Below are 272,557 nucleotides of genomic sequence, written 5' to 3'. Positions count from 1 at the left end.
TCAGTTTGAACATTAAATATCTTGTCTTTGTTGTCTATTAAATTAAATATAGGATGAACGTTCCCTCATTTACCACCATTCATCTTCACATTTGATGACCAACAGTAAGATTAATCAGGACTAAGACTGCATGCAGCGATGAACGGGCCCTTGCACCTCTTTTCTATTTCAAATCCCTTAACTGATAATGATACTTTGACACCATGCTCTGCCCACATTAGATGGTGTGGGCAAAAAAAGCTTAATAATTTAGCATTGGGTTATTTTTGTGCGTAATGTAACGATCGAGATGTCTGTCTAATTTTATGTTGATCAGTACACAAATTATTTTCAAACTTTTCAGGGGGCGCTGCTGTGTGAGTTTGGGGTCACGTTCGGGACCACTAAAATCTAAACATTTCTACCAGGATACACCAAATTGTTAAGTTTTCCGGCATTTCGAGAGCACCTTTTTTTTTTTTATAAATACAAGCCATGGCACAACCCGGTAGCACCCATTTTTTTTTTCGTTCCAACGCCTCCCCATCCTGACAAAGCGTTGCACTCATGTGCACACCGCTCCCAGATCTGATGAACTGTTACAAGTGGTGGCTTGCTCTTTGAAACAGCAATAAAAAAACTAAAAATTCGCTCTTTGGTCATGCCCGTCGTTCAACACTGCCGAGCCCAGAATTCCAGCGCGAAGTCAGGGGTGGCGGGACATTAATGAGTGGGCCTCATGACTTCCAAGCGATCCGTGCTGCTCGTCAGTTCCTCTCCTCCCTCTTTGACCTTTCTCTTGTGATTACCCCGTGATATAAACAGCCGACTCAACACTTTTTTGGCACCAGGCCAAGAGCGCACATGATCGGTCTGGGCCTTGCACAGTTTTTTTGTCTTGGTGTGACCTTTTGGCTATTAGTAACCGGTGCTAAAAAAAAGAAAAAAAAAAGAAACTTCCCTTTCGATACCGGATCGATCGTGCCTTTTTCGGTCCTTATGTTCAAAGATTTGGCTTCGATCCCGTGTCAACGTCTTTTTGCTTCGCACAATGACAAAGGTGACGGCATTCTCTTTACCTCTGCCAATGATGTCATTGTAATGCTTTTGCTCTCTCTCCATATTTGCTTGTGTGTCTTAGCAACTTTGTGGATAGTATGGTGCAAAGGAAGACCATCTATCCATTTTCTATACCGCTTATCCTCATCATTTAGAGCAGGGGTGTCAAACTCATTTTTTGTCGCGGGCCACATTGTCGTTACGGTTTACTTCAGAGGGCCGTTATGACTGTGAAACCATACAAATCTTTAATCACCTCATCATTTATTTATTTGTTTATTGTCCTGTTCTGCTGGAACATTATTATTATTACACCCAAAATTTATAAACTAGTTCTGGAATCATAAATCAAGGGTAATGGGTTTTTCAACTATTGTTCATATTTGGTAACACAAAAAATGCTTGCAATATCTCAATGTTATTTACGAAATATGACAATTTGAAATTTTGGTACAGATTTGAACAAGAATCATGGAAGTTGACACACATGATTTGGCTTCGCGGGCCACATAAAATCATGTGGCGGGACGGATCTGGCCCCCGGGCCTTGAGTTTGACACCTGTGATTTAGAGTCTTCAATTAAGAAAGGAAGCATGTTTTTAAAATGTGAGAGGAAGCCATCGCATCCGGAGAAACCACAAGCAAGCACAGGGATTCGGAAGGCTGCAGCCCGGATTTGAACCCCCAACCTCAGAACTGTGACATGGATGTGCTAACTGCTAGAATACAGTGCCGCCAGTTTATTTTAATCTTCAAATAATTCATTTATAATGTTATTGTTATTTTCAAATTTCTTCAACTAAATTAAAAAAGGGTCAAATGTCTCGTACGTGTAAAACTGTTTGCATGTTTGTGTATATACATACTCACATTTATGTTATTATTTACAATGAATTAATCAACCAATTACTTACTGAGATAAATAAATGAAATATGTTTTTTTTATTCACCAATAATGGGACAAAACAACAAATTTGATGCCAAAAAATATTACAGGACTCTTAGTAATGTAAAAGCTTGTTGGGCCAGGAGGGAGTGGGCTGTATGTGGTCCCTGAGCCATATTTTGCTCACTGGTGCGCTACACTCATTAACAAATGTAATTTGGCAGCTTGGTGATGAAGTGCTGCCTCCAAGAGTGAAAATCGAAGCTTTTAATGTCTTTTCGGGCGCTCGCTTTTTTCCCCCCTCAGACTCTGGGCACCCACTCCCACAAATCGTTGCCGCTTGCCTCATCGCAACTCCCTAGCATTGAATGTGGGGTTTGTTTTTTGTTTTGTTTTCTTGTCCTATTACCTCCTTTGAACAAGAAAGTGCAAAAGCTTCTGTTTTGATCATCAGTTAGCAGAATTGTACAGGGCTAGGAGGTGTTGCTGATAATGGATGAAGGGATTTATGGACACTTTGCTGTTACAGTCCACTTGGATTGAGGCCAAATGTGGCAGTGGCCAAACATGTCTTGAAATTTCATTCACGTGTGTCAGACATGCTTTTTTTCCTCCACCCCTCGCTATCCTATGTGTAAGGTAGCAAGCCGGGATGAGGGGGTTGAAGTATTAATTTAAGTCTAGTGAATTTGCTGGACATAGTATGAGGCACACTCCAGCAGTGTGTAAGGAGATGCACTTTTCTTTAAAAAAAAACTAAAAATAAGCAATTGTCACGGTTGCCACGCATCAAGAGTACTTATTTGAATGTGTGAAGCAGCAACTGTGTGAATGCGTACTACGCACAGGGTGATGTCCCGCTTTGGCAGGTTAATTCTGAAAGGGAAGGGCAAATAAATGCCCGCTCTGCCGTTACGCCTTTGGCGTGCCAGTTTTCCTGGATTTACCGCCACCTACAGGACTGGAGTGGAACATTATCTCGCTGTATGTTTTGACTTCTCATGCAAATGAGTCAGTATTTGCCTTTGCAGAGGTCTACGCTCTTCTATCATTCACAAAAGGTTGGATTTTTTATTCCATCCCTTTTCACACTTGCTGTCTAAGATATTCTGTGTTTAAGATAACAATGTGGGCAGGGGTGAAAGTCAACAAGCAAATTTGCTGGCTTTCAACATTGTGTCCGAGTTGGAATTTCGCCAGTGTGTAATGGAATCGTGAGAAGCCACGTCCAGTCTTATGTTTAACACCTGACACTCACGACGGACACCTTTTTGTGTTCAAAACAATTGAAACGGTATCAACTCCAACTTAGCAACCATTTGAATTTCTTAACGTGAGTTTTGATATGAATAATAGTTTAGTATTAGGTCTCGAATCACTTTCAGTACGACTTAATATGTTCCGTCGGAAATTTTTGGACTACTACACGGGTCCTCTGTTTACGACAGTCCCGACATAAAAGGCTTTGAGGTAATAAACGGTGCGCAATGAGCAAGTCTTTGGGCGGATGAATATGGCGTCGCGCGGCACAAGAAACTACGCTCATTTACCACCGTACCTACTGTTTTTTTTCCCATTTGATTGTTTTATGCTTTTCCTTCAAGTGTTTTCACACCAATATTTACAGTAGTCATAATTTGAGCGATAGGCTTGGTTAGTGATAGACCACGACCTGTCCCGAGCAGAGCTCACACGTAAACTCTGTCCGTACAGTAGTTCTATCTGGAATGGTTCGTTTTCTCAAAATGGACAGACATTGAAAAAAGAGAACAAAAGGCCTTCAGACAGTCCACATGTTCTCATTTGCAAAAGCAGATTGAATCAATGACATGTCGTGTGCGATGAAATGGCCGATCACCCAGATGTGGTCCGAGTGACTGCGGGACATATCGAACAAAGACTGCAGTCTTAGACAAAGGCTGTTGGAAGCACTATGTAGGAATTTGGGCCAAAAGAAGGGTGGACATGTGCTCCATGATAACCGCCATGATTAATAAGCGCCGCATCTATGAAAAAAGAACAAGAAAAATCACGTCGACTACAGGCAGAATGCTGATTTCGAGGATATTTGAGTGGGAGAAAATACACAGAAACAGAAAATAACCTTCACTTGTTATCGCTTTTTGGGATGTTTTTTTTCCCTGTGGTTATTACAAATGATTTAACACCAAAGTTAACAGGCTGTTTTTTGTCAACAGTTATGCAACAACAACAGACAAGTCAATTGACAGGGAGCACTTTTGAGACATAAAGACGTTGAGAGTCGTGTAATGTCTCCTCCACAGACGAACGAAAAACACAAAAACAAAAACAATACTAGAGAGCGCGTAACCGAGGCGACCACACAATGGAACATACGGAGATCATAATTTAATTCAGCTTCCACGGTTTCAGGCCCCTTGTGTCCAAACAAGTCCAATCAGGGCCTCCTGTTTTCACACAGCGCCAATAACGGTGAAGTAGCCTTAAAACCAGCGTGATTACAAGTCAAGTGATGGTTCGCATTTGCCTGACGGACAAAAATGATTTGCTCGAGGTTTGGCTCCTGCAGTCAAACGACTTCTGCAGGAACTCGTCGCTCTCGAAATTTCGCAAAGCCGCTGCCCAGCAGACGTGAACTCGGAACGGTCCTCGCAGGCCATTAACTTTATTTAACTCTTAACACGTCACCATGGGACTATGAGCGGTTTAAATTGCCCTCAGAGGACCCAGATTCTTGGATGACGACTGGATTAGAGAGGCAAATTATAGCTCTGTGCGCGTGGAAACTTTAACAGCAAGGAAATCTATAAATTAGTTACACGTGGATATGCCTTGATGTACAAGATGCAACCAACGTGTGTGCTCGTTGTGTTCATGTGCATTCAAGAATTCAGTTTAAAGGGGACATATTGTGACAAATTGCCTTTTTAATTGCCTGTATACAAATGGTTGCATCTCCGGAGTGCCTTCCAACCCATCAACTGTAAAATGACACAACCAAGTAATTTTTTTGTGACCTGCCTAGAGTTCTGAAAATGTGCGTGAGTGCATGCTGTTCTGATGAACGTCTTTTTAAACGAAGGTTAAAAAGTAAGAGGCATATCACTCACTCACTTTTACATTAGCCCTTCGTTTGTTACGGGTTAATGTTTTACAGGGGGGTCCTCAGTTTACGACAGTACTGACATTCGAGATGAACTTGTGGACTACAGGTTTAAGAATATGTGGTCACGCAGCACGACAAGGCATGCTAAATTATCGCTACACTGTTTTTCATTTTATATTTATTTATATTTATGTGTTTGAAGGGGTTTCCACGCAAATATTGACTGTAAAAAAGCACAAGTTAGTGACTTAAACTGAGGACCACGGTTTTTTTGTTTTATAAATGACAGTTGTTAATTTATTCTTGGCCTCAGATTGAGATAATGAAGCCCCAGATTATTTTCAAATCACAGCCAGTAGCTACCATTGGTCTCAAAAAGTGGACCTGTTGTGATAAATCTTGACATCTGATCACTCAATAACAAACACTCGCTCTTAATTAAAAAGCTCTCTAGCATGACTAGGAGAAAAACCAGATACCCAACAATCACCAAGTTTACTGTTTATACAATTTACCCACAAACCCATGTCATCATGACTGCTTCACACACTGGCAAAATCTCGGGATGGGGAGGGAGGGATATGAAACTCAAACCTCTAAGAAGTTGATGACTATGGTCGACCTGCTTTAATGCAACCTTAGCCGAAAAAGGCGAAAGCCCTTCAGCCCAGCCATGGCAATCAAAGTTTTCCACATAAATGAAGATGCAGGAGCTTTTGCAATTAAAAACCAGGGCAAAACACATCTCACTCAACCTCTTTTTGTTTTAATTACCTAAATTGCATTCAGATTGAACAACATCTGCATCCTTGATTTGTCGCGGGATACTGTTTTCTTTTTCATTTTTATGAAGGGCATTTAGACAAACTGCAATGATGTCTTTGAGCGTGACTGCTGTGTATTAACGCCGTTGCCTTTCAAATTCCGCCGTGACCTCTTTTGTGTTTGGTTTGAATGTTCTGCCGCTAAAAGTATCTGTCCTAACTGACAGGGCCTGCCCACCCTCTCGCTGCGCCTCAATTTTATTAGCTCCAAAGCATTTTTTACACAGCGGGAGGCAATATTGCTTTTTTTTTTTTTTACCCCCCTTTTTCCCAGACACACACCCGCATGACACATTAGGAATAAGCATGTGTTTTTGATTAAATAAAACAGTAGTGAAGCAATCATTGTGTTTATGAGGTGATGCAATCGCATTAAGGATTGATTGTTTTGTTTTGCTCCCAGGCTCCAACTAGTGGCGTGAGATGTAATTATCATTTAAGATATGAATATAATTGTACAGCAGTTTCCTCACCTTTTCATCTTTTATACCCTCAATTAACAACAGCGGCTTTGATGATTCTTACATGCAGCAAAGGCTCCACCCAACGTTAGCGCAGATGCTAATGCTGAGACAGCGGCGTCACCATGGCAACAAAAGAGACGAATCTCCCCACGATAATTGAGTGTAATGTCAGCATGACCAAATTACATCATAAAGTGTCCTTTAATACCCAAAACCGCAATGCCTGAGAACGGTGTTTGTATTTCGCACATTTCTTGCGTTTGTTCAAGAAATAAAAGCTACTCTGCTGTGTCTCAACTCGCTGGGTTATTATTTTTTCTTGTCTGGTGCCTCTCACTGCAAGAACCCAGACGGCCCATTTTGCACGCATGGCCGTACGATGCGTCAAGCGGCGAGTCTATTCAATGACTTCAAAACACATGAGCCACTAAAGCAGTGCAGAATTCAACCACTTAATAGATTCTCGTCAAGGTGGTCGTCGCTTTGGTTGACCAGCTACTCTGTGTGTTACAATAAACGATGAATCTGCAGTCGCATTTGAGCAAAAAGCCAGAAAAATACGAATTGAGAAGCCGTATCCTTGACTTAAATGCAACTTTACCAAGAGCGACACAAAGCGAGAGTGACAGCTTAACTGCAAATGTTAATATTTAGTCATCCAGCCAAAAGTATCCATATGAACCCCATACTTTACTTATTTACCGTATATTTTTATTCTCAAACTCAGTTTTTCTCCAACTTTTTACATCGACTCCCACCTCACGAAAATACTTGCTGTCCAAGTACCACTATCATGACCGACATTACAATCAACTAGAAACGTGGATCTAAGAGTTCATCAAAATAAGACAGTGGTATTTAGTCTTAAAAAGTGTATTTAATATTGTAAGCCACTGTAACTGTGCACAGTTTGAACGTTAACCGTGTGCCGAGATTAAAATGATGAAAAATTCTCAGCTATGGATAAATTCGTCTTCAGTTAAGCTAGCATGCATGTAAAGGAAAGAACACTATGGAAAGCATTGGATGCACATGCAAACTCCACAAATAAAAGCCAGGGCCCAGATTAGGATCCAGAGCCTCTCGACTGCGTGGCAGATGTGCCAACCAGTAGGTCACCGTGCTGCCCCGGGTGGAAGACGTCTTGACTTATCCAGCCAAAATATAAAAATACATCCAAATGTTCCGTGTTATGTGTGTATCCTGATGAAATGAACATCATTTCATCCATTTATCAATTTTCTATTCATACCAGGTGACTTTGGGCAAAAGGCGGGGTACACTTTGAACTGGTCGCCAGTCGATCGCAGGTCTCATACAAACAGACCAACATTCACTCCTATGTACAATTGAGAGTCTTCAAGGAATGTAACATGCTTGATTTGGGTCATGTTGGAGGATTTGAACCCAGAATCTCTCAACTGTGAGGCAGATGTTCTAACCACTTACTATACGGCCTGTGAACTCATAACAGGAAAACATGAAATGAAGAACTCCTCCATTCATTTTCTAAAACCAGAGAGGATTTGGGATCGGGTCGGCCAGTCAATCGCAGCGCACACACAGACAAACGACTTACACTCACATTCGCTCGTAAATGGAAATGTGGGAGGAATGCGGTGCCGGTAGAAAACTTACACGAGCACAAGGAGACCTTTGTAAATGAATTTACAACAATACATGACTAGCAAACTAACATCAATATGAGAAAATCTATATGAGGTCTGTAAGGTCATCGGGCAGCAGTGGCAAATGGATTCAAATGAGGAAAATCATATTAAAATAGATTTTCCCGGGCTCGAAGCGTACTTTCCCGGTGTCAAAAGTCAAGTTGAAATGCCAGCTCCTTTGTTTTTTTCCGACCTTTCCCCGCAAAAGCACGCGCAAACTCGACTCACCTTTCGAACTCTGGGATAGTTTCTCAAACGAGCCAGATGCACGGAGACGACGGCACGAGGAGACATCCCAAAAAGGCAACACACACACGCACACACAAACATTCATACTCGAGCAACAGAATCCTTTCCACAAGGTTCCCGGCGCACAGACGGCTCCGGGCTTTTTTTTGTGTGTGTTTTCACTCCCCCCCCACACCCCAACAACCCCCCACCCCCACCCCCAGGGGTGCTCTTTAAGTCGAAGGGTGTGGACTACTGGGTCAGCTCCACATCACTAGCACAAGTTTGTCTGGTGGGGACACACACACACTAAAAACCACACCCATCAAGAGTGGCGAGAGGGGGAAAAAAAAGAAAAAACAGGGCAGGAAGCTGAAGTTCTCTTTAAATAACAGCAGAGGAGCGAGCGAGGAAACTTTTCAAGGCCTCGCTCGTGTTTACTTTTCAAGATGGCGGGCTAAACATGAGATTGCCACGATAAAAGAGATTTCTGTGATGGTGTTTGTGTGTGTTACTGCCCCCACACACACACACACACGCACTCATGTAAACACTCCTCCGCGAGCGCACATCCGGCCCCATGCGTGTGTGTTGCGAGTGGTTGCCTCTAAGTTGATGGCTCGCAGCTGCCGCCGCCGCCGCCGCCGCTTTTCCTGTCTGGGTGCGTACGCGCGCTTCATGCTACGACGCGCTAATCATACAGTACGGCAACATCTGTTTGCCGTTAAACGCACACGAGCAGTACCCGAGCTAATGTGCCGTATATTTGATCTCGCTCGAGTCGGAACATAACTTCAGGCTCTTTCGGCGGTCGCTTTCATCTTCGAGTATTTTTTTTTTTTAAACAATGCTAAATAGCGCTCCTATTTTGGGCTCCTTGATTTTCAAGTTTAATTCAATACGTGACCAAGCTCGTAACTCAAGTTACACTTTTCCCCATTGAAATCAATTGAAATGGCATAATCTGTTCCAGCCCTCCCCACTCTATAAAACCATAATAAAACATAAAATAGGAGAACGTAAATGAATCAACGTGTTTTATCAAATGTACCGACTGTGCATTGAGTCGAGCCAAAATTCACAACAACAAGAGTTCATAGAAGCTCTGTAGTTGTTGAATGTAGTCTTCAGAAACAAATGCCAAAGCTCTTCAACGTGGATACATTTTTACATGGTGGTTTATCAGTATAATTCGTTTTAAAACGAAAAACTTGCTAAATGTTTTCCAGAGTTTCTCATCCTGACATTAGTAAACACGCAATCAGCATCCCACTCAAACCAAATGACCAAGCAGTCGAGCTGATAGTTTGTCTATTAGTGTCTGTTTGTTAACAAATATTACGTTGCTGGGCAACAACTCTGAGCAACTAAAATCTAAGTTATCAACACAAGCATGTGAGCATCTTGGCAGGAACCATGTCCGAAGAATCTCATTGAGGTTTGTGTGCCGGGAAGCATCCGAGTGTCGTCCAAGACTCTGGAAAAAGATATATTTTCAGCCCTTCCAGTGTTGTTTATTGCGTCCAAACGGATCCTGATGTATTGACAAAGCATTCAGCGGGAGTCATATAGTGTCGACTGTTATCACACCAAAGAAACAAGCAGTAAAAATGAAAGTCTTATGGGGTTTGGAAGGTTTCCTGTTGTACTTTATGGTCCCATAATAGCATAATGGCTTGTGCCTTCAAAGATACTGCTTTTGTACCACTGAGACGTGGCTAAAGCTTGGGAACATATGCGTACCTCGGCCCTAGAAAAGCTACAAACTGCTGCTTTAGGTCTATTATCATGTACTGTGCATATCTGGCTAAGTGCTAAAACCACACATTATTATAATTACCCTAAATCTGGACACTCTGACATGATATTTGCTTATAACACATATATAACATATACATAACACATTATTTACACTTTGTTCTGATGTCAGTCATAATCTTATGTTTTTAATCAGTGACTGTTAAGGCCACAAGATTCTGCATGTTTGCTGGCAAGCTGGGGATACGGAAAAACCTACCATAAATCTGTAACGTACACTTATAAAACAACACCTAAACGTTGTTTACACATTGTACTGATATAAATCAGAGTTACATCTTTATTTGACGTATGTTCGGTGGCCAGCTGGCTAGTGCTAAGACATCACAACACCATAAATCTGGACTCTCAAGGCATACGATTTTGAAATGTATGCACCTAAAACGTGTAGTTTACTCCATGATGTAAAACATAGTTCTATCATTTAAAAATATATATATATTATTAAGGCAACAAGCAAGGTCTCTAGCTGGGTAATGCGTAACATTGTATGATTTGTCCATCTAAAATGATATCAATAATATAGGTTGTACTTTATACTGACATAAAACTGTTTTTAACCAAATTGCATACAGCTGTTTTTCTTGTTTTTAATTCCTATTTTTATTTTATTTTTACTTTTTGAGCACTTTTCCAGAAAAGAACCGATAGTTACAAACAGTTCATCCATCCATTTGTCCATCCATTCATACATCTGGCAATGCATCTGTCCAACCATCCTTTCTGTCATCCCTTCATTTCCTTAAATTCTTTTAATCATGTAAATCTCATTGAGTTACTTTGTGTTGGCAATGCGCTACATGAATACATTTGCTTTGCTTTGCTTCATCCATCCCTCCATTCATCCAGCCATTCTTCTGTCCATATTCTCCTTCTTATCATATTCAGGGTCGCATGCAGCTGGAGCCCACCCCAGCTGTTCATGGACAAAATGATGATGATTGGTCACCAGTTAATCATCGGGCACACTTGAGGGAGTCGGTGTGAACCGCTACACTTCCAGTCACACCTCATTTACACTCGTGTGGCCATTGATAATCTTATAATGACACTTTGTCCGTGTAGTTAATGAGGGTTTTATGACGGCGACAGACTCCATGTCTATTTCCGCTATTTCCTCTGGGAAAAATCGGAGGTTGACCAGGAATGGACTGTTGGACCCGAGCAGTTCCGTTGTAGTGCACTCACTGTACTGTGTGTATGTGTGTTGGAGTTCCAGTGTTCCTGCGTGCGTTCGAATGAGTCATCACGCAGTGACCCCACCCTACGTGGGCGGTGGATTTGGCCCGGCCGGGCCAGTATTTGGCCTGTCCCAGAAAGAAGGCCTCAAATAACTGGCCCCTTTGTTCCAAAATGTCACTCGTCTTCAAAAGGAAGAGGAGGCATCTCATCGCTCTCTCTCTCACATGCGCCCTTTCTTTCTCTGCCCTTTTTCTGTTGCGATAGCACAAATAGATAGTGTTGAGCCTTAAATGGAGGAGCTTTCATTTTATGACGTTAGCGTATTAGGCTGACTGACAGCCGTCCAGCGAAACTGCTGCTTTTCATCCCCTCATATCTGTTATGTGTGCAAATGTAAAAGAAACATTGTTTTTCAGATAGCGTTGCATTAAAGCCAACTCTAACCCGAGCTTCATATTGTCTTAAAAGTAACCATTGTCTTGTTTGGCATAACTTTACTGCTTTTCATAACAACGTCTAATAGCTTACGCTAGTTACAATTTGGATAGGTTAGGTGAGCCGTGTAACGAAACACAATAGTGAGACGTTTAGTGAGACGTGTCATGAAACAAAGTGAAACGCATAGTGTGATATATGGTGTTACATGTAGTGAGATACAGTGAGACACATAGCGAGACGCTATGTAGGAAGACGTACAGCGGGGCATGTGTTGAGACACATGGTGGGACTAGATGCATCACAAGCGGAGGGAGTGAATTTTTCGTATAAACGTAAGTAGCTTATCAACAAAGACATGACGGAAAAAAATAAACATGACACGTATGTGTTTACAAAATCCTGTCGTTTTAATATTGTGCAGCAGCAATCTATTTTTTTCTTTTTTCTTTTTTTACCGGCTGCAACAGCCTACTTTGTTATTGTGTGACAGCTGTGACGTCATTAACTAAGCGCTGTGGAGTGTCCAAAAGCTGTTATGAATGAGCTCACTATATAATCCATTATATAGTGCAACCAACCCTACATGTGGAGTCGGGAGTAGTGAGCGAGTGAACGATCGTAAGACACTATACAAAATGCATACACTGTATCCCCAAATTTTGTGAATGCTTTTCAATTGAGTCAGTTAATCCAAAACATACCTGAATAGCTCGATACATTATTATTATTATTATTATTATTATTAAAGGTCACTTTAGGGCTTATACAGTACTATAAATGTGGAGTCTTAATGTGAAAGCTTATGAAAGTATTTAAATCATATTGTTTAATCTTTCTAATGACGAAAAAACATCGGTCTATTGGTTTTAAGGTATGCACCTGTGTATTACACGCTAACTGGTTAGCTATCCTTTGTTTTTGCTTATATGTCAATGCCCAATATGGTCAGTGCTCAAATGACTCTCTAAACACTGCCAGAAGTATGGCAATAAGTCAATAAATCACCCACAAGTCATCTGCACACCCACGTCTCGCAAAGAATGGAACCATTTTATACCACGTGTGTCCCGAGTGCCAAGGAACATTAAGCCTTCAAAGTAGTTAATGGCGCACGAGTTGTCCGAATTTCGGTCAATGTGGTAACACTTAAAGGGCGGAGAGTTGGGTGTGCTCCGTTAGCGGAGCGAACAGCCTCGTTGATTGCGTTTTTGGGGAGGCAAATTAGCATCGTTGCCCCCAAAATGTTGAGTGTAAACAGTCCGCAGGAAATGGTTGGCATTAAAGCAGTAGAGCCTGACTCAAACGGTTCATTTACATTTTGCACGGTATATCCACCGGGATCATTATTGCAGTGGTGGGCTGTGTATAGGCTGAAATCTGATTGGACAAAAACTAAAATAACAGGCATTGTTTTGATCATAATAATAAATGAAAAATTTGATTCATGTCTATAGCCTTTCAGGACGTCTTGTTGATCAGACAACAACACGAAACAAAACAAAAAGACAGGACTTTCACACAAAAGTTGGCTAATGGGCCAAAGGCCAAACAAGTGGGTTTTGAGGGCTGTTTTAAATGAGTCCAGCGTCGGCCTATCTCGTATCTCAGAGTTAATATTTTATCCTGACTGTCACACAAGTGTAAAAATAAGCCAAGCGCGAGTGCAACTACTTACAAAGAATGGTGGGTGAACAGGAAGGGGTTTACAGGTGTTTCCATTTCTGGTTAACATCCCGCGTACTCTTTACCATCAGTGGGACCCATCTTTGGTGACATCACATAAAAAGTCCGCAAGAAAAAACAAAAAACACATTTGTGTTTTAACGCTCATTGAGTTGCAGTATCACAAGATTTAGTGAAGTCTCACATGAGGTGGCGGTTCGAACTACAAATCGGACCTTTTTTTTTTTTTTTTTTTTTTTTTGCTCCAACCACTGTATAATGTAACTGAAATAAAGTAAAACTATTCACTTTTTAAAGTCACCAGAAATTTCTTTGGCATCACTGACACCCAGCAACACAAAAAAAAGCCCAAGAAAAAAAGAGGTCCCACAGGATTTGACAAATTCTAGCATGATGTTATGGCATGAATTTTAAGTTTTGTTTGACTTATGAGACAGTTTTTTCTCAAAGATTTTGGCTGAACTCCTAATTGGACCACTTTGGTGGCTGAGTGCTGTATACTAAAATAAAGTAAAACCGCTCCTCCTTTGAAGCGCATGCACCTTTATTGGTACCCTTCCCTGGTCATATCACAAAAATAAAGAAAGCAAGCCAAAGAAAAAGCAAAAAGTAGTAGTGGTTAGTCCTTTCACAATAATTTCCCATTTCGTCTTGTATGATTACAGAACTGCAAAATATTTTAGAAAATCTTGTCTGAACTTCAAATTGGACCATTTTTCAGGCTTTATACCGCTGCATAATGAAATGAGTACTAATTAAAACGACAGAAAACTACTCAAATGGGCCAAATTCAGAATCCCGTATGAGCAACGCTTTTTTTTTTTTTTTTGCCTGGCTCATCTAATGTGGGTGGACAATGGCGTCAAAGTTTGATGATCTTTTCAAGGATTTTGCATGAAAAAGGAGGTGCAAGGGCCCATCGCTCCTGGCTGCTTTATTCCATATCATATTTCAAAGCATGCGTCTTTTGGATTTGGACCAAAGTGGTGATACTTTCATATAAACTATCAGCAAAGATGTTGAATTAAGCCGAGACAAAGTTAGGACAAGTTCAAACAACGTGCCGACGACCCTCCTATGCTGTGAAATTGCACTAGTTGTCTCGAGGCACGCCCAACGCCTACAACCGTTTGATCCCTTTGAGCATCGCAGACAAGACTGTGGCGAGAACACAAAAAAACAATGAGTCACGTCGCCAGGCTCAAAAACGTACGCAATGGTGGCGGAGGAGGCGATGTTGCGGGTCATCGAATCACAAATTGCAGCCGTTTACCCCGCGCACTGTGTTTATAATAGCCCCATTGTAACTCTTGTTAAGTCGCTGAGGGATGAGGATCGGGTTACTGATGCCCAGGTGGCTAATTTTCTAAAACGCTACAAGTTTTCAACTGCGAGCAGGCAGCAGGTTTGAATTTCGGGCCCGTTTATTGGCGCAGTCGCTTCGTGTTAGGGAAACGCTGTCAGCCACCGCGATCTGGATATCATCACATTTGTGAAGATAGATTTACGGTGTTTGTCTTCACAACAGCCACCCGTCGGACTCCGACAAAGCACACCACAGCCTTTAATCATGATGCCACAGGCACTGTAATTGCTTCCTCTACCGGCGCGCATGCTGGGGCAAGATTGATGTGCGTGTTTGAGTGTTGTGTTGGATTACTTCCCTGCTCTGATAACACAGCCAAAAACAGAGGGTCAACTCTTCAAAGTTTCAAAGACATGATGTACAGTAGATTTTGGGTAAATGCTACTCATTACTCATGTCACTTAGGGTTAGGGGTAGGAATGTACAGTATGTTAAGCATTCACATAGGTTTTAAAAATGTTAGTTTGGTTTAGTGTTAGGCCAAGGTGCATATTTTACGTTGGAAAAATCCTACAGCACACCACCAAACAAAAATGTCACAAGAACTATATGGACTGAAATAATGATTATCACCATCCATCCATTTTCTACATGTATGCTGGAGCCTATCCCAGAAATCTTCGGGCGAGAGGCGGGGTACACCCTGAACTGGTCACCAGCCAATCGCAGGGCACATATAAAACAAACAATCATTCACACTCACGTTCACACCGACGGGCAATTTAAAGTCTTCAATTACCCTACCGTGCATTTTTTTGGGATGTGGGAGTAAACTGGAGTACCCGGAGAAAACCCACGCAGGCACGGGGAAAACATGCAAACTCCACACAGGCGAGGCTGGATTTGAACCCGGGTCCTCAGAACAGTGAGGCGGACGTGCTAACCAGGCGTCCATCATGCTGCCCAATGATTATCACATCTCAACTAAAGCACAAGCTGACTCAGTGGGATATCGGTCTATTTGAAGACAAAGATGATATACTGGTAGGAATTGAAGAAACACACACAAATCTTAAATAATAATTCTCTGACCAATTACAATCCCAATTCCAATGAAGTTGGGACGCTGTGTTAAACATAAATAAAAACAGAACACAATGATTTGCAAGTCATGTTCACCCTATATTTAATTGAATACACTACAAAAACAAGATATTTCATGTTCAAACTGATCAACTTTATTGTTTTTAGCAAATAATCATTAACTTAGAATTTTATGATTGCAACACATTCCAAAAAATAGTGCGCCACACATTTTCAATGGGAGACAGGTCTGGACTGCAGGCAGGCCAGTCTAGTACCCACACTCTTTTACGCCGAAGCCTCGCCGTTGTAACACATGCAGAATGTGGTTTGGCATTGTCTTGCTGAAATAAGCAGGGGCGTCCATGAAAAAGACGTTGCTTGGATGGCAGCATATGTTTCTCCAAAACCTGTATGTACCTTTCAGCATTAATGGTGCCTTCACAGATGTGTAAATTACCCATGCCATTGGCACTAACACAGCCCCATACCATCACAGATGCTGGCTTTTGCACTTTGCGTCCATAACAGTCCGGATGGTTCTTTCCCTCTTCGGCCCGGAGGACACGACGTCCACAATTTCCAAAAACAATTTAAAGTGTGGACTCGTCGGACCACAGAACACTTTTCCACTTTTCATCAGTCCATCTTAGATGAGCTCGGGCACAGAGAAGCAGGCGGCGTTTCTGGGTGTTGTTGCTAAATGGCTTTTGCTTTCCATCGTAGAGTTTCAAGTTGCACTTACGGATGTAGCGTCAAACTGTATTTACTGACATTGGTTTTCTGAAGTGTTCCTGAACCCATGTGGTGATATCCTTTACACATTGATGTCGGTTTTTGATGCAGTGCCTCCTGAGGGATCGAACGTCACGGGCATTCAATGGTGGTTTTCGGCCTTGCCGCTTCCATGCAGTGATTTCTCCAGATTCTCTGAACCTTTGGATGATATTATGGACCGTAGATGATGAAATCCCTAAATTCCTTGCAGTTGTATGTTGAGGAACATTGTCCTTAAACTGTTCGACTATTTTCTCACGCACTTGTTCACAAAGAGGTGAACCTCGCCCCATCTTTGCTTGTGAATGACTGAGCAATTCAGAGAAGCTCCTTTTATACCCAATCATGGTGCCCACCTGTTCACCTGCGGGATGTTCCAAGCAGGTGTTTGATGAGCATCTTTTTTTGGAACGTGTTGCCACCATAAAATTCTTAAATTCATGATTATTTGCTAAAAACAATCAAGTTTATCAGTTTGAACATTAAATATCTTGTCTTTGTTGTCTATTAAATTAAATGTAGGTTGAACATGATTTGCAAGTCATTGTATTCTGTTTTTATTCATGTTTAACACAACGTCCCAACTTCATTGGAATTGGGGTTGTAAGTGCAGTTGGACAATTTCCAGCGGCACATAGGTTGAGAATCACTGGGGTAGGGTAATGGGTTTGAGTCCGGGGTAGGTTGTTATGGTTAGGGGTTAGAACTCTTGGTTTGGATTAGGTTGAGGGTTGGTTTGGGTTTGCATTAAATTAAGGATTAGGGGGGATTATGGTTGAGGGTTAGTTTTAGGCTAAATTAGGGTTAGGTTACAGTTAGCATTTAAATGAGAGTTACGGGTGTTGTTTGGTTAGGGTCTGCCGTGAGTTCTTCAAGGTCCAAACATTATTTTTATGGTTTGCGTCTTCTGTGTCTATAAACCACTTAACACCAATTAAACATATTCCACATTGTCGAACATGCTTAAAGTATTGTGGCCTAATAGGGTAAAAAAAAAAAAAAACACCCACACTCCGTGTCCATTTTACTGCTCTTTGCAGTGTTTGTGTTTTCTTTTGAATGCATGTGATTTTATCCAGCTCTTGTGTCGAATCTCTTTAGATTCTGCCGGTGTACATGATATTGCTGCGTCGTCAATGTAATGTATAAAGTAGGAGGGGAAAAAAATAAAAGCCACGAGGGCTCACTGTGAGACAGAGCCAGTTTTGTTATCCTGTTTTGAAGCATCTGTGAGAATCATTAACACATTGAGGGGACTTTGACGCAAAGTCGGCACTGGGAAATCACTCAAGTCCCACCTGAATCCCGAATGGAACTGTACACACACTTATGCAAACACACACAGAGCAGGTTCTGTTGCGTGAGCCGTGTGCATGTGGATATCTGTTGGCATCTGGCTCTTATTTCCTTTCTCCATGTCACAGCCGCAAAGGTTTGAAGCATGAATCACAGGCCTCGGGGGCATTCGAGACACAATACACACCATCGCTGGAAATGTCACAAAGCATTTTGTCCAACACGGACCCCCGTAAAAAAAAAAAAAAAAAAAAAAACAAGCTTTGAAAACAGCGTTCTCACACCACTCCCGCTTTGTACTTCTTTACCACGTCTCAAATAATCGAAGATGGCAAAACCGGATAAGTTGAGCGCGACCCAACAATTTGTCCTGTAACAAACCAACTCAATTGAACGATCTGTTCCAGAGTTCATCTGCCCCCTTCATAAAACCTCAACATGCACTTTTTGTCAACAAGTGTTCTTCTTTTCTTATTGATGCAGACTTATTGTTGGTTTGACCATGAGTAGCCAGCATGAAGACACAACAACCATGTTCCATTTACTAATCTGTGGTAAGCACCTTTTCCTCTTTGCCTAAATCATTACTTCTAAATAGTGAGCACATTTTAGGAAAAGTAGCACCTATACTAACGAGCTTCGTTTGTTCCGTGACCACTCAAAACACGAGTATCTCAAATCATCGTTCCCCAATGAAATAACTAGATACGCCATTCATCCATTCCAGCGCATAGGAAAATGAACACGCTACAGCAGCGTGTCAAACTCAAGGCCCGGGGGCCAGATGCGGCCCGGCACATCATTTTATGTGGCCCGTGAAATTAAATCATGCTCGTCAACATTTGTGATTTTTGCTAAGATCTGTACACAAGTTGTCATAATAATAAACAATAATGTTGAGATATTGCATTTTTCTGTTACCAAACCCTTCTTCGACAGTAACTTAAACAATACTTGAACACGCTATTATCCTTGTCTTCTGATTTCAAAACTAGTTATCCCTCAATTTGTTGTGTAATGGTAATAATATGTTTTGGTGACGATTAAACATTTATATGGTTTCACTGTTCTAACTACAATGCGGCCCCAGACAAAAAAAGAGTTTGACAACCCTGCTCTCGAGCAATGGTTCTCAATTATTGTCACTCTAGGACCTGCAATTTCTTATTGTTGCAAATTCGTGACCCACCTTTGAAGAAGTTAAAAGCAATATAGATTTGTTTTTTGTATAAAAATAGCCTCTGATGATGAACCAAAGTGTTTGCTTTCGTGTCAGTCGGACTCCCTGGGGGTAAGCGCTATTATCTTCTAAGTCTTTAATAATATGCAATATCTATATCAAAAAGGTTCAAATAATCCCCTTTTCCAATGCTGGCCCTTGAGGAAACCTATTTAATCCGCATGCAAGCATAGCTGTTCTCTAATTCCTCTGTAACCAGTTCTGGATGAGGCACCGTGCTCCTGCAGCACCGGCAGCTCCCTCAGCCTTCTGCGGCCTTACAGTGACGTCCGACCTCACCTCTGCTTCATTTATTTCCCGCCCAGCGCCTCAAATCTTTCGTCGTGACACAAGTTTGGATGTGAGCCGGAAGCTGCCCAGGACTGCTGGTGAAGCAATTCTCCCAGTTGAGTTAGTGGGGCTCAATGGATTGCTCTGGCTGAAGAAAACAGGCCTCTGACAGTGATGTCCCCGATGGGATGTCATTTTTATGGGTGTAAACAAAGATTGAAACATGCTGAGATGAGCGTCACTTGAATGGAGTGAAATCAATACAGCATGTTGGGAACGGGTCACGTCATTCTTTTAGGTCTCTCTGGTCTCCATAAATGGGGGGGGGGGGACTGTTTCCCACATGGTGTTATGTTCCCCTCTTGGATGTTTTCCTCGCCGTGTGCCACCAAATCAAAAACAGCACGTTCGCGGTGGGCAAGGCGGCACAAAAACGAGCCACATTTGGCTGGGCAAGTTATTACAAGTGAACCTCTGAAGTTAAAAGCGGTACAATTCCGAGTTCAACCAATACTTTTTGGAAAAACAATGTCACCAATTATTCACAGTTAAGCCATCATCAGGCTTGCAAGACTTCAGCTCAAAGAGCATCTAAAGCACAGGTGTCAAACGGGTGGCCCGGGGGCCAGATTCGGCCCACCACATCATCGGTGTTGCGGTGCAATAACCCATTAAGCAACAGATATTTGAACACAAAAGGTGGAGCAAAACCGCTAATATAACCGATGACCGATAATATAACAATATCCGCATACATATATTCTTTATCCTCTGTGAAGAATAACTAATATTACGGTGGCTTATTGAGGAGCTGAGATGTCTCTGTGGCTTTTTGTGTTTGTTTTAAATAAATCCTTTTTGAGACTCATCCTGCCTTGCCTCCCTGCACTGGAGTCTTACACTTTTTCCATCGTTACCACAAAACCCTGACAGTGTGTTAGCATGAAGCTAGTGGCAGAAAGTGGCACTTCTTGCGCTGGCTGTCCTGTCCTGATGATATAGAACTTGTGAAATTCAACAAAGAAACTTCAGTCAACAACGTACCCATCACTTAAGCATCGAAAACACGAGGGGGGCGTGTTTCCCATGCCGCATCCACCTCCCCGCATGTGCCTCTCGTGTAAAGCTGTGCAGGCCGCCAGCCGGGCCTGGCTGTTTGCTCGGGAGGCTCATGGCGGCCAGATGGTGACGCTCGCGCACACACACACGCACACACCTACACTCACACACACACGTCGCACATCCTCCAGCTACGATCTGTCTCGGTCGACGCTGTGACATGCGGCTTGCATTTCAAAGGCGGATGAACCGCTTCGAGCGAGAAACAGGAACTCGACTTTGGAGTCACCAGATATGTGTCGCAGCAGGAAAATACTGGGAAGTTCCTCGTGGACCCAAAAAAGTCAACACAAATTGCAGTTTTCTAAACAAACACAGTTGTGAGAAAGCGCATGTGAACCCTTTGGAATGACAGTAAGCCCCGGTTAATCGCAGGGGATACTTTCCAGACCTACCTCTAATAGCCGTTATTTGTATGAGCTGATCTTCATTTAAGTCACAGCTAAAGATAAACATGATTTACTGGACACAACATGTAAACATCAGGGTGGGAAAAGTATGTGACCCTTTGGCTTCAATAAGCGGTTGATGGGGAATTTTGGGCCATTCCTCTTGACAAAAATGTTTCAGTTCAGCCTTATTCTTGGGATGCCTGTTGCGGGTCGCTCCCTTGAGCCACACACAGCATCTCAATCTGGTTGACGTCAGCATTTTAACTCCAGAATGCATATTTTGTTCTGTTAAAGCTATACAATTGTTAATTAACTTCTGTACTTTGAGTAGTCGTCCTCTTGCATCACCCATTTTATGTCCAATTGACGGATAGATGGTCTTAAGTTATCCTGCAAACTGTCTTGATACACTTGGACATTCTTGTTTTTATTGATGTTAACAATGCGTCCAGGCCCTCAGGTAGCAAATCAGTCCCAAACCATGATTCCCCCTCCACCATACTTCACTGTTTGCATGTGGTTATGATGGTGGTGTGCTATACCTTTTTTCCCATTCTAGCAATGCAATAGTTTGCCAGTAGCGTTGTGGAACATCCATGATTTTTGGACAGCAGTGCCTTCCTCCAATGACATCCATTCTTGCTTAATGTTTTACCTATCATTAATTTGTCAACAGATGTTTGCATGTGGCAGAGATTTTCATGTATCAGTGTTTCGCCAACATGCTAGGATTCTCCTTCACCTTATTGAGCTTTCTACGCTGTGCTGTTGGAGTCATCTTAACAGGACGGCCACTCCTAGAGAGGGAGAGTAGCAGCAGTAATATGAACTTTGTCAATTTGTAGACCATCTGTTTTACTATGGACTGATGAACATCGAGGCCTTTAGAGATAGCGCTGTGTCCCTTTCTATTTCAATTCTTAGTTGTAAGTCTTCCGAGACCCATGGAGAACTCATTACTGGTGTTTGTGTGTGTGTGTGTTTTTTTAATAGGATTCTTAACCATACCCTCTAATCTTGCCACATTAGTTAAGACTCGAAGTGGGCTGGCTCCTGACTTTCATTAGCTCTTGGAGAAGTCATTAGCCTAAGAGTTCACATACTTTTCCCCACCGTGCGAACGTTAACATAATATCTCCACTAAATACATGAAAGAGTTTTAATAGACTGTGTTTGCCTTGGGTTGTCACTTGGATGAAAATCAGATTACATTTTGTGGCTAATCTAGCCAGAAATCCAGGTAAATGCAACTGTGTATTCATTTCCATCTGGCTTCAACGGACAATGCGTCGTCTTGTTTCCTGCTGTTTCTAAATGCTCATAAGACGAGCCTGACGATATTGTATAATCCGCACTAATAAGATCAAATGAAAGACAAATCTGTGCTGCCGCGAGCCGCGTCGACCGCCTTTATTGCCTCGTATTCCCTCTGTCGTTACTCACATTAATGAAAGCTTATGAAAGGGTTCCTTTCACCGTGCTGTTTGGTCAGCTGCAATTGTATGGCAACGTGAGGGATGACATCTTTTGTGATGACTGTCCAAAAAGGAGCCGCGGGGCGGTGGTAGCTAAAAGGCGCTGGTTGATGAGAAACACGAGAAACCGCTGCGCTTGGGCGACTGTGGCGAAGCGAGCTGGCAGCCGCGTTGCCGTTCAACTGCAAACAGCTGCGAGAGCTTTGAAAACACCTCGACTACTGTTTCCTTATTCTTTCCCCTCTGTCTTGTTTACCTCCCTTCAAGTATAGACAACCAATGGCAAATCATGGCGAATCCTCGAAATGACATCCAGCTCTGACTTCATGCTCTGCTCTCGTTTGATGGCTTAGGCGGGAAAAAAAAGCTTGTTGAGGGTATCTGCTTTTAATTTAGGCTCATTTGGACGAACTCCCTAGTAGCAATTTGCTCAAAATGGATGATTCAAACCAAAATGGCTGCCATGGCTTTTAGAGATATTTTTGCGTGTCCCGGTTTGATAGACATGTCCACCCAATTTCGTGGCGATTGATGAAACTCCTGTTGGGGGAGGGGGGGTTTCTAACGTTTGAATTTGTAAATTGGATCTTGAGCAGAAAATTTTGAATGAACGCATCCTGGAACTTTAAGGCTACGCTCCGCCCACATCAGATTGCAACTACAAAGAAGTCTTCGCAATTCAGCGTCACCCATCTGCACAGGATTAGACCAGACGGAGGCTCATTTGGGCAAATTTCTTAGTAGGAAAAAAAAAGTATGATTGTTTAAACTGGTGATGGGGGCTATTTTTCTTCTTCTAACTTTCTCAGGGTTGCTACAAAGTGAGTTTTTTTTGGGGGGGTGGGGGATCACGATCAGAACCTGTAAAGTACATACAGTACCAAGACAGTAGTATACATATACTTGCAAAAAATGGTGTGTTTTCTGGCGTTTATTTGTCAGAAGAATACGAATAGACAGCGATCCCAAGAGGCCCTTCGCACCACCTGCTGTGTTTTAGCCTAAGTCCTAAATATGATCTCTTAACTGTACTTGATGACTTCTCCAGCGCTTGAAGGCGTCACCCCCCACCCCCATAAAAATCTTCACGAGGACCACCCTTCACTCCGTGCTTGTCAGCCTCATTGTGTTTTCCCAGGCAAACTGCGCCAGCCGCAAGCAGCCTCGTTCAAACATTCGCATCCCCACCGCAAATCCTTCCCCACACACCCTCCATCCAACCGCTCTCCTCACCCCCCTCCCCTTTTTCAGCTCATTTACCTGTGAGTCATTGCTGAGGTTTGGCTCACGGATCAAGCCAAGGCTCATGGGTGGAAGCAAACCAGGCTAAAATCAAGGGTTAAGGAAGGGGGAGCCCGAATGAAAAAGTCGACTGTCTTGACTTAATTATGTGCCGTCCAGACTTTTTCAAAACATTTTTAGAAAGCGGTGAAGGAGAGATTGAGGGGGGAAAAAAACAACAACAAAAAAAAACCCATCGGGGGGTGAATCCATTAGCCGCATTGTTTTGCATCCCCCCCAAATTGCGGTTGGGATGCGATGGAACCAATTTAACTTTGCCTTTCCAACCAGGCTCCAGGAAATCATTCTAACACAGCCTTTTAAGCCGTGCACCGCTGACAGAGTTGCTCCACCTCCCCTCCCACACACACACACACAAAAAAGTCTTGCTTACCTGCAAATTCATCTTAAGCACCGCGTCAAGCTTTCACTTTATTGTGGAACCTGTATTACATTTTCGTCTCTCAAAAGGCTGAATGAAAGAGAGAAAAGTCTAACACGCACCCGCAAATGAACAACTTGGAAATTAGATCACATTCTTAAACTTGCGCATCATGATGCACCCACCCAAATTTAGATCAGAATGTGTGCTCCAAAGTCTTAACACCGCCTTTACCAAACTTTTGTTCATGTTGTGTTATGTTGATTCATGTAAATAGAAAAATTAAGTTACGACTGTGTAACAACAACACAATTTCCAACTTACTGGTATACGTTGAGAACAGAGTTTTCCCCAAAAATTCCATTGAACTCTTAATTTCACATGGACAATATTTAAAGGGGTTCCCAAAAATGACGGTTTGGTACCTAGCTTTGTTTTAAGGTCACGGTTCTGTTCCAGTTGGGTAAGGTTGCGGAAAGTATTTATCTTTAAACTTTAGTTTTTTTTACTTTTACTGAAGGAGTTGAATAAAGACTCCTACTTTTACCAGTCTTGCTCTTTTTTGAAATTTTAAAAAATGTATTTATTTATTTATTTGTTTATTTTTAAACGGTGGTATTTCTACTTAAGTAGAGAGGTCAATACTGAATGCCACCCCCGGCTGTCCCAAAAAAAAAAAAAAAAAAAAAAAAATGAAAAAAATATAGTTAACAGTGGATGAGCCATGCTGCAAAACCAATAGGTGACATCACTATTTTCCACTGTTTTCCCTGAGCAAATAACATTGCATTACAGTCTTGCCCATGTTATAAGTTCAATGAAGTAAACAACTCATTACTTTTTTTTTTTTTTTTTTTTTTTTTTTGGAATCTGCTCCTGTGGCTTGAGAAGTTAAAATGCATTCCACATTGCAGGAAGTATTCCGTCAGCTTACGGGTGCCAACAGCAAACCCAGTGGAAATTCTGCATCAGGTTGGCATTTCCTTCACGCTGTGTGTGTGTGTGTGTGTGTATGTACATTTACTTTGTGTGGCACCTGCAAGTGTTTTGCTTGAGTCTACTGTAGCCTCCTTGCTGTTCTGCTTTGTTGTCTTTGAATCCACAGTGGACACATTTTGAACTCAGTGGCTCATGCAAAGGTTATGAGCTGGTTTATTTTCAACGTATTCTCAGTGATATTAATTCACATGCTGGAGGCACGGTGACCGACTGGTTAGAGCGTCTGCTTCACAGTTCTGAGTTCTGGGTTCAATCCCCGGCCCCGCCTGTGTGGAGTTTGCATGTTCTCCCCGTGCCTGCGTGGCTTTTCTCCGGGCACTCCGGTTTCCTGCCACATCCCAAAAACATGCATTGTCGGTTAATTGACGACTCTAAATTCCCCGTAGGCATGAGTGTGAGTGCGAATGGTTGTGTGTTTGTATGTGCCCTGCGATCGGCTGGCAACCAGTTCAGGGTGTACCCCGCCTCCTGCCCGAAGATAGCTGGGATAGGCTCCAGCACGCCCGCGACACTAGTGGGGAGAAGCGGCTCAGAAAATGGATGGATGCATAATTCATGCTGTGCTGATTCTGAATTACGTGAAATGAACAACCGGTTGAGTGACGACTAGGTGTGCGTAGGGGTGCGGCCGGCGTGACTCAGCAGCCAGCTATGTTCTTCTTCCTGCTCCTTTTCTTCTTCAAGGTGAATGAGTCACAGCTTCCCTGCCGTGTGGACCTTTTGCCATCCAACTCACTGCTTCCACTGGGCGGGGGGCGGGGGGGCGGCGGGTTAAATCCACTTCTTTTGCCGTTTATTTCCCAAAATAGTGCAAATGATGCATATTCAGGGAGTTTTCATGACTCAAAAGAGTTTTTTCACTTCTCTCATTTCCATGGATCTGTCTCAGTTGTTCCTCTCTTTAAATCTTCCTATACAAACAATATATCAGATATGTGACCTTGAAATAGGAGCCGCAGAAGCACACCATTTGGCAACGAGATTAGCGCCATCTCCATTGTCGTCATGGCAACCAAGGGGACTCAAACTTCACACAGAAACATGATTTGTGCAACAGGCTACATTCATTGGCTCGTTTAGCTTGAGGGCACCCTCGCGGTTAGCCTTTCCAACTAACGCGAGTACTTTGTTGCGAACTCAGGATCGGCACACTTCGACCCCTTTGGCACGCTTTACGACCAGAATGAAACAGAATGACTAGAAATGAAGACGCTCGGCTTTCTCCTCTCATCAGTTACTAATAATCATAGGCCGCCTTGAACAATAGAAATAAACAGATTGACGACAATTAACTCAAAGAGCAAAAAAAAAAAAAGTCCAAAGCATGCTCGGTCAAGGTACCGCGGTGCAGCATCCGGTCACACACAGGCACATGCGTGTGTGGAATATATATATAATATCACTAAGTGAATGTGATAACTGTGCTTGTAAGTTATTAGCACTGACACCTTGGGCAGTAGAAATAAATGACGAGAAATAATTGACACAGTTCAAAATCAATTCCATGGCATGCTTCATCACACATGGTGTATACTGTAGGTACTGTATCTAATCCAACGGTGTCATATGTTTATTGTAATCGCTCTGCTTGTCATTTATTTATGATAACTGCCAACTTGCACAATAAAACAAAATCTTGTTTAATTAATGCAATCACTCCTCTTGCTAGTTACTCATGATAACAGCCAAATAAACACAAATAAAGACTTTGGGCTACACTTTCAGTGCAATCGACGCAATTACGCTGATCATTTAATGGAGAATTTGTGGCGCACACGCGTTTGCCTCGGTTGCTCCATTTAGGGCAGGATGCGCGTTTCAACGCGTCTGCCTCGTGCGAAATGAGCCACTTGTTGAGAGGAGCACAATGCGGCATGGCGAGAAAGACAGGAAGAGGGAAAACAAAAGAGGCGCGCAAAGGTGACCCGCCGGCTCGGGAGGTTAGCGTGATCCGTGCGGCACCTTTTGGACTGCGATGAGGCGTAGCAGCTAGATTTGCTAGCGTGGACCGCGACACAAAATAAGGAGGGAGCTTTTGGACAGCTGCAAGCCACAAGAACAAGTTCATCTGTCAGGTTAATGCACGACAGCAGTGATTATCAACTGCTGGTTTGTGACCCAAAAGTGGGTTGTGAACCCGCTATGGGTCGGTCGTTAAAAAATATTATTATTCTTTTTTTAAATCACAAATTAACCTGTTTAGTTTCTGTTTCCCTTTGAAACCTATCCTCAGCTAGTTTCGGGAATGCTATTTATTTTTTAGTTTTATTATTTACTCAATTCATTTCATTATGTATTTAATTATATAGTCCTGTCTAATTATTGTATATGAATTTATTATATATATGTATACTGTATACAATATGTGTATATATATATACACTGAATGGTATGTATATTTTTACATAAATACAGTTATATATTTAAATGTCTACTTTTCATTTGTATTTTTACTTTATTTTTATTTTATTCGACTGAAATAGTTGGGTTTTTTTTATGAAGCGAGAGCCTGCAAAAACGTAGAGAGTAAAATGATAAAAACAAAAAATATAAAAGCAGGATACGTTAAGATACAATAAATATTGACGCAAGAATGGAGATAAAATAACAGTAAAATAAACACAAGTAAAATAAAGTAAAAACTATGTCCATATATCAGTTAAGAGCTAAAATAAAAAGGTGGTTCTTGAGCCCGTTCTTCAAAACATGAACATTCTCTGCGGCCCCGAGGTTCTCCGTCAGGCTGTTCCACAGACGGGGGGCCGAATAACTCAAACGCTGCCTCGCCGTGATTTCGTGTCCTTGCTCGAGGACGACTAAAAGGCCAGAGCCGGATGATCTCAGTGTCACATCAGAATGCCGCCCACAGCTTACGTGCAGGGGCTAGTTGGTTTCTCTGACGTAAGTACTGTAATTGCTGCATGGAAAAAATAAAGATAAAAAAAAAATAAAAATAAACAGGTTGCTTTATTGTGCTACACAAAGTTCACACCTTTGATACAACTTTGTGTGACTAAATGCATTCCTGCGCTCATTAATGCCTCCACCCTACGCTTTTCTAATGGTAAGCCTGTGAAGGACATCTTAACCCTGTGTTGTGCGTGTGCGCACGTATGTGTGCGTGCGTGTGTCTGTCGAGCACATCGGATTTGTGCCTCAACTTGTACGAGACATGGTGTCTAACGTGCCCATTAGGGATCAGATAGGCGTGATGTTTGTGTTAATAAGTTATTACAAAGTGTTAGGTTGTGCCTTTGATGTGTGATTTATGGCTATAGCTGTGTGTGTGTGCGTGCGTGCGTGTGCGCGCGCGCGTGCGTGTGTGTCAGAGACCACATTCACAATAAGACAAATCACCTCACTGATTACTCTTATTCGTCACACTTTAAACGATGGTGCTGAAGTGATTTGCTGATAGAATATTCAATCCCCTTGCTGAAATGTAATTTTTAAAAAAATAAACATATTTGCAGTTTGGCTTTGCAGATAACATTTGACTGATTAAAAAATAACAAATAAAGTATTATTTTTCTTGTAACCCCCCCCCCCCCCCAATTTGCATGTCCTTTCTACTAACTTATTTACTTGGGTTTTAATGCCACAGAAAAGAAAAAAAAAGAAATAATAATAATGCCACACAAACAAAAAATAATGTCACAAAATGGAACACTGTTAGGACGTTATCATGTGAATACACTGAAGCGGAACCATGCTGTAAATAGCGGAATTAGTCCAACATAATTCCACCAAATATAAATTAAAAGATTTAACAAAAAGATAAGATAATGCCACACAAAAAAAAGAGTGCACGATTACTCTGTAGCAGAACCATGAAACAAATACATAAAGAATGGTCATCAATAATGGCCATATAAAAACTAAAGCCACAAAAACAGAACACTGCTAGGACATTATCATGTGGATTACTCTGCAGTGAAATAAAATTACAAATAGCAAAAAAATGAGCCCCAAAAAATGCAAAGAAAATGCAAATTAATGCCACAAACAGGTGAGTGATTACTCTGCAGAAGATCCATAAGACCCATACTACTGCTGAAGTTGCAACAAAAATTCCAACACTCCACGTGTGATAAACTGTTACTTTTATAACAGATTACAATATAATTTACCTTGAAATAATGCCACATGATAGGGATACTGTTTTAAATGATCATTCGTAACACCAAGCTATGAATATGCTGTGTAATACGCCTATGGGCAGGGGGGGAGGGGAAAAAATAAAAAAATCCCCTTTTTTTTTTCCACAATCGACTGTCTCACGCACACGCACACACAGACACACACACACACACACACACACACACACACACACACACAGGCTTTCTAAGAAAAATACAGAGGAGAATATGCAGCCCGCGCAAGTGTGTGTTTGTGTTCACCACTTTAATTACCTGCACTCAGTCTAGCATTAAATTAAGAGTCGCCAGCCCATGCGTCACATACACACTATGTTAATCTGCTTATTTATTTTTAGACCAGCATCTTTGTAATGCCTTTCTTTCATAATAATATTTTTAAAAAGGTCCCGTGTTGCCCTCTTGTTAGTCCTGAGGGGAGAGTACGAGGTGGCGCTGGCGACGTTTATGATGTGGTTTCCTGCATGCGTCGTGACGTCAGGGTGGGGAGAAAGACTTCTTTGTATCCCCCCTTGCAATCCACCCGCCTCTCCGTCGCCTCCTCTGACAATGATTTTCCCCTCCCAACCCCAAACTGGCAAACACAGAACACGAGCCACATCCAATGAAACGTCATGTTAAGCAGTAGCGTGTACGCTCAAATGATGTGCGACGCTGGCCATTTTGGATTCTGTTGCTAACCAAAACAGCTGCACCTATCCAAAACACTCTCTCAGATGAATTAAAGTGTGGAGTCTGACTGCATTCTTTCCCTGCGCAAAGATGATTATGGTATGAAGAGATGGCACCCGGTGAGGTGTTCTGGGCACGCCCCACCGGGAGGAGACCCCGGGGACGACCCGGGACACGCTGGAGAGACTACGTCTTTCGGCTGGCCTGGGAACGCCTCGGGATCCCCCCGGAAGAGCTGGATGAAGTGGCTGGGGAGGGGGAAGTCTGGGCGTCCCTGCTAAAGCTACTGTCCCCGCGACCCGACCCCGGATAAGCGGTAGAAAATGGATAGATGGATGGAAATCGCATTATAAAATTGTACTGCATATAAACATACAGTATTGGCAATTACAGAGAATGTAAAGAGTTTGTGCATCATGATTAATGCATTGTGCCTGTGCAGCTCCTTTTGGTTTGTGCACCTTGCCGGGACAAGTAAAATACAGAAATGTGGATATACACGGAGACAGGCATAATGAAGCTCAGTCAGGTGCAGTCATGGTAGTTGTTTTTCACAGAGGATAAGGAAAATATAAGTGGCTATTGTTGTATTGTCTGTATGTGTTGCTTGACCATTTGTGTTCAAATATGTGTTGATTAAAGGGTTATAGCACCACAACACCAATGTTATTTTTTTTTGCCCTTCCATGCTGTTTTGTATTGCTTGTTAGCATTAAGCTAAGTGGACTTTCCTAAGGCTATGTGGTTGTTTTAAATGTGCAACGTGTAACTGTCTTTGTTTTATGTTTAGTTTGACAGTAAACTTCAACTGAATGTGGCATTAAAATGTTTGAAGCCTCTTTTTTTTCTTTTTTTTTTTTTTTTTTTTTTTTTTGAAGAAGAATTATTCACTGTCAAACTGCTGTTTGTTGTGAAGGGAGTTCAATTGAGTTTACTGCCACCATACAGTGCTTGTATCTTAATATTTTAGCCACAAGCCAAAGCAAAAAAAAATAATAATAATAATAATAAATCAGCTGAACGACAGCTCGTATTTCCAAAAACTTTTAAGTCAGGCCAAAATTCTGGAGAACAAGCTACTTCTTGTGCTCACGTCTTTTAAATTTGGGCAAAAATGTACAGCTGGATAAAACTGCTAGAGTTATATGTACAACCCCAATTCCAATGAAGTCGGGACGCTGTGTTTAACATAAATAAAAACAGAATAGAATGATTTGCAAGTCATGTTCAACCTATATTTAATTGAATACACGACAAAGACAAGATATTTAATGTTCAAACTGATCAACTTTATTGATTTTAACAACATGATTTGCAAATCGTTGTATTCTGTCGCAACCCCTTATGTCCACCCCCGGTCGACACAGTGACAAATGTTGCACTCGACATTGGCCTCGCGGGACAAGGGGTGCGGTTTAGCATATTGTCATCAACGCCACTTTAATTTGACACAAATACATTTAAAAAAAAGCCACAAATAGATGCCTCCCCCATCTGCATACATGACTAAAACAAGCTGAAGCTGCTTACCTCATCACGGTGACAAAAGACGTACTGGACATTGGCCTCGTAGGGCGGGGGGCTTGGTGAGCAGTGGCCGATTTGCGTCAGACAGGACCGCCCCCTCAAAACAGGCCCGTTAAGCGCTGGCCATCGAGGCCCGATTTGCTCACATTACCACTGCGATGTAACGACACATCCAGCAGTATTTAAAGCGACATTAAGTCGTCAACGTGGCTAGGCTTGCGCCAGCAGGATTTACGTGTCGATTTCTGGCAGGCCAGTTGGCTTTACAAGGCGACGTTTCGAGTGTTGTTTTCAAACCACAGACGCTTCCTTTCTCTGTTGGCTCGCTTTGGGGAGTTCCACTTGGCAGATAGCTTGTTTGGAGACCATGGCCCAATTCTTGGTAGGAAAGTGACTTTTTCGTCGTCGTCGTCGTTGTTGTTGTTCTTATGTTGAATACATTGACCTTGAAATGTTCTGTGTCCCAGAGATGAACGTGCTTTGGAACAAAAGCAGAAGAACTTGTGAAGATGCTGGCTGAAGCTGGTAAGAGTGTGTTTTTATCCACAGTCAAACGCGTTTTGTACCAACATGAGCGAAAGGCCACTCTGCCTGTTTTAGCCATAATGAGTGCTTTTACGTTCGGAGGGAAAAGGGGGAAACAACACTCCAACTTTGAAATACAGGGGTGGCAGCATCATGTTGTTGGGACTCGTCCACTACACCAAATAGATAGCATCATGAGGAAAGAACATTATGTGGAAATAGTGAAGCAACATCTCAAGACATCGGCCAGGAAGTTAAAGCTTGGGCGCAAATGGGTTTTCCAAATGGATAATGACCCGAAGCACACTGCCAGACTGGTTACAAACTGACTTGAGGATAAATCAATGTTTTGGAGCGGCCATCTCAAAGCTCCGATCTCAATACTATTGAAAATAGTATTGAGCTTAAGTATTGAGTATTGAGTATTAAGCTTGTTGAAGGACATCCAAAAGGTTTGACCCAGGTCATACAATTTAAAGCCAATGGTGCCAAATATTAATGAAATGTATGTAAACGTCTGACTTTGAAGAAAGTCATGAAAAAACGGTCCAAAAGAAATCCTCTTATTATTCTGGCATTTAATTGACCTTAAACTGGAAAAGTTTAGTCTGATTTCATGTCAGAATCAGAATCATCTTTATTTGCCAAGTATGTCCAAAAAACACACAAGGAATTTGTCTCCGGTAGTTGGAGACGCTCTAGTACGACAACAGACAGTCAATTGACAGAGAACATTTTTGAGACGTGAAGCCATTGACAAAAAACAGTCACTGAGCAATAAAGGGTTGCTAGTTATCTGGTAATTACGGTACTTTTTTTTTTTTTTTTTTTTGCAGAGTCCTCTAGCACTCAGAGCAGTTCGAATGACTAATATTGCAATAGTCCGGTGCAATGACCATTGCGCAAAGGGCGCCGAGACTTCAAGCGAGTAGTGCGATAATCTGGGACAATGTTGATTGTGCAAATGTTGCAGATACTCCTTAATCAGTCTGCAAATGGAGCAGATGCTACTCTGGCATGAGTGGCCAGTATTGGTCAACAACAGATATGCAAATAGTGCAGCGTGGTGAGACTACGACAGTGAGTGGAAACTCAAGTCAAAAAATTGCGTGTAGGTTAGGTGTTTAAGAAGTTGATTGCAAGAGGGAAGAAGCTGTTGGGATGTCTGCTAGTTCTAGTTTGCATTGATCGGTAGCGCCTACCTGAGGGAAGGAGCCGGAAGAGCCGGTGACCGGGATGTGGAGGGTCCGAGAGGATTTTGCACGCTCTCGTCTTAGTTCTGGCAGCGTGCAAGTCCTCATTGGTGGGTAGGGGGGTACCGACAATCCTTTCAGCAGTTTTGATTGTCCGTTGCAGTCGGAGGTTGTCCTTTTTTGTAGCAGCACCAAACCAGACTGTGATGGAAGAACACAGGACCGATTCGATGAGCGCTGTGTAGAACTGCCTCAGCAGCTCCTGTGGCAGGCCGTGCTTCCTCAGAAGCCGCAGGAAGTACATCCTCTGCTGGGCTTTTTTTGCGGACGGAGTTGATGTTGGTCGCCCACTTCAGGTCTTGAGAGACTGTAATTCCCAGGAACTTGAAGGTCTCGACGGTTGACACAAGGCAGCTGGATAACGTGAGGGGGAGCTGGGGCGAAGGATGCCTCCTGAAGTCCGCGATCATCTCTCCAGTCTTGAGCGTGTTCAGCTCCAGGTTGTGTCGGCCGCAACGCGGTTCCAGCCGCTCCGCTTCCTGCCGATATGCAGACTCGTCACCGTGCTTGATGCGGCCGATGACAGTGGTGTCATCTGCAAACTTCAGGAGTATGACAGCCGGGTGCGCTTAGGTGCAGTCGTTGGTGCAGAGAGAGAAGAGCAGCGGAGACAGTGTCAGACAGTGAGGGGAAATAAAGTGTATGTTTTTTTTTTATACAGTGTATGTAAACATCTATCAAATGCCAGGTGACACGACGGGGTGCTTTGGCGAAATTGATGGTTGCTCTGTTAACAGGCAAACCCGAATTTGGGACAAATGGCATCCTTACTAATGATTTAATAGCAGTTTGGTAGCTACATGTCATGTTAAACTACCACTGATCATGAGGGAATGAAATGTTGGCTGTCTGGCGCCCTCTTTAGGAGTCTCAGTATGGTGATAATTCATGAAATAAAGAAATAAAAGTCCCTTTTGCACGGGCTTCCTATATACATTTGTACATATTGACAAGGTACTGCAAGTAAGCTGTATTTTACTCCATGAGCATGCACATTTTGGAAATAGAATGAGGCAATGTGAGACTTAATGGCATAATTAACGATCTCTTAAGTGAGCTCTTCAAATGAGCCCTGATGGCCTTGGCAGTCCTCAGAGTGGTTGATGGAAAGGTAATAACAAGCAATTCAGAATGGAAGGCTCATTCATTTACAGCACAACAGTTCACTGTCAAGAGTGGAGGCTTCAAGCAGAACAGAAAATAACACTGGATTGATTTAAAAAAAAAAAAAAATTGTCATAACGATTGTTGCACTTTCAGAGTTGATTTCCCGTGAGGATTGAAAATAAAACGATCAATCGCATAGAAAACGAGCAGGCGGATAAACGTCAAGAAGTCGTCGAGTCGTTTCCCCGCTGATAAAGAGAGTCCGAAAGACAACGGGGAGACCTGAGGCGTAGAGACGCCTCATGTAATAGATGCTCTGTTCGCAAGCGGTGGGCAGATCGATCCAAATATCGATCGTATCGATACCAAGTCAGTATCGGTATTGGCACGATACTAGCGTGACGGGATGGATACCGTAGTTTCAGTTTCGCTCTCGTATGCGCTGCTGCGGTTTCGTCAAAAAGGCGACAGCCAGGTCGCCGGACTCGTGGCTTCTGTCTCAGCAGGCACACTTTGCTCCTCCTCCCCCCCTCTTGTGTTTCGATGTCGTGCCGTCACATGACTTATCCTTATTATTACAAGGTGCTGTTTTTGTTTTACATGGTTCTAATTTGTAAGTATGCACATCCAAAAAGTAGGCAGGTATAGCAGCTGCACCAGATACATTTCATTCAAATACTGCATTTTTGAGTTGAAACAAAAATCTAGATTTTTTGAAATTTGGATGAAAGTGGCCATATGGTCTTTTTTCTTTTTTACTTTTAATTCATTTACACTTCAGTTCTGTTGGATATATTTTAATGATTAACCATCCAACCCATGAATATTGTCGGTGTACTTAAGACACAAGCATAAAATGTGAGTCATTTAGAAGGGGTGTACCGCACAATGGAAAAGAAAACCCTCCAGCTTTTGTCCCGCAGGCTTTGCATTCATTGCAACCTCCTACGTGATAGATAATTTTATTTATTCATGTCTTTCCTTGCTTGGAGCTTTTTTTTTTTTTTTTTTTTTCAGCACAACCTCGAAACCCCAAATGAAAGTGGTTAAATGTGCTCTGTCTTTTGCTCGTCAAGGTCTCCTAAAGATGCCGCAAGATTGTTTGACCCACTCATTTGTCTTTTTAGGAATCAACAAACAGATTGCTAAAGGGTTTTTGCACCTGTTGTAGCGTTTTTATGTAACCATCAAAATGATGGCTACAGTTTAGAAAAACTTAAATTAAAACAATTTTCTCTTCCATCAGCACAGGCATCACATTCGTAATTATTCGTTTATTAAAATTCCACAACATAACAACACCTTGACTATATACATATAGCCGCTAATATGACAAACAACCACTTTTTAGTAGTAGTTTTAGATCAGTCATTTTTCTTCTTGTCACTTGTTGCAAAGCAGAATTGACTGATCACTGTGACCCATTGGGTCGATGGAAAGAAAATTGCAATTGTTTGAATGACACACTTATGGGCTTTTCGCTATACATGTGGAATATTTAATACCCATAAGAAATAATGGAATGCATTACTCTATTGAACGAATATCCATCCATCCATTTTCTACCGCTTATCCGAGGTCGGGTCCCTGGGGCAGTAGCTTTAGCAGGGTCGCCCAGACTTCCCTCTCCCCAGCCACTTCATCCAGCTCTTCCGGGGGGATCCCGATGCGTTCCCAGGCCAGCCGAAGGACGGAGTCTCTCCAGCATGTCCTGGGTGCCGTTGGGGGTGCACTCCCATGCACCCTCGAGGACCCTGCCGAGGGTGTAGAGCTGGTCCACTGTTTCACGGCCAGGACGAAAACCGCACTGCTCCTCCTGAATCTGAGATTCGACTTCCAGACGGACCCTCCTTTCTAGCACCCCTGAATAGACCTTACCAGTATCAGTAAATACTAGAGGATGACCCCTGATGGGACAGTCGGAAAATAGAAAAGTCGGCGAATACAACAATGGATTCAAGAGGGTGGTACTGAGTTATAAACCTATGTCACTTTGCGGTTCGTTTATCTTGCAGTGTTGGCTATTCTAGTGACTACTACCATGTAAAGTTATACTGTATAATGTGTTTATCTTCATCCAGCAACGCAGTAGTTCTGCCTATATTTTGGCTTTGACAAATGGCAGCTCTTAGCTCAGGTTAGCTGCCATGGCAGGGGTAGAGAAAACTCAGTAGGGTCACAGTAGGGCAGCAGTTCAGAATGGCGTGCTTACTGAGACGTTTTCAGTCACAGAAAGTTGTGTAATTTCACACTTGATGAGTGGGCAGGCACTCGAGTCCCAAAACTGCCATTAACATTTGAAAAGGTTTGGTCTGTAGTTCTTTACACTGGATCAAGACAAAGACAGAACTGCTGCTACAGCAAAGACGGTAAAAGGTTTGCAATTGTGATGCCTTTTTTGATCCATTTCCCCTTGAGGAGCACATTGGATGCGTCACTTTGAAAGCTTGTCTTCGGACTTAGTCACACACAGGCTACCGGTTTTTAACATCTTGAATTATTTTTAAACAAGGTCAAAAATCCGCAAGCGTGTTTTTCTTGTGTGTGATGTACATGAGCTAACTAACACAGCATACCACACACAGAATGATATCAACCAATAATTGCCAGTCTCTTCTCCCATACCGGATGTCTGTCAGCGCTGGCCTGTAGGAGTCTTAACTGTTACCTTATCTGGTAACTAGATTGCGGTTGCAATTTCTTCTCCTTGTTATTTTTATTGTTGGGAATGACTTGTGAGACACAATAGACAAACACTTTTGTACACAACCTGTAGATCCTGTATTTATGTTTTTAACACACCCCGCTCCAGAGGATAATCTTTTCGAGACGTCCGATGATTGAGCATACATTGACCTTAATCGGGAAGGGGGGGGGGGGGGGGGGGGATGCTTAAATTTGGCACGATTGTCCAACTGGCGAGCAGTCAATAATTCAGTCTCTTTAAGATCTTCTTAATTTCAAAATGTCAACCGTGAAACAATGCAAAGTTGCTAAATGGGGTTCCAGATGTGCCAACACTGCCTACTTTGGCAGGAAAACAATTGTGCAAATGATCCCAGTGTCCTTTGCATTACTAACATGGTTTCATTTGGCTTTCAATTTCAAAGCTGTTGGAAAGGACCCGGCTGTTCCATTAACTCGCCCTTCTGGCATTCCCTCAGTTCGCAACATTGCTGTTGCCTTCCTCTGCCGCGACAAACTTGATCTCAGCGTTGGCCGTCCTCGAGGCCATGCTGCTGTCCCTGACCTTGTGCCTGTACAGGAAAGGGAAGGTCTTCCGGAAGGACTTCTGAAAGCTGGCGCCCATAAAGCCGTAAACGATGGGGTTGACGGAGGAGTTGGCGTAGGACATGCAGTTGGCCCACGTCTTGATCTTGTATGTGGCGTACGTGGCCCGGAAGTCAGGGTAAAAAGACTGGAAGAGGACAAAGATCTGGATGGGACCCCAGCACAGGGCAAAGAGCAGGACGATCATCACCACCATCTTGGAAACCTTGCTTCTGATGCTGATGGTTCTCTCAGACAGGAGGTTGACCTGAGGAGGACAAAGCATCAGATTTTTGGAAGACCTAGTCATGGATGTCCTCTCATGTGCTGATACAGGGGGTCCTTGGTTTAAGACAGTCCCAACATATGGCACAGGTTAATGATAGACGAAGGCACGTTCCGATTTAAGTCCAAATTCTGATTACAGAAATGTCGTGTGTGTGTGTTCCGGATTTTGTCCTCCCTCCTGTTTCACACACACCTGCTCCCGTGAGCATCTTCACCACCTGTGCCTCGTTCACCCTAATTGCCCCTTGTATTTAACCTCGTGTCTCATTCCCTCTTGTTGCCAGTTCGTTGTACTTTGTCGTCGCGTTCCAGCATTCCTTGTTTCCACGTCACAGACTCACAGTAAGACTTGACCCTGTTCCGATTATCGACCTTGCCTCTTTGCCTCATGTTTTTGGATACTGTTGTCTTTCTTGGATTGCCTGCCTGTATACAGACCTGTGCCCGTCTATTAAACCTCTCTTTTTGGAAACTGTCCATTTGTTTTGGAGTCGTGCATTTTTGGGTTCTATCCTCTGTTCCGTTCATGACAAGAAATGACCTCGTCATAAACCGAGGACCCTGAGAATGTTGCAATAGTGAAAGCTATTATTGCCATGCGTAACATCACAGGAGATGAAAGCGGCAAAAAACGAGAACATTACACACTACTGCGTTATCATAGCTTAGTAATAGACTACATGTACAACCCCAATTCCAATGAAGTTGGGACGTTGTGTTAAACATAAATAAAAAGAGAATACAATCATTTACAAATCATGTTCAACCTATATTTAATTGAATACACTACAAAGACAATATATTCAATGTTCAAACTGATCAACTTTATTGTTTTTCGCAAATAATCATTAACTTAGAATTTTATGGCTGCAGCGCGTTCCAAAAAAGCTGGGACAGGTGGCAAAAAAGACTGAGAAAGTTGAGGAATGCTCATCAAACACCTGTTTGGAACATCCAGGTGAACAGGCTAATTGGGAACAGGTGGGTGCCACGATTGGGTATAAAATGAGCTTCCCTGAATAGCTCAGTCATTCACAAGCAAAAGAGAGGTTCACCTCTTTGTAAACAAGTGCGTGAAAAAATAGTCGAACAGTTTAAGGACAATGTTCCTCAACGTACAATTGCAAGGAATTTAGGGATTTCATCATCTACGGTCCATAATATCATCAAAAGGTTCAGAGAATCTGGAGAAATCACTGCACGTAAGCGGCGAGGCGGAAAACCAACATTGAATGCCCGTGAACTTCGATCCCTCAGGCGGCACTGCATCAAAAACCGACATCAACGTGTAAATGATATCACCACATGGGCTCAGGAACACTTGAGAAAACCCATGTCAGTATATGCAGTTCGGCGCGACATCCGGAAGTGGAACTTGAAACTCTACTATGCAAAGCAAAAGCGCTTTATCAACAACACCCAGAAACGCCGCCGGCTTCTCTGGGCCCGAGCTCATCTAAGATGGACTGATGCAAAGTGGAAAAGTGTTCTGTGGTCCGACGAGTCCACACTTCAAATTGTTTTTGGAAATTGTGGACGTCGTGTCCTCCGGGCCGAAGAGGGAAAGAACCATCTGGACTGTTATGGACGCAAAGTTCAAAAGCCAGGATCTGTGATGGTATGGGACTGTGTTAGTGCCAATGGCATGGGTAACTTACACTGAAAGGTACATACAGGTTTTGGAGAAACATATGCTGTCATCCAAGCAACTTCTTTTTCATGGTCTTTTTCCCTGCTTATTTCAGCAAGACAATGCCAAACCACATTCTGCACGTGTTACAACAGCGTGGCTTCGTAGTAAAAGAGTGCGGGTACTAGACTGGCCTGCCTACAGTCCAGACCTGTCTCCCATTGATGTGTGGCGCATTATGAAGCGTAAAATACGACAACGGAGACCCCGGACTGTTGAACAGCTGAAGCTGTACATCAAGCAAGAATGGGAAAGAATTCCACCTCCAAAGCTTCAACAATTAGTGACCTCAGTTCCCAAACGTTTATTGAATGTTGTTAAAAGAAAAGGTGATGTAACACAGTGGTAAACATGACCCTGTCCCAGCTTTTTTGGAACGTGTTGCAGCCATAAAATTAAAAGTTAATGTTTATTTGCTAAAAACAATTGAGTTTACCATTTTGAACATTAAATATCTTGTCTTTGTAGTGTATTCAATTAAATAGAGGTTGAACATGATTTGCAAATCATTGTATTCTGTTTTTATTTATGTTTAACAGAATGTCCCAACTTCATTGGGTTACATTGCTACCATTGGAATGGAACTACACCAAGTCGTGAACCAAGGATCTCCTGTTCTGCATTCTGGAATCGTGACAATGTTACCGTTGCGATACATAGCCCAGAGATAACCAAGAAGAGTCCGGTTTCCTCAATTACATTTTTGTGCATTACCGTAATCTGGTTGACTGAGAATCTACACAGACATGTGCCAGAGACCAGGTCTATACCTGGTAGTTGTTGTCTCCCGGCTCCACTGTAGGTCGGCCAACCCTCTTTACCATCAGACTATAGCAAAAGGAAATGGTGAGGACGGGCAGCAAGTAGGCGGCGATGAACTGGTAAAGGATGAAGGCCCTCTCGTGAGTCTTGGATGGGAACCTCTCCATGCAGTACTGCCTAGGACCATACCAGTACCCCTCCTCGATGCGCTGGTACATGAGGATCGGTGTGGACAGGATAACAGAGCCTGAACATCCACAGAAGACAGAATGCTGTTGAGTTTTCATCGTTATACGCACAGTCTAATGCTGAAGGGTTTTAAGTCAAGGCGGACCAATCCAAATGCAGACGCTGACAATCATGGCCATCCTGGGCGTGCGGTGGCGGAGGGATTTCAGGGGGTACACCGTTATGTAACAGCGGTCACCGCTCATTGCAGTCAGAGTGATGCAGGTGGCTTGGACGGTCACCTAAAACACAGACGGCATACTCATAGAAAATTCAAAGCTCTTGAAAGTCACGTTCCGTCATCGCACAGTTTTCGTGAAATATCTGTATTCAGTTGAAGGTTATCCAAGACATGCCCCGTGACATCAGCAAGTCTCAAGTCACTCCACAAGTGTGTGTTTTGCTTGTTCTTTGGCTTTTTTTGTTTGGTTTGTGATGCTGCCACAGAAGGGGAACGGTGATGACAAAGAGGAAAAGCACGATGGTCACGATCGAGCCAGAAATGTGACTTATGACAAAGAAACTAATTCAATATCAAATACTGAAATGAAGGTTTACTAAAGCAAGTGGCTGGTGAGGCACGGCGTTAAAACTGCTGAAGCAGCACGGCGTTAATTAGTTTGACTTCAAAACGTAGACTAATTTGTACAGACCAATCAAAAAAAGTCCAGATAAAAAGTTTAAATTCAAGGTTGCAATGTAAAAAAATGGATAAAAAGCCAAGGGGGTGAATACTTTAGCAAGGTACTGTGTTCCACTGATGCCCTGCTCTGAAAAGTACACCCAAGCCGTAGCTGCGGGGAATCTGGGGTACAAAAATGGATGGATGTTTATAATTACAATCACAGAACCACAATTTTGGTTCTGGAATTATTGGTGGATGTGCTCTATGTGGTAAAGAGGAAAGCAGATTTTTACTCTAGATACATCTCCTTTTTAATCGGACATCTCTGTAGTTGTAAAAACAGGAATAACGTTCCGCACGCATTGCTATATTAACAGGAACGTTTTCTCGAACATTGGAGGAAGTGCATCGTGCGCTTCCCAAAAAAGATAGTATTATTATTACGGTATTAATAGTGTATTGGCATTCAAAAACTCCCCGTCCAACCTGTAGGTTAAATTAATAATTAATATAGAGAAGCCAATATGTTAATGTTCTTTTAGTTATCAAACTCATTTTTGTCACGCGGCACATTGCGGTTATGACTTCCCTCGGAGGGCCGTTCTGACTGTGAACCCATATAAATGAATTATCATCTCATATCGTTGCAAATACACATCAAATTGATGGATAACTAGATTTGAAATCAGAAACTAATACAATCATGTTTTTCAACTACTTGTATTAATACATTTCTTTGAAAAGGGGTATTGGCAACAAAAATTGCAATTTCTCACCGTTATTATAAGTGAAGACAATTTTAAATTTTGATATTCGCAAGAAACGTGAAGTCGACGCACATGATTTGCTTTCGTGGGCCACATAAAATGATGTGGCGGGGCAGATCTGGCCCGCGGGCCACCACTTTGACACCTGTGTTCTACAAGATGACTTTAACTGCTACCAAAGTTATTTTTCTGTGAAGATACAAGTACCTTTACTCAAGTATCGCTTTCAGGTTCTTTATACAATCTCCCTTCACAGAGAAATGTACTCGTAGTCTTTTGAAACAGAATACATGTGTTTTGATCAACTTCATTCAAACCGCCACGGTTTGTTACTTAAAAGAAAAAGAAGAAGAAGCAGCAGCAGGGCTTGATTTATAACACCACTGGAATAAATAAAAAGTATTTCATGATTTATTGGGATTGATCACATGCCTTTTGAAGTCTGTCCACATTCGGCTACATGGACATTCTCCAATGTACAGTTCAACCGCATGCTACATTCATATGTGGACTGTGTGTGCATACAGTGGGTATTTACTATAATTTTGGGGAAAGTTAAGTAACAAATAATAATAACAATAATAATCATAATCTGTGCTTAACCTATTTTATAACTTTTAAATGTAGAGCAGGTCACATTGACCCAAGAAGAACAAACGAACACAGCAGGAGGGTGGAAGCAAAATCGTTTTCACTCAAATCAGCGCCCATCAGAGTAATTGTCACAGTTTCGATGAGGACAATAGACATGCCATCCTTTCAACCATCACATGCCGCCAAATAGAAGGCAATTAAGCTTATGAACGATAGGCTTTTCGATGCTTAGGAGGAGAGAAGAATATAGAAAGTGTTTCATCAGACGCAGACAAGACGGACAGTCCCTTCTGCAAAAATAAATGGTAAGAAATATGAAAAATGCATGAATTACTGCACTGGCTACTGTGTCTCAAATTGTGCAAAAAGCTTCCCTGTTCTTTTGGGACATTAGAAAACACATAAAAAAGCTTGAACTCCAAATGGGTTATTAAAACCAAAAGCCTCATGGGGTTGGGACATGAAAAATGTTGTCTTCTTCTGAAGCGTTTTACAGATAATTATCCACTCCATCCATCTCAACTGTAATCAGGAAGGAGCTGGAAACTGGTTTAAATGAAGCAGCTTGTGACTAAAGTATACACCCCGCCTAAAAAAACACAAAAACAAAAAAAAGAGGGGGGAGGGCAATTTATTTGAGAGGGCAATCATCGGCACACCTCGGTTTGGATTCTTGTTCAACCTTTTGGACTACCTGGAAATTTGAGGACTCATTCATCATTTTTCCCATTTCAACGGCACAAAACAAGGTTTGATTGTGTGAGTTTGGTGTGGAAGTACTTGACCGGCAGCTACAGAGTCCTCCACCAAAAAAAAATGTCATGACCATCAGTGAAGTATAGTTGTTGCGCTAATGCTTCAAACAGAACATGGACTCTGTGATGGATTCCGGAAAGCAAAGCGCGCACTGCCTGGCTATGTTTTGTGTGCACAATGCTAAAAGGAGGCTTTTAGTCTTTATTGCACATTGCTCTGCAAAAGCTTTGTGCGTCCACATAAAAAGCAGAGAGACGCATTATATTTGACCAGAACACAAAGTCTTTGTTGTGGTTTGTTCGTAATTTGTGTCTGTGAGTCTTTTACCTGCTGCAGGAAGGCCACAAATTTGCACATGAAGTTGCCAAAGATCCAGCCGGGCAAAGGGTAGAGGGTGGCCGTGAAGGGGACGCAACACACCAGGAAGATGATGTCAGTGGCGGCCAGGTTTGCTGCATGTGGGGGTGAGATGACACAAAGCATGCGCAGTGTTACGGATTTAACGGGAATTTAGTGTTAAACATTTACATAAAGTCAGTGGCGGTCCAAGCTTGAATGGCGCCCAGTGCGAAACCCCCTTCAGCGCCCCACCACCACCAACGCGGCCATGACACTTCAGCCAGTTTTGACCGACAACGAGCTCACCTTAGCGCCTCCTCTTAGATCTTAGAACAACGAAGATGTCATACTTCCTTCACATCGATCACTTCAATGTTTATTAGGAAAAGCCTTGAAGACCCCTCATAATGTCTCCAGAAACGGCAATGATTTACAGTACATGGCATGATGCCAATGGAAAATCATTTCACACTGCATTTTTGTAATTTTATGGGAGGGTGCATTGCTAAATCCCCCCGAAATGCCACCCTGTGCAGCCGCACATATTGCACATACCAGAAAAAGCCGCTGGATCAAACGAATAGTTAATAGTAATGTAATAATGAAAATATACTGTATTTATTTTAAAATTATGGTTGAACTAGTATGAATTCATTTGTGAGATTTATTCAAATTTCAAACTATGCATGCTAATAGAAGGTAATGAAAATGATCAGCGTAACTTTAATTTTTTCTTAATTTTTTTTATTGAGCAGGAGAGGGATTTGTTTTAATTATGAATAACAACACATATCTTAAGTATCCTAAATTTAAAGAAATTAAGGAAAATTACTGATGATGATGAAGTATTACAACTTTGCATGTTATTATGTATTATTTATCATTTGATTTACATTTTAAAACGTTATTTACATTTTGCACAACAGGGATATTTGAAAAGTATGGATGAGAAATACAATTTAAATTATTCAAAAAAATAGGAATTAATCAAAATACCCAGTGAGAATTTCATTTACTTTATTTATAATTTGTGTAGGCGTGTGCGTGTGCGTGTGCGTCTGTGTGTAGAGTGATGCGAGTCTTGCGTCAAATTCCCTGACACCGCAGAGATACTATCCCGTCTTGGAGGTTTTTTGCTCCCACTGTCAATTTCGTGTTCTATTTTCTATTTCTTATTCAACCTTTTTTTTTTTTTTTTGTTCAGTCATTTGCTGCTGTCTGAAGGCTTTTCTTTGTGTGCATTGCCGGGCCCTTCGTTCTTGTTCTTTTTTGTTTCTTTGAAGATTTGTTCCATCACAAATTGGAAGCAGCACAGTTTAACCAGTCAACGTAGGATGGACGGCTCAATTGTTAGGAGCCTAACAAAAAATATTGCACACAGAAATTTTTTTTTTAAATATTAACTTTTTAAAAGAATTATGACAAATTCTAGAAATTGATTAAAACTATCATGGACAATTGTATTTCTCTTTATATTTATATGATTAAAAAATGTTGATGAAAATGGCCAATCATTTTATTGCCATTTGTACATATTTTAAAATGTTGCACAATAGGGATATAAAATACTCATAACAAATATTTTTAATGATACTAAATAACAGGAATAAATAATACTAATTAACATCCACTGAAAAAAAATGTTTTATGCTAATTAATAGGAGTTAAGAAGAAATACTGGTGAGAATTGGATTTTTTTTATAGTAGCTTTTTAAAAATTGTGATTAATAAACATATTTTCAAACTCATTGAACATAATTTGAAAACTAATCATTCAAGTGAATAATTATTCATTCCTTCATTCATCTTCCGTTCCGCTTATCCTCACTCGGGTCACGGGTGTGCTCTTCGGGCGAGAGGCGGGGTACACCCTGAACTGGTCGCCAGCCAATCGCAGCGTTAATAATTAATATGATCAAAATTACAGTCAAAAGTTAATCATGTAAGAATGGCTGTCAATATTTTTTATGATCAATTTTAATTTATCGTTATGGCCATCAATGTTTTCGTGTGCTATTTTAACTGATAATGAAAAAAACTGCACCCAGTCAAACATTGACAGCCATGGGTTATAGTTATCGTGTCATATCTAACTTATCGTATGGCTTCCCATGTCTTTGCTATTTCAAATTATCGTTACGCAATGAAAATATTTGCACACACAAAAAAATTCACGTAATGATAAATAGAAATTCCTTCTCCATTTTACCTATTGTCACAGCGTTCAATGTTTTTCCGTGTGCAATATTAACTTATCGTTATGGCCGTCAATGTTTTTCCGTAATGATAAGTTAAAATAGTTTATCTGTTGACACTTTAAACTTGTCGTTACAGCTGTGAGTGCGGAATTTGACGTTACCTTTACGTAATAAAAATATTGCATCGACAGCCGTAACTTATCGTTCGGTGTGCAATTTGAACCGATCATTGGAGTACAGGTGTCAAATGCTATCGTCCATTTGTTCGAGAACAGCGGATCTAATCACCAAAAGTAGTCACACAGTGCAGAGGTAGCGCAGATGGTGTGCCAGCTGCTAATCTAATGTTTGCTGAATATTGAATTGTTTCTCGACCAGGGGCTCCGGGGTAATATAATGGTAATCAAATTCATGTCACATACAGCCTGCCAACACAGACCTCCTGCAGGGAGATGGGAGATGTAAATGTAAAACCTTCATTGCATCGCCGGTGAGATCGTGGACAGACGAGCTATGTTAATTAGCATTATGGGCCCCAGAAAGAGCACTCTGCAAAATGTGTATTTTAGATTTTGCCTCTATAATTTGTATTTTAAATGCATTTGTACTCTACGTGTAAATTTCCTATGCACAGCTGTGTGCTAAGTGGAGAGATGGAGAGCAAGACAGTTTCCTTTGCTGTCATCGACACTGTTACAATTCGTCGCTTGAATAAATAAGCGCAGCATTTTAAAACAGGTGGTGCAGCTGTGACCGATAGCGCTATGTGTTGCGGTAGACGTCAGTAAATGTATTGCCTCCATTTTGGTGCCAAGGGACTGTGTTGAAATGAGTTGAGGGGCTTCGTTAAGACAAAAGTAGTGCTTTGCCGACATCTTGTTGTATCTTGGTGCCAAGGAACTGTGTTGAAGTGAGTTGAGTAGCTTCATTTAGACAAAAGCAGTGCTTTGTCGACATCTTGTTGTATCTTGGTGCCAAGGAACTGTGTTGAAGTGAGTTGAGTAGCTTCATTTAGACAAAAGCAGTGCTGTGCCAACATCTTGTGGTATTTTGGTGCCAAGGAAGTATGTTGAAGTGAGTTGAAGAGCTTCATTGAGACAAAAGTAGTGCTTTGCGGACATCTTGTAGCATCTTGGTGCCAAGGAGCCCTGTTGAAGTGAGTTCAAGTGCTTCATTTAGACAAAAGTAGTGCTTTGCCGACATCTTGTGGTATCTTGATGCCAAAGAACAGTGTTGAAGTGAGTGCAGGCGCTTCATTCAGACAAAAGTAGTGCTTGGCCAACATCTTGTAACAGCTTGGTGCCAGTGAACTGTGTTAAAGTGAGTTGAGGAGCTTCATTAGGACAAAGGTAGTGCTTTGCCACCATCTTGTGGCATCTCAATGCAATTATTAACCAATTTAGGGGAGATTTACTGTATTTTCAATGAAGTATCATTTTCTATTTACATGGAGGGAGAAAAAAAATTAAAGGCCTTATGTCGAGAAGAAATATTACACTCTGCCTTCCAGAAATTAAAACTGAACACTACATGGGGAAATACTTTTATATATATTTTTAAACCCAGCATTAGCACGCAGAGAACAGAAGCCCCGGCCTCACATAATTATGCCATTTGATGCCCATCCACTGAGAGTTAATTAGATTCTATGTGTCCTTGCATCCTTCCTCCTTGAGTAAGCGAGAGTTTGTGTGTGTGTGTGTGTGTGTGTGTGTGCGTATGCGTGTTTTCGCTCACCTATGTAAAAGTTGGTGGCCGTCCTCATCTGCCTGTGCTTGGAGATGACGTAGATCACCACAGAGTTGCCTACCAGGCCCACCAGCATGATGAGGGAGAAGAAGAGGGGTACCAGCCAGGCGTCGGTGAGGAAGGGGTGCTGCTCGCCCTCCTCCTCCGTCGCCACATCCCAACGTTGCTTCCCCCCGTCGTAGTCGCGGATCCCCCGCGAGAAGTTCGCCTCGGAGCTGTTCATCCACAAGCTCGGCTCCGTGGAGTTCCTCTCTGAGGAAAAGGAGGGGTGCATTATCGGGATTAAAAAGATGGAGAAAAGTGGAGGGGGTGGAGGATGGTAATCAAAAAGCAGCGAGGAGGAGAGATGCCGAGACAGTGACGGGACAGAAATCCCATTCAAATAGCAGAGAGGAGCTCATTTTAATAAAACGCAAGCTCAACTCCATTCCGTTGGAATCACAGCTTCTTTTGTTGCTCGGTCCATTTCTGCAACTCACGAAAGTTAGTACTTGATCAAAAGTGCGGTTGGAAAAAGAAACAAGAGAGGGGGGAAGGAATCGGGCGTCATCGCCATTGGACAGCTGCAGAGTGGGAGCATCCTCAGCCGTACTGAGGCAAAGGCGGTCCTGCTTGTGGCTTTATATATAGTGGGAGCAAAGGAGGCACACGCACACACACACACACACAGAATGAGATTGAATGCACGTGTTGCAGTATTGCGGGATAAATTGCCAATGGTGGGGTCTCCTAGCAACGGTATCTCTCATTCCATCTGTGTGCAACAATTCATCCATATAGAAACACTTTGTCGTAAGAGTATGACAAAAAAACATCGTACTGACTCAGCCATACTAACAATAATTCTAAAAAATAATAACGAGAAGATGAAAAAACAATAAGAAAAACATTCACATATGCTAGGAAAGAAATATAATAGCATTGTCTTTAATGTATAAGATAACATGGCACCCAATTCAAAACGTAAAATGAAATTTCAAATAAGATGTAATTGAAAATACAAAATTGAAAAACGTAATAGATACGTTCTCTACTTTGTGACACCCCGCTGAAGGTCACGGGCGCTTAGTTTTTGCCTAATTGCCTAATGGGCAAGCCAGCTCTGGAAATTACACACTGAAAAGAAATTTAATGAATGAATTTACTTACTTAATTATGTACACTGGCTGCATATGAAAATGTGTTAAACTAACATATTATTTGGTAATTTTTTAGGAAATTACGTCAATTAACCACATTTCTCATTGCCAGCCCTCCCAGTTAAGGTGGATATTTGACTTCGATAGGTGCCAGTGGCAGTGAATTTTATCATGTGCAACTGAGAATTAAGTACTTTTTTTTCCAGTCTATATGCTTTTTTTTTTCGTTTCAATTTTGCACTCCCAAAAATGACAAGCAGGGACTCTTGAATAGTGCAAAAGCCAACGTTCATTGTTCAAAGTGCTGGTTGCCATTTGGAATTTTGTGTATTCTTTTTTTTTTTTTTTTAATTTTAACATTGTCGAGGCACTCATTACAACTGAATTTGTTTTTATTAATAATTATGATAAATACCTGTATTAGTAAATGTATGTTTTTAAATGTATCTCCTCCCAAAATGATGAACAGAGATTAGAGCAGGGAAGAGAGCAACACTATGTTTCTTTTTTATTTATCACTATGGCCACTGCTATTTAGATTAATCACTGCCAGCCTTCCCAGTTAACATGGATATTTGACTTCTAAAGCCGTCAATGGCAGTGAATGTGTTAATGGTTTTTTAAAATTATTATTTTGCTCCCCCCAACAATAACAACAGGAACTCTTAAATAAGTACATATAATGTTGTTGTTGTTGGGGGGGGGGGTTATATTTTTGTGTGGCTAAGTCAGTGTCGTGGGTAGGCCACATATATTTTTTTCAATATTGGTTACATAAACTGAGCTTTTGTTCCAATATTTCTGTGTGCGTGTCAAGTGAGAAGTGGCTATGTCAAACGTTTTTTCAAAAGAATGATACAATGAATACATACATTGAGTGATACAATGCTCAACTTGTAATAAAAAGGCCATTTTCATTGGGAACGCTGGAGTGGCAACTATCAATTGTAGACCAGATAATTGAGGACAAAGTGGAGCCTCTTGTTCTATCAGGCTGGAGTTTCCACAAGCGGCTACCAATGAAGTACTTGTGCATTATTTTTTTGACAGGCGGGAACAGAGAATACTTTATTGCCTTAAATTATGTAGCTTTGGATTCGGGTTACATAAATCGAGGACAGGAACAGCTCATTCTTGTCTAGAGTAAACGTCACTTTGATGAAATGTTTTTGCTTCGCTTTGGAGTGTTTAGTATGCACATACAATTTCAATTCTGCCTTTACAAAGATGATAATGTATACTTGTGATGGAGGTCTGAGAGGAATTAATGTAAGAATATGATCAATGTCAACATACTGGTTGTTTCTAATATTTTCGTGACCTTATTTAGCAGCAAGAAGAAAAAATATTTTTAAGAAGTAAAATCCTGAGATAGAAGTTGTGAATCGGAATATATAGTATGACTTTCTTTTTGAGAAAATCATCTAATGACTTTATTCTTGTGACTGAAGTGGAATTTCTGAAAAGCAGAAATAATGACTTTTGTCTTTGTTTAAAAAATATGATTATTTTCATAACATTCTGACTTTTTTTCTTGAAGAAATACAACTTTGTAACATTGATGGATTTATTCTTGTAACATTAGCACTATTTTCTTAAGATTATAACTTTTTATTGAAAGACTGAGTGTATTTTTGTGACATGACAACTATGGGTGAAACATTTTGGCTTTTTTCTTGCAAAAATATGATTGAACTCTCATAATTTCATTTTACCCGTGCCTTAGTCTAGAGAACCCATTAGTATTCTGAGGATGGAGGCAGTGAACTTCAAGTTCCATCAGCAGATGACACAGCGGAAGCGGCAGAGAGGGAATAAGCAGGTATATGTAGACGGAAGAAGCAATAGGATGGTAAGCGGGGGTAAAAAAAATAAAATAATAAAATTTAAAAGGGAAACGCGCTGGCAGTGAGAGCTGAGAGCACTGATGAGTTACTCGGTGTGAAAGTGGTTGACTTTTAGAGTTGACTCTTTGGCCTTTGCGTGGTGTGGGCATAACAGCTGAATACAGATGCAGGTCGAGTTTTTCATCAAAGCGTACTTTTCCTGATGCTTTTTGTAGTGTCAAGGGAGAAGAAAGTCAATATTTATAAACGTCCAACCAACACTGACTGCAAGACCTTCTGCTATTTGATTTGGTCAAGCCTACCGGTACATAAGTACACTCTCAATGAGTTTCTTGGCACAAAATGATCTGAATTTATCATACAGTATCTGTCTTGGCAAACACTGTGGAGCTAAATGCTAAGAAAGAGTCAAGAGTTTTACCAGAGGGGAACGTGGAGGTGACATCCATCAAGTGAGCAGAAATGTCTCTCCAAATCGATCACAGTTTTTTTGGGTGCACACTTACTGCTATTTTTTTTGTAGGTTTTTTTGGTTACTTATATAATTTGTCATTTGATATTTTTGTTTACACAGTAAGTATTCATTGTGTTTCTGTCGTTTTATTGAAGCAGGAAAAAAATATTTAAAAAGTGAGAAATATTACCAGTATACTGGTATATCTCCAACTGAGAATCTGATGTTATCAAAGTCAAAGTCTTCACTTGGTCCTTTGGGCGACTGTCCATTTGGAAAAAACAAGTCTTTGCCTGTCTCCAGCAGCTCAGCCATAGTCACTGATTTGTCAAGCGACAAGTGGCCGTGTTCCACTTCCACATCTTGCTCTGATTTGGTGATACAAGCCATTCTGAAAGTGGAACCATCCCATTTCAACACGCCGTGTGACTTTGATGCCACCTTTATGTCTAACAGAGTGTGCGGTGCCTCTGTCGGCAGTAGCTTTCCATTCGTTCCCTAATAATTCTCTGATAAAAAAAAAATTCATAAAAAAATCGTTCTCTGATAATTTGCATGAGCGTGTACTTAACAGTCTCAATTCCTCCCGCGTTTTCGTTTGTCAGGGTTCTCCGACGACAAAATGCGCTGAGTGCAAGTCGGTCTCCCTATCTTACGAAATACTGTCCTAACTCCTCATCTGTCATAACACATATGACGTTACTATCGATCTGTATGAAGAAAAGCAAGGACTGCAGCCCTATGAGGGTCACAAGCCAGTGCAAACTGTAGGCCGGTCCCAAGACCGGATAAATGCAGAGGGTTGCGTCAGGAAGGGCATCCGGCTTAAAACTTTGCCAAACAAATATGAGCGTTCATCCAAAGAATTCCATACCGGATCGGTCGTGGCCCGGGTTAACAACGTCCGCCACCGGCGCCGTCAACCTGCAGGGCGCCGTTGGAAATTCAGCTACTGTGGGTCGAAGTCGAAGAAGAAGAAGAGGTGGAAAGTGGGTTGTGTGAGTGTGGCTAGACAGCATAGGATGGTGGTGTGTTGACTCTGGTGGTGGGGAGGAAGATTATGAAGACAGAGGCAGAGAAGAGAATCATGTGGTGGAAGCTGAGACAGGACGAATGTTGTGCAGCTTTTTGGGAAGAGGTGAGACAGGCTCTCGGTGGACGGGAGTAGCTTCCAGAAGACTGGACCACGGCAGCCAAGGTGATCAGAGAGGCAGGCAGGAGAGTACTTGGTGTATATTCTGGCAGGAAAGGAGAGAAGGAGACTTGGTGGTGGGACCTCACAGTACAGGAAATCATACAAGGAAAAAGGTTAGCGAAGAAGAAGTGGGACACTGAGAGGACCGAGGAGAAGCGAAGGAAATACATTGAGATGCGACACAGGGCAAAGGTAGAGGTGGCAAAGGCCAAACAAGAGGCATATGATGACATGTATGGCAGGTTGGACACTAAAGAGGGAGAAAAGGATCTATACAGGCTGGCCAGACAGAGGGATAGAGATGGGAAGGATGTACAGCAGGTTAGGGTGATTAAGGATAGAGATGGAAATATGTTGACTGGTGCCAGCAGTGTGCTAGCTAGATGGAAAGAATACTTCGAGGAGTTGATGAATGAGGAAAATGAGAGCGAAGGGAGAGTAGAAGAGAAGGTATATTCCTTGTTTGAGGAAAGAGAGCAAGTCCTCCTCTGTTGCCATTCTCTCAGCTGACATGCGCTGGAAGCAAGTTGTAAATAAGCTACTGTACGGCTACCCGAACGCAGGAAGCTACCGCTAGCAGGTAAATGAGCTACCACTCACAAGTAGACGTTTCTCATTGTAACGAGAAAGTTTCTCATTGTAACGAGAAAGTTTCTCATTCTAACGAGAAAGTTTCTCATTGTAACGAGAAAGTTTCTCATTCTAACGAGAAACTTACTCATTGTAACAAGAAACTTTCTCATTACAATGAGAAACTAAGTATTTTATTTATTTATTTTTTCCATGTCCCTTTGGGGGCTCTGTCCGTATTCTTGCAATGGGCTCCGTTTTCTTGCAATCTACCAACTATGTAAATTTCTTTGCAATTTTTCCTTATTTTAACATGTTACTATGATTAACAGGATTGTGATTAAACTAAATCAACTTTTCATCTGTCAATTATTTAGAATAAGGTATTTTTGTATAATTTATTACTAATGTAGTGTATTAATGTAGTCGCAGTATTTTAACAGTCTCATCCGCACCTATATTTTAGATGAAGCCGTTTCTGTGTGCCCAGGTTTCATTTCAAGGTTGAGCGGTTACATACATTATTGAGTAGGCAGTCACCACGCACTTGATGAAACGATGCTGTGAGGCAAATTTTAAAACGCTATGTATGAAGTATGAGTGTTTGTCTCATTTGTAACTTTTACACAGCTGACATGAAAGACAAGGATGCTTTATAATATACAATATTTAATAGTATCCATCTATTTTCTAGACCACATATCCTGTTAAGGATCGTGGCGAGATGGAGCCTATACCAGCCAGCTGGGGATTGTACCACTAACCATCACTGATTGGTGACTTTGTATAATACTAATATAATTTAAAATAAGATTGAAATGCCGCCTTCTTGAGAAGTGTCTTTGTTTCGGTTGTTGTTTGGCTTTATTAACTCTAAAGTGCTATGAGTACCGGTAACAGCTAGCATAGCATAACAGCAGTGCAGCGAACAAAAGCGCAGAAAGCCAATAAAACAATAACTGATAATAAACAATTTTCACTCAAATCTGGGAGTTAAAATGTTCTTTTATGCCCCTTACGTATGTTTAAAATGAACAAAAACAAACCATTTTGTCCCTTTGAAAGGGGAATAGGCTCCCTCTTGTGGCTTTTTGAATAAACCTGTGTACTAGTTGACAATCTTTGTTAGTACATTTTATGCTAAACTAATGTTGCTAGCTAGTGTAGTTGGTGTAAACCATTCACCCTTGCCATTTTTTTTTTATTAGTTTTCCGAATGAATGTGTTCAATTTTGTGGCCGCTTGAACCAGCGGGTGTAGGCTGCCTGCTGACCATCTTGGTGTATACATTTTATTCTAAGCTAACATTGCTAGCTAGTGCGGTTGTTGTAATCCACCACCCGTAGTAAAGTCTTGCGACTTTGCCTGGTGAATATGCTCAGTTTTGTGACTATTTGAACCAGCTTGCGTATTTGCTGACCAGCTTTTCGTTTACATTTTATGCTAAGCTAACATTGCTAGCTAGCGTGGGTGGTGTGTTGTAGAAAGAAAAAAAATCCACAAAACGCCAAAGAAAAGATTGAAAACATGCTCACAGTTAACAGACAACAAAAGAGACCTAGCTTGTATAGCGTCATAGTTTATATACATTTTACACTAATCTAACGTAGCTAACTATTGTGGTTATAGTGTAAACCATCAATAATAGTCTACATAGCTTTGTCAAATGTGTGGCTCTATTGCATTCAAATGATTTTAAACATATTGATCAGGATTGATGTGTTATGTTCCATGTGATTTAAGAAGGTTTTTATGTTGAAAGGTGTCGCTCATACTGGGTTCATTGTGCTTGTGCCTTTTGTTATGGTAAGAAAGGGAAATAATAAACAACCGTACGTGACTTTTCAATGTAGTCGTCATCACATCAGGTTCAAATCATTCAAATGAGGTATACACATCATCAGGAACAAACACAAGACAGATAATCAATTGGTTTGAAGTTGATTTCGCCTACTAGTCTGTTGAAGAAAAGACCCCTGTTAATACACAATTAACTTTCCTGCTTTTGTGTTCCTTTTAGTTGATGTTGAGGTGAAATTAATAAAGAAGAACAAAGTGGAAAGGTATGCATATCAAGACCAATACTTCTTGACAAAGAATAGTTGAATGGTTTCACATTGTTACGTGTAGGTAAGCGTTCGTGTGCTCTGTAGAGTCTTAAAAGAGGTTATGCATGATCATTTGAATACGAAATCCTTGCTTTTGGTTTGGTTCGACATCCACGCACATTGTTGTCTGCATGCTAGTGATGGGCAATTCCATAAATGTCCTTACAAATACGTGAACAGATCAAATGGAGGCTAGTATCGCGAATACCGATACTAAAAAAGTAAAGGGAGATTAACAATAGACATTTCAATCCTAAAAAAATGTGTGATAACTACTCTCTCCTAGATTCTCCAGGTCATGGTGATCCACAAAGGTTGAAACAAGGCACTTGGACTTTTTTTGGGTTTGTTTTATGTTAAAGAAGCCATCTATGTTAAACTAGAAAAGCCATCTCTAAACAGAGGAGGAGGTTAAAGACATCACCTATCGTCTGCCTATAGCAATGTCCTGACATTCTTTCCCCCAAAAGATCGCGTCATTCATTGGAAAGAGTGGCTCCAATGAGCTGTTTTGCCACAAGACGAGTGAACGACTGATTGGTATGCAAGATGGTCGTTTCACTAACCGCACTGGGCAATAACAACAATACCCTATCGTTGACCACCCCCAAGGGGACCCCCCCCCTCCACGTGGGATAAAAAGAGAGAGGCACCACACCTAAAATTTAGAACTGAAGAAGTCATTTGGTTTCAAACAAACAGTCCAGATGCCTTGATTCAACCTTTGCGGACTTGCTACAGTTGACTCCACAAGGTTATCTGAAATTGCGGTTGATATTGTGGGCCGGATACTGAAAATGCACCATTTTCATTCATTTTGGCCCAACGCTAATTGAAATTTGCAACACCCATGACTTTACAGCTACCTGGAAGGTGACCCACCATTTCCATTTATTTATTTATTTTTTGTCTGAATACGTCTCCTTGTGAAAAATTCATTAAAAAAATATGTTTTTATATTCAAGGTTGTGCTCGGTCCAAAAACCCAAAACAAATTATCCACCCTGTCAGTGGTGGTATACGTAAGCTTGTCATGTGAACACAAATCTTCAGTCTAACCAAATGACTCAATGTACAGTACATCCAGGGATCCACTTGCGGACAGTGACGCACAAATGAGCAACCCTAACTCACGACAGGCATTGTCATGTTCATATACCCACACACACAAAAAAAAAAAAACACTGACATATGAGCCTTACATCTATCTGAAATATTACGCAATAGCCTGGCAAATAACGTGGCGATGGTGTGCGTGGTAACACTCGTTAATGGGGCTTGATGAAGTTAAATGGAAACATCGGCTTGCCCTCCCTTGCCTGTGTTGTTAGTCTTAAGAGGGTTACGGCGTCACAGCAAGAGGGGACATTTGTATTTATGCTGTGTTCCTTTGGTTAATGGAAAAGTTTGAATGCGGCATGCTTTGTATTCATGATCAAAGGCATGTGTCACTCACATGGACTTTTGCAGGTTGAAAATGCCGTTTTGCTTTTTATTTTATTGGTTTACTTTGAATGGGTACACATTGTACAGTTAGGGTCTAATCTAGGGCAGGATTAGGATTAGGGGCTGGGGTTGGGTTAACTGTTATGCTAAGGATCAACGTTAGGGTTTAGGGTTAGGTAAAAGGATGAAGGTGCACGTGCGTTCCCCTACCCCAGTCTTCCTATAAATAGAAGGGAGAAAAACAAGAAATAGTAAAACAGGACACACATTTTTACGCTTTTTCCTTGGAACAATTAAATAATTGTTTCCATGAAGGAAGCACAAGGGCCCAGATTACTACTGATTGTTTTATGTGTTACAATTTAACACAATGCTTTTAGGCAACCTATAATTACCAAACAATACGATGACCTCAGAAGTTTGTTTCCCATGATGAAGTCAGCATGCTTTGTTTCCATGGAAATGTTTCTCCCTGGCACAGAGGGCATGAGGATGCATGCAGACCAGCAACCTCGAGTACTGCTGTGCTTACAGTCTATATATATATCCATCCATCCATTTTCTGAGCCGCTTCTCCTCACTAGGGTCGCGGGCGTGCTGGAGCCTATCCCAGCTGTCATCGGGCAGGAGGCGGGGTACACCCTGAACTGGTTGCCAGCCAATCACAGGGCACATACAAACAGACAACCATTCGCACTCACAGTCACACCTACGGGCACACTGCATACGTGTAAACAGACAACCTTAGGGAGGCCCTGTTGTGAGAAATGTAGCTTGAATAAGTACATATGAATAGCCAGTGACATTAATGGAGTCACGCAAGATGGACAATTATCGAGTTTAACTCATTCACTGCCAGCCTTCCCAGTGAACATGGATATTTGACTTCTAAAGTCGTCAATGGCAGTGAATGTGTTAAACCTAGTTTCTGTCAGACATGCTAATCAGCTAAGAAAGAAAGCATTTGTTTTCTGTCCAGCATCAAGTCTCTGTAGGGTTGAATAGTACTTCACAGTCCCTAGTGGAATGTGAGTGAATACTAATAACGTAAATGACAACTGGATTTGATTGATTAATAGCTCATGCTCGAGCATGACCAGACAATGAGATTAAATTTTGAGCCCCTATTCAAGTCTGCAGGCTCCGAACCTCTTGAGAATCAAGTCGTGTTTCGGCCTATTCATAACAGGGGGTGAACATTAGCAATGTGATTTATGATTCAATCATAGCAAGGAAGCTAGGTAGCAATACATGGCTTCTAAAAAAAATGTGTGATGAACATTAGCATGTCTGGCTAATGGTAGAAATTCAATGTTTCATCCATAACATATGTTACCATAAAATGCATTTGTCATTTTAAAGTGAAGCTAGTGTAAAACTTTTTGCTGCATCAGCTAAAAAAATAGCTAGCATTACCATTGGGTGGCTAATTAGTGAGTAGTATTGAACATTTTGTCCATATCTTCACAACAATTTTCCAACTACTGTATTAAATGTATTAGTTTGAAAAGAAGTACAACTTCAGCGAGCAAAACAGTAGAAATTGGTATATCTGGCTAATTAACGTGTTTCACAGGTGTCAAACTCAAGGCCCGGGGGCCACATCTGGCCCGCCACTTCATTTTATGTGGCATGCAAAAGCACATTTAATTTTCATCCACTTCTATGTTTCTTGCTAAAATCCAGACCAAAATTTCAAGTCATCATATGTCATAAATAATAAAGCTGAGGTACTGCAAGCATTATATCTGTTACCAAACCCGCTTTTACAGTAACTTGAACAAATAGTTGAACAAACTTTTATCCTTCCGATTTCAAAATTGTTATCCATCAATTTGTGGTGTATATGTAATACTATGATGAGGCGATGAAACATTTATTAGGTTTGACAGTCATAACGGCCCTCTCAGGGAAACTGTACCATCAACTTGGGCCGCAACAAAAATGAGTTTACCACCCTTGGTGTAGCATTTGAGTATTGATTCCATAGTTCACAACAATTAGTCAACTAACTGCCTTAAATGTGTTAGATTGCGAAGAAATAGACATTATGTCGCTATAAAATGCATTTGTTTATTTTAAAGCAATGAGGTGTGAAAATCAATTTGTGTGAGCATTAGTTGTGCTAAATCGTTCAGTTCACTCAGCATTTCTTCATGTCTCGAAAACCATTTGCTAACTAATTGTATTAAGTTTTTTGATTTGGGAAGAAAAAGACCTAGATTATGACAACATTTATTTGTTTTTCATTTTAAAACAACAGTGGTGTAATGACCCACTTATGTGACCGCCAAGATACATTTATATGGCCAAGATTAGCATGTCTGGCTCATTAGTGCGCAGTATTTGAGCATTTCATGCATATGCACAAACTAACAAACTGATTTAAATGTATTCGTTTGCTAGGAATTAGACTTAATGTTCCCATCAAATTGACAGCAGCTTAGCCTATCACTAATTATATTTGAATTAAATGTCATACCTTGAGGCCTGGTCAAAACAAGGCCATCGGATTACGTTATTATTTATTTGAAGGTCCTTTTAACATCCACGTTCCTTTATATTATTGTATTCTTGGGCTTGAAAATGTAATCAACTTGTTTATACTGAGTAGTCCTGATGTTTCCTTTGAAGCCTAACCAACAACCATTCTCTGCAAGAATTCAACTATTTGCGTTTTCAGTGACATGCTAATCCCACGCTCCTTCTAAGGCGCCATTGTTAGTGGAAAAGTAACTTGCATTGGCGACAGGCTGTTAGCCAGCCGGCTCGACAGCAAGCAGCAGCATGATGGAATATTTGAGGGCAGGAGATTGGAGAGACTGATTTGAGAGATGAGTAAACTGAGTTGCCACGCTTGGTCACTTACAAAAATAAGATCTTGTAAGTCAAGGTACCACTGTAATAGCTTCGTGTTCAATTAACCAAGCCCAGATGTCACACCGAATAAGTACATTTTGAGATATATAGTTGTGCTCCTAAGTTTACATACCCTGGCAGAATTTGTGAAATATTGACAGTTTTCGGAGGAAAATATTCCTGATGCTGAATGGGGACCTTATAATTATTTTCTTTATTTTACGATTACTAGTTTTTATTTATTACTTTATTACTATTACTTTGTTTAATGATTGTGCTGTTCTGAAATGCCTTATAGTTTAATTTGAATTCCACTGAAAACAAAATGTGTCTTGCCCGATAATAGCTCATGTTTTCTTTAAAGAATGGTACACGTCCTAGATATTCTGTCATGGTATGTAAATTTATGAGTCCAACTTTATAGATTTTTTTTGGGTGAAATTTTTCTCATGCAAAATATGTGCCTTGGCTCAATAAAGGGAGGGAAAAACACTAAGAAAATACACTAGTCTCGGCTTTCTTGACAACAGGGACATCTGGTGTCCTTTCCACACGTTGCAAGGAGAGGTCGTACTCCGGTTTGGAACGCAGCCTTCCGGGACCCGGTCGTTTTGAGTGCTTAGTTGTACTAAACTGCACTTTGAAAAAAAATAAAAATGTTTTACTTATATTTACTCTATTTGTAAAGTTTGTTGTAATAACAGTGATTAAAGAGGAATGATTGATTAATAGACGGAACGTAATAAACGATGGTGTGAAGATGTCGAGGAGAGGAATCGAAATGGAACGCGCTGCTTTGTGGTCACGTGCTCGTCAAGCTGGATCAGCTGACTGTGGCGAGCTTCTGCTTTCACGCTATTCCTCGGCGTTTCTTCCTCCCACGGCAGCCGATAGCGCTGTCTGAAGCCACATATTTTATAAGCATATCTTTGTTTTTTTAATATAGTGTCGTATTGTTTTCTGCTAAGGAGCTTAAGGTTCGTTCGCTTCTTTCCTTTGGCACACCGAAGCCGAATCGATGCTGCTCGAGTGGATGATGGACGGACACGCCATTCTTTACACGGGGGTCACTTTGGCCTTCTGGAGCACCATACTCGTCGTCGGTAAGATTTTCACCTTTTAAAGAGTACGTTGTGAATTAAAATGTGTGACCCAGCACGAAATCGAACAATATCAGCCAGTAAAATACTTGTATTAGGTTGGTTTGCAGCTGTAATGTGTTAACGTGAGACAGCTGTGGTTAGGATCAGGCTAAATGCTGGGAGCCGGGAAGCACCGCGGCAGCTTTCGCGATGGATGGCCATCGTCAAAAGCATTTATTTATTAATTTGTCATCATTATTAATAAACTGCGGTTTGGAGGACATTAATGGCAAAATGCAGCGGGGTATTGGTTAGCTTGTCAACAGCGATCCGCTCGCGGTTTAGCGCCTATCCAACATAGCCAGTGGATCTGTGTTCATTCTGTGTCTTGGTAGTGGAGGAATTGTTGTATTTGGTGATATTATGGTTGAACTAATCTAAATAATAGTATTTTAAAATAAACATGCTACGGATATAGCGGATTTGGTCCCATAGCGGAAGCGCAGCAGTTGTCGTGACACAGTGAGCTATCGCACCTCAGTAGGACATCTTTGCACACACACGCGACTTTAGACTACAGTGCAAAAATGTCTCATAAGAAAATACTGCATTTTTGCTAAATATTTCCTTTGTTTCCAGGTATATGCTACACTATATTCGATTTAGGATTCCGCTTTGATGTGGCATGGTGAGTACTCCTTTCCCCCCCCCCCCCCCCCATTTATGAACTAGTTTCTTTCCTAGTTCCTGAAACTGAAATCAATTAGTTTTTTTGCAGGTTCCTTACAGAAACGTCGCCTTTCATGTGGGCTAATCTGGGCATCGGCTTGGCCATCTCGCTGTCTGTAGTGGGAGCAGCTTGGTGAGTAGTAACTGCATGACGAGTGACACTTAATTTATTTATTTTTTGGTCATCGTTTCCTCTTTTGAGAAAATCCTCTAAGGGTGTGGAAGCGGAACATCTTGGATTGTCTCATAAAGGAAGATGTTTAGGTGCTTATGGCTTGTATGTTTTGTTTCCCAGGGGAATCTACATCACTGGCTCAAGCATCATTGGTGGCGGTGTCAAGGCTCCTCGCATTAAAACCAAAAATTTAGTCAGGTAGGCTCATTAAGAAACTATTTCCCCTCTCCGAATAATTTTTTTTCTGGGTATGTGTAACCGGTGACACTTTTCTACTCACCCTCGACCTCCAATGTTAACTAGTTAATGGGTCACAGATGTGTAAGTTTAATTTAATTGTGAATATCTAATTTATGTGTATTTTTTTTTTACATTTCAATTGCATTTGGTAATTTTAAATACATTCTTTCTGTTTTTTGTTTACATTTTGAGCAAATTATTCTTGGAATGCATTTCTTTTACTTTACAATAATTGACTGCTTAATAAAGCAATTCATTCTAAATATAATAATACATACATGCTAAATAATGTAAGAGCATTGTTAATTTTTTTTCTTTTATCGGCTTATACTTCATTTAAATCAACCCTTTATGTATTTTCAAATCTACTTAACCTTTCTGATGAATTTTTCTAGCATCATTTTCTGCGAAGCTGTTGCGATCTATGGCATCATCATGGCTATTGTCATCAGTAACATGGCCGAGGTAAACATCCGATTCCATCCCTTTTCTTCAACATGACATAATACAAAATATGTATTATTGTGAGTATAATATGATATTCTGAAATGTCTGAATATGATTTGTATTATTTTTGCAGAACTTCAGCGGAACAACTCCTGAGACCATTGGGGCAAAAAACTATCAAGCTGGTAAGAACATACAGGAGAACGACTGACAAAATGGTGGCTAACGAATGTGAAGTTACTCACATGAAGTACAATACAAATAACAAGACAAAGGCTCTATTTGCATATTTTTCGGAAACATATTTTGACATGTACACACTCAGTAGCTGCATTAAACGTGACAAGTGAAAGGCAGCTTGTCAACATCCATTATAATCAAAGCAGTTACAAAACAGGAAGTAGCAACCTATCAAAATAATATAGTAACAATAATAATGACGCTACAAAAGGTAATAGAATATCCAAATCAAAGTCCTTTGTTCACAAAGTTGCTTCTGGCTGAGAGTCCTGTCAAGCCAACGCGAATGCGGGTAAAAATATTTTGTGTTTGCGCGCGAGCAGGCTACTCCATGTTCGGTGCGGGCCTGACTGTGGGCTTCTCCAACCTCTTCTGCGGCATCTGCGTGGGAATCGTGGGCAGCGGGGCGGCGCTGGCCGACGCCCAGAACGCCAGCCTCTTCGTCAAGATCCTCATCGTGGAGATCTTCGGCAGCGCCATCGGCCTCTTCGGCGTCATTGTGGCCATCCTGCAGGTGAGCGATGTGACTGACAAATGGAACTGAATTGAGTTTTTTGCCCTAAAAAGGTCAAATTTGACTCATTTTGACATTTGAGCAGTAAAAATATGCATGCCATTCTTTTCACCCTGAAATTTGATGACTTTTCCTAAAGTAGTCCAAAATTCTCAAAAATGTGGATATTTCAAAATGTCATTCGTTTGTAAAGGTTTGGTTGCGTACACTGAGGTTGTTCCGGGTCGAATTTGACCCATGTCTCCGCTGCTTCATTAGATTTCACATTTACCAGTGTGTTAAATGTAGAACCATTGTGGGAATCTTGAAACTGCGCATGCCATGCTTTTTTTTCTTTGTTTTAAAAAAAAAAAATGGAACAGAGTGCTTCCACCAGGTTCCCATTCCTTTGATCATCACGGGGGAATCTTGAAACAGTGCAGGAGGCCGAGTCGTGTATGTGTGTGTATATATGCGGTGTGGCATCTGTAGATTAACCTGTTGGTGGATTGTTTTTTTTTTATTTTTTTTATTTCAGGCTATTAATACATTTTGAAAAGCTCTGTTGTTCACGATTTTATGATTCGAGGCAATTAATATAAGGCATTTCTTGGTCCGACTATGTATGCCACTATGTAAGCGTTATTAACGCCAGTCTGTTTCTCCTCCCCTGAAGACGTCGAAAGTAAAGATGGGCGACTAGAAGAGGACAAGAGGAAGTTGACAACACCGCTGGAAAAACACGATGTGTAAATAATACACCGTAAATTATTTAAATGTTCGGTTTGCCGCGTATTGTTCGTCATTTCAAGAACAGCTGTTTCTTCACACTATGAATGATGGTTGAAAATGACACTATAAAGTATTTGAACATATTTGTGTTGTGTGTGTGTGTGTGTGTGGCTCTTCACGTGACGCATGAGGTTGTTTATTTAGCCTTTGTTCATTCTGGTTGCCTGGTTTGTCAGACCTGCTTACTCAGTAGCGCCGCCTGGAACGTGAGAGTATTGCACCCAGTACCAGTTTTACCTATCGCCGAGTGATTTGGGGGGGGGGGGGGGGGGGGGGGCATTTCTGTCATGCCATGACACAATGCAAAGAAAAGTCTTAAGGACCCATGCCTGAAATTGAACAGTAAGACAGACATTTTGGGCAAATTCCAGGGTGATCTCCTACGAGGGAATTCCCCCAAATGCGCCCCAATCAGAAACGGGGATCCTAGACAGATGGGTGACGCGAAATACGAAGCCTTTTTGGCTGTAGCTAATGAATTGTCATTTTGGGAGCCGCAACATGCCCGAAACTTAAGTTTTGCAAGTGCGCGCATCCTGTTGAGAATATTTCAGTGTCACCAAAAGGCATGAAATTGGGCAGACATGTCTAACATGAACAGGATGCATTAACAAGTCTCAAGGACCCATGCTCAAAATGGAACCATTTTGGTTGGAAATAGCCATTTTGGCCAAATATCAAAGCTTGTACTTTGACAAACGCCTACGAGCGACGTCAATGGAGGTTTCTTTGACATTGGGAAATGCTAAATTACAAAGCTTTTTTTTGTGCCTAGGCCATCTAACGTGGGCAGATCATGGCGTCAAAGTTTGATCATTTCGAGGCTGCGCCACGAACAAGGATGCGAGGGCTCGCATTCATCACCGCTTGCAGCTTTTTATTGTTGTTTTTGTAACTTGATTTTCCGACTGAACCTTCTTCGTCTGTCACCTGACACGCAGCCTTTTACTTTAACAGATTTGTTTTGGAATCAGCAGGGAAAAATAAGACCCTCTAGTTGTGATCCTTTTCAGCAGACAATATATAATGGAGCGACCGATATGAGCTATAGTACCGATGAGCTTGTAAAATAATAATGTAAAGTACTTTCATTTTTTTTCCCCCCTTATGAATGTACTTTTTTTTTTGCAGTTATTGTCTTCATCTTTTATAATTCTAGCATTCCATATCCTCGTCACAGCTTCGAGTAAAAATGAAGTTATGTCAGTTTGACAGACCAGGCTAACCTATGAATCCCCCTCTTGTAATTATTACCCTGAAGTTGTGAAAGACTATTAACATGCATTTAATTGTGATAATTGTTACAAATGTGATCGATGCCAGCCTTCCCACCGACGTAATCAATTCTGAAGGAAGGCCTGTACCAAACTCCAAATTCGTCGGTGTGTGAAATTATGTTGACGTGATGGTGAAAAGAAAGTAAATGTCCAATAAAAAATAAGAAAAACAGTTCATTGTGTCCTCATAAATGTCTGTGGACGTAAAATAAAAACTATCCAACCACAATGTGTCTGTCACCTGTTTCCGAGACCCCAGCCAAATGTTGCAGTGCTACCCTGCATCCTCTAGATGGCGCAACTAACGTTTGTTCTGATCTAGACGCAACTGAACGCGATCAAGGCTCCCAATTTTTCGCCCAATATTTTTTATTTTGCGTGATTATAAAACCTCAAACGGTGAAAACATCTCATAGCTTATATGCACATCCTTGTGATGTACTACCATTCGTTAATATAAACTGCTGTTTTGATAGTAAAATCAAGTGTGAGGGTGTGCAGGGGGCATTTTACATAAAGGAAAAATGGAAAGGAGTGGAACCAGTTCTTTAAAATAGTTTACTTCAGCGAATTTAACCTGATAGCTAGATAGCTAATTAGTTAAAACTAGTTCGCAATATCTAGTTATCTCTCTAATTTTTATTTTTAAGATTAAAAATAAAATCCCCCCAAAATTACAGTAACAAGTATCCAGCAAGTTCAAATATATTTTATTTGCATATTTTGAAACCTACTATAGAGAGGTGCCACTTTAAATCAAACAAACATTTTTAGATTAATATATTCTGCATTTATCTAAGAGAAAAATGTGATTACAATAACAATCTCCACCTAGGTACCTATCTGTAATTCATATAAGAAGTCTACACACCCCTGTTCAAATGCCAGGCTTTTTGTTGTTGTAAAAAAGACACACACCTGTCACCATTTAAAGCGCTACTGATTAACCAAAAATGATGTTTAGTTGTGTTCTAAAAAAAAAAAATTATATATTTTTTAATTTGTTCATTTTCATAGTTATTGAATTGAAATCCACCAACTATTTAAAATGTAATATTTTTTTTAATCGTATTTTGACAACGTATTAACATTGAAAGATTAGTTACGAATAAAATGATGACAAATGTTGTCTTAGTGTACTTTTTCCATTGTATGTTAAGGCATTTTACAAGTAAAAGACTACACTGTCGCTTCCTAATAGCCAGGGTGCGTGGGTATTAAATAAATTAATAAATAAATACAAAACAAATATGAATGCATACATAAAAAGGAAAAAAAGACAAGAGGCGATTTTTAGTATTTCCCCCCCCCCCCCCTCACTGTCTCCTCCGGCTTCCGTAGTAAGTGAAAGCGGAGCAGAGGGACCTGCCGGAGAGAGGAAGAGGAGCATCCCTCCATCCTCCCTTCGTTTCACTCGCTTTCTTTTTTGTTGTTGCCTTGTCAAAAACAACAACAACAACAAAATGACAGCTAAACCATGAGGACGTGGCCCCTCTACTCGCCTCCTTTTCGCTTGGACGACGTCGACGCGGCGGATACGGTTGACGCTAGCTAAACAGCACGGTGCTTTTTTTTTTATTCTTTTTTTTTTTTTTTTTGTTTAATTTGTATAATTCATTCATTTAATTTTGCCACAATTTTTTTCCTTCACCGGCGACTATATTGTGTGGCAAGTTGACTTGGCGAACTAATAATTATAATAGAAAAATATGTTTATATTTTCTAACATGACGTGCTGCAAAGAAGACACAAAGATGCAGCAAGTATTCGTCTGACAAAATCACGGTAAGCAGCCCTGCGTTCCCCCTTGTTCCCTCCCTACATTTGATTTTGCTCCATTTTGCATCTTTTTTTTGGGGGGGTGGGGGGTGGGTGGGCTACTAATTCTTTTGTTGTTACCACCACAGCCATCCCGAACACTACCTCTCTTCCACCCGCCATGCTAGCCTCCATCCCCTGCAGAAACACAGCTGCCTCCCAGCTCTTAAAAAGTACACTGCAGCTCCCATCATTTGTGCATAATGCAAAAATTTACTTTAATAGAAACACGTGTGAGGGGGGCTGTATCATGACATGTCCAGGGGTCTGTTGTGTGGGAGTCCAGCCAGCTTCTTTCTGTTAGAGATGATGATGATGATGATGGTGGTGGGGGGGTAACAAGGATGTGGAGGTCTTCCTCACGATGAAGCTTAACCCAACCAGGCAGTTCCACACAGTCTGGGGAGAGAGGATGCTAATCCAATCCGACACGTCTCTCATTTCTGACACGGTATCTCTTCAGAGGGGGACCGGAGCGGTGCTGTAAATCACTGAACTACTGGATGAACTCATAATAATAATAATAATAGTAATAATAATAATAAGTAGCACAGTTGAAATAGTACACGGTAGACTTCTAAGTTGTTGTTTATATTAGGGAAACAAAGTACTGTAGTTTGCCCCCATAGGAAGTGATGTACTCGTGAAGCCATGGCAAAACACATTCTACCTGGACTCTGGATTATTTCTCGTCATTTTGTTTATTTCCATTGTGCAAGTGAATGTGAGTGCGACTGGTTGTTTGTTTGTATGTGCCCTGCGATTGGCTGGCGACCAGTTCAGGGTGTACCCCGCCTCCTGCCCGATGATAGCTGGGATAGGCTCCCGCGACCCTAGTGAGGAGAAGCGGCTCAGAAAATCAATGGATGGATGGAAGGTGCCGGATTGATTGAGACGTACATTGTGCCCAAGCTATTTTTTGACTCTGTGGATTATTTGTAGACCATTTGTTTATTCTATTGTGTGAGGTGGTGGTTATCATGAATAATGGGAAAAATGAGCAATTGCAGTAGTTATTTGGGATACAAATTGCACACGTAACTATGCTTGCCATGTGCTTTTTGACACTGTGGATTATTTGTAGTCTTTATGTTTATTTCCATTGTGCAAGGTGGTGTTATCCTGAATAATTAATGAGAAGAGTGATTGCATAAGTCATACGTATGTGCCCTTGTCGTGTGTAACCAAGGGTGGCGTGGAGTTTTTCTTTTTAATTTGTGGATTACTTTGAGTCGTTCTGTCTGTTTCCATTGTGCAAACTTGCATTTATCATTAATAAATCAAATTACATGTACTGTGCTTTGCATGGGTACATTGTGCCCACACGGAACCTAGTGTTCTGTGGGACTTTTTTTTTTTTTTTTTCTTACACTGTGGATTATTTCTAGTTGTTCTGTTTATTTCTGTTGTTCAAGGTGATGTTATCATGAATAACTGGTGATAAGAGTTCTGCCATTAATAATACTACATGTGCATTGCACGTACCCATGCACTCCCCCTACTTTACAATATTTTTTTTAGTTTGTGCATGAATTTGAGATGTTATATTTATTTCCACCATTTATTTCTATTGTGCAAGTTGGTGGTGATCACGACTGGCAAAAGGAGCCATTGCATTAATTGTACAAGAAGTACACTGTGCATGTGCTTGAGCTTGCAGCGTTTTTATTTCACTCTGTAGATTATTTCTAGTTGTTACCCATGAATGACTTCCTCCCATGGAAATTGGGAGGAAGTCGGAATACCCAGAGAAGTCCAAATTCGAATCCCGAACCTCAGAACTCTCATTCACTGCCATTGACGGCTGTTGAATTCAAATATCCATGTTAACATGGAGGACTGGCAGTGAATGAGTTAAGGCTAAGATGCTAACAACTACACCAGCGTTCTTCCTTTTTGTTGTCATATATTTCTTACCAACCAAGCCTGCTTTTTTTACTTTGTAGATTGCTTGGGTAAAATTATAATTACTACCTACTAACTACGAATGTACCGTTATGGCTATGAATGTTTTATGGTTCCAATTTAACATTCTGACTAAGTGTCGAACAGTCTCTTAAGAGACTAAAATAAAGTAAAAGTACTTACCCTTTGAAGGATTAGTAGTAATTGGCCATTGAGATATGTTGCGTTGCAGTATAGATCGTCAGGACGTGACCTCATGGTGTCAGTTGCGCTGCGATGTGAGCTGCGAGGGTTTGGCCTATGAGCCTCGACGCTCTCGTGCGTGGCGAGGCGAGGCGAGGCAGTATCGGCGCTCATCTACCGCAACGCCTGCGCTATCACCCATCAGACAGCGGCGAGGCGCTCGTGGCGTCGGGTGGGTTTAATTACAGACGGAAGGTCACATCTTCAGCGCTCCGAAACATTGATGCCTGATAGACGAAGTTGATTGGAGTCAAAGCGTGTCTCTCGGGGAGCTGATATAAAGAATAAGACGATTAGCTGATTGCGTGCGGTACAGTGGAAATGATTCAATGGACATTTTTTTATCTGCATAAACATGGGCTGTACTGGACCACACACTGCTCTTTAAGCCTTCCTTCTAATATTCAAACCTGTATTTCTGTAGCTTTCCCGACTTTGTGGATTATTTATTTCTCTTTCTGTTTATTTATTTTCTGCAAGGTGGCAGTTATCATGAATAACTGTTGAGAGGAGTGATTGCATTAAACAAGATGTACATTGCGTGGATGCTTTTTTAACTTTATGGATTATTTCTGGTTGTTGTTTGTTGCTATTGTGTCAGGTGGTGGTCATGAAGAATTATCATGAATAACCAGTGACAGGAGTGATGGCATTAGTCATATACCATGTACGTTGCACATGTGCATGTGCCTGCACATGCCTTGGGGCTTATTTCTCGTTGTTCTGTTTATTTCTATTTTCAGTTCCGGCAATAACCGTTAGGAACTACAAAGCTGAAATCTAAAATCAAATTTGAGCAGTTAACTTGTCACTGTTTAGAAGTCAGGCAGCCTTCCAGCTATACAGTACATTTCCATTTTTACCCTTCCTTGCATTTACTATTCATCAAAACATCACTTGGGTTGTTTTTACACTTGAGTGGCTAAATAGCCTTTCAAACATGGGCTGTTCAGTGCAGAGCATGAAGGACAAAGGTTGATCAAATGGACAACCAGGGAACGCATAATTGGACGGCGGTGGCCTTAAGCCTGAAAGACGGAAGTATTAAATGGAGCCGGAGCCAGTGTTCGTCTTCCCCCACTCCTCCGAACCGCCATCCTCCTCTCGTTCCGCCAAAGCACTTCATTTACTCCTTTGCGCCGCTGCCAAATGAGCAGCTAGATCAGAGGCCTTTTTGGGAGAGAGCAGTACTGTATCAATACAGCATTAGATATTGATAGTCGCATGGAGGTTGAATTCTGATCCGAACGACTTCTTTGGAATTTGAGACTTCCGTAAATCTAGGGAGACAAATCTCGGGAGACTTCTGCCAATCTTGGAGAGCAAGTCAATGAAGTTCTGACTGTGGAGGCATATTTTTCACCGAAATGTTACGTAGGGCTGTCACTATCGAATCTTTTTAGAATCGATTATCCTATAGATATTTCATTGAGTACTTGAGTAATTATTCCATTTTAGGTAAAAAAGAAAAAAAAACAACGCTAGCTATTATTCAGCTCACCCAAACATCATGTAATATGTACATTACACATCAGTTTCTTAAAAATCACTTGCAGATGCAACTCTGTCGTTTCTTGGCAATGCTTTTCACTGGCCCAACAGTGCGTCCGTCTGCAACAAATATCCTTGTGGTAAACATGGACAGTGGACAAATGGTTCTGGGCGGTGCAAATTGGTTCCGGACAGCGCAAATATTCATTCATGAATACTTTTTATTGGCTCGAGGCAGAAGATTTTGCGTCGACCAAATGTTTGTGGTGTTTTTTTTTGTTTGTTTTGTTTTTCCACAGCCCTAATATTATGGTTGATGGTCTGATTTGTTTGACTTCAGGGGCATTTGAGACTGCAACCAATCTTGTGAGACTTTGGCAAATCATGTTAAGACTCCAGAAAATCTTGGAAGGTTCTATCCATGAAGTTTTGTGCAATTTCAGAGATATATGTTTTCCCCAAATTTTCAGATGAGTGCATTTTTGACAACATGGAGTCATTTGTGACACCAGCAAATTTTGTAAGACTTTAGCAAATCTCAAATGACTTCTGCAAATCTTGTGAGACTTAAACAACTTTTGTGAGTCTTCAGTAAATCTCGAAAGATTCTATGCATGAAGTTCTGTCTGATTAAAGATGCTTACTTTTCCCAAAATGTTCGGTTCCAACTCCGATTTGTTTGTATGACTTTGGGAGTATTAGAGATTTCAGCAAATCTTGTGAGACCTGGAAAAATCTCGTGAGACATCTGCAAATTTTGACAGGTCCTATCCATAAAGTTCTGTGGGACGATCGCAAATACTTCCCCCAAGATTTTCAGCTGAACACCAATTTGTACGACTTCAGGGATATTGTAAACTACTGCAAATCTCGTGAGCCTTCAACAAATCTCGTGAGACTTCTACAGATCTTGGAAGGCTCTATCAGTTACATTCTATGGAACTTTAGAGTCGTATTTTGCAAAACATTTCAATGAGCTCTGATTTTGCGACGAAGCTGTCGCGACTTAAGCAAATCTCCTATGACTTGCGCACATCTTGGGAGGATCAGTGTACATTATTTATGCAATTTTAGAGGTGTATAATTCAAGAAACATTTCATCTGAACTCCGATTTGCGTGAGACCATAAGTGATGCCATCAGTTCTTGTGAAACTTCAGCCATTCTTGGAATAATCTGTCAATGTTGTTCTGTGCGACTTTAAAGGCGTATTTATCTCAAAAGTTGCATTTGAACTCACGGCTCATGTTGTGAGTTGATGCACAACAATGTGCAGAGTGAAGAGCAGCTGTCGGACGTCTTTTCAAGAGCCCCGACCTCCTTCAGACTGCAAGACGGCTGAGAGGCAATTTGAGTGTTGTGCTCAGAGAGCCCTGTTGTGTTTTGTTCTCTCTTGAGTCCTGTTTTCCCCCCTCCATGCAAATTGCTTCATGTCTTCTCTTCTTCTTTTTTTTTGTTTTTGTTTTGTTTTGTCGAAAGTTGTGGGTACGTTCCTGAGCCGCTGTGACTATGTCGACGTGTCCTCGAGTTGCTCCTGATGCCGCGTCTTTGAGACTTGTGTGAAAGTGCTATGTGTTATCTTGAAAGTAAAAAAGTGCTACACAAGTGAAAGCCCATTTTCACCCTCATTTTGTTGCAAATTCTCTCATGCCGTTTTGTTACTCTGGTTGGTTTTCAAGTCCTGTTAGGTCATAAAAGTTAATTGGCTGCCGTGTGAATAATTCTTTTAATTCGCAGCACACGCGCTGCATCAATTTGTCTTGGCGCGCGAGAAGATTACAGAGGAGGAGATCGGATGTTGGAGACGCTTTCGTCCGCTTTCTCCTTGTGGTTTCACGCCCTTAACTAGCTGCTGCTCCTCGCTCCTTTCCTTCTTCCTCCAGGTGGACACTTGATTAGGTACCCCTGCTCAGCGCAACGGCTGCAGCCAACATTCTACTTTGACAAAGATAATAATGCTCCATTTTGATTGTGATATTAATTTAACAATTGTATAAAAACATAGGATTATTTTTTTTTTTACATATTTTTTATTTCTTTTATATGACACTAATTTAACTAGATGTTTTTACGTTTTAATTGTTGTAGTCAAATATTATTATTATTATTATTATTATAGGAACATTACAACAGCTTTCCCATGGGCTGGAAAAAGGAGTTCAGAACATTCACAGAGATTCTCCAATCCCATTTAAAAAAAACACTGCATATAAACAATATTACTTCATAATATTATATTTCCCCGACAGTCAATTAAGTAAATGTAGTTAATGTCCATCTCACAGTGAGTTGGTCTCTTTCGGTTACTTTTGGTGTTGTGTGCTGTTGTCGCTGACATTTCGTCAAGTGCACGTGAGGGATTCGGGGATGCGCACGGTAAACCGGGGAGCCCCGACTTCTCCTTGCTTTAATGAACAGCGAAAGGTCAAGGCCGTGCCGAGCGCGGCCGAGCGTGGCCGAGCATCTGATTAATGTCGTGTCGACGGCAGCGTATCTTACTCTCGCTCGGGAAGTAAAAAGAATGGCGGCGTTTCATCCACATCGTAATGCATGCATAAGTCACGCGCTGGGGGTGACGGCGGTTACATAACAGAGGGCTCGTTTGGCTTGATGGGATTAGCGCAAAAAGCCGCAAACGAAATCAAAACCACAGAAAACGAAACTTCAGTGCCAAACGATGCCCAACATGTTGAAAATAATCCGCTTGGCTGGTGACCAGTCAAGGGTGTACCCCGCCTTTCTCAAATCATGTGCGTCTACTTCATGTTCTTCAGGACCAAAATGTAAAATTGTCTTCACTTTTAATAACTGAGAAATTGCAAGCATTTTAAAATAAGAAAGTTAGGAGTGACACCGGGCAGGCGGATGCTTGTAGCCTTTGGACCATTTTCAACTGTACAAAAAACAAGCGGCTGCGCAAAAACTGGGAAAAAAAACTGCCGTATTGGTCTTATGACCAACAAATGACTTGATTCTTTCGCAACGTGGCCCAATTGCTTCAGAATTACGTCTCCCCCCCATCCCTTCCATACTCCCCCCTCCTCACACAATTACTGTCATGATTTTGTTCTCACGACAGGCATGTAATCCTCGGGGATGGGCATTCAAAGAAATTCTCATACAAATGAAACAATATCCTGGTGTATTCTGGTCAAATAGTGAATTTTGGCGTCTCGAACAGGACCCCCTCAATCCCTAAAAACACACTCAGTAGCGACCCCTGGAAGCTTACATGAAAAAGTCTCAAGGACCCATGACTGAAATGAAACAGGAAGTCATCCACTCAGTTGAGGGTGACCAGTCCAGGGTGTAGTCCACAGTTTGCCCGAAGTCAGTTTGGACCGTGAACATGATCAGTGGTATAGAAAATAATGTAGATGGATAATTTACTTTAAGGACTTTTGTACAGATAGCTGGTGATAGTAGTTCTGTGGTTTGCCACCTCAATGATCTGCAATGTGGTGTTCTATAAAAAAAAGTTTAAAACAAAATTTGCGGGTGTTTTAGCTACCAAACATCTGAGCTAGCAACCGTCCATTGCTTCCATCTGTCCCACCGTGCTGTGCCGAGGGCTTTGGGGGAGATGAACTCGCCTCCAGCAAGATGTGCTCCGGATGATCAGGTGTTGCTTGGCTGATGCATTTTTGATAAGGAAAGACTCAAGGCGAGGAGGGGGGTGGGGGGGGTGGGGGGGGGGGATGATAGACAGAGCCTGAGAGAGGAGGGATCTGCATGTGGAAAATGTTGTCTTTATCCAGTTTTTATGTTATATCATAACATCTCCTCAAGCTCAGTCATAAGCCATAAACCTGAAAACGTTTTTTTTTTCCATCCGCATTGTTCCCGCTCGGATGAGACAAAATCTCATCTTCCGCATGAGATGAGGACATACAATAAGCCCGAAGGCTCTGCTGAAAACATCTGTGAAACACACACAGAGTGGCGACTCACTGGCCACAACATTAGGTACACTGGCACGGTTGAATGACGACTAATCAAGATGATAATGCAATTGTTTTTATTCAGCAGTCGTTTTAGAATTGTAGTTTTTTTTGGAATTTGGAAGGAACCCGGAGTACCTGGAGAAAACCCATGCAACAACAGGGAGAATATGATTCGAAGTCGGAACCTGTAACTGCGAGGCAGACAGGCTCATCACCCATGCACTGTGCGGCCAGTAAAAAACATTGAAAACAACAATTACAAAAAGAAAACCATAATCTGCCCTTTGTGATAAAAGCTATCCACACAAAATGTCTGTTCGCATGTTAAATGTATGCAAAAAAAAAAAAACTACAAAAAAATGCAAGGAATTACAGTGAGGATTACTCCCATTTTTTAAGCCTCCCGAAACCCGTTTTGAAGGAGCGACCTTGTCTCGTGCAAAGTAACTTTACTGCGGGGCCAACACTGACAACAGTTCATGACGATTGCGAACAAGGAACAACTAGCGTGAAGAAAACAGCCAACCCCCGTAAAAGGCCTTCAACATAGTTGAAGTTTCGTGGATTAAAAAAAATCTTCGTTTCTTGATTTTCCTGAACGTGTTGCGCCTCACCAAAGTGCTGACCAAGCGGAAAGGCACTTACTCATGTTGCACTTTGCTAGTTTTTGCATCGACTATGGAGATCAGCAAAAAAAAAAAGGTCACCATAACCTCATCAGTATTGACTTTATTGTGAAACGCGCCACTATTGAGGCAAGCAGTCCCAATGTACGAGGCTACGTTTTGTCTCTTTCAAGATAAAATCCTCGACTTTGGCTCCCAGCATATGTTGGACCAACATTATGAAATATGTACCGCCACAAATGAGCAGTCTGTCCACTGCTACATCTGTAGCCCAATTAAAATTTCAATATACAGATGTTTTACAGGTGCTGCCAGTTTTATGTTGGCCCCGCAGTGGAAGCGGGCACTTGTCTCCTGGTAACAGTACAGAATGTGGGAGATATTTGGTCCATTTGCTTGGTTTATACAGAGAGTGCTTTTTTTTTTTTTTTTCTCTTTCCTGTCAAGGTTGCGCTCATACAGTGTCGCGTGTTCGGGTTGTTTTGTTGACCTAAGACTACGGATTTGTTAGAAAACCTTGGGTTTTCTTTCAGAATCAATACCTTCTATGGCACGATATACTACAAAATACTCACATGTGGGTCCTCAGATGACATTTCTCTGGAAGCACACTCGTAATGTGATTTGTCTTGAAATGAGTTTATATCATGTTTTACAAATGAGTACATGCCAATGAATGTCCAGCAAAGCAAACATTTTATATATAAAAAAAAAACAAATTGGAAAAAGCAGAGTTTTCTCATTTTTGTGGAGCACTGTACATGTACTTTGTAATAAATAATCTGTACATCCCTGGTAGTTTACGTTGCAGTTAGGGAAGCTGTAACACAAGGCATTTTAGTTCTTAAATGAAATTAGTAGGACAACTGAAGTGATACACACCTTCACGTCTCTTTGCTCTGGACCCTGTTTTAAAAAAGTAAGGGGCAGCGTCTTTTTTTATGAAGCGTGTTATGTATTAGCTCTAGAATTGTCCAACCATTGATTTAATGAGTAATTAGAAGTGTCACTGTACAGGTCAGTGTGTACTCAGACGTCCATGGCTTAATCATCGAGATTATATAGATATGCTACTGGCAGGATCATCCAGGTAGCCTCCGGGACCTGCGGGCCGACGGGTTGCGCGGTGTCGTGACGGGAGCGCAGCGGGTTCAGCCGGAGCCGAAGGGGCTCGAAAATGTCGCTTGCCGTGTGACCCGCAGCCGCGTTTAGTTCATTATTCATTTTGCAGAGCGTAATTTGCAGTCGGCTCAAAGAGTTGTCATCCGTGTTTACCCTAATCTATCTCGGTATATGTCAGCCTGGTGAAGTGGTGTCGGTGTAGTGGCATCGGAGCATTTTTATGAGTAGAGGCATGAGTACAATCTCACAGTATCAGCCATGTATTTCCAGTTTAAAGTTATTCAGATAAAAAAGGAAACTCAGATTACAAAATATATCGTATATGTCAAAGAGCGTGTACTCCTTTATGTTGAGCGCTGTGCATATAACGCAGCATAAATAGTAATAATAATATTGGGTTGCGTTGCGGTTTTTCTATGACGACTTCCAGTTTCATTCTTATTATAATCGTTCTTTGTGTAATTGGATCATATGTATTAAACAAAAAAAAAGGATATCCTTCAAAGGATACCAATTGCGCATTTTTTTTTTCTAAACTTAAAACAGTTCCCGGATGTCCTCATAACATGCCCGTGACATGCTTTTGTCAAAATACCCCAAATATCAGGAATTACAGCACACGCTACAGTATTTGTTTCTAGCCTTGTTGAACGACTGTTTAAGTGGTGCCGTGTCAAAGAACAGCTTTTGTTACCATGACAACCAGGCTCTGCAATAGTGGGGTCGCCGCGAGGCGAGCGGCTATTGCCAATGTGAAGAAAAACGTGAGTGCCCACAAAGACAGTAACGGTTTCATTTTCATCCCTGGAGGCAGCACTTCATCACCGAGCCGCCGCATTACCATTGTCAATTTGAGTAGCTAATCCGTGTATGTGGCGCATGCAGCGGACACATCGCAACGCACAACACGCCTTCATGTCGACATCTTCGCCAAATATGTATGTATGAGCTTGCTATCCGAAGCTAGCGCTAATCTATGCTCATGCTGCAGCTCTGCTTACCCTTTGCCTTTGACATGATAGCCAAAAGGACTTCCGTGCAGTCCAGCGGCTGGACTTCGGACATCGTGTGAAAATAAAGGATCTTCCCTCAGCTTGGCTGCCCGGTCAAGGTCAGAGAAACTCTGCGTGGCGTCGGTATTATGTAAATTAGCCCCGCTGTTACAACACCAATGAGAGAGGCTCATTCACAGACCCAATTCAGGAAAAAGGCAAGCCACAAAAGATTCACTCGGTTGTGTAATTTTCCACTTGATAGGTAGGCAGGCACTCGACAGAATCAAATATTTGTATACAAGCCATAAAAAAGTACATTTTCCATAACGCAGTATGTCCCCTTAAATTGTGTATGATTGCATGTAGTGTATGTAATTGATGTGTAGATTGACATACAATGTGAAAAATCCCATTACATAACTAATTAGTATGACGTGGCGTTCCAGCTCTTTATCTTATTTCTTTATTTTGTTTTTGTACTGGTGATCACATTTGTGTGCGTGCGTGTGCGTGCACGCGTGTTTTGGCTTGGGATAAAATATCGCAGCCGCGCGTGAGGCATCTATTACATTTACGTGACAAGAGCAGAAATGATGAGAGAACTGCGTGAAACATTTCCCTTCCGACGCTCCTTCAACTTGAATTAAACTCTCCAATTTAAAGCCTTGACCCGAGCGACTGCACTCCACTGATTTCATTCGCACACGCATACACACCTACACTCACACACACACACACACACACACATTTCCAGAGTATATACAGTATACGTGCCCCATCTCTAAATTATTGTCGCCTTCCGAGTTCTGCTGCGACACATCTCTTCCTCGACGTGACATTGCACTTAAGTTTTAGAGAATACAAGCCGTCGAGCGAGTCGCCGCCGTAATTGTGTCAGCGGCAACGTCACAACGGAGCCCAGCCGAGTTATTTAAATGTAAATTCCGCAGCTGCGTAAAAGGCGATAAAGTTAAACACTCGAGAGCCCATCTTTATTCCTACATGTATTCGTAACTGTGCAGTTAAAAAAACAAAACCAAAAACAAAACCACAAAGCTTCATATTTGCTTCTTCAACAAAAAGAAATTCTTTTTTGACATTATAATTCAACACTTTGGGAGCATAATGTGGCGAATACACTCGTGGGGCACTTAATTTGGTACATATAACAAGGTCCAATACAACTGCTGTATCACAAAATCAGCGATAATTATGCTCGCTTTAGATTGACGCTGGTAGAAAGGTGTTCATTTAATAATGTCTTTATAATTGTAGTGTTTGTACAGTTGCGCGGAATCATGTTGAGAACTCTTCCGAATATTTTTAGCACAATTGCCTCAGTGGTTTTGTCGTATTTTGGGAAAACAAACTCAACAAGCGACAACTTTGCAGGTTACTATGACATGGGTGACTGAGAATCTACACAAAACCAAACTTTTTAGCAAAAACATTTTTTTTCTTTTCAGATTTTTCATTGGTATGTTGACAATAAGTTAAAAATGACAAAGGCAATTATGCTATATTAGGCTAACAATATTTAAATTCTCTCGAGTGGCTAAACAAGGCAACCAAACGGTCGACGCAATTTGATTTCCAATGTAAATGCATTTTGCATTCGGCTACTGGATACCTTCTGCCTCAAGGTTCATTTCAATATGGATGTATATGGGAATACCTTGGAGTTTCATTAAAAAGTCTACGCAGTGGAGAAAAAAAGACCTTTTATTACGAGAAATGGACCCTTTGGATAATTTGACTCCCAGGCAGTCCATTATAAGATCCTTTACTCTACTTTTAAACCCACATTACTTTCAGTCACTCTAAATTTGACAGAATACATTTCCTGCACCACTTTCAAACAATATACTGTAGCGTTACTATCACATTATGAAGTTATTGTGTGAATGCTTTGAATGGTCCAAAAAATGTTAGTGTTGGGCGGGCAGCATATTTCCTCAAAGGTGAAATTAAAGAACAAAATGTGAGTGTGAGGAGGTGAATTATGATATTTTTATTTTTTTGGGTTGGGGGGGGTTCCAAGGTTATGGCAAGACATGCAAACGTCACACAGGAAGGCTTGAAAAGATTCGAACTCAGAACCTCAGAACTGCAAGGCGGATGTTCGAACAACTAATCCCACCGTGCTACTCAGGGAAATGTATGAATCTATAAATAGGACTGACTGAATGTCTACTCTCAATTTTAGTTTAGGGTTTTTGTTCACTTTGTTGATACTATTTAGAGGCGTAATCAAGATGAAAACAAGAGAGTTGCTTATGAAAAACAAGCAATTGTGAAGCTTGTTGTCCTTTTCTTATTGATTTAAAGAAACAAAGAGTACAAGTAACTCGAGAATTCGCTCCTTGTAATTCTCCGCTGACCTTTTAGTGGGTTTAATAACAGGTTTATAATGCAGCTCTTGTAAGGAATAAACCGAAATGCCAACAAATATAAGGTGCTGGGGGGAAAAACAACAACACATCAGTGATAAGTTTTCTATCTGAGTCATTCCACCTTATCTGGAGATCTTATTGCTTTCTTTGCCACTTGCATGGCTGGCCACGTTTTACGCAAGGAGGATTCAACTTTGTTTGGGCGAAACATTAAATTCTCCTCCTGCACAGTCTACTAGCGCTGTATATTTATAAAGATAATATTGCAAATTTGGACAGTGGTCGTTTAACATTTTTTTTTTTTTTTTTTTTTTTTTACTGTGGTTATGAAACCGCAGCGCATCCACCTCTGAGAGCTGGTTTCTCGTGTTTGTAGGGCAAAGTCAAGGTGTTTTTAAAGTTTAATTTTCAACCTTCCATAATTGTGGAAAATACTACAAATTGTAATTGCTTTGAACACATTATACAATATTGAAATAAGAGCCAAGGGAGATTTAAAGGAACCTAAATTATTTTTATTCTTTTTTTTGACATTATGGAGTTTGATATAATATTTCAAGGAACATAAAATCCAAGGGATAATTAAAGGAACCTAAAAATTTTGTATTATTATATATTTATAATATATTATTTTTTCATCATCATTATAGTTTTGGAATTTTATACATATAAATTATTTTAAAAAGCATAAAAGGTGAGGGAGAGGTAAAGGAACAAATAACAGTTATAATAATTATTGAATTATTATTATTTATTTATTGATATTTACATTAAATTCTATGATTCTTTAAATTATTTAAAGGAACATAAAGGCTTTGGGAGGATTAATGGAACTAAAATTATTATGTATTTCAGATACTGTATATTTATGCCTTATATTTAATAGATTTAAAGGGGCTTAAATATTTGGATTTATTTTTGTTCTTTATGTGTCAATAATAATTCTTATATTATTTATAAATTATCTGAAGGAACATATATTGAGAGGAGAATTAAAGGTAATAAGTGAGTAGGTAATTTTACATTTTACAAGAGAAATATTTCGTCAAATTTGTGAAGGAATTAGTTTACGCTGTAATGCAGTTAATAAAAAATTCAAGCACTTGACTGACTTAAAAAAAAAAATTAGAAGCCCCGTGGGATAATTAGTCTTGTTTTTATATTTTCTCCCTCTTTTTTTGTATTCAGCTTGAATCACAATTTTTTGCATTGGATCTCAATTAGATTGCGTAAGTGTACCTAATGTGTGTTGCATCTCTAGTAGCCCTTCTCTGCAACTAATGATGACACACGCACGGACCGCTTCATCACTAGGACCTCTGAAGAAGTTGTTTTCACTGTAGTACATTTAATGGTCTCATTTCTCCACCATGTTTTTAATGAAGAAGTTTCTCCTGCTGAGAGACAAACAACTCAGCAGTGTGGGATTTGGAAAGTGAGACAAGCTCATTTGTACCTTACATGGCTTCCAGTCCTCAAAAACAACAATAACTGCGGGGATACCATTGTTCTCATCTTCTTTTTGTCGAGGAGGAATCAGTTCCACTGACCTTTTTGTGTCTGTAAGTAGAATAGCTAAAAGAGAAATGAATGGGAAGTGAAGACGGGCTTTGTGTGGAAAATTAGATTTTAGATGTGGAGGAGGATGGTTGGGGAAAGGTTTTTCACTTTTATAATTGCTTTTACCAATACCATAGCACTGATTTTAATTAGGTGCATGTATTTAAATGACAAAACGGATCCGATTTATAACAGGATTGGCCTCTTAAATGAAAAGAATATATTTCTAAGCTTTATTTCAATTATTTGGATACAGAACACGGTAAATAGCAGGACACATACAGGTAGCAGAATGACCCCGAAAAATGCAAAACTGAACTTGGAACTTAGAAGGAACAATTAACCAATTTAGTTTTGGTGAGGATCCGGATAAAGGTACGGATACAGGAACCTATTTTGATCCTGCTCAGGGTCACGGGGAGCTGTTGCCTATCCCAGCTGACTTTTGGCAAAAGTTGGACTACACTCATGACTGTTCGCCAGTCAGTCACAGGGCACGTATAAGACACTGCCACTGAGTAAGAACTGAGCTGAATCTTTATTTCGGTAACATGGGAAATATTGCCACACACCCTTAGCTCTGGACGCTGAGGTACATACAGTATTATGCTCCACAATCTCAATTTTGCTGCAGTGGTCCGTTTTCATCCTGCTTTTCCAAGTAAATACAGGTTAATTGTCCTCATGTTAATTGTCTCGGTCTGACTGATGTGCATTAACAAGTGAGATTCTATTCTAGTTTAATTGGACTTCATGGCATTTTTTTTTTTTTAGGTGCCTGAGACTACCATCCATCCATCTACCATCGACATCGCCGAGATCCCAGACAGCATCAGTCACCGACGGGATGACTTGTTGGCGGGATTTTGTGACAATGTTTTCGATTATCTGAATGGCCACCAGCTGCCGGAAGAGCATGAACACATATCACATTGCCTTATGTCTGAGCTCATTATCGTTGGCCGAGCGCTCTCTGGGTTAAGGTCTGTCTGGGACCAATGCCGATCAAGTTGTTTTAGATCCGCGGTCATGCAGGGAGGCATCAGTTTGCCACCAAACCGGCAGCTCTTGACTTTCATTGGAGCCCCTCTGTCTACCCCAGAGATCCCATGACCAATGCAAATACATAAGTGTTAGTGGTGAACTGGATGTACTTTAGAATTCTAGTACATTGGGATATCGATCACGGCGCCATCGCGATGAGCGCATGATTGCAGCCGCGCCACGCCATCCTCGCCGTGGCCGGTGGTCGCCCCCCACTCGTCGTCCTCGGCCATGACCCGGCTGATGTTGGGCAGAACTCTGGAGCGCATCTGCAAGGGCGTCCTGTTGCTCTGCCTGCTCCACTTCCTCATCATGATGATCCTCTACTTCGACGTCTACTCGCAGCGCTTCGACATCTTCAGCCGCTTCAACAACGGACGCAACGGCTCCCGGAACAACGCCAGTGGGCATCATTTTTACTTCTACAACATATCCAGGGCCAACGCCACCGTGGCTAGCTACCTGGCCACAGGTGAGCAGGCGGGGCCCACCGCACAGCCCCGTGCCAATCGGACGCCTTCGCCCAAGCCCCTGCCGCCGTGTCCTGAGAACCCCCCCGGCCTCGGTGAGTCCACCTCTCAAAGAATTCCCTACACCTTGTCAGCTGACCAAGCATTGTTTGCAGTTTCTTAATTGTACTCCAAAAGGTCTTTTTTTTTTTTTTTTTTCATCAGAAACCTGAAAATGAAGAAGTCGTTTTTGGAAAATATATTGTCAATATCAACTACAATAGGAGTCAACAGTAATTCCAAATTGCATGGAGTTCCAAACTCATCCGCAATAGGTGAAAATCTGCAATATAGAAAACAGCTGGCTTTACCCCTCCCACACACTTTAACCACATTTAAACTCATTAAAACAGTTTTTAAACACTTTTTGAAAATAATATTTACAACCCAAAAAATGTGCACGCAAACAATAGAAAATACTGTACCTTTTGTAGAATCTGTGTGTTGGATCTGTGCCTTCAAGAGGCGGGGCCTGACGGGGTGGTGTGTGATGTCGGAGAGTCTGCCTGAGTGTCCGGGCGTGAGCTGTGGCCGACAGCAGGTCCTGCATTAGTGTGCTCACTGCTCGCTCCTCCAGCGTTCAATAAACGGATGAAAAGTGTATCCGAGTCTGACTGTGGCTGTCCTTACGTGAGGGCAATCTGTTCAATACAATACTTGAAGCTGCAAGCAGCGATGAATGGACCCTAACAACTCCTTTTAGTACACCGAAAATCCTCAAAATGATCATCAAACTTTGAGGGCCATAGTCTGACCACATAAGATGGCACAGGGAAAAAAAGCTTTGCTATGTAGATTCACACATCTTTTCAGGATACATTCTGGTAAATTCCCTAGTAGGAGTTCATCGAGTACAAGCCCTGGAATTTGCACTAAAATAGATGCTTCAAACCAAAATGAGCAACTTTCTGTTCAATTTCAGGCATGGGTCCTTGACAATTTTTCGTTCGTCCTGTTATAATGGACGTTTCCACCCGATTTTATCTCGATCAGTGAAATAGGTGTGGAGGACAAAAAAATTGTTTAGCAAATTTAATGGTGAGTCCTCGACATGGTCATCAAATTTTGACACCGCCCACTTTAGCAATTTAGCATCGTCGATCGTTCTAGTATTCCTACATCCGATTGGGGTTCATTTGGACAAATTCCGTAGTCAGCGGTTGTCGATGTATGAGCCCTGGAATTTGCCCAAAATGGTGGCTTCAAATAAGTATGGCCCACTTCATGTTCAATTTTGGGCATGGGTGCTAGAAACTTTTTCGTGTGTCCTGTTCTGACAGACACATCCAACCATTTTAGTGTCAGTGGCAAATTTTTTGTAACTTTCCAGGGGGCGCTACTGAGTGAAATTTGAGGAGGTTCACCAGGATCCATGTGCTTATAAAAAATGTAGGTGTTCTGGCAGGGATTTATCATTTCCACTTGTGAAGAGTTGATTAGAGTTATGAACAGCCAAGTGGAGAGACTTTAATTCCTTCTCCCTTTTAAGCTGCCAGGTCCTTTTATTCCCTTTTTTTTTTTTTTTTTTTTAATATTTATATTTTGGAAATACATAAGCCCTTCCAGTCTTTTTCCAATGAGCAAGTGTAGTTTTTCTGGCCGGCCCGCAACATAAACTGGATTTGATATCAAGCGTAGTGCTGTTTCGTACTCACAGCGAGACATCACAGCAGCATAGACGCTTGCCAAAAATAGTGTTTTCATTGATGATAGCAACATAAGCAGCATGTGGAATCAAAAAATGTTTGATTATGTTTACTCTGGATTTAGCTGGTTTTCTTTCATACTTGACTTTGGTATCAAAAGACGCCAGGGGTGTGTTGTCTGTGAGCAGCGCGGATAGGGCTCTTTTCTTTTTTGTAAGCGGCGCGCATCAGACAACCGGCGGGGGGCCGTGAAAGGCATCGCTTACCTCGCCAGACATCACCTGCTGCTCTTTTCTTTTGCCGCCACGTCTCTGCCGACACGCCCGCATCCGGCAAGCGTGTTCCTACAGCCCGCCGCGTAGATGCAGACGTTTGCGCAGTAAACATATATTTCTGCAAACATGTGACTCTTTCAAGGTTCAATACATTGATTGTGACACTGTAATCAAGATACTTTTACATTCTCGAACCCTCTGTGCACTACTGGTTACAGTTCTCCACCACGGACTAATCGTTCTTTTTCAAAACAAGAATCATATTGATTTTGAAGGACGTTTGTCTTCAGGTAACTTCATACTAGTGATCACTCATAACTGCCGCTGTGAGTGGGAAGAACAGGTTCCTTGTCACCTCTCCTATTATCATACGATTTGGGCAAGAACCCTGATGATTTTGAAATCATCGTCAATATCCGTGGTTCTGGTCAAAGTCGTACAGTGTGTTTAACATGTCACAATGTTTATTTTTCATTTGAGAATGTTATTTAGAATGTATTGTTTTGTTTTATTGAGTTCCGGATAGGTGGACGACTGGTTAGAGCATCAGCCTCACAGTTCTGAGGACCCGGGTTCAATCCCCGGCCCCGCCTGTGTGGAGTTTGCATGTTCTCCCTGTGCCTGCGTGGGTTTTCTCCGGGCACCCCGGTTTCCTCCCACATCCTAAAAACATGCATTAATTGGAGACTCTAAATTGCCCGTAGGTGTGACTGTGAGTGCGAATGGTTGTTTGTTTGTATGTGCCCTGCGATTGGCTGGCAACCAGTTCAAGGTGTACCCCGCCTCCTCCCCGATGACAGCTGGGATAGGCTCCAGCATGCCCGCGACCCTAGTGAGGAGAAGCGGCTCAGAAAATGGAAGGATGGATGGAGTTCCGACCAAGAAATTTCAATGGACAAGACTCATTCCATGAGTGATGTTATACAGTAGAAGAGCATTCAGACTTTCAACATATCACTGCGCTTCACAGGTGTTTTAACCCATTAATTTGGCCGAGATCAACGGTCAGTGGTTAGCTAACGTTAGTGCCCGGGTTACGCCAAACGTGGATGGATGCCAATAAGCACGCAAAAAAATGAAAAAGGAATGTCAGTTACAGTTCCTTGTGTTTGGAATGAACACAGCTAATCCGTGCGTTCCATCTACTTTCGACACAACCGGCATTTTGCAGTTTTGTATTTGGCATTAAGGTAAAAAATAGCAGCTGTTGTTCGGCTTTTTCGATGGAGTCGAAGCTGGGCAACTTGGAGCGTAGACTACCTACTGGAGCTACTTAGCACTGCCAGTTGACTGTGAAAAAAAACTTGATGATTTAATGTTTTCTGATAATGTTGATATAAGTATGCCGAAGGCTAGTTGGCCCTGATTGTGAGGTATGTTGGATGGATGGCGAAACACGCTAAATAAGTCATATCCCTGTTAAATTTGTCAAGCTCCAGTGTGTCATTCAGTCTTATTTTGTTATTGTTTGGATGACCAAGCATAATAAATAACCTATACATTGATAGTGCCTTTCGTAGGTAGTTTATTTAATTTTAAGTTGGTTAAATTGAGAAAAAAGAAATGTATCTGATATTATTAAGACACAAGTAGCCAATTAAAACCAACAAAAACATGACTTAATTGCATAAGAATGTCAAGTCGTAGCTCCATAATAAACATCTATTTTAAAAGAAAACATATTTTTAAAAAACCTTGGACTATTGTTAAGCAAATGGGAAACATGTTTTGCATGTTGCTCTTTTAAAAAAATCTGATAATACGCGTGCGCTTTGCTTTCCTGCAAACTATACCATACGTGTTAATGAGCTTCAGAATCCTCTTTGCTTTCTCAACTAATTGCTCGTGCGCTTCACAACCCGTGCTGAGAAGGATAAGCCGTCAGCTGAAGAGGGCTCGGCACTCCCTAACTGTTTGGGCTGCCAGGGACTCGAGATATGTTGGTATTCATGGCAGGCCCAGGTGTGCTCTTGCAGCTCATCTCGGTCTCGTACTGTGTGAGATGGTGAGAGAGAGGGTTTGTTTTTTAGAAGGATGGTGGAAAAGTCATAGACGGTGGGAGCGAAGAGGAAGGAAGTGCAGGTGGAGAGGTGATGGGGTGGGCTGGTTGGGACTCAGGGGGCCATACACACACACTGCACACACACATTCAGGCACAGACACACTACATAATGGGTGGATGCAAGCCACTCATGGAAGCAGCACCTGTCAGCTGGTGTTCTCCTGCAGCCAAGTGTGTGTGTTTCTGCCTCTGTGTGTGTGTCTGTGTGTAAATGTGTGTTTTCTGCGTGGTGGGTGCAAGTGAGCATGAGTGTGCAAATCAGCTTTTGAAACTTTGGCAATAAAGTCTTGTGAATGTACAAGTGGAAAAATACTGTCCAACTGAAAAATAAACACCATGTTTCCAGGTGTTTGTTTCCTAGATGGGGTGACTCATTTTTGAATAATAATACACAATATTGTAAGTATTTCAGTAAAAGCAGAGTTTAAAGCAACATAGAAATGACTATTATTATGGATGGAAATTAGGTATCCTCCGGTAGCACCTTTTTTGAAACCATGTATGAGTACAAGAACATTTGCATACAAGCCTATACTGTGTACAGATACTTTATAAGGCCATTACGTCTTACAGTTGTGATGAAAATGTGTTTTATTTTAACCAAATAATGTTCAAAAACACAAACCTTTCTTAGGAATTGCACAAATTTGAGTGAAATTTAGAGTAACGTCTTGTCATTTACTGACATTACAACATCCAACTGCATGTTTTTCTAACAGTCTTTCCACACATTTCACCTGCAATGTGGCTTGTAACACAATGCATTTCAGTTAGAGTATGTCGTGTCTCAGTCTGAACACTAGGGAGCGCTATGTAAAATGAGTAACTAAATAAGAGGCAAAGAAGAAATAAGAGACAAAGAAATAATGTGGAGTCTGGTAGATATAAACAAGTAGGAATATAGATGCCATCTTACCTCTGTGTGTTACGTACAAAATAAAGCGGTTGAAATACAAAACTGGTTCTTGAGAAGTTATAAAATGAAATTGTGAAAGAACAACTGAAGTGATGCTTTATTGTTAAAGTATCCCAACACGACTGACATGACTCCTGCCCAGAAGGTATATCATGCTGGTGAAGTGTTATTAGTGTTAGTATTGGTGCACTTTTATTCATACTGTACAGACGTACAGTATCGGCATTGATACCGATACCAGTCTCGGTGCATCCCTAATGGCAATGGCACACACAATATTATGCACCAACCGCCCCACCACATCTAATCCCATTTAGACATCACACTTAAATTGACCTGTGAGACTGCTTTCATGCCAGTATGTGCTGCTGTTTTTATTAGTAACAGTGTTCAAATACAATCCGCAATTAGCTCTTGAAAGAAATCATTTTTTTTTTTTTTTACAATTAAATAAGCAGTTCCCAGCTGTCGTAATAAAGCTCTTTAATTTACTTCATGTAAACAAGTGTCTATTAGGTAATTGCAGTTTATCTGTTTTTTTTCCCCTTTCCTGGTGGGAAAAGAATCTGTTTGAGAGAGGTTCATACATATATTAGGCTTTACACGATCAGGAGTTTTGGGGCCGATCACCGATCAGCGAGTTTAAAAAAACCATAACCGATCACCGATCCGATCACAAGATGGAAGAATGTGTCTATTTAAATGACCCGTTCATTTACTGTATATACCTGTGTACTTAATTGCAAAAAAAAAAATTATATTTACAATAAATAATGTGCCCGCGACCCTAGTGAGGAAAAGCTGCTCAGAAAATGGATGGATGGATGGATGGATAAATAATGTATCTTTGTTCCTCTATTTATGCCAGTGAGGCATAGTGACAGACAGAACAAAACAAACTATTAGATGGCAGGAAGTAAATACAGTAATTAATAGATCCACCTTTTGTGACATTTTTGTTTGTTGGTGTGCCGTGAGATTTTTCAATTGTAAAATATGTTCCTTGGCTCCATAAAGGTTGGAAATCACTGCTCTAGTCAGATCGTGTATTCTAATCAGTCAGGTCAAACCAACATTACATGACAGAAATAATGGGTGCTAACTTACTGTAATTCATTCATTCATTCATTGATTCATTCATCATCCGTTCCGCTTATCCTCACTAGGGTCGCGGGCATGCTGGCGCCTACCCCAGCTATCTTCGGGCGAGAGGCGGGCTGAACATGCTGAACTGGTCGCCAGCCAATCGCAGGGCACATACAGTATAAACAAACAACCGTTCACGCTCACATTCACACCTACGGGCAATTTAGAGTCTTCAATTAACCTACCATGCATGTTTTTGGGATGTCGGAGGAAACTGGAGTACCTGGAGAAAACCCACGCAGGCACGGGGAGAACATGCAAACGGCACACAGGCGGGTCTAGGATTTGAACCCCGGTCCTCAGAACTGTGAGGTGGATGTGCTAACCAATCGTCCACCGTGCCGCCATATATAAATAAATAAATAAATATATATATATATATATATATATATATATATATATATATATATATATATATATATATATATATATATATATGTAAGCGGGTGAATAAATATATATATATATATATATATATATATATATATATATATATGTAAGCGGGTGACGAAAGTGGTGAGTATTTTGGACAAGGTATTGGAGGGTTTTTAAGCAATCACTGTAATTAAGAGTTATGTCGTTTGATTAATACGTTTGGACACACTTTAATTCATCTGAGATACTGTATACAAGCCTCAGTGGATGCTGCTGTTTTTGCTAGCGTAGAGTAAATATGCGCTCAGATATCAGCTCTGCACTGCAGCTTTGCTTAGCTTTTGGCTTTGACATGATAATGCGTCTCTAAAGCCCGAATGTCATTCGAAAGTGGCAGATATTTGCCTAGCTGTCAAATCATGGACAGAGAAACTTAGTGTGCGGGCAATATTATGTAAATTTGCTTTCTTTGTATCATTCCTTATCAATCTCAATTATGCACACAGACGCACACATACAAATGTCAAACCTAATTAGCTTATCTGTCTCCGAGTGTATTGGAAGAACAGCATAATCTTGAGCCTCCTTATCAAATGACACGTTACGTTTGATGCCGTCGTTATCAAAACACAAATTTCATTGTAACATTACAAATGCTTATATAAGCTCTTTTCAAAACCATCAAGTTGAGATTCTAGTTAACCCTCACTATATTTCCTTCCTGTACCTCCTGTAGCTTTTCCTCTCCCAGCATGGCTCTGTGCAGCGAGCGCCACTGTGCTTTAAAAAGCTGCCAGGCGAGGGTTCCTCCGTTGCCCCCCCCGAGCCCCCCTGTCGTGCTGCCTTATATCCTGCTGTCACCCAGCCAATTAACTTTTTAAATTAGTGCTAAAAAAAAAAAAGGTAGCCTTTAGCCACCTTTTCATCGTTAAGAGTAGCCAACCTTTTGTCGTGTCGGCTCATGGAGCTGCCCGCCGAGGTTTTACTTTTATACAGAGCACCCACGCGCTGTCTGCTCCGCTTGCTTGTTAAGTTAGAACGTCTACGTGGGTTAAGGCCCAGTTTGCAACGGTGTTAAAGGATGCCATTGCGCTTTAGAAACGGCTTGGCCATGAACAAAGTGTAAGGGCGGAATTAGGAATTAAGGGTAGGGCAAGTCCAGATCTTTAACAGCTAACATTAGCTGCTAGCAAGTTAGCCCCTCATGCACACAAAATCAAATTGTCATCAAAGGTAGAGTTTCTCACAAGAACTCATTAGCGCTCCTCATCAAAGCTGTAACTCTGGGTTTAGCTTGTTTGTTGACTTTTAGGACTCTTATTGAAGAGACATTGAAGTCCAGGCTGCAAAATGCTCACGTTACCTGCTCAAGCTAGCCGCTAGCTAGTAGCCATTTTTACCAGACCGTAACAGCACTTCGATGTGCTATCTAGCTACTCATCAACAAGCTAGCTCCTACATGGCGTTATCAATGGTAGTTATTTGTTAAGGTTAAAAAATGTCATGGGATATTGAAATCCAGGGCTACACTGGGCAAATCTCATAAAAACTCATCATATCTTTTCTGTTTTAGCTTTTTCTTTCTTCTTCTTCTTTAGCTTTATTTTAACACTTCTTGAAGAGAAGTTCAGGCCTTTAACTACTCATGTTAGCTGCTAATGCTATCCTCAAGCTAGCTAGCCAACAGCTTACTCGTGTTATCATGCTCTCGTCAGTTGTAGGTTTTCAGTGATCACACATGGTACTGGAACAGCTGTGATGCGACTTACTTTAGTTGCTAACGCTAGCTGGCAGGTAGGTAAAAATTACACAAAAGCTTGGAGACTGAACCGTCGTCATGCGTGAGACATCAGCAAAATGTGCAATACTATATCTTAGCATTAAACCCTCAACTCAATATGAAGCTTTATCTTTGACTTTTATTTTTAATACCTATTGTAAAACGTTGAAGTCCGGGCGGCTAACTGATAATGTTAGCTATTAACCCTAGCTGCCAGGTCAGTGGAAGCTATTAATTTTCCACCTTGTACTGTATATCTTCGTGTTCATCAAGAAATAACATGAGCTGATTTTGGCCACTCAAACAAGGCATTTTAAGCCCCACATTGTGGAAACAACCCATCACTTTAAGCAGTAAAAAGGCCTCTTCTTGATGCCGTAATTGCTGCCATAAATTTGCCAGAAAACAATCTTCTCCTTCTCTCTCTGGTGCTGCGCTATAATTTTTCTACCCAAAGGAGAGTTAGCATGAATTATTTCTTCTCTTTCTATTTCTGTTGCAAACTTCCTTGCTTGGCCCAATCCTAATAGAACAGTGACTGTGTGTATGCTCCAGCTTGTTGTGTGCTACCACCGCCGGGCATCACGGTGAAAAGTGATTACCATGTCTTCCTCACAGTTCTGAGGTTCTGGGTTTGAATCTCTGCTCCGGCGTGTTTGTGGGTTTACTTCGGGTACTGCAGTTTCCTCCCACATTCCACAAGCAAGCAGGTTCATCAAAAGGTAAATTGTCCATACGAGGTAGTGTGAATGGGAGTGATAAATGCTGCACACCAATTGACAATTTAGCCACATTGTAGTTATGGCTTTCCTCCTATTATGACTGTGAAAACTGTATAAATGTATAGTCAGCTCTGTATGAGTATACAGCGATTTTTTTCAAGTTTTGTATAGTTCATGTTATGTAAGAATGGATTTGTTTTTTAAAAAAAAAAAAAAAAGCTTGTAATATCTGTTAAAATAATATAATAACAAATAATATAATGGCTGGTTGAATTAGTTTTTGGGTTAGGAAATGTGGTCACAGCTGCTCTAAAACATCACCGGGTTAACACAGCACATGTAAGATTATCTGCGATTGTGGTTTACGTGTATTGGCTCACGCTGGTCATGTACGACAACGCATCAGCCCGCCAGCATGCGAAAGCCTTAAATTGTCGCCAACAAATGAACCAAAACAATGTCATTATTCACGCCAGGGCTCCGTTCGCAGTGTTTACGTGGGCCGTCACGCCTGGCGGATTAGCATTGTGAGCGATAGCATGTGGATTAGTTAAAAGGATTATCAGTGGCTATACAAATAAAAAAGCAGTTTGTGTTTATTTGATATTTTGAAGACAACCGCTGGGTGTTGTCCGCGGCGTCTTTATCTGCCGCGAATGAAATTAGCAACCGTCTCAGGAACCAGTCATGGACTCGCGTCATTTCAGGCGCAATGAGGAGAGGCGAGGCACGGCGTCAAATATCATCTTTCTAATGTGCTCTAAATATGCACTCCGGGGAAATTAGTTCGAGAGTGAGTAGCAGATTGCTGTCTTTTATGTGGAGGATTTAATCTTTTCGAATTCATTTTATGAAAACAAGAAACATTTGTGAGGTTTCCACACGTTTCTTTAATTGTGAGTTGAAAAAGTCACAGTGGATTTTGACGCTCCTCAGTCGGACAAACTACAGTGAAACCTTAAAGACATTATACATGCATGTCATTCAACCCCTACTTTGTATTGACACTGAACTGATACCCTTCTGAGTTAGCATTTTCTTTTAAAAGCCAAAGAAAAAACAAGTAAAAGTAAAAAAAACCTGCATTGTTTTCTGATTTTATAATTTATTAATTTTGAGGGCATTTCCATCCTTAAAATTGAACACATGTGTTCATCATGGTGAAAATATAGGACTTGTAGGGAGGGGTTCACTGGAATTACACCCCCAAAGCTTAGCTAGTTAAGTTGGCGCCCGCCGGCATATTTAAAGAATTCAGCCCCCGAAGCCAGTTTCAATTGGCAACACGAAATTTGGTAGGCATGTCAATCATGTGTTGACCCACAAAAAGTCTCAAAAAGCCATGCACGAAAAGATGTAGGAAGTCTGCCGTTTTGGTTTGAGGCGGTCACTTTAGTGTTATTTTGGTCATTTGCTAGGGTCCTTCAAACACGGCCTCCGTTTTGGTTTTGTGTGATTGCTACCGAATTAAAACCACATGCGCTAGACACTAAATTGCAATTGTAAATTTATGTGGGCGGGCCATGGTAGCGACGTTTGATGATTTGCTGTCGAACACGAAACTAGTAACTCCACAATTCCCACTGTACTAATCAAAGAATTTGGCATTTCCGCTGTATTTGATGTGTTGGATGAATTGATTCACTTTTGGGTTTGCGCTGAACTCAGTTTGGTTCATTATTGTAAACCGTTTTTTTTTATTTTTTTAAACCCCAATAGTTTTGATTTGCTTTCAAAGTGTGATGTGTTGCTTTAAATTAACACTTAATCAAGACGGATCCAAATTACTTTAGGCTGGCCTAAGTTAAGATTGTTCGGTCACCTCTCAATTTAAGTGCCAATCTAGTTAATGAGGAATTTGGACTGCAAATGAACAATAGATTGTACAAGAGCCCAAGAGTAGCACACAATAGTAGCAGGCATGGACTTATTTTTCTCTCACATACACACACACACGTACACAGTGCACCATGAAAAATCAATATGTAGCGAACAACTCAACTTGCTCCCCCTGAGCTACTGCAGGCTGCCAGTTTGTGTCTTCGAGGTATGCCCCACTGATCATATAAGTTAAATATTGATGCACTCTGTTGGTTTTTCTGGACCTAAAAAGTAATAACCTGTCTCAAGTCAGTTAAAGAGTACAGTAAGTTTAAAAGAAAAACATTTTTTTTAATGAGGTCCACATTTTTATATAGTTTGATGAAACCCAATACAGGCGGCACGGTGGGCGACTGGTTAGAGCGACTGCCTCACAGTGCTGAGGACCCGCGTTCTATCCCCAGCTCCGTCTGTGAGGAGTTTGCATGTTCTCCCCGTGCCTGCGTGGGTTTTCTCCGGGCACTCCGGTTTCCTCCCACATCCCAAAAACATGCATGGTAGGTTAATTGACAACTCTAAATTGCCTGTAGGTGTGCATGTGAGTGCGAATGGTTGTTTCTTTGTATGTGCCCTGCGATTGGCTGGCAACCAGTTCAGGGTATACCCCGCCTCCTGCCCGATGATAGCTGGGATAGGCTCCAGCACGCCCGCGACCCTTGTGAGGAGAAGCGGCTCAGAAAATGGATGGATGGATGGATGAAACCCAATACAGCTTGCAATGTTTTTTTTTTTTTTGTAAACTAAAAACATAAAATACTTGATTACTGCTTTTCAGTGAAAATCTCTGGTGATTGGCAAGGAGAAATCATATGGTTCAAATTTGCTTCATAATGGGGAAAAGGTCTAGGTTAAATAATTGCTTTTCTTTTCTCTATTTAACTGGATATGTAATTTACCTTAAGTTTAAGAAACTAAACTTTGTAAGAAATTAAAACTGCAAGGAACAAAACGCCCACAGACCACGTTTTTCTTGGTGCATCCACAAAATGATCATCAAGTTTGGATGCCATGCTCTGCCCACATTAGATGCTGGAGGCAAAAAAAAGTTTTGTAATTTTACATCTCCCATCTGTCTAGGTCGATACCTGGTTTCAACTGGAGTTCACTTGAACAAATTCCCTTGTACTTCAAAGTATGCCAAACCCCTGAAATGTTCCCTGAAATAGCTACTTCAAACTAAAATGTCTGACTTCCTGTTCATTTTCACTCGTCGATCCTTGAGACTTTTACGTGTGTCCTCTTATGATAGACATGTCCGCTGAGTTTTGATTGGTGAAGCTAGTGTCAGGGGCTAATATTTTTCTAGATTTATGGGGCGCATTACAGGCCTGCCGAGTCCCCCCGCCGATCAAAGTCGCTTGACAGTCCCTTTATATGTCATTGAGTCTCAAATTAGCTCGCTGGGCGATGTTGAGAGCCGTGCTCCGCGTTTGGTCGCTGGTGATGGTTAAGGGGTCAGATGAGGCCGGGATGCTTGATTTGGAAGCCACAAAGCCCAAAAGAGCTTCTCCAAGCCTTTGAGTCACGGCAAGTTTAAGCTTCTATTGGCTTTTATATTAAGTGTGTGATTTTGAAGCAAACCGGATGATTTTTGAGTGTTTCGACCTTACTGAAAAGTCCAACAAATCCCCTTCATTAATATCCTGTACATCTTCTGGATGTGTCGCTTCATCGGGAAGTAGTATCATGTAAAAGTGTAGTTGGTTTAGTCCAATACGTCTTAGTCGATTTTTTCCCCTCTTTCAGCCAGTTACTGAGAAAAAACTAGGCTTGCTTATCCTAGAACTGTTGAACTTAGTTTTTCTTCCCATACCTGTATATTGTGTTTACATTATCCATCTGTCTGTCCATCCGGCGATCCATCCATCCTATACTGCTTATCCTCATAAGAGTCCCAGGTGAGTTGGATCCTATCCCAGCTGATTTTGGGCGAGAGGTGGCATACACCCTGAACTCCATCGCAAGGCGTTTATATTACAGCTGCTCAGCAAAGCGACGGTCCTGAGGTGGCTTCTGCTGGTGGGAAACTACACAGCTTCAGCGGCCGACGTAGCAGTTAGCGCGTCTGTGTTTGTTGACCTCAAACCGCAGGATCCACACCGTGACAACATGAACTGCTGATCTTCGATAAGTTTAGCTATGTTCCGCTGAGCTCTTGTTACGGATTCCAATGGTTTTGATGGTGTGTTTAGTCCTAGTTTAGCAAATCTATCAACTCCTGTTGACTGACTTTACAGAAGAATCCCAAATAGGCCAGTTTCTTGGCAAACAACGAAGAATTATAAAATATCCGCAAATAGCTGAATCTGCGAATGCTGAATGGTGACTATGCGGGCTTCCACTAATATACAGGTATATTGTGCACCCCCAATTCCAATGAAGTTGGGACATTGTGTTAAACATAAATAAAAACAGAATACAATGATTTGCAAATCATGTTCAACCTATATTTAATTGAATACACTACAAAGACAATATATTTAATGTTGAAACTGATAAACTTTATTGTTTTTAGCAAATAATCATTAATTTAGAATTTTATGGCTGCAACACTGCTGGGACAGAGTTATGTTTACCACTGTGTTACATCACCTTTTCTTTTAACAACATTCAATAAACGTTTGGGAACTGAGTACACTAATTGTGGAAGCTTTGGAAGTGGAATTCTTTCCCATTCTTGCTTGATGTACAGCTTCAGCTGTTCAACAGTCCGGGGTCTCCGTTTTTACGCTTCATAATGCGCCACACGTTTTCAATGGGAAACAGGTCTGGACTGCAAGCAGGCCAGTCTAGTACCCACACTGTTGTACTACGAAGCCATGCTGTTGTCACATGCGCAGAATGTGGTTTGGCATTGTCTTGCTGAAATAAGCAGGGGCGTCCATGAAAAAGACGTTTCTTAGCTGGCAGCATATGTTTCTCCAAAACCTGTATGTACCTTTCAGCATTAATGCTGCCTTCACAGATGTGTAGGTTACCCATGCCATTGGCACTAACACAGCCGCATACCATCACAGATGATGGCTTTTGCACTTTGCGTCCATAACAGTCCGGATGGTTCTTTTCCTCTTTGGCCCGGAGGACACGACGTCCACAATTTCCAAAAATAAATTTGACTCGTCGGACCACAGGACACTTTTCCACTTTTCATCAGTCCATCATAGATAAGCTCGGGCCCAGAGAAGCCGGCGGCGTTTGTGGGTGTTGTTGATAAATGGCTTTTGCTTTGCATAGTAGAGTTTCAAGTTGCACTTACTGATGTAGCGCCAAACTGTATTTACTGACATTGGTATTCTGACGTGTTCCTGAACCCATGTGGTGATATCCTTTACACATTGATGTCGGTTTTTGATGCAGTGCCGCCTGAGGGATCGAAGGTCACGGACATTCAATGTTGGTTTTTGGCCTTGCCGCTTCCATGCAGTGATTTCTCCAGATTCTCTGAACCTTTTGATGATATTAAGGACCGTAGATGATGAAATCCCTAAATTCCTTGCAATTGTACGTTGAGGAACATTGTACTTAAACTGTTCGACTATTTCCTCACGCACTTGTTCACAAAGAGATGAAAGCTCCTTTTATACTCAATCATGGCACCCACCTGTTCCCAATTAGCCTGTTCACCCGTGGGATGTTCCAAACAGGTGTTTGATGAGCATTCCTCAACTTTCTCAGTCTTTTTTGCCACCTGTCCCAGCTTTTTTGGAACATGTTGCAGCCATAAAAATTCAAAGTTAATGATTATTTGCTAAAAACAATCAAGTTTATCAGTTTGAACATTAAATATCTTTTGTAGTGTATTCAATTAAATATAGGTTGAACTTGATTTGCAAATCATTGTATTCTGTTTTTATTTATGTTTAACACAACATCCCAACCTGGCGGCACGGTAGACGACTGGTTAGAGCATCAGCCTCACAGTTCTGAGGACCCGGGTTCAATCCCCGGCCCCACCTGTGTGGAGTTTGCATGTTCTCCCCGTGCCTGCGTGGGTTTTCTCCGGGCACTCCGGTTTCCTCCCACATCCCAAAAACATGCATTCATCGGAGACTCTAAATTGCCCGTAGGTGTGCATGTGAGTGCGACTGGTTGTTTGCGATTGGCTGGCAACCAGTTCAGGGTGTACCCCGCCTCCTGCCTGATGACAGCTGGGATAGGCTCCAGCACGCCCGCGACCCTAGTGAGGAGAAGCGGCTCAGAGAATGGATGGATGGACAACATCCCAACTTCATTGGAATTGGGGTTGTAAATAAATGCTTACTTATGAAAAAAAATAATACCTCCACAATTTTGAGTAATACCAGCATCTGCTCTGTAAAAAGACCTCCAAAATCCCCCAAATTACTGCTTTTAACCATGATTGCAAGTTTACTTGCTTATAATGTAATCATTTTTCTTCTAACATAATCAGTAAATGTAGTGCAGGCATAAGCGACAGAAACCCTGTGGTAACACCAGCCAGCCAATTCTGGTAAATTATGATATAATTGTTCATTAAAACGGGTATATAATGTAGGATTTTGGCCATGACAGATGCAGAATCATTAGGAAAAAATGGTCATTGTGTTGCCCATTTAAGGTGGAAAAAGCCAACTGGCTGGGGTGTTACCACCTCAGAAGTGCTCAGCATGGAAAATACCGAAGTATACCAACCAAAGCTCCCCCCACCCCCACCCAAAAAAAATAACAAACCCCAAAAAACCTCACTACAAATTCTCATTACAAACTACACCCACCAGTGGAGCATGAGGCTGTAAGTCATCTCACATCCTACCTGGCCGCCTGCAGTTATTGGAGCTATTAAATATCCCAAAATAACCTCATGTGAAAGAGCATCTGAACTAAGTGGCATTCCCACTAACGATAAAAACGGTGTCATATTGTGGTTTGCTTTTTTGGGCCGGCTTGCTGTCCTGTTTGCAAGTAACTGATGAAAGATGCCAGATATAAGTCGACCCGCGAATTTGCTTGCATGCGACGTGTCAGAGGCAGAGCACACGCGGGTAGCGGGAAACCCTGACCAGAGTGTAAAGACCCGGTACTCACTGCCTGTGCCCCTTTTGTTTTTAATTGTCACTGTCCCGGACTTTGTACAGTTTCAAACAACCCTTCCTTCAGTCGAGCTGTAATTTATTCGCCTGAGCCTTTCAGACAGATCTCATCGAAGCAGGACAATGCACTGTCCAAAGTCCAAGTTCACGTTTAGCACGACAGCGACAATTGCTTTCAACACAGAGGGGTGTGTGCGACCTGCGAATTTGCCGGCATACGACATAGTATCAGATGGGTAACAGAAGTGGGTAGTGGCAAGCCGCGACCAGAGTGTGAAATTTAACACCCAAGACTCACTGCCCACGCCGCTTTTGTGTTAAAAGAAATTCTCTCCATCCCACTGATGTTGCCATGCATCAAATTTCTGAACGCACAATTAGTACCGACGTAGGTTGACCCGCAAATCTGCAGCCTTCCGACGTAGTGTTCGTGGCGGGAAGCCACAACCACAGTAAGAAGTTTAACGCCTGGGACTGACTGCCCAGACCTCTTTGTCTCAGAAGCTATTGTCGCTGTGCCAGATGTCACCACACGTGAAATTATCCAAATGCGTGAAGCCGCAACGTCTTTGTGAACGAGCACCGTGCGTCGTTGAGTTCTGTCTGAAAGAGACAAGCAAAAAAATGCTGTTACGCCTCTGATGTGCCAATTCGCCAGGAAGGTGGTGTGAAAGGGCTAATAATAGTCCCCATTGTGCTATTTATTCAGGTCCTGCTCTTACAGTTATTCCCATATGGTGATTTTTTTCTTTTTTCTTTTTCTCCGTTGTTGTATGGCGTAGGAGGGAAGCTTAAGTGGTTTGTCACCTCTTCCTACATCTCCTATTGTGACAGATGAGTTTGCTTCACGCCGCCATTCCATCGCTCAATCAGCGTGACGAACAGCATAGTTTAAAAAAAAAAAGTGTTTTAACGAGAAAGATGAAACTTTCCATTCATCTCACTGGCTGCTGTCTGTGCTCCACTCTGGTGAATTACCTGTATTTAGGTCAGGCCATTATTTCTCCCTCTCTTCCTCTCTCTCCTCCACCCACCAATATGAAGCGTGCGTACGCTTTAGGCACGGATTGGGTCCATGCCACGAGGGAGACAACTCCCTGGAAATCAGCCTCGCTGATCGGTCGCAGCGATTGGTAACGGTAGGAGGCAAGTTTGCGACGGGAGCCGGTTGATTACTGTTTGGTTCCAGTCCAGCTTGTTGTTGGACTGGAACCAAACAGTGACGCCCTGTAAGGTGGCTTATATATCGGTATATTGGTATAAATATATATTAAGCGGCGTACACACATACGACCATCGAGCCAAATTTCATGGATGGATTTCACAGATGTCTCTGAAAGATTATCGTGAGCAATTATCCTGTAGTGGCGAGTGTGTTAAAGAGTGATTTCTCATCCCTGATCTGCTCTGAAAACGGTCGGAGCTAACAATTATAAATGTTAAACTTGTTTAACAATGTTAAACTTGTTTAACATATACCATGGCAAATCCTGATGTGGACACAAACAGAGGAGTAAATGGTTGTGTTGACTGTTTGTATAACGTGTCTTACAAGTCATTCACCACAATAGAAATGACAATGCCACCCCAGTGTAGGTACCAGTCACGCTAACAGTTAACCTAGCTTTTTCTATTTCTTGTAGTTACCAAACATGCTAACAGTTAGACGAGCCACTATTTCTTTTTCTGCAACTACTCTTTATTTCTTTATATTTATTGACATTCATTTTTATTTTTTTATTTTTTTTGCCATTTGTAGTATTTTTGTATTCATTTTAGAGTATTACCCCCACTTTTCTTAACTATTTTCAAAGTTATTTCACTATTTAAATATTTCTGTTAATAATGTGGTCATTTTTTTAAATAGCATTGTATTAATTTATAGTCAGGTGATTTAGCTGAAGCGTAGTTTCCACATTTCTTTTTTTTAACAATTCATATTTATTCCATTTTTTTTAAGATCAGTGTATTAAATTGTAGTTGTTAAGTGATTTTCTCTTCACTTTTACTTTTTTTTTTCAATTTGACTGGATTTTTTTCATAAATAATTTTTTTGCCATTTAAAATATATACAGTATGTTATTGTGTTAATTTTGAATGATTATGAGATTTCCCCCCCCCCCCCCCCCCCCTTTTCCACATCTAGTTTCTATTTCTACTACTACTACTACTACTACCATAATGTCTCGTGTATAATACGCACCCCCAAAGTTGACCTCAAAATTCTGGAAAACCGTTCTACCAATGTCTAATGCGTTTTTTCAATGCATGATTTTGCTTCTAGTCATATTATCAAAAGATGAAGTATTATCTGTATTTTGTTAGTTTTTTTAAAAAAGAATTATTCTGCAGTTAAACACTTAACACGTTTTTTTTAATTTACTTGCTCTTATTTTGAAATTCACAGCCCTACTTTTATTGAGTAAATTAGAAAACACACAGTTGTCCTCATATGTTTGATTACCCAGGCAGAATTTGTAAAATGGGTTCAACTCTTTAAAGAAAATTTTTATTTCAATGGGATTAAAATTAAACGGTCAAGCAGTTCAGAAAACCATTATCATTAAACAAAACATAACCATAAAGAAATTAATGATTGTTGTTGTTCAGTCATCAGTCAAATTGAAAAAAAAAAAAAAAACATTTCACAAATTCTGCTCGGGTGTGTAAACTTATGAGCACAACTGTACATATATGCAGTCATACGCATTTTGGAATGAAAGTGTACAGCTTTTTCATAACCACTAGATGGCAGTATACATTTATAAAATGTGAACGTTTTTTTCCATTTGCCTCTATACCCATGTATAATGCGTACTATTGACTTTTGACAATTTTTGGGGGGGGGGGAAAATGGGCATTATACAAAATTACGGCAATACTAATATTTCCACCCCAACTACTACTACTTTTTCATTTTCTTTTTTTGTTATATTTTCCAGTACTTTGGATGCCTTCTGGCACCATGCATCAGTCTTGGCACTGCAAGAGACAACATGGTTATGTGTGATTTTCTGTGTCAGTCATTCAGAAGACACCACACATTATAACAGCAGTAAGCACACCCAAGGTGAATTAGAAAAAATATATATTTATATTTTTTTAATGGGTTAAGATGTAAAATAAATCACCTCTGTGTACATTGCATGACACAGCAGCAAGTTCTCGACCTCGTTGTTTTGATGCTAGTTCATTTTTAGGGTTGAAAACCATCTGTTTTGGAATGGACTCGCTGGGCGTGGATGCAGGGTCTGCCTCCCAGCGCTTTGGACCGAGACGTGACCATCTGCGTGTTGTTCCCGCGCTACCACTCTTTTGTTTCTCCTTTAACTTATTCATCACGCTCGAAAATGCAACAAAAATTGCACCGTTTTAAACTTTTATGGCTTTTAACTTTTATGTACAGTCTTATCCCTGCTTATAGACAATTTGTGTAGAGGGGAAACAACATGAAATCAGTGGAGCATATTTAATCTATTATAATGTGTGTGTGTGTGTGTGTGTGCGTGTGTTTGTGTGTTAGTTGTTCAATTTAAAATCCTCAAGGCGCAAAGCTACCCATTAATCACAGCCAGCGTGTTTATTTTAAATAATCACAAGCCCAGATTTTTGCGATGGTAGCCTGCACAAACGATCCTCCCCACTACGTTTGATATCGTAATTAAATGTGAGCACTAGAGGTAGAAGACGAATGGAGGCAGCCAGGTTGTTTTATGTTGCTGCTGTGTAGAACAAAAAAGAACAATATGAACACGAGAGACTCACAGTCAGTTATCATTATTGTCCCGCGGTGAGCTAATGCTGCTTCTGTTCGCATGCACTTAATTGCAGTGGCTTATAAGTGGGACTCCATCCATCCATCCATCCATCCATCCATTCAACCAACCTTGTGTTCTTATCGATCAATCAAACTATCATCCATCTTTGCATCATCATCTGTCTACCTGCTGTCATCCATCTGTCCATCCATCCATCAGCTCTACCATGCATGTTTACCAGGTCTCACAGATCTCCAGCTCGGCTTTCGTTAGCTTTTGTTCTCTGTTTGTGTGGATCAGCAGTAAATCAGTGATGTCACTTTCATGCAAACATCTCACTTCATATTTTTTGCGAGATGCTGAAGTAGCATTCACCCCTCTCCTGTCTTCCCACCGGTCCCGCAAAAACGTCCATATGTGCTATTTTTAAGACTGTCTTTTTATTTTATTTATTTTTTTATACATGTCAGCTGCCTCCTTTCAAGACAAGCTGTTCTCCCAGAGCCTTCATGACAAACCACAAAGTTGTCACTATGAGGTGTTTACAGTACGTAGACATAGTGATGTATTTCTGGCATTTAAATATTAGCCTTGTCAGCAAATGCGATGCATCACATTTAGATTTTCCTGTTTCCGTGCTGCCACGTGACATGTTTTATTCAGTAGACTTAGTTTTTTCTGAGAATCAAAGCTGAATGACCAAATATACAGACCACATGCTCGTCGGTCGTGCACGTGCACATAAAGCGGTGCCTTAAGATACGAGTTTAATTCTTTCCGTGGCCACGCTCGTAACTTAAAACACTCGTATCGCAATTCAGCTTTCCCCTTTGAAATGAATTGAAATCCCATTAATCTGTTCCAGTGTCTATAATATTCGACTTTATAGAACCATACATTAAATCAGACATTAAATGTAAAGAATGAAACAGTTTTTGACACATTTTGTTGCGTCAATTCAATGGACATTGTGCTACTCCGAGGGTTAGATAATACAGACATACAGATATATTGCACATGGAGATGCTCTTAGCCCCTCAGTACAGCAGTAATATTAGTCATGGGATAAATAATATATGCCTGTTATTATATTACCCATCTGTTCAAATATCCGTTACTTCAAAGGTTACAACACCGCAACACCAATGCTATTCGTTAGCTCTTTTATGGTGATTCCCATTATGTGTTAGCATAAGCTAAATGGATTTATCCAATGCAAAGATATGTTTGACAGGAAACTTCAATTGGGAGTGGCAATAAACAGCTTGAAGCTTTTTTTGAAGAATTGTTGACTATCTGCCAAAGTGCTGCTTGTTGTGAAGTGAGTTCAGTTCGCTGCCACCACAGCGCTTTTATCTTTGCGTTTTTGTTTGCAAGTCGAAGCAAAAAAAAACGTCTGGCCGTCTCTCGAAAACTCCGGAAATCCGGTCGCTCGTATCTTCAACGCACCACTGTATCTATAACAACAGATTTCTTGCCTAAGATTTTATAGCTGCTTCAGGAGAATTTTGATGTGCTGAATTCAAATATAATATTGGCTTTGCTCAATCAGGTCAACTTTTTGAACGATGGCCACATTTTTGTTTACGTGTGCAGGTATTTTCACTTTAGAGGTTCATATTAATGGAGGTTCATGCCCTGAATTTTGAATAATGAAGACATAACATTAAATTTACAGGTACTCACCTTTATCAATGTTTACTACTACTACTATCAATTTACAGTAAGCAAAATTTGTCACGTTTCATTAATAAACTGGTAAAAACACGGACAACTTACGAAGATATTTTTTGGTAACCCCGTGTAATTAATATAATTAATGCAATGTCTCCTCTCGCCAGTTATTCATGACAACTGCCCGTGCACAATAATGTGTGAAAACGCCCTAAAAGTCCAGTTTCTCTTCAGATGTCAGACATTTCTGATTTCCTAGTTTCCTGGAACACAGCATACTCTAAGACAGTAGCAGCAGATGACTTTGGGATCAATACTGATGATCTCCTCTCTCCGGTTGCCTCCCTTTTCTTCTCCTCGCTGATCTAAATTTTGCCTCGTGATCTATTTTTCAACCTTTCAAACCGTCCATACCCCCCCCCCCCCCACCCCCCTTCTGAGACCTTTAGAGCGGCGGTGGAGTAGAAATAAATGGCCGCGGTGTCGTTCGAGTCAGATAGACTCGACTTGTCGGGAGCTTTCAACCCAGCGGGGAGGCAAAAGTGCTGTTTGTTACATCAGTTTAATCAGCTCCCAGTGGAACTTTTGTGTGTATGTGTGGGTGTGAGGGTGTATTCGTGTGTGCGTGGGTTGAGAAACCTTCAGCTAACTTCCAGATTGTGTTCACCACTGGACTCTGATGGCATAAACGCAATAAAAAGTGGGGAAGTGTGGAGTGATAACATTTGCCGCCCCAGCTTTGCATGCTAATTAGCTTGTTAGCTATTTGCAAGGCAGTCTGCCCTCATTGCAACGACCCACTTGAACTCCGTTTCGCTGCATGTGGTACCGTTGGGTCAGAGAGAACTATTAAGTGTTTGCATCTCAATTATTATCAATTCATTGCATCTTTGGTTATTAATATATATTTCAAGCACTACCAGCATGTCCTTAAGAGATCTTGGGTGTTCCAAGCCATTTGAATGGTCTTACATCAAATTTGCCAGAAATTTGCCAAATTATTAAAAGTGTTGAGAATTGTCCTCTTTGTTGCTTAAATTTTGCCTAAAATGGCAAAGTTACACATAAACCGACGTGTTCTTAACCACAAAAAAGGCATTTTTTTTGGATCCCATATTAAGCTAATACCATCTTTGTTAACATTTCAATATACCGTATTTTCACGACCATAAGGCGCACTTAAAAGTCTTAAATTTTCTCCAAAATGTAAGTAAATAAGTAAATAATAAATCAACCAAGCGACGGCTCGTAACTTGAAAAACTCGTAAGTTGGAGCACTCCAAAGTGTGTTGTGTGTTGTTTTGCCACTGGTGTTGGATAAGAGTGTGTATGTAAGAAAATGTGTCGTAACTTCATTAGGCTTTTCTGCTGGGCAGTGGTGTGCAGTGGGGTATGTGTCCCCCGAGTCCTTTCTGCTGACATTCCACACTTTCTCATAGAAACTCGTTCAAATTCAGTTTTCTGCAAGGGTGCGCAGCTACTAAAATGATAAACCATATTATGGCCCTATATTAATGATCAAATACCCCTCGTGTAAAGTGTGTTTTGTTGAAATTATTTTAGTTTATTCCCAATAAAACATTATGTAAACATAGTGGTTGTTAAAGGCTACAAAAAGTAATATATGACATATTAATAATATATTTCCTTGTTGCTACACAGCAACAGTGTAAAAATATGATCACCCACACCAGACTAGGTGCAATTACTCTTTGTCCACTGTCATCATCAGCAGTATTATAATTAATCCACATTAATTATTTCCCCAAAGACTTTAGTCATCCTCATTATGGAGGAGCCACTTTATTTCCAGCAGAGATCGCATCATGTTGTGATTATCTGTGCATGATCTCGTATGAAGAGCAGTTTTTTTGTCTGTTTGTTTGTTTGTTTTTCATACATCACACACATTATACTCTTATTTGTTCAATATGAATTGTTGTGGTTTATGTGGGGAAAAGCTCATTTGCAATACAGGCAATTTGTGTGTGTGTGGTTGTGTAATTGAATTAATGGAAACTTGTTATGAAAGCTCTCAAGGACTGTTTGCATTCCCCTGATTGTGTGTCCTGCCTTTGTTTACCTTTTGTTGACAGACGTTTTAGAATTTTTAATGCGCGACAGCTGCGGCGGACTCAAATGGGGGTGTTAGTTTCAATGCTTGCAGCTCTTTAAACGTCCATTTAATTTAATTTCAAGGAGATACGGTTTTTTTAATGAATTAAATGTATTTGATTTTCAACAAACAATTACAGCAAGAATTACAGCACTTTTTTTCTAACCTTGCTGAAATCAGCCTATTTTAATGAAAATGAGCTGCTGCCCACCCACATTTCTTGATGACTCGTGGCAAAGCTACTTGTGAAGCCGAGTCTAAAATAGTGCAATCGACATACATCCCCTGCCTATTTGCTTTTTTTTTTTTTTTTAAACCAGTCCCCCATTATTGCCGCTTTAATTTGAACAGATTAATGGCACTTACATTAATTTGCAGGTTAAAAAGATGATTTGAGATACAAGTGTACTGCGTTACGAGCGTGGTCACGGAAGTGCCACTGTATAAACAGTTTTGGGGAATTCTCTATTACTCTCAGGTTTTTGCTCTTTGTGTTAGGGCTCGGTCCCTATCCCCCTAAAGAGAGATCAACTAGAATGGAGATGGCATCCCAATACCTTTGTCCATATAGTGTGTATTTATTTCTAAACTTTCTTTCCTGTACATGACTCCGCACCCAAATGATGCGATTCACCGTTGCCACGCGGATGGAAGCGAGCCTCGCCGTCTCATATTGGAACCCATTAGCCTCTGTGCTTTATACCCCACCAGGAAGGTCACTTAGCGCTCGCTGCGTCCTTTATGCACCGCTAATTACTTCCTCACTGGGAGGCCCTTTCAAGAACGTTACTTGCTGAATATATCACTTCATATGTGAGGAAATTTTCATCCTCCCTTTTCATTCCCCTTATCCTGGTTGGCAAAACTCTCAAAACCCGGTTGGTTAATTCATTTCATTTTTGACCATAGCTATTATAAAGCATCTTTGTTCAGATGTCATTAAAAATCAATAGGGTTCTTGAATAAATCATTAATGGAACATGTAACCTAAGCTTCATGCCAGCTTGGATTAGAGTTAGTTTTGAAGTCTGAGCATTAATACTCGTCGGATAGCCATTCTGGATATGTATGTGGAAATGAATCAATGAGTTTCGTCTTGAGGGGAGCGTTTAGTTGTCTTAAGTGGATTCCACAAGTGACTAATAGTGGAACAGTGACGATTTATATGTGGTAAAGCAAGGCATCTATTTGCGGACGGCGTTTATTGGATGGAGATGTTTATTGGTCTTAAGTAAACGATGCATCTGACTAATTGCTGCACATCTTTTTCTCTTAGTGCTCACTGTTGGTATGGTAGCACAAAGTATTTAGCTTTAATCTCATTACATTGTTTAGGTGTACCCAATGGTCTGGCTTGCTGGATGGATGTGTTGGTGAGTTTTTCCTCAAGTGGACGTATCCCAGCCTCCTTTGATAGTGACAGGACAGACGACACCTGCATGGGTGGAAAAAAAGCAGGAATAAAGGAGGAAAGTGAGATTAAAGCAAAGCGAGATGAAGACAGGCGACATTGACCGTGCTCCTTGATGTGTACTACGCTGGGGGGAAATAAATAAAATGAAAAAAAAAATAATCCCCTCGGACAGCCTCCCCCCGAGAGTTCCGATGTCAGCCGCGGTAGAGCGAGGCCTACGTGCTTGATGTGTGGAAAGCTCTCGGAAAAGAGTGCTTTCGCTCTTTTTCACACCAGCAACCTGCAGGGGTCGGCTGTTTTTGTTTTTATTTGAAAGTGATGAAATCCTTTCTGTTTTGTGCACTTAACAACCTCTTGCGTGCATTTTTGCACTACCTCCCACAGTGGAGTTTTGAATGTTGACTTGATAGATGCACCTCCACAATTCAACATGAAATATTCATATTGGAAACATCCAAATTGTTGGTGTTAAAATGCTTTCAAATGTTCTCCGTACGTGTGTTGTACTATCTTTGGGGTGCCGACACAGAACCAGTGATAGTTATGGCGATGTAGGTAAGCGGTACCCACATCTTTGTCCTGGCTGCTCAGTACAAAATGGCTCAAGCGACAATAAGATCAAACATTTTTTGAAAGACTGAGGGGGGAAAAGACAGAAAGTTATATTATATTTAGGCTTTACACAATCAGAATTTGTGGGGCCGGTCACCGATCAACGAGTTTAAAAAAACGATAACCGAACAAAAGATAACACACTGTGTCTTTTTAAATGACTTCCTTTACTGCATATACTTGTGTACTATATACTGAGTATCTTCAAAAGTCAGGTCATGCATTCTAATCAGTCAGGTCAAACCAACATTACAACATGACCGAAATACTGGGTGCTAACTTACTGTAATTAAATTAATTTATTGTAATCAAATTACTTCACTCACACCGAAACTTTAGCGCATGATTACACAGAACGCTGGCATAGTTACGTACAACCGTTAGTGCTAGCACTAGCTTGCTAGGCTACAGAACATTTTGTTGGCTGCTGCTTGTTCCCTTACTGGCTATGAGCAGTATAGTTGGGGACATTGTATTGTGTGTCTGTGCATGTGTGTGTGCGTGTGTGCATGCATGCGTGTGTGCACCAGCCATCACATTACAGTGCCAATTGGACAGGGGCAGTCAGAACACACACACAGACACACACACACAAGCACGCACACCAGCCGGGATGAGGCTTTGCTGTGCCCGCTGTGGCTTGATGACTTGGAATCGTTTCATTCCACACTAATAATAAACTGATGATAATCCAGAATTGATTGCACATAATCATGTTTGTTTTTTAAGCAGAACACAAGGTTTTCTTTAAACTAGAACATTTGCTTTTCTTATTGTACAACGAAAAAAAGACAGTGTTGGCACAGCACTGAGTACATGATCAGAAATGTATCTATAGCAACACATTGTACCCAAATGTTTGCATTGGTAGTGTAGTGGTACATACTGCTGCCTTTTGTGAAGAATGGTGCAGGGTTCGGTTCATGGCCAGTGCCCCGTTACACAGCCACTGCCATTCCCAAACCCAAATAAAAGAAAATGTATAATATTGAAATAAACCCAAATATTATAGAATGGAAAACTGTCTTTATCTGTAATTACTTTCTTTTTGTCAACACCTAGTAAGAAAGACTGGCTAACCTTAAAGGTAGATATTGTATATAATCAAGCTCTCGCATGAATTTAGGATTTGTGCTTCCCTTTTATGCTAATTCCGTCTTTAAGCCGTACTGGCTATAAGTGTTTAATTTGATTCAGTAGTGTAATTCTCAGGTCATCATAAGATGATAAAGAAATGTGGCCAAGGGCCATATGTAGTATACAGTACAGATGAGTCCGTATAGTAGCTAACATTAGTAAAATAGCTAACGGTTATTAGCTGGTAAATTGTTGAAAAACTGTGGCTCTGCGGTTCTAACACATTACTAGCGTAATGTTACAACGTCACTACTTCCTAGTATAGCATTGACAACATATATGATAGATACTTACGCTTCCTTAAGGTGATCGAAAATTTAATCTTGCATTCTTGTCGCCAATTCTGCTCAGTGTGACACAAACAAAATTACATCCGGGGGCATTAGCTGTCACTCAAAATGAATTAGCCAATGAGGACGCATTCTTCATAAAGCCCACCCACCCGAAAGGTTTGTGCTGAGAAGAAAACGCAAAAAGTCAGGCAGCAGGAGTGCACAAATTGGAACGTGAGCAAAAAGTCAGGCAGCGCAAACGCGAATATTGTCATCGGAAGCAAAAAATATTTTCATGACAAGTCATAATTTTTTTTTGTGCTTGAGTTAGATTATATCTCTCAATGTCTTTTTTTTTTTTTTTTTTTTGGTTGGCAATTCAAGACATTTTGTTTGATAGTCTTGTTTTTTTCCTCGCGATTTAAAACGTTTTGTGTGATTCTTTTTGGAACAAATCTTATTCCATAGATTTACAGCTGTCACGAAAATAGAGCCCTATGACTCAGAAGATGCTATGTGTGTGTAAAAAAAACAAACCCCCCCCCCCAAAAAAAACATCAGTACAATGCTTCACTGTACATATTATTCTTCCTCTTGTTTCTGGGGGGAAGTAATCCTTATTCTGTGGAATGTTGTGATATTCTGTGATGAATGAAGGGTCTTGATTGTCCTCAATTCCTTTCTTATTTTGTCAATTTTGGTTTCTGGTCATCCACACAACAGCTGTTGTTTTGGAGGCGCACATTATCCGCCTTATTTGATGTGTGGCAACAAAGCAAATTGAAACAATTACCATCAACTTCTTTTTCTTCTTGGGAGCGTTGCCATGGGGTACAGCTGCCGTGGTTGCGTTGGTCGTGCCTCTTCATGAGCTTGTGTATCTCAAAGTACCAGATCTTCCTCACTCCATCCCTCGTTCCTTCACGTCCTTCGCGCCCACCCCCACTTCTTCTTGCCATCCTTACACACTTTCTCCATCCGTTCGATGTCCTCCGCCGTCGCAGTGAACATATTGTTCACATGGATTCACGCCATTAGGAGCTTTTTAGACTCTTTTGTTTGTTAAACCAAGCACCGACAAAATGAACCAAAGTATTACTTTTTGCTTTTTAAGGCTGCTTTGATGACTAAAAATGAACACATTGCAAGGCTAATGGCTGCGTACTGGGCGTTCCATATAATTTCCAAATTTTCTTTTTTTCCCTGTTCTTCTGTTTGTGACGTCACTCCACAAGTGGGATGATCACCACAGAGAATGGAACTAGAACTTCGACGTAAAAAAGCCGTACATGCGTCTCTGTCCTGGCTGCTCAGTACAATATGGCCCAAGCAATAATAAGACGCCAAAATGCAAACGGAGACAACAACAACAAGACTTACGAAGTACGATTAGATCCAAAAGTATTTGGCTACAGCTTTCATGCCTGTAATGGAATTGAAATAAAACAATCACGGCCATTGCAGCTTCCCGCATTCAGATAAATCTGATAATTTGTACGCTACACAACGCACAAGGAGTTAACGCTCTTATCAGTGGTTATTGGATGTCGCCCTCTTTGTCCTTTGCTGTTTTGTGGGCAGTGAAAGCACTACCACGCTTAACCCTTTATCTCTTATTGCAGCTCTTGCACACACGCGTACACACACACAAAAACACACATTTTAGAGTGTCGTGACTGAGCGAACACGCACAGAAGATTCTTGGATGCCGATAATCCTCACATTTAGTAAAAGCGTACACGCACACACGTACACATTCGCAAATACACACACATATACATCCACGAATGATTTGGAGAGGATAGAAGGCCGTGAGAGCCGTGTAGGAACAATCGAAGAGGCGAGACTGTAAAAAGCTGAAATCAAAGGAACTATGGTACTGCATATTAAATAAATAATATCTGCAACAAGATAATGATGCTCAATTCTGACTGAGCCTAATCATTAAATGATTGATCTATTGTATTTGTGTTGGATTACAGCTTTGAAAGTCGTCTTTTATTTTGATTACATTCAGTATGTATTTTGCCAGTATAATACTTTATAGTGTTTTACTTCACACGATGTTTTTATTTCATTTTGTTGCTCTTTATTTTACTTTTAAATTTATTTTATTGTATTATATTTTTAGCGATAAACATACTACTTATAATAAATTGTCCTTTTTTTATGTAAATTGATACATAACTAATTTTATATGAAATTGTGCTTGTAACAGGTATGTTCATATATGGTTTTAAATAGTAATAAAAATAAAATGTATTTAAAAGTTTAATTTTAGCTTAAGTAAGTATGAATTGTTTATACTTGAAATGTAATATTTTAGTTAGAGAGTAGATTCTGTTGTAATGCTTTTTATTTTAAATTAAAAATATATTTTTATAAATTTTTACTGATAAACATATTACCAAATAAGTACATTTTCATTTAATTTTATCTCAGTACTAATTGTTTAACTCAAGCCAACTAATACTTGAAATAATTTTTTTTTGCATTTTAAAAGACTTATTTGAATTAATAAATACTACTGCATTAATACATAATATAGGTGTGTCTTTTTTTATTTCTTTTAAAATAATAAACATATTACAAAATGCATCAATTATATTGTATGTTATAATCTTGGAAAATTATGTAATATTTTAATTATGTGATATTTTAATACTTGATCGTTGTGAAAGTACTTTTGTTTTTTGTGTTAGATACGCTACAACATTATTCTGGTAACATTACCATATAGTTATGGTTTGAAAAAAGACTCAATTCTTGTATTATTATAACATTATTCCTGCAAAATATGACTTTATTGTCACCAGTAAACAACTTTATTATTATCAAATTAATACTGACATTTCTACATTTTCCTCAAAATGGTATGAACTTTTTTTCCTCATAATATTGCGCCTTCATTCTTCCCCAAAACACTTTACATAGACCAAATTAATACTTAATAGTCTATATCATATAATAATACTTTTCCTTAGAATATAATACTTTGATTCGTACATTTTCTTATTTTGATCATAACTTAAAAAATGGATGAACCCTCCTGATTTTGAACGCTATCTGACTGTTGCAATGGTAGATGTCCTTACATAATATTATGTCCTCATGTCAATAAAGTGTCACTCTTAATATTCGCCGTGCAATTTTCAGTGCAGTCCAGTAGCGCATGTGTGAGATTTTCACTTGAACCAAAGCGCGTTGATCCTCCCTGGAGAGGCACGACACCGTGTCCTCGCCGCGTCCTCGTCTTGCTTGCACGCCATCTGACTGCGGAGATGGCACGACAAGCTGCTCGTTAATCAGCTGCGGAGGCAGCCCGGAGTCTCTGCGCCTGCTGTCTATTCAAAGTGACGAGCCAAACGCTGCCGGGCCTTCTCGGGGATTTTGAAGGGAATAGTCTAGCGAAGTCAGAGTCATTTCTGCCACGGGCCACATTTTCGTTAGGGTTTCTCGCCGAGGGCTGTTATGACTGTGAAACCATATATACTGCACTTTTAATGTGTACTCGCCTCATATTATCACAAATTGATGGATAACTAGTTTTAAAATCAAAAGCTGATGAAAACTGGTCATCTCTCGTTGTCATTTTATTTTAAAAGGGGAACGGGTAATAATAAAAAAAAAAAAAAAAAAAAATGCTTGCAAATCTCAATGTTGTGAAAGGTGAGAAAAATTTGCAATTTGGGTATTTTAGCAAGAAACATGAAGTTGATGCACATAATTTGCTTTCGCGGGCCAGATCTGGCCCACTCCACTTAGCTGCAGCTCTGTTTTCTTCCTGCGCTCAGTCTCCACTCAAAGTAATTTGTCTCCTTAAAGAAGTAAATACAGGAGACGTTAGCTTATCCTATTAGCTCTGGATGCTGCAGCGCTATACTCCACAGTCTCCACTTAGCTGCCGTGCTCCCTTTTCTTGTTCCTCCCAGTCTCGTCTCTCCTGAAATCTGTCTCCTTAGAGACACAAGACGTTAGCTTCATTGCCCTGATTCTCTGCCATGTGTACTGTATTATACTCCACGGTCTCTGTTTAGCTGCAGGGCTCGTTTTCTTTTCTAAAAATCTCTCTCCTTAGAGACAGGAGAGGTCAGCTCCCTTAGCCTGCTGCTCTGCCTTAGGCGCTGCATGCTTTGGTATTCTCCTCCACAGTCTCCACTTGGCTGCAGTGTTCCCTTTTTTCCTGCACTCTTTACTCTCCTTGAATAAAATGTCTTTCTTTGCGAAACAAATACAGGAGACATTAGCTTACCCTTGTTGCTGTGCCTTTGCGGCAGACGCTGCAGTAATATACTCCACAATCTCCACTTAACTGCAGAACTCCATATTCTTGCGGCCCTCATTCTCCCTTTGGATAAAATGTGTCTACTTAAAGAATTAAGTAAAGAAGAGTTGAGCTTACCCAGTCTTGTTTGCTTCCTTACTTCCTTTGACCTTTTTGTCTTGGCCACTTTTGAGTTATTATCATCTAAAATCAATAGGGTTCTTGTCACAACGTATAGTAATAATGGACGGCTTGATAATTGCCACCAGTAGTGCATGTCTGGGTGTTTTGCTTTTAAAGATTTTCAGGGATATCACGCTCACTAATGACAGGAAGAAGGTGGTGAGTGAAGAGGGCAGGAGGGACTCTTTACATTGAGAGCGCGTAACCCGGTTAGAGTCGATCACTCTTCAGGTCGTTCCGGCGTGTTGATTGGACGAGGCCTCTCAAAGCAAACTCGTCAATGTTAAGTGGATTATTAACTGGCGCGCATAAGTGTGTCACAGTTTTAATACACAAATCCATCAATGCAGGACACAAGAAAAAGGAAAATCTTCATGTTACTGGCTTTATCTTATTGTCTTTCAATTTTCCTGACTCTTGAATACTTCATGAGATGCTTCGTTTCATTTTTGCAGATGCACGACTGTTGTTTTGATTTTCACTGCCACCATTGTGTATTTGCCGCTTCATTGTTATTATTATTTTTTTATCGTTAGTTGACTTAGGCCAATAAGTGAAAGCTTAATAATACACTAGTGTACAATAATAAAGTAATTGTGCTGTGATACACATTAAAAAAAAGCAATTGGTATCATCAGGCAACAAGGATTTTTGTCATTTGCCAATTTCTGTTCATTATTTAATCTCTATTTTCTCTCTTTTTTATTGCATAATTCTTTTAATAAAGATGTTATGTCTTTAGTCAATATTTAAAACATATGTCGTAAAATCCACATATCTTTCGATTGTTCTAAAATATTTCACAATAACTTACAATATCAACCTTTAAAATAATGATCATTCATTTATCACATACAGTATTCCCATATATTTTACTATTTTCAAAGCATAACTTATGAATCGTATGTATTAAATACTTGAACAATAATAATATTGTAATCAGATTCATTAAACTTATTTATCCCTGCGGGGCAACTAAGATAAACAATATGATGTAATACAATATGTATTACAATATTTAAACAACAATAATTTACAGTAAAATTAAAATAAGAGTGAAGTAATGATATAATTATTTTACATTACATTTTTACATTTTACATTTTACAATTAGGTAGTATTTAATAATACTGTACAATATAAATTCCTATTAATATTAGTTCACATTATTTTAGCAACAACAGGTTACAATATTATTTAATCATATTTTGATAATTAAAAAAATAATTGTATAACTGCAGAGAGATTAAACACCATTAAACGAATGACATTGCCCATTAGAAGAAAAAAAAACAATAATTATTATTGTTGGATTCAAACTTAAGCAAAGACCAATTCTCATTAGCGCCGACATCATGTGCTTTGATGCACATTGCATCGCCTCGAAGCCTTCACTCAGCAACCAATCGGCTCGCTCTGATTCCCTCTGGCGCTCATACCAGCTCGAGGGCATATTTGGGATTTGCGCTGATAGGCTGTGATGTATTATCTAACTCCAGGCTGTGCTCTACAATGAATAATTTCGATCTGAACGCTCAGCACTAGATTAAAATATGTAAAGTAACATATGGTGTTGCTTCATCATCCCGTAATGAAGTAACTCTACTCACGCTGACTTCAAAGAGGATTTTCTAGGAATGTGTCTTCTAAAGGCAGCCATTATTCGTGCGTCGATGCTTTGATAGGCAACGAGTGTTACTTTGAAGATTTAAAATCTCGCTCGTTTATCCGCCGCCCTATTTGTTGTTCCCATTATTTAGCCTCGCTCCCTTCTTTCCTCTCTCTCTCCGTCCGCAGTGGGCCGCCTGTTGATCGAGTTCAGCTCCCAGATGACGATGGAGCGCGTGCAGCGAGAGAACCCCAACGTGACGGAGGGAGGCCGCTACACGCCACCCGACTGTCGGCCTCGATGGAAGGTGTGTGTTTTTAAAACTCTGGCTTTTCCTTACATAATATTAAGGTCAAGTTTCAGATTTGGCAGCAATAAAGATCCCGTGAATACACAACCCCAATTCCAATGAAGTTGGGACGCTGTGTTGAACATAAATAAAAACAGAATACAATGATTTGCAAATCAGGTTCAAGCTATATTTAATTGAATACACTACAAAGAGAAGATATTTAATGTTCAAACTGATAAACGTTATTGTTTTTAGTAACTTTTATTTAATTGTATGGCTGCAACATGTTCCAAAAAAGCTGGGTCAGGGTCATGTTTACCACTGTGTTATATCACCTTTTCTGTTAACAACCTTCAATAAACGTTTGGGAACTCTGGACACTCATTGATGAAGCTTTGTAGGTGGAATTCTTTCCCATTCTTGCTTGATGTACAGCTTCAGCTGTTCAACAGTCCGGGGTCTCCATTGTCGTATTTTACGCTTCGTAATACGCCACACATTTTCAATGGGAGACAGGTCTGGACTGCAGGCAGGCCAGTCTAGTACCCGCACTGTTTTACTACGAAGCCACGCTGTTGTAACACGTGCAGAATGTAGTTTGGCATTGACTTGCTGAAATAAGCAGTGGCGTCCAAGAAAAAGATGTTGCTTGGATGGCAGCATATGTTTCTCCAAAACCTGTATGTACCTTTCAGCATTAATGGTGCCTTCACAGATGTGTAAGTTACCCATGCCATTGGCAATAACAAGCCCCATACCATCACAGATGCAGGCTTTTGAACTTTGCGTCCCTAACAGTCCGGATGGTTCTTTTCCTCTTTGGCCCGGAGGACACGACGTCCACAATTTCCAAAAGCAATTTGAAATGTGGACTCGTTGGACCACAGAACACTTTCCCACTTTGCATCAGCCCATCATAGATGAGCTCGGGCCCAGAGAAGCCGGCGGCGTTTCTGGGTGTTGTTGATGAATGGCTTTTGCTTTGCATAGTAGAGTTTCAAGTTGCACTTACAGATTTAGCACCGAATTGTAATTACTGACATTGGTTTTCTGAAGTGTTCCTGAGCCCATGTGGTGATATCCTTTACACATTGATGTCGGTTTTTGATGCAGTGCCGCCTGAGGGATCGAAGGTCACGGCATTCAATGTTGGTTTTCGGCCTTGCCGCTTACGTGCAGTGATTTCTCCAGATTCTCTGAACCTTTTGATGATATTATGGACCGTAGATGATGAAATCCCTAAATTCCTTGCAATTGTACGTGGAGGAACATTGTCCTTAAACTGTTTGACTATTTTCGCACGCACTTGTTCACAAAGAGGTGAACCTCGCCCCATCTTTCTTGTGAATGACTGAGCAATTCAGAGAAGCTCCTTTTGTACCCAATCATGGCACCCACCTGTTCCCAATTAGCCTGTTCACCTGTGGGATGTTCCAAACAGGTGTTTGATGAGCATTCCTCAACTTTCTCAGTCTTTTTTGCCACCTGTCACAGCTTTTTTGGAACATGTTGCAGCCATAAAATTTAAATAAATTTAATAAAGTTTAGCAGTTTGAACATTAAATATATTGTCTTTGTAGTGTATTCAATAAAATATAGGTTGAACATGATTTGCAAATCATTGTATTCTGTTTTTATTCATGTTTAACACAATGTCCCAACTTCATTGGAATTGGGGTTGTACATCTTTTACCCTGAAATTTGTTCACTTAACTTTAAGTAACCCAAAATACACAAAACAAATAAAATACTTTATTTTGTACATGGGCTACACCATTTTACTGAAGCTGTTGTGTCTATTAAAATTGAGTTTTGATTGACCAGTGTACAGTATTTTAAATCAAGATAATTGCGAAATTAAAGGACTGTTGTTAATGACAACCTAAGATGGTTGTCCAGAGAGTCTCATCTGAAGTCACGTATCTCCCGCAACTTACTTTAAACATCGATGCACACATCATTGTGGACCAACCACTGGATTGTCGGTAAAGACACCTTCTCCAAGACATGTAAGATCATCTTTCGCAAGGAGCTTGTTTTCACTGTATTTTGTATTTTTTTTTTTTCGTATTTTGGCTATTCAGACTTCCATAGAATGACTCTCTAACATGGACTCATACAAAAGTATAAAAGTGTCAATTTCATTTAAAAAAAACAACAACTTGGTTTTGTCATACAAGTGTCCAGAAAAGGCCCCTCTGATAGGTACTTCTGTTTGACCCAGTTTTGTATCCGCTTTGTCCATATTTGGCTAAGACTGCCGCCACCTTTCCTCTGATTGGTTGCCTCCGCATAGAAGACCCACTTGTGAGTGCACACGTTTTTGTTGACAGCGCTGGCTCGGGTGTGGAGAAGTAGGCGAAGATCTTCGCTAGTTGACGTTGATAAGCTCAAGAAATTCGAATGACCTGATTTCAGGTCTCTCGGCATAAGGATTTTAATTCTTATTTTTTCTACTGAGGCACCATTGAGACAATATTACATCCTAAACACTAGAAAAAAATGGGTTTGCCATAATATGTCCCCTTTGATTCACCTGAGAGACTGTTTACATGCCTCAGTAGGTGCTGTTGTTTTGGTTAGCAACAGAGTTCAAATGGGCTCAGTAGTTAACTCTTTCACATTCCGGGGAAATTGAGTACACTTTTAAGGTACTATGTGTCTATGATGTCTAATGTACAGTGGCCGACAGGGGCAAATGCGCTGCAAACGGCCATATGCTGCATAGCAGAAATGATGCATGATGAAAAACACACAAGCACATAAAAGAACTGCAAAATAAAAATGCTGCAAGATCAAAATGCTGCAATTACATGAAAAAAACAGCAAAAGACAAAAGCGACAAGTTCACGCCACACAACGGAAGTTATGCCTTATTGTTTTTGTCCCGTGTTTAAGGTGGCCATCATCATCCCGTTTCGTCACCGGGAAAACCACCTAAAGTACTGGCTTCACTACCTCCACCCCATCCTGAGACGGCAGAGGATCGACTACGGCATCTACATCATCAATCAGGTAGGGACCACAACATCCCTAAAGGCTGACCTCTCCCCTGACTTCTTTGTTACACAGTGAGGCTATTTCCACTCCCCGTTCCTCTTCATCACTCCCCCTGTGGAACAAACCTTTTTATTCCACCTGCCCTGACAACACGCTGATATTTTCCTATCTGGTAAAATCTATGGTACTTTTTTTTTTTTTTTTGTTACACCTGAAAGTTTAAACAATTGTGATTGTGAGTACTGGAAAAAAGCTGAAACTGATATGACCTCAAAATGCCTTGGCCTTCTTGCGTCAATTACACTTGTACCCAAGTGTTTTCAAATACAGTGATCCCTCGTTGTTCGCGGTTAATGGAGACCAGAACCCCACGCGAAAGGTGAAAAAACGCAAAGTAGGATTTGCCCTAGGAATTCTTTCGTGTATGTGTATCTGGGTACCAGAAAATATGTTTAAAATATGTAAACAGTATATATACTTTACATATTTGAGACAAAGATGACAACAGTACACATATTTACTTAAATATTGAATTCTAAAACCTTATACTGTAATTAATATTTATTATACAGTAATTAACATTCATCAACATTGCCTTCTGAGAGAGGCGAAGAGGCTTGTGTTGGTGGCGGAGGAGAGGCTCTTACTTGACTCCTAGAGGCTTTAGGTTCACTCGGAGACTCTTCTGCTGGAGAAAAACATGGTGATGGGTAGTTGTTGTCTTTGTTTTTTCTTTTGCTTCAAAATTCCCCTGTACAAGGACATAACCCCGTCAACACGATTGCTAAACTCGACAGCTCGAATCATATCGTCGTCAATGTCTTGTGCAAATCGTTGCATTGCCCTTGCCATGTTGCACAATTGTTGCAGGTTCTCCAAGGTAAGGCCGCGCTTTTCAGTTTCTTCTTCGTCTTCCTCTTCGTTTTCTTCCTCACTTACAGACTTTTTCATCTCAAGGAGGTCTTCGTCTGTCAGTGGGTCCGAGTGGCAATTGATAAGGGCGCTGACGTCTTCTTCCATCATGTCGGCAAATCCTTCATCCCTTATGATGCGGGCCAGCCTCACCGCCTTCTCCACCGCTGAGTGAGGAACTTCCTCAGGAGTGAAGCCTGGATAGTCGTGTACCACGTTCGGCCATAATTTCTTCCAGCTGGAATTTATGGCCTTAATTTTCATGTCCTTTAATGCTTGCTGGATATTAGACAACCATAAGGCAATGTCGTAACTACGCCAGTATGCTTTCAAGGTGAATTCTTCCTTGTCGTCCTCAGGCAAGCTTTGTCCTTTGCCCTGATCGTATTAGTGTCCAAACTCACTGTCCATTCCCTGCAATCCACAATGCCAATGCAGCTTCCATTTTCACAATTCTCTTATTACGCGGACTTACCACACGTTTCGCTTCCTTATTGAAGGTTATTGAAGCAGTTTTGCGGATGTTTGCTTCCTCTTTCTTGATGTACCGTACTGTCGATTCATTCACGCCATAATGGCCCTCTTTGATCATATCTAAAAGTTTAACTTTTTCGCTGATGGTCATCATCTTCTTCTTCCTCTTGGGCGCCCCGGAGGAAGCTTTCGCAGGGACACAGCGCTTAGGCGGCATTGTAAGGGCTTAACTAATCAAAAAAGTTAGCGCTTCAACAGAAAAAGTTATCGCGAACACAACACTAAGATACAATATGCGAGACAGTCAACAGCGTGGACGAGACTGGCGAGACAGAACAAGGGAAGATGCTGGGTGAGACTGCGATGATGCGCAGCCAATCAGCTCACGGGATAAATCCACTCATGCTCTCATTGGTCGATATCGCGCCGGGAACCAATCACGTGCCTTGTATGAGTGCCTGTGGCATGTACAGTACAGTGCGGTACAGTACAGGCATGTACAAAGCCTCTGAGTCAACTCATCTCTTTGTTTGGCATGCAGGGAAACCTTGTCTCTCGCGCATCAACATGAAACAACGCGTCTTTCCGCAATATGGCTGCTGATATGGCTGTATTTTTTCATTTTTATTTTTTGATGAATGTTTTTTTGGGGATGAATATTTTGGAAAAACCCACAAAGCACTGAAGCCACGAAACGTGAAGCACGGAGTGGCGAGGGAACACTGTATTCCTAATAATAGATACTAATACTAAAATGTCAATAAATTACATTTGCAATTTTAAGAGATTTTATTGTGGCATTTATTTTAAATTGTAGCATTATAAATTTCTTGTTAATTTATTAACTCAAGATTGCATCTGATAATCTTCGATGCTTTATGTCTATTAACAATAAGAAACGACGTAAACCTAATCAAATTAGATTACATAAGTATAAAATACATAATAACATATTGAAATTAAATCATGTATTCCACGGATTATTACTTGTTTAATTTGGAGTTCTTATTAATATCACTGTTATTCATTTTATTTAAAGGATGTTTTATATTATTGACTTAAGAATAATCTAATTTAAATTGATTATTTTTTACATGCGGCGCAGTGGACGACTGGTTAGAGCATCTGCCTCACAGCTCTGAGGGGTTCAATCCCCGGCCCCACCTGTGTGGAGTTTGCACGTTCTCCCCGTGCCTGCGTGGGTTTACTCTGGGTACTCCGGTTTCCTCCCACTTCCCAAAAACATGCATGGTAGGTTAATTGACAACTCTAAATTGCCTGTAGGTATGAATGTGAGTGCGAATGGTTGTTTGTTTGTATATGCCCTGCGATTGGCTGGCAACCAGTTCAGCGTGTACCCCGCCTCCTGCCCGATGACAGCTGGGATAGGCTCCAGCACGCCCGCGACCCGAGTGAGGAGAAGCGGCTCAGAAAATGGATGCAGGGATGTTTTTTACATTAATCAGTTATTAATAATTAGTTAATTATGTTAGTACTACTAAATAAGTATATCATATATTGAATTATGATATAGTTTCCAAAATATAATCATATAAAACATACAATATCAACAATAATAATAATAATAATAATAATAATGCGCTTTAATAATAGATACGACATGTTTCTGAGCCAAGATGGCAGAGGTAACTTAGGGTAACGATATCTCCTGTGTCCGTGCGCTCCTCGCTGAGACGTGGCGCTGCGCCTTTAATCACTTCCCCTGCGGAACAGACCTTTTTGGTTCCGCTTGCCCCGCTGTGTTTGCTCTCGATACGCTGCTGTTCGCTTTCTCCGGAAGCTTAAGATGTGCCACTTCTATCCCGGCAGGGTTTATTGTCTCTTTTTGCCAAAAGATCTGAAACACGTGAACTTTACAATAAAGCATTGTGTTTTATTTGTGTGGAAATTGTGGTAAAGTAACACTAGTAGGCATTGCAGAAGCACGGCCGTGCCTTGTAACCCGGCTGACTGCACCAGAGTTTGTTTGTTTGGCCGTCATCTTTTATTGTGTGAACTGGAGAGGAGCCCAGAAGCGAAGGGATACAGCTCAAAGAGAGCCAAGCTACGTAAAATAAGCCCTTTTATTTGATCCGGCCTCGTACAGTATGCATTGATTTGGCCATCTAATCTGTACAACTGGATGGTGACACTGTATGGTAAATTTATCTGTACTGAATTTGGACAGTCTTCGACTTGGGCATCATGATTGAGCTTGAAGAACAGTAGCAATACATTCTGCTCAAAAAATAGGAAAAGACGGCCATATTTGAAGGCGTTGAATGAAGGAGTCTTGGAATTAGGGCACTCTTCAAATTGGCAATGTAGGGTAGTAGCAATAAATCTTGCGAAGTATGACAAAATAAGGCTGCATTTTAAGTAGGCTTCCAATTGAATACGAAAGTAGGCTTCCAATTGAATACGAAAGTATTCAAATTGGGCGTTACGGTTGACCCCGGAAGATAGTCATAATACGTCCTGCTAATAAACAGGAAAAGAAGACCACATTTGAAGGAGGCTTCCAATTAGGGCTGAGTTCATATTGGGTGGCATGGTTAATCTAAAACCAAAGAATCGTAGCAATTTGAAACACAACACAAATAAACGAGGTAAGAAGGCTGCATTTGAAAGACGCTTCCAATCTCGACAGTCTCGAAGTTGAAATTGCATTTGAAGCAGAACCTATAGTTCATTTGATTAGGAGAATTGTACAAATGACGCAAAATGTTAACATTTGTAGTTGGTGAATCCACTTATCATTTTCAAATCCATCTGCTGTAGTTTATCTCGTGTTAGCATGCTTTTCATTCAAATGTTAATGGAAGCAAAGTCTGTTTAATTATACAAGTAGTTACTTTTCTTATCTACTTGCTACTCACTACCACACACGCAAAGAGATAATAAAATGTTTAATAAATGTTTGGGAAGAGAATCGGCGCGGTTGTGCAGTTGACCATAGAACAGTATATGGATCTTCCTCGTCATCCTCCTCATGGTGTAATCTATGTTCTTTTTCCAACCTTTGAGTCGGGGCTGCAAAAGGAATAACTTGACACACCAGTGAAAAGATATTTGAGGCATTCCTAATTACCGAAAATATTTTAAAGCGTGAGAAAAATCATTTAGTTACACAGACTCGAAGGTGAACCAAAATACAAAGTGCAGTGGAAGCTCTAAAGTGGGGTAAAGTCCACCTCTAAAGTCTGACAAAACTTTGGAGTTTCAACCACCTTCACGCATGACCTTAGAGTACCTCACGAGAGCTCAGTTCTGAAAGTAACAAGTAGGGTGGCTAGTGCATACAGTAGAGTGTACAGTACCAGTGCTGCCACGTATGTTGCTAGCACTACCCACAAATAGCTGTCTAGGGCATTGTTAGCTGAGAGACACTGGAGAGTATATCAGTGCCATTGCTAATGTTAGCTGCGAATCCTAGCCACAAGTGGATTGGCTAGCATCCTTTGCTGCTTAGTGGAGGATTTCTGTGGAAGTGTGAGACCGGCTAGGGTGTCGAAAGCTGTTTCAAGGCCAATGCTATTGTTAGCTGCTAACCTTCAAAACCTTTCAATAAATAAGTGTGCTGCTTCATTGATATTTTGTTCATATAACGCAGCATGCGTCCCTTCCATTCCATTCCTATTTGCACCAATCCACAACTGTGAAATGAAAAAAGGCACACAAAAGGATGTGTTATAATAACGTCAGCAGTGTTTGAGATTACCAACGGGGATCATTTTGCAAAACACACTGTGTCGAGCAGGGCAGAAATACTGTTGGTCGTAATTGTAATTGCTTGAGAAAAAAAGGCCACTTATTGCCGTTCCCTCCTGAAGGCTTTGAGGTGTGATTCCAAAGCAAAGTAGGGATAAGCGGGCCGTCATGTGACCTTCATTTACACCAGTTTATTAGAAAAGTGCCATCTCCTCAGACACAACCCTTTGTGTCAGCATACAGTGTGTGTGTCTGTGTTGAACCATTACCATTTATTGAACATAATATTTCAGTGCCACTGCTATTGTTAGCTGATAGCGCTAGCAGCAGATTGACTGGTTAGCTTTTTGTTAGCTGTCGATGGCCTATATCAGTGCCGACACTAACGTTAGCTGACAGCTCTAGCCACAGGGTGACTGGATCACACTTTCTTAACTGTGAGGCAGAGTATTTACTGTAGTCCCTCTGCTATTGTTATCTGCTAGCACTAGCCGCAGTTTTATTGGTTAGTTTGTTGTTAGCTGTGAGATGGAGTACTTCAGTGCCACTAGCAGCTACCTTTATAAGGTAATCCTATCTACAAGTAGACTGGTTAGTTAGTGCATCGTAGGGTGCTCTCGGAAATTCAATCTGACGGCCTAACTCAGCCCTGAGAGTGCAGCGTTCTGAGAGGCAAGACGTGCGCTCCCTGTCTTTGAATTGACAAACGACCACCTTGCTTGAACGGCTTCCGTGATCGTCCTGCCTGACGCTCTGATGGTCTCTCTCCCCAGTAAGAGCGGCCAGAGTGTGCTTCAGCACGCGCAGTGTGGAGCTCTGAATATCCCAACAGCACATTCCAACAATGCTCTTGAGTTTACGAAAAGTCCGGAGTGTACAGTGCGCGCTTGGAGTGTATTTCCAAATGTACCCCGTTATCTCTGAGATGAAGTATTTCAGTGGCACCGCTAACCTCAGCTGCTAGTACTCCCCACAGGTGCTTTGGCTAGCATTTAGTTAAACTGTGCATTTGGGTATTTCAGTGACACCGCTGACATTAACTGCTAGCATTGCCACGGGTTGTCTGGCTAGCACAGCATTAGCTGTGAGACGGACTCTTTCAGTTCCACTGCCATTATTAGGTGCTAATACTAGCCAAAGGTAGACTGGCTCACGTGCCATTAGCTGTAATACAAAGTATTTCAGTGCAACCGCTAACATTAGCTGCTCACTGTCGCTACAAATTAACTGACTAGTGCATTGTTAACTGTGAAGCAGAGTATTTCAGTGCCACAGCTATCAGTAGCTGCTAGCTCTAGCCGCAGATAGACCAGCTTCAAAAGCTTAGTCTACATGCACCGCAGCAAAGTTGGAGGTATTGCTTTTCCAAACAAGGACGGCGCTGACGGACTTTGACGTGTTCAATAATGCAGCGATGAAATCTGATAAGATCATCCTTGACCTTGAGCTTGTTTTAACTATCGCAGTCGTCTGCAATAACTTTTGAGCAACAAGATATCCGCACCAATATAAAAGCCCATCTTTTTAAATATCGTCTTTGAGAATGATTCATATCGATTCGGCAGGTGTACTTTATATCTCTTGAAATTATGCCACAAAGAAAATGAAAAGTGAAGAATTGTGTGGAAGGTAAGAGGATAACTAAACTGGCTGTGTAACAGATGCCCCTCTGTCTCTTCTTCCCATATTTATTTAGAGCATTTGTGCAGCCGGATATGAAATATTGTTATTGATACTTAAGTGTCTGCCTTTATTTATTTATGCATGCTATTTGGAGATTTATATGAATGATTTGAAGTTCACCAGAGGCTTTAAAAGTACTGGGGATCCTTGGTTTAAGACAGACCCTGAAATATGAGAATTCAAGGTTATGAAGTACGGTACCGCAAATTGTTAGCTCGTCTACGTATTTCAAAGGTTATGAATTACGGCTCACACTATCTTGTATGGAGTTTAAATTCTCCCCGTCCTTGTTTCGGTTTTCTTCGGGGTGCTCCGGCTTCCTTCCACATTTCAAAAACAGACTTGTTATGGTTCATTAAAGACTCCAAAATGTCCATAGGTGTCAGTGTGAATGCCTGTTTGTGTATATGTGCTCTGCAATTGGCTGGTGACCAGTCCCAGCCGCTCACTCAAAAGTCAGCTGGCTCCTACAGTACAAGCGCTATAGAAAATGGATGGATGTTAACAACACATCAGTGGAGTGAGTCATGCGGTTGGTGAATCAGTCTCACAGTCAAAGGTTCTCGGTATGAATCTTGGCTTATAATCGAGTCTTACGACATTTCTCAAGCAGGAATTTAATAAATCTCAGTACAAGCTTGGTTGTAAGCACTTTCATTGGGAAGAAATGGTTTGTTGAATGGCTTTCTTTCTGAAAACAAGCAATTAGTTCTTACAAAACATAATTTATGTCGTGCTGTTTCACAAATACTATGTTTTGGCCTTGGGCAAACGATTCAGCGACCACTGCCGTGACATCTGTAAAGCTCTTCGAGCGCCTAAATTAATCATGTCCATACGCTGTGGAGCTTTCATTGAATTAATAACAATGCGTGGTGAAGAGGTTGGAAAAAGAAGCATTGACTGTAGTTTTGTATGCTGAATGTCTGTACGTTTTAAATTAATGCTGTCTGTGGTAATCAACACACGAGACCTATGTCACCCTGCCTTGCTGACCATAGTTTTTTTTTGTTTTTTTTTGTTTTGCCTGAAAGCCATTTAAGAAGAAAATGTGCCTATATGACACAAATGCTCTTAGAGGTGTTATTTGAATTTGTAGCTAATTGGCTGTTGAAACAACATGCAGATACAATATGTGAGAGTTGCTTTGTGCGCATAAAAGGCATGTGAGATGGAGTAGGTATCACAGTACTACTGCTAATATTAGCTGTGAGACTTGAGTATTTCAGGCCCACCGCAAACATTAGCTGCTACGACTAGCTGCAAGTAGAAAGGCTAGTGTGTAGTGTTTCAGGGCCACAGCCGTGGTTAGCTGGTACCCCTAGTCGCGGGTAGACAGGCTGGCATGTTGTTAGATGTAAGATGAAGTATTTCAATGCCACTCCTGATGTTAGCCAGTAATGTTAGCCGACTGTTGAGTGTTGTGTTAGTTGTAACAGATGGAATATGTCAGTACCACTGCTAATGTTAGCTGGTAAAATTAGCGGAAAGTCAACTGGGTAGCACGGAATGAATTGTGGGACTGAGTATTTCAGGGCCACCACTAACATTAACTGCTACCGCTAGTCACAAATGAATGGGCTAGCATCTCCTTAGCTGTGAGACGTTGTATTTCAGGGTCAACACTGTTGTAAGATTGTAAACCAAGCCGCAGGTAGACTGGCTAGCGCCTAATTAGCTGTGAGACAGAGTATGTCAGGGCCACTTCTATCATTAGCAGTAGACTGAAAACTTTTAGGTTTGACATCAAAAGAGGACTACTAGACAGCGCAACAGTTCAACTTTTATTTCCAGGATATGTACATCTGAATCTTACACAGAACGTAACAAGATTGTACCTTTTGTTTGAACCATATATTTTTCAAGTGAACAAAAGTCTGTAGTGTTGTGTTTTGCTGTCCAGGTGTGTCCTATTACTTTGAAGCAAGTAGCGCCATTTCAGATTTGGGGTTTGCCTGTGAAGACTACATTAAAAGAGGTGTAACCAGCAGGAAAACCAGAGAGCTGTCTACGGGTGAAAAACAAGCAATTGTGAAGAACTTTTAACAGCCTCACTGTTCCAATAATTTGGGAAGCGTGTATGAGAGATGGTCTACTTTGGGTTGCAGAATGATGTACGTCTCCTGTGATGTTTTCTGGCAAGTTCCGTCTTTGATTCTGTTTTCCCACACCTGCAGCTCAACCTTCTGGTCTTTTCCCTGTGTTGGCATCCCGCCGCATTTCTTCCAACAGCTCGAGTTCAAGCCCAGACTTTGCTCATTTGACTGAACTTTCCCCCTGCGGGACCATTCCCTTTGTCTCCATCGCAGTTGTGGCTGTGAAATGCCAAACCTGGCAGCTGTTTCGGTTTTGGTTCGGCTGGCTTTGGGCTGCTCCTCAAGGCCAGTTCAGTACTAATGGGGGTCCACTGCTGGGCTTCAGCTTTGACATTAAACAATCCGACTGGCTTGATTAGATTAGTGATGGAGAAGCTGTCTTAGGGGAGGACTGTATTTCCGGCCTTGTGGCATTTAGACCATCACATGACACTATATAAAAGCCCAGCAGTCATGACTTTTAAAATAACCTTAGATTGAAAGGAGTGACTTCAATCCATTGCTGGAAAGTAGGGGGAAAAATGGCCCCAATAATCATTTTACTGATCGACACAAAAGATATTTTGATTTAAAGCAGTCATTTTGACCAATTCCTACTAAGGAATTTGCCCAAATGAACTGGAAGCAGGTATCCTGGACAAATGGGCAATACTATATTACCATACTATACTATATTATATTATCTAATGTGGGGATGATATGGCGTCATCAGGACGATTATTTGAAGGATTCGCTATTGAAAAGGATGTGCGAGGTCCTGGTAATGGCTGCTTGCAGCTTTAATTCACTTTACACGCAAAAATGCATTTTATTTTTTTCGCATGTAATTCGGCAATAATTGCTTTGCACAATTTAACAGGTTTGCTCCCGTGCTCCTCCTACAGGTGTGAAATTTAATTACCATGACGTCAAGTGGCATATGTTGAAATAACTTGCCATATTAACCTAGAGTCTGATGAACAAGAGCATCCAGGCCGTCGGCCTATGTTACAAAAATGTGACAAAATGCCAATTACACTTACTCCTCATCGTCAGTATCATCTCAAAACTGTTATTTTAAGGGGAATTTATTTAGAGTTGCTTTAATTCATATTGTGATTAAGGTAGAATTATTTATTCATCACTGATGCTAGTGTTCATCATCACTGTTGGTTTATAGTGTACTGTCAGTTTATTTTGGCTCTACAAAGGAAGAATGACGTCTTTGCATGCAGTTTGTAATCTACCGTCACAGCAGCTCATCCTTCATAATTATATGTAGCCTCAATAAAGTGTGGGATTGTCATAATAGGAATCACCATCACCACTGTGACCGCCTCTCCGTTGGAACATTATGTTCCACATCTGCTGCGTTTTCAGCGAGAGGCTGATTGTATAAAGCGCTCTAGCTTTGCTATGCGTGCTGGTACGTCATGTCAACGTCATCTATAGACGAGATCCTGCAGAGTGCGTTTGCAACACAAAGGCAGATAATATTTTGTCTACTTCAATGACTATTTCAAAAAAAATCCTTGCTAGTTTTATCATCTATTAATCATACAAGGCATTTTTTTAAACACAAAAGAGTGCACAAACAAATGTGATATACTATAAAGCATATCAGGTAGATGACCATATTTATGATACCGTAAATGTAAATTATATAACACAAGAGTTCCAATTCCAAAACTGTTAACTGTCTTTTGGATGACATTGAATCTAACTGAAAATTAATTCATATCATTGAAAATGAAGAAAAAGATCTTTATCATTTAAATTATTTATTATTTGTTTATTTTCTTTAACAATAATTCATATTAATTGAATTTTTTATTTTTTGTGTCAGAAAATGTTCAACTTATTTTGTAATTTATTTATACTTTATTTATTTTTGCTACTTGTTGTTTTAAAATGTTTATTTTTTTACTATGATTTATTTATTTAGTTTTCAATTTGTATCCTTTTGAGTTTATTTTTTAGTATGTTTTTAAGATTAACAGTTCCAGATTTGTTTAAACTTATTTTATTAATTTTTTTTAATTGAATTTATTTTCAGTTATGATTATTAGAATGACTTGAAATATGAGGGGGGGGGGGTGGTCCAATATGGTCATTGTAATCTCAGCAGTCAGTATATAACCCAGTATATAAAGATATATAAAAAAAAGAAAAAAGTTTAGTAGCTTGTTATTTGCACTGCACTGGCATTAATGTAAAACTTAATCATCCCGCGTGCATGCTTCATATCGCCTGCCATATTTCCGCTAAACGACGTCCTCCAGCTTGCCTCCGTTTACGAGCCCTGTGGCCTTCCCTCGTCGATGTAACGGTACATCATTCCCCAATAAAGGGATTCAGCTGAAGGCAGTAAATGTGCACGTGGGATAATGTTGGGCCTTTCGACCCTTCGTTTCTGGCGTACTCGAGTGGCGGTGACGTCCCGATTGTTCACCGCGGCTCGCCAGTCGCCAGTCCACTCTGGGACGGCGGATGAAATTTTAATTAGCGCCTCTGATTGGGATTCATGACGCATTTTGCTGCGAGCATGTTCGCCAAAACTTTGACAACTCCCTGGCTTTCCGCAAAACATAGTAATGGCCAAATACTCCTCGGACGGCGACTGTGATTATGTCCTCGTATTCTTCTGTTCGCCCCCATGGTAGGATGATTAAATGGGTACTTCCCACTTCCCACTTCATGATTGGAATCAGGTGGGAATGACTGACAAAATACCCCAAGGATCAAGAGTTAAGACTTCTTTATACTAACGCGGACAGCTTTTTCCTTTCCTTTCCGTAACAGTCAATCAATCAAAGCATTTTCCCTCGTAAAAAAGTAAGTTATACACTACAATGTGTGTATGTGGTCCATGGACACATCACAAAACACAAATTTCAGTAAATATACCGTTACTCTAAGAACAGTTAAAAAAGTACTACAATAATCACAGATTTCTGCGATATAGCATTAGATACATTTCACACACACACAAAATCACATTAGAATGACTTGTAATCACCCAAAAAGCAAATTATATTCAATGTATGTTTATGAATGAATTAGATTTTACATGTTGATCGTATTAATCAGATTGTGTGAATTTTAACGCTAACAACTGAAGCTGGAAAACGTAGTAAAAATTATTTATGGATTAAGCATAAGTGACACTTACAGTATGCTGTACAGTGGTTCAGCATATTATAGCGATCCCCAGATACAGTATACCGTGCAAATAATTCCCACTCTGGGCCAGGAAGGGACGTACGAGATGATGACACCAGAGTGATCTTCTAAGGATGCCAGGACATGGTTGCTTTTCTGTCCAATGCATCCTTTATCTCTCAGCATTGCCAGTTATTTCTTGGAAAAGAACATTTTGCAGCTGTACCCAGTCCCACCCTGCACACACAGACGCACACACACACACACACACACACACACACAGAAAGGCAATATCTCAAAGTGACGGCGAGATTGGAGAAGGCTCCAGCATTAAGGCATGAGGCAGATGGTGTCCCATATTGGTCTTGATGGGAAATGAGGAGGGATGAGTCACCTCGCTGTATTGAGCTGCAGCAGGTCTGAGAGACACACTGCGTGAAGACCCAGACGGTGTGTGTATGTGTTTGTGTGTGTCTGGACATAATGAGGAGATGGGAGCAGGAGGAAGACAATTCTGTCAACTTCAACAGGAAAGAAAAGGCAGAAAAAAAAGTTATAGAAGAAGTCTGAAGTTTCTGTCATTTGAACGACATTATGTGCTATAGTGAGCATGTGGATACTGTTCATGCATGTATTGCGTAGCACCCAATCATAAAGGAAGGTTCATGTCATAGCTGCCATAACTGAACAGCATTGGTTATTCATCGTTTTTATGTTTGCCGGTTGTTAATACACCTGAAGCTCTGAAAGTTAGTTATATTTTTAAGGCTAAAATGTCATTGGGGCCCAAGCACCAAATAAATAAATTATTTAAATAATTGTATTTTTTATACATACGTGTTTAGAGGTTGCCTGGTTGCGGCACGGCAGGTTGAAAGCCCGCAGCCACAGCGACCATCTGCTTGTGTCGTCTCCCATCATGCCTCCTGAGTGTCTGATGTCAGGTGGCAGCTCCCCGAGTATACAGTCTACTAGAATATTTCTGTTTGTCTTTCTGCATGAGTCGGCTGTTTCTCTTTGACTGACACATGGCGGCCAAGCTTCATCCCCACCACCGTAGGGCAACGCCAACCTTCCCTGTCATGTCTTTTTGCAGCAATGTTTGTCACCACTCATCATTGTTCCGTCCTCCGCCTTTAGTCCCATCCGTCACATTTTTGTTCATTCGCTTTCTGACACCCTTCTGAGTGATTTACACTCTCATACCTGCTCGCTGGCGTTAAACAGTAAAACATGTTTCTTTTGTGAAATATTGCTTCGTTTTTAATACCATTTGGTTTCCGTTAGACTTATTTGAATTGCGATTTTAAACATTTTTTGGGGCATAAATGACATATTTTCACTATTTGCGGTAGGGCTCAGTCCCAATCCCCTGCAAATAGCTCCATTTTACTGTAATAAAATCCAACCAGAGTGGGTGTGATTCGTTTTCTGCTTCTTTTATTTCCACACGGATGGTCACTCCGCAGCAATAAAACAAAGCTTGCTACCTGTCATATTGGATGGCCGCCATCCCGTCCTTATTTACTTACAACAAACGACTGGCCCTGCGTCGCGTTGACGTCGCTATTGTCCTTGCACAAAACCACCGCCAGCCGCTGGCATTTTCGCTTGCGCTGTGCGATTGTGTGCGTCGCTACGAAAGTCACTCCCACAAAATAGTTAATTTTGGCCCCGTGCCGGCGGTGCCACTGCGAGAGATTGAAGACTGCTTGCTTTTGAATTAGACGCGTGCGTTTGTGTGGGTGTGTGTGTTTGGCCACAGTATCTAATCAAGCTTTGATGAGCCTCCTGCTTCCCAAGCGATGCAGGGCTGGAGGAGCTTATATGAAGAGCGCATTGGCCAGTTTGTTTGTTTTTGACCGGGGTTCAATCCCGTTCAATCACATCCCAAAAACATGCGTGGTAGGTTCATTGAAGACTCTAAATTGCCCTGAGGTGTGGATGTGAGTGCGAATGGTTGTTGTTGTTTGTTTATTTGTGCCCTGCTTATTGGCTGGCAACCAGTTCAGGGTGTACCCCGCCTCCTGCCCGATGATAGCTGGGATAGGCTCCAGCACTCCCATGACCCTTGTGAGGATAAGCGGCTCAGAAGATGGATGGATGGATGTATTATTTTAACAACGAAACAAAAAATAATAATGTACCGGCATTACCAGACAACTAGCAACCCTTTATTGCTCAGTGACTCTTTTTTTTTTTTTTTGTCAATATCTTGGCAAATAAAGATGATTCTGATTCTGATATACAGGGTGCTTGCTGTATGTATGCCACATGCCCAACTATATAGTCAGTCAGTCATGCATAAATAAGTGCAATACCTCATTCTGCCAGTATAAAATATTTACGTGACAGTTTGAAATACTAGCATAGTGTTATAGTATGTCTTGCGTTTGTTTTGTTTATGACAAACACAAAATCAGTTGTTTTTAAACTTATTGTCAATAAAATATATATTTAAGTGCTCAAACTAATTTAAGACTGGATACACGTTACCTAAAGCTGGTCTGCGTAAACGGTAAAGTGTATGTAATTCAGGCACTAATACTATTACAAACTATTCACAAATTCTTTGGAGCATAAACCTCCGGGATGTGGCTATGCAGCATACAGCTAGTGTAACATGAAATGATGTCGCAATGTAACTGTAGGATGTAGCTTTGTACCTCGCAGCTCTATGTAAAGTAATGTGCATTGTAGCATCACATTACTGAAATACTATATACTGTAGTTCATACCACTAGCTTGCTAATTAAGCTATCTGTTTAGCCTAAAGCTTTGGCTGTTATTGAGGCGATTGAGGATGTGTGACTCATTCTCATTTGATTCATAATAAAATATTATATTGTAATTTAGTCTTACAGCTTTGCATCCAATGTACACACACATGGAACCACACACAAACATATACGTACACGTTGTGCTGAGTGTGTAAAACGTCGAGTGCAGCAGCTTAGCAGAGGTCAATATACACATAATAATAAATACAGACCAGTAGCGCACTAAATATGGCCGTGCAGCCATGCTCAACCTTTACCTTTCACCATAATTGCTTGGCACAACGCTGTGACGGCGCGGCGTCGTAGTTTTTCCACATGGGAACAGAGATCCGTTATTCACTAGACGCCTAACAGTGTCAACGCAGATGCAGACTGATTAGTTACACCCGCGCGTAAATAACGGCAGCGACATGGTAAATCCTCCAGCTGTGAGGATTATATACTGATTAACCCGGTTGCTAATTAAACTGATCAAAGGCAGTAATCAAACAGATACATCAACATCATCTGTCTCAATAGCTGTGCAATGGGACATAAAGTAGCATACAGCAATGAATTATAGCTATGTAGTATGGAGCTATGTAGCATATAGCTGTTAAGCAAATAGTAGTGTTTTACTATGTCGAATATAGCTGTGTACCTATGGAGATTACAGCTATGTGGTGTATTGCAAAGTCACAAATACCTAGGCAGGTGTAAAGAAATGTAACCAATAGCCATTTAGCATGTGGCTATGTAGAATGCATATAGTATTTATATAGTATTTACCTGTATATATAGTATTTACCTGTGTACCGTAAAGCAATGTAGCATAGCCTATAGCTTTGTAGCATAGCTGTGTAGTGTATGGTCATCTAGAACATATCAATACAGCTATGAAGTGTCTGGCAGAGTAGCATTTTTCTGTGTTGCGTGAAGCAATATACAGTAGTATATAACTATGTAGCATATAGCAAAATACTATAGCATTGTAGTGTGAAGCTATGTTGTATATATTAATAAACATGTAGCTTTTTAGCATATAGCTGTGTGGCCATGTAGAATGTAGATATGTGTCATGTAGGAAAATGGCAAATAGATCTGTAGCGTGGAAACAATGTAACGTATAACCATGTAGTGTGTGACTTTGTAGCATATAGCTGTGTAGTGTGTGGCTATGTAGAATATAGCTTCATAGCAATGTAGTATATGGCGATGTAGTGTGTGGAAAAGTAGCATATAGCCTTCTGGCTATATAGGCTCTTTTGTACCTATGTAGCATTTAGCAAAATGGCTAATATGTAGCGTGAAGCAATGGAGCATATAATAATGTAGCATAGTTTGTAATGTGTGGAAATGTAGCATGTAGTTATGTAGCGTCCGGCTATGCAAGTTCTAGCTTTGTAGCAATGCAGAATATATGTAGTGAGTAGCAAATGAGTTAGCATGACGCAATCTAGCATATAGCTATGTAGCATGTGATTAGGTAGCATATACAGTAGCTATGAACGTGACTGAAGAATATACTGTCGGTCTGTTGTAAAGTAACAAATAGCTATAAAGCGTAAAGAAATGTGGCATACTGCTCTGTAGCGTGTGACTATGTAGATAGAGCTATAGCATGTAACAAAGTGGCAAATAGCTTTGTCACTTTGCAAAATATAAGGAACAGGTATGAACTTAATGCTTGCCGTTTCTGTCCGTTTGCAGTTGGGTGAGGACACGTTCAACCGCGCCAAGTTGCTGAATGTCGGCTACGCGGAGGCGCTGAAGGATGGCGAGTACAACTGCTTCATTTTCAGCGACGTGGACCTGATCCCCATGGACGACCGCAACCTCTACCACTGTTACGAGCAGCCCCGACACTTCGCCATTGCCATGGACAAGTTCGGCTTCAGGTGAGAAAACGCTTCTTTCTTCTTGCTCCGTGGTTGTAGTACATACATTGATGTAAAACTGCACTATACATATGAAACCAGTTGGGTACTTGCTCACAGCATTGTGTGGTCTGCTACAGGCTACCCTACGCGGGCTACTTCGGGGGCGTGTCAGGCCTCAGTAAAAAACAGTTCTTAAAGATCAATGGCTTCCCCAATGAGTACTGGGGCTGGGGAGGGGAGGACGACGACATCTACAACAGGTGAGCTTCATGGAGTGTCAAAAAGATGCTTCGGCTAGCTATGCTATGCTATGCTATGCTATCCTAAGCTATACTGTAATATAATGGTGCCTTATTTTTTTTCCATGACTATGCTCAAATCTCAAATCATCTTTCCCCATTGAAATACATGAAAATGCAATTAATCCATTACAGCCTCCCAAAAACAAATCAACAAAAATGTTTGTAATGTTTTTAATGACAAAAATAGCACTATAAAGTGAAAAAATAATAAAGTGAAAAATAAGTAAAATATAAAGAATTAAACACTTTTTGCCACTTTTTTTGGCTTCAATTCCATGGACATTGTGCTGCTCCTTCTGGTGTGCAAGCCTTCGCCACCTGGGGGCAGTATAATACAGGCATGGGGATATACATGAAGAGAGTCATAGCTCCTCTGTAAGATGCAGTAATATTAGACTTTCTTTGCAGAAGATAAAATAATATGTCTAAGTATTGTTATATTATTTGTCTGTATATGGTGCTTCACAGTTTGTGTATGAATATTTGTTGCTTACAAGGTTATAACACCATGACTGATGCTATTTGTTACCTCGTCTTTGCCTTTTTAAATTGTTTGTTAGTATTAAGCTAGCGGACAAGTCTAAGGCAACGTTTTGTGGTTGCCTCTGTTGTGATGAATTGTTCACTATGCCAAACTGCTCCTTGTTGCGAAGTGAGCTGAGTTTAATTCACTGCTACAATTCAGAACGCATATCTTAAATTTTGGCGGACAAATAGAAAGAAAAAAATCGACCGAACGACGGCACGTATCTCGAAAAACTGGTTTGTCGGTGATGATGTGCCCCTGCCACCAATATTACAGAACACTCAAGGAGTTGTTAACTTTAAGATACCTTGGTGTATATAATCTACTGTTGTAAACTAAACAAAAATCATGCCACAAAACTCTTAACCATGATGTTAGTTAGCATGATGCTAATATAAAATGATATATCGTTGTTGCTCTACCAATATTATATAACACTCGGTTTTCAGCCACAATAGTAAATATAATCAGTAGTCAGTGGTAAACTGACTAACATTGACTCCACAATATTCTGTCTGTACAGTGACATTAGCACAGATGCTAACCCAACACGAGGCGTCCACCAATTTTATAGAGCACTAAAGTAGCATGACAATCACAGCGATGCTATTGAAGTTATGGCAAGTCAGTGTACCATTCATATTTTGTAGTTATTTCTTGGGAAAGTTATTACATATGGTAGCTTGAGGGAAGCTCAACCTTGGGTCCATTTGAAATTGTTTGAGCATCTGCCGGACACGTAAAAAGCTCAATTTACCCAATACAGTCGGCGAGATGGCACATCATTGGCGTAACTGTGCCTTTTATCGCTGTTTCACCACTTCAGCGACAGGAATGGGAAAAAAAAGAACCAGGATGTGCTTGTCACTATCCCGTCTCTTGGTCCTATTTTTCTCCCCAAAGTAAGGCTCTTAGATTCGGGCGAGGTTTGTCATTTGCATTTGGAGCGACATTAAAAAGGCAATAACTCTGAACTTGCTTTAAGCTGCCGTGTCTGAAAGTTATAGGTGGCCTCGCATTAAAGCTAGCACACACACGCGCACACACAGACACACACTCCCTCGCCTTGTCATGGCTGGCTGCTTTAAAAGCCTTTCTAAAAGCAGTCATAAGGAATATGTCCTTCAAAGCTCATTTTGGACAAGCTCCTGCATTCAGACACTTTTAATAGAAAATCTGGTGTGTTTTAGTACACTTTGATCCGGTTCACCACTTTGATGCCGACCATTTTGTCCCAGCATCTGCTGCGTGGATTGACATGTGACTTATGTAGGGCACGCATGTTTTTACTGAACCTAGAACCTTGTACAACTCAATTGAAAATAAAAAAAATAAAAATAAAAAGGCGGTGGCGCGGTGAACGTCTGGTTAGAGCGTCTGCCTCACAGTTCTGAGGACTGGGGTTCACCCGCCTGTGTGGACTTTGCATGTTCTTCCCATGCCTGCGTGGGTTTTCTCCGGGCACTCCGGTTTCCTGCCACATCCCAAAAACATGCATTGTCGGTTAATTGACGACTCTAAATTGCCCGTAGGTGTGAATGTGAGTGCGAATGGTTGTTTGTTTTTATGTGCCCTGCTTATTGGCTGGCAACCAGTTCAGGGTGTACCCCGCCTCCTGCCCGATGATAGGTGGGATAGGCTCCAGCACGTCCGCGACCCTATTGAGGAGAAGCGGCTCAGAAAATGGACGGATAAATAAAAGGGAAAAAGGTTGACTGTACAAGTTTTTCCTTTTTTTTTTTTTGCTAAATACTTTTGATACTTTTTTATGTTATTATTTTGCTGTTGTTTTTATTTTTGCATGTTTAACCATCACTTTATGCTTGTTCCTTTGGTACCCCAAAAATGTTAACAGGTCAGCGCGACTCACTGCATTCTTATCTTGAAACCTCCTGATACTTTACAGGTCCAATTGACTGTTGAAGAAATATATGACAATAATACTTCTGTACGCCTGTCTTAATTGAGTTATGATCTTTATTTAATATAATATAATATTTGAATTTATTCAAACCCCCCGCCCATTACACATTTTGGCACAAGAGACTAAAAGGGTTGAGAGGGATTTTTCAATGCAGACAAAAAAGAAAAAAACAAGTTTCACAAAAGATTACTGAATACTACTTGTATTCAATTTTGCCAACTCCTTGAAGGGAATTCATCCAAATGAGCCCAAATCGGATACGAGATAGATGTGTCAGGATAGACTGCGAAGGATTTTAGCCCACGGCATAGAATGGGCCAATTTTGGGCCAATTCCGAGAGACGTACTTTGACCATCTTCTTCAAGGAAATTGAGCTAAGTGACCCCAAATCAGAATTAGCCATACGAGACAGACGGCTCATCATAGATTGCAATAGTGTAGGTCCGCCCTGCGACAGGAAATTTAAATCATATATAGTCGTCCTGCTATCTGAATGTAGCACCCATGGGCTCCAAACCAAATGTCACGTGGACTCACGGCAACAGCTAGCACAGCTTCCCCCCCAGACGCACCCCCCACCCCCGTACCCTTGCCAGATTGAAGGGCGGCTCGACAGCAATGCTTTCCATTTTCCAGCATTTCCTCATTCACTTTGAATAGGCAACAGTTGCCTCAAGCAAAGACAGAAGGTGACATCATAATGTTTTGTATGTGAATGGACACATTTACAATGTGTGCACATGTGAAGAGACAAATTTGTTCCATCGTGGTTGTAATTGGAAGGAAGTTTACATTTTTGCAATGCTCATGAATGTGAATAGAAAGAGAGAGAGATATGTTTACAATTTGTGTATGCTAAGGGTGTTTGAAACAGTTTTAAGCCGTGGACAAGTGATCCATTATGCCGGAGAAGTTACAGCCTTCCGTGACGATGAATATTCTGCAGAAGACGTGAGCCATTAACGCTAACGAAATGTAGAATTTCACAACAGCAGTTCAACTTTGCATTGTTAAAGAAGAACTGCTGGTTATGTAGAGGTGCAAATGTTCATACTGTGTGTTTCTACACAACACCATACTGATAAGTCTGATTTTATTTATTTATTTATTTTAGTTAAAAAACCGTAAAACAAAAGTTTTAGGAACGCAGCCGCTATAAAGAGAGCGAACCTGTTGCAAGGAGCCCGCAAGGTTAGGGGGAGTGGGGTAGAGTGAGATAAAGAGAGAGAGAATTTAAATGCACTACAGTGTGTGTGTGTGTGTGTGTGTGTGTGTGTGTGAGAGACTTGGTTTGATTACACTTCATAAAACCAGTTAATAGCTTACAATTCTCTTGTTATGTCTGTTATGTTTTTATGACTATTTTACAATATATTGCTACTTTTCTTGATTAAAAACATGTTTAAAATGTGGTGTTTTGGGGGGACTGCAAAGGATTAATTGCATTTCCATTCACTTTAATGGGGAAATGTGTGGTCACAGAACGAATAAAAACTCGTTTGTCAAGGCACCACTGTATGTATTTGCATGATGTGTGTATGCAAATGAACAGACGTGTTTAGATTAAGTCATAATCTGAACAATTTTGTTAATTTTTTGACAGGCTCACACTTAAACATACAAATTGCGATTCTGAATGACCATGAAAAGAAGAGTGATGAATTCTGGCTGAAGTGGTTACAATAGGAATGTGTTCAGCTCACTTCACATTTTGGCACCAAAAAAAAAAAAGACTTTCAGCAAAAGCATCTTTAGCTACATTATTCGCGCTGAAATAAGAGCAATTTGTCTGTTGGACAATTTGTCTGTTTTAGAGCGGACTGTCCCGCATGTGTCAACTGGTTAGCACATCTGCCTCACAGTTCTGGGGACCGGGGTTCAAATCCCGGCCCCGCCTGTGTGGAATTTTGCATGTTCTCCCCGTGCCTGGGTGGGTTTTCTCCGGGGACTCTGATTTCCTCCCACATCCCAAAAACTGATTGAAGACTCTAAATTGCCCGTAGATGTGAATGTGAGTGTGAATGGGTGTTTGTTTTTATGTGCCCTGCGATTGACTGGCGACGGGTTCTAGGTGTACCCCGCCTCCTGCCCGAAGATAGCTGGGATAGGCTCCAGCAGCCCGCGACACAAGCGAGGATAAGCGGTACAGAAAATGGATGGATGGATGGATGTCCCGCATGTGTCCACATGCTCGAACCACTTTCCAGACTACTCCAATAATCATCTGAAATTCAGACTGCACGAGCGCATTTGATTGGATTCGTGGGGAGTTCCTCCAGCTCCCGTCTCCTGTTTCCCACCAGCCGAGTTAATTGCATGAACGCAGTAGAGTGGAGAACTGGATGAGGCCCGAATCCAATAACTTGTGCTTCTTATTGAGTCTTATTGCCATCTAATGCGTGCTGCCGGTGTGTGTGTGTGTGTGTGTGGGTGTGTTGCAGGATCACTCTGAACGGGATGAAGGTGTCCAGGCCGGACGTGCGTATCGGCCGCTACAGAATGATTAAACACGAGAGAGACAGACACAACGAGCCCAACCCTCAAAGGTGGCGTTTTCATGACCAATGATAATTTTGCCATTACATAATAAAGCATTTGTTTTCTAAATTAAGTGTTTTTATGGCACAATATAGTGTGGTTGTTTTTGCAAAATACAGAATTTCCATGGCAAAATAATAGTGATTGTATTCCGAAATACAGCATCTAAATGGCAATATATTGTTTTATTACAAAATAAATTAGCATGTTCATGGTAAATTATAGTGTTTTTATTGCAAAATGTTGCTTTTGTGGCAAAATATGGCATTTCCATTGAAAGTAATGGCCTTTTTATTGCAAAATGTTGCCAAAATAGTGTTTACAGGGCAACATACTTTTTTTTACTGCAAACTATAGTGTAGTAATTTTTGATTACGTAATAGCGTTGTTGCTTAACAGTGTTTTTGTAGCAAAATACAGTATTTTCAAAGAAGCAAGAGTGCGTGTGGAGACACATCCTATTTATGTCCAAATCCCCCTTCTCTGAAGATCCTCCAAGAGCAAAACATTATGTGATGTAAAAAAAAAAATTTTTTAAAAGACAAAATTAAGTCAGTTCCAACGAAAGACACTATCTTCTGCCCCTTGCTCATAAATAAATGCATGAACCTCCAAATAAATAGCGTCCCTGTTGGTGGTGGCGTCTTTGTGCAAGCGTTGTGCCTCACGGAGGCGAGGCAGGAGTGGCGGGAATCGAGCGCGAAGCACAGTGGCGTCGGGCCCGTCTGGTGGCTCGTTTATTGATTTGGATGAAGGCGAGCAGACGAGGCGCTCCCATTTGGATCCGTGTGTTTTTTTGGCAGGCAATCACAGATGACGCGTGCACTTAAAATTATGATGGATGACGTGTGATACGTGAGACGTGTGCTTGTTTTAGACGTCATCCCATTCACTCCACAGATTGTTTTCAAGATCTTGCGGTTGGATTTCTGGCGTCTCATTTCGCTTCATTTTATGTGCCGTGACACGATCTCATCCATGAAGGTGGACGTTTAGCCTGCAATAACAAATGTAATACATTAACTGATGCCGTACAATTTGAGTAAGTGTGAAAAATATGCCTCGAAAGGATTTATTCTGTATGTCCATGTGTAAGACAGTGATTCATTAAAGGTTTCTGAATCAATCAATCAATTCAGGGCTTTTGTTTTGCCTTTTTTGTTTGTTTGTTTTTTTCAAATAGATGAACCGTGTTGAAGGTAAGGTAGAGTGTTTTTACGTTTTACAGTGGTTTCAAAAGATGTACCTTGTGAAATGTTATTTGACTAGGAAATTATATCATTTTTTAGAACACCCTATTTCCTGCGGAAGGCACTTATATGTAATCCACATATAGTACATCATTCCCCTTGCTGACGAAAGTCACAGCCTTGTTAAGACATCCTAGCCAATCACCCAGAACTCCATCCATCATTTAAAATGGTTACAAAATGAGTCTTCACGTATTTGTGAGGCCACGGCAAACAATCCCACTCACGTTCACGCTTAAGGACAATTTAGTCTTCAGTTAACCTAAGCAACATGTTTTTGGAATGTGGGAGGAAGCTGGAGTTACCTGCAGAAAACCCACACAAGCACAGGTATAACATGCAAACATGCACACGGGATTTGAATGTGTTAACCACTCAATCACCGTACCACCCACTTTGAGTTACGCACCATAGTCTTTTTTTTTTTTTTTTTCTTTTTCTTTCTTCAGTAAACCGAGCTAAAGTGGTTTCTGTTGTACTCTGTCTCCTCCTCAGATGAGATGTTCAATAAGGCGTGACATTGAAAAGCAACGTATACAGCACGTCTCAGACACATGAGCAGGCTATTTTGGACACTACAGTATGCAGATAATTGAAAAAAGACGGCGAGGAAAGCAGAGTCGACCTGCTTGCTGCTCATCATTGTCTTTTTAACAACTGCTCTGTTAATACCATTCATTTGCACGACAGAAACATAATACGCCTTCATCGGCCACAAAAATCTACTTAATACACCTTTATCTGACATTCCTTAATACGACATAATTGAACACAGCAACTTTTCCAAGTTCGCTATTGTTGGACACAGAAACGTTTCTTAATATGCCTTTATCAGGACACTGAAACTTTCCTTAATAAGCCTTGATAGTACACCCAAACATTCCTTCATATACCTTCATCATACACAGAAACTTTTCTTACTACGCCTTTATGAGACACAGAAGCGTTCCTTAATATGCCTTAATCATGCACCCAAACCTTCCTTGAAATGCCTTTATCGGACACAGAAACCTTCTATAATATCCCTTTATCGGACACAGAAACATTCCTTCATAGGCCTTCATCCGAATGAACCTGTGTGCTCTCTTGAGTTAGGCACCTTTTTTTTCCAGTATGAAAATAGTGTTATTTGGAACTATCAATAAGGTGTGATATTAAAACCATCGTACATGGTGTATATCAGAAACTGGAGCAGGTTGGTTTTGGACATTATACAAACACAGTTATACAGATTTAAACAGGTGAAGACTGAAGTACAGTAGATCCTAACTTTCGAGCCCTCATGAAGCTCGTCAAGATATGTGATGCCTTCATTGGTTGAGCTTGGCATGCGACTTGGTGGGCACGGTGTGGTGTTTGAGGATGTGCGAAGGGGGGGAGGGGTCGGGGTGCTCTTGAGAGAGAATAAACATTGATAATCCTCATTCAAACAGTTTAACGTGAGGCGCTATACTCCCACTGATTAATGTGCCTCCGAGGGCTCATCCCGCCATATTGGGCCTCATTCATCACGCCGGCAAATAAGTCATTTATAGAGGAGGAGGTTTTATGCTTGTCTGTAAAGCACTTTAAAAGGCGCACGCCAAAAGTGCCACCTTACCCCCCCCCCCGCCCTCCAGAGCTCTATCACCGGAAAGCCATCTTTGTCCTATTTATTAAAAACATCTATTTTCCTTGCAGACACCTTTCACACTTTACAATATGACGGTGAGAAGCAAGGCCACACCATAAAAGTTATTTTATTACAACACAAAAGTCCACGTTTTTCCACCTGCAACCCTAATGAGGACAAGCGCTGTAGAAAATGGATGGTAAGATGGATAATCAATTGAATATTTTCATTGAACGCTTGAACACTTTCATCCGAAAAACGACAACGGCTGTCATGCAAATGTCGCGACACTTCAGTGCATTGAGGCATCTAAAGGATTAACTACCCAAGTTTGTTTGGGCTTTTGTGTGTGTGTCTTTTTTTAATCGATGCCACCGCAGAAGGGGATCTAGGGGTATGGAATTGACTGTGACGTACAAAAGCAGTTAACATAGGTTTCATTGTGTACTCTATTAAAGAACTGAATTCTATTGGATTGGAGTGGACAAATGAGTTGGTCTACCTCACGCTTTATTTATTCAGTAGCTCCTCAATGTACGGCCATGTCTCGCCGCATGAATCATTCAGCATCGCGACCGCCGCCACTGAAACGCACGCTGCCACTTATAGAAAAGAGACTCCCGTTGGTCTTTCAGCAGGACGGTACTTGTGTCTTAAAGATTTAGCGCTCAGCTTTGACGTCAGGGCGTCCCGTTTTATGGCTGAGGTTGTATTTTTGGAAGGTTCGGGCTGTACGTCGGCAGACAGGATATTATTACCTTTAGATACTATGAAGGAAAATCAGGCATGAATAATATCAAGTGATATGGGACAAACTAAATGATGCATACTTCTATGGACTGTTAGGAATGTGGCTGGTGACGTGTGGTCCTCTAAAATCTTTATGAATATTCCCTGGTCATCCAAACCTCACTTAGGAGGAAATTGTACAGAAGAAAAAAAAAAAAAAGTTTGTGACAATAATGGGACCAATTGACTATATTCTATCCATGCTTCATCATTTGGGCTGTAGGTGAACTGGTGGTTAGTACGTCTGTCTCACAACTCTTGACGTTCAGGGTTCGAATCCTGGCCCCACGTTCCAAAAACATGCATGTTAAGTTCGTTGGAGATCAAATTGTCCATAGGTGTGAAATTGCTTCTTTGTCCATATGTGCCCTGTGCATAACGATGAGATGCCGGGCCACGCCAGGCGAAAAAGAAGGCACATTCATCACCTGCAAACACACACACGGGTATCCATATAAATTACTCACACAGGCATTTTCAATATTCCATTCATACGTTATCTGCCGCCACGTTTGTTTCTGGATTTTAAAATGTCTTTCTCCCCCTCCCTGGAGTCAATTAGGTCGATTTAGGAGAAGTGGTACAGAAAATGGATGGATAGTGAGACGACGGCGCTATTAGCTCAGTTACGATGCATCAGGCTAATGAGCAGACGTCGTTAAAGTGCATTTCGAAACCACTGCTACCACAATCACAAATGTATTGTTATAATATACCGCTCTGACAGGGCCAATCAAACATTGCGATGCAGCTTTTGTTAGGGATCTCATGAGATTGTGTTGTACCTAATGATATGGCCAACGTGTTTCGGCGCCGAGATCTCGGAAGTACATCAAATTAGAATAAGCTTCTATCGGAGTTGGTTCGCGGCATGCAAATTGAGGGCATCTAATATTCTCTATATGTACGCCGGGGGGATTAGTCTATGGCTTTTTAATCTACATGCTCAATGATGAATTGATCCCAAGATTTCATTTTTTTTTAATATCAGCATATCTTCCTACACCCATCTGTCACTTTTTCCCCCTTTAAATATAATTTGATCTCTGGATTCATCCGTCCTTCATTTTTCTTGTCTGTCATGTGGGCCTCATTCGGCTGTAAACCCCCCCCACCCCCCTCCCCCACCCACCCTGTCGAGATGGAAGTGTCAATCCTCTCCCATAATTCTATTTTTATCTCGCTGTGTCTCGCTGTTCAAGGAAAAGATTGCCGATTCGTGGGTCTCCCTGCTGTCCGACAATCAGTTTGGCAGTTTGTGTGTAATCCTGGCAACCAACACGCACAAAAACGGTGCTGAAAACAAGTGGAAAAAATTGCTTGTGTAGTTTTTGTGTAGTCATGGTGTGACCTAGCAATTAAAAAAAATATATTTTAAAAAAGGCAATAAAGCATGTTTAATGGTTAGTTTTTGCGAAATCCAGAAAAATTAAAACAAATAAAAAACCAAGCAATACGTTATTGGAAATCGTTTCAGTAGTTTTTGTAATAGCCTGATAAAAAGCCAACAAAAAAAACTATGAAAAGTTAATGGGAAATCACTTTTAATCGTTTTTTTTTTTGCAAAATACTGATAACAAGCCTACAAAAACAAGTTAGTGGGAAATCAGTAAAGTAGTTATTGCTCCTGATATCATATATATAGTTAATATATATATATATATATATATATATATAAGATATATACTTAATGCATAATCGCGATAAGAAGCCAACAAAAATGATACAAAGTTAGTGTATACTGGTTTAGTAGTTCTTGTTCAGCCATTGGAACAAAAACTGCAAGTTTTGAGTGGAAAGATTTTCCGTAATGGTGATCAACACAAGTAATGGAAAAAAATATATATGTATAAATTAAAAATGTTTAAAGGATTATTGCTGGTATTGTGTAATCCTGCAAACACAAACAACAAAGCATGTTCAATGTAAATTTCTGTTTCTGAAAGTTTCTGTAATTGTGTCATTTTGTTCAAGCATATATATATATATATATATATATGCATACAGTACATACCGCTAATCGGTGGCTAAATAGCTAATCTTCATACACTACGACACGTGTCAAACTCAAGGCGCGGGGGCCAGATCTGGCCTCCACATCATTTGATGTGGCCCACGAAAGCAAATCATTTGCGTCTACTTCGTTTCTTGCTGAAATCTGTTCCAAAAATTGCAAACTTTCTTTACTTCTAATAACGTTGAGAGATTGCAAGCATTTTTTTTTTGCAAGCATTTTTTTTAAGATGAACAGAGACACTTAAAAATTTACATGGTTTTACAGACAGGTGGACCCGATTAATGGCATTTAAATCCATTTCAGTTGAGTGAATTTTGTTACGAACTTGAACAAAAAGTCTTACAATTGAGCCGCAAGTTTCTTCTTCCGTTTGTCCAGGTTCAATAAAATCCAGAACACCAAGAACACCATGAAGAAGGACGGCATCAGTTCGCTCACCTACAGAGTGGTGCAGATCAAAAGGTACCCGCTGTACACCAACATCTCGGTAGAGATCGGCAAACCGCCTCCCCGGCCTTTCAAGGGATAGAGAGAAGGTAGGCTTGGGCAATTGGGATGGAGGGCCAAAAGAAGTCACAAGCACATCATGGAGAGGAATTTTTTTCTAACGCTTTGACTTGCTCATCTAAGCCTCTGGACAACTTTGGATTGGGAGAATTGTTAAAAGCAGGAATTTGGACCGAAATGGAAGATACCCACTGGAACAGAGGCATGGAGAAGTGGCCCAACGCTCCAGGCTAAACATTCCAAAAATGGCAAAAAGCATTCAAGTGAATAACGGGAGGGTCACAATGTGCAGTTTGGAGAACCTCAACGTCAAATGACGGGGTGGCATAGATTCACGAGGACACCTCCAGGATGGGGAGTGACACGTCAAGAACATGACGGACGCCGTTTCCCGCGTGTTTACGAAGCATTACCGTATGATGAGCGTGCGTGTCACGCGACTTGATCTCGCTCACATATGTACGTGATCCTGCGCAGGTAGGAAATACTCTCAAATCAATGCCTCTGGCATTAACGAATGAATGTATCGCGCCTGCATCTCCCACACGGGGACAACGCTGGGACAGATTTTTTTTTAAGGTTTGCTAAGACTGAACGGTATTGGAGCAACTTGTTCAACATGAATATGTATGTTGATTCTGTGGTGTTGGAAAACATCGCAAAAGATTAACCCTTTTGTTTTGATAACATTAGTAATAGATAAGGCAAAGGCGCTTGCTTGTATTATAATTATGATTTGATTTGACGTGATGTGAGGCACAACAGGGTCATAATCGTTTCTCATGTTCATGTAAAATTGGATTTTAATGCCTGCGGTTGCACACCGACACAGAATCGTTACATTTAATTGAATTTTCATTGTATTTTGCCATCTTCTCACTCTGTCTTATTGGCTTCATGCATTTGATTTAATTAGATTGAATTTGATTAGATTTTTCCACTGACTGACCGATTGGCTTCATGCATTTAATTCAATTTTTGTATTTTTTAAATGACTCATTAGCCTTCACTTGTCTTCATCTCCTCCCTCTGACTTGCTGGCTTATTCAAAATCAAAAAGTAACAGTAAGATTGTGTTATCATTAGCTATACGTTATGAATATTCATATACTGTGATATCAGAAACAATGAGCCTTATCTTTTTATTTATTTCTTTTTTGTTTTATTTCGTTACATCATAAACATGGCACTGCCCATCGTCATTTCCCACATTAAGTATTTCAAAGTTGTTTTTTTTGTTTTAATCTCCTTTTGTTGCTGTTTGACACTGCTATACAGTTGTCGCCTACATATATACATATATACACCGAGCTGATGCCTTCAGTAGTTATTTTCTATTGATTAAATGACATGTTTTAAATAATTAACTGTAAACCAAAACATTTTCTTTCACATTTGTTGCTTCCTCTTTGGTGAGCCTTGAAGAGAGAGACAAAAAAAAAGTTCCCATCGGTTTGCTACTCTTGTCTTGGCCTCAAGGTTTTTTGTTTCTTTGTTTTCTTCCAAGGTGAGATGAGGCCTCTCTTGAGCGCACGCATGCAGTCGCACATTATCGCTGTCTTCCCTTCTTACAGTTTTTTTGGTGTGTGTGTGCATTTTATCGCCTTTAATTGCCTTTGCACAGTCCCATTGACCTTTTCTGCCCTTCCTCCTGCAAATCGACACTGCGAAAGCTTCCACGCACGGCTGCCATGTGTTCGCTTGGGATGACTGGTTTGAATTAACTCGATCATTCATATCATTTTTAGAGAATTAAAAAAAAAAAACATATAAAGAAAATAAAAGACATCTCTATATGTTTTGGGGTGTAAAGGTGCAGCAAAAGCTTTGGTTATCCATAACGTGAGTGTCCCCGTTCACTTCGTTAGTAAGGGAACAGGAAACTGGTCTGTGATGCAAAAAAGGTTTGGTACCGCTGTACTGTGCTTTAAAAAAAAAAAAAACAATTGTCAATGACATCGATCATCACCGACTTCCATCAAAAACAAGAAGTCTTTAGTCGTTCAACCAACAATAGTCACGACCTTGTTTCCCATCCCTTCATTTCCATCTTTAGCGCTTGTCCTCAATCGCAGGACACATTTAGAAACAACCATTAACACCTATGGACAATTTAAAATCTTTGATTAAACGTAGCCAGATTACCCGGAGAACACCCGCAACAAGCAAAGCATGCCAACGCCGCACAGGACCGCGAACCTCAGGACTGTGAGGCAAAGCGTGCTCGTCTACCATGCAACCAACCTTGTTTCCCAGCAAATGTTAGTTCTGCTTCATGTTGAGTAAATTATAGTTACTTGATGAAAAGAGCATGAAATTACTCAACATTTTTTTAAATTTGCATTTTCTCACGTGAATTTAAGTGGGATTTTATACAAAAAAATGAAGCTCTAGATTTCATGTATGGCGTATATGACCATAAAAACATGGCCGACCGGAACTGTGGACGTAAGGTGGTCGGTCCCTGTCGTGGCGGCAATCCCCGAACCCGTTGGTGGACCCCAATGGTGAGGGATGCCGTCAAGCTGAAGAAGGAGTCCTTTCGGGCCTTTTTGGCCTGTGGGACTCCTGAGGCAGCTGATGTTGTGGGGCTGTCCTGGTCGACTCGCCTCTGCAACATCGCGTGGACATCGGGGACAGTGCCTCTGGATTGGCAGACTGGGGTGGCGGTCCTTCCAACTACAGGGGGATCACACTCCTCAGCCTCTCTGGTAAGGTCTATACAGGGGTGCTGGAGAGGAGGGTCCGTCGGGAAGTTGAATCTCAGATTCAGGAGGAGCAGTGTGGTTTTCGTCCTGGCCGTGGAACAGCGGACCAGCTCTACACCCTCGGCAGGGTCCTCGTGGGTGCATGGGAGTTCGCCCAACCAGTCTACATGTGTTTTGTGGACTTGGAGAAGGCGTTCGACCGGGTCCCTCGGGTGGTCTTGTGGGGGGTTGCTTCGGGAGTATGGGGTACCGAACCCCCTGATACGGGCTGCTCGGTCCCCGTACGACCGGAGTCAGAGTTTGGTCCGCATATCCGGCAGTAAGTCGGACTCGTTCCCGGTGAGGGTTGGACTCCGCCAAGGCTGCCCTTTGTCACCGATTCTGTTCATAACTTTTATGGACAGAATTTCTAGGCGCAGCCGAGGCGTAGAGGGGGTCCGGTTTGGTGGCCTCAGTATTGCATCTCTGCTTTTTGCAGATGATGTGGTTCTGTTGGCTTCATCAAGCCGTGACCTCCAACTCTCATTGGAGCAGTTCACAGCTGAGTGTGAAGCGGCTGGGATGAGAATCAGCACCTCCAAATCTGAGACCATGGTCCTCAGTCGGAAAAGGGTGGCGTGCCCTCTCCGGGTCGGGGATGAGATCCTGCCCCAAGTGGAGGAGTTCAAGTATCTTGTGGTGTTGTTCACGGGTGAGCGAAGAATGGAACGGGAGATCGACAGGCGGATCGGTGCAGCGTCTGCAGTGATGCGGACTTTGTGTCGATCCGTTGTGGTAAAGATGGAGCTAAGCCGAAAGGCGAATCTCTCGATTTACCGGTCGATCTACGTTCCTACCCTCACCTACGGTCACGAGCTGTGGGTCGTGACCGAAAGAACGAGATCCCGGATACAAGCGGCCGAAATGGGTTTCCTCCGCGGGGTGTCCGGGCTCTCCCTTAGAGATAGGGTGAGAAGCTCGGTCATCCGGGAGGATCTCAGAGTAGAGCCGCTGCTCGAGAGGAGCCAGAGGAGGTGGCTGGGGCATCTGATTCGGATGCCTGCAGGACGCCTCCCCGGTGAGGTGTTCCGGGCACGTCCCACCGGGAGGAGACCCCGAGGACGACCCAGGACACGCTGCAGAGACTACGTCTTTCGGCTGGCCTGGGAACGCCTCGGGATCCCCCCGGAAGAGATGGATGAAGTGGCTGGGGAAAGGGAAGTCTGGGCGTCCCTGCTAAAGCTACTGCCCCCGCGACCCGACCTCGGATAAGCGGTTGAAGATGGATGGATGGATGGATATATACAATACCAAAAAATCAAAAAACTTCACGCAAAATAGTTTCCGTCTTTTATTAACTCATTATTTTTTTTCAATCTGGATTTCAAGTAAGGCCATGGATGGAATATCTTGTCAAGATTGAGGTTTACATTCTTCACCTCTATTTACATCTTTTCTAAGTCATGTGGTCATCCGCCATGGTCAGAAAAAAGTAATGCGCCTATTTTGACATAGTAAGGGTGAGTAAGTACAGATATGTATTCACATGGAGCGAGTACATGTAAAAAGTCATCCGAAAAACACTGAATTAAAGAACATGGACCTAAAATGGATTTAAGTACTTAATTAATTCCCACCACTGATAAGGAGTAGGGTATATTTTTTTCATAGCCATGCAAAAGAGAAATACATTTCATAAAATGGATGATACTAATTGCAGGACGTTTTTTGTATGAAATCTCAGATCTCAGCAGGCTTACGGCATGACATCAGTCAGACCTAATTTGATTCGACGGGAGAAAAAGGGCAGACGAGAGCAGCCCCCAGTGTGCGTTTACACCAAGGCGGGTTTTCGGAACGCTATTCATTTCCTTTCCGTTCAGCCGCCGCGCGGGCGCAGGAAGTGCTCCATGTTTGCTAATGGACTCTTGAGTGCTCGCTTGATGTTTGAAGCTGTACTCGTGGTCAAGCACACTTCAGGTGCTTCCATGTTTTCTTTTCCTCAGTACAGACGGACTTCCCGTGTGCGGAACTTTCAGGGCCGTGAGGTGTTTTTAAGACAAATACAAAAATAGTTTCTGTAAACCCAAGCGCCACTTTGGTTTTTTTTTTGGTACATCGAATGTTGAAAATGTTATCTTATATAGAATGCATTATGTCATATCAAAACAATTTTTTTTATACAATCAATAAATCTGTTGGTTAAAGATTGAAGAGTTCGTCATTTGTTGTTGGTCTTTCCCTCTAAAGCAACTCAGTGCAACTGGATCTTTCAACCGGAACTATTATTTTTGCATATCAGACGGAAAATAATGTTTTTATGCACATGTAGACCTATTATCACGTTAAAGCTGCACACACAATGTAATGATGTCGCTAAAGGTGTGAAATGTCATCATTGTGAGGTAGGATTTAAAAAACAACAATGTACTGTATGTACCTTTTTTTTTTATTAATCTAAATATTTCATATTTTGACTGTTTTATTTTGATTTTGACAAACTGATTATTTTCCACTTTTGTTTACTCTTTTTTTGAATAACTGTTAAACTATTTATGTATTATCTATATTACATGAATGTGTAAATTAAATATATTCCATCAAATTTAATATTTATATTAGTCATATATATTTACAATTCAGCGTTTTCAGATTAAGTTGAGTCATTTAGTGGTATTTTGTTTTGTTTTTCAAGTACTACCTGTTTGACATAATTAATGCATTTAATGTATTTAAATGTATTGTATTTCAAATCTTTGGCATTTCTAAATATTTATTGTAATGATTGAAATTTTTTTCACTTTTGGTAAAAAATTTTATGACTGTTTTACTATTAGCATTTTTCTATTTTATTTATTTATTATAAATTAATTTGTTTAGCAATTAGTGCTTGGTCCAAAAGTCGTGTCATTTTACTCTTAATATTCTACTTTTTTATTTGGCGTTACTTAAATTATTTAATCTTTATTTATTATTTACTTAATTATTTCTTTTTCAACTTTTTCTTACTCTATATTCATTTTTTTTCCATTCTTGGTCATGCTTGATAATTAAGTGGAACTAGGACTATTTTTGCAATTATGTTACCATTGTCGTCTTATTTTGTTTTATAACATATTTTGATTTCGCAGATTTTATTTTATATATATATATTTTTTTTTTTAGTTACTCAGTGTTCCAACACAATATTATGTTCACATCCGAATGTGGATTGTTCGGCCTTATGGTGTCATAGAAAATATTTTGTAGCACATTCATTCCAGTATCGCACTGTAGGAGCCTTTCAGTCAGTCCAATCAATTCATCTTGAGGTCACCACACGCACTAAGGACGGCTTCAAACTGATATTTATTGCTTTGCGAGACAATTAGCTAAATCGAAATTGCATCACAGCGGCGACCCGTGTCAGGTCAATTACGCGTCCTTATCGTCCGATCGTCGTTTCAATGCCACGCTACGCTTTCCATCCATCCATTCATCCATTTTCTGAGCCGCTTCTCCTCACAAGGGTCGCGGCAGTGCCGGAGCCTATCCCAGCTGTCATCGGGCAGGAGGCGGGGTACAACCTAAACTGGTCGCCAGCCAATCGCAGGGCACATCCGCACTCACATTCACACCTAAGGACAATTTAGTCTTCAATTAACCTACCACGCATGTGTTTGGGATGTGGGAGGAAACCGGAGTGCCCGGAGAAAACCCACGCAAACACGGGGAGAACATGCAAACTCCACACAGGTGAGGCTGGGGATTGAACCCCGGTCCTCAGAACTGTGAGGCAGACGCTCTAACCAGTCGTTCACCGTGCCGCCGATACACTTTTCATGTAAACTTAATTCAACTCCTTCAACAATTACTGGAATACATTAGTTTTTGTGAATGGTACAGTCCACCCCCACTGATGATAATGGTGTCGGCTGTCTGGTCACACTCTAGGAAGTCGACGGGCCTGCTAAATAACAAACAGGATGGTGTTTTATGAACTTGCACTATTCAGTGCTTTTCTAGTTCAATTTGGCATCAATGCCAGTATTGAAGATATGCAGGATATTGAGCTTTTGGGTGAAATTTTTAAATGAAATTAAAACATTATAGAACCTTTACAGGACTTATTTTGACCTCTAAACTGTCTAACTATTAAGTGTTGCACGACATTTTGCACACGCACACACAAAAGTCTTTGGCGTTTAGGTGAAGATGGATGACGTGTGAGATCGGTTTTGTGTCTGGGACTGCTCGGGCGTGCAGTTCTTGAGGCGGGAGCATGTGGCCAGGCGATTGCCCTCCCAGTAGCCGGCGTCCTGGCCGTCGTGGCAACGGCACTTGGTGCAGGGGTCCACCCAGACGGGCTCGCCGGCGGGAATCACCCAGCTACGGGACGAGTCCACATAGCAGTTTGGACCTGGAGCGAGTAAAATGCTCAATTAATCATGCGTGACTTCATTGGCTTAGACTCAAGTGGGGCCAATGTGAGCATTTTCCCACCTTATCATCGACAAAGGTCCAATTGTAGGATTTATTTATTTTTATTTTTTTATTTCTTTTTTACACTTCACTATTTTTAGCAATTATTTTACTCTTGAAATTTATTTTTACATACATTTTGAAATCTGTTCTTTTTAAAAAATATATATGCATCTTGTATTGTATTTTAATGATTAAGTGATTTGTTTTCACGTGTGTTCCGTTTTTTTATGATTATAACACTACTGAAATTTAATTTTTAAGGTATATTAAAATGCTTGCAATTTGTTTCCAACATTGTATTTGTAGTGACAATGTGATTTGTCATTTTTAGTAACTTATTAGTCAAATTTTATTTATTTGTTAATATTGTATTATTTTGTAATTATTAGGTGATTTTTTTTTCACTTTTAAAAATAGTTATGTTAGTCTTGTAACAATTTTACAATTGGCATTTTTTAACATATTTTTTAATGTTTTTATTAAATATTGTAGACGTAATTAAGTGACTTTTTCACGTTAACTATTTTCAATGATTATTTTATAATTTACATTTATTTTTTATACAGTATGATAATGGTTTTGTATGTTTCAAGTGGATGTTTTTTCTCTTTTGTTACCAATATTTTTTTATTGTTCTTACCCTTGATATTTCCTTCATATATTTTTGCAAACAAGCTATATTTTTTTAAAATCTGGTAATAGTGGTGATTGATTTTTTTTTTAACTTTATTATTTCACAAAATATATTAATTGGTAGTGATTAAGATTTTTTTGTCATTTTTAACTTTTAAGAGTTATTTCAATCTTGACATTTATTTGTAATACTTAATTTTGTATTAATTTGTAGTGAAAAAGTGATTTTTTTTGGGGGGGGGGGGGTTCCACTGCCTTGTGGCACCACACTGCCTCTCACAGGTTAATGTCGGTATTGCGACATGGTCCTCTTAACACAACTTTCTTTTGATAATCTCAAATCCAGAACAGTATACTCACACATGCCGATTTTTTTTCCACATCACATCATGTGTGTGTTCTCGCTCTCAAAAAAATGCCCAAGATGTTAAAAATCAATATGTGAGTCCCCGGCTTGAATGTGACTCTGTATTGTTCAGAACTGGCGCAAACTCACCCTCCTGGCACTCGGGGCAGCACTTGCCAGGCTGGTACACGGGGTTGACGCAAGGTGGGGGCGCGCAGTCGGCCACCAGACAGCGGGCGATGCCGTCCCTGTCGCACGTGCACTGCTCGCATTCGGTTGGCTAGAAAACACACAAACATACACACCCATGAATCAATATAGGCTTCGCTCAACAGACACTTCACTAGGTACGCCTGATCAGTTTTCAATGCTGCTTCTGCGTCGTAGTGGCTGTTTCTCATAGCCTCAATAAAAGTCGACAATAAAGTCAAGTTAATAACTGAGCATTCTTCTATATTCGAAAATGCAATTGTTTTACATTTATTTTTTGCATACAGCTCTATATACCTATATATATATAAAATGGGTTAAAGGGTTATTGTGAGTGTAATACACCAACTTGCCACGAGGTAGCGCAACTACACTTGTGCATGAGGCAAAATCCAGATGTCAGGTGTGATACGTTGTGGCCGTTGATACATTTTCGATAGTTTTTTGAAATCACTGTTACGCAGTACATACTCGTTTAGGTGTGTGTACTGAAGTGTACAGTGACTTGTACCTTCAGTAGGGGGCGCCACTGACGGGTAGTTGCTGTGAATGTGCGAGATCAAAATGAGCCAAAATATCTCCCATCAGTTAAATTTACATACATACATATATATATATATATATATATATATATATATTCTATCTTAATGACATTATTCAGGTTGTAAGTGAATGTGTAGTACAAGTACAATTGTGCACTATTACATTGGAATGCATTTAATTATCATTTCTAATTACTGTATTTTACATTTGACGTTTTTAATTTTTTATTTTTTTTTTATTATTTGGTGTCTAGTTAGTGAGTGTTTATTTTTAAATTTTAATTATTTTTTAATGAATATTTAACTCTTGTAATGCCTTTTCATAGCAAAAAAAATAATAATTGTCATCATTATTTCACAGCAATCGTGAATTTTTTTGTTGTTTTCCAATTCACATTTTTTCAATATATATATTTTTAAATGTTTTCTAATGTCTTAATGTATGGTGTTATTAATATTAATTTACAACTGAGTTATTTTCCTAATATAGTTTTTTAATGTGGTATTAATTAGTTTGTAGTGATTGTCATGTTTTATATTTGTAATTTGTTACGTCCGTTACATTGAAATCTCGATACCCATGCTGTATATTGTTCTATTTATTCAGATACTACTTTTCAACCTGTCAATTTTGACATTTAACATTTTAAATAGATATAACATTAAAGTCACTTATGACTTTTCCTTCCTGAGCTCCACCGGGGACTTAATTACCTGAAAGTTGTGCCCCAGTTCGTAGACCACCCCCCGGTACTCGCAGCCGATTCTCTCGCAGCGGGGACAGCAGTCGCTGGGGTAGTGGCTCACGTGGATGCAGCCGGCCGGCAGGCTGGTGCACTCGGTGCGGGCACAGGCCGAGCCCTCGGCGGTGCACTCGCACTGGGTACAGTGGTCCGAGTCCAGGAAGTACCACTCCCCCAAGTAGTAGACGCTCCCGTTGGCCTCGCAGGTGCTCTCCGGCGGCTGCGGCGGCTGCTGCGGTTGGCCGGCCACCGAGAAGCCGAAGGCGGCCTGGGTGCTAAGGAGCACCGCCAATAGGAGCCGACTCGACAACATGGTTGCCAAACACAACTCAGTGTGGTGAATGCAGTCCAGGAAGGTTCGGTGGATGAATTTTTGTAAAAAAAAAAATTTCTGCTTGGAATATTTGTCACATTGTCGCAAAAACCTGTTTAGTGTGTTCCAACTCTTTGCTCCACTCCAGACTGTCTGCTTTGCTGTCTGTCTGGAGTTCTGCTTGAAAAGTGGGTGGAGGCATCGGGGGAGAATTCGACGTTATCCTCCCCCAAGTGCCCCATTAGTGTCACATTAGTCGGCGTCTACGGTACATTTGGGAACACTTTCAACACGTTTTGACACCCTCGTCTGTCACACTACTACTTTTTAGTGACATAATTAAAGTGACGACGGCGCCTGACGTTGAAATAAAAGTTGTACTTCTTGTCCAAATATGGGCGCCATGAAATCACCTGAAGCGAGATCTCGCGAGACCACCCACCTCCACCTTAGCAACTGACATGTTAGCCTTGGATACCAACCGAGTCGTGCTAAACGCAGATTGACGGTGAGTGTCTTTCACGACTTCTTCATACTATGTGGAAATGTAAACACACAATATGCTTTCCAGAGCGTTGAAATAGTATTAATTTGATTGTTAGTTCATTTGTGACGTCACTTACGTCAAGTTTGTGTATAGTAGCTAGCCTGAATGCTACCTGTCAGCCATCTAAACTAACTTGAACTTGTATCTCGAAATTAGGGCAACCAAATAACACTTACATACTAATTCAAACCAAATGTGTTATTTGCTAGAGTCCCTGTGCAAAAGCAAGGTGTCATCTCCTGTGCTGAATTAAGGTGGTGGTGGTAAATTGTCAGTGGAGAACCCACCCCCCAAAAAGTACCCTGAAATTGACATAATGAGCTTGCCCAGATAAGCTGCCTTTTAAATATTAGTGTGGAGGTTTTCCCATTCACATGACATTTAGATTAAAAATATTCTTTTTCCAAATATCATTTAGGGTCCTTGCATTAGTTAACTCTAAGTGCTGTATTGGGAGTTGATTAGCTGCATAGTGTGCTAGTGGTTAGCGTGTATGCCTCACAGGTTCTTGGGTTTGAATCTCAGCTATGAGCTTCCTGTGTTGCATTTGCATGCGCTCCCGTGCTCCCACACCCCCAAAAACATTCATGCTAGGTTCATTGAAGACTAAATTGTTCGTGAGAGTCAGATTTGATAGGCTTCAGCTTTATCGTCACCCTACTGTAAGTGAGCAAGCTATAGAAAAAGGATGGATGAGATGTACAAAGGGCAAGGTATCATCTCCGAAGCTGAATCTTAGTATTTCTTAACTTTGTGTCTATTCCTCAGCCACAGACTGCCACCCATATGCAGTCTAGCAGCGGGAACCAGACTGGGTGCCCTGCTCCGTCTCTGTGGAGCCTGATTGTTGAGCACGTCCCGCGGTCCGAGATGCCCAAGATTCACGCCACGCTGGGCCGCTCGCTGGTCGACACATACACGGAGCTACACGCAGAGGTGAGGGGAATTATTTTGGAGGAAAATGGTATTTTGAATCCAAAGTCACCAGGTACCTTGTTTAACTACATGATCAGATTTAAATACAATATTTTCTCTTATAGTCGCTTGGGGGCTTTATTCTTACTAATTCATTTTTATTTTTTGGTTATTATTTTGTTCCACAAATAAGGATATTTCATTACAATAATACAGTGGAACCTCCAAGGTTGAACACAATCTGGCTAATTTACGTCCTGATGCCCCACAACAATTCCTTCCCATAGGAAGTAATGTCAAGTGAATTCACCAGTCATTAAATCTCTATCCTCTATTTATTATGTAACGTGTTAACATTCCTAACTACCATACAGGTGTAAAGAGATGTTAACCACTGTATAATCCCACTTCTGACATAAAGTTTTCTGCACCATACAATGACAGTAAAGGCTTTTTATGCTGTTCTAATGACACGAAGTAAAACTACTAACCATTTGAAGATGCTTGACGGTGAAGAAAGAGGAAACATTTAGGGACTTTTAGTATCTGCTCGGTAAAATTCATGTGTTTGTTACAATTAATTGAGTGCATTGTACGGTGGTCGAATGGTTTGCACGTCTGCCTCAGAGTACTTAGGTTGAGGGTTCAAATCCGTCTGCGGCCTTTCTGTGCTGTCTCCATGTTCTCCCCGTGCTTGAGTGTTTTTTTTTCGGTGACTATGGCTTCCTCCCCCATTCCATAAACAAGCAAGTTAGGTTGACTGAAGACTTAACTTGTCCTTAGGTGTAAGTGTGCGTCTCCGATTGGGTGGCCGCCTCTCGCCCAAAGTCAGCTGGGATAGGCTCCAGTTCACCTGCAACACTAGTGAGAATAAGCAGCACAAGAAATGAATGGATGGATGGTTTCTACTGACCAACCAGAGCCTTGTCCATGTCAGCATAAATTCTGTTTTACCTCTATGGTTTAAAAAGCCAAATTATTCTCCCCCCTTTGAGAGTAGATGTCTGTTTTTTAGTAAGATTCCTTCTCGGAGTGAATCAACTTTATCTCACCTCGGCAGTCCTGGCAGTTAAAGGAAAGCTTCGTTGAGCTGTGCATCGTCAGCAAGTACAACTCCCAGACTGCCAAATAAAAGCCAAACTCGGTTAAAATTGGCACCGCCGTCCAAATGTAAGCTAGCCAGACGTCAATATTTACACAAGGGGCTGCTGAACTCTCCCTCAGCTCGGCTTATTGACCCCACTCAAGACCGATTTGGCGTACTGATGACAAGTCCTGATTGCGGGATCGAGGTCACTTGGGAGGGTGGATCAAAGAAAACGACGGGGTTTTGAGGAGCCGAGAATAATTTTTTTTTAAAAAAAGGCAAAATTAGGGGTGGGGAACCTACGAAAGCATTTGAGCCGGCCTGCCATGAAAGTCTGAAAACAAATCACACCTCCCGGGCATGGGAGGAGTTCGGTGAGGCCACGGAGAACCACTTCCGGGCGGCTTCGAGGAAATTCTGGTCCACCATCCAGCGTCTCAGGAGAGGAAAGCAGTGCATCATCAACACTGTGTATAGTGGGGATGGGGCGCTGCTGACCTCGACTCGGGACGTTGTGAAGAGGTGGGGGGGAGAATACTTCGAAGACCTCCTCAATTCCACCGACACGCCTTCCCTTGAGGAAGCAGAGTCTGGGTTCTCAGAGGCGGGCTCTCCTATCTCTGGGGTTGAGGTGGTTAAAAAGCTCCTCGGTGGCAAGGCCCCGGGGTTGGATGAGATTCGCCCGGAGTTCCTAAAGGCTCTGGATGTTGTGGGGCTGTCCTGGTTGGCACGCCTCTGCAACATGGCGTGGACATCGGGGACAGTGCCTCTGGTTTGGCAGACTGGGGTGGTGGTCCCCCTTTTTAAGAAGGGGGACCGGAGGGTGTGTTCCAACTACAGGGGAATCACACTCACACTCACAATTCAGGGGTGCTGGAGAGGAGGGTCCGTCAGGAAGTCGAATCTCAGATCCAGGAGGAGCAGTGTGGTTTTCATCTTGGCCGTGGAACAGTGGACCAGCACTTCACCCTCGGCAGGGTCCTCGAGGGTGCATGGGAGTTCGCCCAACCAGTCTACATGTGTTTTGTGGACTTGGAGAAGGCGTTCGACTGTGTCCATTGGGGAGTCCTGTGGGGGGTGCTTCAGGAGTATGGGGTACCGAACCCCCTAGGGGCAGCCGAGGCGTAGAGGGGGTCCGGTTTGGTGGCCTCAGTATTGCATCTCTGGTTTTTGCAGATAATGTTGGCTTCATCAAGCCGTGACCTCCAACTCTCACTGGAGCAGTTCACAGCTGAGTGTGAAGCGGCTGGAATGAGAATCAGTACCTCCAAATCTGAGACCGTGGTCCTCATTCAGATAAGGGTGGAGTGCCCTCTCCGGGTCGGGGATGAGATCCTGCCCTAAGTGGAGGAGTTCAAGAATCTTGGTGCCTTGCTCACGAGTGAGCGAAGAATGGAATGGGAGATCGACAGGCGGATCGGTGCAGCGTCTGCAGTGATGCGGACTTTGTATCGATCCGTTGTGGTAAAGATGGAGCTAAGCCGAAAGGCGAAGCTCTCGACTTACCGGTCGATCTACGTTCCTACCCTCACCTATAGTCACGAGCTGTGGGTCGTGACCGAAAGAACAAGATCCCAGATACAAGCGGCCGAAATGGGTTTCTCCGCAGGGTGTCCGGGCTCTCCCTTAGAGATAGGGTGAGAAGCTCGGTCATCCGGGAGGATCTCAGAGTAGTGCCGCTGCTCCTCCGCATTGAGAGGAGCCAAATGAGGTGGCTCGGTCATCTGTTTAGGATGCCTCCCGGACGCCTCCCCGGTGAGGTGTTCCGGGCACGTCCCACCTGGAGGAGACTCCGGGGACGACCCAGGACACGCTGGAGAGACTCTCGGCTTGCCTGGGAACGCCTCGGGATCGCCTCGGAAGAGCTACAGGAAGTGGCTGGGGAGAGGGAGGTCTGGGCTTCCCTGCTGAGGCTGCTGCCCCCCCGACCCGACCTCGGATAAGCGGAAGACAATGGATGGATGGATGGATGAAACAGACCGGGACTGACATTCACGTACAGTTTGTGTTTTTTGGTTTTTTTTTTGACACCTCAGGTGGGGACATACGGAAAAAGTCACACATTGGCGAGGCATAACCACACACACACACACACAATCAAAAGCACATTAGGTCCGCAATTATTTAATCAATTTTAATGGCCTTTCACATGCAAAAGACGATAATTGGCAACGATTAAACGCCTGGAGAACGGAAATCAAATTAGAATGATGCAGAGTGAATCAGTTCATATGCAAATCATACACGCACGCACACACATGCAGAAAGACACTCGGGGTCGGCATAACCGCGTTAAAGAGGCTAATCCTCCACTGTTGATAAGACTGTTTGCTACATGAATTCTTTAACTTGGATATGGATGTCGGGGGGGAAACGCGTCTGTGTGTGTGTGTGTGTGTGTGTGTGTGTGTGGCGCACAGAAAATGTGAGGCGATGCTGGCTCAGGAAATTTGGCTTCACACTGAAGGTCGAACACTATCTGCTCCAGAATGCCGCTAAGAACGTTCCGAAACTATATATTTTGGGTCCGAATAGGGCAGCATAGCGGGCGAGTGGTTAGCATGTCTGCCTCACACTTCTAAGATTTGGGATTCAAATCTCAAGTTTGCATTGTGTTTTTCTCTGGTTACTGCGCCTTCCTGCCACATTCCTAAAACATTCACGTTAGCTTCACTGAAGACGCTAAAATGAGACACGAATGTAAAGGGTTGTTTGCGTATGCCCTTTGATTGACTGGCAGCCGGCCCAGAACGCACCCCGCCTCTCGCCCCGATTCAGCCGGGGTAGACTCCAGCTCGCCTGCAACTATAATGAGGCAGGCGAGCAGTATAAAGAAAAAAAAGGATTGATGGATTCTTTGTCCCTCACTATTTCTCCTGGAGCCTTGTAATGAATCCCATGCCTGCGTTCACCAATATGAAAGGTACAAGGCGGCTCCTCCATTCCCCCTCCACCCCCTCGCGTCAAGGTCTACATTGTCTATCGTGGTTAGATTAGCCTCGGCGAGGCCACTCTCTCGCTCCTTTCAGATCTCCCGACAGCGTACAAAAATAAACCCCTCTATGTATTCACAAACCCGGTGCAATAATTTGGGTTTTGGCAGCGCTCCCCCCTAAAATAGCTCCTGCATGAGATCAACTGTTTTACTGCAGAAAGGAAGGACGGAAGGAGAGAGAGAGGGGCAGCAAAATCCACTCGTCAGCCTCTGAGCCATGAAGCCTTTCACATAAACACTGCAGACAACAGCCGACGGCCCACAGAGGAGGCCGCGCTAGCTGGCCTTGTGTAGATTTGTGTGTTGTGTCACACACACGTATAAAAAACATTTTTTAAACGTGTTTCAGCTCTTCCTGACCATATATATTCCTTCGAAGAGAAGTTTTTACTGAAAGGGGTCCGACATGATTGACAAGCAGCAGGTGTGGAGGTGTTAATGGTAGCCAGACACATCTGCACATATTTTCTTCACCCTTTTATATTTTCCCCTTAGTATTTGTTTCCAAAGCACACTTCAAGAGTTTTCGTTGTCGTTTCCCGTTTCAAGAAGACTCGAGTGTAGGAATTGTGTGCCATTGGGTAACGCACAGAGTTTAAGCAGGGTTCACACATCAATAATCAGGCCGGATTTGAGCATTTTTGGCCCCTTCCGATCAAAGTCAGCAGAGGCTCGATTTGCGGACGTCTCCGAGAGACGATCATGACCGATTATCTTGTGGTGCGGGGGTGCGTTAAGAGTGATTTTCTTGGCTGATCTGCTCAGAAAACATTCAGGCCGTTAAACCTGGTCAATATTTGCAATCGCAAAACGGTGAGCCTAGCCTATCGTTGTTTATTTTTTTACACACAAATGAAAATGGAAGTAACTACGGGGTTGTTGTGGCCATTTGGAGCTGTTGTTTTTTTAGGTGCATTCATTCACAAGATTTATGAGGGCTTCTGCCACAGCAAAGTCACCCAAGCATGTCTTTATGGATGCTGTTGTGTGCACTGACAGCATTCAAGGGCTGCCCACAAGATGTTCCTCCAAATTGGGAAACGTACAATTGTACATCCATCCATTTCCTTTACCACTTATCTTCACAATTGTAGATTCTGATGGATTCTCGCGTCTCATTACTTTTGTCCGTAGAGTGTGACAGTCATCATCGTCATCCCTTAAAATTCAAACAAAACCAGCTAATTATCTATGAATGCATTTCAGTCAGTTGATGGGCTCCATTTTATCTCACGCGAGTGACTAATTAGCCTACCGTTGCTTCACAAATGTAAATATTGTCTTGTTTCAGCGAAAGGAATCCATCAGCTGACTACAATGCCGAGAGTATCGAATGCATAAGATTTGCGCTCATTGATGGGTGTCACCGTCCCGCCCTTTTCTCACAGGCAGTCATGTGGCACAAGATATGGCAGGACAGCCAGCGGGCGGGGGCCCCGCTCTCCCGATCGAGGGGCCCCCTGGCCGACCCGCCGGTGATCAAGGAGCTGGTGAGGGCCGAGGTCAGGATGCTGCTGGAGAGTCTCCAGGAGAAATTCTTCAGGGAGGGAAGGTCGGTGCATATTGCCACGCACGAAAAATCCCAATTTTATTTTATTTTTTTCTCTCTCTCATTTGCTATGCGGTGACCCTTCACCTCTGCACATTTGTCTGTAGAACAGAACTAAAACGATTCGCTGAAAAATGCATCTAATCGCAGCAGCGTGACAGATGATTCTAGTAGCGGTCCTGGTGGAGTTAATTAACACTGTAGCAAGCATGGTGGTAAACTTCTCAAGATGATGCAGAGAAAGAAAGCTTGTTGCGACTTTCGGCTTGTCCTGTCAGTGGTCGTCGCAGCGAATCACTCGCCCCTCAATGTTTGACAGTAGATATAGTTCCTTTGTATTCTTCCTTTTTGCGTCGGCCAACACAAGAGTTTGAGGAGTGACTTGCCAAAAAAAAGCTCTGGTCCAGAAGATGTTCTCCATTTGTAGCTTGTCAATATTTAGTTTGGCCAATTTCATTCTCGCTAGTAGTTATTTCAGTGTCCACTGTGGATTTGACAACAATTTTGTCCAAGTGCATGTTGCCCCTGGTTGGAAAAAAAGTTATATCTTAGGAAAGTTGACAGATAGCAACACTGTTCTCAAGTAAAAGTGGACAGAAAGTGAAGGCCCGTCATCCTCTTCATGGGGCTGTTTACTTGTAAATTGTCTTCTCCCCACGTCTTGCTTTGTCCCAACAGCTGGACTGTCCCGTCCTCTACCCACGTTTTCCCTCCAACAAAGACGTCCATAAAACACTATACTTTGCTCTTTTGTCAGTTACAAATGAGACGGAAAGTGCAGGAACAAAGGTTTCGTTGCAATTCAGTAAGTCACTTAAAGGGAAATGCTGCATTTCACGGCCGAAGGAAGCAAACATTGAGCTGGATTTTTAGAGGCCCTCTCACCACTTTGTTAAGTTATTAAATAGAATATATGTGGAAGCGCTAAGTGGCCAGCTAAAGACACACCTTAAAAAAATGGGGTCCCGTTCTGATAAGCGAAGAAACATTGAGTAATCAGGCTGTTTAAGGCATCCTTTTAAGTGCTCTCAGTGACTCTGGGGCTGTTTTTTTTCTCCTTCGTTTTTTACGGAGGCAAGTTATCAGTCTTATACAAATGTAAGGAGCGGTTATAAAACATCCTAATTGATGTTTGCTATTTAATTTCTCACGCCAACGTCAGGGCATCAACAGGCAACCAGTGCTAGGCAATCAAATGGCTTTTATTGGGAAAACATAGAAGCAAGTCATAAACCTGCTGTCTCTCTGTGTGTGTGTGTGTGTGTGTGTGTGTGTGTGTGTGTGTGTGTGTGTGTGTGTGTGCGTGTGTGTGTGTGTGTGTGTGTTAGTTAGTAAGTAATTCTCCCGGCAACTAAGTTGTTGCCACCAGGAATGTTGCCTTGTGCAACCTCAGAGAATAGCCCAAGGTAATGTTCCCTCCGTTTTTTTTTTTCTCGTTTTGTGACTATTTATTGCGTACTCTTTAGGGTGTAACGAGTACGAGTACGGCTATCGTTACCGTAACGACCAGGGGTGGAGCTCGGTGGTTGCGTCAAACTGAGCCGCCGCTACTAGTCCAGAATGTGAAGAAATAAAGCAAACGCCCACAAAGACATTAAAAGCATGGAATGTGTGTTTTTTTACTCATGGAGGCGGCGCTTCGTCAAGATGCCAATTTTTACCTTGTCAATTAGTGAAGCAGATCCGTGCATGTGGTGCATGCAGCGGACACATTGCCAAGCTCAAATACCCACCGCCCCCGTTTGACAACCTTGCAAAAACGTGTAAAACCCATGCCACGCCAGTAGTTGGCGATGATGCTTCGTAAAGAAACACTGTGCGCTTCGACTTTGGTAAGACTCCACTGAATACACGTATATGAAGTATTTTAATCACGTACGTTATTACAGCAATTAATTACGCTATTATTTTGCTCACATCCGGACTTAAACACGTATCACTGGTATGTTGCTTTCAAATGTTTCTATGTGGAGGCTCCAAAACACTGTTGTTATGGCAACCAATGGCCAAATTGGCATCATTTTGTAAGTTTTTTTTTAGTTTGCAGTTGTTGTTTTTGTTTGAATAACTCACTGAACTCACTCACTCACTAATTCAAGATTCAGCAGCTCTCACTGCATTTGGAGAAGTTACTTCAGAAATTGTTTTCATATTGCTCTTTCAGACGCAAAGTGAAGACTTACTCCTGCGTGGCCGACCTGCAGTGTAATGCATTTTGTAAAATCCCCATTGACTGGAGGAAATGTAGTCCATTGTAACATTGCCAGAATGTATTGTTGCCCCACAGGCTGTGCCAGCACAGATCTCGTCTCCCCATTGATTTTTTTTTATTTTATTTATTTATTTATTTTTTAAACTTGGCTGACTGTGTGCATTTTTGTGAGTAATGTTCTTAAAACTGACCTAGATAGGATAATACAGAGTGTTTCATTTTGTTCATTTAGGTCAGTTTAATGCTTTTCTGTCGTTGCGGAAGCATCTAGCAAAGCAAGCAATTCCTCAAGCTATCAGACTCTTTTTCCTTGCAGGCCTATATTGTAGACAAGCGCAATCTAATTACCAGTGCGACTTCCCAGTAGCAGTCTGATTTTTCAAATGTATTTATTTATTGTGATTTGAGCCATTTGTATGAGGGTGTGTGTCCCTTGTAAAAGTCAACTGATTTATCCTATTGGACTACTCTTGTGTGGTCTTCATCCCTGAGGCAGCCATCTATTCCCCCCCCCCCACACACACACCCACACACACACACAAGCCAGTCAGTATCTGTGTGATTTGTGTACGGGTAGAAAACACTCATTTTCTATAATGCGGCAACAATAAAACCAAGCAGGCTGTTGGCTCGCCTGCGGCTGCTTGCTTTAGTTACTTTTTTTACCCCCTTAGGGTGTTTCCAGAATATATAATGCCGGTGCTCAACTTTTCCATTTTAAGGTCTATGTTTATAAGGCTCATAATCATGGCTGGGCTCCTCTGTTATTTTTGTTTGGAGTGTCTTAATGCACCAGGACGTAGCAGATGTCGTTTTGTCGTTGCAGGCGCGATGAGGAGTTGTTAAGTCGTTACAACGCGAAGACCGTAAACTTTGCCCTCGGTCGCCTTGACATCGGCGCCGAGCCCAAAGATGAACTCAGGTGTGGGCGAGCGACATTGCCGTAAAGCGACTCTCACGATTTAACCGTTTTACCTTCGCTTTTCTCTCCTGAAGCTCAAGCGCTTCCATCCAGTCGAGCGTCCAAGTGGAGATTGAAGCGATGAAGGACAATCTGAATATCACCGACATCAACAAAGTGGTGCAACATCTTAAGTAAGTCGTACCTACCTACAATATTTCATTTGGAGCATTTGTTTTCGTCTGAAGCAGCTTTGGACGCTGAGAGTTAGTTTGTTTTATATCTTAGCGCCTTAAGCAGGACAAACTGCATAACTTTTCACTTCAAATTTGTGCTATACGAGTAGATCGCCTGTCACGAAACATCAAAGCTAAAGAGTGAAGTACTTACAGCATAGAGGCATATATTGTATTATAATACTGTAATAATGTAAAGACATTTAAAAAAAAAAAATTGCCACATTTTCTGCTTCAATTCAATGGACGTTGTTCTGCTCCCTCTGGTGTGTGCATCTTGGCCACCTGGAGGGAAACAGACATACGGATATGCTGTACATGGAGACGGTAATATACTAATATTAGTTCTTCTGCACAGAGAATGAAGAATATATGCCTGTGAGTATAGTTGTATTGTGTTGAGTTCAAATCCACACTTTGAGTTCCAACGCCCTGTATGTCTTTTTTTTTTTTAAAAAGCCACTTCTGTCTACTTTTTTTTAATTCCTCGGGATTGAGCCACACTCCCTTTGCGATCGACCTATTGGGCACCCCTGCATTAGACGAATAGAATTTTCTCTCGCTGGACAAAGCGTACTGTAGCCGTAAAAAGCCGTATATTTGAGAAACGGACAAGTTGTAAAGTAGTTTTAAGTTATATAGGTTGTGAATTGAAGTCTGTATTCTGGAAGAGTCACCAATACATCAAGTTAAGCATGCTTGATTTTTATTGTATTGGACTTAATTGGTTGTTAAACTCAATGAGTGGAGTGTCAACCCGTTTTCTTGAGTCAGTCCCCCCCACAGCTGTCCCAGACAGCTTTTCGCCTTTCCTCGCGTCCTTCACTTTCCATCCTTCCTATTCTTCCTCCATCCCTGGCTTCATGGTTCGTGTAGCAGTGCGGTCAATGGGGCTACCTTGGAAGAGAGCCCACTCCTCTCTCTTTTCTCCCTCCCTCCCTCTCTTTCTCTCTTCCGTTTCCCGTCTTGAGTAGAACAAAAGAGTCCATTGTGAGAAAGTGCGTCCCCGAGCCGAACGCCAGTCGGCGGACGACTCGAACGCGCTTATGTAACCGGAGAGTGACGACCTCTTCCTCGGGAAAACGACTTATTTGTCCTTGCTTTGTTAAGCCGTCTCCCTCTGCCTGTGTGCAACTTTTTAATAGAGTCTCATTTATCGTGTGACTGGGGACCTGCAGTTTCCGACATGACCTCGATTGTAGCTTTTGTCTCCATATATTTCGAATGAAAAACAACTGCAGAATAAATGTCTTTGAAAAGGCTTGCTTTTCATCTACACTACCTCCCTACCGCAATACCGAACTGCACAAATACCTTTCAACCTCTCCTGATTATCTAGTCACATACCTCCCTATATACCTAGCGAATTTTGTTGGCAGCCACGCACACACACACACACACACCGTTAATTCGAAGTGAGTAACAAAACCCAAAAGAACGCAGTCCATAAGCATGGATTGTACCGCGCGGAGGGTACCTGCAGTACTATCCTACTCCAAACCTACCTACATTCAGTACTTACCCTTGGTATTGGTATTGGTACCCCTAACTAACTACCTATCATTTTTACGACCTTAACACATATCCATCGAACTGGCGACCTCCTCACCTACCACTGTAATCATTTGCAGGTCTATCCTGAGTGAAGAATGTGCTGCACTGAAAGCACAAGTAAAGCACACACAGGTAAGACAGGATGGAGTTGTGAATTATTCTTTAATCCTCTTTTGTTTTAATCCCCGAAGCCTTCAACTATGTGTGGATAACCAGATCATATTTGCCGTATTGATGTGAGCTTTTTGAAACATGCGCGGATTCCACTGACTGTGAAACCAATAACAATCCTGCTTTTTTCCCCCTCTCTCTCTCGCTCTCTCTCTCTCTCTCTCTCTCCATACACTTACATGTATATGTGCTACATAAACACAAGCAGCCCCTCACATTACGGCATCTGTGCATGTTCCAACCCCCGCTAGGTCGAGGCAACACACGTCTGTAACGCTGTCATACTCGTGAAGGGTTATGACTTATTGAGGCCAGATGTTGCCGTAGATCTAGTCCCACAAGGGAAAAGACCACAAATATGTTGTCTATTTGTGAGAATGCTTGGTTGTGTTCATATAATATTGGAGAGAAATGCACTTTACAATCAGCTTGCTAACAGGCACACACACACACGCATCCTGCTTGTCATTTCCTCTGGATGTGAATTTGAGTGCAAATTATGATGGAACACTTCTGTTTAAGCGTTTACACGCATAAATTCCTCTCCACTCTCCCAGTTTGTTATTTTTAGCCCGTTTGCTTCCTCTGCCTCTTTCCAACGACCTTCTCTGATCAATGTACAGTACATTTACCGCCTGCTTTGCCACTGTCTTCAGCAGTCACAAACCATAGTGTTATATGCGCAGTTAATGTAACATCGAGTACGTACCCCATTTGTGTTACATGATTTGCAGGAACTGATCAAAAAGCAGTGCAGGAGTCAGGATGAGGGCGTCAACAGTGAGCCAACCCTTGCAGGTAAGTGCTGGAGGAACATCGGGGCTAATGCTGCCATCTATGGGCCCATTGACGCAAATGACTGGGGTTGAGTCTCTTGTACGCTACTGTAATATTGTTGATATAATTGACATCGTTTTCTGTATCTGTATTGTTTTTAACTACCTTTTTAGACTTGAAAGAGCTGAGAGGGGCTATTCAAAAAGACTTAGAGCTCTACCCCTCGCCTCCCTCGCATGTTGCGGAGAAAGCAACGAGACAGACGTTCAGGTTAGCCTGCGAGCACGCTGTTATCATGGTCTCTTTCATTTTATCAGAAACCCAGTGCTGTGATCACTTTCTCTATTTAGAGCTGCTTCAATTTTGCCAATTTGTGTCTTTTCTTTCCATCGTCGATCGCAGGCTGTCAACTGGACAAAAGAACTCTGATAAAACCTTGTACACGATAACTTCTACCTCGCTCCGAAGGCCACATCCTCCCTCCGCTCCGCCTCACTTGAACTTTTGCGGCTCCCTAAAGCCTATCGACGCCTTGGAGACCACCTCAAGGACTTCTCATCAGCACAAAAGTGTCACGTCGGCGTCTCGACACAGAAAAGTCCGCCTGAAAACCACCGCGAGCGATCCGGTGGTGATGGAACCTTCGCGCCCAGAGGAAGATAACTCGGATTTCCTCTGGCGGCTCCTCACGACCGCAGATAGCTCACCCTTCTTCCCCACGCAGTATCTACAGCCCGGGTAGGAAGGGCAAATTATGGGCATAGGAAGGTTAAATGTAAGACCTTTTTTTGTGGAGTGAAGTAGTGCCGTGAGAGTGGAAAAGAGCTCGTCGTGGACAAGATTTGAGTCAGTAGTAAAGAAGCAACCGTGTCACTCATCAGTAGTGGTATTATGCACGTGTACTCACGACAAATATGGACATTGTTTGGGTTTTTTTGTAATAGGAGTATCTGAACAAATGTTTACAAGCACGTCACTTCCAAAAGGCACTGAGCTGACCTCTAGTGTAAATGATATATGCACAAATCACCTTTACTCATCATTAAGTATGTACTTTTTTTGTCTGGTGATGACAGCCAGTGGTGGGCAAGGTGGGGCAGGACCCGAGCGCCCTCTATTGATGAGCCTGCACTGATTTTTGTTTTTTTTAAAACTGATTTACTGTTTATACCGTGATAGATGGTGAGCCAATGATGACTGAGCCGCTGTCACTTGGAATTGCCGCTATTCCATCAAGTTGTTTATGGGCCGCGGCGATTGGTTCAAGCAGCGCTGTCTTGTCAGCATGGCTCCAATCAGGTGATGCTTGTTTTAGTACTGTGTAGCCTACAGCCATCCCTTTGATTGGAAATTAATTAAGATTGTGTTATTTTGTTTTGTGTACATCACAAGTTTGTTTTACATCTTTATTTGTATTTGCTTTTATTTTACCTTGTTTTACTCTGCTGCGTGCAGCCAGGTCATTATTGCAAAGCAGAAACTGTTCTCAATTGCCTTACCTGGAAAAATAAAGGTTAGATGAAATTTAAAAAATGTTTTTATTTTTTAAGTTACAAAGCGAGTTAGCAGATCACTACAAATCACAGCAATCCCTTGATAGGCTGCAAATAGGACTCCCAAGTAGCCGTGAACATAGATGCAATCTGATTGGATGCTTTGTGGCAATGCCATGACTTCATTTCTACATAGTTGTTTTCTCTCTCTCTCTCTCTATGATGTCACAGTTGATCTGTATTAAATCGTTACGAATCGAAGTTATGCATAGGATGGTTTGTGGCCCTGACATTTTCCCACACCAGTTCATCGAACACTACCACGAATTTCAGGTTTTTTTTGTCCTAAGTGCAACAAAATGTCAGACAAGCGCCTTTCCAATACAAGGCTGCCTCTGAAGAAGGTCAACTCGCAGCAGCAGGACCACGTCAAACACCCGATGTCCAGCAAGGATCCAGCGGGGGAAGTTCAGTCTGCTGCAGTGACTATTGTGGCACAGACTTTAAGAAATGTATGGAGTTTAAAGTGACTAGTAGTGTGATAATCTGGAACCTTGTCAATTGTGCAAATGGTGCAGATATTTCTCAAGCACGAGTGGTATGGGTTTATCATCATCAATATATATTAGAAAGTTTACTTTCAACGAGAAAACTGTCAAGTGTTGGAATTTAAAACACAAACGAATGCCATTTTTTGTTTTTTACTTTTTTTTTTTTCTTTTTCAGTGCGATTAAGAGGTCGCCCTTTCCATTGCTATTTTTGTCATTTTCCTTGGAAAAAGGTACAATATTTGCTTCTGTCTCGAGGAGAGACGTGACGTCAAATATGTACCAAGTCATGTTTTCAGCAATACAAGGAGATGAACAGAGGAGCGAGAAATGTTTGCATAATTAGACGATGAGAATGCTCGATGACATCATTTCATGGAGACAACTAAAGATGACGTCACATCTTTGACGCGCTACAAATCAACCATCTCGGTGGCTAAATTATTACTATCACCACGTAGCACTTGTGATTCGTTTCCGAATGAACAATGACCCAAAGCGCATACTGCCAAACTGGTTACAAAGCGGTTTCGAGGTGGCCATCGCAAAGCTCTGGTCTCAATCCATTTGCAATTCTATGGGCACACCTGAAAAGGCATGTTTGTTACATATCTATACATGTTCTTTATTCAGGATTTTTTTTTATTTCACTGTTTTGAGCACTGAACCAATCGCCGCCGCCGCCATGGTGTGGTGTCACATCCGGTTTGGTAAGCCCGGAAGTGAAGTCCAACATCAAAATAAATAGTCCTTAAACGATAACTATGTAAAATAATACGAAATGAACACTTTAAATCTGTAACACAGTCTTGAGTTTCTTTGCTGTGTTGTCGTTCCTCAACACTTTAATTTGACAGTAAGCATTAACGGCCATTTCTTGTCGGCATGATATTGAAAGGTAGCAGCGGAAGTAGTTCGAACAAGTAGACACGGTAAATTTATTCTTTTCAAAAGCGTGTTATCAGTTTGAACAAATAGACACGTTGGATTCGCTCTTTTAAAACAACGTAAAATATGACTTTGTAGGTCCCGCTCCCCAAAAGACACCTGGGTGAGTTTTCAGCATCAAACACTTTCACTTTGTTGCGCATTACATGTCGCCGGTTGGCCGCAAAGCTAGCGATTTAGCGAGTTGGTAGAACATCACAAAGTTGTATTTATTTGTGTGTTTGTTTCGTATTTTGTGTATCGTTGTTTAATTGCGTTTCAAGTGACCTGTTTTAAGTTTGAAACCTCGTCTAAAGAACTCCCATTACATACCCCCCCCCCCCCCCCCAAATAAACGTGGGAGTGCAGTACTGGTTTCTTGGTTTCTCTGTTATGAGGTCAATCCAAGTTGACAACCACTCCAGCTGATTATGTTGGAACAATCATTTTCAAGTGTGTTTCATGTGCCCTGATCACCCCACAGCTTGCTCGTCTTGCAAGACCTGTTTTTACTCCTTTCTTTCTATTAAGTCATCGTTCAGGTATTCTACAGTTGTCATCCTAAAGGTGAGAAAACTAGACCAGAATGTGTGTGTGAGTCATGAAGCCTCAAAGGCGAGATAAAACGTGTCAAACAAAATATTTTCCTAATGTGTTATAGCTAACTCCTGGTATGAAAGATTCCTCGTCCCTGTTATAGAACTTGAACACACAGTTAGGATATTTTTTTTAATAGCAACTCCACAAAAAATAAAAATAAAAAATTTGCCCTCCATGTTCCGCCAACATTGGAAGCGAATTTTATCGTTTGCCACCTTTCAAGCATAACCTCTTCTGCTTCAGGGTCATTTTTGCAAATTCACAAAAATGCACAAAAGGAATTTGGCCAAAATGGCTTCCTCAAACCAAAACGGCCAACTTTTTGTTCAATTTCAGGCATGGCTCCTCGAGGGTTTGCGGCTGAGTGAGTTTTGGGCTCTTGGGTTTGGAACCCTTAAAGTAAATAGATCGCCTACTCGCACAGTTGCCCATGTCATATTTGTACATTTGTCGGAAAACGTGCCAAAAAAAATTCAACAAACAAAACAAGACGACTCCACTTTCCTCGATTCAACCTTTGCACATTACCATGAGATGGATAACTAAGAATCTACGCAAACAATTTTCAGTAAGAACATTGCTATGTTTTATTGATACGATGACAGTGACTTAAAAATGACAAGCAATTAAGCTATTGGTATACGTTCAGGGTACATGCATACGCTTGCAAACATCGGTGTGTTAAGGACCCTCAAAAGGCAATTTAAGTCACATTTAAAAAGTAAAGCGATTCCAAGAGGGGAATCAAAAACATTTGACTGACAAATTCTCATTTAATCATAATCATGAACATTGTTTGACCATGGCATCATATTTTTCTTTATATTTTTTACTCTGGTTCCTGAAGGAATAAGTGGACTCAAATGTCCCACAGCGGGTATTAAAACTGAACACACCATATTAAAATAGCAATAACAAAAAAAATGTAAAAAAATTCAACACATTATTTCCTCAAAATTTTTAAAATCAATCTGTTCAATTCACTTGGGGGGGGGATAACAAATCTGTTAATGGGTGAAATATATTTTTTTAATCCTGTTTTTCAGTTTGGCCACTGGAGAACTTTATGACCTCAAATGTCCCATGTATGGAAAGTAAACACACCATGATGAAATAGCAACAAAGAAAATAAAAGATGAGAAATAACACATCAAAATAAAAAGATTTATAACCTGTACAATTGACTTGGGGGGGGGGGGGGGGGGAGAGACGGTAAGGGGTGAAATCAAAAACAAAATGTAAATTGCAGCCAAAAAAAAGCAAAAAAGGATAAATTAACAAATTCTGTCTGAAATATGTAACTTTTATAACCTGTACCATTCACTTTTATAAAAGAATATCTTATCTTTTTTTCAAAATAATAAAGGTGACCAAACGTAGATAATTTTAACAAATTATTTCTCAAAAATTATTAAGATAATTAACTTGACAAATTGACAAATCTGTTATGGGATGAATGAGGGGGGCGTGGCGGCACTCTTACTTACATACTTAAATTTGATCACGCTGCCAAGGCATCCTGTGCGCATGGCGCCCTTCAATTCACCCACATTGAATTTAGGTCTGGGCTTTGGCCGGCCCATCCCAAAATGTGAATCTGTGTCTTTTTGTTGGCCATCGTCACATCGACCCGCTTTGACTTCCAGAGAGATGTGGCTTATGCTGCTGCTCGGCGCCCTGCTGGCTCTCTTCTGCAGCCTGGACGTGTGGTACTTTGCGCGGGCCGCCGCGGCGGTGGTCCACGCCTGGCTGCAGCCTCCCGTGCGCGACGTGACGGCCGAGCAGGTCACCACCGGCCGGGTGGCCCCGCGCGACATCGACATGTGTCACATGAACAACGCTCGCTACCTGCGCGAGTGCGACTTCGCCCGCTTCTCGCTGTACGTGCGCAACGGCGTGTTCAAGGCGCTACGGGCCCTCAAAGCCTCCATGGTGGTGGGGGCGAGCACCATCCGCTACCGCAGGCCGCTTTGCGTCGGCGAGGCGTACGAGCTGCGGAGTCGGGTGGTGACGTGGGACGACAAAGCCTTCTTCCTGGAGCAGAGGTTCGTGTCGAGCAAGGACGGGCTGGTGTGCGCCGTCATGTACTGCAAGCAGACCGTCATACGCAGCAGCCCGGGCAGCATTGTGCAATATCTCTGCAAGCGGAAGGTAAGACGACGTCAGGATCGCGGATCCACCCAGAGGGCTTTAACTTGAGAATCCCATCCACGCAGGTGGAATGTCCCGAATTTCCAGAGGACCTTCAGCACTGGATCAACTTCATCTCAGCCAGCAGTCAGAGCCTCAGAGCAGAGAGCGGCCTTCAGGAGAAAGACAACTAAGCACGGACGTTATCATTTATTACAGTGAACCTCTACTATTCAGTGAAAATCTGTAAATAAATGACGCCCCCCCCCCCCATGAAAAGGGGTTTGTAAGTATGTATAGATGCCACAAGATGGTGGAAAACTACTTAAAATGGAAAGGGTCATAAAGCATCAACAATATGCGTCCAGCATGGAAACAGTCATTATCTCACGTTACATTAAGACCGTGTTCAGTAGTTAAATTATTCAACACCAACCAACCAACATCACATGAGTATTAGTAATAGTAATAGTATTATACTAGCTTAAATAACATGCTTGCACGAACTGAAGCGACAAACAAATGTGCCTGCTAGAAAGTTACACAAACACTACCGAGTTGTTAAGTCACCTTTTGGCAAACGTTAGGGAATACATACTTTCACTTTTGACGGGGCACAAGTTGTAGTCAAGATCCGCCAACAAAAACAGGACATCGAATGCAGACAAAAAACACTAGCAATTAATTAAACCGAACACCACCACCTGATACTGTCAAAGTAATATTTCTATTGCTTTTGCCTGAGCACAAAAACAGCAAAGAGACAAGAGTTTCAGCAAATGACAGAAAAGGTTCCAAAATAATATGAATTTCGGAATGCCGAACTGTGAATATGCGGGGGTTCACTGATCATTATTTTTTTTTAGGGAAGCAACTTATGAACCAGTGAATTAAAGTTGTGCCTTTTTTTTTCTGGCATCTTAGTGAAATGTTTATACAGTACTACCTCATGCCAAAGTCAATTAATTGCAGGATGGTGGTCAACCTCCATTTTGTTTGGATTCCCAAACTGTTTTTCCCATTAGGAATTAATGGAAATGGTCTGTCAGGGTCAAACTGTCACCATCAGCAGGATTTCAGAACAGAAAGCGAAAAACTGCAAAAGTTGCTGGAATTTTAGTGGTGACTTGACTTGATTTTAAATTGGGACTTACTTAAAACTTTAAATTTAAGACTTCAGACTTACTTATGATTCCCACCTCTGCTATCAGCTAATATTTTGGTCACAATAGTTTTGTTTTTTTAATCTTCTTTTCACATAGTTTCTCTTTTGAAGTAAATAATTATTTGTGTTAAAATGTACAATTTATGACAGAATGTGACAAAATCACTTTAAAACATTAAGTAATAAAAAAGTCAACCAGAAGAGAATGTATTCTTGAAAGTGAACCGATGACATCACTGTTTGCCCTTATAAAGGCACGTAAACATGGTTTTGGATCCGACCATGCTGTGTTATCACAAACGGGGAGGTGGCAAATAGGCCAGCAATTCAAAGTCGTGCTTTTGTCTTTGAGGAGCGTTAGTACACCAGCATAACATCAAAGTTGTCACAGTAACGCGTCCTCTTGCAGAGTAGCGATTATTGGCTTCCCCCCCCAAAGTCGCTAGTTCAATGACATCGCCGAATTTGAAGAATTGTTCACTTGTCATGGGCACTTTCGGAGAGGTGCAGGACGTCGTGGAACAGGCTGAAAAGTGAGTTAACTGTGTTTCTCCTCGAGGGCCGGAAAAGAGAGCATAAGGGGCTTTGTTGGAGTTGTCGACCGTGATGTTTAAAATTATAGCTCCACAATAATCGTTTCACGGACAGTGACATTTTGATAGAGGCTATGTTTAAACGGAACGTTAACAAGTAAAGTGAGCTGTTTGCTTTTCTAAATTTCGGGGTCCGTGAAAGCGACATGACGTGAGACTGATGTGTGATTGGTGGAGAATGAGGAAGAGAGTGGGGTTACGCAGGTGTGGAACAAGTGAAGTTACAGGGCAGAGCTAACCAACGCCTGTTGACTGCGTTTACTTTACGACTGAAAATGACCCGTTGACCGGTTGAAATTAATTTAAATAAACGCCAGAAAGGCAGCGGTGCCTTCAGAAGCCTGCAATTCGTGTCAGAAGTAAAATTGCTTTCGCATTAAAGGCTCGCGTAGGGTACCTTCACTGACCCCCGGAAACGAGCACATAAAACTACATGAATAAATCACGCCAATAGTAATAGTTTTCTCTTCAGTTATCATTTAAATGACGTCACATACCCGGAAGTCGTTGGCTGCACCACCGGCTTCTGGTCTCCCCGCACCGCTTCGCAGCCGATGTTAGCGCTTCATTTGCCACACACGGTGGGTCTTGTGACGCCGTTAAACGCGACCAAGCTAAACATTTGAACGTAAATGGCGAAGTGGTGAACATTTCGGTGGCGTTTGCTTGTCCTAATTACGGAGTAGGAGGAGGGTCGGAGCCGGCTGCGAAGCTAGCCGGCTAGCTAGCCGTAGCCAGCGCATTGGGTTGCTGGAGCGCCGTGGCCGGCGTCGTCTCAAGGTTGAAGTCAAAGCGTTTCAATGTTGTCCCAACGTGCAGTGAGCGAACGGCGACACGTTTGTGAACGTTAATAATACTCTACAGCGCTTTTGGTGGTTTGGATATGACATAATGCATTCATGACATCCAGAAGTTGTCAGCGGGAGTACAGTGTCTTTGACTATGCGTTTCTTGTCACTTCAATTTTGTGTGTGTGAATTTGTTCTTTTTATAATGTGATACTTTTTTGTGGGATTTTCAACTGTGTGTGTGTATATATATATATTTATACACACACACATTAGGCTAATTGTCTAATATTTTAGTGGGGGTCCACATATTTTAATCTAAATTTGTATTTTTCCTCATGAACTCCACCCCCCCCCCCCCTCAGTTTTTTTGTTAATCTGTGTACTTCAATTTTATTTTCTATTTTTGCATCTATTGTGGCAAATTTACTTTGTTGTTTTCTAATGGTTTTGTATTTTTTCATCTTAAATTTTTTTTGCCCAATATCTTGGTTACAGTATATATTTTTTCTTCTGAATATTTGGTCTTTTTTTCATTAATTAGGTTTTTATTTGTTTTTGTATTTTCCTCAATATTTGAGCATTTTCTATAACCTAATGTTTTAGAAGGGTTTTTGTATTTTTTCCCACAATGTTTTTGCATTTTTTGCCTCATAGTTTGGTCACAATGTTTTGATATTCCCCCCCCCCAAGCATTTGCTCTTTCTTCCTTGTAGTATTTCCAATGATTTTTGTGTTTTTCCCATTTTTGTGTAACATTTTCTTCTACTTTGGTCACAGATGTTAGTATTTTTTCCTAATGTTTTATCTCTTTTCCCCTTTATTATTGTTTTGGCATTGCAGAGACATGCTGCTGTTGATGCTGGGAGGCCTCCTGGTGCTCTTCTGCACCGTGGACGTGTGGTACTTCCTGCGGGGGGCGCAAGTGTTTATCCAAACCCTGCTCCAGCCTAAGATACGGGACGTGCTGGCCGAGCAACGGGTGGACGGCGTGGTTCTCCCCCACGACGTGGACTACAAGGGTCACATGAACAACTCCCGCTACCTGCGAGAGTGTGACTTTGCCCGCTTCCACCACTACATGCGCAACGGGCTCTTCATGGCCTTGTGCAGGATGGGGGCCAAGATGGTGGTGGGGGCCTCCACCATCCGCTACCGCCGCTCCTTGGCATTCGGAGAGGCGTTCGAGATTCGCACCAGGGTGCTGGGTTGGGACGACAAGGCCTTCTACTTGGAGCAGCGCTTCTTGTCCAAGAAGGACGGCTTCGTGTCGGCCGTATTGCTCTGCAGGCAGAACGTGGTGCACAGCAGCCCTGAAAAGATTGTCGAGTTTGTCTGCAAAAAGAAGGTGAGTGAATCACACGTAACACACACAAACAGTTGAACAGGATCGTTATAGCCTTACATACTTGAACACTGTTGAACATAGTCCTAATTTGGCGCAAATTTTGTGTTTGTAACCGTATTTAAGAAAAACGATCACACTAAATATGTAATTTACAGGTTTAAGCATACACAAATATTAGACAAAATACAATAACGTAGACCAGTTCAGGGTGTACCCCGGCTCTTGCCCGAAGATGGCTGGGACAGGCGCCAGCACGCCCGCGACCCTTGTGAGGATAAAGCGGGATGGAAAATGGATGGACAATAACATAGTAAAATAAAATGGACAAACAAATATTAGATTAAAAAAAAAAAAAATTAAGGCAAAAAGGACAAAAATACTATTAAGGAGTAAAAAACATGGACAAATAAATAGAACAAGAAAAATACTAAAAATCTAATTTGGAAAAATACCAGACAAAATATTAGAAAATAGTACAAAAACTCCAGATGAAAAATACACAAATTAGGAAGAAAAATCTGACAAAAGTACTAATAAAAATACAAAATAACCACTGAAAATACAAAGGTATTAGTCAAAAAATGCAAAAGTATTAAAAGAAATAATACCCCTGACATAGAAAGTACTACGAACACATATTTGGAAAAATATATATACATATTAGACCGCCGTATTAGAAAATAGTAAAAGGATGGATGAACTAATGTTTTGTGTTGTAATGTTGAGTTATTAAAATGTCAGCTTTCCAGATGCCATGTCTGCTCTGCCTTTGTGGTTAAAGAAAATGTCAACGTGACACATTGCGTTATCAGTCAGCCACAGTAATGGTAAAAAGAGCAACACTTTTATTTAAGGTGTGTCGTGCCTGTTCATTTATGTAAGTGGACAACCTACTGTGTAACCCAAGTAGAGAGAGGACTACTATTTGAGTGCTGTGGTGTGTTTATTTATTTTTGCCTGTTTTTGTTTTTTTTGCATGTCACCAGATCGAATGTCCTCAGCTGGGCGAGGACGTGAAGCACTGGATCAATTTCATTTCAGCCAACAGCCAAGCCCTGAGGGCCGAGAGCGGACTGGAGCAGAAGAAGGACGAATGAAGGCGCGCACGCATGTGGTTGGCAGTACAATCACAAAGACCAAGACCGTAGTCGAGGGCAGTCACCGGGGCCCGATGATATTCCGCTGGCTTTGTTTCTGCCTTGTATTAATTTATTTTTATGTATATGATGTTACGAAGGGGATATGATAAGTTCCCACAGCAACTTGATCTCCCACAGAGATCCGTGCATGGTTGAAACAGGAGAATGTTTGTGTGACTCCGATTAGTTAGTTGTACAATACTTGATACAAAAGAAGAAGAGAGGAAATAAACCACACAAAAAGCAACTTTCATGTGTTACCATAAAGGGATCATCTGCTTTATTTGAAGGCTGACTTGAACGTACAACGGGAGTTGTAGTTAAAGCCGTTAATGTAATGTTGCAGGCAACTTTGGAAGACAATACATAAAGAATATGAATGATTTTTAAACCTTGCACTTCATCTTCTGACCAAAATAATGTTTGTATTTTAATTATCAATGTTGAGATGTATGTACGAATGTTATTTGTTATTAATGCACTGATTGAGTCGTGGTGGGGAGAGTTGCATTGCTGTTAGGTTCCTCTTAAGTTATTTATGGAATAGTTGTATTTAAAATGGCATTCAAATAAAAATGCACTCCAGTCCTTGAGTGGCTCTTCACTGGACGTTTTATTTTTGGGATCCCTGTACAACCTGATGATTTACAATATTAGTAGAGTCATCAAATTAAATGTGTCATTCCAAAGGTAAGGCTCAGTTTTGATTGACACTATCATAAAGTATTGATTATTTTAACACGTTTCTATTTTATTATTGTGGTTTAGACCTCGACACAAACTATAACTACACAGTAAATGTTTTTGTAACATACAATTATCTTTAATTAGCAGTATTTTACTTAACCAGTTAGAATATTCCGTCGAAATCCGAAATGCAAACATTGTATTTTCACGTATTAATACCTAATATACTTTTGCTATTTGGCGCATCCCATGACGCAACCACCGTTCCTAATGTTTACGCTGCAGTTCCCCCCCGCCCCCCCCTTTTTTTTGTCTCCATTATCAGTATTTCATAATTGTGTTACACTTACTCGGGATGAGGCAAAATGTGCACGTTTTCATAAATTCACACAAATTGTCAAAATTCAAAGGCTCGTCTACTTCCGCTAGTTGGTCACGCCCCTGACGCAACTTCCTCTAATCGAATCGTCCAGTTTTTCTCTCGCTATTTCACACGAAGTATTTATTTCATTATAATTTGTTTAGAAACACATTAAACGTCTATGAGAGGGTAAATGTGCACGTTTTCATTAAGTTCACGTGCGTGAATATTGTCTCGTCTACTTCCGCCACTTGGCCCCGCCCCTTGAAGTAACTTCCTGTAAACAAACCATCTCGACCGTCGCAAGAGCTTTGTGTAATTTGTCTTCGTTCCAACCACGTCGCTTGCAGCTTTTTCACTTCCGGGACGATGGCGCAGGCCGGGGTGGTCCTGGACAAGGACCAGTTCACCTGCTCGGTGTGTCTGGACGTCCTGCGGGAGCCTGTGACCATCCCGTGCGGCCACAGCTACTGCTCCGACTGCATCCGCAACTACTGGGACCAGGACGACTACCTCGGGGTGTTCATGTGCCCCCAGTGCCGAAAGAACTTCAACCCGAGGCCGGCCCTCGCCCGCAGCACCTTGCTAGCCGACGTGGTGGATCGATTCAAGCGCAGCGGACTCCTGGAGGTCCCGGGGGACGGAGAGGGGCAACAACAACATCAACAACAACAAAGCCTGGCGCAGGCCGACGACGTGGAGTGTGACGTGTGCCCCGGGAGGAAGAACAAGGCGGTCAGCTCGTGCCTGGTGTGCCTGGCGTCGTACTGCGAACTGCACGTCCGGCCGCACCACGACTCGGCCGTGTTCAAGAAGCACAAGCTGGTGTCGGCCTCCAAGAGGCTCCAGGAGAGCGTGTGCCCGCGTCACGACAAGCTGCTGGAGGTCTACTGCCGCACGGACAAGCGGTGCATCTGCTCCATGTGTCTGACCGATGAACACAAGGGACACGACACAGTCATGGCGGAGGTGGAAACACAACTGCAGCAGGTATCTAACTACTACTTCTTTTTTTTTTTTTTTACAAGAGGACAATCGTGGAAAATAGACTTTGCAATGGCGTAGGCAAACAGCGGGGGTTCTTGAGTGTCTTCCCACCCATCAAGCGTGAAATTAAACAAGCAAGAGGTGGCAAAAGTGCTCACTCTACTTAAGTAGAAGTACTGAGGTAAAAAAACTGATTAAATTTCAAAGGTTTTGTGAGAACCTCGCAAGTGGTCCAAGACAGACACAGCCGCCGGTGATCTTTCCATCGTTTCATTGAACAAGCGATGAAAAAACGCGTAACTAGCACATTCGTACTCGATCTGCCGATGAACACATCCTTGACGTGAGTCAAGGATAACAAATTAGGCGGTTAACAGTCAGCCAACTATATGCTCTCATTCGCTGACGCCCACGTCACTCGCCAGACCAAGCTCCGCCTTTTAAACGCCATACACACTCAAAGTCACAGATACTAATTGAGGGGATAATCAATGCAATACTGGATTAAAAAACATTGGATAGCTGCAGCTTTGTGATGCTCCATTGGAATAAAATCATGTCTTCCTTATACATCATAAAGTACAACTGGATGCAAAATGTGCCATTTTTTGGGAATAATTTTCCTGGTCCACAGAGACAGCTCGCTGAGATGAAGCGGAGCTCTCAACAAAGCATCAAGCAGCGAGAGAAGGAAACTCAGCAGCTGAGACAAGCCATCTTCTCGATCAATGTAAGTCACACATGCTCTGGCCTTTTCTTGGCAAATGTCACAAATCCCACCTCACCTCCTCCTCCACCCCGTAGCGGTCAGCTCGGCTGGCGGCGGAGACGAGCGACAGCGTCTTCGCCGACCTTCTCCGCTGCGTGGAGCTGAAGCGTTTCGAGGTGCGCGAGCTGATCAAGGCCCAGCAGAAGTTGGTGGAGAGTCAGGGCGAGCAGCTGCTGGAGAGGATCCACAAGGAGATCGCCGAGCAGAAGAAGCGGGAGGCCGAGCTGGACCGGCTGGCCCTCGCCGACGACCACCTGCACTTCCTCCAGGTGAGAGCGCCGAGCCGCTGAGGATTTTCCAGGGTTTTTCCTGGCTCGAATTGAGGCAGAGGCGCTACCGTATGAATCACAGTTGCAAAGAAAATCCATAATTTGTGGTTCTACTTCGATTTCTTCCAACTGTTTGCCTTAATACCGCAATTTTCGTTAAAAATGACACCCAACCTTGTCAACACTGGTCAAATAATATTTTTCATGATGGCAGAGGTTCTACAATTGGAGGCGGCCACCTCCAAATTTGATATTTAGCGAAAGAAAAACCGATTTTTCTTGTTCTTTGTGCTGTATTGCAACTTGATTCTTCTGTCGTGACAGAGTTGCCAGGCGCTGGACGCCCTTCCGCCCGTGTCGTCGAGTCTGCCCGCTGTCACCGTGGAGCCCGGCTTGACATTTGACTCTGCGACGAAAGCCGTGTGCGATTTTAAAGCGCTGCTGCAAGAGGTCTGCCAGGGAGGATTCGTCAGCATCTATGAGCAAGGTGCACCTTTTTTTTTTTTTTTTACATTTTCAGTAAACGATAGAATGGTTAAATGGTTTACACATTATAAAGTGTATGGATGGACAGATTGATTGATGGATGGGGGACTACATGGGTTGTTGGATAAATAAATAGAACGGATAATGGGCAGATAGGTAGATACACACACCTGTTCAAATGGCAGATTTGTGGGGGGGGTGTAAAAAAATTGTTTTTGATTTTTTTTGGGGGGGGGGGGTGTAGAAAAAGGGGAGACCAAGACAAATCATTTAAAAAAAAATTCCACCATTAATATGTGACATATAACCTGTTCAACTACAACCCCAATTCCAATGAAGTTGGGACGTCGCGTTAAACATCAATAAAAACAGAATACAATGATTTGCAAATCATGTTCCACCTATATTTAATTGAATAAACTACAAAGACAAGATATTTAATGTTCAAACTGATAAACGTGTATAAAATGCGCATACTAGACTGGCCTGCCTGCAGTCCAGACCTGTCTCCCATTGAAAATGTGTGGCGCATTATGAAGCGTAAAATACGACAACGGAGACCCTGGACTGTTGAACAGCTGAAGCTGTAAATCAAGCAAGAATGGGAAATAATTCCACCTACAAAGCTTCAACAATTAGTGTCCTCAGTTCCCAAACGTTTATTGAATGTTAAAAGAAAAGGTGATATAACACCGTGGTAAACATGACCCTGTCCCAGCTTTTTTGGAACGTGTTGCAGACATAAAATTCCAAGTTAATGATTATTTGCTAAAAACAATAAAGTTTATCAGTTTGAACATTAAATATCTTGTCTTTGTAGTGTATTCCATTGAATATAGGTTGAACCTGATTTGCAAATCATTGTATTCGGTTGTATAGCGGTTGGTGATACATTTGTATTTTTTAAATTTTTTTTAAATTTATTAATTTTTTTATCTGCACCGTTGACAACTTCCAGGAATGCAAACGTGTACCATACTGACATGTAATATATTCAGGGCTATGATGGACTTGTGTTGCTGTGTGTTCCATCAGTGAGAGAAGTGGTGATCGTTGCTCCCCCCGACTCGCCCGTCCACACCGACGTGACCGCACCCGTGGCCGACCTCCAGCCTGCTGTACAAATGGAGGAGACGGGTGAGTCGACAAGACCACAAAGTGTTTCCCAACCTTCATTGAGCCAAGGCACTTTACATTTGAAAAACGTCACGGCCCACCCCGCCGAACGAAAATGTCGAGTGATGATGATCTCGTCCCAGTTGACTCACAAATTGAAGTTGTGTGACATTTTGGCCTGTTAAGTTGAACACAAAAATATGATTATTGTCTGAATGGCAGCAGGTGGATACCCAGGTTAAGTGTACCGATGCCATCTAGTGGAAGAGCATTTTAATTGTTGTCTTGCTCCAGCTCACAGGCAACTCGAACGAGGATTATCGGGATGGAAAATGGTTGGATGGGCAGTTCCTCTGTGGTTACATTTGTTTTTAGTGGGTAAATTCTATGTAACACTACAATTGGGTTTTGGCATTGAAAAGAAAATTTGGCATAGTAGAAAAATCTAAAGTATATCCAGCCATACATTTTCCCCACCTCTTCTCCTCACTAGGGTCGCGGGCATGCCGGAGCCCATCCCAGCTGATTGTGGGCGAGAGGCGGGGAACACCCTGAACTGGTCACCAGCCAATCGCAGGGCACATATAAACAAACTACCAATCGCACTCACATTCACACATTATTTTATGTGTTACTGTTTTACAATTTCAACTTCCTGGTTTTCACATTCAAGTTTCTTTTTTTCCACATTTAATGGTAAACACAGTCATTAACATATTATGGCAATTAAAATAGATGTTAAAGCCATATAAACGTCCCCTTTTTGATCATCTCACATGAATAAACATCGCATTAGTGTGCTTGTCGCTTTGAGCGCAAACGGAAAACACCTTACTCAGCTTGCTTGTTGACTGCCACAGTTTGCTGAGTCAGCATTAATCATCTGACCATCTAACGCATGTGCTGTCCCCCTCCCCTCTATCTGTGTGTGTGTGTGTGTGTGTGTGTGTGTGAGAAGGGATCCCGTCAGTTGGCCTGGACCAAAGCCCCGTGAGCCCCCTCAACCCTTTCTTGAGCCCAGGACCTTTTGTGCCCACGTTTGCCTTCTCGCCTTTTGGTTGGTAATTGCTGCACTGTCGAGATTTGACCTTAAGTTAAATAAATGTCTATTTTTAAAAAAAATAAGGATGTAATTTCAAAATTTTCTAAAAAAAGAGGGGGAAAAAATTCTATATTTTTATCTATATGTACACTAGACGCGTATTTTAACAAATGGATATAGAAGTGTACCACTTATTTTAGGTGAAAAGAAATGTTTTTTTTCTTTTCTTTTTATAATTCTTTCCCAGCACACTGCCACATTGGGAAAATACTTATTTATAGAAATGTATTCAAATGTGTTATTTTCACTTATTCATATTAAGAGGTGGTATTAAATGCCATTATAATTGTTTATTATAGATATATGTATTATACTATTTTTATAATTACAAATTTACCAGCTTTTCAGAGATTTTTTGGGTGCAAAATAGGATATTTTGTCTATATTTTATGTATTACCTATTTGTAATATCAGCACTTTATCCAAAAGTATTTAGCACAACCCTGTGTAGATTGTATACTTGTGGCCAGTGAAATGATTTCATTTCATCAATGTTTTCTGTTTTTACTACTGCGAGAACAATTAGCTAAATGAAGCATATTAAGAGGGATGACTAAAGCTGAAGAATTTCAGAGTTAAGTACGCATTTTGTGTATGAGTATGTCATCTCTAACAAAAGTGTTTTATTATTATTATTATTGTTATTTTTGTTTTGCAGGCGCCAGAGTGTCATCAGGCTCCAGACAGAGACACCTTCAACGCCGCAGTCACCCCAGAAAGAAATAGGACTGGAACGTGGACAATAATTCCCGCATTATTCATTTCACATGCAAAACCTTGAACCGTGAACATCCAGCTGCAGTATTCTTCCCTTTTAACACACCTCTCAACGATACTTTTATTTTTTTCTGGGTTACAAACCTGGGAACTATTGACTTTTTTGCCGCGAGCTTCTCTCACACGTGCACACAACCGCGTACAAACCCTGTTACAGTTTGAATAACGATACTTTTATTTGACTTCTTCAGTATTCATTACTGGACTGAAATGAGTATAATAGTGAAAGGAGAACTGACTTGGAACTCAGTTCGGTTGTACTTTTTACAAAAATATGATTTTTATGTTTCCTTTTTAATTAAGCTTATTCATACACATGTAATATATTATTTTGGTTTGTGTCATACCGCCATTAAAAAAAAGATTTGTGAAGATTGTTTGCTGTGTCAACAAACACGTAAAGATATAATGTGCAAATATTTACCATCATTATCGTTTTCTATCTCGATCGTGTCAATACACTGATATCAAATATGAATACTGTCTCATGCTGAGGTAAATGTAGATAGAGGTCTGTGATGGCAAAACAATTATGTAGCTCCATAGTAACATATTGGTTATTACATAATCACTGTATTGAGTGCAAAATATTGCAGTATCTCATTAAATTGTGCCTGTTGACCTAATAAAGAGGGCCTCGGGTTTACAATATACCGATTTCAAAGAAGAAATGAAATGATTAATTTTGCAATACATTGGTAACACAACACGGGGAAAAAATATCATGATAGCCGTGCATTTGATTACCACCACAAACATAATTCTGCATTTACAATATACGTCGGATCGACTGTGTCAGTATCAATATTTGATATCAACGTAACAATACAGTATTCTGAGATAATGCACGCAAAGAAGGGAAGACGGGGAATGAAGTCTGCAAAAATATGCTTTTGTCTCATTATATTCTATAGTAACTGGTGAAATGCTGATTTCATGTTTCACAATATTAATACAATACAGTTGAAAGTAGGGGTGTTAAGGTTCACAAAAATCACAGTTCGGTACGTAACTCGGTTTTGGGGGGTCATGATTCGGTTCACATTAGGTTGAGCATAAGAACACAATGCAAAACCAAAACTGCTTACCTTTTGTGTCAATCGGGACAGATTTATCCCTCCGTTTTCTCTTGTCCTCATTAGGTTTGCAGCTACCACTTTCTCTCGGCTCGGTTGAATTGCGAAACAAACTGGGACAGCGCACCCGTAGGAACTGGAAAAGTCCACGTTGCCTTTTGTTTACCGCAAGATATCACCAAAGATGACACATCATCAACCCATTGTTTTGCTAGTTTTGCTAGTTATTGTGGCACACACAGCAATCCCGCTCGCCTGTTTGACACGTATTATTATGACCTGTTGGTCAAGTGACGTTCTGCATATTGCGGGTTAGGGAAATTTTCAAAGGCTGACGTGTAAGTACATAATTAAATATACAGGTCATAATAATACGTGTCATTACAGTGTTTACGGCTCCCTAGTAGCCACCAGCCATTAAAAGCTACCAAGGGGCCCAAAAAGGGGTATTTTCGACATGTTGTCATAGCAGTGCCACAGGTTTTGTCCTTGGACACTCATGACATAATTAATGGTACGCCCGAGTAGTACTCTAAACACCATTTTTAATTTGACTGCTGAGTGAGGTATATACAGCAGTCCACTAGGTATATAAAATTCAAAACACGGCCGTTTTGCCCAATATCAACATGACGGTTCCAAGTTCCAACGACGCGCTTTTCTGACGTCACGTCTCCCCGCCTACAGCAGGTGCAATCTTTATCAACACACCTGTAAGCCACGCCCACTCGTCCACTTTCGTCTCTCACGGGAGCAAAATGGCGGCGACTAGTTCCACTATTTCCATCGAACAGGACCAGTTCAGCTGCTCGGTGTGTCTGGAGGTTCTGCGGGACCCGGTGACCATCCCGTGCGGCCACAGCTACTGCTTGGGCTGCATCGAGGACTACTGGAGCAGAGGCAATCCGCAGAAGGCCCAGTACAGCTGCCCGCAGTGTCGCCAGGAGTTCAAGCCGAAACCGCTGCTCAATCGCAACACGGTCCTGGGCGAGCTGGTGGAGAAGTTCCTCCGGAGCGGAGTCCGAGAGCAGCCGGCCGAGGAGCGCCTCCGTGGGCGGGGACACGGCAGGGTAGTGGCTCCGAAGGTAGCGACACAACGACCTTGTAAAAAAAAAAAAAAAAAAAACGATAAAGTTACACAAAATGAGGCACGTTAATAAGAGATTGAATGTCACATGGTAAAGAATCACTGTTTTAGCCGTTTTGTACCGCGCTTTGCATAAAACTCAAAAGACGCTTTACAGACAAAAATAAACAGGTGCAATGGATGCTTGGTAAACTGTGGTTAAATGCTAATTGAAAGCGGTACGTTATTGACGTACGTTGTTTAAAATCATAAACCACATTTTGTGTTCGGAGATTCACTTTATTTAATGACAAAACAAACTCATCCTAGGTAGCCTGCTGTTATTGTCAAACTGCATTTCTTCAATGACTGACTCTACAGAAAAGACTTGGATTAAGCTTTACAAAGGGTTTGTAATCATGGGGGGTATTTGTCTTTGAAAAGCAGCGCCAACTAGTCATAAAAAATAAAATTGAATTATTAACTGAAATAAATACATAAATAAAAAACAGCAGCAATGTAATATGGCTTTTTTTCAAGTCAAAATGTTTCTTGAATTCTTTGCAAATATCTGGAAAGAAGCCATTTTTTTTTGCCATTAGTATTTAGCTTTAGCCGTTTCATCAACCAAACATTTTTAATAACGCCGACACAAATAGCTAAAATGTGCAAATTATGGATGAGATTATAATTGTCAAACTATGATCCCAAAAGACTGAAATATCCTTTCAAACTCATCTTACAACATTACTGTTAAAAATATGGCTATTTACGATTTGATTTAGAAAAAAATTATTTCCCCCCCCCCCCCCCCAAAAAAAATAGAAAACAAAAGTTGGTAAAGTACAATTGAAACTGAGCACGCATATTGTATTTTTTATTTTTTTATTTTTATTATCACAGACCAGTGACGTTGGAGAGACGCTGTGTCCACAACACCAAAAGCCGGTGAAGAGATACTGCCGCACTGACCATCAGGTCTTGTGCTTGCGCTGCATCAACGGCCACAAGGACCACGACGTCGTGCGGCCAGGGAACGAACGAGCGGCGCAGCAGGTTTCCTTTTTGTTTGTTTTAAAGATTCACTTCAGTCTGTCAAGATGATCCATTGAACTTATTTACAATCAAAGTGATATTGACCACTAATGTAATCGAAAATGTCAATACATGGCACATAGACGAGGGGGGGAAAAAACAAATATTAGACCACCCACACTGAAGAAATCACCTTTTCATCGCTTCTTGACCTGATGATGTATTCCAACAAAGGTTGAGGAAATGTGGCATGGAGGATAGATTTGACTTTCGGAAGAGGCCCACGACCTTCACTCTAATTCACGACAAAGTCCTTTGTTTCACGCGGCTTGTCAATACCGACTGCCAACTGAGTCCAATCAAGCCAATGGGATTAAGGAACAAAAACTGGAACTTAAAACCCCCTAAAAATGAAACGTCCTGCCAGACGCCTTTCAGATGTGTTTGCCCTTCCGAGTGGCCGAAAGCTTTCCTGTCTCATCTGGAACCATCTTTCTGTTGCACATGGGAGGTTTCCCCCAGGAAAGATCGACACTGGTGAGTTTACTTACAGACGCCCGAGGGACTAAAAACTGTGTGTGTGTGTGTGATTTCATGTTTTTGCAGAAAAAACTCCAAGAAGCGTCTTTGAAGTGCGCGCAAAATCTTAACGAAGTGGAGAAGGAGCTTCGCTATGTGGTCCGATACATCAAAGTGAGTGTGTGTCCATGTTTTTACATCTAATTTGTTGGAAAACGCAAAAAAAACAACAAAAAAAAAAACATATAGTTGCAGAAATGTTACAGAAATACAGAAACGAAAAAGTACCGTCTGCTTTGCCCCGAATGCAAAATTGCCACTGATTGTTGACACTATATTTTACTAAGTAACATTTCAACTTTATAGTGTAAAAATAACTTAACCACGCAAGATGCAATAAAGTAAAACTGCTCACCCTGTAAAGATGCCTGACAAACACGTGATGGAGAACGGACAGGAAGATCTTTGCAGAGCGACGCTGTCACCTCGTGGCCTTTTAAGTCTGTGTCTACACATTAGCATGAGCGTGCTTGGTAAAATGCATACGCAATTGAATTCATAACATTTCTCATATTATCCTGACTAAGCCTTGTAACCCCGGCGTATGTCGCAGTGAGAACCGTCTCCTGTTCAACGAGTTGTAATCGCGCTCCCCCCCCCCGGTTCTCAGCACGCCACCGAGGCGGCGGAGGAGGAGAGCGACCGGGTGTTCTCCAAGCTGCTCCGCGCCATCGAGAAGCAGCGGTGCGACGTGAAGGAGGCGATCCGAGGGCGCGAGCGGGCGGCCCTGGCGCAGACCCAGCAGCTGCAGGAGAAGCTCGACCGAGAGACGGCGGAAGTCCGGAGGAGCGAAGCCGAGCTGGAGAAGCTCTGCCGCAGCGACGACCATCTCCACTTTCTTCAGGTACGTGGTGACAGATGGACTCCACAAGTTTACTGATTGTTAGGTAGGGCTGGCGATGAATCAGTTTTAGTGATTCAAGTCTGCAGTTCAAAGCGCATCCTTGCTTATGTGCACTGCTTACAGTAACAACAAGGCTGCGAACTAAAAGGACCTACTTTATAAAAGAAGAGTTAGTGTTGCCAACATTGAGATTGGTTCACTATATTTGGCGACCTTTTGGACTACTCTAGTGACTATTTTTCGAAAAAGCAACGAGCAACTTTAGGTATTGCTAAAAAACAGACATGAATGGAATCTAAGTCTGCAACTAAGTTATTTAAAAAATTGATTAATCATTCAATTATTTTTTTCAATTAATCGATGAATCGGATTAAAAAGTTTCAATTTCCATCCCTTTATTCAAAAACAGCACATTATTTCAAATTGGCAGTTCACATAAGGTTGCTGCATGAAAATCCCAGAGCTCTTAAAGTAACAAATTATGAATACAGAAAACAAAAAATTGATTTGTTGACTGATTAGTATCCAGGGCGGTCGTACAACTCCCTCAAAAAGGGGTTGGGGGAAAAATTCCACATCCAGGCACTCAGTGAGATAGCAAATGTAAAAAGCCTTTTTTAAAATGTATTTTTGGTTTTCACTCTCTTGCCCCCTTAGATATGGACCAGCCGAGCCATGCTGTTTGACTCATTTTGGGTTACTGAACTTTTCAAATGTTCAAAATTTTCATTTATTATGAATCGTGTTGCTGAAAGGGAGATTTATTTATTTTTTTCCCCCAGGGGAAACCACTTATTTTCACATTATGTGTAAAGAAAAAAATATGTAAATGTTGATCCAAGTTAATGCTGCGGCTAAACTGTTTCAAAGCTTGTTTGGAAACAAGGGGGGGGGGGAAAGCAAATCCGAGGAGCGAAAAACAAAAAGGTCATTGCATTTTCTATAAGGGGAAAAAAATAAAAGATTTTTGCAAGAAAAAAAATCACATTTTTATTGTATCGCCCAGCCCTATTCCCAGTTGATTTAAAAAAAAAATCATTTTTACTTCCAGAAGTGCAGATCCCTTCATTTCCCATCTAAGCCGGTGCAGATTCCCGACACGGACACGCTCCCGTACTTGATGTACAAAAGAATGCGAGAAGGCCTGGCGGAGCTGAAGGTAGATCTGGACGAAAACCTCCAGAGAGAATTCAACAGAGTCTCCGATAAAGGCAACTAACACAACTTAACACATTAACACTAAATTCACGGTAATACGGAGTGAATGACATTTACATCTGTTCGTTTGCAGTGATTTCACTGAAGGAAACCAGCATGGCAAATGAAAAGACTAAAGGTATGCAAATAAGGTTGCCGTCAAAGCGACAAGATGGGATTGGATTCAGGAAGCAAGAATCCTGTTGACGTTTTTAAGGATTCATGACAAATACCAAGCATTGCTCTGAAAGAACATTTTGTTTGATATGAAAATCTGGCAATAAATTGGCACAAAAACAGTATTTGATTTTTCATCATGGTGAAATAGTGGTTGGTTCTGGGTCCGAATCGTGGCTCAGGCTCTTCTTTGCGGAGTTGGCATAATTATTCTCCCAACGCTTGCATTGATTTTTCTCCTCCCACATTCTAAAAACATGCGTGTTCGGTTCATTGAAGACTCTAAGGGCCTCTTTGGATTCTCATTTATTTTTTTTTTTGCTTAGGAATTTTCCCTTCCTAGCCGAGCGAGATGAGCCCAGAAGTACTTGGAGAATCGGTCGTTTGAATTCAAAAAATGTTGATGGATGGGTAATTGTCTTTTTTCCTGTTCTCCTTCTAGTTACAATAGATGCTCACATACTATACAACTCTGAACCAAAGACAAGAGAAGAATTTTTACACTGTGAGTACAATTTAGCCTTTAAACGCTATCGCCAGCATGTGAAACTGAATTGCTATGTGCAGATTACCAAAACATGACGCTGGACCCCAACACGGCCAACCCTTACCTGAGTTTGTCCGAAGGCCACCGGGCGGCGACCACGCGCTCCGATGCCCAGCCGTACCCGGATCACCCGGAGCGCTTCAGCAACTGGGCGCAGGTACTGTGTCGCGCCGGCATGGCGGGTCGCTGCTACTGGGAGGTGGCGTGGGCCGGCAAGGGCGGGGCGTCCGTCGGCGTGTGCTACCGCAGCATGAGCAGGCGCGGCGGAGGCGGCGACAGCAAGCTCGGCCACAACGCCAAGTCTTGGAGCCTGGACTGCTCCAGCGCCACGTGCACCTTCCGCCACGACAAGCAGAGCGCCAGCGTGGCTGCGCTCTGCGCCAATAGGATAGGAGTCTATCTGGACTTCCGGGCCGGGATTTTGTCCTTCTACAATGTTTCGGACCGCATGTTCCTACTTTACAGCGTCCACGCCACTTTCAGCCAGCCTGTGTACCCGGGATTTTGGGTGGGATTGGGGTCTACTCTGAAGCTGTGCTCCCTGTAATTGTGAGGTCTCGTTGCATCAAACACAAAAGATGGATGAAAAATATCTACATTTACAGAAAAATATATTTTTGCAAAAAAAAAAAAAAAAAAAAATGCATCAAGCAAATGGTGCTGAAAAGAAATTGTGCAAAATGTAAATTCTTTACTAAAAATACATGCATTAATCTCCGATAGGTCTACTGACATCCAGATGGAAATCTTTGAAAAGAATATTTTGGAGTTCATTGTGCAAGCGTACCCAATGTTGTGCATGTTTATATGAAGGAGCCAAAGCAGAAGTTGAGTTTTTACATTTTAATGAACCATCAAACAGCAGCACTTTGTTCAGATCTTATTGAAGGCAGCCACGTCGACACTCTGGACCTGCAAGAGCGAGACCAAAAACGAAAACTGCTCCTCAAAGCTATCAAATCCAAGATAAAGTTGTGTATTTTGTTGACTCACAAAGTCCTCAAACTTGGTGAGCTCCTCCTCCAAGATGTCAGTGCCCACTTTGTCATCCTCCACCACGCAGTTGATCTGCAGCTTCTTGATGCCGTAGCCCACCGGCACCAGCTTGGACGCGCCCCACAGGAGGCCGTCCATCTGCACCGAGCGCACGCACTCCTCCAGCTTGGTCATGTCCGTCTCGTCGTCCCACTGGGAAGATGCAAAAACAAAAAACAAACAAAAAAAAACTTAGGTAAGTTGGCACCTTGACGTACGAGCAGTCTTTTTATTTTTTGGGGGTAAAATAACCATTGGTTCTAAGAAAATGAATACTGGGAAAGTGGGCACATAGCCAATGGTTCTTAAATGTTTTGTTAAATAAAGGGCAGTTGTGCTTGGTTCAAGCTGGTTTTTTTTTAGCCAATCCAGTTTGAAGCTCATAGTAAAAAAAACATCCAAACTGACTTAAAAGTCCACTAGCTTCATGCTAATACATCTTGGAAAAGGCAATAGACAGGCCAATGTAACTAGCATAACTATCACAGTAGTTAAATAACTTTTCAATAACTGATGTTTGAACAAACTGCAGCAACAAATTCTGCATCTTAGTTACGACAGTGTTTACGTTTCATGATCAAATCTGTGTATGATGATATACTGCCCCCTGGTGGCCACGGTACAAACACCAGGAGCAGCACAATATCGATTGAATTCAAGCAAAAAAAGTCGCAAAACCATTTCTGTTATTACTGTATGTTTGCGGGCCTGGGACGGATTGCTGACATTTTCTATTCGTTTCAGCGGAGAAAGGTAATTCATGATAAGAGTTATTTGAGTCACGAGCCCAGTCACGGAATGAACTGCGACTTACGGGTTTGACGTCCAACAAAATGGACGACTTGGCGATCAGGGTGGGCTTTGTGGCTTTCTTGGCGGCGTACGCTTCCACGCGCTCTTGCTTAAGACGGGCCGCCTCGTCGTCGTCGTCGTCGCTGCCGAACAAGTCCACGTCGTCGTCGTCGTCCCCATTTTCCTCCGCCTGTTTGGCGGGAGCGGCCTAACGAAGGAGAAGAGATTAAGAGACTGAGAAACACCCAGCAGGTAAGATGACGTCGTCGTCGTCGTCGTCGTCATCGTCTTCTACCTTGACTGCGGGGAGCACGGGGTTCTTCTCCAGCTGAGCCACTCTGGACTCAAGCTTCTGCAGGGCGGCCCTCATATCGCCCACCACTGGCAAAACAAGACTGCAGTTAGCGTCCAGGCATGCTATAGAAAACTTGAATGTGCCCACCTTTGTGCAAAGTTTGGTTCTCCACCTCCAGGCTCTTCATGCGGGCATTCAGCTCCTGCTCTCCTGAATGTGAGGAAGACTGCGGCGTGGGGACGCAACGAGCAGATATTTAATGAACGCAAGCACGTAATGATTCACACTATAATTAGGGATTGAATTTCATTTGAACATGCATGCCAATATGAATTAAATACAATTTCACAGTGGTAATGGTTTGAGAACTGAAACATTGGTTGCAAAGGTTTCCATGAGAAATTCAGCGAAACAACTCTGCGAGTAATTGAAAAAATTAAATTATTGAAACGACCAAAGGATTTCTCGATGCCATAAGGCGGCGGCAAGACTACTTTTGGCTAAATGATGCTCACCTCACTTTAACAACCTTAGCACCAAGATGCAAACAAGATCGATGCCAAAAAAATAAAAATATCCAGTTATTCCAATTATATTCCTGACAATTCTCATGGAAAATTCTGAATTAGAATATTGCTGCATTTATTTCTTTTTTTACCTTGCTCACCATGAACACCCCCCCCCCCCATAAAAAAAAAAAAGAATTCCTTCTCCTTTTGCATCTTCACCCCATTCAATTTCACATCATCATGCAAGTGAATATGAATTAAATACAATTTCACAGATCTGAACATGGGTTACGAAACGGAAAAGTTTAAGAAGTCAGAAGTTTCTTATTGCATTTCTGATCATTCTCATGGACATTTTTAAATGAGAATATTACTACAATTCTATACCTTAGTTTCAACGGTGGGCAAAAATGATTTAAAAAAAAAAAAAAGATTCATTTCCTTATTAATTCATTGTAATTCAAGAGACATGAATTTAATCTAAACGTAATTAAAATAAAATTTAATCTGTGGGATACATAGTAGTCAATTAAATAGATGCTAGTTTTTTCATGGTTTAAAAACTTGAACCATGGTTGTAGACCACAAGACGACACCTGGATTTTGCTTGTGTTCTAATACACGTGGATGAAACTGAATACTGTGGTTTGGAAATCTGAAATAATAAATCAAAATTGATGCAATTTTTCGCCCATGTTTAGATCACGAGTACTGTTATGAACAAAATGACCAGTGTTCTGCACACACAAAAATGCAAAACGAATGCAATTATGTTATGGATGGAGTATTTAACATCAAATTAACATTTTATGATTGCGATTATGAACATGATGATTAAAAAAAAAAAAAGAATCCACCACAATTAAGACACACTGCGTGCGTTGACGACATGTTGGTGAGTCCACACAAGCGTCAAACGTTCCGGGGCGGCCGTGCGGCGGTCGCACACTCAGGACTTACGTTTCGGTGCTGGCGCTTGTGCGGGCGCCCTTTGGCCTGCTGGTGCGCGCCACTTTTCACCTGCGGCGTTTGAAAGCGCAGGCGACGGGAGGATGAAGAGAAGGTTATGTTAAAACAAGACCAAAAAAAAAAAAACACCCTCGCTTGAGTCACATTAGATTGATCTTCCTATTTTGCATATAATGGCAACCAGCAGAGATTGGACCTCTACCAAGGCCTAATTTACCACAAGTGGCATAATCATTGCGAGTGCACTCAAAATTCTGATTCACCATATGAGTTCCCTCGATGAAAAAAAAGTTAAAACGCACATGGGCCTGTTTTACTGCCACTTCTCCTCTCTCCTCCCCCCTCGGAGAGACTATTGCTATATGGATTATGCGCCGACCAACCGAGACTAGATCTTCCCTTCCTCGCTTTAAATGGACTCTTACGGAGTCATAATTAACATTGTCCAGCATCATACTATGTAATAAATGTCGCCCACTCGACAGCCATCGCAGCCTGGTCACCCTGAAAGGGGCATCCCTCCATCTGTCGTCCCTTCTCAAGGTTTCTTCTTTTCTCGCCAAATGGAGATTAGTTTTTTTTCCCCCTTGCCCGAATGGGGTGTTTAGATGAGGGGATGTTGTCAGTCTTTGTCAATTGTGATCCCGTGAATCCCTTTGATACTCATTTGTGATTAAGGGCTATGCAAATTAACTTGAGTTAGTTGCACTGTAGTATCCCGCTAACTAACCGACAAGGACACTAAAATCAATACAGAACGTCACGGCTTGCACTTAGCGTCGGTCAGTTGGGATTTGCCCTTATCTAACTGGACTTTATATTAAGCTGATAGAGTCTGTCTGCGCGAGCACACGTGACACACACAATGAAAAAAATTTTAAAAACGCCACAATGACAACCTGCACACCTGGCGGTGCAACTGACGCTTTTCTCACCGTTAATCGCATAGCTTCTGTTCCGCCTAAGGAAACGAAGGCGAGATACTGTGGTCTGTATTTCGCGGCATGGCAGCAGTGGATCCTACAAGAGGCAGGACAGCTGCCAAACCACCTGACCTCGCTAAGGCTGCTAAATCGAGCACACACGCACACAGCTGCTTGAAGCGATGATATAACCGTGGCTTAAACCAACAGAGGCCAACGAATGAGAGGACAGGGGACCTTTTGGGGGCTTGAAGGTTTTACGACAAAAGATCCCAAATCTACCACAGTGGGTGCCAAGACGTAGCTTCAATTTGGGAAAAATGGGACAAAAATATCTAGGGTGAGCCGTCTTGAGGGAGAAAAGGCCGAAATGACCCATCTTGACTTTTTGTAGGCCGACTCATGACAGACATGCCTACCAAATGTTCGAACGACCCACAAATGCTCCTAACAGAAAGGAAAACAGTTCCTCTTCCCTGCAATCGATAAATATGTAAATGTTTTTTTTTTTAAACCCCCCCCGAAAAGAGAACGAGGGACCCACCTGTTGCTGCTTTGGGGCGGGTCCATTGGCAGCCTCGTAGAACTTCCTCTCCGCCTCATCGAAGCGGTGCTTGTCGAACCAGACCTTCTCGGCAGCGAGGCACTGAAGTCCACTCATGTTGGCACTGAGGACGAAACAAAATACAACGTACACCTCTAATTTGCACCGATAGAAACAACTAGGCAACATGCTGTGCTGAGCTATTAAGACATTACTACCTTGACACACACACACACACACACACACACAGAATTAGATCCAGTACAAGAAAATCTGTCTTTTTAAAACATAAAAAAAAGCAGCTGTAAACAACTTCAAATGCTGCTCCTATGCAGCCATTATACAGGATCGGTCCGTAAAACGTTACGCTACCCGGTGGTGGATATTTAAGAAAGAAATTCAATTTACGATCGTATGTTTATTATTGGGGACGACATTTGTGTGCTGCATCAGTTTCTGTTTTCACCCTTTTGCTAGACAACCAAAATATTAGAAACGCCTCATGATGGAGCGCACTACCTGCAACCACAATAATAAACACGTTCTTAACTGGTACTTCTTCCTAACTGGCCAAATCTATGACCTCTTGTTGCCAAAATAAATAAAATCACGACCAAGTTCACCACCAAGCAGCGCCGCAGTCAAATGGGTTTCTATTGCCTTTTACACCAATTTCCCACAAAATGGCCGCTTATGTATTGGTGGAATTGACGCTTTTGGCAACCAAATTGAAGGAAGGAATACCATTTATGACCACTTGCTTGTTATTGTGGTTGAAGATTGTGCACGGAATCATACAGACGTTCATTCAATACTTTGACCCTTTTGCTCGACATTAAAATATTACAAACCCCTCAGCATGATTCAGAGCACAAACTGCATCCACAATAACGAACGTAGCCAAATACTATTTTTTCCCCAGCAGAACGTCAAATACAGTCTCCTCTTAAAGGCAGAGTCTTTTGTGAAAGCTCTTATTTTGATCGCATTGCATTATGCAGATATTCTTTTGGCATTCACCGGTGAGTGCGCACACAAAAATCTGAAAAAATGAAAACGGCAAATTCTCTTGAAGAAACAAATTAGAAGTCGCAATGAAACAAACGGCCTGCTTGTGTCAAGTCAACACATTCCTGGTGCAGCGAGGCAGGCTTGTCTGCTCAGCGGGATCACCACACAAACGTCAGCCACATTGAACCATTCAACTCCCTCTGTTCAGCTTTGACACATAGTGGAGATAAACACAAACGACAACACGGAGGCCAAACGAGGCAGGCAAATAGTAGTACGCGTCACGTCGCCGCCATTCCTGGTGTGTGATACTTGTCCCGTCCCGACCTGTTGTCGCTCTCAGAGAGGCCCTTCCTCCGAAACTTGGGCTCCCTGGCGCCTCTGGCTCCCTTCTCCGTCTCGGACGAGGTGCGGTAGCGGCCCCTGCTGTAGTGCCGGTGGGGAGTGCCGGACGACTTGACCGTGGGGATCTGGGAGGAGTCCTGCTGGGGGCGCTTGGCCCAGTGGGCCCTGGGGCTCCTCGGGGAGGACGAATGCGGCTTGAAGATCTTGGCGTGGACGCCGGGGCTTCTTCCGTAGGAGCCGCCGGCCTCCGCCGAGGAGCCCAAGTACTCCTCCTCGGGCCCCGAAGTCTGGTTCTCCGACTGGGACGAGCGGGCGTGGCGCCGCATCTTCCCGAACTGGAGGTTGTCTCCGCTGATGATGCTCCTTTCCGGAGTGGCGGCGGGCTTAGGGGCCCCTCCCTGCTCAGACTTCGACTGATCCATCCCGCTTAGGGGGAAAGAACAAAGCTTCTTCTCACAGAGAAGAGACGCGACAAGCGGCGGCTAGCTTTAATTTCACACAACAGCTTTCAGGGCGTACTCACCCGAGGGCATTCAAACCGTTGCGGACTGGGCTGAGATTCCTGTACACCGCTGCGCTGGCGCTAATTTTTGAAACATTCTCATGTCAGCCTGTTAAGTGGTGTCATCGCTTCGACCTTTTTACCCTAATGTGCCATTCCGCTTAGTTCCATTGTGCAGGATGGCAGTTGCCGCTCGTTAGTTATTAATAACTAATGAGAGGCAACCACATCAATCAGGATATTTACATTGCGCGCAATGTGGATTTTATTTATTTAGTTTTTACTTGTTTTGCCCCACTGGATTATTTCTAGTAGTATATTTCTATAGCATACGGTGGTGGCAATATTAGGCCAGAGGAGCTATCCCAAAGTTAAATCGAGTGGGCGTGGAAAAGCAATCAGCGAATCAAAATGTTTGGACTCGAATCAGAACGAATCTTAGAATATCATACTACTTTATTCCGATGACAATTTGTCGCCTGTGTTTACGGCCGACGGCGTCTTGACTTCTCGCGCAATAGTTTCTGGGAATGTGCGCAATTGGCCTCAGCGGGGACGGCGACGAGGTCTACAGCCCTCCACCGAGACGACGATCTCCGCGTAATTTGGCGTCCGATATCCTAGCCCGAGGCGCTGCACGGATATTCACGGCAGCGCCACAACCAGAGCGGGAAAGGAGCCATCGCTAGACCGCAGCAGAATGAATGGGGGCAAAGTTGAGCAGGATCCAAAAAAAGCGTGGCAGATGACAAGAGCCTAGCCGGCTAACGAGCAAGCTAGCAACTGTTCCCAGGCGGCGAGGATTTATTTACATCACCGAATGGTGCAAAACCAACCCAGGTTCTACTTTTGGCCACGGTACAGCGAGGGACGCAGGTTAGAGTAAGCCGATATAAACTCGAGTAAAGAAAAACTTTTCCGCAGTGAGACTGCAGCTAAAACGTGACAGCGTACTCTTTCCGGTTCAATATATATATGACAAATAATCAAATTGGATTTTTCATTTGTTGGACGTCTATTTCGGAATAGTACGAGGAGTAACGATTCGATTGTGATTCGCTAGTCATTGGTGACTGGCAACACAAACATCGGGATTTAGAGGGAGCGTTCGAGCCCCAATTTCTAGTCAGTATTTTTATTTGCCTCGTGCAAAGTGCCAGGTATCATAAACAGGAAAGTAATGACCAATTACAGTAACGGAAGTGTACCGATGGACTGTACATCACAGCACTCGCACAAACGTGACTTAGTCCCAAGTGGGCTCAGGCATGGTTAAAATGACCTCATGCAAGTACGCCCTTAAAGTGGTTTTGACATGCTCTTGAAGGGTGATGATTGATCAAAAAGCTTCATTTAACCCTCCGCCCCCAAAATGTGCTCATTTTAATTTCAGGAAGGACAACAAGAATACTAGTCTTAATATTCAAAATGTCTGCCTTAGCGTGGCCGCCAAATAAAGCTAATGGCTCAATCTCACGTTACACTTTTCAACTTGAATGGATTGTCGTCGTTTCCTCAACGCCACACGATTCGAAATGAGAGTGGAAGCTCCAAATTCCAACGCCCGTAAAGTTGCGCACAAACTTAAAGAGGTCGTACAGTGGCCGTGTAACTTCTGAAGGATGGACGACACAAGTGTTTAGCATTACTGTCAAGTCACATTTGCATAATTCCCCACGGACTTCGTTGGACTCTAGAGGTTTCACTGCCATTTGTTTTCAATGATTCCAGGAGAAAGCGCTTCGAGACAAATCATAAACCACACCAGCAGTGTTCAATTAAGAGAGAGAAAAGCACAAAAGACACGATTCCATTGTGTTGAATTCAGAATGCTCCCGCTAATTAAGACAAAGCAAAAGCTAACTTTGCATCGCACAAGCAGGTAAACATCAATTACAAAATAAAATAAAAAATCTCCCGTACATTACCTACAATCATACAACGTTCGCTGTTAGTGCATCTTTAAAAGGAGACATTATGGAACATTTACTTTTTAACAGCTATATAAATATAGGATATGATAAAATAAGTATAGAAATCGGCCCACTACTTTTGAAAATGTAGTGGGGCCGACGTTCGCTGTTAGTGCATCTTTAAAAGGAGACATTATGGAACATTTACTTTTTAACAGCTATATAAATATAGGATATGATAAAATAAGTATAGAAATCGGCCCACTACTTTTGAAAATGTCTCTGAGTGTCGTTCTGCACATCCGCCTCACTGTTATGCTGTACAGGGCTTAATTTGCATGAGACCCTAACAACTGGCTAATTTCAGCGAGACAATGAAAAGAGTGTGCAATGTTTTTTTTTTTTTTTTTTTTTTTTTTAAAAGATTGTTCAGCTTCACATCCAATTATTTTACATTATTGTGTCTTTCATCATAGAAACGAACAGCTTCCCGATTTATCCACAAGCAGTTTTACCAGTTGATGCTTTTCATGCAAGTCAGTTGACAGATTTGAATTAATTGAACAGGCAGGACATTTATTAGACCACGATTTCAAACAAAACATGATGGCTAACACTCACCTTTGGCAGCTGACAACATAGGACATAAAAACAAACAATATTTCACTTTTAAACTAATTTTATATGACCAAATTACAGTGTTATTATCAAAGTCCAAGCGTGTCAATCAATGTGATACAGGCTCCATTATCGGTCTTAATGATCTCTATTAAGTATCATAATAAAGTATAAATAAAGTAAAAAAAAAAACAAAGTATAAAGACACTACAAACATTTAGACATTAATCGTCGTTTTTAGTGCACAAATTAGCGATATCGACTCGCAATCTCGATGTCGTCCGACACATGACAACTCCGTGCAAGTTTTTGACAGCTGCGAACTTGCACGTGGCGCTCAAACGAGTCCAAATGTCGCACAGTCGCTGTTACTCCGTACGCGTTTGTTTGAGGTTTCAGGGCGATCGCGGTGCGACCTGTCAACACTTACCCGTTTATTTGATTCGACGTTATAAAGCTCCGGAACCGTACCTTCGCGTGCTGTCGCGGTTGTTATCCGACAGGAAAAGGGCTGCCGTCAAACGGACGACTTTATTCGTCGAACGCGGAGGGGGTGGCCACTTCCCCACTATTCTAGAACATCGATTAATACATCGTTCAAATGTTCTTAGTTGTGTTTATTATGTGATTTGAAACACAATAATATGCCTGCGCTGAATATAAAATACGCAAGTCTCGTTTACCAGTATTTACGATTACATTTGAAAGTGGTATGATTCATTTTTGGTGAAGACTACATTTCCCACAATGCCAGAGAATCCAGGAAACGTTGCGTTTGTATTAACAATTTTCGGCTTCCGCGTCCTTTTTTGACGTGAATGTCATGTAATTGAATTGAATTCGACCACGTACTATTTTATTTTACATTTTTTATCACATTTTAAATACAGTGATATTTCGGGATAAGTATTTTTAGATCATATACATGTCGTCATTTATCCTGTCAGGGGCAGAATACAATCATATACAATGCATCCGGCAAGTAGTCATTTTGTTATGTTCCAGCCTCATTCACAAATGGATTGAATTCATTTTCCTATAGTGACAACGTCATTTTGTTCAATTTATTAAAAAATAAAACGGTCTTTTAATATTTTTGCTAAAATGATTGTTAGACACAACCCCTATTAATACATTACATATAGATTCCGCCCCACACGTTTAGATAATTGTGAGATCGTAACAGTAGTGTAAATTTACACGGATTAAAGAACAAATAAGCAATCATTTTAAATGGAAAATAAGGACAAATGGACAACGTTAGATTGCCTAACCTTTCCTTTTCAAATAAAAGGGCACAGTCTTGTGTGAACCCGTAGGGATGATGTGTAACCTTTTAAATCCCAACACATTTCCACTACTTTTAAAAAGAAAAGGTCAAAATTGTCCCCAAAACAATGCTGCTTTTCTCTTATCCTCTCCTCAAACTCAACCGCTTTGTGAACTAGGATTAATGCTTTTTTTTTTTTTTTTTTTTTTGTATGGGAGGTAATACAATTTTCTATCACTCAGGATGTATGTCGATACACAGTTATTATGATCCAAGATGGATTATTTCCTGTATGAGACCATTTCCACTGTCAAAGGGTCATGGTTCCAACACCATAAGAGTGGGAGAGTAGCGTCACGTGGTGTTTATTGGGGTCCACCATCAGGTAGGCAAACGTTTGCTCCTCGTCTCGTCTCCCGGGGTGACACTGGCCCGACTCATCCTACGGGGCAAAACACACATGATACACGAGGAGAAGTTAGTTTGCCATCTCAGCCTAAATCCTTCCATCCATTTTCCATTTTACCACCGCTTATCCTGTTGAGGGTCGGGTGGGAGCTGGAGCCCGTCCCAGCCGACTTTGGGCAAGAGCCAGAGTAGACCTTGGATTGGTGACCAGTCAATCAAAGCGACAACTGAAGCCACACGGCCTGACGTCAAATCCAGTAAACGGTACTTACGTAGACGTGCACTTTGAGCACTGCGGAGACGACGCCAATCTTTTTGCTTTCGGGATCCTTTTGAACACTGCGGGAAAAGCAAAGATGAACAGTTGTTATTACCTCTGCCAAGTAGAGGTAACGGGTGAAATATAACGGAATCTCTTTGACGACTGAAGCGGACCAGCTCGGAAAAATTATAGTTGGCGACTCGGAAAGAGACCCTGAAACAGATGATTTTAATTTCCATTATTTCCCATGGGGAAACTGTTTTTGTCTTAGACCTTTCGTACCTGATGAGCTCTTTGTACAATTTCTTGGTGACGCTGATGTAAGGCTCGACGGTGTCTTCATACTGATTCAGTTCTCCTCCGAGGCAGAGATGCTTGAAGAGGCGAAACAGCAACTCCCCTCGCTCAGCACTCCCCATTATGTGGTAGTTCTCAGAGTCCTCATCCTGCAGCATCTGCAAGTGCGCAGAGACATCTGCTTGGAGGTCAAACGGACAAAGATGTGTAACTAAAAGGAAGGATCACCTCTCGGAGTTTGTCATAGTCCGGGTAGACGTCGTGGAAGCACCTGCCGATGTGTCCAGAGGGCGCCACTATGCCACAAGTGTAGATGGGGTCAAATAATTCCATGGAGACCTTGGTGCATGGGACCACCTCCACGTCGACGGACACCACTGGCTTTTCTATGAAGCAGAAGAAAGGTCAGACCTCAAAAACGGACTGTGGAGTGACAATAAGATGACAGCACGTACCGAGAGGCTTCCAGGTGCTCGTCATCCTCACACTGGAGACCACGCTGGCGTCTGTGAAGAAACACTGCAACAAATAAAGGCGTCAAACTTGAGAGGAGACCTATTATGCTTGTTTATCCACAATTTAAAACTGTTCCCCGTTCTCTAACACCCAAAGCATCAGGAATTATAGCGCACTCGATTTCAGGTATTGCCCTGTCTCATGTAAGGGAGTGACTGTATACACCAACCCATACACAGTGGATATGAAAAGGCTACACACCACTGTTCAAATGCCAAGTTTTTGGGATGTAAAAAAAAGATAAACCAATTACAAACTTTTTCCATCACTAATTTGACCTATAACCTGCAAACTCAAATAAGTTTATCCATCCATCCATCCATCCATTTTCTGAGACGCTTATCCTCACTAGGGTCGCGGGCGCGCTGGAGCCTATCCCAGCTGTCATCGGGCAGGAGGCGGGTACACCCTGAACTGGTTGCCAGCCAATCGCAGGGCACATTGAAACAGACAACCATTCGCACTCACAGTCATGAGTATGGGCAATTTAGAGTCTCCAATGAATGCATGTTTTTGGGATGTGGGAGGAAACCGGAGTGCCTGGAGAAAACCCACGCAGGTTTATTTCAAGAAAAAATATTTTTGACAAGTAAAAACTTAACAACTGAGATAATGTGGGTGCACAAGCGAACACCCTCTTAAAACTGAGAATTGTTCCGAATTAACAAATCACATTCACACATGTTAATTTGGAGTCAGACCAAACCTATCACCATTTTAAAGTGTTTTTAGATTTATTATTCTCAATAAAATAGATAATTGCAAAAATAATTTAAAAAAAAGAATACACCAATTTTAACTAACTAATTTTAGCGAAAAAAAGGGAAATAAACAAAACACACAGAAGACTCTTGATAATTTAATTACGAAGTGGGTTGTCTGCGGCCTGTGCGCCATACCATTCCCACCCCCGTCTAATACTACAACTACAATTGTATAATAAAAGGGTAAAGATAATGTTCAATAATTGATTTAAAATTAGATTTATTACTGTGGCTTGTAAATTTACACAGTTGAGCTCTGCGGTCTAGTTAATGAGGTGGCCCTTGAGTAGCAACCATTGTCGTCTCCCAGGCAACAAATAAAGTTTTCTTTTTTTTAATATATATATATATATATATATATATATATATTATTTTTATTGAATAGACTCGGAAATGAGAGTGACGTCATGTCTTACCAGAACAAACCTCTCGCTGTCGTAAAGGTGAAACTTCTGGTCGAAGCTGAACGTTTCTGCCGACAGCCTCCCAAGCATGGACCTGGAAGATGATGAAGAAGAAGAAGAAAACGAAGAGGAAGAAGAAGCAAGAAGAACAACAGTCAAATAATTACACAAGAACACCCGGAAGATGGCGACAGAGCGAGGTATGTTTACTAATCTTCGAGTACTTCGAGTCTCCGAGTTTACCATTTCATCAACAGAGCAACAGTTTCCTTTTCCTCCAAGAACGAGAACTTCCTGGAGGGAATTGGACGGAAGGAAAAAGTTTGGTCAAAGTCGTTTTTATCGCCGGACATGTTAGCTTGCTGTACTACTGAGGCGATACGAAGATTGTTAAAAAGAGTGAGCTGTGTGGCAGTAACAGACCAATCGGAGACGAGTGTGCTCACACTAGCCAATGAGCGTTCGATGTTCCGTTCACGCCGTTCAACGAAATTCAAGCGAAGTGAATGCTCTGCACTTTTTTTTCTGTCAGGTTCTTTGCGTTTCCTTGACAACGGACGCGCAGACGTCTACTGTCAAGAAGCTTCTTTTTCTAGAAGAATCGAATGTATGTAAACGCTACTATGCCACTGTCACGTTTGCTTTGGACTCATGGCACATTATAAAGTCGACGTACTAGATCAGTACTTCTCAAACTTTTTAAACAAAGTATCATGGAAAAAAAAGCTCTCCATGTACTTTACCACCAAATGACCAATATTAAACAGTAACATGATGCAGAAGTTTTATTCCTAAAATCTACTTTTTTTTTGTAAGCCTCTGTATCATTATGCAGAGTTTGAACATTAACACTGCACTTCAGTATCAGAAAAGAAAAAAATGTGTACCGACATAAGGATTCAAGTAAAATGTATTGCATGTACGTTTAATTGTTTGTACTTCTATCATTTCTATTTCTTATAATCTGCTCATATTTAATGTAACTATATACTTTTGTCAGTCATCTGATTCAAAATGACACCAAAAATCCTGGTTAATATATGAAAAAAATGTGCCAAAAACAAAATTAAAAAAACCCTTCTAAATATCGTAAATTAGCCACACCGATGAATTCCATTTCGTCCTTGGTAGTGGTAATAAACGCAAAACGACTTTCCGCTTGGATGGCACGAACATTTTCCATTACATTACATTTTCCAAGCCACTGAGCCACCATTATTGATAGTATTCAATGCGCAACCGAAACTTTCTTTGACAGTCAGTGCTCCCTAATGTTCATTTTAAGAAACAGCTGAGCCATCAGTTAACATCCATTTGCCAGTGTTTTATTGTGTTTGGCCATCACAGACTGCCTTGGCTTGTTCTGAAGCTTACATAATTCTACATGAATTGCACCCAAGGTTGTTTACATGGCTCTGAGAAATACAAATCCCCACAATGCATTTATGTGCTTCTTCTCTGCAAAAAATATGGAGCTCCAATGAAGTATATCAGGTGTCGTTATTTATATCGTGACTCCAGACTATACTCTTGTGTGGTGCTTTAAATATGCTAGAAACGAAGTGGTTTGACACTACAAATCATCGTGCATGTTGAAAACGAACGATGAGGAGCTTTGCACAACTCTCCCGCTAGCCGCGAGATGACCTGAGTCAGTGTGCGTTGTCAGTAAGTCATTAGCACGAGCAAGCCAAGGGCTAATTAATGTCATCTTCTCGTAACCTAGCGCGCACTGACGCATTAAAACTCCTGTACACTGCATTACGCTGACAATTTTTTCACTTGGCGGACAGGTCATCTGGTTAAGAAAACCAAACAGTCAATTAGAAACATTTTGACATTTTACATTCTGTCAGGGTTCGTGGTGATGTTGACAAACGTGGCGGACCCCATGCACAGGGGAGCAGGGAGGCAAGCCGAGATGAACCAAAAACAAAAAAGATTTATTTTCCAGAACTTGTGATGTTATGAGATGTGCCGAGTCTTCGAACCGTGTGTTTTGTATTTTATTCAACGGGAAGGTATTTATTGTGTTCCAAGAAAGTACGGGACAATAACTCACTGGGAGAGGATCAATTACTGTACCCCAATTTATATCATCTTGCTCTTGAATGAATCACTTTTCTTTTAAAAAGGTTACACTTTATGCCCGGAAAATTACTTGGTCAAACATTGCTTTGCCATTTTTCAAACATTGCTTTGCCATTTTAGAACACTAAATGGCTCCCTCATCCACTCACTGCACACTTTGGAGAGGCTTTTTATTCTAGGCAGCCTAAGGCACACCTGTACATTGATCATGCTGTCTGTGATGTGAATGGGTTATATTGGCAAAGAAGAAGTGCTCACTAACACGCATTAAGACAGGTTTGTAAACAATATTTACATTTAAAGAGATATAGCTCTTTTGTGTACATAGTAACTTCTTAGTCAATCTTTATTTTAATTTGCCTTAATGTCTTAACACATTCACTGCCATTGACGGCTTTAGAAGTTAAATATCCATGTTAACTGGGAAGGCTGGCAGTGAATGAGTTAATCTTTATATTTTTGTTCAGTAGAGAAAAATATATTTTGAATTTCACAGACTTACAAAGCATTGACTTAGCCCTAAAATACTGATTAAAACTACACTGCATCACATTGAAATCTGTTTTATCGAGTGGGGCATCCACTTAAGACAACTGAACGTCTCCCTCAAAAAGAACAAAATGCTGGAAATGCGCAGTACTTAGGCTTAAAGTACTCATTAAGACCACACTACATGCCGCTCTCAAATCAAACATGGGAAATCAACAAATTAATGAAGCCCAGCAAAAGCCAAGTGATGCACAGCGAGGGCCTAATGATGACAGAGTGTTTGCAGGAATCCATAGAGAGGGACAGACTTTTTAAACGAGCGTAATTCAGTTAGCCGTCTGCTCAATCAAATCAAGCCGATTTGCTCGTGCGCACGCATTTGTCCGGGACGTGTACGCCTCCGCCGCCGCTCGTTGACATTCATTAACGCGTGACCGATTGCCTCCTATTAGCGGCGAGGAGGCACGTCGTCGTCTTTAAATGGGCCGTGCAGCCTTGTTGTCTCTCCTGAGATGCTCCTTTACCTGATTCACAGAGAGCCAAAGAGAGAAAGAGAGACAGAGAGAGAGAGAGAGAGAGAGAGAGAGAGAGAGAGAGAGAGAAAGAGGGGTAGTGCAAAAGGGAGAGAGCGTGAAGGGGAGCGACTGAAGTTTTCATCTGGCAGTCATCTATTTTAGGTTGACACAGTGCATATTTCATAGCGGGAGCTGCACACACATACACACGGACACAAGACTCAAATATTCTGGAATGATCTCCATCATCACCACCACAATGAGGCACGTCAAGAGGCCAAATCGGGGAATTTTTTCCAAACGTCAGGAGATATTGCTGCTCTTCTTCTGTCTTTGTGTTCCCACGGTGGGTGTCATTGAACCTCTCATTTGCGTACGTAGTTATGATTATTATTACTTTAATCTTCTGTGTATTCAGCTTCATGTGCTCATTAGGCCACTGACACTAATTAGCGATCATTAGGCGCCGTGACCATCCAGTCGCAACGTCATATGCAAGGTCATAATCGGCTGGGGAAATGCTGGATGGATTTCAAAATGAACTTCAATCATCTTCAGATATTTAGCGACTTTAATCCATTATTGAAGTGATGGACGCATTTTGAAATGTTCTGAAAGTTGACCGCAGCGGCGTAGCGTAGGTCGCCGGGGTCGCGGCCAAGACAGCCATTGAGCCTGCAAGATTGCCGCGACGACGCCAAAACAGAAGTTCCGGATTCTTCCTTTCGTACAGAACCAAGTGAAGCTAGGATATTGCCGTGGACATCCATAAAGAATACTTGTGTTGGACAGCGACAATTGCTTTCAACACAAAAGGACGGAAGAAGTGAGTGTCAGGTGGTAGAATTTCAGAATTCCCTTACAGGTGCGTGGTGTAAGGTACTTCGCCAGGTTCCGGGCAGAGGTAACTATTGAGCTCCTTTTATACGTGTCTTGTTAGTGTTAACGTCTTCATACGGAGATCCCGCAAAAGTTCCGGCTCAGAGACGTAACAGATATTCTGGAATTTAGCCGATTGTGGCTTTTATATAGAACTGAGAAAAGGCGGGATATTGACTGCGCTGAATGATACATCCATCCATCCATCCATTTTCTGAGCCACTTCTCCTCACGCGGGTCGCGGGCGTGCTGGAGCCTATCCCAGCTGTCATCGGGCAGGAGGCGGGGTACACCCTGAACCGGTTGCCAGCCAATCGCAGGGGACATACAAACAAACAACCATTCGCACTCACATTCACACCTACTGGCAATTTAGTCTTCAATTAACCTCACATGCATGTTTTATGTGCCTGGAGAAAAGCCACGCAGGCACGGGGAGAACATGCAAACTCCACACAGGCGGGGCCGGGGATTCAACCCCGGTCCTCAGAACTGTGAGGTAATATTGTGATAGTTTATTCATACATGAGAGATAATCACTGTTTTTCAAATTCATAATTCAAATGCAATAATTCAAATGGAAAGGTACACTTTAAAATGACACTTTATCAAACCAATTTATTTCTTGACATTGTCTTTTATTATGTTTTAATATACTACGGTGCTGTTTTTCAGAATCGGAATCATCTTTATTGAACATGTATGTTTGAGAAATGAAATCTCGTATGACAGCAAACAGCCACTACGACAAATATCCATGTAGGACGTAAGGATACAAGTACTTTTTCTTTATTAAAATCTCGTAAGGAAAAAAAAAATTGCGATTGTTTTTTTGGGGCGCTGAAACAGATTATTGGCATTTCAATTCATTTCAATGGGGAATATCAGGAGGGTTTACATGGCGTCTTGTATTCCAATTAGAATCGTTTTCGAAGCCCAAACTGAATAAAAACCTTTCGTATAAAGAGGCCGAATCCGAATGGACTTTCATTGGGTTTCACAAGGGATGTCAGGTAATTACATGACGTCCACGCCAGCATCTGGTGTGGCGTCTGAAGCGCTCGTCAAGACAGCGGCAATTGCTTTCAACGCAACAGGGAGGGAGAAGTGATGATGTCACTTGCTTCACATTCTTACACCTCCCGGTCGAAGAGCAGCCGTTTGCGTGTGAGTGAGCGTGTGTGTCGGGCTGATGGCGGAATTTTTGGTGCCATGTTTTCAGATGGAAGCCATTCATCCGGACTGCGCCGTCATTGCTCAGCACCTGAGGGCCCGAGAGACCTGCAGGCAGGCGAGGACGAGAGAAGTTCAGAACCAGACGGCGCGCGGCGGTGGGTACCTTTTCTGGTGATGCTTCGCACGCACACACAAACACGCATCACGTGACAAACCGTGGCACACTGTAAGATGTTTTTCTCAAGGCAGACGGGGAAGATGGGCATTTAGCTGTGTGGGATCTATTTTAGGGCTATGAAAAAGCTAATTATGAAACAAGCAATAACCCCCCCCAGGACTAATAATGGAATAGCTCATTTTAAAGGAAATGAATATACAACATACAGTATATTTTGCACAAAACAGTGGAAGAAATGGGTTTTGACGGAACGGGACCTCTAAGCTTGCCAGTCAACATCTAAATGATACGACAAAGGCTTGGGAGGAAGTGCGGAGGTCAGATATTTGGCCACCCGCTGTGTTTGGAGGATGGCGAAATGTGAATAATAACACTGTGCGACACAGCGCATTTTTGCTGCGCATTTGAGGACAACATGAAGCGTAGTAGTAGATGAAGTGGTGACAAAAAACTTGTTGTGGCATCCCCACATGGAGGGCAAAGTTCATTTCCAGGTTTAGTGCAAAATGGAGTCCGTGAGTCAGAAAGGAGCAGGTAGTTTCAGCACGAGTATGATTAAGTGCATTTACTACTGTAAGTCACATCGGGAGCTTCATCCAAATAAATAACTCATAGGATCCAGTACCAGAGTTGAACCCAAAAAGATTAATGGTAGTAGGTGACCATAATGTATACAACTAGACAATATCTGCGGTTTTGTGGTTGCGAGCACAATGAGCGGCTAGTTGTCATACATTCTGGGGTTTAACTACTGATATCATAATAATTAGAATACACTCAATACATGTATAATTGTAATAACTAAATTGGTTAGTAATAATAATAATAAAACAGGTATATACTGCATTATGCACTATATATGTGTTTGAACATTATGTTGATACAATCTTCTTCTTGCCAAAAAGGCTTTTTGCACTTAAGCCCCCGATTGACGGCCTCACGGGGGGGAAATGATGTGACAGGCGGCTCCGCCCGCCTATCACCCCTTGTGATTACGCCTCGAGACAAAGATGGTGGTCCTGGGGGAAAAAAAGAAAAAAAAAGTGCACTTTTCCACAATTCATGTGGCGTATTGACAAATGAGGACAAATGTTACATCATAGAATGCTTTCTTTCTTCGGCTGAAAATCTGGATGACTTTAAGTCTCCAAAAGCAGCATAGAGTCAATCCTACGTGTGAATTTCACTACTAGCTCAACGCGATCCACTTTATGAATGAAGTGCGCCGCAATGTGTTGATTTGAAAGTCTCTAACAGAACCTTTCAAATTCCTCTTTAACTTGAAGCTCCTTGGTCTTCTTTGGTTAGCTGCAGCAAGAACCTTTTTGTTTTGAAAAGGTCAACTCACTAACAGTACACTGGAACATCCAAAGTCGAACATAATCTGTTCCGTGGGGCTAATGGATGAAAAAAAATCCCATAGGAAATAATGGAACGTGGATTATCTTGTTTTAAAGTCAAACTGTTGTCTTTATTAGCTCCATAGGTGATGTTTTTTGGTTTTTGTTTGTTTTGTTACATTTCACTGTCATGCAAGCGTACAAAGTTGCTATATCATAATGCATAAATATGCTTAAAATAAAGAATGGCTGAACTATTCAACAGTTGAAGACACGTAATGGAGAAGGATTCATTCTAAAATAATTCAATTGGATACAGTGTTCCCTCGCTATATCGTGGTTCACTTATTTTTTTCATCATTTTCTTATCACGCATAATTTGTCATACCGCGGGATTTAGAGTGTATGCTGTGATTTTTTTGTGTGGTAAAATAAACACGTCCTAGCCTAAAACATTACAGCTGTAAAATAATAATAATAATAATAATTTAAAAGAAAATGTACAAAGTGTACAGTACTACTTTGCATTACTGCATGCTTAATAGTTTAGAAGGTGTTTAAGAGTATATAAAGTAGGGGCTAATAAGTGTCTGGGGAGGTTCATACAGCTTTAAAAATATGTATAAATCATTTTATAAAATATATGTGGTCGCTACTTCGGGGATTTAACCTATTGCGAGGTGGTCTGGAACCTAACTCCCGCCATAAACGAGGGATTTCTGTACGTGTATATAAACGACTTCCATACTTTTTTTTTTAACAATTTGTATTTTAAAATAAAAATGTAGAAAAAAAAGAAAAATTATGCAGTGGCGCTTTGAGATATGAGTTTTAATTTGACCTGTGACCATGTACAACTCAAAACACTCATATCTCAAATCGTCTTTCCCCATTGGAATGAATGGAAATGTAATTTGTCACAAAAAAAAAACAAAGAGAAAAATAGCAATCAATTTGGCATTTAATGAAACATAAATATGTTTTCACAGTCATATAAAGCGAAACTACGATGTGGCCCTCGACGAAAATGAGTTTGACACCCCTGGTTTAGTGTAATTGATGTTTAATTAACTGCTTACTGAGCAGCTGGACAGTTTGCTAATCTACAAATAAAAAGTATTTTCCGCTTTGTCATCACTGGTTTCCTTCTGCTGTGGCATCACCAACACACAATCACGCACACACACACACACACACACACGTACACAAGAGTTCAAAGTTTGCTGGCAGACATTTCAACTGGTCACATTTGGACACGCACACCAGCGACATCGATAACAGCGGCGACAACAGCGAGTCGCCATCTTTGAAGTGACCCAGTAAGCCAGTGAGCCATCGTCATGATTTAAATGCGACGCAGGCATTATTAATGTCCTTAGTCACGCTTGTAGACACTTATAGTCGTGTTAAGAGGCCTTTAATAGAGTCCGACGTTTTGGCCTCAGATCTAGCGGTCATTGTTTTTTTTTTGGTTTTTTTTGTGTTTGGTTTTTTTTGTACAAATGCGCAAGACTTCCAATCATTTTTAGTAGTAGTCATTATATATGTTTTAATTTACATTTATTTACAGTATATGTTTGTATTATTTATGATATATAATTCTATAATCCTCATATATTTTGTATATTAGAGTGTATATATATTTGACTTTTTTAAAGTCGTTATTGAACATATTACTAATAATTCAAATACAATAAATAAATATATATTTTGAAATAACATACACATAAACATTTGATAAAATATTGCATTAGTTAAAAAAAATATTGAATGCATCAATATATGATAGAATATATACAATATAATGTATTAACATATTTCGTTTTATTTACAGTATATATTTTGTGTAAGATTGAATTACCCCTTATTAATATTATTATATTTTTAGTTATATTGTATATACATTACATGATTACCATTTTTACAAAATACATATATTCAGTCAACATTTTTTTCGATATATATTTATTAAATAGACGATATCGTAATCATAAAATACATATTGAAATTATATACAAAGACATTTGATAAAACATTTATGAAAAAAAATATTGATTGTATAAGTACAATAGAATATGTATAGAATATGTAGCATATATATAATTTATGCAATAAAAATAGCAACAATTATTTACAGACTGTTTAAGATATGGAATTTCCCTTTTTTATATTGTGTAAATTGTCATGACTGTTTCTACTAAATATATAATCATAAAAAATGTGATTTAATATATAATTGTATTGAATGTACTGTGTGGATGTTAAATGTGAAACAAAAAATAATATGATAAAATATTAATCGAAATACATCAATAGTCATGATCACAAAATAAAATAAATATATGATACTACAGCAGGACAATTATTAAAGAAACACAACAACACAATTATGGACATCTTGTTAAATAAGTCAAAACGGATCATTATGAATGAATGAATGAATATACATGAAGTCTCTGTGGATTTTCATGCAAATTGGATGGGCACACCAAGAATAGTAATAGCTCCGCATCATTTAAAAAAATAAATAATCTAGGTTGATGTATGAAATAACAGCAGACAGGAAGTTACACGCAAACTAGCCCACGCTGTTGAAAACGTCGCCTGCTTGTTATGGGTAACAAAAGACTCCTTGGCGTGCGTCATTAAAAAAAAAAACAAAAAAAGTGTGTGCTGTGTACTCACTACACACACGCATCCGCTCAAATCTGACGGTAAACCTAAAAATTCATTCCGCATCTCCGCCGTGCCCTTTGGGACATTTGGGAACCCCTCGGAGAGCCGACTCGCCTTCCTAAAAAAGTTGGTACACGTGACAGTCGGTCTAATTTTCAAGTCATCGACCTTCAGAATACAATTCAAATGTTTTTGAACAAACTTCCCAATGAGAAAAGGTATTTTTTGGGGGAAAAGAAATGAACTTAAAATGCACATGCATGTTACGCACATCAGGGCTTCAAACCATTTGACAGGTTTGAAAGAACTCAAAATCGTCATTTCTTGAATTTGCAGCATGAGAAGGTCACATTGACTGAACTCTAAAGCTATTTCAACCAAAAACATTTTCTGGTTTGACCCTGACCTTTTTTTTTAATTTTTATTTTTTGCTCCGTGAGGCCACAAACCTTCCTGTCGCCACACAAACGTCGTTTCCTCCCGGTTGAACGTGCGTAAGGCAACGTTTGTGTCTTGACTGGAATAAGAGAATCCTTCCAGCATTTGCTTTTAGAGCAACTGTCTCCTCCTCCTGACATTTATTTTGCTGTCACATCAACCAGGAGCATTTTGACAGACCCCCCGCCCCCCCCCCCCCCCCCCCCCCCCACACACCCCCCGTCATTCCTATTGTTCTATATTAGTCCCTGCATGTTTTGTCATCTCCTCACTACGACTTTTGCGAGCCGTCGAGCCAAGTAGCTCTGACTCGTCTTGACTTGCTTACCTTCACCTCGTCTCCTCGGCCGTCGTCCCGGACGACGCCTCTTACGTAAGAGACGCTGCGAAATGTTGGACAGTCTGTGGAAAAATTGGTGCCCCACGTGACAGGAAGCGAAAGCCTCGCAAGGCACTTTTAGATGGAGAATGGCTTTGTCGGATGGAACTTGTCAGGTTATTTGACTTACTCAAGACAAATGTCATAAAAATATTTGAGGAGCTTTATGACTTTGTAGATTCCATGTACAGTATTTAAAAAACAAAAATAAATAATGCAATATTCGGACAAAGAGTTCGGGTTAGTGTGTTAGGAAGATTGTGTTGTGTCTAGTTTTTTTGCATTTCAACGTTGCGGATGTGACGGCCAATCAAAAATGACAAAATGGATTTTTCCGGTGACGAAGCGAGATCCAGCTGCCGGGCCGCCACTAAGCGGAACCAATTCAGTTTATACGGTCTATCTATTTTGTATATATATATATATATATATATATATATATATATTTATTTAGATTTATTCTGCAGTCAGTGAATGGGGCAGTCATTGCCAACAAGCCTCCCAAATATCCATTCTCCTTTTGGTTCTCGTCTGTTTTCACTCTTTATAATTTTGTTTTTTATTTGTATTCCAATACAGATACAGTGAGCACGGAAATCAGTTCCTTCCTTGACAATAGCACCATGTTGTTTGTGGTTCAGTGAAGGTTAATACAGTTCATTCAAGTAATGCTTGGCTCTCCAAATGACAAATTTTAAAATGTCGTAGTGTAGTAGGTGTTCATCAAAAATGAGGCATTCACTCATTGATCAAGTTGAACATTTAATTCGGTGATTCATTGACATACCACTAGAGGGAGCCCACATACCGCTAGTGGTACTCGCACCACACTTTGAGAACCACTGCAGTCGCACACTTAGTAGTATTTGCCCTTGGGGGTTCGGGTAATGGTATGGTTAAAGTTAGGATTAGGCTGTTAGGGAACGAAAAACAAAAACCCATTGTTGCTGTTTTTTGGATTCAAATATTTGGAAATTGGCGCTTTTTTTGGTTGGACAACAACCACTCAGTTGTCCAGACCAAAGTGTTGCGATGTTGCTTGTTTGTAAAAAGATTTTCTACGCTGCCGCCAGGATGCCAGACGGAGTGGGACGAGATCGGATGCTGGCCGAGAGCCGATGCGGGTCAGGTGGTCAACGTGTCGTGCTCTGACGTCTTTCAGCATTTCTCCAGCGGTCAAGGTCAGTCGGAAAATCTTCACGTTGGATTCTGTCCTACAAACATTCGACGAACAGTCGACGAGTTTAACCTTTTCAAAACCTCACCTGATTGATTCCACCGCTAGGTGGCGCTTCGAGGTCACATTTGGAGAAACATGTCATGTTTGAGACTACGGCAGAATAGCACATGAATATCACAAGTGACATGAAAAAATATCCGCGCTTTTGCGGCTGTTTCTCAAACGTAACTAAAATTCGAATCATGGAAATTTCCCAAAGCGATTGTAGTTGAACTTTTCTACACATTTCCTCCCAATTACAATTGCTTAAATGTTGTATTTAAATTACATAAGGACATCTATCCCTATCTCAAGGAACCACTGTATATACCGTACAGAGGTTTGAACATATTTTTACACTTGACAGTCAAGAATGTTACAACCTTATTTACAGTTAATATACTGTCGGTTTTATGGTATTTTTGTATTTTTTCTTTTCCCCCATAACAAACGAGGTTGAACGAGGCTTTTTCAGTCATCTTTGGTATTTGTCATTGAAAGTCACCACATGTTCTTGGTGTAATGTTCGCTCGCATGTTCAGGGTTCGTTTACAGGAACTGTACAGCGGACGGCTGGTCGGACATTTATCCGCCCTACGAGGAAGTGTGCGCTTTCAGTGACGACGGCGGGCCCGAATCCGAGGTCAGTTGTAATCGCAAGCATTCTTATTGCGCAGCATATGAACAAGGCTGCTCTTGACTCCGTTTCCCACCGGCAGACCAGTTACCTGTCCACCTTCAGACAGGTGTACACTGTGGGCTACGCCACCTCGCTCATCTCCCTCATAACGGCCATAGTGGTGTTCACCGCTTTCAGGTAAAAACAAATACAAAATAAAGAAATCAAAAACACAAACTTTTCCTCTTTCTTGATGAACGCAACGACGACTCTCGGTCCACTCGTGGGTTTCTCCCCGCTCTCCGCAGGAAGTTCCACTGCACCAGGAACTACATCCACGTCAACCTGTTCTCCTCGTTCGTCCTGAGGGCCAGCGCCGTCTTCGTCAAAGACACGGTGCTGTTCGCCGACGAGACGCTGGACCACTGCTCCGTGTCCACGGTGAGTCGTCGCGCGACAGCCCGTAGACGTCGAAAGCGCGTCCGACTCGAACGAACCCGTTGCGTCGCTCCCGTCAGACGGCGTGCAAGTCGGCCGTGGCGTTCTTCCAGTTCAGCATCCTGGCCAATTACTTTTGGCTGCTGGTGGAGGGCATGTATCTGCAGACGCTGCTGGCGCTCACCTTTGTCTCCCAGAGGAAGTACTTCTGGTGGTACATCCTGACTGGATGGGGTGAGTTCTCCTTATTTTGTCCGCCATGTCGGGGAAGGACGAAGCAAGAAGTAGCGGGGGACCGCGTGTGTTTTTCAAAGTTCGGCCCATTAAAGTCAAAGTAAGGAGCCGTCGACTCGGAGCCACTTTGTGTGAGGATGCACACACGACAAGTTCGAGAATGTGTTGTCCTCGTCACGCTACCTTAACATTGTCAAAATGTATTGCTTTTTTGTATCTATTATACTCCGGATTCAAGAAAATAAAGCTTGGTTAATTGAATTTCCAAAAGGTAACGTAGATTGCCCTATTTTTCTTCCGTTTTAATTATTAAATTTTTTAAATTGCATTCTAAATGATGGTATATAAAATGAAAAAGAAGCTATGCTAGACTTTTGAGTATAATTTGATGTATTTGTTTTTAGTTTTTATTATTTGTTGACTTTTGAATTGAAATATTAGTTGATTAGAATTGTTATTGAAAAGTAAAACGTTTTATATTATTTTATCTCTTTTTATTTTGTTTTATCTATCAAATGTATTTAAATTGTATCAACAAAATTCTGAGCAATATAGAAAATGAGTGTATCAATGTTTAATTGTTTATGCTTTTATTATAATTCATTATTATTGCTTATATTATAATTCATTATTATTATTACATTTCAATTTCAGTTTTTTGTATTAATTATTATTTTATATTACACTTCAAATTTGAATACTTTTAAGTTATATTAATGCTTTAAGTTTTTATTTTTTGACTGATTGTTTTTGTTTTATTATAATTGTTTTTTACATATATATATATATGTAGATTTAATAAATTGACATTTGATTACATTTTATTTGTTATTTTATGATTACATTTTCATTCAAAACATTCTATAACAATATAATATTAAAACTGTAAATGAAGTTAAACATTTTAAAAGTTAAGGTTGACTGATTAATTGTTTTGATATTTTATTGAATGAATTTCTGTATGTATTTATGCCTTGATTTAGTTTTGGTTCCGAGTGTTGTTCCAAACTCCTTGAATGACTTTGCATCTGTCACAGGGCTCCCGTCGACGATTCTCGTCCTTTGGGTGCTGACCAGATTCTTCTATGATGACACAGGGTACGATATACTACATACACAGTGCAGTGTGTTATTGTGTTTAGTCATGTCGCCACGTGTTTTTTAAATTCTTTCTTTTACACGTGGCTAGTTGCTGGGATGACACGGACAACGTTGGCATTTGGTGGATTATTAAAGGCCCAATAACAGCGTCGTTGCTGGTGAGTTGCTTGTGTTTCATGTGCGAATATTCAAAATCGATGGTCGAGTCTGCATGTAGCTATCGTATGTGACAGGTGAACATCGTCATCTTCGTCAACGTGATCCGCATCCTGGTCCAGAAGCTCAAATCTTCCGCCAAGTCCGGGAACAACGATGCTGGACATTTTATGTAAGTCACAGAGGATGAAACATTACAATAGGCTTTGATGTGGGGAAAAAAAATGGTGCTTTTTGATTTGGAATGAGGCTGTATAAAATGGACGGAGTCGTAACCAGTGTCTTCACAAGGCTTCTTTCATCTTTGTACTGAATGAATTCGACTTCAAAAATCAAGTCTTCGATATCTGCCTGCAAGCGAAACCTCCACCAAGGTCATGCCCTCAACGATGATGGTCAAACGCACCATGGCTTATGACCTTTATACAATTTAGTAGAGCTTTTAGTAGAGCAGACTTAGCTGAGAAATTTACTGAATATAATGCTATATCGAATGCCTTTTGACCTTTTACATATATTGCTATGCACATGATGTGAGACATACAAATGCACTTTCAATGATATTGTTTAAATTAATCAACAACGACCGCAAACAAATCTTAGTTACAGAATATGCAGAACGTGTACGATTGTGTACTACTACTAGATCTTCTGTTATCCCTTCATACAACATTTGTACGTGATTAGTGCTCAACTGAATTAATTTAGAAGGGAAGGCCTTAAAAATAGCACACGATACCAGAAATAGATTTATCACCCAACAGGATTGTTCAAATAAAGTGTCAAAAGAAATCTTAGTAATATTAGTAATGCAAATTTTAGGTGCTGCATATTGCGGGACAGAGGTTCCTCATTAATGCCGAAAGCCTACATAAATGTTGTATATGTATATAAGGCGACATACAAATATACATATAATTCCCAGGAGATAATGGCAATAGAAATAGTGTGCGCCAAGGTCGAAACGGCCCCATCATAAAAGCAGAGATGCCATTAATTACAGAATATTTTCTTAAAGTAACACTCTGGGTTGTTTTTTGTGTCTGGCTTAAACCCGGCGCGATGTGTGGTGTAACTCTGCGCAGAGGCAGGTTAAAAGCGCGCAAGTTAAGTATGAAAATAGAGCCAAGTTAACTCAAAATCATTAAAAATCATTTTTAAAAAAACAGAAATAATACATACCACTTCCAGGGTCAAATTGTCACCGTTGGACTATAGTACAAATTTAATGAGAAATGATCAAATGCTAGCATGATAGCAGTTAGTATGCTAAAATATAGCAAGCTAGCGACCAGAGTAGCAAATGTTCTAAGGCTGGCTGAAGAGTTTTTAACATTTTGTCCTGTCAGCAGCGACTATATTTGATGAGAATTGCTAAAATGATAACATGGTAGCAGTTTATATGTCAACATATAGCAAGATAGCAACCCACGTAGTGAAAGCGCTAAATAAGATCGATAGGGGCTTTACGTTTTTGCCCTGTATTCAGGTAGCATTCATAATGAGAATTGATCAAATGCTAACAGCTGTTATGCTAACATGTAACAAGATAGCAACCCGAGTAGTGAAAGCGTTACTATATTCACTGAGAATTGCTCAAATGATAACGTCCTAGTAGTTGGTAGGCTAACATCGCAAGATACCAACCTGAGTACTTAAAGCGCTAAGGCCGATTGATAAGGGTTTTACATTTACACCGTGTCATCAGTTACTATGTTTACTGAAAATTGCTAAAATGCTAACATGTTAGCGTTCGGTATGCTAACATAGGTCAAAATCCCATTAAAGCAAGTGCCGGTGTGTCGTCCAATGTCGTCTCCCGTGCACTTTAATGGCAACGTTAACATCACATGTCGGACTTTGAGTCAACTCTGAGGACACTTTGTCAGTGTTTCGTTTCATGACATTTAATCCACAAATTGGCCCGATGACTGCAAAATCATAATCCATCCATCCATTGCCAACACCGCTTATCCTGGTTAGGGTCGCGGGGCGCTGGAGCCTAACCCAGCTGACTTCGGGCGAAAGGCGGACTACGCCCTGAACTGGTCGCCAGTCGGTCGCAGGGCACATATAGACACGGACAACCATTCGCACTCACATTCACACCGTCACTGAGTGGGAACTGATCACACGCTGCCCGCACCAAAGTCAGGCGAGTGCACCGCTACACCATCAGTGACGCAAAATCATAATACGACTAAAAATAATAGCATACATTTGCATTTGGTTCTCACTTGACCTTTCAAAAGAAAAGATGCCTTTAATGAGCATTGTGTTGTGATGTTTTTTGTTTACCCACCCCCACCCAACGCCCCACCCCTCAGACGGCTGGCCAAATCCACGCTCTTCCTCATCCCTCTGTTCGGGATGCACTACACCGTGTTCGCCTTTCTGCCCGAGAGCACGGGCGTGGCGGCCCGGCTCTACATCGAGCTGGGCCTGGGATCCTTCCAGGTACCGCCAGCACCACAAACACACCAGCAGACATTTGATCAGTAAACCATTTTTTTTTTTTTTTTTCGTTTTTTTTTTTTGAACAGGGCTTCGTGGTGGCTCTGCTTTACTGTTTCATGAACGGAGAGGTATGCCAATCATGTTCAACTGTGAAATCATTTAAACTGAAGACATATGATGTGTCGTTCTCTTTATGTCAAAATGCACAAGCGTGGAGTCTCGTCTTTGCGAACCAAAGATGATGTAACGTTAACATGGCGACGGCGTCTTAAATGTATCGTTGCAGTCGACTCCAAACGCCGCACGCTGTTGCGCTGTTGCTGGCGTAACCGCCTGTATGTCGAACTTCCCAGGTGCAGGCGGAACTGCGGAGGCGGCTGTGGAAGTGTCACAGCCGAAGTCGGCAAACGCCCGCCAAACGAAGCCTCGGTCAGTTTAGTGTCGGCGCACGCGGGGGGCTGCGACGGCCCCCCTCCTCCGGCAACATCTCGACCGTATGACCGTAAGGAAACGCTGGACTGACATTTAATTGCACGCGTGCGGGACATTACTGCTCACCACCATTTTGGCTTGAGATAACATGAGGGTGGATTGTTTGGGATTGTTCTGTGCTGCTCTGAGCCTTTGGAACACTTCCAGTGCGTGTCAAAAATGTTTTACAGTATGTTGGTTTAGGCTTTATTTGTATTACATTTTGTGTAATTTTTGGACCCAAAATGCATTTTTATGTGGGACTTTTTTGAGAGTTTTGTTGCGTCAAAATTAAATATTTTTAAAAGCCAATGAACTCAAGCAATACAGTTATACTTCACAATTGTATTCATCATTGGTTCATTTAATTTTTATCATATTGGATTACCTCATCGATATTTTTTTCACTTTAGTTGGCTTGATATGTTTTTCCGTACTGTATGTATGCATTCAATACTGTTTCCGTACGTTAACATGCTATTGAATTTGCACTAAGTCACCAAATGTAAAAATGACAAAAGACTGTGCATTTTATGTCTTATTATTCATTTCAAACCAGTTAGTGGAAATTGTGTTTTACCATCCATTTTTTTTTAAATCTTACTGTACAGTATCATTAGACACTTTGTATCGGTCTACACTGACGTATTTTCACACAGTATTTTACATGATATTTATATAAAATATACTGTATTTCCCCTGTTGTTGTGAATGTACTGAAGGAAACGAGAGGGGGAAAAAAACCTGTCATAAATGAAGAAATGCACATCAGTTTGTGTCAACGTATTTTCCGACAATAAAATATTGAATTATTTGGAAGCACTTTTCTGGCCAATTCGGGACACTGCAGAGTGTAAAAAAACCCCACCACTTTAAAAATGTGAAATATAAAAACCTGTATTTATGGATGCATTAAAAGAAAAATTTTATAAAAAAAAGAAGTAAAAATATAACAAATACTGTATGTCTGCAGGTTTACATTTAGCTAGAGATTTTATTTATTTCTTTTAAAATATTTTTTCTAATCCATTATTTGCAAAAAAAAAATATATATAATATTTTTATTGTTTTTTACTATTACATTAACTTATTATTTACAAAATCATAGTGTAAACAACACTTAAATAAATACATGGGGGGGGGAAAAAGAAAGCACTAATTGTAAACGGGATGAGAAAAGTGTAGCGGACACGCACGCCGCAACTTGGAGGCGTCACAGAGACTCGCGACCACCCGAGAACTCCCACTCCTCCACGCTGCCCCCGCTGTGCCTGGTACAGCGTCAAGTGGACCTTAACCTAATTAGCAGCTTCCCGTCCAATCGTGATTCCTGTCTTCAAAAGACTCCTCCCCCGACCGAAACACTGGACGGCCACTCCCTTCAAGCAGACTACGTGGTTAATATCCACCCATGCGCGCGTGGCGCCACCCACTGGCGTTTTGAGGAACTGCAAGCAGAACTTGTGGACGTGCCTTTGTTTGTTAACGGAAGATAAAATGTCCGTTTTTATACGTGGGAAAGTGTAGAAATATTCCAAATGCATGCCTTGGTGTCTGTGTCCCTGCATGATTTGAAATCAAACAGCACGAAATGTTGTATTGAACAATAAGCAACCCATCTGCCACGACCAAAGTTTAAACAATCATTCTATGCGTGAGAGCACAAAGTTGGGAGTGTTTGAGAGGATTATTTTAAAACCTATTTACTCAAATTTGCGGGCAAGATTCAGGCTGGTGGGCGTGGTCTTCTCCAAGTCGGCACTCCCTCTTCCTACGCCCCGCCCCTGGGATATTTAACTCGAGAGCCGGAGCTCGGCTCGCCACCAGGTCAACCGGCAGGGAACTTATGAGCGCATCCCGAATGGGACAACAACTTTCCTTTCCTCTTTCTTTTTGTCTTTTCGTGCATCTGGGTTTTCTTCAACCAAACCTCCCTCGTTTCCGCCTGAGATCCGGAGCAAGACCCCCCCCCAAAGACCAGCTGATCGGCGTTCGTGAGTCGACCCTGCCATCTTTACTATGATGTACGACACCGGTGCGTAATAATTGTGGGGAAATTACTAGCTTCATAGGAAATCCCAACTTTGCCTTCTCTCGCTCTGACTCAACGCTCACATGCTCATTTAGTTTAGCCCGTCGACCACACACGGTGTCCTAATTTCCATTTTCGTACGCCTTATTTTCTTTTTTTCCCTTTACTCTTAGTGTTAGTTTCTTGTGGTAGTTTTTAGTTGTGTGTTTCATTCAATATACCATAAAATTCCACGCGTGGTCGTATTTTGTGTGTGTTCTGAATTTGAGTAAACCTCTGTAACCTCGGACTAAAAATGTGTAGCAACCTACAGATCATGAGACTGCAAGGTTAAAAAGGTTTGTCGTCATTTCGCTTAAAGTTAAACTTGAAAAATCTGACGTGGTGCCCTTTGAGACATTAGTCTGATTTTAACAATCAAGTCGAATTTTACGAAAAACCGGAAGTAACGCAAACGTAATAATCGCTACAAAAGTACATCATTACATATCTACAACATTGAAACATTAGATATGAGTGTTGCGTGGGGCTGCAGTCCTATACCCTGTGAGGGAAGGACAGGACAAGATAGGACAGGACAAGATAGAACAGGACAAGGAGAGGAGAAGAAGCATGCAGGACAAGGGTCGTGAACCCGGCTGTACAACTGAAGTGTGGTGGGATTGACTATGTAAATGATAAAAGTCTATAGGACGAGAGAGTGAGTGAGCGCATACCCAAGCAATTCGCATAGTCATGAGTTATTTGTCGCAATAAGTGAGTGGCCCCACACCCAAAAGAGAAAGAGTCCCAGGGGTGTGTGCCTGCGGAAACATGCAAGTGAATTGACATCGTTTCGCATGCACAAAGACTGACGAAGTGTCCCGTGATTTACAAATATTTGAAAATGATTTTGAGAATAATTTTTTTTTTAAATCCCCTGGAATACATATACGCAAGTAAATGTATAGGATATTAAAATACATTTATTTAATAGCACAATCAACAACAACCAATCACGTACGACAAGTTTGCACATATTTATTGAGCATTCAAATGTACATAACATGGATGTGAATGTCGGACGTCACCTTCTTACAGCACATCGTCACAGGAAGCTGGTAGACCAAATATCCTTTGTTTTAAATATATTTTATATATATTTTATTCTCATGTGCTCGTCATTACAGACACGTGCATACATTATACTCGCACGCGCTCACTGACTTGAGCATACAAAATGCAGTCCTAATACTGCAGGTCTTGGTCAAGAGGTAAAAAAAAAATAAAAATAAAAACATTGAAATAAAATACACAATAATACTGTATATATGATTGAACACCATGTCGATTCATAGCAGGCATCATAGAAGAGCAGCTGAGCGACAACTGTACATTCAAAAATGCATCGGCAATCAACAAAACTCACAGTTAGTAAAAAATAAAGAAAATATACATTACACACATTTACTCCTTGAAAGAAATTCCCAATTGCTTTCTCACCAACACCAGTACAATTTGTAAAGAAGCGTGTTACCTTAGCTTAGCTTGGCCGTATGCGCTAATTCACACTAATCATCCAAATAGCTTTCGAAGTGCACGGAAAAGTTTTAAGCAGGGTGGTAATTTTCTTTTCTGTGGAAATTCTGCTTGGCTAAGCTAACAAGTTGTAGCGCTAGCTCTTCACTTGGCGCCTAACAAACAAACAACAACAACAACAACAAAAACCCCGCAACGTCTAACTATGGCCTTTTGCACCCACTTCTTTGACACACACACACATGAAAAAAAGCCCGCATGCGGTTAGCCAAAGCCGGAGATATGAAGCTCAATGTTACGCAGTGTGAAGCTAAATGCTAACAAAAGTGCTCAAAACAAAAGTTCACAGTTTGTTTTAGGGAAAGAAAAGCAAATGTTCACAGAAGGCACAATAACAAAATCACCATGTTTACGTTTTTTGTTTTTGTTTTGTTTTGTTGAGCATCTTTGAAAAATAAAGAGAAGTCGCTAACGCAAAATATGTAAACACAAGTATCCCCTTCTGCATCTTTAGTTATTTAGCTTTGCAAACATGGCTCAAAACAAAAACATTTTAAATATAAAAGCTAATGCTTGTAAAATAAGGGGATGTGTCCTCCTTTGGCTCATTTCTATTTAAAAAAAAAAAAAAAAAAAAATCATCCAAAATTATAGAATTTACAAATAACCTAGCGACCATAGTGACACACTATCCTAATTACTGTTTGTGAAAATTTAATTAGCCAAGTTTCAGAATTTTTTTTAAATTGAATTTTTACGTTTTCACAGTGACGTTGACATTCATAAATATTTCCTGTAACACGATGTTGGCAAACTACTTTATATTTGACATCACAACTTAATGATGGTGCCATTTTGATTCTGAATTCAGAATGTGTCATTCACACCATAATGACAAGGGCAAGCTTTTTGTGCCAAAATTAAGGCCAATAAAAATATTTCAAAAAGTATATTTTTTAAAAAGACATACGAGGGACAAATAAATGTGCTCAGTACAATCATTTCTTAGTACATTTGACAATTTAATTAACAGATAAATGATTTCACATTTTACTAATTTTTACAATGGAATAAAACCCGCGTTTCAACGGTTTTTGTTTTCTATTTTTGAATTGATTAAAAAAATGCTTTCCATTTATTTAATAATCCATTCACACCATAGTGTGAAGGTAAAAAGTTTAAATAAATAAAATATTTTTTTTGACAGTTCTTCAACATTAAGGTATGCGTAAATCACATTTGTTGTTTTAACGGAGATCACCCATCCCCATTAAAAGTAATAATAATAATAAACACAAATAAAACACATGACTGTCCCCTTGTGTTGGGCATAGATACAGGACACACACGAACAGTAACAGCTTTGAGACATGGTCGTTTCCCTCTGAGCTGCATTTAGGCTCAGTGACAGCTGGTGAGAGCGCACGTAAGAAGCAGCAGTTTCTTTCACACACAAAAAAATTATGAAAATAATGAGCAGAAAAATGTGGTGCAATTTGGACATTCGAGCAAACCACAGAAAACGTCATCTAAACATCCGCGTACTAACTCCAGCAATACCACTACGGAATAAAAACTCCACTCCATTATACCCCATTTGTCAGGTGTCGTTAAACAGTAAGTAGTTTTACTTTATTTTAGTTTTATTATAATATATTTTATCGTATAGTGGTAAATGTGTTGTCCATCTTTACAATTGTATAACAGTTGGTTTTATGATGGTGACAGTTTGACAGATAAATGCATTCGACATTATTCCTATCCGGAAAAAGAAGTTTTCAAATTACAACCACAGGTGTCCCACTTTTGTCATTATTATAAATGTAATAAAAATGATCTAAAATTAAAATACCTTTCTGGGGTGAAATTGTAATAAACAAGGGTGAATAAAGATGACATTAAACTTGGACTAAATGATGATAATAAAAGGAAATTTAAAATGAATACATTTGTGAATAATAAATTATAATATATATATATATATATATATATATATAATAAATGTATTATATTTATTTGTATAATTAAAAACTATGTAACATATTGGTAAATGTTATATGAACATTTAGTATGTGAGGGGGGAAAAAAAATACATCAGCGTCATTGTAACATGCACAGACAGCACTTTACATTCAATGGAGGAAATGGCTTCTTGACAATGTCCGTAGTAAATAGATGAAAACGAGCGAGGGACGAGGCACTTTTTGTGGACACACGACGGCGGACAGGACGCAAGTGGAGCTTGATATCCTTGTACGACGAGCGGAAAGCTGCAGATGACGTCAATAAAAAGTTATGGCACTGCTCTATTGCACTGTATATGTCGAAGAATTAATAGAAAAGTCATTCATTTTGGCACTAACTCCATATTGAGTTGAACATGGGATGAGGTCTACAGATTTGGGCTCCAGTTCCAGTTTTAGACAATACACTACAATACTTGCAAATGGAATAAATAACACAAATCTACTTGTTCACACTCAAAATATTCACAAACTCCACAAGTTGTTTTTTGTCTGTTTTTTGTTATATTTTTTGACATACTCGGTACTTACGGCTGGTAGTAGAAAAGGGGAATGGAACGTTTCAACAATGAGCACTTTAGGGTTAAGGATTGATGGGTTGGTTTGGGGACGGGGTTATGGTAAGGGTTTGGGTTTAGGGATTGGCTTAGCGTACTACAAGTGTTAGAAGATTAGTGTTGGGTTGGGGTAAGGACTGGGTTGTATAGGGTTTGATTTTAGAGATAGGGTTAGGGGTTGAGGTTAGAATTGAGGTTTATAGGATGGGACGAGTGATAGGGTTGGAGTAAATTGGGTTTGGGGTGAGGGTTAGGGTTTATGGGCTAACTTCACTGTTCGGGTAAAAATTGGGTGTTAGGGTCGGGGCTGGGGTAAGGGTTAGGGTTATGGTTGGACTAAATGGAGCAAGGGTTAGGGTCACAAGCCATGCGCAAGTTTTTTTCTTTTACCTTTGGACTTCTATGGCACTCTGTAGCCCATTGACATTGACTGTACGCAAAGTCAAATTTTACTGTGTATTCATCAGAATCAATTAAATGACGTTAAAAAAAAAAACAAAAAAAAACACAGTAAACATTTATAATGTCTCCTTTGATTGTTTTGATTTGTACACGAAGCGCATCTTTGAGAGAAACTGAAAATATAAAAATACTCATGAGCCGGGGCCACTTTGGTCTCCTCCGCCTGGCGTGGATTCATTCGAGACGGCTTGCGGCGGCGGCGGCTGACGGCGAGGTCACGTGGTCACACGCTCAGGTGGGCAGGCTGATGTTGGCGCTCTCCGCCAGCGGGCTGGACATGCGGATCTGAGAGCTGCTCTTGCTCAGGATGGACAGCTGCGTCCCGCCGTTCACACCGCTGCTGGCCAGCGACGGGTGCCTCTGCTGCTTCAGGTCCACAGCAAAGTATCGGTTCACCGTCCAGCTGCGCCATTTCCTCTTGATCTCTGACTGCACCTTCAGGGAGAAACTTCACAACGTCATTTTTACATGTACTTTAGGTATCAAGTCATCTTTTAGCAATGTCATATGTCAATCCATCCATCCATCCATCCATCCATGAGCAGCGACTCATGCACAAGACGGCGCCGCACCCCCAAAACAGGCCAATTACCATAGAGAGTTTAAAAAGAGCGTGTGAACTGTGTTCTTGATCCTTGTCGTATTTTGACAAAATCATGTCACATACATGTTATTCAAACACTTGGGAACATTTTTTAAAGCATAATATGTAAAGCAAGCAAGGCAGGTTGCAGAGCTTACCTCGCCATTGAGGAAACAGTAGAGGACCGCGACCACAAAGCCCTTCAGGGGGGAACACAAAAGGTTGAGGATCTTTTTTTTTTGTTTTTTTTAAAAACATCGTCGACAAGGTATGACCGACTTTGACTGACGTCGTGACGCGTGTCGTCTTGAAGTTAACGGAGCGCTTACCTGGAAGGATCCCAGGCCCAGCTCGAAGACAAGCCGCTCCCTCTTGCTGACGTCCTCGGGGGAGAAGGCAAAGACGGTGTAGTGAATTCCAAACAGCGGGATGAGCAGCAGGGTGGAACGCGCCAGACGCCTGCGTGGCAAACACGCACGCACGCACACGCAGAGGATCAGTGCATTAGAAACATATCTCATTCCCACGAGTGTGTGCGTGTGTGTGTGTGTGTGTGCGCGTGCGCGTGTGTGTCTTCAAGTTGACGCTATTGGTGGACAACAATGACAAAACAAACAACACAGGACGTGTATGATGACGGACACACAAATAACAATACAGGATGACACACACACGGAAAGCACTTCTATTGGGAATGTCGTCGGATTCCACACAAAAATGCAGGAATAGGTTAACAAATTACAAATTATTGTTTTTTAAAACGTTTATATATTTTTTAAACAATGTAAAAACAAATGTCCAATCAGAATTTGTTATAGAATTGTGAATCCAAATTCGTGTTTGAAATAAAGGAATGTTATGAAAATAAATGTAATAAATACATAACTAAAATAAATAATGAATTCCTTGTAACATTAACGAATACATGTGTTGTTAGAAAATTTATAGAATAAACAATTAATAATACAAATAATAATAAATACAAACTAAGAAAATATAATTCAAATAAAAAAAAACAAGTTACAAGAATTTTTAAAATAATAATAAATAAAGGAATGTTATTAAAATAGAAAATCCCAGATTATTTGTAAATAAATAACATACAAATAATGCCAATTATTTATTGTTTAAGAAAATGATTGTGAACATCATTTGTGAATTAGTTTTTTTTAATGAATGAATGTTATGAAAATAAATACATATATGTAATAGAAAATCCCATTCATATTAATGTAGCTGTTAATAAATAAGCAACTGTATTGTGTAATAAAGAATATGTCCAGTTATTTATTTTTTTAAAGAAATGAATACAATTATTCATGGTCCATATTTGTGTTTATTGTATACGCATTTTTGCTCAAGAACATGAAACTGGCAATCATTTCCATTATTATCAATCGATTTTGGAGCAATTGGTAAATAAGTAATTGCACTTGGGACGGCCCTTTTTCACTGGCAAAATCGACACGCACCACATGTTTTGGCGTGACGTCAGTGGCAGAAGCGGAGACCAAATTGGAATGTAAGGAATGTACTGTATTATAAAGCGGTGGTATTAAGTCATATTTTATGTATATTGTTGCTGTTGGGCAGAATCAAAAACTTGATAAACGAAAACGCCTGTGTTACGTCATCTTCCAAAACAGTTTTTCCAAAGGAGAGCGATGCAATCAATCCGACAAACAGCTCATAAAAACTCACTAATACTGAACAAAAATGGTATAAAGGAATTACTTAGGTGGCTGCTCTCTGCCAGAAGGCATTGCAGTGATCAATGTAGTGCGTTACTACCCACCTCTGGTCAGTGTGTCTGTGTGTGTGTGTGTGTGTGTGTGTGTGTGTGGGGGGGGGCGGGGGCGGGGGGGGCATCAGAGTTTGCAGTTTAAACTTTAAATGTCATTTAAATGCCAAGAATTCACAGGTTAAAGAAGCATGATGCCACGGCTAAGATGACCGCGCAGTGTGCGTAGGTATTTAATAAACTGTATGAGCCCCTTGGGTTACACGTATCATGAAAACACACACTCAGACACACGCGCGCACACACTTACAGTGTGATGGTGGACAACTCTGACATCCTGCACGAATGCTGAACAGCCTGTGAGGGCTCACTGAAGCATTTCTGAGCACAGCTGCTACACGGCACAAAGACAACACAACAGCACAAAAAAGACAACGTCTTTAGGGAAACACACACGTGATCAGACACACTCGCGCGCGCGCACACACACACACACACACACACTCGGTGGATTTATCCACAAAAAGTTCAGGTGAAGAGCCGAAAAAGGTAAAAATGAAAATACATTGATGTACTGCACGGCATGCGTGTGTTTTTTGTATGCTTCTTATTGTTTTTGTTTTTAAAACGTATTTTTGAATTACATTTTCTAAGTCCAGTTTTAACACACTGAAAAGATCATACAAATGTGAATTAAACAGGATATACAGGTATTATGTGTTTCCCTCCCACAATGTAAAACAATTTGCAGGTGTCTGTGACATGCTTTTGTCAAAAATATTTTTTTTTTGGTCAAGAAAATACAGTACACAGTTAAAAAAATAAAAAATAAAAGTCTACACACCCCTGTTCAAATGCCAGTTTTTGTGATCTAAATCGTTTTAAAACCTTTTCTAACGCCTGATTAACTCCAAATAAAGTTCAGATGTAGTAGTGTTTTTTTCCTGACATTTTTTTGTGTGTGCTTTCTAGCAGAAGCTTGAAGATTTCGTGCTAAAACAGAGAGCATTAAAAACAAAACAAAACACACATTTCATACTTTACACCCTTGTTTTTACTTGACACCAACTTTTTACACCCTTGCTGAAATCAGCCTGTTTTGAGGGGGCTGTCCTTTCTCGCCGCTCACCCCGCCCAAAGCAGAGTAGAGCTTTTGCCACCATAACGAGAGGGCCCTGAGCTACGGGGTTAGGATGAGACTAGGGTCCAGTTTAGCTCAGAGGATGAGAAGAAGGTAAAAAAAAAAAAAAAAAAAAAAATAATAAACAAGCGGCAAGCATTGCATTTTCACTGTTGGAGGAAGCACTTCATCGCCAAGCCGCCGAATTGCACTTGTCAAATAGTATAGCCGATCTGTGTGTGTGGCGCATGCAGCAGAAACGTATGCACATGCAATTTATCACCCCGTCCACCACGTCAACACCTCTGCTGAACATTGGGATGGCCTAGTACCGATAGCGGCTATTGTTATCGGGCTGGTACCAGCCACCGATAATTAAGGCAGAAAAATCTGACATTAAGTCCTCCTCACCACTAGCTGGCGCCAAACTTCAACAGTGAGACACATCGGTGAATCAACGTGTGTCAGAATGAAGAGAAAAGTCTTTGTTCATGATCATCTTGTCATTGTTTCAAATGAAATTTGATGTGTCAAAAAGTACTAGTGGTGTTCACCGGTTTGAAGAAAAAGTGGTATAGACCATCTGAGTGCACGCCAACTATTACAAGCTAATCTGTGCATCTGACAACACTGCAGCTCTGCTTACACTGAGAAGATCAACTATTAACATAAGCCCTTTTCCACAATATCATTAGCCTAATAGAATAATTCGTCATTTAAAGTCATTTTAAACTATCGGTTACAATATCAATTCAAAATACCAAAGTGCTGCGGTCATTTTTGTTTCCTTTCTTTCCAAAAACGTTCAAATATAACGTAGGCAACCCCGCTACTAGGCTAACAATATGCCCCCTTTAATAGTCATAATTGGACCGGGTGAGGTATTTTTTTTTTTTTACTTACAGGTAAATGCTGGATTCGTTGCCGCCGATGTCAGGGGACTGCAGCTTCTGCACCAGGATGATGATGATGCCCACAAAGAGAACAAAATTGATCTAAAAAAATAAATAAATAGCAAGCACATCTTGTTAAACAGGACATTGCCAGGTGGGCCTGGCATTGTAGGGGGTGGTGGTGGTGGTGGGGGGGACAAACAAAACATGAGCAGCTTGTTTCATACCATGATGGAGGCCACGACAGGCCCTTTGATCACCCACCAGAGAGCAGTGTGCTCATTTGTGTCCCAGCATCTAGAGGAAGAGGTCGACTGTTTTACATGCAGATTACAAAAGCAAACCCCAGTTCTTGTGTCCGTAAGCGTGTGTCGTTTGCTTACAACAACGATGACTGGGCCCTTTTTATGCGAAACAATCCTTTAATGGCTGATAATACGATGGATAAAGCGCTCGTGCTTACCCAGTGTCGTGAAAATGGAGCCTCAGGACGGCCCAGACGGTCACACAGATGGTGGGGGTTCCTATTTAAAATGAAATAAAATATCGTGAAATATAATACTTATATGTTGGGCTTGTATTTTAAAATTCTATTAATATTTTTCAATTATTTAAAAAATCGATATCCTCTAATCATTATTTCTGATTTCAATACATACAGTGGGTGGTGTAGTGGCTCTACCTAGTGGTAGAAGGTAGGAATTGCAGTGCAATTCAAAAAAAATGTGTCAAAATTGAAGGAAATGTTGAGATTACATCACATCCACTGTTAGAAATAGATAAAATATTAATTCAAATAAAACTGTGTGGTCTGTACACAAAATCATGTCATAAATGCACAGTATTCTGATATTTACTTTTTAATACGAAAAATATAATTCAATTTTATGTAATAACGAATATACAATTTCATATAATAAATTAACATGAAAAAATAAATTGTTTTTCAGATAGAAATATATGAATATGTACCAAATAAATATAATTACTGTAAGTACAGTATTAAAAACACTATAAAATAAACAGTGTACAAAACATAAATGACATACCATGAATAAAATTAGTAAACTATAATTAATAATGAATACAAAAAAAGAATAGGATATGATTAATACTGAATATATTTGTTACTTTTCAATAATCGTGACACAAAATTATAAAATCATTACAAAACATGTACCTAATAAAATAAAGCTACAGTATTAAAATAGTATGTAAAATAAACAAAGCATTTCAAATATAAATAACAACTAATAAATAAAAACAGAATATAATTCATAATTAATATAAATAATACAAATATACTTTTCCATACAAATCAATATATTTTAGTTTTTCAGATCAGAAAATCTGTTAGAATTTACAAAATACCTACCAAATAAAATAAAATGTAATTTATTTTACATTTACACATTTACAAATTACACTTAAATATATGGAATACAGTCCTTAATTCGTAAAAATAGGTACTGTATACAAACATGTTGCTTTTGTACAGAGCGCTCATGTACTGTTCTGAACACAGATGATACAAAATGAATATGATCCAAAATAGAAATGTGATCTGTGTTCGCAGAAAGATTTCCTGATTTGATTTCAATTCCAAGAATGATGCTAAATGACGTACCCCAACCGATGATGGTGTACCAGTAGAAATATCGCCTCTCGGGAAAGAACGTCTCCACCAGCAGGGTGAAGAGGTAGAGGCCTTCGATGAAGAGCCAGAAGTAGTTGGACATGACGCAGTAATGGAAGAAAACCATCACCGCTTTGCACGCCACCTGCATGAACACACAAAATCAATCGTGATGAAGTCAAGCCATCTGTATTGGTTGTGGGATGCTAGAAACATTAAAAATAACAACAACAACAACAAAAACATCTTGAGTATAATCTCAAATGCTGCTATCGGTCATCTAAAATAATGTACAGTATCAACATATAGATGGTTCACTGTAAAATTTCTTAAGTGGCAGCTTGTACCTGAAAGTGGTTGCTTAATGGCAAGCCGTCTTTAAAGTGGCAATAAATGTCCAAGTGACAAATGTGCTTATTCTAAGTGTAGAGTGAACCGTCGCATATTTGTGGTCCGGCATACATACATGCGCATATTTGCAAATTTATTTTGCCTGCAAATAGACGCGTAGAATAAAAAGCAAAATGTAAACATTAAAAACCGTTTTAAAAAGATGAGTTTTGGTGAGGGTTTTTCAACAGTCAGTGTTTTGGGATTGCGTTCCAGAGGGAGGACGCCGCTATGGCCGCTATGGAGAAGCCTCCGTCTGTTTTGTAAATGCCAAAAGGAGAGTTAAAAAACGTGTACCATTTGTGTTAAGTATTTGTTTGCCCATGTGTGATGTCATGTCAATCGGTGCTAAAGTGTTATTTAAGAAGGTATGCTAGCTAATACTCTCGATGAGCCTCGTGTGAAGGTGGTTAGTTTGTGTTGAATTATTTTTTATCCGAATACAGTTATGTAACATGGGTTCATGATCGTGTACATGCTAGATGAATGGTGTTGGTGCTTTATGATCTTCTCTTTTTCATTTAAACGGCTTTGCTTCCGTCTTACGGCATCTATATCTACTTTATATCTAAAACGGTAACCATCCTGTCGATGCCAATGTGAGGCTAACAGCGAGGTGGCCGTTATCGCAGCCAATTAGCTGCATTCATCATGGCTGCTTAACAACAGCGGGGCGTTGTGTTGTTACTATACAAAGAACTTGTTTTGCATTTGGAATTAGAATTATTGTTTTGCTTTTTTTTTTTTTTTTTTTTTTTTTAATTAGACAAGACTGACGAGAAATTGACGCTTCAAGGCCTTGAACCTAATATTTCTTATGTACAGTTGACAACTGCGTGCTTTACCTCAGAAAATACAGGATCTCGTCGCTGTCCAATGAAAAACACGTACGGTATATCAAAATGTTATGACTTTTTGTGCATAGTCACATTTTGTGTTGTTTTTCAAGATACAAAAAAGAAAAGATCAATAATGATAAAATCAAAATATATCTATGATTTATATTAAAAAAAAATGGGGTCAAGGTTAGGCAATATGAACTCTTTAAATACACAACACAAAATCAATTAAATTTAAAATGTGATCCACGATATAAATAATTATATAATAAATAATGACTATGAGATCTATATCAACATACTTGAAAAGTTTTTGGTGGGATGATAAAAAGCAAAACAACAAAAATTGGGGCAAATGATTTTCATTTGACAGCGACAATAAGTAAATAAACACAGTAAATAAAAAAAAAAAAGAATGAATATTGAAAATAATTATATAACAGATGATGAATGCAAACAAATACACTAAATGCCTAACCAAAATATTGTTATCTGTATATAGACAATCAAAGATGTCTTATAAGAAAAACTCCAAACCGTACCACTTGGAGAATCCACTGAACAATACCGGGTTAGTTATTATGATGAGTAACTACGGGTTGGTTACTGACCGTGTGCACAAAGCAATGGTCGCTGTCCTCCTGCGCGTACAGCACGCCGTCCTTGATGAAGACCGAGATGGCTCTCAGCATGAAGGACACGAATAGGTTCATGTGGATGAAGTTCCTGGTGCAGTGGAGTTTCCTGAGCGGGAGGAGGAAAATAACCCAATTTCACTGAATTGGTTATGATTCACTACTGTATCATATTTGTCCATGTATACCAGCGACATTTAATGGCAGGCAACAATTGAATGCTTTTTCACGAGATGGCAGAAGTTACAAATTAACCCGTGTAACTACCTGTTGCTATTCATAAAACAGACTAATTCGGCTTTGTGTTCTAATAAACAGGCTCAGATTTGACTAAATTTGGCAGTAAATTGCGACGGGAACATCATTATTTCAGCATATGCACTTCTGGTGACATTTGGTGTTTAATGGTGTGCCTTGTAATTGTTTTCAGCTGTAAAATACAGTGTGTATAAAATGTCTACACACCCCTGTTGGCATGCCAGGTTTTTGTGATATTAAAAAAATGAGGCCGAGATCACTTGTTTTAAAACTTATTCCACCATTAATGTAACGTATGAGCTGTAAACCTCAAGTGGAGAAAAAAGAAAATAAATATTTTCAAGACGGGAAGTAAAAACAAACAACTCGGATAATGTGGTTGCACAAGTGTGCACACCCGCGAAACAAATGGGGATGTGGCTGTCTTCAGAATTAACCCATCGCATTCAAGCTTATGTTAAATCAGTTAGCACATAACTGTCACCATTTAGAGTACCTTTGATTAACCCCAAGTAAAGTTCAGATGTTCCAGAAGGCCTTTCCTGTCATTTTGTTGTCACATGTTACAGCACGAGCCATTGTCCGCAGAGAGCTTCCACAGCGTGACAGGGATCTCATTTTTCCAAGGTATCAGTCAGAAGAAGGGTGCAAAAAGTTCCAATTACCATGGAACACAGTGAAGACTGTTATTATCAAGTGGAGAAAATATGGCACAACAGTGACACTACCAAGGACTGGATGTCCCTCCAAAATCGATGAAGAGAAGCAAATTGGTCATGGAGAGCTCCAAGAAAGGAGCTGCAGGATTATCTGGCAATGAATACATGCGACAAAAATCGTCCGTCTCCTTCCTATGTCTGCCTATGGGGTAAGGGTGGCAAGACGAAATCCTTACATTACAAACCAAAACATCCAAACTTGGCTCCATTTCTTTCACAAACACACGCAAGTGATATCGTGTTGTGGTTCGATGAAACCAAGGCTGAACCTATTGGCCATCATTCCACTGCTCGTCCCCGAAAGAACGCGATATCTACGGTGAGGCACGGTGGGGGCAGCATCATGCTTTGGGGCTGGAGCCGGGGCCTAAATCAAGGTGGAAGGAATTATGAACAGTTGCAGATAACAGTGTTGACCCTTCAGACTTTGCTAGAAAGCCAAAGAAAAATCATGAAAAGCAAACTAGAACATCGGAAGTTTAGTTGGTGTTCATCAGAGGCACTTTAAATGCTTGTCCGGTTTGTGCTGACTCCCATTTAACGTGAACTTGAATGTTCTTGGTTCATTCTGAACATAGCCACATCCCAATTAGAAGAGACTGCGCGCACTTGTGCAATCTCAGTTTCACAATTTGTTTTTCCTTCCCCTTTCACACATGAATGGTGGAAAAACGTTTTGAAATGACGTACCTCGGTCTCATTTCTATATCACATAACCCTGGCTTTTGAACAGGGGCTGTGTAGACTTTGCATATCCACTTTATGTGCCTTGGCTCAATAAAGTTTGGGAAATACCGGACTAAACAGTGAGCCACATGTTGCTTGACAGCATCTAAAGAGTTATTACCCTTCTCCTGCTTACCTGAATCTGCAAAGGATGACCATAGCGGTGGTGAGAGACACCAGGGACGTGCTGTAGCCAACCGTGTACAAAGCCTTCACTGAGGCGTAGTACATGTCCTGAAAGTGGACACAGAGTGCGTGAGATTAACTGGAGCGTCTGTGTGTGAGTGCGAGAACCTTACCGGTTTAGTGGCGTTGTCGTAGAAGAGGCACACGTCCAAGTAGTGAGGGTACGGTTCCGACCAGCCGTCCTCCGTGCAGTTACGACTCACCCGGCCCATCTCTGTGTGGGAAAAAGAAAAAAAAAAAAAAATCAGCATGAGAAGGAAACCCCGCTTGGGATTGGACGTTTCGGGAAGGGTTTTTGGCTCACCGTCGTCGGGGCCCATCAGGTCGTGGAAAAACTCCGGGCAGTTGACCACCACCACATCCCCCACGGCGGCCGCCTGCCAGCAGGTCAGGTTGTCCCACATCCAAGGGCACGCTGCGGGGGCGAATATGCGTGAGGGTCGTGAAGGCGACACAGATGCAATGAGGAATGGCTCGCCTCCGATGGGAACGTGAATGGAGTGAGGTTCCCAAGGCTGGTAAAGTTAGCGCATCAATATGTTTGCGTCGTTCATTGCCAATACAGTGGACCCCAGTGCTATAATCAACACCCGCGTTGGGAATAAAAAAACATTTTAAACCCCCCAAATTCTTGGATACACTGGCAACAAGCATTTCTGGGAATCATTCCCCCCCGCCCCAAGGACAATAACATGATTTAAAAGACAAAGAAAAACGGGGGGAATTTTTTTTAATCTGCGACGAGGTGAGTCCACAGGTGCGAGGGTCCACTTTATTGCAATACGGAATATTTACACCCTTTATTTACATAAATACAGGAACGTGTTAGGTGCTTAAAACTCAAGAGTTGTGGAAAGTGTTTGGAGTGAGGTTCCCCAGGCTGAAAAAGTTAGCGTGTCAATACATTTACATTATTTATCTAATTATTGCGAAACATTAGATGTCTACTACAACACACATTTGTGGGTATAGTGAATAAAATGAGGTTCCCCAGGCTTGCAAATTTAGCATCACTACAACAGCACACTAACTCTTGGAATATTTAGCTTCCGGTCTGACTGCCACTGTTAATATTTGTTGAAAGAATTTTGTTATAGTAGGCTTGTGCGTTGAAATTTGAAATTCATCTTTAAGTTTCAGGCTACGTTTTGGGAGCAAAAACGTGCTTTCTGGAGTCATTTCTGCTATTTCTGACATGTCTAAAATGACATGAAAATGGACTGAATCATTTCAAAATGTTTAAAACGTCATATTTTTTGCTAATCATGGACAAAGTACATGGAACATCTACATGTGGCACATATGTCTCACTGCTCTGCCGCTGTAAAGTTAGTTTCAACTAATCAATTTGTCGCCACTCCCGATGTATCTCACGACTATAAATAAAGTACACCCTTTGTTTTCTTTGTCTTTCTTCCTTCCCGTCTTTCACCTCCAGCACCTCCCAGCTCTTCCTCTCCCCAGATGTTCTCCATCGCTCATGCTCCAATGGTTTTATAGTGCTGCGGAGGCGTGTCCACGTGCACGTTTGCAAGTGTTTGAGAGAGACGACTTGCATGCATTTTCCTCGCGACAGTCTCATACTAGACAGACGTGTGCAAGTGCGTGTTTGTAGAGCTTTCGCTTCTCCCTAATGCGTTTTGCTTGTGTGTGGTGAGCCGGACAGGAAGCCAATTACTTTGAAAGGGCAAATCTGAGTCAAATGAGGCTTACGCAGTTGCTTACGAAGCGCTGCGTCATCGCTGGCTATGCAACGGTGTAGATGCAACGTCCACACTGCACACTTACTGCATACGCAACCGAAACAACCAGCCTTAAAAAGCAATATCTTATTTTTGCATATACAAAGAAATCACAACATATTCCCGCAAACAACGGCTCGGAGTTTTTGTATACCTGACTGCTGTGTATGTGTGTGTGTGTGTGGGGGGGGGGTGTTTGTTTAATTTATGATTTTCGAAAATACAGCGGTGCCTTGAGATACGAGTTTAATTCGTTGCAGCCTCCTCGTCCGGCCCCCAGAAATTTTTTTTTGTCTTTTGATACGGAAAAATAGCCCTCTGTGATATTTTACTTTTACAGGGTGATACAAATAATTAAACAGAATGTAAAGCATTAAACTGTTTGTGCCTCATGATCTTGATGATCGTGATCTGTTTTATCCATCAGTGCTGCGCCTTCTGGTGTGCCGACCTTGGCCACTGGGAGGCCCCCTTGTATAGTACAGTCATGCAAACATACGAAGAAGAATAGACTTCTATAATATAGAATATCTGTTTCTTAAAGGGTTGTAAAAGAGCAACTGTCGATGCTGTTAGCATGTAAAACGGTAACGGTCACTCACCCGTGTCCAAGTCCTCGCTGGGGTCGTGGATGTCCATCCTCTCCATGCATTTCTCATGTTCTCGCCGGATGATGCAGTGCTCCGGCTCCGACGCCACCTGAACGAAACACGCCTATCGTGAAACACGCTACTGGTCGACATATTCTCAGACAGAGGAGGTATTGTGGGAAATTCTATGAAACGTTTGGAGAAACTTCGGCTCCCCAAAACATACATGTTAGCTTTATTGAAGACTACATTTTCCGCAAAATATGAGTGTGAATGCTTGTCCATCTATGCCTTGCGAATGACTGGCAACCAGTCCAGGGTGTACCTCGCCTCTCGGCCAAAGTCAGCCGGGACGGCCGCCAGCTCACCCGCCACCCAAAGGAGGACAAGAGCTATAGGAAAATGAATGGGTCCAATTTCAAAGTTGTAGCAATATAAATATCCATCAAATGAATCATCATTGTAACCCCCCAAAAAAATCACTTTCAACAAGTGACTAGGGAAACATGGGGAACATCGTATTCATATTGAGATTTTTTTCGGTGCGCCTTTGTACACAGAGAACCTATTAGTTAAGGGACAGGAAGTGTTACTTGATTATGCTCTGGCCACACATCTACGTTGTCGACAAACACAGTGCGGCTCAGCCTCAGGCTGGCTGATGTCGTGGCGAGCGATACACTGTTGGCACTACGCCACAAACTGCTATTGGGTGTTTTTACAGTCTAATAATTCAGACTGTTCAAACAGACAAACTATTGATGTTGCACTTGACTAAAATGGAAAGATTTAAGATGATGATTAGAATATTTCTTGAAAACACATTATTTTGTTTGTTTGAAACACTTTCATTTATTAAACTAGTTACTGCTAGCAGTTTGTATCTGCATCATTTGCACAATGGCGGTTGTATCAACATACATTGCTTCATGACTCTCTGTACTTATGTGATGATGTTTTAAATGTATATTTTGTAATAGAGACTTGTTTGCTGTAGTGCTAGAGTGGCTTCAACTCCCAGAGACAAATTTCTTCTGGGTTTTCAACATACTAGGCCAAAAAAGATGTGTTGTTAGCGGCGGAACGCTTTATGCAATTCCTTTGGAATCTTATACAGTTGAAATAACGAGCCAAAAGGTGCTACATTCAATTATAAAACTGGACTCTAGCTGGTTAGACTATAAATGAAATATATGAAAAGAATTGGCTTAGAACATCCAGCAAAAGGGCGTAATGTCCGCACCGGATCACATGCCAATGCGGCACCGTCATTAGTAGAAAACCACTGGATTTCACGTCTCATTTCAACGGAACATCAAATTGTAATCAGCGCAATTAGTTTGCTTTCCGCTGCAACCTGCCAAACACAACAGAAAGCAAAAAGAAAGGAAACGAGACTGAATTTAGATTCATGATGTGTCCTTTCACTTCTCCATAAGGCGCTCTCTCGCTCTCTCTCGCTCTGTCCGTCCGTCTCTGTCTCTCTCCAGGGATCAGTCAGTCTGCATGAAGCGATGGCCGCAGCATGTCTTTTTTGGCTGCCTCGTCACCTTGTACTATGAATTGACCTCAGGCACCTCGCTGGCTTGGAGATCCTGTAAGTGACTTACTGTGAGCACGCCAGTGCCTGCCTCTTGTTTTTGTGTTTAACGATTGCGCTTATTGATGTGCCGTTTTCGTAATCAAACCGACACGGGCTTTGCTTTCGAGGGAGTCGATTCATTGTTGCTAGGCAGCAGCAGCAGCAGCCTCCCCAGCATATATATATATATATATATATATATATATATATATATATATATACAAAAAATACTGAATGCAGATGACTGATATCTATTCTGGGTTTATGATTAAGACCATCATTTATTTATAAGGAGCCCTGCAAGGAATACAGGTAATGTGCTGTCGAGTGGGTGTCATTCTTCGTAACACACACACATGCTTACAGTGAGAAAAGTGTGCGTGCGTGTTGGGTGTGTCATTCCATTTTTATGATAGAAAGAAAAATAATGGACAAGGAATAACTTCAAACCTCTTTGCCATATCGTTTTAAAAATTCTTCATTTAATTTACAAAAAAATACTAAAATGTTTATACTTAAATAATTTAAATGTCATTAGGTTACTGATCAATTTACTTACAAATATGAGTTGTTGGATGTTTTATTGCTCTCGTCAGTATTTTTTTTTTTTTTTTATCAGTCATCAATTTTGACATTTTCATTCAAGCAGTAATATATTCATACGAGTAGTAGTAATATAATCATACAAGTAATAATTTATTGGATTCATATTTTAATGTCACTTATTAACTCTTTTAAATTGTGTGTGGGGGGGAGCGCAACATGACTCATGACTCATTGAAAGTTTACCACAGATTTCATAGGTTTTTTTTTTTAGTATTGAGGAGACAAATGTAAGACAACAACATACAGTAAATGAGCATATCTTTTCTTAGGAATCTCTCAAAACAAATGTCCAGTCCGATAGATTGCAGCAGCAGAGCGCCGGCCGCCTCCCCTAAGGCTCTTTTCAAGGGTCAGTTAATATCGGACCGGCACCCTGGCAGCCCCACACGGGGCGCGGATAATAAAAGCGCCATTTGACGCGGAAGCCCGCTGGCTCCTCGCCTCTCAACGGCGGCGGCGCCATTTGACACATGCTAAGTACATGACAACGGGAGGCCAAGGTCAGCCGGAGAGGGCGGTGGACGCTGCGTGGAAAGATGTCGGCTGGAGGAACACTTCACCTTTGTTTGTTGACGGGGTTTAAGGCGGTTTGTGGTACAGGGTCACACTGTGAATTAATTACCTGCTGCTGGTAAACCAATAAAAAAAAAAAAAGATTACCAAATACATAGTAAATATAGACGTGAAATTCCACCACTATTCCATATATTTAAGGGAACATATTTGGTTCCTGCGTGACCCTCATACCTCATCACAAAGAAAATAATGATAATATGAAATGCCACAGTTTTCTGCGTAGAGCTAAAATGTATGCTGATATTTATTTAAGGAACTATATTTGGTTCCTTCAGCATAACCCCCGACACCTCACTATGGAGTCGTAGAACCGTGTGAGTTCTCAAAAACAAATCAGGAAAACTGATGGGACTTTGCCAGGTTTTGTATAAAATAAATGAACAACGCTCCATATTTAGGGAACCATATTTAGTTATATAATCAATAGGGTTTGCCCAGCTCGGACACACCCTCTAAATCCCTTTTCGCTATTTGTATTGACAGTAACAAATGACTTACCGAATCAGAATAAAATCGTTACTCCTTGTATTATTTCGAAATAATAATCCAACAAATAAAAAAAAATCTAATTAGATTATTTGACAAACTAACTATTGAATCAAAAAGCGAGTATGCTGGCACGTTTTGGCAGCCGCTTTTCCCTCCTGAGTTTTTGTTTTTAATTTAAAATGGCTTACTTTAACCAGGATCCCTCGCCGTATCGTGACCAAAGCTCGGTTGGTTTTGCGCCTGTCGGTGCCGTAAATGCTCGCAACCTTGGACCAGCTGCTGCCTTTCGAGCTAACCGGGTGGCTACCTAGCTTGCTTTCGTCATCTTTCACGCTGTGTAGGATAGATTTTCTCCCGTTCATTCTGCGGCGGTCACCGTTCACCTCCTTGATGGCTCCTTTTCGGCTTCATCTGTGACGCTGCCATGAATATCCGTGCTGCTCCTTGGGGCTAGCCTAATGGATGCCTCCTTTCGTGGATATCTTGGTGGAGGGTTATACCTACAACTGCGTACATGCGCAGGAACTATTCACAGTTAAGTCCAAATGGTGTGGGCCATAAACAAAGGCTAATAATCCATACACCGTATATATATATATATATATATATATATATATATATATATAGAATAGAGAATAGAAACGTGGGATTTCTACTGAACAATTTAAGAAAACCATGAAACCTTTCCACCTTTTGGTTTGTACTATTAATGAACAAACTGTTCCATGTTTGAGGAACCATATTTAGTTCCTGATTTTATCCAGAAAAATAACACTAATCATGAAAAACGAATGAAACAGCTTCATTTTTGTTCATTCCCTGATTGCACTCCCTCATAGTGAGGCATGCAGGCTCCGTCTATAACACACACTTAAGTTACCAAATATGGTCCTCTGCTACCTGGGATGACCTCTTGTTTTAAGGCAACGAACAATGACACACATATACACACACATGAATGGTGCACACTTCACAGCGACAATACTCACCAGAGGCAGCAAGATGATCACCATCAGGACCAAGTCTCTCATTGTCTCCATTGAAGGGCTTCCGAGTATGCGTGCGTGCGTGCGTGGGTGTGTGTTGGCTACGATGCACCGCCCCCTCTCACAGTACAGTTTTGCATCAAGGGCCCTGCAATAATAACACATCACATCACAGGACGTGAGAATTAACAGTCACTTATTTGAAAGGATTCCATGCATCCCAAAAAGATGGTAAATGCATCTAAAATGACTGCTACCCATTCTGCTCTTTATTTAATTTAATTTAGCTTAATTTAATAGTTTCCAAACAGTGTATACTATTTTGTTATTTACACACATCCATACAGAAAAAAATAACATTGGATCCAGATATTGAAAGTGGAACAGAGCGAAATAAATAAATACTGTTATATATACAGTATCATTGATTTTTTTTTCCACATGGATTTTTAGGAATGTTATGTTCAACCTTAAACCATATTTGACATAAAATAAGTAAATTGTATGTAAATGCATATAAATATATGAACAGTAGGTCGAAGATGAAAAGAAGCCAGCCACCATTTCGAATGGTTGCGTTTACCCTTAAGACATCCTAAATTAAACCCAAAGCACCTCGGAAGAAAACCATCACAACATTAAAACAAGAACAACAAACAAAAAACAAAAAAACGGAAATTTGGAAGGCTCAAACTGAGAAAAAAATAAATAAAGCACCATCCCCACCCTGCATGACTTACTCATCCACACAGCTTTCTGAAACAGCAATGAATCATTGAAAGCACACACACGTCAAAACACACACACACACACACTTGTAGTACCAATATACACACATGCACACACTGTAATGGGGGAAGAGGCTTATCCGGACATTGTTGTCGCGTGGACCAGTCAAAATGTCCCCACATTAGGGGTTGTGCCACACAAAGCGAGAGAGAGACAGGAACACCATCAACACACACACGCACACGCATACACACAGTCAAATATGGTCATATTAGTTCATCACAATATTTTTTTGTTGCCAAAATGTGAAAAGGGAGCTCATGCTCGTATGTTTAATGGGTAGACCAGCCAAAAATGAAAGTGGGCCATCCAGTGTGGTAACACACAAAGATAGAAAGACAAGAACACACACAAAGAGAGACATTAAAATTTTGCAAAAAGAAGTCTAGTCTGGCATCTTTTTTGCTGCCTAAATCTTCCCACAATAAAAGGTGGGACACACAAAGATAGAAAGATAAGAAAAATACACACGCACACATTCAAACATTGACAAATGAGTTCATCCCAGCATTTTTTTGCAGCCAAATTCTGAAAAGGTAGTCATCCTGGCTTTTTGGTTATGTGTACCTGTCCAAATGTCACCGCAAAGACAAATGTCCACACAATAAATGCTGTGCCACACAAAGGTGGAAAGACAAGAACACACACACACAGCCAAATAAACTCAACCCAGCATTTTCTTTTTTTTTTTTTTTTTTTTTTTTTGCCGCCGGGGGCTGGTAATTTTAATGTGTGGACCAGCCATAATGTCCCCAAAATGAAAGTGGGACGTCACGAGTGATGCCACACTAAGCTATAAAGACAGACACACACACACACACACACACACAGCTCCTCTCCCTGCGCTCATCCACGCACAGACAAATTCCACCTCATGTCCCTTCCCCTCTCGTGGCCAATCCAATTAACCGCCAAGCATCTCTCTCGCATGTTTTACCGAGTCGTAACTCATGAGGACCCTCCCCCAGGGAGCGGGTGGCGTAAACAGAACGGCACCACAGAAGAAGAAGATTAAGATGATGATAAAGAAGAAGTGGAGGACGAGGAAGAAGGAGAGGGTGATACACTGCAAAGAAATGTGGCAGCCAACATGGCAGATTGAAGAGTGTAGGAAGAGGGAAAGTGTCACATGACATAAATACTGGAGATAGGTGACTCATATATTTAGAATCCAAAATGTGGTGAAAAACAAGATCTTTGTTTGTGTGTGTGTGTCCATTGATTGACACAAAGACAGAGTATGTAATACGGGTCATCTGGGGAAGACATTTCCCAATAGTCCATACAAAAAGCCATTAGTTTTTGTTTTTTTGGGGGGGTTTTTCAGGATGCTGTCTCAAATGAAGCTGGCAATTAATACTGCATATTGATTGGCCGGCTCCCTTAATGTGTTAATCCTGCAGCGTGTCGCGCCTCCACTCAATATGCATGTGTGCCATCATGTGTAGCCCACCCCAAGCCCCTTATAATCCTCCATAACCCCCACACTGCAACCATCCATCACTCCGCATTGACTCCCATTCAAAAAGCTCATAGAAGTCCTTCAGCGTTGTTGTTGTTTTTTTTCCCTCTCTGCAGACAAGGCAAGTATAGGCGCGTTAATGGGGACGGGGGCGGGGGCGGGGGCGGGGGAGAAATGAAAGAGGAACTTACCGATGTATAAGCAGCCACGCTCGCCTTCTCAGGGGGTCCGTCCTCCTTCCTCTTCCTCCCAAAAATATGCACAGAGAGGGTCCTGTCAGTCTGTCCGTTTTTTCTTCATACGCCGCTGCAGCCGCAAGACGTGTCTGCTGCTGCTGCTGTGAGGAAGAGGATGAAGAAGAGGAGGAGGAGGGAGAAGAGGACGAGGAGGAGGAGGAGAAGGGGGGTGTCAGTTCCTTCGGGATTTGCAGCTCGTCAGGAATGAGAGGAGGGCGACAAAGTGAAACAACAGTTTAGCCTCGGCAGGGCAGGTTGCGGGTGGAGGAATGTAAATACAGTGGATATAAAAAGTCTACACACCCCTGTTCAAATGTCGGGGTTTTGTTATATGAAAGAACATTACATTAACGATAATGTGCCTTGATCGAAGTCACCAACATAGCGTTAGACCAGCTGCGGCAAAAGTTAGACACGGTCTGGTCTGAGTAGGCGTTAAGTGTAGACCGACTTACGGTCACCAAATTGTCACATGCGCCGGGCGGATGTCAAATGTCACACCCTGGTTGCGTTGGTACGCCCATCTTGGCGCAGACCGGTCCGCCAAATTAGCAAACACGGCAGCGGGCCTTGCGCTTGCACGAAAATCAACAAACGGCAACATTTGCGCTCTGGCGCTTGTTGCGCAGTCTACAAAAATAGAGGCTAAACTTAAGTATGAGATGAGATATCCTTCATTGGTCCCCAGAGGGGAAGTTTATGGGTTATAGATTGTCTCATATAAAGCTGCTGTTTTTGCTTCAGAGTCCTATAAATCCCACAAATGAAACTAACCTTACAGGGCTTTCTTATTCGAGACTGAATGACGTAGCAATCTGGACTCTGCCCATTTATCATGACAGCCAGTCCATATGGAAAAGTCCCGTTGGAGTTCTGCTAGCGGTTGAAATAACGAGGAGGTTTTTTTTCTGTCACCTCTTCTCAATCAAAAACGAGTAGCGTGAGAAGTTTGACTCATTACGAATTGTTGTCACCAAAATTGAAACATAAACCTTCAATCATCAGTAAGATGATGGTAGTCGGAGTGTGTGAAGGAAAAATGGTGCCTACTTCCATCACTTGAGAGAAAATGCAGGGCGACTGTGGTTCACTTGGTAGAGCCGTTCATCCACTGACCAAAGAGTCGGAGGTTCCAATACTGGCTTCCGGCTGTTTGCTGTTGAAGTGTCCTTGGGCAAGACACCGAACTCAAAATTGCCTCCAGGTTGGCATTGTAAATGAGAAACTGTTCACGACTGCCTCACCTCCAGGTTAAACAAAGAAAATTGTCAATTTTACTGTTTTATACTGTCAAATTAGTTTGTTCGTGTTAACCAAGCATTGACTGTTAATTTACCTGCAAGGGATGACAGTATTTTAGAATGATTATCAAATACAGTAACATATGGTTGTAAATGCACCGTAAATTACCAGCAATTCATTGACATACAGTACAGTACAGGAATACACGCGATCTTTTTTTGCCACCTGTCCCAGCTTTTTTGGAATTAAGGTAATGATTATTTGCTAAAAACAATCAAGTTTATCAGTTTGAACATTAAATATCTTGTCTTTGTCGTGTATTTGATTAAATACAGGTTGAACATGATTTGCAAATCATTGTATTCTGCTTTTATTTATGTTTAACACAACGTCCCAACTTCATTGGAATTGGGCTTGTACATACAGAAGCAAACACATAAGAACCCAGGAACAAAGTGGAAACCCATTCATAAAAGTGTGTGCTCTGCACTATCCTGACATTTTCCAGACTCCTCCGCCAGGCAGCAGGGGCGCAATTCACGAGCCTCCCACAAAGCAAGGTCCATACATTTCTTTTTTTTTTTTTTTTTTTTTTTTACAAAAAAACACTTTTCCTTGAAAATAATCAGTTTAACACATTTCAATCATATTTTAATTCAGTCAAATCAAATGACTTTTTTTTTTCAGTGATACAAAGCATGCGAGGATGAGCTTGGTGTGGAAGAACCCCATTGATTTGACTCACTGATGGGATCTTTTAATGATAAGGCATACACACACACAAATATCACAATCATAACACACAAACACATAAAATGCACATACACGCGTTTATACAGAATCAGAAACACACAAACACACTCACGCACACACACTCAGTGATGTTTACGTCAACGATGATGATGACGAAATGATTTTGCTCGCAACAATCATAAACACACACACACACACACGCATACATGCAAACATACACGGACACGTACACTGTACAAAAACGAAACACGTACACACATAGTGTACACACACTCGCACGCACACCAGTGATGTTTTCGTCATCCATGACCACACATTTCAAATTTTTCATCTTTAGATGCTTTAGATTAAATTGTATGCTTCCTCCAGTTTGAGTAAATTCCGTCTCCAGTGCACAAAGCAATGTCAGTAGAAATTAATTAGTTAATGAATTGACGAGATTTTTTATTTTATTTTTTTTGTCAAAAGGTTGACATGGACCAATTACTGTGCACCCGCTACTCTTGAACAATGTTTTCATCCACTCGCATGCATGGGGAAATCTACAAGATGCCTGCCAGGGTACACGGCGGTCACTTACAACCATGCATTTCTAATTCTTCATGTTAGCAAGAAGTGGTGGAAGAAGTGACTTCTGACTTTGTGGAAACAGACTGATAAAGATCCCTCCGGGTTGCGAGTTGAAAAATCAATGTCCTTCAAGGCATATTTGAATGAGTTTGGTGTGAAACTATCGATGAGCAAAGCATAATTGACCAACTTACCTACGCCGCTCGAATTCGGTTTTCATCTACTTTTTGATCACGACATGATTTGAGGTGTTTTCGTCCAGTCAGTAACTGCATGGAAAAGTCCTCGACCCTAAAAAAAAAAAAAAAGGAATACAGGCCTATCAAATTGTATCCAATGGTAAAAATAAGTACATTGAAAAAGTAGTAGCAGTAGCAGGGCCAGAGAAGGATTGGCGTGATTGGATGACGCCTGTGATGCAAGAGAGCCTTAGATTTACTGGAAGGCTCGACGAGACTTGCGTCAAGGACATGGACGCAAATGGGAGGGGAGGTCACACGAATGCAGTCACTCAGTCGGTAATGGTAGGTCTGTTTAGGCTGGTAATAGCAGCATAAGCCTTGTTACCATGGCGAAAGTGCCAGCAGCGTGCGCCTGTGGAGTCCTCTAATACTACTTTGACATCGCTTTTGGCTGTTTTTACTGCTTGGTGGCAATAATGCCGGGTGTCAGACAGACAGGTGGACAGACAGGCACAAAGAGAGTCCGGCAGGAAGGTGCACAGGCAGCAGACAGGGTTGATGGACGATGAGACAAAACAGACAAAAAGACAATAAAACAGACAGACATAAACAGAAAGACAAACTGGAGAAGGAGGCTAAAAGACAGAATCAGGCAAGTCGACAGGAAGGCGGAAAGTCAGGGAGACTTAAAATGCTGGACAGACAGACAGTCAGAAACAGAGAGTAAGACAGAGAAGCAGACAGAAAGACAGACAGACAGTTAATCAGACAGACAGACAGACAGACAGAGTGCATGTGCGAAGCTCCAGAAGGGGAAGCACTGCGCTTCCCCGCTGGGTGCAAATTGCACCGAATCCACGAGTGTGACTCACTTGGTTTTTTTTTTTTTTTTTTTGTGTGCTAGTTTTCATTTAAGTTCCAAACTGAGTGATACTGTTGACGTTCAGCACCCCCGCAGAAGCTGCTTTGAACCTTCCTCCTGCCCCCCCCCCCACCTCCCCTCCGCCTGCTGCTGATTAGCAGGCTTGGTACCACATGACCCAGTTGTTCACCGGATACATCGGTGATGTGACGCTGCTTTTATGGTTATGTTTGAATCGGTTTAAATGCAGATGCTGGCACTTTGCTTTGGGGCACGGTACTGTATACACAGTATGTCCAATATACATATGTAAAATACGAGATCCTTTTAACATGACAACTTGATTTTTGTCCAATTCAGACTTTTTCCTTGAAAATTTGACTTTTATCTTAATATATTTTCACTTACTATTTTTTTTCTGTAGTATTTCGACTGTGTCAAAAAAAAAAAATGTTCCTCTTAATAATACAACTATTGTCAAACATTTAAAAAGTTTAACATTACTTATTCCAATAATTTTATCGCACCCTTTTCTTCACATTATCTCTATTCTATTAGTATTAGGACTTATCTGTAATATTGCAACTACAGTACAGTACTTTATTCTCGAGAAAAAATTCTTAATATTATGACGACCATCTAAAAAAAATGATATTCCAATATTATTAGCTATATTATTATACAATATTCCAACTTAAGCTGATTTTGTCAGCAGTCAGAAGTTATTTGCTGCATACACTGTAGCTGCAGTATTGATAGAATGAGACGTGTGCTCCAGTGCATCTCCACTCAATGAGGCTCACCACAGGTCCACTCGGACCCCCCCGCACGGAAATGACCCCCCACCCCACCTCAGGCCGTCTTCCATCCCAGCCGCCGTCTCTCTTTTTGGACACAACGTGAGAGGGAGGCATCCCGCGATCCTGCGCTAACAAACCGCCCACCCGCATCGCCTCCAAGCGGAATCGGCGGCGGGGGCCGCGGGGGACCCCTGTGGGGGACTCATTCCTTCCTCAACCTCCACTTGTCTCCCACTGAGAACCTCCCGTAGAGAGGAAGAACAAGTATTTGTATATATAAGAAAAAAAAGTCAATCTTCTGAGAATGTTGTTTTTTTGGGGGTCTATAAAGTTGCTTACATTAGATTTCCCCCCCCCCCACCCCCCCAAAGAGGTTGTGTATTTTTGAAGAAAATGTTTTAAGGTTATGAGAATAAAGTTTTTTAAAGTATATATATATTTTTTTAAGTATTTTGGGGGGGATTAAAAGTGGAGGAAGAGGGCTTTTTATCTTTGACTAAAATAAGAGCTTTTATCAGAGCATGGTTGCCCTCGTTGTTGCAAGTGCCCCCTGATCACTGCCCCCCCCCCACTCCAATCAACTTGAAAAAGTATTACTAGTCTTGTAATATTTATTAATATACTATGACTTGCTGCTAAAATATTTATTCATATAAAACTGTTTTCTTAAAGACAAAAATCAGACCTTTTCCATCTAAAAAAAAAATCTAACTTTGATCTTGTGATAGTAAGACATCTTTTTAAAAACAACGCAACTTTCTAACCAAAAGGACTATCAAAAAAAAAAAAAAGTTTCATCTTGAAAGATAAATTATTTTAATGTTGAAAAAACAGTTAACCAGAATTGTTTTTTTTTTGGCAAAATACTAGTATTTTTCTCAGAAATAAATATACATGTATTCTCGCATTGCATTTGTTTAAAATCCACTTTTTATGTTGAAAAATATATATTAATCTCCAAATTATATATATATATATATATATATATTCTTGGAAAAAAAACATTTTCTTTTGTAGCATAGGAGCAAATATATTTTGGGGTCTTCATGTTTGCTCAGGTTGACATGTTGCATGTTTCTGGTCCGACATGCCTCCCTGTGTGCTGCTGACGTCTTTTGTTGCCCTCATCAAACGTTTTACAGAACATTAGGGAGGTTACCATTAAAAAAAAAAAAAAAAGCAAAGAAAGAAACAGACCACAATCACGCTGCTCGCTGCACCGTAATAACTCCAACGTAAGACGGCGGCTGCACTTCCTGCGACACAGAAGGCAGGAGGGGATGTTTTCTAACAGGGACATGAAAGGCTGATGAAATATGAACATTTTTACGATACAGCGCCCCCTGCCTCGCTCCTAAAAAGTGGTGAGATGATGCAGTCAAGCGCAATTCCCGTCAACCAACCCCTCAATAACTGGTAGCTGTTGAAAATCGGATCCTGTTGTTGAATTAAGAAGCACTACACGACCTCCCCGCCAGCTACATTTCTGAGCTCCTTGTTCCTCCTTCCTGAAGACGACCTCTCCTTTCCACAAATCTTGGGCTTCTATCCATCCCCCACACAAAGCACAAATTAAAAGGTGAGTGTGCAGTTGCAATCTTAGCACCAACTCTTTGCAACCATCTTCCAATAATGTGTTAGCTCCGCCTAATCCTCCGTGTGTTTTACACGTCTAAAAACACATTTATATCGTCAAGCCTTTCTTTTGACCTCCCTTTTGTTACATTATTTTATTCCAGTTGATTTCTCTCTCTTGCTGTCATGTTTGGATCCTTGTCTACTTTGGCTTCATCATAATGTTTTTAAACCTCTGTGTAAAAGTTAGCATTTGTTCGTGAAACGCTTTGTAACTGCGAGATATATAAATAAAACCTTACGTCATTGAAAAGAACATACATACCATACATACACAAAATACCAAATAGACCATATAAGCACCGCAATCCTGATAAAACGTACATGATGTAAAATAGACATATACTGTATACCACAAATACTGTAAATAATGTAAACAGCATATAGACCATATAGCTCATACAAACTGCATACTAAATTTACCATATACAGTCTGCCATGTAATATATATAGACTGGATACAGTATACCATACAGTTAGATCACATCTAAAGACAGTGTTTACAAACCATATGGTACTTACAGTACCACACGGTGTACACTTGATGTACTAGAAAACCGTATTGCCCGTATACACCATACAAACTGTTTACAGAGATGTAAATTATCTGTTTTTTTTTTTTAGAAGAGTGTCATGAACAAATCTGCCCAATTTGAATGAATAAAAATGTACGAAAAATCACGACAAAAAGAGTCCACCTCCCAGCTTTAGGACACTGTGGGCGTGTCCGCTGAATGCGCGGAAAACACGCCCTGCTTGACCTTCACCTGGCACTCAAATACGTGCCTGCGGCTCACACAGTGTTTGTAGCGTCAGCCGCATCCTGAATAACGTGTGCCGCCGTGTTTAATAAACAAACGGTTAACCTTTCCTGAAGTGTCTCTTTTATGTGGACACACCACCAAGCCAGGTCTAGCTCGTTAGCCCGCTAGCTCGTGGGCTAGCGAACGTAATAAAGTTGACTTGCCCTCAAGTGTGTCTGTTATGTGGACACAGATGCCACCAAGCCAGGTCTAGCGAGCTCATTAGCTCGCTAGCTCGTGGGCTAGCGAACATAATAAAGTTGACTTCCCCTGAAGTGTCTCTGTTATGTGGACCCACACCCCCACACGACATGAAGCCAGGCGGCAGTGTATTAGATAACCCCACCGCTGGTCTGACAAGCTTGCTAGCTTGTTAGCTTGGTGACGACCAGTGGTTGGCCCGTTCAATTTGGCATTGCTTTAACGTGGCTCCGCTGTAGCCCAAATAACACAAAACACATAACACTTCAGGGAAGATACATTTTTTAGGGGGTTGTAGGCATAGCTTGATGGCTGACTGCATGTTGTTGTGGTAGAAAGGGGCCAAGTTATCATTACTAGGGAACTGGCAATTGCATCGAATAGCCACTGATGGAATGACGACGTGAAATAGTGAAAGAGTTAAATGCTATAGCTCCACAAATTGTTCTCAGTCTGCAGGTTTTCAGCACTTATATTCAAACATCATTAATGTACTTAAAAAAAAAACGAATGACTTTTCAGGGCCTTTAATGATGAGAATATGAGATGCCGAGTTTGTGCAAGTAGCACGTCTGTCACGACGAGGGTCTTGTGTAAAGCTCCACAGTGGAGCAGTCAGTGAGTCAGTCAGCCTTTGAAAAGCTGCTGATTGGCTTCGGAGCACCAGGCCGCCACCGCCGCCACTTTGTGATGTAATTGCAGGTTGTCACAGAAACAGAAATGTTCTGCAATGGTTGACACACGTCGTCACTGCCTCCCCTCGGCCAGTGTGGGAGAGAGGGAGGCCGACGACCATCTTCAGGCATTCTGAGAGATGGGAAGTAGCATCTTTGGGCATCTTCTCAATGTTAAGTGGAACTACAGTACAAGCAGAATAGAAGGCATTCTAATGATTCAGAGGCTGTCGCAGCCCAGATTACGTTATGCAAAGGATAATGCAGTCCATGGGAAATGTCATTTCACAGCATTCAGCCGGTCCTCCATTCCAGTCGGGGATGCGCACCGTTTTTCCCACAGGCTCGACAAAAATGGAAAAAAAATGCCAGTCATATGAAAGATTGAACGATTCCAGTGAATGTTTGAAAAGCACTCAAAAGATGCGAGAAAAGTCCTCATGGGAAACAAAGATTTAGCAATTTATGTTTTCAGGGTTTGGAAAAAATAGGCCTCGGCATGGACATTTTTATATCATAGCATCCCTCAAAATAATGAGTAACTATCCATCCATCCATTTTCTGAGCCGCTTCTCCTCACAAGGGTCGCGGGCGTGCTGGAGCCTATCCCAGCTGTCGTCGGGATAGGAGGCGGGGTACACCCTGAACCGGTTGCCAGCCAATCGCAGGGCACATACAAACAAACAACCATTCGCACTCACATTCACACCTACGGGCAATTTAGAGTTGTCAATTAACCTACCACGCATGTTTTTGGGATGTGGGAGAAAACCGGAGTGCCCGGAGAAAACCCACGCAGGCACGGGGAGAACAGGCAAACTCCACACAGGTGGGGCCATTTTTTTTTTTTTTTTATTATTTTTGGGTGACAAAAGTACCAACAATTAATTTTATTTTGGTTTGTTTTAAAAGGTGTTTTATTTTATTGTTTTATTTAATCCACTTTTCCATACAAACAGTTTCTATTTTTATTTCATTTCATTTTGGTATTTTGGATGATACCATTAATCATAGTGTATTTCATTTGAGTTTTTAAAGTATATTTTATTGTTTTAATACAATTTTACTTATTTTTAGTTTTAATTGTGTTTATCTTTCAAAGTATTTTTGGTGATAGTAATTTTAGTGCATGTTAGTTACTTCTTTCATATTTGTATTTTTGTGCTTATTTTATGTGTATGTATTTGTTGTATGTAAAAAAAAAAAAAAAAACTTTTGTATTGTTTACATATTTTTGGGTGACAGAAGGAATCACATGGCACTTACATGACTTTATATTTAAATAATTTATATTAGTATTTCATTTCATTGCTTTACTTTTTTAATTTTGTATTTTTGGGGCGAGAAGTCATTGCTACGCATTTCATTTTTGTTACAAATTTTAAAAAATACTTTTACATTATTTCATTGTATTTTTTTTTTTTAAATACAATGTTTTCCATTTTGATATTTTTATTATATACTGTATTTTGGACATCAAACGGCAAATGTTACTACGGCAAGTCCCAGAATGCTGCAGAACACAAAATGATTTGATAAGGACCGCTGTTTATAGTAAAAGTTGGAACTTTTTGACATAAAAGGGATAATAGTACTTAAAGTATTCCAGACAATGATCTTTACATTATGCTGTGTACCTAATGTTGTGGCCAGAAATGCCCTGCAACCTCAATTCCATCATCGCATACCCGACAACAGAGCCTGCAAGTGCGCCCGCGGCGTGACAATCGAACGTCATAGCTATGCGGCTCACTCAAGCCACACTCGATCATAACGCCACATCACCAGGTCGCCATGGCAACATGGAGTCAGAGCAGTATGTGTGCTTTCCCCCCCACCCCACAGACATGAAAAGACATCTATGTGAAAGAGGCAACGTTGGCTGTTTCTGACAAGGATCAAGGGACAAGCCATTAAATCTTGACGCAAATCTAATAGAGACATGGTTATCAATAAAATAACATAAAGCTTTCTGTGTGTGGTTTGGAGTGCTGTTTATCCACCAGTTAGCTTGTTAGCAGGGTTTTACACATGCACGCACACACAAAGGCTTGATGCAGCTATTTCACAGCGTCTTTGCATCAATAAAATAAAATAAAGGATGGATTTTCTCTTTGGCCCAGAATCAGTGTTCAGGGTTCTATGTAAAAAGCAAAAGCACAATCTTTTTTTTTTTATAGCTCCAATGTAGCTATTTTTTAGGGAACAACTTGTCTGATTGGGGGATGCGGTGTTGCTGCGTGGGAAAAAGAAGCTCAAGGTTGTGGCAAAAACCCAGCAGAACACAAATAGTCTAGTCCTGCCAATCGATCTTAGGCCAGCTCCACACCGAGCAATGTGGCTGAATGCGACTAGATGGAGCAATTGCAAAAAATAAAAAAAATAAAAAAAATACAACAAGAAAATTACATTTTAAAAGAATACAGTCGGCAACTCACACCGACTCGCTGCAACGGGAAAATGGTGCTATCGGGAAACAATATTGTGAGCCACATACATAATTATGCTACTTTATTATTTCTTATAGAACCACAAACATGTTGCAGTTGTCAAGGAAGGAGTGGCCACTATAACAATGTTAGAATCATACAAAGAGAGGACAAATATTTTTTTTTAAATAAAGGGGAGATTGTCGATGTTTGACAGGTTGTTGGCTCCGTGCATTTCTGCAACTGGGTAACCGGACCTACAGGTCTTTCGAGACACGAGCCGGTAGATGTAGTGAGTAGAGCGTTATAATATTCTTCAAAAAAGAGGTTTCAACATTTATTGCCACTCACAGCTGCGCTCCACGAAGACAATTGCACTTTTTGTATTTAAAACAACCACTCTGCTACCTTAATGCTAACATATAAAGGGAAACTCCATAGGCACACTGGCTAACAATTAGCATCTATGTGGTGCTGTTACCTTTGAAGCAACACATGCAGATAATATAACAAGACTCACGGGGATATATTTTTATCTTCTGCGAAAAAAAAAAAGACTAAAATTACTGCTGTACTGAGGAGCCGAGCGAGGAGCTTGTTGCCCCCGGCAGGCCAAGGCACACACACCAGAAGGAGCAGCACAATGTGCATTGAAGGAGAACGGGTGACAAAAACGGTTCAATTCTACCACAGTAGTCACGTGGCCATTTTACTTTCTATTTTGAGTGTGGGATGATCGTCACCAAAAGTCTTGGTGTTGTCAAAGTTCTGCGCTTTCCCCCACCAAAGTTACGACCGAACGTCCCCAATGTCCTCCAAACTGCTCCGTCCCGTCTTGTCTTAACCATCTGCTGAGGAAGCTGCCGTCAGCACATTGCGACTGTCTCTCTCTCACACACACAAACACACAGGCCCGTACTTGCACGCACACACCTTGGTCACTATGCCTTGCTTGTCAGTCCAGCTGGTGGTTTACATGAAGGCCTGTCAGATGCAGAGCTCCCCGGTGCGTAGGCGAGGAGCGAGGAGAAGAGGACAAATAGATGATGAATAAAAGATCAACGTGGGGCATCACAAACTCATTTTGCTGTATCGTCACCCACAAACATGCATATGAAATGAAAAGGCGTGATAAAGCCCGGTTTCCACCATGTAGCACAGACCCGTTCGGCATTTTCACCAATGACTCATCCTGCAGAAGACTGTCCGCCCGTCCATTTTTATTGTGCTTGCCCTCTTTAGGGTCATAGGTGAGCTGGAGCCTATAGTATCTGTCTTGGTTTTGTTTTTCTGTCCATTTGTTTTTTACAGGTGCCTGGTTGAGGGGATGGCCAGAGTCTTCTGCACACATCACTTGCTGTCGTTGTCACAGTTTTCATCTTCCTGTGCTTGTTTCTTCTGCCACGTTTTTGTTCCGGCTCATTCTTTCCCAGTTTTCACCTGTGTACGAAGTTATGATTCGGCCTTTTTCGAGTTTCTTTTTATTGATCGTTCTCTACTCGTGTTGTAAAGGTTTCTTTCCTTTTTTTTCCCCGTTTACAATGTATCTCCTGCTGTGGCTCTTTCCTAGCTTTGAAATCAGAAGTCAAAGATAATAGTTTGTTCAACTACTGTACCCAAAAAAAAAAAACGCTTACAATTTCTCAATGTAATTATTTATTACCTAGGACAATTAGAAATTTTGGGACAGATTTTACCGAGAATCATGGAAGTAGACACACATGATTTGCTTTCGTGGGCTATATAAAATGATGTGGCGTGCCGGATCTGGCCCCTGGGCCTTAAGTTTGACCCCTGTGATTTAGAGTCCTCAATGAAGCTGTTTTCAGATTGGGGAAGAACCCACACAAACACGGCCAAGAACTCCACACGGGAAGTCTGGAGCCAAGATGCGAACACCAAACCAAGATTGATTTGTTCACAACTTGTCCACCTTTCCCTAAAAAAAACAACAAAATTAAATAAAATTAAAAAAACAGAAAAATCTTTCCACTATTTGGAAGAGCTTCCGCATTGTAAACACCAGACTCCGCCTTACCGCAACTCCCCTCAAAATACAACGAAAAGTAATTGCATGCTTTCGTGTTCCTCCCCCGAGGTCGGTGTGGCTTCATTCCGGCGCTTCGGGCTGGGAGTTTTCCCCCTCGCAATTAGCAAGGTTAATATCCCGGGCAGCATCTCTAAATGAAATCTGTGACTGCATGACTATGCTGGCTGAGCGATGCACCTGTTCGCTGTAATTAGCCGTGCCGGGCTTGTAATTAGCTGCCATAGCCAAGGTTAAATCGCTTTAAAGGCACACCCGGCGCTTTGCAACTAATGGTTCTGATTGGCGACACGGACCGGTGTGATTGGCTCATTCTTTTGTGCAACGAGTCAGTGATGCTATCAACGGTTTGTACCCTTTTGTTGGCCCCGGACCATAATGTTCAGTTCCAAGATCAGGGAGGTCTGTTCAGAATGCAGTAGCTTTACACAAAACCCAGCAAATGGCAGAATATTGACCAGTCTGTGTGCTTTCACACGGCGACACAGCAGCCAAGATCCAGTAAAAGAATCTTCTTTTCGACAGAGATGCCGCAAAACAGCAGCACAAGAGAAAAGAAGGTCCTGAAATACAAAATACAAAAAGAAGGTCCTGAAATAAATCCCCTTTGCCTTTCACACAGAACCCAACAAAAGAGGCTGCAAATGTGCATGCTTTCACACAGCATCACAGATTTCGGACACTAATTTTCTTTTGTACAGAGAACCTACAAAAAAATCCTGCATCAGTGCTGTAAGAGAAGATAGGGCATTTCTCCGCTTCTGTTTTTCAAACAGAACCCAGCGAAGCAGGATTTTAGCGTACCAGCGACGCAGCATGCCCCTGTGCCGCGCCCACAGGTCTTCGCGGCGAGCTTTTGAGGCGTCTCTCAGCACGTACGTGAGTACAGTATGTGGTCGTGGGCTAAAATGGCCTTCTGCGCTAATTGAAGTCAACGAGCCGCAGAAGTGGGCGAGTGGGTTGCCGTGGAAACACAAGCTGGAAAAGTGTAGCTGGGAGAAGGCCTGCGAGGTGGCTCAAGAGGTTTATGTTTAGAAGCACCGTGTGATGACATCACAAGACGCCTGACGTCAATTGACAAAGTGTATGGTTACCTTTCACCATTGAAATTGGTTAAAAAACGTTTTTTAAATAAATATATATATATATCTGTATATCATCATCACAATCATCATCAGCCATTATCTATCCACTGCAGGATGAAGGCCTCTTCTTCACGTTTCCAACTGCGACAACATTTTGCAATTTGTTGCCAGTGTATTCCGGTGTGATTAATGATTCCATCTGTCCATCTGCTTTTAGGTCTTCGCCGTGGCCGCTTTGAAATAGTTTCACAAGGATCTTATTAAGTTCGTTCCCTCCTGCTTTAAGCATTTCAACAGAAATTTCATCCAGACCGCAAGCTTTTCCGAGCCTTAAGTGAACTAATAGCATTTAACCTCTTCAGTCAGGATACATGGAACTGGGTCGGCTTCCAGCTTTCCAGTAATCATTCGGTGAGGCTCACTGTAGAGGTTTGTCAAAAATTCTTGAGCTCTTCATTGTGTGTGTAAAATTCTTGAACTCTACTTCGTGTGCAGTTTGAACAATCCCGCTTACAATTTCGTCGTTGTGTGTTGACAGATCTGTGTCTTCCAGCGTTGGAAGAGCTTTGAAGCGACTCGCCAATTGTATTTGAAGCTCGTCGCTTCTTTCTTGAATTAACTTTAATTTGGTAAGCATGCTCTTGAGAAGTTTCTTTCGTTCAAGTTGGCAGTTGATTTGCACTTGGACCCGAACCGATCTGCGGTCACTTCCAATGTCAAATTTGTCGAGGGTGGTGCAATCCGTAAAAATATCCTTTGTCGTTGGACAGGAAGTTGTCTATGATGCTAGTGTTACCTTTGGGGCTTATCCATGTCCACTTTCTGTTCCATTTCTTGTATGTATATATATAGATATATATCTATATCTATATAGATATATATCTATATCTATATAGATGTATAGATATATAATTCTAACCTTACTGGAAACAAAAATGAATGTTCTTGCGTGTCATTTAATTTAATTTAAAGTTTGCGATTTTAACGCCTTTGGAGGACATTAACAAGTTATATTATATGGGTTATTATTATTTCTTAAGATTTATTTGAAATTTCAAAATCAAGTAGAATGGAGTCATCACTTTTGTATCTTATTGGGTCTATTTTTCACTGTATTCAAAATTCATCATTTTAGCCATATTGGACAATATTAAAAGCATCAAAATTAAATTATGAATTATTTTATTGGATTCAATTATAGATTTAAGACCTCGCCAAAGTTTCTCCAATTTTAACATTTACAGAAGAAATAAAGGAAATGAAATTATATATATATACTTTTTATTAATATCATTATATTTGGGGGCTGGGGTAATTATTCATTTAATTTAAAATTAAAATTTTAACCTCACTGGAGGTGTTCAGAAATTAAATAAAGTTTAATTACATAAATTATTTTTAGTTTTTCTATTGGAGATACATTTAAGACACAAATTGAATTAAAATGCTCATTTTATTTTAGTTAAGAACATTAAATAAATTAAAATGAAAATATTAGAATAATATACATTTTCATTTAAGTTTTAACATTATATGAGAATATTAATATGTTAAACTAAATGAGTAAATCATTATTCGTTTTTTAAGGAGTTGATTATATATTTGTTTTTTTTTGTACCCTATCTGGAGAATATTGAGAAATGAAATGAAATATAGTGTAGACTATTTTATTGTGTTTAATTATGCATTCATCATTTTAACCTTACTGGAGAACATAAAACTACATTCATTACATCAAATACTTGGATTTTTGTGTGTCTTTTATTGGGTGAAAAGAATCTATTTGAAAATCATCAAAAATGATGAAATGATACATTTGTCATGATGAGCATCACTTCTCATCTGAGAGAAATCCCAATGGTCCGTCCGCACCACCTTTGTGACGCAATATGTCTTCTTTCCGAATAAAAAGATTAAAACCAGTACCTCAAAACATATCTTTTAATGTAAGGCAATATCTGTCAAGCTATTTACATGCAGAATTCCGACACGGTGCCCTACACACTTGCGAATGTTGCGGTGATTTGATTTTGTCGTCACGCTTCGGCGTGTGCACATCAACCCGCCTTGCGCCACCCTGGAAGTGCAGACATCCAGTGCAGAATCTCCGTCGTCTGGCTTATGTCACTTTGAAAATAACACTCCTGATCTTTGGAGGCGCTGCGGGCCGACGATGCTCTGGCCGTGTCGCCATGGAAACAGCAGCCATTAGGCGACCATTTCGCTATTTACCTCCAGAAAGAAGACGGGCTGTCGCGAACTGTGACCCTCCTCCTCCCGCCTCTTCTTTTTCTATTCTCAGAGCTTTCCAGTCCTTGTGAGCTTTAAAAGGAAGGGATTGGCTGCATATGTGACTTGGGGGCTGCATATAGATAAGTTATATCAAGACACAAAGCAATATGATAACAGCGCATTGCTTGGAAACATTATGTGACACCTGTGGAGACACGTACATATGAAATTGGGAAGAAGGTGGAAGCTTGTTTCTGGGAAGGAGCATCCATCAGATAACATATTCTGCATGTACTGTATGGATACATTTTCCTTTCTTTTTCTAATAATAAATATAATTTTATATATATATATATATATATATATAATTTGTATTTATTCATACTGTATTTTAAATATATAATTAATCAAGCTATAAAGTGCATCACATCCGTAGCATATATCGTACAGGTTGTTCGACAGTAAAGTCATCCGCATTCAGTATAATATAATTGGAGTGTAACAGACCTTCATTTAAAATTTAGATTTACGGTAACGGTATTTATATACATTTTTCCTATTGCACAAAAAGCACTATTGGGGAACTTGAGTGTAACACTTTTTCTTTTTAGAATTTTCATACAGATTGTAATTTTTTTATTTTTATTTTGACTGTATCAGTCCTTTGTGAGTTTATTTGTATATAAATATTTTTTATATTACATTTTGGACATTTCTATAGAACAAACATGTTTCTGAATAGAAATGTTTAACATATTTTGTAATACACAAATATTTTATGTTTTTGTCTATTGTATGTTATAACATAGTTAATTATAGTTTTATAGAGATGTGTGTTTTTGTTTTTATAAACATTTTACATTACTTTTTTAAATTTGGAGTGAAATGGTTATTTGTCAGTCAAAATCACTATTATACATATATTTAAATATTTCTTTATATATTAAAATGTACATATTTTATATTACATAGTTGTGATTTTTTTTTTTTAAATACACATTTTCAGTGTTACTTTGCAGGTTCACCTAGCAAGACTAATATAAATAGCTGATGAAAACGGTTTTTGCTTTTCTTGTAATGGAATGTGTCTTTTCAGTCTTTTAATCTCCTGGTTTTTGTTTTGTTTTTTCATTTTAAACAGCAAAGGATTACTTCCTGTTGAGTTGGTTGAGTCTCCCAGTTCTCATAGTTGTGTTCCACTGCAGCTGCTTAAGTAAAAACACTAAAAAGCACATTTATACTACAACTATTAAAACTACCAGTACTACAGAACTACTCGTAAAACACTCGCCTGGTGGGGGGGGTGAAATGAATGAAAACTGTAATCTGGGACATCAAAGTACTACAAATGAACTGCCCTGAGAGTTTCCAGTTGGGACGCAGGAAGTGATAGCTAGAGAATGATACCCCAAGAATCAGCACTCACGATTGAATCCATTCTATGTTTAACAACAAACTAACTGACACAGGCCTGACATTAACACGACAGGGGGCTGCTTGGGTTTAGGACGGGTGACACACACACACACACACACACACACACACACACACACACACACACACACACACACAGAGAGAGAGATAATCACAAACCTGCAGGTAATGGAGGTGCGCATACACATATTAGAGAGACAGGTTGATGTCAGCGTTGATGTGTCCGGTGCTCTCTATTGTCTTGGAGCCTCTTTATTCACTTATGATAATGAAGTGGCACAAAGGGAGAGACAATTGTTGCGACGCTAACATAGAAGCTACAGAGTGTGCGAGGTCCGAAACGTCTCGAGTGCAGCACAGCAAGACAAGTTGCTCCCTTATTGATTTACCAACCCCAATTCCAATGAAGTTGGGACATTGTGTAAAATGTAAATAAAACATTACATACATTTTGTAATTCATTTCTGTAATCTGATTACATGTAATTAGTTATTGCATCTTATTGTCCAAGATTTTGCAGTTGATTTAGGACAATTTTGATGTGCCGAATTCGAATATCACATTGGTTTTGATCAATCAGGTCAACTTTTTGAACTATGGCCACATGTTTTTGTTTCACATGTACAGGTACTTTCACTTTAGAGGTTCAAATAAACAGAGGTCCATGCCCTACATTTTGACCAATGATGACATAACATGCAATATACAGGTTTAATTTGCTTTTGTCAATGTCTACTATTCAACTTACAGTAAGCAAAGTTGGTAACATTTGATGAATCAACTCCTAACAACTTGGCATAAAATCCTGACCTGAACAAGAGAAACGGTGATTGTCATTTTTGGATTCAGAGATGCAAAATTATCCACAATCAGGTGAGAAAACATAGACAACTTAAAAATGTTTTTCGTAACCCAGTGTGTGTTTTTGCTCGGTATATTGTGTGTGCGCGTGAGGTGTTGTTCTAGCTAGGTGTCCGTCTGACAGAGGCCGCTGCTGTTCCTCAAGGTTAATGATCTCATTGTAAATCATGTCACAATCACCCGTCCGCTACCGCGCTCTGCTCTCTTTTCCTTTCGACTCTCGCGGCCGTGCATGTAGGTGTGTGCGTGCACGCTGCATGCTAATGCTGGTTCTCCATTTGCAAATGGGCACATTCGCACGTGCGCACACGCTGATACATGCCTTTGCACACCCACGTGCACGCCGACTACATTTATTTTTATATACTTAAAGATGCAGCGAACTGCAAGCCTCGCTGATATTCACACACACGCCAGTTCACCCCGTGTATGATGAAATAGGAGCCGCTTCACCCATGGATGAAACAAGGCCTGTGTACGTCAAAACCTTTTCCTGGAAGCTGACACGTGCGCTGCTGCCCTGCCAACTCAATGCTGATCGGCCTGCCTGGCTCAATGAGAGTTCAGGACTACAGTGGATTTAAATATCATCGATAGAGAACGTTCTCATTGCTCATTGTGGGGTTTCATAGCTGCATGCAGGGGCAGCATCTATTAATAGCTGCACTGAAGAAACGCAACGTGCCCTGGATCAATACATGCAATATGCGATATGGGGAAAGATGATAAGGAGGAAGAAAACAGCACCACAAAGTGGTTTCATAATCAATTGAACCCAAAGATAGAGGAGGCGGGGACGCTGCCATACTTGCAAGCCAAAACAGTCGACCACTCACAATAGGCAAAGATAGGAAAAAGGAAGGGATTGGTCACCCCCTAAATACCGTATTTCCTCAAATAGCGACTGAACCGCTAGTACAGGCCGTACCTCAAATTTGTTTACAGGGCATATAACGATAGTTAGGAGACTCTTCATATATTTTGCTTCATTGTTACATTTAACCCTGTGTTTTTCCGTTACATTCTATGAAGACTTTTCTTTGTTCATCAAACTTAAATCGATATTTCAAGTTGAAAATCAGTGTAAAATTAAAACATTTTGATAAACTCTTCTTTTTTTTAACCCTTCATAGCTCATACTGGAGCAATGTACACATTCTTAGTACTAACAAGCAAAGAAATGATAAATGACATACATGGTCATTGGTTTAAAGAATACAAATAAGCACATACAGAATATGATAATACTGCATCTCTACAGTGGTAATCATAATTGCATCACACCAAACCCAATTATAATCACTTTTGACAGTAGTAGAAGGCAACCATAGGGAAATGTAAATCAAGATCATGTTTTGGACACATTTAGCGAGCGATTCTTCTCCAGTAAAGGCTCATCGTACAATTGTGTTACATCAAAAATACAAATACCACAACTTTTGTTGGTATTGTGAATACAACAATTAAGGTTATTTTTTTTGCATCAATGTGATGAACAATGTTGATCTGACAGCAAATACATTTTCTGGAATTATCATCTTATTATTTTTTATGGAACAATAAAGATGATAACAGAAATCTCTCAGACAAAACCAAATTGCATTCACTGAAATGCGATCGATCACAACTCATAGTGGGAAATGTGCTCCAGTGTCTCTTCATACATTCCCATTGTAAAAGCAGTAGCCTTATTCAGGGACCAGTAAAAAAAAAAAAAAAAAAAAAAGAAAGTTTCAACGAGAAATAGCAAATAAGAAACAGTATGTGGATGCTTGAAATGTCCCCCCCCCTCCCCGCACCCCAAAAATGAATAACGACTATAACGGTGGTTAACATTCCATATCCACTCCCCTTTAACCACACAAACATACACTTGAGTTCTTGAATTTTACAGCGATTCCATGACGTCAACGCTGTTGTTTTTTTTGTCCATGATCGCGTCTTTATTCTTTTTGCAGGAAAAGTCCAATCTTTCACAACTGATAAGTAACTGAACCGAATCAATAGCTCATTTGTCTCAAGGCTAGAATGCTCGCAGCATTAATATAATAAAACTTCCAGAAAAAAATTGGTCGGTGTGCAGTGATGGAGTAAAAACATCAATGTGCGCTGGTTATCCTTAATAGGTGACACTTTATGCTTAATTCTACCACAGACATGAATAAAAAGGTAACGTACGGTCTAATTCAATAGATTAATAACTGTCAATGTGTTTTCCACTGTGTTCCTATGACAACATCATCCGATGTGCCTGAGTCCATGATGTTTCTAAAGTGCCCTCAGCTTTCATCGACTCTGCCTCAAGTTACCTTACACTCCCGACAGCGTTGATGGATGCATCATCAACTGTTTGACTTGCTTTTGCTCTCACGGAAGGCCACCTGCGTCCACAGCCAGATGATAAATCACCCGCTTGGAGATGAACCTGGACGACAGGAGCATGTTACACCGGGTATTGATGCTTCCTGCTAAAAGCTTCAGAAAAAAAAGATGGCAAAAAAACAAACTGTGGTGATTCAAGCACATGTGGACTAACCTTGAAAAGGAGTTATCAAAGATGAGTGTGTACTCTCCTGGTTTTCGGACTTTCATTTCTCCCTTTATTGTCTCCTTGTGGGAGTTGCAGCGAGTCAGCGGGATCAACACCTGACAAAGGGCAGACTCATTTAAAGGAGACATATTACGCCACTTTTCCACAAATTAAAACAGTTGCCAGGAGTCTTCATAAAATGTCAGTACAGTACACTTATCAGCCTCTCTAAACACCCCTCTTTAGAGCAGACGATATTGGGGATGCTGTCCTGTATCTGTGTCTTGAGGGTCCACTGTAGTCCTTCCGTCATTTGAGAAAAAGGAAAATAGCGGCTCTGTGCCCAGGTAGCTGTCATCGGTGCTAATCTAAATGAGCTAGACTCCGACGTAACAGTAGAGCCAAATTGAGAACGGCTTGCTAAAAGACACATTTTCTGAAATAAGCAGTTGTGTAATGTCACACTTGATAGGGTTCAGGGGCTCCAGAGATCAAAATATGTGTAAACAAGCAGTTAAAAAAACTATTATCCAAGCACTACGGACAAACAAATATATTTTGCGTGTGTTTGTGTGTGTGCATGTGTATGCCAGCGCGTCACCTTAGCCTGTTCGAGTGGCGTCTGCGCACTCTCCCGGAAAACGACACTGAAGGAGATGCCTTTGGGTTCTGAGGTAAACGTCCAAGCGACGGTGGCGCCCGGCCAGCCCGCGCTGATGGGCACGGTGCTGTAACAGCTCGACTTGATGAAGAGCTCCCGCGAGCTGTCGCCGAAGTCCAAGATGTCGTCCACCGCGAAGCGAGACGCCAACCTAAAGCAAAAGACCACAAACGCCAAAGTGTCATCATGCAAGACGGAGTACCTGAAGAAAACTCACCCAACCAAGGGGGAGAACATCCAAACTACACACAGTAAGGCTGGAGCCGAGATTAGATTCCCAAATTTCAGAAGTGTGAGGCAGACTTGCTAACCACTAGTGTACTGTACCGTCCTGCCTGAATCCCACTTCGGGCACCAATTCTCTTTGAGTTCTTCAAACGTAATAATGATACTATTTCTCTAAATTTGCCTGGTGAGCATTTGTTTCTTTGGCTCCAGCAAAGTGAACGTTCTCTTTGTCAGCTTTTGTCATGTCATTCACCGCGTAAGCGTTACATTTCATACGTTTCACATCATTTCTCACTTCCCATTTTGACATGAAACAAAACCCAAAACATAACAAAACAACTTGCTTCTGCCGTCCAGCCGTGTGACAGCATGTAAATGAAACGCTGTGGTGTACATTTTTTTTTAACAAATTGAAAAATTTACGTCAGCTCTCCCGACTTGAGGAGGCAGATCTCGGCATCCTGCACAGCACCACGGCGGTCCCGGGGGTCTTCGGATGGGAACTCTCCTGTGCTGGCGCTGCTGCTGCTTCTGCACAGGACAAGGAAATCATACAGAGTCAGGGGCTAATTTGAGCCTCCAATCAAAGTTAGCAAAGGCCAGACTGTCAGATGTCTCTAAAAGATTATCCTGAGAATTACCCTGTTGTGTGGGCTGTGTTAAGAGTGCTTTTTCATCCCCATTCAGCTCGGAAAACAGTCGACAATTGAAAATGCTAAACCTTTACGATCTTTATGAGCGTGGTCAGCACCGAGTGGAGAATTGCCGAAGACAGACAACAGTCAATGATAAAAAATGACATGGAAATTTCGCAACTGTGATGTAAGTACCAGAAAGGTTAACAGTTAGCCTAGCTTCTATTTCTTTTTCTAATGCTACTCTTTCCCGTTCTTGTTTTTTTCTGGGAGTCTGAATGTCTTGTGGCACCACCTGACTGCCACAGGTCAGTCTTGTTACTACAAAAATCATCCGAGTTGGAGCAGGAGATTAGCAATATTGGTGTGGGTGCTGTGTTGGTCATCTCAAGTACACCACAATTGATATTTTTCGCTCGTCATGAATGGGGTCTCTTACATTTTAGAAATCAGTTGAGATGTTTTGGACAAACCTATCAAGACGTTATGGACAATTGTCAGCTTCCAACTTTGTGGAAACGGTTTGCCGGAAGAACCTTTTCTGTTCCTAGTGCATGAAGATATGCCTGGAAGAGTTTAGTCTGGAATAAATCCCTCAAACACCTTCAGGATAAACTAAATTAAAGATTATAATATCCAACACCTGCGACCTCACAAATGGGTTTCTGAATGAATGCCTCATTGTCCCAATACGTTTGTGCATACAAGTCTATTTCTATAGTCGGGCCTTCAAATTGCAATCTAAACGGCAATGTTGTTGCAGGAATTCTTATTTGTTAGCTCAGTTTCTGAGGTTGAAATTCAAAGGCAGCACCCACGCAAAATGAGATACGCACAGATGTGCTGCCTCCTGCTGTCCATGTCCAGGAGAGCAGGCAGTGGTAAACAAGTCACCGTCAGAGACACCGCTCACTTCCTCCTCTGTGATGATGTCAAACAAGCCATCCTCCAGTTTGTCGCCTTCATCTGCCCCTGGAGAATACACACCATATTCCATAATCAACAAAATTGCACATTGTGTAATTTATGACCAAAACCAGACTCTTCCTTTACCCAAAACGTTCGTCACGGCTCTCAGAGGCTGCAGCAGACGACTGAACGCCGAGCCAGGCGTGCTGGTGACGGCGTCCTCCTGCAGGGGGCGCTCAGCCTCTGCGTCGCGCTGGTGGCAGCAGTCCCGGCAGCAGCGCTCTCTGGTGCCGCCCGGCTGGTGGCTCGTTGCGTTGGTCAGGCAGTAGTAGCAGAAGGGGCGGCCACAAAATCTGAAGGAATAAAAGTCAAAGTCAGTCGCTATTCTGTAATTCTTTAATATGCAATTTAAAAATAACATTTCAAGCAGCACCTTATGATATGGTAATAAATATACATTTATTTATACCCATAAAAGCCTGATTACATTACATTATTTCTAAATTAACCCCCCTATTATGCTGCAACTTAAAATAATTTTATTTAGGAAATCCTTTAATATTAAAAATTGAAAATTAAACTTCTGCTTTTCTTTTTAATTTTTTTAATAACATGCATGATTTACGTTAATTATTCAAAAAACAAAAATTACATTCAGTCAGTTTTTGATTTCTGAACAAATATATCGGGAATTTATTTTTTTTATTAAACTACTGCTGGTCTTATTGTTTTTAAAAAAATAGAAAATGACTATTGAATAACATGTATACTTTATCTTATCTAATTATTTGAAAAAATATGTTTTTAACTTTCTCGTTTATTTATTTGAAATATATTTTACATTAAGGAGCCCTCTCTCTCTCTCTCTATATATATATATATATATATATATACACACACACACATACACACACACACACACACACACACATTTTTTAAGCACTTCTAAATGATGGAGAATGCTTTATTAAACACCTAATGCACAGTGT

The 272,557-nt window shown here is 41.1% G+C and overlaps 14 protein-coding genes across 24 annotated transcripts in view; 8 read left to right on the top strand and 6 right to left on the bottom strand.

Moving 5' to 3' along the window:
- Positions 1-35,567: 35,567 nt before the first annotated feature.
- Positions 35,568-50,943, bottom strand: kiss1ra (KISS1 receptor a). Its single transcript, XM_061694672.1, has 6 exons — positions 50,855-50,943; positions 47,436-47,699; positions 43,489-43,613; positions 40,526-40,661; positions 40,200-40,438; positions 35,568-37,719 (listed from the first exon to the last, which is right to left on the bottom strand). The coding sequence occupies exons 1-6, from the start codon at positions 50,880-50,882 to the stop codon at positions 37,342-37,344; spliced, it is 1,170 nt and encodes a 389-aa protein (XP_061550656.1). The 5' UTR covers positions 50,883-50,943; the 3' UTR covers positions 35,568-37,341.
- Positions 50,944-59,879: 8,936 nt separating this feature from the next.
- atp6v0b (ATPase H+ transporting V0 subunit b) lies at positions 59,880-64,713 on the top strand. 2 transcript variants are annotated; one of them, XM_061693873.1, is made up of 9 exons: positions 59,880-60,168; positions 60,787-60,835; positions 60,926-61,009; positions 61,172-61,249; positions 61,687-61,756; positions 61,872-61,923; positions 62,302-62,492; positions 63,148-63,220; positions 64,039-64,713. In XM_061693873.1, the coding sequence occupies exons 1-8, from the start codon at positions 60,084-60,086 to the stop codon at positions 63,172-63,174; spliced, it is 636 nt and encodes a 211-aa protein (XP_061549857.1). In that variant the 5' UTR covers positions 59,880-60,083; the 3' UTR covers positions 63,175-63,220; positions 64,039-64,713. The 2 variants fall into 2 exon arrangements, with proteins under 2 accessions (XP_061549857.1, XP_061549856.1); XM_061693872.1 differs by having other exon boundaries at positions 63,148-64,713.
- Positions 64,714-65,913: 1,200 nt separating this feature from the next.
- Positions 65,914-149,469, top strand: b4galt2 (UDP-Gal:betaGlcNAc beta 1,4- galactosyltransferase, polypeptide 2). 2 transcript variants are annotated; one of them, XM_061694966.1, is made up of 9 exons: positions 65,914-66,103; positions 66,284-66,325; positions 81,411-82,245; positions 115,271-115,389; positions 118,273-118,389; positions 134,861-135,048; positions 135,168-135,290; positions 140,225-140,329; positions 146,368-149,469. In XM_061694966.1, the coding sequence occupies exons 3-9, from the start codon at positions 81,912-81,914 to the stop codon at positions 146,516-146,518; spliced, it is 1,137 nt and encodes a 378-aa protein (XP_061550950.1). In that variant the 5' UTR covers positions 65,914-66,103; positions 66,284-66,325; positions 81,411-81,911; the 3' UTR covers positions 146,519-149,469. The 2 variants fall into 2 exon arrangements, with proteins under 2 accessions (XP_061550950.1, XP_061550949.1); XM_061694965.1 differs by lacking the exon at positions 65,914-66,103 and having other exon boundaries at positions 66,131-66,325.
- A 1,051-nt stretch (positions 149,470-150,520) lies between these two features.
- zgc:113531 (uncharacterized protein LOC541359 homolog) lies at positions 150,521-156,662 on the bottom strand. The gene is made up of 3 exons (XM_061695199.1): positions 156,093-156,662; positions 154,777-154,906; positions 150,521-153,582 (listed from the first exon to the last, which is right to left on the bottom strand). Exons 1-3 carry the CDS (start codon positions 156,432-156,434, stop codon positions 153,368-153,370), a joined length of 687 nt encoding a protein of 228 aa, XP_061551183.1. The 5' UTR covers positions 156,435-156,662; the 3' UTR covers positions 150,521-153,367.
- A 193-nt stretch (positions 156,663-156,855) lies between these two features.
- ccdc24 (coiled-coil domain containing 24) lies at positions 156,856-170,893 on the top strand. Of its 4 annotated transcripts, none has more exons than XM_061694572.1 (10): positions 156,856-156,942; positions 157,756-157,917; positions 163,367-163,530; positions 166,566-166,661; positions 166,736-166,834; positions 168,508-168,562; positions 169,336-169,399; positions 169,552-169,648; positions 169,781-170,116; positions 170,558-170,893. In XM_061694572.1, exons 2-10 carry the CDS (start codon positions 157,768-157,770, stop codon positions 170,562-170,564), a joined length of 1,068 nt encoding a protein of 355 aa, XP_061550556.1. In that variant the 5' UTR covers positions 156,856-156,942; positions 157,756-157,767; the 3' UTR covers positions 170,565-170,893. The 4 variants fall into 4 exon arrangements, with proteins under 4 accessions (XP_061550556.1, XP_061550555.1, XP_061550558.1 ...); XM_061694571.1 differs by having other exon boundaries at positions 157,750-157,917; XM_061694574.1 differs by having other exon boundaries at positions 157,750-157,917; positions 169,781-170,893.
- A 1,251-nt stretch (positions 170,894-172,144) lies between these two features.
- On the top strand, positions 172,145-175,283 carry LOC133411629 (protein THEM6-like). The gene is made up of 3 exons (XM_061694206.1): positions 172,145-172,471; positions 174,594-175,098; positions 175,164-175,283. Exons 2-3 carry the CDS (start codon positions 174,598-174,600, stop codon positions 175,269-175,271), a joined length of 609 nt encoding a protein of 202 aa, XP_061550190.1. The 5' UTR covers positions 172,145-172,471; positions 174,594-174,597; the 3' UTR covers positions 175,272-175,283.
- A 1,406-nt stretch (positions 175,284-176,689) lies between these two features.
- Positions 176,690-180,714, top strand: si:ch73-52e5.2 (protein THEM6). Of its 2 annotated transcripts, none has more exons than XM_061694204.1 (3): positions 176,690-176,775; positions 178,467-178,971; positions 179,958-180,714. In XM_061694204.1, the coding sequence occupies exons 1-3, from the start codon at positions 176,693-176,695 to the stop codon at positions 180,066-180,068; spliced, it is 699 nt and encodes a 232-aa protein (XP_061550188.1). In that variant the 5' UTR covers positions 176,690-176,692; the 3' UTR covers positions 180,069-180,714. The 2 variants fall into 2 exon arrangements, with proteins under 2 accessions (XP_061550188.1, XP_061550189.1); XM_061694205.1 differs by lacking the exon at positions 176,690-176,775 and adding an exon at positions 176,798-177,416.
- A 708-nt stretch (positions 180,715-181,422) lies between these two features.
- ftr67 (finTRIM family, member 67) lies at positions 181,423-187,036 on the top strand. 2 transcript variants are annotated; one of them, XM_061694200.1, is made up of 7 exons: positions 181,423-182,148; positions 182,780-182,875; positions 182,950-183,183; positions 183,508-183,670; positions 184,705-184,806; positions 185,744-185,842; positions 186,546-187,036. In XM_061694200.1, the coding sequence occupies exons 1-7, from the start codon at positions 181,528-181,530 to the stop codon at positions 186,611-186,613; spliced, it is 1,383 nt and encodes a 460-aa protein (XP_061550184.1). In that variant the 5' UTR covers positions 181,423-181,527; the 3' UTR covers positions 186,614-187,036. The 2 variants fall into 2 exon arrangements, with proteins under 2 accessions (XP_061550184.1, XP_061550183.1); XM_061694199.1 differs by having other exon boundaries at positions 185,744-185,846.
- Positions 187,037-188,482: 1,446 nt separating this feature from the next.
- LOC133411625 (tripartite motif-containing protein 16-like protein) lies at positions 188,483-194,777 on the top strand. The gene is made up of 8 exons (XM_061694198.1): positions 188,483-188,825; positions 189,710-189,862; positions 190,448-190,534; positions 191,031-191,264; positions 192,316-192,475; positions 192,556-192,600; positions 193,081-193,143; positions 193,206-194,777. The coding sequence occupies exons 1-8, from the start codon at positions 188,499-188,501 to the stop codon at positions 193,730-193,732; spliced, it is 1,596 nt and encodes a 531-aa protein (XP_061550182.1). The 5' UTR covers positions 188,483-188,498; the 3' UTR covers positions 193,733-194,777.
- LOC133411627 (elongation factor 1-delta-like) lies at positions 194,014-203,150 on the bottom strand. 2 transcript variants are annotated; one of them, XM_061694201.1, is made up of 9 exons: positions 203,072-203,150; positions 199,591-200,034; positions 198,253-198,376; positions 196,777-196,836; positions 195,455-195,533; positions 195,308-195,393; positions 195,035-195,220; positions 194,179-194,373; positions 194,014-194,097 (listed from the first exon to the last, which is right to left on the bottom strand). In XM_061694201.1, exons 2-9 carry the CDS (start codon positions 200,028-200,030, stop codon positions 194,059-194,061), a joined length of 1,209 nt encoding a protein of 402 aa, XP_061550185.1. In that variant the 5' UTR covers positions 200,031-200,034; positions 203,072-203,150; the 3' UTR covers positions 194,014-194,058. The 2 variants fall into 2 exon arrangements, with proteins under 2 accessions (XP_061550185.1, XP_061550186.1); XM_061694202.1 differs by lacking the exon at positions 196,777-196,836 and having other exon boundaries at positions 203,072-203,149.
- A 961-nt stretch (positions 203,151-204,111) lies between these two features.
- Positions 204,112-206,937, bottom strand: cfap300 (cilia and flagella associated protein 300). Its single transcript, XM_061694746.1, has 7 exons — positions 206,806-206,937; positions 206,575-206,656; positions 205,334-205,397; positions 205,107-205,264; positions 204,864-205,036; positions 204,592-204,658; positions 204,112-204,353 (listed from the first exon to the last, which is right to left on the bottom strand). Exons 1-7 carry the CDS (start codon positions 206,913-206,915, stop codon positions 204,222-204,224), a joined length of 786 nt encoding a protein of 261 aa, XP_061550730.1. The 5' UTR covers positions 206,916-206,937; the 3' UTR covers positions 204,112-204,221.
- Positions 206,938-209,830: 2,893 nt separating this feature from the next.
- Positions 209,831-224,161, top strand: LOC133411548 (vasoactive intestinal polypeptide receptor 1-like). Its single transcript, XM_061694065.1, has 13 exons — positions 209,831-210,003; positions 211,759-211,867; positions 217,797-217,904; positions 218,485-218,585; positions 218,662-218,759; positions 218,870-219,002; positions 219,080-219,233; positions 220,271-220,331; positions 220,423-220,492; positions 220,568-220,662; positions 222,818-222,947; positions 223,034-223,075; positions 223,301-224,161. The coding sequence occupies exons 1-13, from the start codon at positions 209,893-209,895 to the stop codon at positions 223,445-223,447; spliced, it is 1,359 nt and encodes a 452-aa protein (XP_061550049.1). The 5' UTR covers positions 209,831-209,892; the 3' UTR covers positions 223,448-224,161.
- Positions 224,162-230,080: 5,919 nt separating this feature from the next.
- On the bottom strand, positions 230,081-246,450 carry adcyap1r1a (adenylate cyclase activating polypeptide 1a (pituitary) receptor type I). Of its 3 annotated transcripts, XM_061694724.1 has the most exons (14): positions 246,312-246,450; positions 242,082-242,178; positions 240,042-240,152; positions 239,851-239,951; positions 239,688-239,785; positions 237,825-237,957; positions 235,976-236,129; positions 234,812-234,872; positions 234,576-234,645; positions 234,359-234,450; positions 232,646-232,729; positions 230,924-231,053; positions 230,753-230,794; positions 230,081-230,446 (listed from the first exon to the last, which is right to left on the bottom strand). In XM_061694724.1, the coding sequence occupies exons 1-14, from the start codon at positions 246,360-246,362 to the stop codon at positions 230,243-230,245; spliced, it is 1,428 nt and encodes a 475-aa protein (XP_061550708.1). In that variant the 5' UTR covers positions 246,363-246,450; the 3' UTR covers positions 230,081-230,242. The 3 variants fall into 3 exon arrangements, with proteins under 3 accessions (XP_061550708.1, XP_061550709.1, XP_061550710.1); XM_061694725.1 differs by lacking the exon at positions 232,646-232,729 and having other exon boundaries at positions 230,081-230,459; XM_061694726.1 differs by lacking the exon at positions 232,646-232,729.
- Positions 246,451-268,412: 21,962 nt separating this feature from the next.
- LOC133412088 (FYVE and coiled-coil domain-containing protein 1-like) overlaps positions 268,413-272,557 on the bottom strand; it is a 16,656-nt gene continuing 12,511 nt past the window's right edge. Inside the window, exons 13-18 of the mRNA XM_061695146.1 lie at positions 271,713-271,921; positions 271,496-271,631; positions 270,448-270,555; positions 269,737-269,947; positions 269,142-269,251; positions 268,413-269,030 (exon numbers count right to left, since the gene is read on the bottom strand). Coding sequence (XP_061551130.1) covers positions 268,973-269,030; positions 269,142-269,251; positions 269,737-269,947; positions 270,448-270,555; positions 271,496-271,631; positions 271,713-271,921 — 832 coding nt within the window. The 3' untranslated portion in view covers positions 268,413-268,972. The remainder of the gene's footprint in view (positions 269,031-269,141; positions 269,252-269,736; positions 269,948-270,447; positions 270,556-271,495; positions 271,632-271,712; positions 271,922-272,557) is intronic.

Source organism: Phycodurus eques, chromosome 13, assembly GCF_024500275.1.
Source record: "Phycodurus eques isolate BA_2022a chromosome 13, UOR_Pequ_1.1, whole genome shotgun sequence".
In the NCBI taxonomy this organism is placed as follows: Eukaryota; Metazoa; Chordata; class Actinopteri; order Syngnathiformes; family Syngnathidae; genus Phycodurus; species Phycodurus eques.
The sequence above is the reverse complement of the archived record's forward strand: the minus strand, read 5'-3'. Positions and strand labels throughout refer to the sequence as shown.

Coding starts and splice junctions, on each gene's coding strand:
- zgc:113531 (XM_061695199.1), bottom strand. CDS start 156,434: ATGTTGTCGAGTCGGCTCCTATTGGCGGTGCTCCTTAGCACCCAGGCC. Junction 154,907..156,092: donor AACTGGGGCACAACTTTCAG/GTAATTAAGTCC, acceptor TGTGTTTTCTAG/CCAACCGAATGCGAGCAGTG. Junction 153,583..154,776: donor CTGCCCCGAGTGCCAGGAGG/GTGAGTTTGCGC, acceptor TACTCGCTCCAG/GTCCAAACTGCTATGTGGAC.
- ccdc24 (XM_061694572.1), top strand. CDS start 157,768: ATGCAGTCTAGCAGCGGGAACCAGACTGGGTGCCCTGCTCCGTCTCTG. Junction 157,918..163,366: donor ACACGGAGCTACACGCAGAG/GTGAGGGGAATT, acceptor CTTTTCTCACAG/GCAGTCATGTGGCACAAGAT. Junction 166,662..166,735: donor GAGCCCAAAGATGAACTCAG/GTGTGGGCGAGC, acceptor TCTCTCCTGAAG/CTCAAGCGCTTCCATCCAGT.
- atp6v0b (XM_061693873.1), top strand. CDS start 60,084: ATGCTGCTCGAGTGGATGATGGACGGACACGCCATTCTTTACACGGGG. Junction 61,250..61,686: donor AAAACCAAAAATTTAGTCAG/GTAGGCTCATTA, acceptor GAATTTTTCTAG/CATCATTTTCTGCGAAGCTG. Junction 62,493..63,147: donor TCATTGTGGCCATCCTGCAG/GTGAGCGATGTG, acceptor CCTCCCCTGAAG/ACGTCGAAAGTAAAGATGGG.
- kiss1ra (XM_061694672.1), bottom strand. CDS start 50,882: ATGGATGTCACCTCCACGTTCCCCTCTG. Junction 43,614..47,435: donor GGCCACCAACTTTTACATAG/GTGAGCGAAAAC, acceptor CCCCACATGCAG/CAAACCTGGCCGCCACTGAC. Junction 40,439..40,525: donor CAGCGTCTGCATTTGGATTG/GTCCGCCTTGAC, acceptor GTGGATGTTCAG/GCTCTGTTATCCTGTCCACA.
- si:ch73-52e5.2 (XM_061694204.1), top strand. CDS start 176,693: ATGACATCGCCGAATTTGAAGAATTGTTCACTTGTCATGGGCACTTTC. Junction 176,776..178,466: donor GTCGTGGAACAGGCTGAAAA/GTGAGTTAACTG, acceptor TTGGCATTGCAG/AGACATGCTGCTGTTGATGC. Junction 178,972..179,957: donor AGTTTGTCTGCAAAAAGAAG/GTGAGTGAATCA, acceptor GCATGTCACCAG/ATCGAATGTCCTCAGCTGGG.
- adcyap1r1a (XM_061694724.1), bottom strand. CDS start 246,362: ATGGAGACAATGAGAGACTTGGTCCTGATGGTGATCATCTTGCTGCCT. Junction 234,873..235,975: donor GTACACCATCATCGGTTGGG/GTACGTCATTTA, acceptor CATTTTAAATAG/GAACCCCCACCATCTGTGTG. Junction 230,795..230,923: donor TGGGCCTGGGATCCTTCCAG/GTAAGCGCTCCG, acceptor TCCCCCCTGAAG/GGCTTTGTGGTCGCGGTCCT.
- b4galt2 (XM_061694966.1), top strand. CDS start 81,912: ATGACCCGGCTGATGTTGGGCAGAACTCTGGAGCGCATCTGCAAGGGC. Junction 115,390..118,272: donor ACTGTCGGCCTCGATGGAAG/GTGTGTGTTTTT, acceptor CCCGTGTTTAAG/GTGGCCATCATCATCCCGTT. Junction 140,330..146,367: donor AACGAGCCCAACCCTCAAAG/GTGGCGTTTTCA, acceptor CCGTTTGTCCAG/GTTCAATAAAATCCAGAACA.
- ftr67 (XM_061694199.1), top strand. CDS start 181,528: ATGGCGCAGGCCGGGGTGGTCCTGGACAAGGACCAGTTCACCTGCTCG. Junction 182,876..182,949: donor AAGCCATCTTCTCGATCAAT/GTAAGTCACACA, acceptor TCCACCCCGTAG/CGGTCAGCTCGGCTGGCGGC. Junction 184,807..185,743: donor TGTACAAATGGAGGAGACGG/GTGAGTCGACAA, acceptor GTGTGTGAGAAG/GGATCCCGTCAGTTGGCCTG.
- LOC133411629 (XM_061694206.1), top strand. CDS start 174,598: ATGTGGCTTATGCTGCTGCTCGGCGCCCTGCTGGCTCTCTTCTGCAGC. Junction 175,099..175,163: donor AATATCTCTGCAAGCGGAAG/GTAAGACGACGT, acceptor CCATCCACGCAG/GTGGAATGTCCCGAATTTCC.
- LOC133411548 (XM_061694065.1), top strand. CDS start 209,893: ATGATCTCCATCATCACCACCACAATGAGGCACGTCAAGAGGCCAAAT. Junction 211,868..217,796: donor GAACCAGACGGCGCGCGGCG/GTGGGTACCTTT, acceptor CGCTGCCGCCAG/GATGCCAGACGGAGTGGGAC. Junction 218,586..218,661: donor ACGGCGGGCCCGAATCCGAG/GTCAGTTGTAAT, acceptor TCCCACCGGCAG/ACCAGTTACCTGTCCACCTT.
- LOC133411625 (XM_061694198.1), top strand. CDS start 188,499: ATGGCGGCGACTAGTTCCACTATTTCCATCGAACAGGACCAGTTCAGC. Junction 191,265..192,315: donor ACCATCTCCACTTTCTTCAG/GTACGTGGTGAC, acceptor TTTTACTTCCAG/AAGTGCAGATCCCTTCATTT. Junction 193,144..193,205: donor AAGAGAAGAATTTTTACACT/GTGAGTACAATT, acceptor TGCTATGTGCAG/ATTACCAAAACATGACGCTG.
- cfap300 (XM_061694746.1), bottom strand. CDS start 206,915: ATGTCCGGCGATAAAAACGACTTTGACCAAACTTTTTCCTTCCGTCCA. Junction 205,037..205,106: donor ACTATGACAAACTCCGAGAG/GTGATCCTTCCT, acceptor GCGCACTTGCAG/ATGCTGCAGGATGAGGACTC. Junction 204,659..204,863: donor TTGTACAAAGAGCTCATCAG/GTACGAAAGGTC, acceptor CTTTTCCCGCAG/TGTTCAAAAGGATCCCGAAA.
- LOC133411627 (XM_061694201.1), bottom strand. CDS start 200,030: ATGGATCAGTCGAAGTCTGAGCAGGGAGGGGCCCCTAAGCCCGCCGCC. Junction 196,837..198,252: donor CCGCCCCAAAGCAGCAACAG/GTGGGTCCCTCG, acceptor CAAACGCCGCAG/GTGAAAAGTGGCGCGCACCA. Junction 195,394..195,454: donor GAACCAAACTTTGCACAAAG/GTGGGCACATTC, acceptor TTGTTTTGCCAG/TGGTGGGCGATATGAGGGCC.